Consider the following 231,563-nt stretch of genomic DNA (forward strand, 5'->3'; position numbering starts at 1 on the left):
TATTTTAAGTAATAAACTATTTATAAATAACTAAAAATTAATGCAATTTTATTAAAAAAAAATGAAAATCGATTTCTGTTGCATTTAAGATATCTTCTTCCTTTTTCTAAATTTTATATTCTTTAAATAGTTAAATTTTTTGATTTATATAATTAAGAAAAAAAAAGAACTTAACTTAATTGATATCTATAATGGTTTCAATTTTAACTGAAATCATTATAGATATTTCCAATGCTTTATATGATATATCATATATGTGTGCTAATTAAATATATGTTATATTTAATTTCTATAAAACATTAATATACAATTAAAGTTATTATACAAACATTGCAAAAGTATCTTAAGTTAATATCTACAATTTTTCTCGTTTACGATTTGTACTGTCACGTAAATTTATAATTGAATAATTGAATAATTGAATAATATTACAAATGTAATAGTATTGAACTTTGGATAATATTTGAATTGCTGAGCAAAGTGACATTTTTTTTTTTATTCCTATCTATATTTCATCAAAAAATTATTATATATTTGTGCTTAATGATAAAACTGCAATAAATATGTAAATATAAAGAAGGAATATGATTAAGTAATTGAATTTTTACATGAATTTTTAGGCACTGTATTGTCTATCTATAGTAATTTATATGTACAAAATATTAATGAGCTTTGAAGAATTAATTGTAAAGACTAAAACAAATTCAAAGTTATATACAAAAATGTCAGTTGAGACTTATTTATTAAGTTATAAGAAATTAAAGTTTATATAGTTAAATAAAGTAAAGTGAAAATATAATAAATCAATGATATAACAAAAAATTTTTGTATTTTATAGTAAAATTCTGTTCATATGAATGAAATTTTATATTCAAATTTTCAAAAATTTCAATTCCTATTATTTAAATTACTGTCAAGTATTATTTTATTTATATGAATGTCTTTATATTATAATATGATTAGAAATGTATATTGAATGTATGATACTAAATAAATAAAAAATTAATTCATTAAACACATTCATTAAAAAAGTTATTAAGTTTTCAAAATTGTTTCTAAATTTATAATATATTTTAAAGAAATTGTTTGAAAAATGTTTTCTTTTATATGAATATGGACTCTTATTAATTGAATGAAAAATTAATTGAAAAACTAAATAAAAAAAAAAAAAAATAACTAAATTGACTTCTAATATATGAATGAAAAATATGAACTTAATTTTATGAACATACTTATATCTTCACAGAATCATATAAATGAAATTTTATTTTTTATGATTTTTTAGTATTTTATTCTTGATTCGTCTATTGAAAATTTTGACTTATAATTTATAACTTGTAATTTTTAACATAATAAATAAGCCACAATCAATATTTCTATAAATCGTTTTAATTTCTAAAATCGATTTTAACCTCCAAAAATAATCTGTATATGGTAATATAATATATGCTAATATATAATGGTAACTTACATTCATCTTATTAAATGACATGCCATATATATAGAGATTTTATCGTAGATTTAATTTATCATATATCAAATTGAATTTAACTTTGTGTTAATAGTATATATTTATGACAAATTTATATACGATATAATGATATAGAAAATTTTTATTGTAAGTTTATTCTAACAGATCAAATTTTCGATAAAATCTTTATATGTATGGAAGTCTATTCTTTTTATATATAATTTTGAGTTATGTGAGTTACAAAATAAATTTTTTTCTATTATAATGGTTATTATTATATCAAAGAATAATTGAAGGCACGTATCAACATGCAATATAACTTTCTTTTTTTTCCTTTCTAATCTCTTCTTAATTAATCTCACATATTCTTGTACTACTCTTTGTACTTCTTATATAAAATTTCTAAAAGTTTTTATTTAAACTTTTAGTAAAAAACAACTTAGACAGATTTTCCATGAACACGAAATCTGTATAAACATGTGTATTCAAGTTGGCCATGATTACTATGTACCCTTAGTTCCACATATTCATATGGCGTTTTAATTGCTGTATTCTACATTTAAAAATATTACTTGTATTAAAATGTATCTTAAAAAAAATTGTTGAAATAAAAAAATTGTACTCGATCATCCTGAAATTCGCCATATAACTTTTCAATTATTTTGAAAATTATTTAAAATAACTATTTTGATATTCCATTTAAATTTCACTAATCATATTTTTCATTATTTATTAAATTTTTGATTTTTTCAAACGTAACTTAAATACAATAAGTAAAAATATGTTATATATTTATATGTTTAAATAATTATATACTATAATAAATTTATAACAATGTTTATAATATATAAAGATTTCTAAAGAAATTTAATTTAATTATTAATAAAAAATGTTAAATTAATCTTTTTTACTAATATTTTATGATTTCTAAATGATTTTAAATTTTTATTTCATATTATTCGTAACTTCTTATGATATGATCTTGTTTTATTCTAAAATATTAACTTTTATTCTTTTTTTAAATAATATGAAAACTATTTATAAATATACATAAATACATATAATTATAATTGTATAAAATTAAAATATTATTTTATGATTTAAAATGAAAGATTTAAAATGTAATTTTAATGCAATTTTCAGAATGATCTATATGACTATAAAATTCATATATTAAGAATGTAACTCACTTTAACTGGAAAATATTGTAAATTATTATCTGAACTTACAAATTCGTAATCACCGAATAATACAGGTTCAGAATCATTTTCATCAAGAAAACCCTGTAATAAAAATATTAATTTAAATTGTATATATTTATACATAAAAATATTAATATACTTACCCAGACATTAAATTTTCTAGGAGCACTTCTCATTTCACTATTGGGCAATATCGATTTTGGTGCATGTTCGATCGTAAATCCAGTAACGTAAATAGAACTACGTAATTTAATTAATAAATATCCTGGAAAGCCTTGAAATGCCCAGCAAGTACCTGGTTGTATTGGATTTCCTTGTATTACGGTACGAGGATTATTATTTTCATGATAAAGTGTAAAAAAAGCCAATACTTTGAATGCCCTAGTTTTTATATCATATTTTTGTGTACAACGTGTACTAATAATTTGACCGCCTATTAATAAAAATACATATTATAGTTCGAATAATTATTCAATAAATTGATATAAATTTACCAGCAGATTCTAAAGCATAGTCAACTCGACCAGTTTTATCCGCATCATATATCTTTATAGCTTCTTTAACTATTTCACGCACACGGTCATCCGTTATAAGATTATTAGCAATCCATGATTTGTCTTGATCTATAAAAATTAATTATTCCTTCTATCTTTTTTTGCTACATTTTATATATTAAGAAGAATAAATATTTTTACTTATTACTTTGATAACTAAAAAATCAAATACCTTTAACTTTTTCTATTTTCGATATTAAAATATCAGCATGATCAATTAAGACCATTTCAATATGTTTTTCCAATTCTTTATTAATAATATGATTCATGTATATATTACAATATTTTAATTCTGAATAAAATTTATTTAACTTTTCCAATTGCGATTTAATAATATCAATTTGAGCATATATATCAGCTAATTTATATTCTTTTAATTTCTTTTCCAAAAATAATATTTCATTCTGAAAAAAAAAAAATATAATATATAACATATACTATATAAATTATATATACTATATATACTATATAATATATATATTATATATTATATATACTATATACTATATAATATATTATATATACTATATATACTATATAATATATTATATATACTATATATAATATATACTAATTGATATTATATATATTACAATATTAATTCATATAAACTTACATCATATTGTGACCAAGCATATGTTTTTAACCATTGAAGCGTTTGTGCTATATCAGAAAGTTGATCCTATATAAAAATGATTAATCAATAACAACAATTAAAAAAAGTCTTTCTTATTGAAAATAAAAATGAAGAAATTCTTACAGATTTTTCCGTAGTTTGATCTTCTAAATTGTTAATTTTATTATATAATTTTTCAATGATTGATTGAAAATTATTTTTTTCAAACATTTCCTCCTTTAGAAACAATTGTTTATCACTTACAATTAATTCTGATCCAAAGTATTGTGTAATAACTTTGGTTACAGGAAATAATCTTAAGAGATGTACTAAATACCAGCTACCTGAAATATAAAAATATTATGTTCTTTAATTTTGTAATTTGGTATAACTATTGAGAGAAGGATAGACAAAGAGACTCACCATTTTGATGATATCAAGATATAAAGATTAAATCGATATTCCTTGAAAAATATGAATATTTCAATTTTTCAATTACCAATAAAATAATTTTACTCTCTCTATCCTTCTCCCATTAAATTTAAATATTGATTTCATTCATTAATTTGTTTTATATATAAAAAATTATAATATTACAAATATTTAATTATTATATTTAATTAGAATTATATAAGTATTTTATCATGTTGTATGTCGCGTTTTCTCTATCAATCTAGGATCTTGATTGGATGAACATTTTATATGCTGTTTAAATTTTTTTGTATCAAACATTTTTAATTGTTTTTATATATAAAAACAAATATATAATATTGTAAACATTATATCATATTGCTAGTATGTTTCGCTTATTATATGCGACATGTAATAAACGATTTTGCAAAAATATTATAATATTATAATATTATAATTATGTCAGAACATGTTACATCGATATATTAAAATTCTTATTTCAGTATAATTCTTATTTCAGTTAAGAAAACGCGACGTACAATAATGTGCATATAAATGTCCACGTAATTTCTGAACGCGTTATATATCAGTTGAACGTAATCTTATAGATACCACAGCACCGATCATAATGTAAAAATAATATTTCGATATCATTATTATTATTTATTTCATTTGTATTTACGTTAAAGAATATCTACTAACTATTATTGAAATTTATATAAAATATATTTGATATAACATGATAGTATTTTTCAACATTAATATAATATCTATCACTTATATTTTAAATATATATATGCATACATAATATATAAATTTTACATTAATAATTAAACAAATTTAAAAAAAAAATTAGTAATTGATTCCTACAAATACAATATAAAATAAATATTAAATAGTACAAACATAATACATTTTCGTAACTTCTGAAAACTCAATTTTAGAATTCAAAATAAACAAAAGTTGATAAATAAAAATATTTCTCAAGATTTATTTATTAAATTAATACATTATAAGAAATTTAAGTTTTTGTTAAATAAAATGAGATAAAGATAGAGTTATCTCACTTTTATAACTTAATAAATAAACCTCAGTCTTGTATATCAATTTTTGTATTTTGACTTCTAAAATTTATATATCCCCTCTCTTTATTAGAATATCTAAATATATTAATATTCTCTCTCTCTCTCTCTCTCTCTCTCTCTCTCTCTCTCTCTCTCTCTCTCTCTCTCTCTCTCTCTCTCTCTCTCTCTCTCTCTCTCTCTCTCTCTCTCTCTCTCTCTCTCTCTCTCTCTCTCTCTCTCTCTCTCTCTCTCTCTCTCTCTCTCTCCCCCTCCCTCCTCCGTCCGTCCGTCCGTCCGTCTCTCTCTCTCTCTCTCTCTCTCTCTCTCTCTCTCTCTCTCTCTCTCTCTCTCTCTCTCTCTCTCTCTCTCTCTCTGTGTGTGTGTGTGTGTGTGTGTGTGTGTGTGTGTGTGTGTGTGTGTGTGTGTGTGCGCGCGGTATGTGAGAAATTCAATTAAATTCCATGTTGCTATAAGCTACATATAAAATAAATAAGAGCCAGCAAATGAAAAAGTTTTTCAGAAATAAAAAGTATACCTAATTATTAGATTAAATTCTAACCAATGCTAAGGCATCTCGGGTAAAGACACGTTCATACCGCGCATAAAATATATTGATAAATTTTTAAACACTTTTATATATTCAATAAATAAATCGCTTCGAAAAGATGTTAAACTGATAATATTAAAGATGTGATAGCTCGTCTCAGTGACATCATAGGGAATATTGTGCAGAGAATCCAGACAGATAAAGGACTGATTTTGCATGATGTAAGTTCCTGAAACAAAAAGAAAAAGAAACGCCAGGATAGGTTTCACCGGTCTTCCCGAAGATGCCAAGGCAAAAATTCGATTTTGTGGATGAATATAATAGAAATCATTCCATACTAAATCGATTATATATTTTTTTATTCTCTATATCGATTTTTTTTAACTGAAATATGAAACAAATCAGAGAGACGGAAAAAGAAATTTTGCTTTGTTTCGAATTTATTTAAAAAATACAAAGCTTTAAATCTTACAATTTTTGTCAATTTGATTTGCATTTCTGAATTTTCTCTAATTATTTATCAGATCGAATTATTTTTTTATTTCGAAAAATTATATTTAAAAATATTTCTTTTAATATTGAAAATTATAAACAAATTTTTATTTTGCAAATTTTATTGAAAAGATTAAAGATTAAAAAAAAAATATATTATATTTCTTGAAATTTCAATTGCAGAATGAGTTTTAATTTATAATGAAATTTTTAAAATTAATCGTCGACTATTAAATTATTACAATATCGATAAATAAGTCGCACGTTATTACTTGCACTTAATTGTCATTTAGATACATCAAACAATTTTATTATTTATTTTTTAATAATGATACTTTATAATAATAACATAATTACATTAAATATTATATATAAAGTTACATATAATATTATAATAAAGTTTTCCATAACTTTTTCATGCGATAAAAATAGTTGTTTTAACGCAATATATAAATAATTTCAAATATTTTCTTTCATACAAAAACAGAGATTCTATTCATTCTTTTTATTTATCATTAATTTCTATTTTTTTCTGATGAAGGAAGATTATTATTTAATAGTTTATCTCATCTTTCATAAATAATAAACAAACAAGGAAGCTAATACATATCAATAATATATATCAATTATCACAGAAACTATCATAAGCAAAGAATGATTAATAAAATTTGTATATTTAAATGATTGAGTATATATTTGTATATATAGTATATATATTGAGTATATATTGTATATATTTAAATGATTGAGTATAATAATAAAATGCATTTTATTATAATAATAAATGCATTTTAAGATAACAACGTTTTAAAAATTCCATAAAAATTCATATTGTAATTAAAATTTCAAGAAGTATATATATATATATATATATATATGTTTTTTTTTAATTTTTTTTATCTTCAATTTTTTCCAATTTATAAAATTTGCAAAATAAAAATTTATTTATAATTTTTAATATTAAAAGATTAATTTCAAAATAAAAAAAAAATTATATTTAGATATTAAATCTTTAAAATTAAAAGAAAAAAGAAAACTTGATAAATAGTTACAGAGATAACAATTCAGAAATACAAATTCATTTAATAAGAATTGATAAAAATCATAGAATTCAAAGTTTCATGTTTTTTAAACAAATTTAAATTCAAAAAAATGATTTCTTTTTTTGGCTTCTGATTTATCATTTACATTATATTTCATTTAGAAAAAAATCGATATTAAAATCAAAAAGTAATCGATTTGATATGAAATAATTCATAAATAAAGTATTTAAAAAAAAGAAAAAAAAGATAAATAAATATCGATATGAAGACACGGATTTCTTAATTGGCGAATCTCTTACAATGATTTAACAATTATAAAAATTTACCAGTAAGCAGAAGCAATAGCAATAAGGTAATCCAAAAAACTTTTAGGCTTTTTTGATGAATCCAATTTCTGATACTGAATATGCGACTTAGTAACCATGAATCAAATAAAAGCATTTTGACCATAAAAAAATAAACATACTGCAAAGAACGATCAATATATTTCCAAACTTTAGATTCTGCAATTGAATAAAATTATTAATTATTTTAAAATAAATTATTAATAAATTATTTATTTTGTAATATAAATATAGCTATTAATTATATAGCTATAATAAAACTATTGTTTTGATATAATTTTTATATAATACATATGTTAGTGAACTATACCATATCTTTGATATTCATAAGTGGCATAATATTCTCTTCTTTTAACTGTTTTAAGTTTTAAAAACTCAAGAAATTTATTGAACCATAGAACCATAATTAATATAAAACTCATGAATTGTTGCGTTATTTTATTTCTGTGGCTATAATACTTTGGAACTGATTCTTCTAATTCAGCATCAGAATCAAGGGAAGATGTAATATCATATTTCCGAAAATTTATATGTTTTGATGGTAGATCAGAATATAATAATTGCCTATAAAAAAATATTTGTAATAAAAATGATAAAATATTTTTGATTTTATATCCCAACAAAAATAATTTATGTTATTAATCATATTTAATATATATGCAAAAAACAAATCACAAACCTTGATTCCCAATTTTTCAAATTATCAGATTTTGCATAAATTATTTGTCGATGACTACAATATTGTTTTACATGCATTTTTGTATATTGAATTTTAGATTTTGAATCTAAACTTGGCATATGTGCTCCATAAAATTCATTCATTTCATTAATGGGCTATAAAAAATAAGAATAAAATAATAGATTAATATTAATATTATGTTAATATTATTAATATTGTTAAAACATGTAAATATTGTTGGAATTATATCATATTATACTTACTGTATAATTTTCTACTTTTGTTCCTTCCTTTTCTTCGACATTTCTTGCTTCACATATACCAGAAGGATCATATAAAAATTGATTAGAATCTTTCATATTTGAATGAATAGAGCGTCGTGACATATTAGGCATTGCTAATATACCTGGCGCTATTTCATAACGACACTTAGAAGTTTCGGAATAGGTATAATCCGTTTTCGGAAATACACTGGTAAAAAAATTTTTAAAATTCAATATAATAAATCAATACAATAATAAAATATACAAAAATAATACACAATTAAATTAAATGCGTTTTTTACAAATAGAGATAATAATAAATAAAGAATTATTATAATGACATATTCGATATTACATACAATGAGAAATTAATCTAATTATAATAAATATCAAATAAGTTCCCAAAATGATTTACACATTATCAAAATTAAATTTTAATAAATTATAAGATCTTAATTTGAATTTTGATTTTTGAATCTAACATTAATATTAATAACGATATATAGAAAGTATTCATATTCATTATATAAGTTCCAATATATATATGTTATAGAAATTAAAAGCATAAATGAAAAACCATTGAACATAAAAATTCAATTTTTTGACTTAAGCAATAAAAAATACAAATATATAATAAATTCAAAAGATCTTTATAATCTTTCAAAGAATTCAAATCATGATTTATTTTTTTCTATAAACAATACAAAGTCATTAAATTAAAATAAACAATATACTAAAAAATATTAAATTAATTTAATAATAGATTCTATTTTAAAAGCAGATATAATTTTAGATATAATCTTAGAAAAATTAATATCTATCCTGCAAACAAACAAGAATTTTTACTTTTCCAAAAGCAGATAACATACTAAATATATTTTTATACAAACAATTTTCAGAATAAAATACCTTTTAAAATTCAAACAGTTTACATTATGATTCTAGATAAATAGAAAAAAGTTGTATCAATACTAAATTTGAATAAAAATAAACATAAAAACCTGAAAATTGATTATTTTAATCAATTGCATATACAAATTTTTAGAAAAAATTATTAAAAACCTACTAAAATGACTTTTAGAATTTAACAATATTTTAACATTCAATTAATACGAATTTCGATGATATCGCTTAATCACATTTTTATTAATATTCAAAAAATGCTTTCGTAAGAATCAAATAGCTTATTAAAATATAGAATAAATATATAATTTAATTAAAAGATCAAAGATTTTCGATTACTTATTATAATAATAAATGAACATATGCTTAATTTTATAAAAAAAATTTTTCACAAATAGATATATGCAAATCAAAATAAATGAAACTCTGGTTTTTATTGAAAATAAAGTTACTGGACTACAAAAATTAGTTAATTCTATTAAGAATTAAAAATATAATATAAAAAATATAATTTTTCTAATCCAAAGAAACTTGTTCATAGATAATTTGCTCATAGAAAAAAAATTTAATCACACAAAAATTTAATTTATAATCAAATCTAAATAAATTTTTGATATAATAAAAGAAATCAGGATTTAAATTTTATTTCTGTTGAAAAATCTATGTATTATAATGTTCTAATCTATGTATGTAAATTTATATACTATATTAAAAAATAAAAAATAAACAGTAGCCAAATCCATTAAAATTCTATGAAAATATTGAAATAAAAAAAGTTAACTTAATCTCTAAAAAACTTATATTTAAAATTTAAAAAAAAATGCCTTTAAAAAATAAACTATAAGACTTTAATATATTATCAAGGAGAACGAATCAAAAAATCCTAATCAAAAATGAATCAAAAATCTATCTAAACTAACTTAAATTGATAAGAAATAAATTAAATTATTATAATTTATAATTCAATAAACAAAATCTATATATTTAAAATAATTAAATCCATTCAAAATACGGCATTGAGATTATTTACAGAATATAAATCCCAATATGAATTAAAGAAACAATTTAAAAAAAAAAAAACTCTTCAATCATTTATCACAATCAAATCTTCATCACAGACAAATCTACATACAATAATATTCTCAAATAAATATATATACTTATATATACATATACATATATATATATAAGTATATTAAATAATCAAAGTCAGTACTATAACAAAATCTTTTTGAACAAAAATATCAATACCAAATATATCATTGAAAGAAATCACGGAAATATAATACCTTGAACTATAAAAACCCCAAAAAGACTCATTTGGCAAAATATCTGAAAAACGAAAAAAACCACCATAGAATGTAAAACCGAATTTATAAATTCGTGAACTATAAATGTATAAATTACAATAAAATTATATTGATGCATTAAAAACTAGCCAAGATTTTTTATTATCACCAACAGCAATAGAAAACAATAATTTTTGCCAACCTTATTTATTGCTAAAATATTATTGTTAAAGCCTTCTACTACATAAAATTAATCTCCAATGTTCTATTTATATAGGTTTTATGAGTTTTATAAACATCATATATAATAAAATATATAAAAAAAATAATATATAAAAAAAAACATACAAGTAATACAAACTTCATCTATACCGACTTTATCAATAATAATATATAATTCACAAATTGCAACAATATATAGATATAATTTATAATAGTAAAAAAAAAATTGAACAGATTATGAATTATAAAAAAACTAATAATATAAGAAAAAATTTACCAAAATCTAACTAATATTTATAATTAATATGAAAAAAAAAAATAATTATAAGATTTATAAAAAGGACACATAAAAATCAGCCATAAATGTTAGAAAGATCTAAACTGTTTCCACAATCACAAAAATATTGTAAAATTGTATAAGATACCAAACATGATTTGAATCCAATCATTATATTAAATATTTACATAAATATGATATAATATGATTCAATCATCGCTGTAACATCACAGAATCATATTAAAAACATTTTTCTTAATTAAGAAGCAACTCTACAATGAAATATAATCAAGAAAAATTAAATCTTTGCTAATGATTATAAGTATATATATAAAATTATAATATATATATATATATATAAAGCTTGAAATAAAAGAAAAAAAATTATTTTTCAAAATGTTCATTATTTACTAGTTTTATAGAATTAATGATTTTAATATAGAATGAAATAAATATTGTAAAATTGATGAAAAAAATATAATTATTTTTATATTTAAAAAATTAATAAGTTAATTAAATTTTAATCATTTTATAATACATACTTCCACCAATCACCAGCTTTTTTATAAATTTCATGTGCAGAATATGATTTATCTGATTCTTCTTGTTCTGTTTCCTCTGAAGAATAATCACTAGTGAAAGTTCTATGAAGAAAAATAGATTTATGAGCTTTTTTTTTTTTATATCCAAATGAAACTTCTTTATTGTCGGTTTGACCATTTACAAATCCTTGTTCTTTTGCTTTTTGTTGTTTAGATTGACATTCTCCTTTTTTTATATTAATAGAAGAATTTTCTAATTGCTTAGATTCATGTTCTAATGTTTCAATTGTAACTTCTTTTTTTTTTTCTATTGTAATTTCTTGATCATTTGTTTTACTGCAATTAGTGGATCTATTGCAAAATTAAAATGATAATTTGAACAACATATAAAATATATTTAAATTTATATATTCTTTCATTATAATAATTAATATTTTTAATATTATATATATATATAACATACGAAATTTTAAAACCAGATTTTTTATTATTTGCAATTTCTCCAGAAGTATAAGATTTCTCCCGACTTTGACTTCTTAATTCATAATGATGTTCTAAAGTCTCTGGTTCAATTAAAGTGCTGGTTTGTATCAAAGGAGTTCTAGAACGAGATCTACTTCCACTTCTTAATTCATAATGTCGTTGTTCATTCTCCATAGTTTTGCTAAGAATATAGATTATATTTTAAAAGAATTAACAAAATATTTCATAGAATCCTGGAAAGTACTATAATCTATTATAATAAATAAAATTAGTATCTTTCTTGCTTGAAAGTTATTTAAATAGGATTTTTTTAGTTTCTATTTTAAACATATTTCTAAATATATATTTTTCATATCTTTTATTTTTAGTAATTTCAATCTTTATTTCGAATTAACTCGCGAGATATAAAATATATCATTCAATACGATACATATACAATTAAATAGTGTACTATTCTTTCTCTTTTTTTATTTATTATCTAATAGAAAATAATAATGTAATATATATAAGATTATTTGATATTTCAAATTTCAATAATATTTTCATAACATAAATACAATACTATTTTAAAAAAATATTTGTAAAAAAAAATACATAAATGTAGAAGATATTTATATACGTGTCATGCGCGCGCGTGTATATGTGTACATATTTTGTGTTTCGATAAAATTGCAAGAATTTTATTTAGAAATAAAATTAAAAATGTATTTCTGATTAGTAATAATATCTCAATTAAAATAAAATTGGATTTAATAGAGATATTAAAAATAAATTTTATAGTAATAGAATCTAAGAAATCTAAAGAAATCCAATTTTATAATAATATGAAATCTTATTTAAGCATTTTGAAAATAAATCGTATATAATAGATGTTATATTATTCAATAAAAAATAAAATGTTATGACATATAAATAATGTAAGAAAATAATTAAACAAATTTCAATGACTAACAAAAATGTTAAAAAATAAAAAATAAAAATATTATTTTGCATAAAATATCTAGATGTTTCGTAAGTGTTGAGCTTGAATAAGATGAAATGCTATTTCGATTACGAGACAGTAAGACTAGTAAGGTTATAGTATAATATACTGTATTGTATTTATATAATAATTAAAATCTATATTTTTCGAATGCATAAATTATAAAAAAAATATTAATGTTGATGGAAATAGTGGAAATATTAATATTATATTTTCACTATTTCCATGACATTTATAAAATTCATTTAAATTCAATTAATTCCTAATATTTTTAAAAACAATAATCCAAAAATAAAAAAAAATGTTATATATGAATATTATATATGAAGTTTGTTATAAATGCTTTATTATAAAATTATAAGCAAATATTGAAATCCTCCAAACCCCAAATTAATTAATTATTTGGCCTCTCAGATCATTTTTTTAATTTTAATTTAATTTAATTTTTATTTAAAGAAGTTTTAAAATAAAAAGTATATAGTATAGAAATAAATATACATCAAAAATTAATTCAACATATTAATAACGCAATTGAGATGTAATAAAATTTTTAAGAATCTTGGAATATAATATATTCTATATTGTCGACATCAAATGATAATCATTAAATAATAATTTAAATATTTTACAGGTTTTTTACAAATTAAAAAGTATTATGTAAGTAAACATGATCAATCTTATTCTCTAATACCGAATTTGCTAAATATGTATATTCAGGTCACATTCAATATTTGTTTGTAATGAAATATTTAAAAACAAATTTTAATAACATTTTTTTCTTATTTTGTTTTTAATTAGATTTCTGCAATTTTGCCAAAAAATTGAAATGCTCATATATGTATGTATGTATGTATATATATATATATATATATATATATATATATATATATATATGTATAACAGTTATTATATACACATTAATATCAATTTAATTATATCACTACCTTTTCTGGAAAACTTTTCTATTTATAGAGAACTCACCAAAAATATATGAAAGAAATTTGCGATTCTTCTTAAATGATTCAATATGTCGTGCATTCAAAAAAATATAAAAATATTCACTTTGCAATATTGATTAAATGATACAAACTAGTTCTTTTTGTTGTTGTTTCGAAACGTCTGTCAACATTTATGTCTTTCAAAAGATCTAAAATCTAAGTTGAGTCTGCAACGCGTAGAAAACGACGAATCTATATGCGCGCGCATCTTATGATGATTCATTTTATAATACTCTCCCTAGTTTAATATACCAAAGTTACCAAAAAAATCAAATTATAATATTTACTTAGTTCAAAATAAATCAATTAAATTGATATTTTAAAATAAGGAAATTTAAAAAAATTGTATTAGAAAATAATTTATGACCATTTTTTATGATTAAAATTTGTAAGTAAATAAAAAAAAAAATTAAATTTAGTTAACTGAATTTTAGAAAAGATTTTAAAATTTTTGTATTTTTTTAAATGTTTTTTTATAAATTTTGATATCTAAAAATAATATAATAATTATCTCTTAATTATCAAAATTCAATGGATTAAAATGACCGATTTTATTTGCAAAGTCTCATATTTATATAGAAATGTTGTGAATTTTTATCCAAACCAATAGAAAAATAGAAGTATCAGTACGCGCCAGATTTAAATAAATTTTCAATTAAAAAATTTCATATAATTTTTCAATTAAAATTATAATATATAAATACTTATTTAATAAAAAATATATTTTTATTAATATTCGTTTATATTTATAATAAATACATTGATATAATAACATTTTTCTTATATTTAATTATCGTTATGATATTATTTTTTTTCTTAAATTTAAGCTTTATATATTATATATTATATAATATATTATATTATTAGATATTATATTGAATTAAATTTTGACTTCTGACCATTGTAAAGTGATCCCTCATGTAAATACATAATTCTATTTGAATTTGATTAAAAATATAATTCATTTGAATTTCTTTTTAATTTTAATTTAAATTTAATATATGATAATATTTTAGTATCCAAATAAATTCTATAAGAAAATCAATGTCAGAAAATTTTTTAATTAAAAATTTGAACTTGGCACACAATTTTTTATGCTTTTATCGCTCAATCAGATTGAGTTAAAATTTAACATGGCATCATAAAAAATCTCAAAAATAATTTTTGAATTCTATCAAAATTTATAAATTTTCAAAAATTAATGTTCCAAATTAAAATTCAATTTATTTTATTTTCATTTAATATTTAATTTTTTATTTTAATTTTTGATTGATTTAAATTTGTGTTTAACACTAAAAATGTAGTAATAAAACAATATTTTTATTTTTAAAGCTATTAATCTAAATTAATGTAAATCTTGTAATCTAAGTTATTTTTTTTTATTTTACTATTAATAAAAAATACGAAAATAAATAAGACATCCATTAAAACATCCAAATATTCCATTATATAATCATATTCCTGATAATAATCACTTATATGATTAGAAATATTGTAATCAAAATAATAAAGTTCTTTCTCATAATTAATATATATTTATGATTCTATGGTTAACTATCAAGATTAATAAATATTTCATTGATCGAAATATCTAAAAAATGATTTAAGATATAATTTGAATTTTTAGAAAACTATATATATATATATATATATATATATATATATATATATATATATATATATATATATATATGATATAAAATATATATTATAATAATAAATTAATATAAATTATAATATGATAAAAAATATAAAAGGAAACTTGATGAATTATCACAATAATACATATCAGAAGATATATCAGATATTTTATATATAGTTAGTGATTTTGAAGGAGCTGCATAATTGAAAATAAAACTAAACAAAGATAACGATTGGTAATAGTCTGGAGGAAGCGAGAGATCAGGAAATTGTGGACTGTAGGCTGTGGACTGCGGGAAGCAGCACAGGCCAGTCAGTCCACTAAACAAAACATGGACGCCGTAGAAATAAATACCTCCGATCCGTCACAAAACGAAGAGGGCACTGTGTCGACGGTGGAAATATGTCGCGTTTGTCTTCTTGGCAATGTGGTAATGCGAGACTTGTTTTTGGAAAGTGAGGTTGCATCCCTATCAGCAAAAGCAATGAGTTTCGCTAATGTTAAGGTTAGATATGTAATGTAGAGGTTATATGATATAGTATAAATCGTAAGATAAAGTATGTAATACGCTCGACTTTAAATGCATAATTCATCCTTTTACTTTAAAAAAAAAAAATAAATAAAAGAAATATGAAAATTAAAGGATCATTTACTATTTATAGTTGTCCATTTTGTTTTTTAATTTTCTGTCATATTTCTAATATATTTAACATTTATATATATATATATACACACACACATACATATACATATATACATATATATATATGCTATGTTATTATTCACATTTTTTTATCGTAATAAAGAATCTTGTGTATAATCAATTATTTTAATAAAAATTATTTTCGTGTAATTTAATTCGTATATTCGTAAATGTTTTAGATGTTACCCGGAGACGGTTTACCAACGCGTGTATGTTGGATGTGTGCGGATAGACTTGAATCTGCGTACGAGTTTAAATTACAGGTAGAGCAAGCGGATACGGTTCTCAGAGAAAAATTTGTTACTATGAATATGAAAGAAGAATTATTTTTTAATGAAGTTGAAGTACATTTAGAGGCAGGAGAACAAAATGAAAATATAGCAGAAATGCATGTGGAAAATGATTATCAAAACACCGATACACTTACATCAATATCTAGAGAAGAGAAATCATCGCTTTTGAAGAATCAATTAACTTTGTTACAGACAGAAAAATTAAGCGAACAAGAAGAACAATCTATAACAGGTAAACAAAGCTCTAATAAAAGATCAAAATTTTAATTTCTATTATTAACAAGTCTTTTATGTTTCTCAGAACAGAATTCTAGTACGGTTATAGAGGAAGTAATTGATCAAACAATTACTACCGAACAGACAACAGAAGATTGCATAAATCATGAAGAAGATATTAAAATTATCACAAATACTCCCAAGAATGAAGAAATATTAAAACATGAAAACAGAGATAGTGATTGTCTTGAAAATATTTCAACAGTGGAACATGATTATATATTACAACAAAAATGTGTATTATCTAATGCGAATCAACAAGAACAACTACAACAATGTCATCATCAACTTACTAATTCTGAAGAATCATTTCAACGTGAGGATTGTACAGAATATGTAAATTTGTTAGTAAAAGCAGCAGATGCAACAAAACAAGAAAGAGATGATGAAGGAGAAAAATCTGATATTGCAAATACGGACATTAAAGCAGAAATAGATTCTCAGAACCAAAATGAAACTAGAAGAAGCAAACGTAAATTAGTCCGACGAAACATCGAAACAAAACGAGATTCTGACGAAGAAAATTATTTTGAAAATTTGAATTTAACTTCAAGATTGAAAAAATCTTTAGATCAATCGGAAAAAATTTTTTTTCTGTGTTATTTGTGTGACAAAGAGTTCTTATCGAAGAACATATTGAAAGAACATATGCATTCTCATGAAGAAGTTCGAAAAGCATTGTCTTTGAAAAAACTACCAGATACACCACAAAAGAATATTTACAATCTTGCAAAATCGCCTCCATCAGGTAAAAGATCGAACAAGTGTCCCTATTGTGGCAAACAATATATATATATAATTTCGTTTAGTAAACATTTAAAGAAACATGAAAGAGAGAAAGAAGAAGGAAAAGATGAATCAATGCCTTTAGAAATATCATTCCATGAAGATGAACACAGTTTAGATTTTGATGATTATGAAGATACACGACGATATTCAGATATTGAATATCGAAAAAAGGCCAAACAAAAAAAAGAAAACATTGCTAGGGAAATAGGAAGAGAAGGAATAGAAGAAGAGCAGGATCAAAATGTCCATAGAAAGGAAGATGAAAGGAATAAAACTAAAAGTATTATTAATAGCGATTGTGGAAACAATAACAATAACAATAACAAAAATAATGATCACAATGACAATGATGATGATGATAATGATGACTATGATAATCAAATGATAGAGAATCGTAATATTCGTGTAAAAACATTTACATGTGATAAATGTACAGAGAAATTTTATACGAAACGTAGTTTACGAAAACATACAATGTCGCATACTGCTCTTAAGTGCAGTATATGTGAAGAAGAATTTGATTCGCTAGAAAAATTAAGGAATCATCGAACAAAACATGTTATTGAAGGTGTGTTAACTGAACAAGAACTTGAAATGGATACAAAAAATTCGATCAATAATGAAGCAAATAATTATGAGACAATGGATAAAGAAAGTGAAGAAAAGAATTGTGGAATAGAAAATGAATCACTTTTGCCAGAAATTGAAAATAATACTTCAAAAAAAAACGACAGGTAGGTAAGAAATAAGATTTTATTGCAAAAGAATCATTTATGAATTCATATTATTCTGATAAAGTATCATGTTATTTAGAAGCATGGAGATTCATCATTCTGGAACCAACTATAATTGCAAGATGTGTTATCAACAATTTGCAACAAAGGATCTATTGCAGAAGCATATGGAACAACATGAACGTATAAAAACCTACAAATGTACACAATGTAATAAAATATTTGGTAATGAACTTACATTACGTAATCATCTTATAGCTACAAATCATAAAACTTTCCTTCATGGACAAGAATATGATCCTAATAAACGTATTAAAAGAGTTGCTGCGAAAGCTGCGCAAAAAATTATAGATAAAATTAAAACTGAAGATGGCTTAGAAGATTATGATGAAGAAGAAAATAACGATAGGATAAATCGTGCTCATTCTATAGATAATAACCGAAATAAGCGAGAAATTTTTTCGCAAAAGAGACATAATTATAAAAAAGAATTAGAATGTGCAAGTTGTAATAAAAAATGTAATTCAAAGCAATCATTAACAAAACATATGGAACAACATGTGAAAGATGAGCAACAACGAGGTATAAAATTGGAAAAACAAAAACAATCAATAGAAAAAAAAGAACGACAAAAGGATTGTTTTAATGAAGAAATAGATCATAGTGAAAACAGAGATGATTATGATTCAGATTTTGAAAGTGGTTTAGATTGGCCAATGGATAATCATGAATGCGCAAAATGTAAAAAACGATATAGCACGAAAAAATCATTGTTACGTCACCAATTGTTGCATGAAGAACCAAATTTCGAATGCGATATTTGTAACGTCAAATTCTACCGTAAAGACAAATTAAAAGCTCATTATGATAAATGTTCTGAGAAGAATCCCGATCAAGTAAGAAAATGTAATATTTGTGGAGATACTTTCGAAAACAATGAGATTTTGCGAGAACATAGAGCGAAACATGTTACGGAGGGTATTCTTACAGAGGAAGATTTAAGAGATATTGAACCGCGACCTGAGGAGAAAAAACCAGGTGAAAAAATTGGAAGGAAGAGAAGAACCGATATTGTAGGTTTGGAATGTACAGAATGTAACAAACAATATACATCAAGAAAAGGGCTTTTACGACATATTCAAGTTCATGAAGGAAAAAAGTATTTATGTGATATATGTCCAAAAAAATTTTATAGAAGGGAACATTTAAAAATACATGTAGCAAAACATAATATGATTAAACCATATAAATGTACACGTTGTACAAAGCGTTTCATTAAAGAAGAACAATTAACAAATCATTTATCAAAGCATGATCGAACATTTAAAAAAAATAAAGAAACTGATAGCTCAAAAAGATTTCTTTGCGAGATTTGTTCCAAAAGTTTCACACAATCGACAACATTAATTGCACATCTTAGAGCCCATAATGGCATAAAACCATATGTTTGCGAGGTTTGTTCACGACCGTTTACAACGAACGCTTATTTAAAAATGCATATGAGGACACATACCCAGGAACGACCATATATTTGTCAATATTGTTCACGAGCATTTGCTAGAGCTGATACTCTTGCTAATCATTTAACTTCACATACAGGCGAAGCTAAATATCATTGTAAATACTGTCCAAAGAATTTTCGCCGTCTTAAATCGCTCAAAGAACACGTTTTTATTCATACTGGTCAAAGACCTTATGCTTGTCCTACCTGTGACCGACGATTCAATAACAATGGAAGTCGTTATGCTCATAGTAAAAGATGTAAACAAAATTTTGTTCAAAATCAAAATCGTACTCAAGCATTAATCACACAAGTGCAACCAGCTCAAAATCAACAAAGAGTGCTACAACAAACCACACTTGGACAAGGACAAATAGTAAAGACTCAAAATATTAAAACGATTACTATTACTAGGCAACCTGAACCAGTTACTGCTCAACAAACAGTTATGCAACATCAGGAGATATTAATGCCTTTAATTCTCCCTCTTACAGTCACTCTTACCGATGTTGGTGAAGAAGTAATTTTACCAGAAGGAACCAAAATATTTACTACATCATAAATTAATACATAATTCTTTTGTGTATTTACTGAATTCTTTTTTCCATTACAAAAACAAAAATATTTCATAATCGTAAAAAAAAATATAAAGAACAAATTGAAAATGCAGAAATTGAACATGCTATTTTTGACTTTGTATTATATGTTATATATCTCTGTTTATATTTATGAGCTGTAGCTATTGTAAACTATTGGGATTGGATAAAATTGTTTAGAACATAAAAAATGTAAAATGAAAGAAAAAGAAAGAAAACAAAAAAAAAAATAATCAAATGAATACTTTTTTGATGAAAATAATTTGAAGTTTTCTTTCTGATTCAAATATGTTTCTAAACAATCATTTATTTTATTCATTCCAAGCAATTATTTTAAAAAAATAATTATTCTATGTCATATATTTCAAATCAGTTCATTTAAATTGTTTCCTGTATGCTGTGTGTATCTTTTTTCGGTTATTTCTGTTTGGAAAGCAATTATTATTGTGATTCATAAACATAAAAATACATATATGCATAAATATACACGCATATGTATGCACGCAGATATATTGAGTAATATCGTGTGAAAATATTTTATGAAATTCATTTATAAATTTATATTTTATTTAAAATAATTATTGAACGTTCTATTCAATTTAATGACAATTAATACTTTCAAACAATACGAACATATATAATATAATCAATAGTAAACTTTTGATTTTATTATAAATATATAATTTTTATATTGTTATAATAATAAATATTAAAAAAAAGAAAAAAATTATCGTAATTTAATAATTATTAAAACAACATTTAGTCTTAAAAAATTATATCTACTTCAAAACTGAAAATTATAAACTAATGTACAAACAAATTTGTTGCTTTTTATCTGTATATTGAACACGTTATTATCATTTTATTATAACATATAATTATGGTGTATATACCGATTGATCTTTAATATAAAGAAACCGTTATCCAAAGAATGTATTATACATTGTACGAAAAATTCAACATAATTTTTTACAAAATATGGATTTTTAATTACAAGAAAAAAGAAATTACAATTGTATACAAATTATGTGAATGTTAAAACTAATTGCATTTCTTGTGTAGCACGATATCGATAGAATGACCATCAATTTTATAATTAGATCTACAATGCATTTATTTAACCAGATTTTTCAATTTTAAGAATTTTGCGAAAAATTCATTATGATACTTTATGATACTTGTTATATTACCTATTATGTGAGTATATATATATTCAGAATAATACATTATATTAAAATTTGTAAAATAAAACTAAAAACTTACAAAAAAGAAATTATGTGCTATTACAGTGTATTATGTTTTACTTTCAATGGATACGGATATGTGATTTATGATTCATTTGTACATATACTTAAACACTGTGAATAAAATATATTCGTAATATCAAAATGATTATAATAGATTTTTATTTTAATGATAAATTCTATGATAAATTTTTGTCAAGTAACAAAGGTAAGTGTGATATAATATCTGATTTTAATTTACAATACAAATTATGTAAAATATTCTGTATTATTATTGTATTAGTTCAAATAAAATTTAAATAGCTTCAAAGAGAATATAATATGATGTAACTAGTTTTTCAGATGAAATAATTTTGTTATGAGATTTAATGTATAAAATATAAAAAAAATGTAAATAAACAGTTTCATATATTCCTTATTTTTCATATAGTAATAAGTTTATTATTATATAATAAATTTTACAAAATTTAAATTATATAATTATATATTAAATTTTTGATTAATGCATTAAAATTATGATTACATTTGATGAAAATATAATAGAAAATATTATAGAAAAATTATATTTCACTAAAACTATTCAATTTCTGTTTGAATCTATTTTTTTATATAATGTTATACATAATTTATATTTATAAATTGAATATTTTATATATATATTTTATATATAGAATATGTGTGCATATATATATAATTATAATAAAACCTAGTTCTAATAATATCCAAATAAAACTATGACTATGACTATAGATATAACTCGAAATAAGTTATTTAGACAAATTCCATTGTTCATTTTATATTAAACAAAAAAATATATTATCGAGAAATATATAAAGTATTAATATATTCATGAAATATTTTAGAAAATTGATTTTAGATATTAAAAAAAATACAAAAGTTAAAAGTTAATATAAAAAAATATTAGTTAAAACTTTTATTTGTTAATGAACTTTTCGAAATTTTCTAATAAACAATTAAATGAGCAATAAAACAAAATGACAAAATGAAATAATTTTATTTCGTTCAATTTTCATCTCACTAACGCAAACTTAAATTGTTTATAATTTAAGAAATAAACTTCATTTTTGTACATCATTTTTTGTATTTATTTTTATCTTTTTTAATTTTTCAAAAATATATTAACATTCTGTATATTTATTTTAATTAATAAATTATGAAAATACAAAAAATATTTTATGAAAAATTGTTTATTTTTAAGAAATTTTAAACCTGATATAAACATAACCGGATAAGAATTATAATAATCAAAAAACAAAATTATATTGTATGCGTATTTATATCATCAAATAAAGGTTAGATATAAGAATAGAATTATTGAGGTAAATATTTTGACACAGTCTATTTTTTTGACATAATTTAAAATCTCAAAAATATTGATATATCTAAAATCAATAAATATTTAAGATTTTGATTGGATTAAATGCAAATCTTACTGATCCATAATAATACAAAAAATCTAAAATAATTCTAAAGAGATTCAAACAAAAATTGATATATAAGAAAATCCATTAAAGTTTATTTTTTAAATTATAAATTATTTCATTTTGTATTAAATAAAGTAAGATGAAGAGAATATAAGCTTTTTGCATATCAATTTTATATTTAGAAATTATTCTTTAAATTTTTCATTTAGTTTTATAACAAACAATCTATATACATGAAATTTTTTTTTAATTTACAAAATATTAATATATTCATGAAACTTCTTTAGAGACTTGATTCTAAAGATCAAACAAATAAAAAGTTATACAAAAATAACTTCTTTATTAACTTACACAATTATAAGCAATTTAAGTTTGCATTAATTGAATTAAGATGAAGATATAATTAACTTATTTCCATCTAATAAATTTCAATTATTTATAGTTTAATAATAAATAACATTTATATCAAATAATACTTTTGAAGCAGCTTTTCATTTTTTTTGTTTAATATTATATTTAATTTATATTTTAATATATAACTTTTGTGTTTGTTTTGATTTGCAAAATTGATATTTCAAATCTTAAAGATGTTTCACGAATATAATAATATCTTGTATATTTTAAATAAGATAAGTATTAAAAAAAAAGTTACAAAAAACGCTAAATATAATTTCACACATGAAGAATACATATCAAGAAACAAGTCATTAATAACAAAAATGCAAGTGAAAAAAAAATAAATGTCATCAAATATTTGTTGTATAATATTGTTATTTGTTAGAACATCAAATATTCAATTATCGATTACCCATAAAACATTTATACCTGAGGTACCTAAATTTACACGACCTAGCATACCATGATCTCTTGTTTTAACGATGTATAAAAATAATAAAAATGTATGAAATAAATTGTTCCTACCCTAAAAATGAAAGAAAAAAATTAATATCAATTTACAAGTATTAAAATGAAAATAGTATTAAAGTATTAAAAAGAAAATAATGATAATAAATTTAATAAAATTTATTTACACGTTGTATTTCTTCATAATCACTAGGTGATGAATCCCCGGAATGTGCCAAATTATAATGTGGTGGATTTATAGATTGACATACTATGATAGGTCCCTTACTACGTGGTAAAGCCATTCCTGACCTAGCCATATATCTTGATGTAAATGGTCGTGCATCAGGTTGATCTAAAGGAGCTTCCAATTGCGTATCCATGTATGTCGAAATTAAGTGCATAATTATCTAAAAAAAATAATGAAATATTTATAATAAAAATAATATTGTATTGATTTTAATTACTTGTCTGAGTGTTATTTTATAATCTTTAAAAGAATTTATTTTACCACAGAATCAGTTGGTAAACTAGAATCCCATTCTTTGCCATTATGAGATCCTCCACCATTCCATTTAAATTCACTCATTGATCCTCCTTTAGCAAGAATTTTAATTCTCTTAATTAAATATTCTTGATTATTAGACAATTCTAAAAAAGGTACCAAAGTTGGTAAAGTAGGAATAGCAGATACTAAGAATGGTGCTTGTGCAAGTTTTCTTAATCTATGTAATCCCACATAACCTGGTTGAGAATCACTTAAACCATGACGAACTAATGCTAAACAAACATTATCAATTTCAGTTGCTACTCGTTCAATGACTGTTTTGCTAATCCACTGAAACAGTCAAATTTATATTTTTTATATATTACAAATATTTTGTTATATATTTTTTGTTATAATATAAATATCATGTTGAAATGTATTCAGCATCTAATTTACCATGCGAAGATTAGCTGTCCATTCATTTACTTTAATTGAATCAATTCTGTATTTCCTCCAAACATTTGATGCACCGAATATACCTCTAGATGAATTTCCTTCTTCAGCACCAGGACTAACTGATTTTAATTTATCTATGAAAAAGAAAAATAATATAATTTTTATTTTAAAGAAAAAAATTATTCATAATCTTACCTATAATTGGTGCTACTTGATATGCACATCTTCTCAACAATGGAGAAACTTCTCCAGGATTTCTAATTGCTGGATGCGACCAAAATGAACTAAGTAAATTAGAAGGCTGATCAATGTCTGTAGATAGAACATTTTTTTTTTGACGTGCTTTTTCTAAATAATTTTTTAATTCCTTCTCATTTTGAATTAAATCCTCATTAGTTAAATTCCCATTTGTTGAAATATTGAAAGGCTTATTAAAAGATCCATTAGGACTAGAAGCTGATCTTTGAGATGTAGGACTATCATATTTAAAAAATTGATTTGATGGTGAAAAATCCTCTTGAACATAAAATATATATATATTTCATAGAAATTCTCTAAATAATATTAGAATGGGAAAAAAAAATATTTCATACTAGATTCACTTAATCCTGTAGAACTAAGTGGGACCATTCTTCTGTTAAGACTTATACATGATAAATTTAATGGAATTATTGGTTCAGATATTTTTTGAGATAATGGTAATTCATTTTTAAAAAAAGGATCATCTTCTGATACACCCAATAGTCGTCTTTGTTTAGGACTTAATAGAATTGGTCGTAGAGAAAAGTTTGACCATGCATATCTTGTGATATGATATAGAGCATTTAATGCAAATATTGAGGCCAAACACCATTCAGCCCAACAGAATGGTTTATATGCTGCACCTCCATATAATCTAAAAAAATAATATATTAGTTTTATATATTTTTATATTGATAGAATAAATGATTGAAATATAAAAAAAATATTAATTGTTTACATATCGAAAACGAGAATTCCAAGTAAAGAACTATTGACAAAAAACCACGTAATACTGTTTCTTGCTTTATTTTGTGCTTGTTTTATATTGAGCGTTTGTTCAACTTGAGGTTTGGCACTCAGAATTCTATAAATTAAATTATATAAAATGACATATGAAACATAAAATAATTAATTTTCTAACCTCAATTCTTTTTTTTATTTTATATATTATATTACCTCGCATTAGGAGAAATACATCGCATAGAAGATTGAAAATTACTCATTTTTCTTACTATTTTTTTTTCTTTTTTCTTTTTTTGCTTTATTAATTTATTTATTTAAAGAATTATCTCAAAATCGTTTTGCCATTTTTAATCATATATCTTTTCATAAGCAAATAGTATGTTTGGCGCACTTTTCATAATAATGAAATGGAATGAAATACATAGTTTCAACTAATATAATATTTTAGCAATTAAATTATTAATTATATGTACATGTACAGAATATTAATATATTCATGAGATATTTTTGAAAGATCGATTCTAAAAAAAAAACAAACAAACACAAAAGTTATACAAAAATTTTGATTAAAGCTCATTTATTAAATTATAAATAATTAAAGATTATATTAAATGAAGTAAAATAAAATGATACAGTTTTATTTTTATCATATTAGCCGCTTTATTCTATTTTCTTCATCTAATACAAACTTTCATTACTTATAATTTAATAAATAAATTCTAGCTGATATTTTTGAATTTTCCTCTAGAATATGTCTCATGAATATATTAAAATCATATATATGGTATATATTTAGCTTATTAAAAAATTTATATGAAAAATTGTATATTATAAATGCACTTAATATTATCATGAACAATTTTTTTTTTAAACAATATTTATTAAACGATTCTGATAAAATTTTGTATTCAAAACGAATTTATTTCATACGATATTTTTGTAACATGAGATTTTGTACAAATACATAATTTTATCTATAAATAAGAGGTTATGAAAATTAAAAATAATAAAACATCTAATTTAATTTAATTTTGAATAATGCGCAAATATTTGATTAGAAATAACTGTATAATATTTCATACTATTATTTAATTAAAAAAAAAAATCAATGCATAAATTTTTGATAATTTTTTTTATGAAAGATTTTTATTTTTATTTTTTACAAAAAGTTATTTATTTAATATAAATTTGCTATATATTATTAATTTCTGAAAATAAAACTATTTGATTGACTATGAATTTGAAAAAAAAATGAAATTATAATTAATTAAAATAGATACAAATATTAATATATACATTAGTTTAAGATATAGATTCAGTTAATTTAATAAGAAGTTTATCTTTCGGCACATTATCACCTATTGAACATAGTATACTTTCAACAGTTCCATTTGTGGATGCTCTGACAATATGCTATAAATAAAATTAACTTTTAAATAAAAATATCTAAAATTATAATGATATTGAAATTAGTATAAACATACTTCCATCTTCATGGCATTAATCACAAGTAAAGCATCTCCAATTTTTACAGTATCTCCTTTTTCAACACATAACTTTTCTATAAAACCTGGTATAGGACTTAAAGCTCTGTATGGATTTAACTTAATCTGATTATTTGTAATATTGTGAAGAAATTTTGTAGGAGATATGTTAAATTGCCATTCATGATCCTATAAAAATTGAAGTTGAAATAAATAACTTTTTGAGCGATTTTTTAATTAAATCGATTTAATTAAAAACATATTAGAAAGAAAAAATATTAGCTTTAGTGAATAAATGTAATTTGTCATGAATTTTGATTATTCTTGCTTTAGTAATTGTTTCATCAATTTCTGTACATAATTCCAATGAATTTTCTTTTTCCTTTAATAAACCAGTTATTTTTCTCCAAGGACCAATTTGATTGATTCTCATAGAATAAATCTCAGGTTCGATGTACTTTACTTCAACTTTGATATCATCATCGTAAACTTTAAAACAAAAAGTTCGCATTAAAGTATGATTTAATCTTAAACCAATTTCAGTTGCAAAAGGATTGAAAGGATCAACAGTTGTAAAAGATGATTGTAAAGAATATCTATTTTCGTAAAATATCAAGGCAAGAGCAGCCTGAGCTGCAATATGAGTTGGCATTTGTAATTTTCGAAATAATTTTTGATAATGTTCTTCTATGAAGCCTGTATGTACTTCCCCTTGCCGAAAATTTGAATGAGAACATAAGTCTTTAATAAATTCTATATTAGTGTCGATTCCTGCTATCTAAAAATATATGTAAAAATTATTGTAAATAAATTAAATATTGTAAATTTTTAAATTAATTGCATATATATGCCTAATGAATTATATGTATATATATATATATATATATATATATATATATATATACGTATATATATGTATATATATATACATATATATATGTATATATATATACATATATATATGTATATATATATACATATATATATGTATATATATATACATATATATATGTATATATATGTATATATATATATGTATATATATGTATATATATATATATATATGTATATTTATCTTTTAATAATGAAAATATATATATAAAATATAATCACATGTTATCTAATCGAAATTATACTTACATTAAAATTATTTAATTTTGATTTAAGTATATTTAAAGCTTCTTCTCTATCTCTTCCCCAAACAATCAATTTTGCAATTAATGGGTCATAATGCACAGATATTTGATCTTTCTCGCGAACTCCAGTTTCTACTCTAATTGATTTATTTTTAATATCCGGAATTCTCATGTAAGATAATTTTCCTGCTCCTGGTAGAAAATTTTTTCTTGGATTCTGTAATTTATAATATATATATATTATATGTATATTATATTTATATATAATTAATTATAAAAAATAATTAAAAATAATAAGATTTAATTTAATAAATTATTTACAGAATTAATTAATTACAAAAAAAGTTAAAACTATTTTATTTTAAAGAAATATAAGAAACATAAATTTTATATAAAAAATTTTATATAAAAAATGTTTTGTAAATATTTTGTGATTTTAAAAAAATAATGTGATTACCTCAGCATAAATTCTTGCTTCAAAAGCATGTCCCTTAAAATTAATTTGTGCTTGTTTTAATGGAAGTTCTTCTCCTGCTGCTATTCGCAACTGCCATTCAACTAAATCCAGTCCTGTGATTAATTCTGTAATAGGATGTTCTACTTGAAGACGTGTATTCATTTCCATAAAATAAAAATTATTTGTATTACAATCCATTATAAATTCGACAGTGCCGGCACCAATATATCCCACAGTTTTTGCCACTTTAATTGCTATTGTGCCTAAATCTGATCTTAAATTTGCTGAAATTCCAGGCTAGATCATAACATTTTTTATATAATTTTATAGTTATTTTTATAGTTCTTAAATTAAATCATTATAATATATATTTTTAAGTTAATATTGTTAAAATTAAAAATTTAAATACATACTGCAGGTGCTTCTTCAATAATTTTTTGATATCTTCTTTGAATAGAACAATCTCTTTCAAACAAATGAACAATATTTCCATGTTTATCTGCAAAAACTTGTATTTCAATATGTCTTGGATTATTGATGTATTGTTCAAGTAAAATGGCTGAATCATTAAATGCGTTTTCACATTCAATCTTTGCACATTCCAAAGCTTCAATAAACTCCGATTCTTTCAAAACTATTCTCATTCCTTTGCCTCCTCCACCACATATAGCCTTTATCATTAAAGGAAAACCTATCTTTTTTGCTTTCAATAGTAAGATTTCATTAGATTGGTCTTTTCCATGATATCCTAAATTTATTAATAATATAATATTTTATTTAATATAATATATAAAATTGTATATTATATAAGCTTATACTTAACATTAATTATACCTGCTATAACAGGAATTCCAGCTTTTGTCATTATATTCTTTGAAGTACTTTTAATTCCCATATTTTTAATTGCATTTGCTGGAGGACCAATAAATATAATATTTTCTTTTTGACAAAATTCTGCAAATTCTGCGTTTTCTGAAAGAAATCCATATCCAGGATGTATTGCTTGGCATTTTGATTTCTTTGCTATAGATATAATTTTGTCCTGTCTTAAATAACTTTGACTTGGAGGAGCAGGACCAATATAATATGCTTCATCTGCTTGTTCAACATGTAAAGAATCTTTATCCACATTACTATATACTGCTACAGTTTGTATTCCTAATCTTTTAGCAGTTTTTATTACACGACATGCAATCTCTCCTCTATTTGCAATTAAAATCTATAATATGACAGAGAACTTTACAAATTAAATTAGTTTTCAAAATTATGAATTAAAATATTAGTTTCTACTTTGTTGAATCTGCCAGTTGTAATCTTCGAAGTATGTAAATTATTTATATGTGAAATTATTCTACTGCACCTATTAATAACAATATATAATTAGTTAATTTTATGCAAACAAATATAAAATTTAATCTTATATGAAATTTTTTTATAATTTACTTACTGTAAAATTGACATTTTTTCCACTAGATACATGATTCATATATAGTGAAAACGATAGCAATATATAATAATAATATATAATAATATAGATTTTAGAAATTTAGATTTTATATTATATAATTTTAAGATTTTAAAATTTTCCAGCAGTTTCTATATGCAATATCAATAGTTTCTAAGAAGATTTCTTTATAAGAAGATTATACACAACACATACATACGCGCGTGTGAACACACAAAGTATATTATTATCATATAGATAGATAATAGTATAAATATAATAAATCTTAAAAATATTTAGATATTAGTTAAACTTTGACTTCTATATCATATTTAAGAAAATAATATATAAAAACAAAATAAAACAATAAGAAATATATATATTGTATATAATATATATTCTAATATATATATATATATCTACATAAAATATGTATATTTAACACATATATATTGTATATACAAATGTCAAATAAAAAGTTTTGATTTAATATAAATCGTTATTTATATATTAAAAAAAATATGAAAAAAGAGTAAATTTTTATAAAAACATTCAGATATTTAACAGATTTAATATAAAAGAATTAAATTAGCAATTTTTTTCATATTTTCGATATTTTTTTATGCATTTTATAATATATTTAATATAATAAAAATTATTTTTTGTTGAAAAATATTAACATTGTATTTTATTTCTCTGTGATAAATTTATCATTTTTTTTTTATTATTAGTATCTATTATTGTTTTTTATTGATTTAATGGTTTAATTTATTATATAAAAATGATTGTTTTTTTATAAAAAAAATGAAAATTTAATCTTACAGTATAAAATTACTTTAATTAATCATTTCCAAATTTTTTATCAATTATGGATACAAAAATTTTAGTTCATGAGGGATCGAATTCACGATTTTTGCATATTAACAGGACGCTCTTTTTTTTTAGTAATATATTTATTTAAAAAAATATGTATTATATTAATTGTATGTATATATGTATATATAAAAGAAACAATTACTAAAAAACTCTTATAATTATCTAAATAGTGAATTCAGTTTGTCAAGATTTCTTCTAATCTCAGTGGCGTTAGTATGTGAAATATATATATGTAAATAGTATACAATGAGTATATATGGCGACACTGCTAATGATATGTTTTGAGAGAAAAAAAGTAAAGCTAAAAAAAAACTCTCTGTTGATATGTTGATGAAATATGAATTGAAGATAATGAATTTATGAAATGCGTAATAAATTTGATTAGTGATAATGAATGAAATAGTAAAAAATAATATTTATTACTAGAATATATTAATGATTTATTCTGTTATTCTTTTTGTTTGTATAATGTTGTATAATGTTAGACTTTATAGAATTGAAGATTTATAGTTTATTTTCAAATGTTTGTTTATTTACACGAATTTTTTTTGTTTATTTATAATTATTATGTTTCTTTTTTTATTTCTTTTTTCTTCTCACTTTTTTTTATATTATATTTTTATATTTTATTCCAATAAGGATTGTTTTATTGAATCACAGAATGCTTTGTTAAATTTCTGTAATTGATGTAATTCTTGAATGGAAAAGTTTCGTTTATTTTTATTTATGATAATTGTTTGTTTAATATTGATATATATCTTTTTTCAGAGTCTTAATCTGTAAAAGAAGACAGAAGAAATTATCTTTTCATTATATTATATTAAGATTATTTAATAGTATAAATGTTTAAATTTATGAATACCTCTGTGCTAGAGTTTCTTGAGAATTGATCTATTATTGCTTACTTTTTTATTTCTTTGTTTGGACTGGAATTAATACTAATATTAATTAATATTAATTTGCTGAGTAATTCCTGTATTATGAAGTTATTTATATATAATTGAGGCTTCATTATATATTATTATATATTATATAAATCAACAAAAGAATTAACTATTATTAATAGTTAATTTTTCTCTTTGCTATGTTGAGATTGTATAGTTTGAGATCCTGAAGTCTTTCAAAAATTCATAATTTTTAATTTTTTCATTTGTTCTATATTTATGTTTCATTATGCAATTATTAGAATTATTGATAAATCATATGATAGTATATGATCTTGGATAGATATTTTGATAAAAGATAGTATTGTTTTATTTTTATGATAGTTTTTAATTGAATTTCCATGTAAAAGTCAGTCTGGTGTAATCAAGTAATCTAAATAATATCTAAATAATCAAAATAGATTCTTAAATATTATTTATTTTGTTTGTATGAGACTTCAGATTATTTGTTTCAGGATTATGAATTCTTATTTGGAATGATGCAGCTTCAGATTTTTTTATATATTTTTTTTATATAATTTTTTTGTTATAAAGAGGTGATTAGTGATTCTAAATAGAAATTCTAAATAGAATTGATTCATATTTTTCTTAATTTATTTTAAGATTCCATTTAGAATAATATTGTGAACTTCTATGCTATTGTGTGATGTGTGCTTAAATCTTCTTCAACTGCATAGATTATTAGGTCACTTGCAAAGATTATTAAATAATACTAATGAATTTATTCTATTCCTCTTCTCCTTCTTTTATTTCAAATTTAAGTATGGAGTTGAGATTTCTATTAGTGTTTATAAATTTCTTATTATAAATTATATCTCAAATTGTTAAGATTGTTAAGATAGATGTAATTGGAATGCTTTTTTTTTTAATTTGTAGATTAACTCATTTAGCTATATTGAATCAAAAATTTTTTCAATGTTAAGAAAAATTTCTTACTATTTTGTTAGAATATAATTGCTTATTGATATTGTTATTTTAAGTATTGTATTGTGAAATATTGATATCTTCTGAAACTAAATTAATTATCTGGAATGATTTTATGTTTCATGTAGTGATTTAGTGCATTATTGATAATTTGATATATTTTATTAATATTGTTAGTAAGATTTATTGGACAATAGTTGGCTATGTCAATTGTATTGAATTTTTTATTTTTTTTAAAATGATTTTTGTACATTTTCATGCTTTGAAAAAATAACAATAGTTAGTGCATTATTGAAAGTAATTTTTGTTTTCTGAAAAATGTTTGAATGTTATTATGTTATCGATTCCTAATTTTGTTTTGAAGAATTTGAATATCTGTTTTGTTGATGTTAATAAACTGAAATACTAATCTTTTGTAATTTGCTAGTTGTATTGTTCTTGGTATATTTGGTGTAATTAAAATATTTTTGCTAGTTTTAACTCTGTCAGTGTTATGTTGATTTCTTTTGTCATCTATTATTTTAGTCTTATTTTTGTATTGTTGTACTTAAGTGATTTAATTATTTTACATACTATATTCATACTATATTCAACTTGAATTGTATATCATTGATTTCAATTTTATTATTAGAAATATGGAAATATTCTAATAAAATTAAGTTAGTTCTGTAAAGTAAAAATAAGTTTTGATCTATTATCAATATAGATTTTTTTCTTTTTATCTTGTTGATAAAAAATGTTCTATATAATTTATTCAATTAAATTTTTCTATCATTTCGTTGAAGTTTTTTCATATTTATATTTTCCATTAATTTCTTTGATCAATATTTTAAAATTATTGACATGAGGAAATTTGTTTTTTGAGGATTCTTTTTATTCTATTTAGTTTTACAAGAATAATAGATTTATGTTTATATAATTTATATTTTATATTTTATGTTTATATTTTATAATTTTAGAATTTTTTTATTTAAATTTCATTATATTATATGTGGATTCTCTGATTAGAATTGTATTTGTTGGATTAGGGTGTTTATATAGGATTATATAATATATCGATTTCTTCAATTATGAGATTATTGTCATGTGGGATGGAAATTAATTATTTAATTTTTTTTAGTTGAATTTGTAAAGCCAAATTTGTTACTGAGATGTGTTTAGAATGTTTATATTAAAATTTCTATTATTGCATGTGATCATTATAATTCAATATTCTAAAAGTTTATTTATTTAAGAAGATTTATGAATTGTAACATGCTATTTGCTATGAAATTGCTAATTCCTAATCCATTTCCATTTGTTATTCAATTAAAGTCCAATTAAAGTCCTCTTTGATTATATGATCCTTCCCAATTTTTATATTTTTTTTATATAATAATATTGTCAATTAGTATATTATCTGTTTTATCTTAAATTTTTGAAGAGATTATCTTGTTCTTTAATGAATTTATAGTTATTGTGATTGTTTGCATAAGCATTAATAATGTAGATGTTGTTGTTGATATAGATTGATATAGATTGTTGACATAGAATTTTGACAATAATTGAAAATAGTTGACATAGTATATTCTAAAATGTCATTGTGTTGTGAGGTAGAATGTAAACAGACTTCAAATTTTAAATATCTTTGTAATAAATTTTCGATAAATATTGCTATGCGTCTTTTTTTGCTTCTTTTTTTTGCTCTCTATTTATCTTTATATAGTATAGTTAAAATCTTATTTGAATGAGTTTTTTGGATATGGTGATAATGATTATTTTAATTGATAAATTGTTCATGAATTGCAATAGTTCATATTTATATTGAATTGATATTATAGAGTTCACATTATTGATATTATATTTTATTATGATATTTTATTATGATATTATTATGATATTATGATATTATTTATTATGATATTATTTATAGTCCAATAGTTATTTATCCTTGTATTATACATAAGTATAATCCTTGTATAATACTTATGTATAATACAAGGTATATGCACTATTATATTTTATTATGATATTATTATGATATTATGATATTATTTATTATGATATTATTTATAGTCCAATAGTTATTTATCCTTGTATTATACATAAGTATAATCCTTGTATAATACTTATGTATAATACAAGGTATATGCACTATTGTATATCCAAGTTATCTGTAATGATTTCAATATTGATTGATTTATTGAGATTAATATAATTGTTTTATATGTGTAATCATTTCAATATTTCTATTCTGTGTTGATTTTCTCTAAGTTCCTTATGATTTCCTTTGATGTACTCTTTGTAAGATGCTAAGTAACTCATTTGATTACAATATTTTGTCATTCGATTATGTGATTTTGAATTCTTAGGACTAATTTCTTGTACATTTGATGCATTTGAAATAAAAAGCTGTTTGCATTGACTGCTTGATGCATGACTGATGCATTCACATATATTGTTTTTATTGAAAATTTCTTTTTTTTTTTTTTTTTGATTTCACTTATTATGAAGTCATATTAAGGTAATCTTTACTAAAATAGTATTTATTTTAGCTTATTTGTATATTTGATAGATTAAATTATTGTATATTTTCTGCAATATCATTTTCATCAGCTTCCTTTGATTCTCTTTGATTCAAAGAAAAAGTATTTTTGATTTGAATATTTTTGAAATGTATATGATTATTTCTATATCTAGAATATTTTTGATTTCTTGATAATTGTATAATTCTTTGATAGAATTAATGGCTGATTAATCAATTTTTTTTAATAGAAATGCAACTTATTTCTATGTTATCAGTATGTTCCAAATGATTTTAGATTTATGTAGTTTAGAATTGTTTATATTGGTTGTCTGTCTCTGTGGGGCTTGTTTCTTAATTCTTGATTCAATGTTTAAATCAATTTTAGAGAATATCTCGACTTTATTTTGTATTTTGAAATTGATAAATTGTTCCTGAGATCTTTGTTATTCTTTTTATTTTTTTAGTTATGAGTATTTTATTAGTGGTAAGATTTAGATATTGATTATAAAAATGGAATATTCTGATTTGCATTGGATGGAATTTTTTTTTTTCCTATTAAATGGAAGAAGAGTTTGAATATATTGGATAATCAAGTTGTTGCTTTATTTGCCTTTTTTTTTTAGAATTTTTCTAGTTTATTGTCTTATATTTGTCTTTTTGTTATTGTTCATTTTTGTGTCGCCATTTTTGTTATAGGTTTAATTTTTGTTCTATGATTGCCCGTTATGCCTAATATCTTAGGACATCTGGATTCAATTTTATTTTATTTTTATTATTATTTTATTAAATTTCACTCCCTTGAATGTTCTGATTATTGTTATGTAATGAGGATATTGATGATACATTTGACTTGTCCAGATTGGGACTTTGATTTTCAAAATTATTCCTTTTTAAATACTTTCATTTTCTTTTTATTAAAATAAAAAATTAAACAAGGAAGGAAAAATATATAATATATTTTTTGTTATTTTTAAAAAACAAGATTGCTATATAAAATTTCATCTATATATTTGTCCGTGATATTTGAATATACTTAATATACTTATATTGTATGTATTTTTTTTTTCTATTCCATTGCTCAATCCATATTTTGTTTTGATAATCAAAACTGAGCACAATATTTTAAATTTAGTTGCACAAGTTTATTAATTCTAAGCTAATAGATTCTTAACTAATAGACCTATGTAAAAAAAATATGGAAATAGAAAATAGATTTTATTTTATAGAACTTTGTTTTATATTTTAAAATTATTATATAAATTAAATTTGAATTTGATAATTAATTGTTTAACAACTTTTTTCAATTTCAAAATTATTTATTTTTAAATATTTTAATTTTCTTTTCATTAAAATAAAAAATTAAATGAAGAAGGAAAAATACATAATATATTTTTTAAAAAAGAGTTATTTTTAAAAAAGAGATTAGATAAGATTGCTATATAAAATTTCATCTATATATATATATATATATATATATATATATATATATATATATAGATATATCTGTGATACTGTGTAATCATAAGCATATAATCATTTTTTTATTATATAAATATATATAATAATACAGAAATTAATATTAATTATAACAAGTGCACATAAAAATGCTACTTTTTCATTGAAATATCTCAATTCTATATCACATTAAATATAAATTTCAAATTTAAATATATATTCCGTAGAAATCATCATACTATATAATACTTATCCATAGAAAACTTGGATATTCTACAAATATATTTTTTGGATGCAAAAATAAAATATAAAATAACAATAATTATTTAAAAAAGAAATTTTTTCACTGATTTTGATGATTTTTTAGATGATTTATAGAAGACAAGATTTTGAATAATTTTTTTCTATAAATATAACTAAATAAAACCGTTTAGTTTTTAAGAAATTTGTAAAAAAAATGGTTATTATATTTCATAGAATTTTTTTTATATGTATATGTCTACATCTACGTCGCTTATCTTCTGTTAATATAAACATATAATGGTAGTAAATAATTAAAATATAAATTAATCAAAATGTAAATAAAAAATTTATTTTCTTATGAATTATAATAAACTTAAATCAAATCTAATCAAACTTAGACATGTAATCCTTTTGATTCATAAATACAAAAAATATAAAATGATCTAATAACTGAAATAATAATGACTGTTAAATATTAATATTATATTTAGTATTTATTTATATATTAATCATATATTTAATATATTATCCATGTTTAAAAATAAATAAATGGCAATTACATATTTACATATTTATATATTTACACAGTGACAAATCTATAAAAGAAATTCTATGAAATAGTAGTAATCTTTTTTTGTAAATATCTCGAAAATTAAAAGATAGTTATATGTATAAAAAAAAATTCAAAATCTTATCCTATGATCCAACATAATCAAAAATTATGAGCTTTTATTTTAGATTAATCTATCTTAAGTCAATAATTTCAATGATATATTCAAAGATTTAAATTTAATTAATACTTTTATAATTTGTTGCAAGTAGATATACTTCTGAGAAACTTTTAATTTATAAGAAATTTAGAAAGAAAGAAAGAAAGGTGAAAATAAATTTTAAATCTGAAACTTTTGTTTTATATTTATTAGTTTTTTCTGATATATTAATAAAAAACTTAAAATACATGAATTTTGTCTATGTTCATAATTAATATAATTGTTTTCTCATAATTATATTTGTCATTTACAATTAGTGTCACTATGAAAAATATAAAATATAAAATAAAATACTTTAAATTTTAATAATCTAACAATATTATTGAGAATTAAAATGATAATATATTTACAAAAATTAAGTTTTATCAATATTGTCGAATATTTGAATTAAATATAATATAATCAATAAAATAAAAGATATATATGTTGTAATTAAATTAATTAATAGTTTAGTTTAGAAATTAATTAATAATGACTATATTATAGTTTAATTTACTTAAAAGTGCTTGTCATTACTATTGCAAATTTGATTTATATATCCCTCCGTCTATTCAATTGTTCCATCGAAAAATAAATAACTAAAATAACTGAATAAAAATAATATTTTTTTTAATAATTCCGAAAAAATTTTTTCATTTAACTGTTTTATCGTGTATAGCATACTCAGCAATGATAATATCATGATCAACTAACTAATATAGTAAACATTTTTTAAATATTTATGTGCATAAACTTTTTAATTAATTTTAAATATTTAAAATTAAATTATATATCTAAAATAATTATTATAAACTTAAGTCATTAACCAATAATTCACATTATGATGAATAAACATAATAATAATAAGTCCAAAATTTTATTTAAAAAAAATTTCTAAAACTTTTTTGTTAATTTTTTTGATATAACATTATATAATTAGTAAATTTTGTTTTATATATTTTATATTATTAATATATTAAAATTTTTCAATAAAATAAATTCTCTGCAATATTAGTAATTTGTTCCAATTTTTCATGTTAAACTATTTAAAAAAAAATAAATATAAAATAAAAAGTTTGATAAATAAATAAATAATTAATAAAAAATAATAGTTAATTTAAAAAAAATTATAAATTTAAATTATAATTAATTAAAAAATTTTTCAAAAAAATTTTAAATAAATATTAATGATATTCAATGAATCGTATACGTATGAAAATAAATATTAAAAATATATCAATTTATGAAAATAATAAAAAAATTATGTCATAACTCTTGGAAACACAGATTTATAATACTGAATTTACTATTGAAATATGTAAACGATAATAGTTGAATATTAAAAATTTTATTGTTTAATTAATAAATTATATCATATCCTAGATTATGTAAATGTAAAATATTAATAATAAATATTATTTTTTAAAAATGGCAATCAATCTTATTGTGTTGCAAATTTTTCGAATTTTTAGTCTATCTGTTATTAAATTTATTTTATTATATAGAATTAAAAAAAATCGTCGCTTTTAATTATCATAATAAAAAAATTGATAATTAAACAATGAAATAAAAATTAAAAAAGTATTAAAAATATAAATATAATTTAATACAATATATACTAGGTAAATTTAATTCTGTTACTCATCATTTAATTTCAAAAAATAAAGCAATTACAAATAATAATTTTTATTTTTTAATTTTTAATTTCAATTTAATTTTAAATTTTAATTTTAATTTTAAATTAATTTAATTTTATTCTATTTTTTTTTTATTAAAAATTTTTGCAAAGAAAAAAATTGCTTAAAATTATTTCAATAATTTCCAATTAAACCATATTCCTATATTTTTCAATAATATTTATAAGAATATTATATAGTATAATTGATTTTAGAAATTAATATAGTCAAATTATAAAAATAATTTTTATGAAAATTAGCGAAATAAATGATTTGATTCATCTCTCTCTAAATTGTAAAATAGAAATTCCCTACACATAGTTATAACAAAAATGATATTACCAACATTACAGTTTACATATATAAAATAAATTATATTATACTAAATATATTTACATATATTATACTATGTATGTAATTTATATTATATGTCCTTATTTTGATGATATATTTATTTTTTTTTCATTGGCAATCAACTAGTTGAAAAACTTCTGATTTATTCAAAGAATTTCTTTTAATAGAGATAATACGATAAGTTGACAATTAACTTAATATATTGGTAAAAATATATTGAATATCAATTTGTATTCTTTCATGCTATTATAATTCGTATCAATTACGATTAAGAATATTTTTCGAACTTCCAAATGTAATAAATTTTTATAATATAATTTGTGAAAAATTATTATTTGTTAGTTAGTATTTTTATAGAATTATGGAATAAATTAATTTCAAATTAATTTAAAATTATTATTATTATATTATTAATTCATTTTTTATATATTTTGCAAAAATTTTATTATTAAATGAACTTGCATATGATTATTATGAACATTATATTGATTCACTAACATTTTTTTTCTTGAATTGTAAAAGAGGTAATAAAGTTAATTTTAATTTGTCATAAATTATAAATATTTTATAATTTATATTACAGAAAAGATGAAATTCTTATAAGAGAGATTGTGAAATAAAAAATAAAGAGTAAAACAAGAAAAGTAAAAAAACAATTTAATTAAATCTATTATTCAACATGGTTAACCTAGATTTACCAGAAATACCATTATCTTTAAAAAGTTTACAACATTATCTAAAAATAGCATCAACGCATGATCAACGAGATCCTGTTATTAGTTATTGGTGTATGAATTTGCTTTATGTTATTATAGAAAAAAAAATTATTACAGTTAAATTTTTTTAAAATTATTAATTTTTAATATAGGTCGATTATATGCTCTTCAAACAGGATTAAAATTATCAACCAAATCACCAAAAGAAACAAACTTTTTAATGAAATTAATGGATTGGTTAGAAACAACTAAAAAAGAATTATATGATAATGAAGCTATTACAAATGATATAGCTGCTCAGGCACATTTAGAAAATTGGGCATTAAAACTTTTTCTCTATGCAGATAAAAATGATAGAGCAGCTAATTTTGGAAAGAATATAGTACATAGTTTTTTTACAGCTGGATTACTTTATGATGTATTAACTGTTTTTGGAGAATTGAGTGAAGAAGCTGTACAAAATAGAAAATATGCTAAATGGAAAGCAGCATATATTCATAATTGTTTAAAAAATAATGAAACGCCTCTACCAGGACCTATACAAGAGAATAATGAAAAAACAAATTTTAATAAAAACATAGAAGAAGGTAATGAAAATTAAATTTAATGAAATATTACTTAAAAATATTAATAAATTTAATTAAATATGTATGTATTTAATTATAATTATATTTATTTAATTATATATATATAATTTTATTTAATTATAAATTAAAAAAAAATATTGATAAAATTGATTAAAAATCAATTTTAATATTAATATATGTTATTAAAAATAACATATTTTAAATTTAAGAGGAATTTTATTTGCCTTATTATTCCTTAAAAAGTTATTTTTGATTGGACTTTTTGTTCTTCCATATGAAATTAATATTAAATTGGACTAAATTTTATTTATTTAATTTGGACTAAATACTAGCAATATGTAAAGCAATATTTTTTTATATCATATATAAATGAATACGAAACTATTATTTTATATTTATATTTGAATACTTTTTTCTAATGTTTATATTATTTCATATTCATCTCTTATATTCTATATTTGTGAATGTGTTGTATATATATATATAGTATTATGATGATAGTCTTGTTTTTTCTAAGTATAAGATTGTTTTTTTATATTTATCATAAATTAAAACAAATAATTTTTTAAGGAATAATGAATAACAATTAAAAATTTTTAAAATGGCAATTCTTGATTAATTAGAAGAAACAACATATTGGCAAATTCAAGGTAAAGCTAGTTTTTTTTTGGTTAATTAATATATATATATATATATATATATATATATATATGTATATACTTATATCATGCAACTGGAGTTATATTGTTATATCCTTATGCTGGTCCTTTTTTGCAAAAATATTCATGAAATATTTTTAAAAAATTGATTCTAGAGACCAAAATAAAATAATAAAAATTGCTGTACAAAAATGTAAAAAAGACAGTAATCTCTATTTCTGTCTCACTTCATTTATAAATTAATAAATAAATCTCAATTGATATTTTTATATTTTATTATTATTATATTATGTTTATTTTAGTTTTTGAACATTAATTCTCTAAAGATGTCTCATGAATATTTTAATATATTATATGATGCACAAAAATATGCTAAATCCATTTTATGTAATAGTAAATTATATATTATATAATGAATGAGACAGATAAAAATATTACAAGCTATTTTCTCATAAAATCAATCACTGCACATATTAACATTATAATATTGCTAATTATTTATAAAAGGCTTCTCCTTATTAAAAAGAATTTCATTTGCCTTTGAAATATGGGTATAATTTTGAACAACTTTTTTCTATATATTATATATATTATTTTTGAATTAATAAAATACTATAAATAAAAATAAAAATACTATATAATATAATACTTATATAAAATTATATAATATTTTTAATGTTTATGATATATTTATTTAAAATTAAGATTAATTTAAATTAATTTAAATTAGATTAGATTTGATTTGATTTGATTTGATTTGATTTGATTTGATTTGATTTGATTTGATTTGATTTGATTTGATTTGATTTGATTTGATTTGATTTGATTTGATTTGATTTGATTTGATTTGATTTGATTTGATTTGATTTGATTTGATGATACTAGCTCAAATTTGAATCTAATATAGATTTATTATATGCTATATACACTGAATTTTCATTCAAGGAACCTATCGATTCTCATTTATAAGTATTATAAATAAAAAATGAGATTTGAATTAGTTTATTATATTTAGTCACTGATTTATAATAATAGCAACCAATACTAAGACATATGTTGTTACAATTATAAGTAGATTTTATTATAGAACTACTGAAATTTTTTTTTTATGAATATTTTGAAAACTAAGCAACAAAATAACAAAACAACAAAATATCATATAAAAAAAAGTTGTTCAGAATGTTGAGCTTGATAATATATTTTAAAATTATTAAAATCAGAGAGGACAATGTTTTTAAATAATTATAATATTTTAAATCTGGACAATTGATGGTTCATAAGCTAAACTATGACCTTCTTCTTTTTCTTATTCAAAAGAATCATAAGAAAATCATATAAGCTGTATCATTAGCAGACATTATATAATACTTTAATACTATAATACTTTAATAATTAAACATATTTTATATGTTTTATTTCACCAATTATGCATGCAATGTTCATGATAGGAGAATCAATTAATTAAAAACGAAAATTGTGGAGTACGAAAAAAAGCAGTAAAGGAAGATTGATTAAATAGAATCGTATGACTCACAGAGGAGAAGAATTTGGTCAGATTTGTTTTAGATTATAAAATATTAGAAGGGTGAATTTTGTAAAGATAAAAAGTGTTATCTCTATTTTTTTTTAATTGAATATTAATTTTTTAATATGAAAAAAAAATATCAAATTTAATAATATTATATCTATATATAATAATATTTAAAACATTTTTTTTTTATTATGTATACTTAATATTTTATAAAGAGAAAGATTATTATTATAATCTTGAGTACAATAAATTTTTTATTTTTATAAAAATTTATTATTTTATATATTATTTGTTATATATTATAATTAATTTTTTATTTACAAAATTAATTTCTTTCAAGTAATTCAATATTCACATTCATAAAATAAAATTGATTCATATACAATTACCTACTACATGTGCAAAAATAGAATGATGCCTACTTAGAAAGTATTAAATTATTATTAAAATATATAATGCAAGAGATGCTTCGTATAAGTACTGAAAGATATTAAAAGTGTGTTTTGTTTTGTGTTTTTATTTTAAATATTCTATTTTAAAGATTGTTTTATAAAGTAATTTGAATTGTATTGTTAGAGTTTTTAAATATTAATATAAAGGAGTCAACTTTGTTTTTACAATAAGTATAAATTCATAATAGATTAGACAAATATTTTTAATTATCTTTAATTAGTAAAATGTTATTATAGTTCAATGATATCTTTTTGAAAATGTAAAAGAAAGAAATATGATATTATTTTTATCTTTATCAAACTAATTCTATAATATTTTATAATTTAAAATATTTTCTTTAAACTTATATAATAATTTTTTATACATAATATAATAATATTTATATAATATATATAATAATAAATATTTCTTTAAATTATTTGACATAAAAATTTTAAATTGATATTTGCAAGTTAATTTTAAAGTAAATATTTTATCTGTCTCACTACAATGATTAAGATAAAAAGAAATTATTAGAAATAAAAAAATATTTTTCATTTTTATATCATTTTTATATATCATTTTTATATATATTCTTACATTTAATGAATTTAAAAATTATAACTTTTTTAATTTGAAATTAAAAGTTTAAAAAAAATTTTTTTTTAAGTGGAATCATTTAATTTTTCTTGTATAAATCAATTCTTTGATTATTTTAAAAATGTTATAATAATATAATTAATAAATTAAATAATGGTATCTATTAACTGTTTAGTATTATGTAAACAATTTTTTATAGAATAATTTCATCATCTATTTTTTCTATCTTTAATAATTTTAAAGATATAGCTGTGTCTACTGTTATATGATAATAAAAATTATAATTATGTTTTATATATTATATAAAAACAAAATTTTATTTTATTTAAATTTGCTTAAAATAGATTCTGCAATAGAAGCAAAAGAAGAAGATACTTTAAATACAGAAGATTTAGTTGTTATTAGTAATACTAATCCATCTGATACAATATATAGTAAGACTAGCGAAGAAAATGTAGAAGAATGGTCTTCTGAAAATAAAGATTGTAATGTAGTTACGAAAATAGAAGGTATTAGAAAAAAAATAATTCGAATATATATCATTATTTGTTTGCATTAATTATACATACATCATAGGTGGAATCGAATTATCAGTGGAACAAATAAATAAGGCACAAAAGTTTATTAAATGGTCGGGAAGTGCTTTAAATTATGATGATGTGCCTACAGCTGTGTTAAATCTTCGAAAAGCTTTACATCTTTTAACTACTGGTCAAGAACTCACATAATCAAAATTAAAATTAAAAATATTGTTATTTCACTTAATAATAACAGTTAATTAGTAAATTAATTTTTATTGCTTGTGAATAATAATATGATTTAATTGATACAAAAGTAAAAATGATAAAAATGATAAATTATTTATTTTAACTGTTTACATTATTATAGTTATGCTGAATTAAAGATATTTTTGAAATGTATATTTAATTTGTAGATGTATAAAATCGGCATTAATATTTAAATCTATTATTATAATGATTAATGAAAGTTCACAAATATATATCAAAAATGTTAATAGTGCAAAATAAATTATATGTCATGTATTAATGAATCTTAAATAAGTTAATTAATAATTCTGTTATTTTCAAATAAAAAAAATAGTTAAAAATATAAATTTCAAAAAAATTGAAAATTATAATTTTTCTTTTTCTATTCGAACGTGTAAACTTAGTTTTGTATACACATGCGCGCACAATTATTAAATAGTTTTTAAAATGTTCTCTTATGTAGTCAATCTTAATATTTTATAATAAATATATCATTATACTTATATATGTTAACTTTACACTTATTTTTTCGCTATTATTTTATTTCGTTATTATATTATTTTTTATAGATATATTATTTAATTTATTCCATTGATTACAAATTTAACATTTGAAAAATAAATATACAATTAATTAACGTTATACAGTATAATAACGTTTTTTCTTCTATAATACAGTGGAATATACTATAACAAACATAGGAAAATACAATTTATATTTATATTTGTACTTATGTTTTTTATTTTGTATTAAATGTTTTGTATTTTGTATTTTATATTTTTATTTAAATCATTATATTGAATAGTAACTTTGAAATAGTTTTAAATAAATATGTATTTACAGTTCAAAATATGCTATAATAAGATTCTAGAATCAATTAGTTCACTACAGTATATTCCATTATATTAATAAAATATTTTGAACTTTAAACTAAAAACAAACTAGTCTTTTTTATAATTTTCGTTTCAACTATAATAATATATTTATGTATTTTGTACGAATTTTAAATTTGTACATTTTTATTCGAATTTTAAAGACGCGTGTTTTCTTCTTTAAAAATAAAAAAATAACTAAACAAGTAAAAATATAAATACGAAGAAAGCACGCGTGTGCGTTATAATGCAATGTTTACACATAAAAACATTTAATCTCAATATGATATCAAGAAGAACACATTAATTCAAATGGCAGTTAATACCTTGTGTTTGAGCTAATACTTTATATTTCATTGATTAAATTATATTGTAGTAATAATAAATATTTATATTTTTTGAAATTTTCAAGATTTCTATTTTCTTTAGATTTAAATTCATAATATTGTTGAAAAAGCAATTTAATATAAATCTTGAATAAAATTAACATATAAGTTTAAAAGAGCATATTTTACATGATTATCATAAATAAGGAATCAAAGATCAAATGAGTAACTTATTTGTTGTGCATAATAAGAATTCCTTTAACGAACTATTACCTACATGATACGTTGCAAGTGATAATTAATATGATAATCAAATGAAGTTTTAGTCTCATGAATATGTATAAGAATTCCAAATTCAATCTTGTTTCTTAGTTTTATCATCTACACCATTTGCTGTTACTGGTTGTGTATCTTCTCGTCTAAGTTGCCAATCTATTACTAATCGGCCTGTTAGCATAAAAAAAAACACCTAAAAAGAAGTAAATCTATTTAAAGAAATTTTTTTTATTTTTGTTTAATATATATTCTCTTTACAAATTTTAATTTAATCTTACCAATGCTGGTGCAATTCTTTCAAACTTATCATTTACCATATAATGTGAATATACAGCCATTAACATTAATAATAATAATACTGTATTTGATGCATTTTTTATTTTATCTAGAAAAAATAAATAAAATAATGTTTTTAAAAAAAAATTATTCTAACTTAACGAAAAACTTTCTTACGGCTTGGAACTATGGCCATTGCGAGTCCGCAAATAATTTCCAATGATCCAACAACTCTTCTATACCATTTACTTGGTACTTTAAAATCCAGTGTACCAGATAGTGGAAATACCTTTGCATATTTCACATATTCTTTCCTCTGTAAATATAATAGTATAATTCGTTAATAAATATTTGATGAAATATAGAAAGAAGCGGAGAGATAAACATATATATATACATATAAGATATTTATAAAGAAAATTGTGACAATTTCAATTTGATAAATATTATAAGTTGGCACTTGCAATATTTTTGGCGCTTCACCAATTGGTTAGTTGATAGTTTACTATAACTTTGAACATTAAGTAACAGCAAGAACCGAAAATAATCTTCTGACGAGATCTATCGAAATGAAGAAATTAAATTTTTTATAAATTTAGAAAAAATTTTAATCATGAAATCAATTTATCTTTTTTTTATGTTAAATAAAAACTTTATTTTTAGAAAAATCTCGAGCAAACAAAAATTAATAACAATAATTTGATTGTTTTAATAAAATCTAAAATTTTATTTTTCAATCTTAAAAATTAATAAATAAATTTTATTTATTTATATATTTTCAAATATTGTATTTAAAAATACTGATAATATATATAAATTATTTTTATTCATTTTTTTATTAAGTTTTTAATTCCTTTTTATACTTTTTATTATATATTTTAAAAATTTTTTAAAATTATTTTCAAGATAACAATATAAAAAAAAAAGAGATATTTATAACTCATACTTATACAAAAAAAATTATGCATACAAACACGTGTATAGTATATATATCGACACACATTTTTTTTATTTGGTAAACAAAGATTATAAAACCAAAAACATTTTTTTACATGTCTAAAGAGAAAATGAAATATTTTTTATTGAAAAAATCATTGTTCTTACAAAAAAAATAATGAACAAATATAGTTAAGAAAATCAAAAAGATCGATTATTAAAACTGACAGATTGACATAATAATATATAGTTAATACATGATATGTATTATATACAAAGCTAACGCACATTATACAGGAAAAGGTAAAAGTAAAAATGTTTTATGATCACTGAAGATAAATATAGCAAAGGAAAATAATTTAAAAACAAAATAAAAATTTTTATTAGATGAAAATAAAAATTTCAATTGAATATAAATTATAAAATTAAAAGGATGAATTACGTTACATAATTATAGAGCAAATGCTCACCAAATCCTTGTGTAGATCCTTACTAATATGAGAAGTCAATTTCATAGTACCAACGAAAACGAAGAATATCCCAAGAAGAACTGAGAGAGATTTCAAAACGACTGAGCCCATAATTCGACAGTTGAAGATTATTAACGACACGAACGTATTAAACGTAGAGAAATCGATTCGGAAACTAGACTAGATGAATGACTCGTAGTCGTGAATTCGTTATGTATGACTCGTACAATCTCAAATAAACTATTTTTTTTGTTTTCTTTTTTCTTTTTTTTTTTATTTCTTAATTATACATATTCATAATAGATATTTATATGATATTTATGTTAGAAATATATTTTTTTAAACGTTTCGAACAATTATTCAAATCGTACTTAGTACTAATTGGGTACTATCGTACACGATATAGTAATGTTCATACTTCTTTTCTTTCTCTTTCGGTTTTATTCGGCTTATTCCGACTGCGACAGCGCATAACGTGTACAATATTAGTATTCTATACGTCGTATTGTGTCGTGTCGTGTTCCACTGCGTTGCACTAGCTTTTCCTTTATAACGTTTAATTATAATGAGCTTTCTAAAGACACGTCGTATAATCGTACGATTCTACTATCATTTTAACTAACATTTTTCATGCAATTTTCAATATTGATTATTTATATATTGTTTCTAGTTACATACAAACAATATAATGATATAAATTAAAATAATTAAATGATTTGCATTTTTCCATTAAACGAAATATAAAGTATAAAACGTTCAATCAATTTTTCATATGATACAGTTTTTAAAAATAATTAATTTTATAAATTTAATAAATTTGTAATATGTAAATTAAGAAATTTAAAAAAATTGAAAACTGTAAAACCATTTGGCTATATTTTTAATAACGCTTTTCAAAAATATTGATTCATTGTAAGATATAGTGAAAATATAAAACATTCATTTAAAAATAACCTAAAAATTTATTGTATATATTATGTTGTTTATGTTATTTTATCTATATTATATTATTTTATTAGTACATATAAAAGTTTATATACAGTTTTTTGTAATAATGAAATATTAGAAATATTAGAAATATAATATCATTAAGTTCAGCATTGCATCATTATATAAATTTTATGTATTGATGCTTTGCAAATGCAATATTTATTATTATAATTATTATTATTATTATTATTGTTATTAGTAGTAGTAGTAGTAATAGTAGTAGTAGTAGTAGTAGTAGTAGTAGTAGTAGTAGTAGTAGTAGTAGTAGTAGTAGTAGTAGTAGTAGTAGTAGTAGTAGTAATAGTAATAGTAATAGTAATAGTAATAGTAATATTACCATTATTGTTATTTAGTATGTTATATTGATATAATTTTTTATTATTATTATCATTATCATTATTATTATTATAATTTCTGTTTCTTCTGTCCATTTTACTATTAATAAATTTATATTAGTCATGTCATGTTTATTTGTTTATGTTGTTTAATTTCTGTACTTGGCAAATCGACATTTATATTATATTTATTGTTTATAAGAACAGTCATGTTTGCATTACTGTTTGCCAAACATACAGGTTTTTTGCGTCGTGCAAACACAATTATTTTTCCATGAATATTCATTGATGTAACTCTTGTGTTTTTATTATTGTTTACAATTTTTTGTAATGGTTTTCTAAATTCTTTTAATTCTACTTCTTCTGTTTTTGCTATATATTTAACACATTCTTTTTCTTGTGTTACCTCTGTTATGACATCTATTGTATTTTCATATTCTGTTTTCATTGTCATTTTAACATTTTCAGAATTATTTTGATTAGTTTTGTATTCATCATAATCATTACAATAATTGTTGCGATTGTTTCTAATATCATTCTCAATGCCATTAATAGTAGTTATATTAATATGATTATTTTTTTCCTCATCTGCTTCTTTAGATGGTTTAAGAACAACAGTAGAATGAGAACAAAAATTTTGAAGAACATTGTTTTTTATAGTATTTTCCAATGAATAATCTATTATTTTCTGATTTGATGTCTGTTTCTTTGAATTATCAAAGAAATAATTATCTTTCGATTCTGTAGAATTTAATTCAATTGATTTATTATTTTGTAATAAATTTCTTACATCTTTTGAAGATATTTTTTCTGTTTGTATTTCAATTATTTCTTTGGGTAATTTAAAAAAAATGGTAGAATGAGTACAAGAATTTTGAAGAATATTATCTTTTACTGTATTTTTTAATGATGAATGATCTATCATTTCTACTTGATTCAATGCCTGTTGTTTTTTATTATTAGAAAGACAATTATTTTCCATTAATTTAATAAAATTTAACTCAATATCTTTATTATTTTGTAATATATTTTTTATATCTTTTGAAGGTATCATTTTTTTTATTTGTGTTTCAATATTTTTATTTTTGATAAAATTATTTTCAGAAATATGTAAGATAGATGTATTTGATAATTTTTCATTAGATATTAAAAGTTCCTTATTTGTTTGACTTTTATCAAACAAAAGAATCTCATTAATATTTGGGACTGGCAAATGATATGTTTCTAAATCTTCTTTACAATTACGAAAATCATTTAAAATATTAATACTTTCTTTTTTTTCTATTGAATTTGATTGTGAATCATTTAATGCATGAATAGCATTTGATGTAGATATTTTATTACAAGATAAAGAAGAATCAGAAATAAATTTTTCAATATTTTCTATGTTTTCAATGTTTTTACTTGGATATTTTATATTATTATATTGATTTTTATTAAATTTTTCTTCTCGATCTACTCGACTCGATTTTATATATGCTGTTGATTTTACATGCGATCGATGGTTGTCAATATGATGATATCCTCTTTGTCTATCTCTATGATGATGTTCACTATGACTAGATCGATAATTATTCTTTTCAAAAACTTCAATACAACGATAACCTATATTTTTCTCATCTAAAGTAAATGTTGAATTTTGAGTAGATTTTATATGCTGTTTTGTAGAATGTTCATTAGCATTTCTTTTTTCATTTCTTTTTTTATTTTTTCTTTCATCATCTTTATTTATATTATTAATCAAATTTTCATGTTTTTTCAATTCTACTCTTGAATTATGAGTATATCCTACAGTAATATTTTTTACATTATGTTGCTTTTCATTAAAATGAGTGGAAGATTCAAAATTATTATACAGAGGAAATATAGATTTTTCCTTGGATTTAGAAACTATATTATTTGTTTCTTTTTTTCCGTTTTTTCTCATTGTTTCAAAACAATATCTTTCTCTAGTAGATTTTATTCGTTTTATAGGAATATCTTTGTTTATTTCTTCATTTATTCTTTTTCGCGTTGACATGTGTATTGTTTTTTGCAAAAGTCTAGATCTATCATCTTTATCATTTAAATCAGTATTTTTTATTGTATTTCTTGATGTTACTGAAGATTTTGTTTTATGTTCAACATCTTTATCTTGAACAATTGAAGATTCAGAAGTTTCTTTTGTATAAGAATTAATATCATTTAAAAAACCATTTTCTTTATTATTTTTAACTATATAGCTTTTGTTACTTTTATGTTCATTATTACTATTATTTAATTTATTTGATTGCTTGTCTTTTTTTTCTAAATTTTGTTCATCTGTCATTCTTTTAACTAATCGCTCACCAAAAACAGTGATAGGAATTAAGGCAGATTTGCTATGTTGATTTTTGGTTTGATTACATGAATAACCTACCAATGTTTCAATATCTTTTTCATTTGGAGGAAAATAAATATCATTTGATTTATGATGTGTATTTACAATGGTTTCTCGAAAAGTGGATTTATGAATGATACAATCATTAGTTTTAGGATATTTATCTCTTTTGAATGTTGCATCATCTAATCTGTAATAAATATATCAGAATTTAATAAATATTTTTAAAATTATCAATATTTCTATTTACTTACTTTTTTCTTAACTGATCTATCATTTTATCTTTTCGTGCAATTTCTGCTTTTGCAGTTTTCAATAATGAAAATAAATTAATTTCTAAATTTTCATTAATTTTTTGAAAATTTTCCAATCTTATTTTTAGTTCTGTAATTTGTTTTTTTAATTTTAGACGTTCTTCCACAATATTTTCTTCATTATTTGTCACAATCTAAAATTTTTAAACAAATTATGTATAATGTGTACTTAACCTAATCATAAATAGTATTATATTTTATAACACTTACGTTTTCACTGAACTCTGTTCTAAAATTTGGTAAGTCTTCATAAATATCGATGTCATCCTCCATGCTTTTTATTAATTTCTATAATAAAATTACAATTATGAAAATACATATTTTACTATTGATATGATTTTTTCATTTTACCAATATGTTATATATTTATGTATTTAATATAATACTTACTCAAGGACACATATTATTATCTTTATATTTATTGACCATCATGAAGCATATTAACAAATAGTAAATAATATCAATTTAATAAACACTTATTTTTCATTAAAATTACAATAATTTTGAAACACAAATGAAGATGAACCAAACCAATGAAATATATAACCGAACCAATAAAATAACCGTTATTACGTTCAGCTATATTTTTTCTAATATAATTTGATTGTAAATTAAATTCGATAAATATTTCTATTAATTATTATAATACTATTAATATTAATATGATTTTATATTATTATTAGTTAAATAACAATAGTTTTAATAATAAGTAATAATCAGAATAAAGTTATAATTTTGTAAAATACATTTTAAATATTTTTAAAAGTTATTTCTTGCATAGAAATAGTTTTTTTTCTAATATTTTTATATTGAATTTTAATTTTATTTAAAAAAACATATATATATATATATATATATATATATATAATCTTAATGAATAAATAAGATATTAATATTATAGATTTATCATCGTTTCACAGAAGAACACGATAAAGCGACACCTGTTGGAATTTATGATTGCAATTAAACTTGTGTATGTGTGTTTAAAGTTTTACATATAGAACTATAAGTTTATTTTTAGAGCAGTTTTTTATTCTTTCTTATTTCTTTATCGATTTTTATCAGTGAATTATTAAGTGATGTATCGTTAAAATTATATAATTTTTAATATATTTCACTTTGTATATATTTATCTATAATCTTTCACACAGTGCTCTATTTTGTTTAATTGCAATTTTTTCTTTAGTGCCAATTGATGATTTGTTTAAGTTATAAATAAGAATCAGTAAAAAAATTTTTTTATAATTGATTATATAGAAGATTATGAAGAACAATAATAAGTTCAATTAAGAATTATAAAGGTCAGTAAAGAGGTTAAAATGAATAATGTGTACACACAATAATTTGAGAAACGTAAAGTTAGTAAACAAATTTTTACATAAAAATTAAATTTTTATATAAAAACATAATTATATATATACAATTTTAAATAGCAATTTTTATTATTTATTATAAAAAATTATTGCACATAACATTTTATAACTTAGCAGTTCTTTGAATGTATTCTATCTAACACGAGCAGTAGCAACACGATAGTAAATCGATACTATGCAATCATATACAAACATATATATATATATATTTATCCTAGCTATATTAAAGTTACTAAAAAAAATGATTTTAAAGAACATGAACAAATTTAAAAATATATATATTTATTAAATAATTGAATATTAATATATATATTTATTAAATAATTGAAAATTGAAAACACTAATAGAAAATAAATTTTGAAAATTTCATATATTGATTAAAATTAAAATTTAACTTTAAAATTGAATTTCTATTCTATAGTATTAATAGAATTATAATATTATAGTAGGATTATGTATAATCAATGTATACATATACAGAGTGGCCCAAATAAAATATTATAAATTATTTTTTTAGAAACAAATAAAGCTATCAAATTTACTTTTTTTTTATTAAATGATAAAGAATAATTGATTTCTCAATGTTGAACAAATTTTTTTGATATATCTATTAAAAATTAGATTTTTTTTTTAGACGAAATTAGAGAAATAATATTAATTTTATATTATTCATATAATTCTTATCAAATTGAATAACATTTAAAAATTAAATTAATTAACATTTATTTAAAATTATTTATTAAAATTTTATTTTATCTTTTTTTTTGTATATAATTATAATATTTATACATATTTATACATATTATACATTTATACAATATTTATACATTATTTATACAAATTTTTTTTGAAAATAATTTTACAAAAATGAATTTTTTTTTATTATTTTATTAAAATAATCAAATAATTAAAATGATATCCATCAATTAAATTGTTATTAAGTTTTATATTAATCTTAAATATTTGATTGGAATATAATATAAATATAATATAAAATAATATCTGTATTTTTATTCATTCGAGAGAATAGTTATGTATTAGTAAATAAAATTTAATAAATATTCGAAAATTTACGATATAATTTTGAATATTTAATAAAATGATTTATTATGATAATTATGATTTCTAATATTTCTTATTTTTTTCGTTTTTTGTCGTTTTCTTTAAAAAAATTGTCATAATCATTTAATTATAAATAATACAAAAATAAAATAATTAAAATGAATATTAATTATTAAAATATTAAAATATTTTTAAATAGTTCGATAAGAACTATTTGATAATAAAAAATTGATTATTTTTCATTTAAAACTTCCATTCAAGAGAATTTCTATTTTTTCTTTAATACTAAAAATTTGTTATATACTAAAAAATTAAAACATGTATAATATTTAATATGTTTAAAATGAGATATGTATAAAAGAAGATATGTTATTATAATAATTATCCATGATGAACCAAAACCAAGAATCAAAGAATGTTTTGTATTATAAAATGATTAATGATTAAATAATATTATCTTTCAATTAATAATGGAATTATCTTAATATTTTTGAAGTATAAAATATCTTAATAAATTATGATAGATAGATAAGAATATATTATATATATAAATGCTAAATTATAGCAGCAAACTTTTTGTGGATTATAATTTTAAAATTAATAATCATTTTTACCAGTTTTTGAAGCCAATTTTTTTTTTAATAGAAATTTTCTTAGAAAAAAAAAATTCAACCTATTTTTATGAGATTTGCATTAAAAAGATTAAATTTAATTCTTTGTATAATTAAAAAAGTGCAATAAAGTTAGAAAGCAGTGTAAAAAATTAAAATTATTATCGGTTTTATCATATCATAATAATCAAAAAATTAAATAAGTTTATATTGTTTAATTTTCTTTTATTTATTTTACGAATCGTTAAATAAATTTTTCATTTTATTTTATTTTTTTTAATTTTTTTAAATATTTTTTATGAATCTGATAAAAAATATTAAATATTTTTATTTAATAAATTTTTTTCCAAATAATAAAATTTTATTTTAGAAGAAAAATGTTAAGTTCTATTAAAAAAAATTGACTTTTTTATTTTTTAAAAAATAATTATAGAAGTGTTCAATAAATTAAAAATGAATACAGTTATATTTTTCCTTAAAACTATGAAGCTTCTGTATTTAATTTTTTTTTTGTAAATTAGTTGTTTTCAAGATATTTATATTAAAATTTTCAAATGAATATTCTAATGAATATACATATAAATATGATAGATTTACTACATATAATAAAAATAAGCAACGCAATCTCAGATTAAAAAAATAATGGAATATGATACATATATGATATATATATACGATATATATTGTATAATATACATGAGATAATAAGATTATAAGATTTGATACAATATAAATATTTAAAACAATATAAATAAAAATATAAATAAAGACTTTAAAAATATGAAAAAAAAGTAGAAAAAAAAAGAATAGAATTTTCATACATTATAATAATTATGGTAATGTTTTGCTAATTTTCTATGCCTTATATAGTTACTTCAAATATTTTCAATACTTTAAATAATAATAAAAATAATAATTTGAATAATAATAGAATCAAAACCATTTAGAATTATTTTTTTTGAATCTCTGCTTATAAAGTATGTGCTCTCTAATAATAAAATGTGTTTTGGTTTAATCTAATCATGAAATATACTTCAAAATAAATTTGATCAATATTATCAAAATAAGAAAAATGAAATTTTCATATTATTCTTATTTCATTTATAAGATTATTATAATTAAATTCCTGAGATTTCTTTAGTGAAAATACATACTAAATATATATCATATTTGAATGAATACAAATTATTTGTATAATATATAATAAATATGAGAATATTTTTTTTTTCTTTCACTTACACTTAATATTTCTTGTCTTCAAATACCTAACAAAAAAGATAATATAAAAAGATGTCTAAACAAAAAAGATAATATAATTGATAACCTTTAGAATTTCGTATTTCGATAATTGATATTATGAATTGTTTCTGTGTCAATTAATAAAATTATTATATCAAAACTATAATATCACGGTCTATATAGGTATCAAAATATTGCTGTAGGTTCTTTGAAAATTTATTTTCTTGATACAAACTTTAAAAATTTTTTTTAAATATTTTCTGAATATTATTTGAATATAAATTTTTTAAAAATTTAATAATTTAAATTAATCATTATGGAATTAATATATTAAGTATTAGTATATATTATATAGTATTACATAGTATTATATAGTATATATTATAATATATTATAACTATTATGCATTAATATATTATTTATTGAATATGAATTTTCTGAAAATAATTCAAACTAATCATTAGTATTAAATGTATGTATATGTATATATATATGTGTGTTTGTGTGTGTATATATATATATATATATATATATATATACCTATAGTATATGTATTATATATATGTAATATATATTACCAAAATTTATAATGCAAAAGATAAATATACACATGAAAAAAATGATTTTTAAATGTATTGTATGATATTTTAAATGTAATAATATATTTATATTAATATATATTTTGTGAATATACATATATTTAGCATATTCAAGTGAACAAAATAAACAAGAAATGGTTAATTGAGGATAATAAACAAATCATTTAAGCATCTATTTTTAATAAAATTGTAAGCATAAATTGATAGCATATATATGTAATTATGTGATTATTATCTTATATTATTCGGAGAAAATAAATAGAAAAGATGATTTTAGAGATTAAAACAAAGCCAGAAATTAAAATAAAAATGTCTGTTTTTATGTTTTTTTGTTTATGCTTTTAAGTAGTAAGTTTAGATCAATTTAAGTGAAATGATATCACAATTCTATATATCACATTCTATTTTCATATATTTCATCTAATAAAAATTTAAATTATTTATAATTTAAAAAATAAAGTTCAACAAATATTTTTGTATATTATCTTTTGTATTTGCTTTAGTTTTTAATTTTTTCTTATATAGTCTTTAATTTTTTTTTTTTAATTTTATCAAAATATTTTATACATATATTACATATTGTTAACTTATGAATGTCAATTTAATGAAACGAAACGGAACAAAACGCAATTAAACGAAACAAAACAAAACAAAACAAAATGTAATTAAATGGAACGAAACGCAATGAAACGTAACAAAATGGATCAGGATAAAATATATGAAACGAAACACAACGGAACACAACGGAACATAACGAAATAAATGAAACATAACAAAATACAACGGAATGAAACGGAACTAAACAAAACGGAACGAAACGAAACGGAATACATTGAAACGTAATGGAACAGAATGGAATAGAATGGAACGAAGCAGTATGAATCGGACCAGATCAGATCAAGTTGTATATATCATAGTATGACAGTGAATAGCATAAAGAAATAGTAGGGGTAAAAGTTGATTGAAAGAAGAAGAATAGATAGAGAATAATATAACGTTGGTGAAGGAAACATTATACAGAAGGTTCAATGTTCTCCCACTCTTGAGGCCCAAGCTTTCAGTCTGCTCGTGTGGTCAGTTTAGTAATTACGCGGCAAGGAATAAGTTTGGGTATACGCAGTACTTGTAATGTGTAAAATAAAAAAACTTTGGGTGTGGCGTTTATTTTTATAATGCTCACTGTGAAACTATTAGCAATTTCAATGTTGAACATTATTAATTAGTTATTAAAATAAAAAAAGTGTGATTTGCAAATTGAATAATATTTATAAAAATCTTAAAATTTTTTCCCGCTTATGAAGTGGATTATAAGTTCATTACTGTATATTTATGTTTAACTGAAAATATTTTTTGGAAGATAAAAAAAATGTTTAATAATCGACAGGTTTTTATAAACATATTTTTATAGTATTGATTGAATTTGTGAAACTTGTGCGTTAAACAAGAGAATGTTTCATATCATTATAAAAAATAACTATATATTTTCTAATAACAACAATTTATATTTATTATTTTTAGAAATTCATATTTAATAATTCGTTTGATGTACATTTCTGAACTTTAAATCAAGAAGATATCTTTTTCTTTTGAAGTATTCAGTTTTATTTGGATCATCTTTCTTTTTCTTTATATTTTTACTTGACCGTATTAGAAGAATGACAGTCTCGGAAGAGTAAGTACGATGTCATATTAGTCTTCTTAGTCTTTTTTCAATTTTTTTATAACTTTTTTTATTATTTCAATTGTATTTGTTATATAAAGAAAATATATTTTGAATCTTAACTTGATTCTCTCACAAGAAATTCTTTTGAGAAATTTTCTATTTATTGAATTATTTTGTATTATTTTGGTTATTGCATTATTATATTGGTTATTAGTTATTTAACTTACAAAAATATGAATAACGAAAAAACATTTGTTTTTAAATTTGTTTTTATGCAAAAAAAAGAAAAAAAATAAAAAAATAAAAAAAGAAAAGAGGAAATAAAATCTTTTATATAATTGAAAAGTATAGATCATTTTATATAATATTTATATTTTCATTCTTCACATTATGAACATATGAATTATATATTCAGAATGGATATATATATATATGCAAGTACATATGCGTGAGACAGATGGGAGAGAAGCACATAATGAAGGCACATAATATAGTGCTGAATATAGGTGTGTTCTTGTATAAAAAATTTGAAGACAACGAAATGTTTAAAAATGTAAGTGATATGAGAAAAAGAAGCATGCGAAAAATCGTGGAAATTACTAAGTATATCGTATACGAGAGGTACTCAAGCGTGTTCAAATTACTCAAGCGCACTTTTAAGGCTTTAAGACTGACTGTTGTCGAAGAAGATTGGAATGCATGGTATGCGACTTATTCGTTGGACGTGTTTCACTTCGACTTAAACCGATTTTATTCGAACATTACCGAGAATATACGAACTGAATCGATTACAACCGATTCAAAAACCGACTCTTTTTCTGACAATTGTAACATAACTTCTTTTACTTTATTAATCGATTATAATTTTTCTGATATATTGCAAAACTTAAATTATGTATGATTTTTAAAAATATTTTTTTGTAATATATATTAAACGTATAGTGTAAAAATAATATTTGATTTAAAAAACATTTTTCTTCGATAATTGAGAATTGCTTGTATGTATATAATCATTATAGAAAAATTGTTTTTGTTCAATCAAGAATTATTTATATAATATCATATAATATATTGTTTGTATATATGCATAATATCAAAAACAAATACTGATTTAAAAATTATATGATATATTATGAGAATATTTTAATTTATAATTTAATTTGATTTAATAGAAAAAATTATTTTGAATGTGCCATAATAAAATATTTGTGAAATCTTTTGATTATAAAAAAAAAATTTCACTTATTATCTTATAGATTTAATCAATTGAAATTTGATTAAAGAATAATTTTTAAAATATCTAAATAATTTTGAATACATATTGATAAGTTTTTCTTGAGGATTGATTAATCAGTAGGTAATTAAGCATAAAAAACAAATACAATTGGAATAAATATTTTTATCTGAATTTTTGAAATATTTTTAAATTTTTATTTATATTTGAAATATTTTTAAATTTTTATTTATATTTGAAATATAGTAAAATATTTACAATATAATGATAGATGTATTGGATTATTAATAAAAATTTAACAATAAAAAACATCATATTAATAAAAAAATATTAAGTATTTATTTTTAATTATATTGATATTTTTGATATATTGATTTTAGAATGGCTACAGAATTGGCAAATAAAAAAGCTGAGCGTGAAGCTCTGCGCGGCGTTATTCAACAATGGAACGCTAATAGATTGGATTTGTTTGAACTCTCAGAACCAAATGAGGTAAATTATTATATCAATCACGTCAAATTTTTTCCTGTTCTTAGATTCAATAAATGTTCAAAATGTATATACAATATTTATTTGTTTTTTTCAGGACTTGGAATTTCATGGGGTAATGAGATTTTATTTTCAAGATAGTGGTCAAAAAGTTGCAACGAAATGTATTAGAGTAGCATCGGATGCAACAAGTCAAGCGGTCATCGAAACTCTTATTGAAAAATTCCGTCCAGATATGCGAATGCTTTCAGTTCCAGAATACGCACTTTATGAAATTCATGAAAATGGTGGTAAGTATAATAAATATAAGTATAGTAAAAATAAATTTATATTAAATTTAAATATTATATACAATTAATTACAATTTCATCATTTATTTTCTTTCTTATTTCTTTTTATTATTTCATTTATTTTATATATATTTCTTATTATTATTTCATTTATTTTATTTATAGAAGAGCGTAAGCTTGGACTCGAGGAGAAACCATTGTTAGTGCAATTGAATTGGCACATCGATGATCGCGAGGGACGTTTTTTATTAAGAAGAATCGATGATAAGACTAACGCTCAAGGTGTTGGTTTCTCTTCTTCGGATGGATCTAGTTTTCGTAGAAAATTAAGTAAACGTGAAAAAAAACAAATGAAAAAACAAGAAAAACTCAGTCGTTTAAAGAGTTTAGAACAAGATGAAAATAGTATACCCGTTGATCAAAATGGAGTAGCTGAAAAACTTTATACAGGTATAAATTTTTTTGTTATGAATAAAATTGAATATTTGTGAAATGATATGTTGATAAATTGAAATATATTGTACAATATAATACGATAATATTGTTATTTTAGAGTTACCTGAAACGAGCTTTACCAGAAGTATTTCAAATCCAGAAGCTGTGATGAGAAGGCGACGTCAACAAAAATTGGAGAGAAAATTGCAACAATTTCGTAGTAAAGATGGTGGTCCTGATACTGGAGGAACATTAAAGATTTATGGTGAAGCACTTTGTAAAGATGTTCCATATAAAACTTTGCTTTTAAGCGTTCGAGATTCAGCAGTTCAGGTTGTACGAGAAATGCTTTCTAAATATGGTTTAGAGAAAGTTGATCCACAACAATATTGTCTTGTACAGGTCAGTTGAATATTTTTTTATGATTTATTTATTACAAAAATAATTTTAGCTTTTTTTTTATTTCTTATACATTAATATATATATATATATATATATATATATATATATATATATATATATATATATATATATATATTATGAACATATGTAAAAATATTTTATTAACGCTTCGAATACGAATATTTACGAATATATTTCATTATTTCAGAGAAATTAAAATTATCAAAAAAAAAAAAAATTATTTGGTTAATAAAGTTATTTGATGTTTGGTAAAGGGAATACAAGTCATTTTTTTATAAATTAAATAATGAAAGAGATTTCAAGAACAAATTTATTTTTTAAGTAAAGCATATAATTTTGAATGTATTAATCGATTTATTTGAGTATTTTCTATAAAAAATATTTACCTATTTATATAAATTGAAAAATCATTGATTTAGAAAATATTTTAATTCAAATATTGCACTTTCGTATTCGAAAAGGAAAACTGAAATTAAAACTAAAAAGATGATGACTTTTTCATTTTTTGTGATTAATTTAGTAAGATAAAATGTGAGAAAATACATAAAAATAAACATATATATTTTCTTTATTGATTAAATATTTTCATTTATTATTGCTTAATATAAGCATTATATTCTACTGTGTTTTGTTTAATAAAAAAAAAAATGATTAATAAAGTAAATATGTATATTTTATTTCTATATCTATTTTTATATCTATTAGTGAAACTTTTCCTATAGAATTAAAATGAATGGTTCTTTTCAAATCGATTATTATCTTTTCAACTTTCAAATTTTTTAATTGTAAAATCAATTTTTCGATATAAATAGATATATTTTTTCTATACATATTAAAACATTTGAAAAAAAAGACTCAAATAAATTAATTAATATATTCAAAATTATGTAGTTCTATATATATATTCCATATTTAAAAAAAATGAAGTTAATCTTGATATTTTTCTCATGATATTTTTTTCTATTGATTTACTTATAAAAAAATTGTTTACATGATATATTTCCTTTGAATTAAATAACTATTATTAAAACATTTTTTTAATAATTTTAATTTTTCGATATTTAAGCATATTTATTTAAACGAAACAAACATATATTATATGTTATATGATATAATTAAGATATGAGAAAAAAAAATCCGAAATGTGTACTGTACTAGTATTAGTAAATTAATTTATTAAACATATTTCAATATCTTTTTATTTTATTATAAATTAATTTAAATTTGATCTTTATATTTTTTGAAAAATAAAAAATATTCTTTTTACATTAATGTAGTAATTCTATTATATTTTGCTTCTACCATATTTTAAATATATTTTTAAAATTTTTCAACTGCATTTCTTACTCTCTGATTCAATTCGAATTTTTTTGAATATACAAAAATATTGTTACAAAAAAAAAAATTATTTTTATATAGAAATTAAACTTTAATCTAATTTTTGAACATAGAAAAAATTCGCAATAAACAAAATCTTGTTAAAAATTATATATGATTTACATATGATAAGAGAACTTATTAGAGAAGAAAGCTCTAATTATGTTATATGTCATGAAAAATTCATTATTTCATTTCAACTTTGTGAAGGAAATTAAAAAAAATTGAATTTTTAGTTATTTCTGATTAGAAAAAATTTTGATTGTTTATACAAATATAGTACACAGAAATCATAATATCAATATATAAAATATTTACAATTTTAAAAAGAATAAAGCTCAAATTTAGATTATAATTCAATAATAACAATTTTTTAAATTTGATAATTTTTCTATAAAAATAAATGTATTTAATATACATATACATAAGAAATTAAATGTTGTGTAGGTAAATAGTGAAAATAATCTTAATGGAGGAACCCAACAAGAATATATACTGGATGATGACGAATGTCCTTTAGCTATTCTTATGAATCATTCTTCTACTCGCGGTACGTATTGGTACTTTTAATGAAAATAATTTGGTAAGATTTTTGATTGATAGAGAAATAAAATGGAGTGTTTATATATTTATATATTCATTTTAAAGAATTGATTTTAAAGATAAAAATTGATATACAAATAAAAAAAATTAGAAATTGGTTAAGATTTATTTAATAAGTATTTTATAAGTAATTGAAGTTTGTGTTAGATAAAGACGCACATATAATCAGATCATAGAGACATTTCTATTATATTGCTATCGCAATTTATGTCTATCTTTATTTTTATTCTTGCTTATTTAATGCGAATTTAAATTATTTATAACTTGATAAATAAATCTTAATATTTTTGATTTCCAAAGATATATCTCTTAGGAATATATTAACATACAATTAAATCAAAAAGTTTAAATAATAATAATTAAGAAATAATGTGAAATAAAAAAATTAAAAATTATTGAAAAATTAGAATTATATGTATATATATTAATATAATCGTGTTTCAAACTTAATTTGCACCATGTCATATTGTTCATGTATGTATATAAGTCAATAGTTATAATAAGCAAGCGCGCGCGCCTGCTTGTTGTTGGAGAACCGCCCACTGACTCTTGTTTCTAACTGAAATGCTTAAAGTCGCGCAACATTGTGACGTAATTTAACGTTACTTTTGTTGGCAGTTGTGATTTGAACTATTATGTCATACAGAAATTTTTGTATAGGAAAAAGATATTTTTATTTTTCTTTTTTTTATTGTTTGCGTGAAATGTTTAGATCTGTATATAATAATCAAGATGAATCAACATTTTGAATTGTTTGGTAAAGAATCTGTCATTGAATGTGAAAAAATATTGCATTTATAATGTAATATATCAAATGATATGCGCTAAAGAATTAAAAAGCATATTGAGACAATTTTGTATAATTCATGACAATATAAAATTGTCATGAATTTATAAATAGTAAACCTATAAATGAAGAAATTTAAATTTTTTTTTTCTTTGAAAATTGATATTTATATTTTTATAATAACATATTAATTTAGAAATCTTAATTAGAAATATATTTGTGCTTTTTTTCTTTCTCTTTTTTCTATATTATTTATCTTAATAAAGCACATTTGTTTCGAAAACTAAAGGAAAAGCTTTAATGCACAAATATTATCATGCCAATAATACAATTGTAAGTGTTATGTCAAATACATAACCTGGTTTTTAAAATATATTTGTAATAAAACATATAAATTGCAATAAAAACGTAAAAAATATTTAGAGAATGTAATAGTTTTCTATTTTTTATTGTAATTTTATAAAAGTGAAAAAGGTTAAAATTGAAGATTAATCGATCGAAAAAAAGGACTAGACGACGCGCATACGCATACATATTTTCAGGAGCCACGTAAAAGAAATTGACAATTTTTATACACAATGATGGATTGGGGAATTAGACGTAAGAATCTTGAAATTTATTTTTTACTTAATAATAATAATAATTGTTTGTTTGTAAAAATCTTTGATAATTGTATAGATTTTTAAAAATTCTAATTAATTTTTTTCATAATATAATTCCATTATGATTAGATAAATTTAATCAATAAGTATATATATATACATACATATATTATATACATATTTATTATTGAAAAATATAGATATTTAGAATTCGTTATGTTTTCTTTTTAAATTAATATCTTCAAGAAAATGAATTTTTATTTTTTGATGACAATATTTTTTCAATATAAATTTTCAATATGTTGATGATTGTTAAAATATAATAGAATTTTAAATGAATATTCTCTAAAGAATTTATTATATATTAGATATTTTGGATTCAATAAATTCTAAAACCGATTGTTTTAACGAGACAACGAATAGAATAACTAGTTTGAAACAGCGAGATAAGAAGCTGTAATAGTGTCAGTAAATATATGTTGATTAATGTAGGTCAACTAGCATGTGAAAGATAGAACATATGACTATTGTATTGTCATAAATGACATTTATGATTAATGAAATAGTGACATATAAAATGAAATAATAAATAACAAGTTATTATAAAACTATAATTATATATATAATATAATTATATATTAAAATTATTATAATTATTAATATATATTTTTCTTAAATTAAAATGATTTAAAAGCGCTAATTATGTATAACAATTTTTTGTGATATACTCTTTGAAATTTAAAAAAATTATCTTTCTATTTTTTTAAAAATATATTTATTTTGTTAATATTTCTAACGAAAAATTATTTATAATATATTATTTATAATGAAATTATTTTTTAAAATAAAATATAATATATTAATTTTGTTGATTATAATATTTCTAATAAAACAATATATTTACTTGAAAAATTTTATTTCGTATCTAGAAAATTAAATAAAGATTTTAAAGTAAAACAAAGAAGAATTATATAAGAAAATATGAAAATAAAAATATAATTATAGTAATATTTTTAAATTCACAATAAAAAATTATTATAAAAACGAACATATATTTGCAATTGAATGAGAACATTTAATAAAATATTTTTAAAGAGGTTATGAAAAATATTTCTTATTATGATTAAATAAAAAAATGGAAAGATAAATTTTTGAGATCTTAAGGAATATTTTATTAAAAGTTTTTTACATTAAATGATTCCAATTATAAATCGGTTAATTTTATTATAATTTAATATAATTAAGAAAAAACATCAATATTTGCAATAGTTTGAAAGAAAATAAACAAATTTTATTTATTTTACTTATATATATGCTTAATTATAAATTAATATTATTTATATGAAAAAAACAAAATATGTGAAAATATAAAACAAAATGTTTGAAGAATCGTTAAGTGAAATTTTTTATATAAATATTTAATAAAAAGCTCTAATATATGATCATATTTAAATTTTTAGTACATCTTAATATAAATTTGATTATAAAGTTAAAAATATAATTTTATTTGATAAAAATGAAGATTGAAAACTAAATAAAATTTAAAATTTATCATGTTAAGAAATATTCTTTTTCAAAAAATGTTAACAATTTTTCAATTATTTCAATACTCGTTTAAATTTAGAGACTGTATTTATTTTAATTGATTATAAAGATATATAGAAAAAAATAATTTAATTAATAATAAATTATTTTTAGTAATTAATAATAATATAATGATATAAAATAATATAACGAAATAATATAAAACCATTGCTATTATTTTTTTTTGCGATTCCATTATTATAATTTATTGGAATTCAATAATTGTGTTTTATACAATGAAAAATATTTGAAGATAAAAAGAAACGATTATTTCTTTTCGAAATTCCTATAATAAAAATATAAATGTATTAAAGCAAACTATAAAATGAGAGCGATGGGATATATAATTCAAATATATTATAAATTATAAATTAATTTTTAAATAAAAATACACATAATCATATATAGCTTGAAAAAATATTATTATTTAATAATTATTATTTAAAAATATTTATTGATCAAATATATTATTTACAGGTTCTATTATGTTTCACGTACGAAGAAGACCTTCGGATTATGTGCCTCGGAAACGCAAGAAAAAACCAAGTGGCAAATGGAATGAATTAGATTGCAGGTTTGTTGCAAAAATCATAATAGTAATCAATACTATGAAAATTCTTTGATATATAAAAAGAAAAAAATTTATTTAAATTTTTCATTAATCATAATTTGATCAAAATATCTATAAAGCAAAGCATATTAAATATATTATACAATTTTTGTAAAAAATTGATGTTGAAATTATTTCAGAAATTTCTAATTGAAAAATATTTCCATATTTTTGAAACTTTCTATTTAATAAAAAATACATATGTTTATTTTAAATATATACATGTGATTATTTCTGTAAATATCTAGAAATATGAAAAAATATTTTAGATAAAAGTATATATGGAATCGAAGGATATTTTGATGATAAATGATAATAAATTTGATTTTAGGATAATTTTGAATTGTTTTATGAACGTTACATTTAAATTTTTAAATGGAATTTAAAATTTTTTATTATATAATTTTATTTTTTTAATCACTTATATAATTGTACATATCATATATTTATATAATTTTGTAACAAAAAAAAATTTTTAAAATTAATAACTCAATAACAAGAAAAACAATTTAAGAAAAATATATTTATAAGTAAATATTTTGAAAATGTATAAGTTACAAGGATGTGTAATAAAAAATATAGGATTTCATTTCTCTTTATAGGAAAATTCATGATTACCTCAAAGTGAAATATTATGTATTTCTGAATAATATAATTTTAATAATATAATAATAATTCTGAATAATATATTTTTATCTAAAACATTTTTTTGATTTATAAAAATAATCGCATATATATTTAAAATGAATATTTAAATATGTAAATGAATTTATTAAATATGCCAATAAAAGTCATAAATTTTTTATTGGAAATATTAACGAAAAATAATAAAAAATGATAAATAATAAAAAATAATAAATAATAAAATATTATAATAATTTTAATATATGTTTTTGTTTGCTTTACAGATACGAAGATGAAAGATTACCTTTTTTATTAGAATTGAATCCTGATGGTAGTGAAATTCCAAACGGTGCCGGTGTACGACATCGGTTACAACCAAACGTGACGGAGGTGGGCTCGGAAAGACCAATAGGTCCACAGGCAGTTCAAGCTCAAACTCTCACTTTGACAGGACCAACGGTTATGCCGAGACACTGTGTAATTGCTTTTACTGAAAATATTGTCACTCTTACACCTTGCTCCAGAGATGCTTATACTTACGTAAACAATCAGAGGATACATCAAACAACAATACTTCAGGTATATATCATGTATCAATATATTAAATATTTTTTTCTATTAGAAATAGAATTTCAATATTAGTATTTATATTATATATATGTCATAAAATCTAGTACATTATTTTATTCATGTCTTATTCTTTGGTAATTTTTTTTTTTCTCTTCTTTTCTTTCTATTTTTTTTTTTTTGTATAGAATGGAGCAATTGTGAAATTTGGCAGATTACATACTTTTAAGTTCATCGATCCAACACCTGATGAACGAATTAGACAACGACATGATTCTGGAAAACAAATCGAATATAATTATGACCGGTAAGTACATTGTTTTATATTTGTTAATATGTACATATATATAAATATATAATATATATATAAATGGGATAAAATTTAAGAGTAGATAATGATAAGTAGATAAAACGATTAGTTTATTAGCAAATTATTATATGTTATTATATGTATTATATGTTATATATGATAATTATCTTTTAAAGTGCGGAAAAAAAAAGAAATGAAGATAGAAATCAAATAACAATAGAACAATATAAAATCGATGTTGAACCATAACAATATCACCAAAATAATTTTTTGTGTGAAACAATATTGCATATATTTTTCGAGCACGCTTTTCACAATGTTTTCACGACAATTTCTCTCTCTTTCCTTCTTTCTTTTCTTCTTCTTTTCTCTTTTCTTTTCCGTTTCTTTCTACTCTTGTTCATCAAGGAAAGAGGTTAGCTCTTTTTTGTGCAGTCCATTTGTAGTTTCCTAGTTTGCTTCTTTTTTCCTGCACGCAGCCTGCTTTTGTACCGTAGACGCTCCCCAGACTTGGCCAATCAAGAAACGAACATGGAAAAATATGGAACAGTATCCGGAACTTCAAATAATGGACAGAATCAAGTTCAAATTCAGAGCCAATCAATTCAAGACCAAATTATTCATTCATCTAGTCCAAACAAGTCTACACCCATTCCTGCTGCTGCTGTTACTGTATGTCATACTCGAAGTCCAACGCATGCATTGGAATCAACTCATAATTATGAAACTACGTTTGATCTCGATGGAAACGTTGAGACTGCCAGTCTTACCAGCAGCAGAGACGGTAACAGGTAACAATAGCTTTTATTTTTCATCGAAAGTATTTAGTTTGAGAAATGTCTATTATTAAGAATGGATTTTTCGGTCAAAGATGGGATTCTTTAGGGTAAGTTAAAATAAATATAATTGAAACGAGACATAATGAGATAAAACTCAAAATATGTAAATATAAAAAATATAAGATATGAATGTATTTTTTAAAAATAATTTCTGTTATAAATATATAAATTTAATGAGGAAACGAAATTAAAAAAAATATTATATGAATTATGAGTAACGTGGAATATTATTATTTCGATAGAACATTACAGAATGATCGACAACCACGAGGAACGGACCCAATCTTACCAGCTGTATTAGAATTTCTTGAAGAAACAGAAGAAACATTTTTTCATGCAGTAATTACGGACGTTGAACCATCAGCACCTCAATTTAAATTGGCTCCAACATATACCCTTTACCTGGCAGCAAGATATCGTGCAAGCACACATTTTAGACCAGAATTACAACCAACGGAGAGAGCTCACAGATTGACTGTAATGTTGGCAAACGTCGCTAGTATGATTCAACGAGTAATACAGGTAATTTAAAATAATACAAAAAAAAATAAATAGTCGATTATATTTTATTAAAAATTAACATTATTTATGTAATAATTATTCAATAATTATATAATTATATAATAAATATTCAAATTAGACAAGTAAATAGATTCAAAATTTTTTATTATTCATTATATTATAATTTTTATTAAATTAATTAATTTTGTTATTTTTTGTTATTTTCGTTCAAAGCAAAATTTTATATTATTTATCTATTATTATATTTCACATAGGAACGGTATATGGATGCGTCTTCATTGGCATTATGGTTAGCAAATGGTTCAGAATTATTACATATGTTGAAAAACGATCGTCATGTAGGAGCATTTTCGACGAGAGCACAGGATATTTTGACAGAAGCAGTTCATACAGCTTTTGCGTCGCTAGTTCGATGCATTTCCTTAGAACTAGCGCCGGCAATGTCACAATTTATGGCTGATGCAGATGAACCTGCCAAAGAAGCTGGTGTTCTTCAAATATTTTCGAGTACGATGGCATTACTCAGACGATGTAGAGTAAATGCTGCGCTCACGATTCAACTATTTAGTCACTTATTTCATACAATAAATGCAACTACATTTAATGCATTAGTTTCAAACACAAACTTATGTGTTAGATGGTTTGGTCGTAGATTAAAGGCAAGACTAAACGCTCTTGAAACTTGGGCTGAAAGGCAAGGATTAGAACTCGCAAGTCAATGTCACTTAGCAACAATTATGCAAGCGACTCATCTTTTACAAGCGCCAAAATATAATGCAGAGGAACTTGCTACTTTAAGTTCTACTTGTTTTAAGTTGAATTCTCTTCAAGTCCGAGCATTGTTGCAAAAATATCAACCAGCTGCTGATGAGCCAAGACTTCCGGCAGAATTGATCGAGAATGTAGTCAGAGTAAGTTGATACTTGTGATTAAATAAAATAAATAGGTATTGTATAAAAGAAAATATGATATAAAAAAAAAAAATAAAAAGAGATTAGAATTTTTACCATTAAATTCTAGGTAGCAGAAAGTGTGGCTGATACTTTGGCACGTGCTGATGGCAGGGAGATTCGACTTGAGGAAGAACCTACACTTGCATTAGCACTTTTACTTCCCGAAGATGGATATAGTTGCGAAGTTATTCGTGGTGTACCTCCAGGATTAGCAGAATTTTTAGCACCATTACAACGAGATGGTCTTTGTCGTATGGCATCACAACCTACTAGTAGTGGATACTGGACTATATATATGATAGATCATCATAATAATGTAAAAAAATTTTTTTTTCTTTCATAATTAAAAATATCTTAAATAATATTAACTTTTAAATTTAATTTAAAATTTTAATAGTTTCGCAGCCCAAGTGCAATGAGTAATAGATCTGGAGGGTATTCTTGTCATGCGGGTTCAAATATTGTTCAGCCTGAGATACATATAATAAAATTACATAAATCTACTAATGGAATGGGTTTAAGTATCGTTGCGGCAAAGGTATGTACGCATATATATGTATGTTTTATATTTGTATACATATGTTTAAATATATATTTCAATATTACAAAAGTTATTAGTATATGTTTGCAATAAATTTTGATTCTTGTAATAGAATATAGATTCTCTAATAAAAAATATTCTATAAATTTTAAATATTTTCTTTATATAATATTTCGAATTTTTCAGGGTGCTGGTCAAGATAGACTTGGAATATATATAAAGAGCGTAGTTACTGGTGGTGCTGCTGATGCTGTGAGTAAATATTATTTGCTTTCTGATATATGTATCATTTATTAAAATATCTTTTTCTATAGAATATAGAATATAGATAGTTTAGATGTTACCACTTTTATTTTTATCATTATTATTATTCATCGTGAAAAAAATTTTACAAGAAAAAAAATAAATGATTAATGGAATTGAATGGTTTCAGGAAAGATACATTTTGATGTTATTAGTTTTTTTAAATAATTTTCATATATCTTTTATGCATTTATGCATAAAAAAATTAATAATATAATACCTTTTTGAAATTCTATTCAATTCTATCTAAAAAATTTTTGAAATCAATAATAACAAAAATTAAAATAAGAATTTCATGAATCATCTTATAGATATATTTTATTTCTTCATTTTTATTATTAATTTTCATATATTTTATATGAAAATATATGTCTATTTTAATTAATATTGAATTTTTTATATTTTTTTTTTATCAAAATATATATGTATGAACTGCAGGATGGTAGATTGACTGCTGGTGATCAACTGCTAAAAGTGGATGGACAAAGTTTAGTAGGAATTACTCAAGAAAAGTAAGTGATACAAAAAAAATTAAAAATTATATAATAATTGCAAAACTGTTGCGGAAATATTCTTTATGTTAATTTTTTTCATATTTAAGTTTATTAACATTGATTTTGTTTTTTTATAGGGCTGCTGAATATTTAGTACGCACTGGTCCAATAGTCACACTTGAAGTTGCTAAGCAGGGTGCCATATATCATGGTTTAGCTACTTTATTGTCACAACCATCACCAGTAATGAACAGAGGTATGTATCTTTTGTTTATTATAGAATATTTAAACTTTTTTTATTTTATATTACAAATTGATTCAATTATGTTATTTCACTGTTTGATAATTCATTTCGCTTTAATGACGAAATGAGAGATCTGTGGTGAAAGAACTGTATATATCGTGAGAGTGAGACAACGAATTTAAAAAAACGGCGTAATTAAGAAAAAAAAACTGAAATAATCAATCTGAATTTAAAGAATCAATTCTAATTCACTTTCGCGATGCTTTCAATTTGCTAACTGCGGAATGTTCGCTTGATAACGCTTTTACATATTATTCTCGCTCGCATTATTCATTATTGCACGCCATTTTATTCTTCGTATTCTGGCTCTCGCGAAACAACGAGATATGAATGCTTAATTAACGCTTTACTAACTAATTGTTCCTGATCAGCATACAAGATTCGACCCAAATCCGAAAGCTTGGAAGCTTCAACGGCGCAAGAAATGAACGAGCAATCATCTACATCACATTCAATGGGTAATTTGTTGAATGTTCCAAGGCACGCGATTGATTTGGAACGTTCAATCGATTCAGTACCAGGTGCGATTCTTTTTTCGATTTGTTTTAAAGGTGTGGAATTTTAATTCTTTAAATTTCTCTAATCTTGTTTCGAATTGATATTGCAATCTTTGCAAAATATTCAGAGATACAAATTAGAAAATTAAGAAACTATCATTCATTATTAAAAAATACGTACTTTTATAAATATAATATTAATAAACATTATATAGCATATGGGGATAAAGCATTTGGGGAAAAAGCTACAAAAAGTTATAATTTATAATTTTAGAATAAGTGGTATATGGTGGCTGATAATAATGGTGATGGCAATAACACAAATTTACTTTTGTCTTTCGATTATGATTTCGGATATTTACAATTTTGATATTTTTATATCAAAATTATATTATTATTTTACACACAATTTTGATATTTTGAGAGATAATGCATGCACTTTAAGCAAACAAAAAAATTAATACGAAAAAAGAAATTTGCTACCTGTTTTGGAAGTTTGTCAATTCGTTTCATTCCTTCAATCGATAAATATAAATATTTAAACATCGATTATTTTAGACTCAAACTCGGATTCTTCGGCTACAGTAAACAACAAATGTAATAGTTTTTCTCTCGATTCAATACCCTATATCGATCAAGTCGATGAAATATCATCAGTTCCATTTTCAAGCAATCAATTCCAATTGGAATTGGATAAATACCAATTGGAAAATAATAACGTAAGTATTTATAATGGCATGGTTAACATCATAGTTGATATTTCATAAGATTATCTCGTAATATTAAACTCATTACGAGGTATGCAGCGCGTTGTGATCAAACGCTATGATTCACAATTAATCAACGAAGAAGGACAAATTGCAAATAGATACGAACGAGGAGAAGCATCTTCATATAAACAAGAAAAATATACAAAGACAAACAAACAAGCAAACAAATATAATATGGCGAAACAACAGGAAAAAAATGATGAAATAAAAGAAAGAAAAGTAAAAGATATCTTGTTATCGCCGTATGTTATATTAAATAATAATGATGATTTCGAAATATTTATTTCAAAAGCAAAGGCTGACATGTTTAATATTCCAGTATTGAATCTTGATTTGTCTGGTCTAGATAGTAATACAACTTATGATGTCTCCAGTTTCAACAAGTGTTGGAAATCACCAGAAGAGGTACGCCTTAGTTGCAGTGGTCGCGTAATCTTGGCTAAATATTTTTCGAAACTTAGTGATATTGAATTAATCGATCATCGACTTAATTCGATGAGGTTAGATAATTTAAAGAAATTTTCTTCGGAACCTAATTTTGCTTCGATTAAGAAGTATCAAACTCAATCAAATTATTTTTCTGTCTTTGATGATAATAGTAAATTTCGATCCGAATTAGATTTAAGAAATAATAAAATCAATCAGCAATACGGTTTACGAGATGAATCAGATAAAATATTCGAAAATTTAACAGTAAATTTGTTAAATAAGAATGATAGTAATAATTATTACGATAATTCATATATGTATAAGAAAATATCTATAAATGATAAATGGAAGTTATCATTATCGGAACAAAAACATATGATAAATCAATTGAAAAAAATATATAATCTTGATTATCTAAAAGCATCATCTCTTTCTCAATGTTCTTTTTTACATTTTTCATATACATCAAATAAGAATATGAATATTATATCTTCAAACAATATAATTCTTGATAAGGACATGAATAAGGATATGAATAAAATGTTATCTTCGTATAATATAAATGAAAAATTAATATCAGAAAATATTCAAAAATATGATTCACCATATATAATAAATATTGCAAAAAATTATATTCAAAGAAAGAATACAAAACAAAAATTATCTAATGCTAAATTTATGAAACAATTGTCAAGTTCCTATCCAAATATTGAGAGAATAAAGGAATTATGGCATAACGAAAATAATCAATTAAAAGAGGGAAATAGAAAAAAATACCTGTGGTTTAATTTAAAAAAATGTGATTCGGTTTATGAATTAAAACAAATCAATGATATATTATCACTTCCTACTAAACAATTTCAATTTTGGAATGATAATAATATAACAAATTATGAAGAAAAACTTTGCAAGCAAAATTTCATTGTTCAAGACAAATGTCAACAAAAATCAATGTCATTTATTAAAGAAAATAATTATTCTAATATTTTACCAATTCAAATTAAAAAAAATCGAAAAAATAACATGATCAACAATCAGCAAATTCCAATTTTGATTGAAAAAATTTATACTAATAATACGATCAACTTAATGCTCGACCAGGATTGGAAAATTTATCCAAGATCAAATCGAACTCATCTAAATCTTGATTTCTTTTTACGTAAGCAATCGACATTATATTTTTTGAATGCGTGCCTGTTGATGTTAAAAATATTGAATGTTATGCAAATTAGAAATTATATATATATTGTATATATATATATATATAAATAATTTAATATATTAATATATATATTAAATTATATATATATATTGTATATATATATATATATATATATATATATATATATATATATATATTTATTAATGATCGATTAACATCGCGCATGAAAGTAATCTTTTCGAACAATTTTTTTTTTTAACTTAACTTATCGATTAATTGAGACATTAATTTTAATGACGAAATATATTTTTAAGCATATCATTTTGAGTAACTTTTTCTTATATATAACCATTATATATAATTGGTTTAAAATAAAATCGTAAGGCTAAAAATTAAGGATAAATTCATTTTTTATTTTTCATAGTTTTGTTTTATTTAAATAATATGCAAGAAGATATATCAGACATATATATAGATACATAGTACAATATCAAAACATGCATTGCATTATATGACACATATTGACACCTATTGACACTATTTTGAATACAAATATATAAGTATTCAATATAATAATATATAGAATGTTTAGGCTTCATAGTTAAATAGTAAGCATTAGAAGAAAATTAAAAATGTTTTTCTGGTTTTTATAATTCATTGATACATATTATTCAAAATATTTTTTTCACTTTTAATCTTTTATAATGGTTATTTTCTATATGACATAGAGAAATTTTTTTTGATATTTGTTTTCACATGACATAAAAAATAAACATTATTCCATCTAGAAAATTAAAAATTAAATTAAAAATCACTTTTATTTGTCAAAAAATATTGTAAAATTTATAATATATGGTAAATTTATAATAATATAGGCCATTATATTGATTATAAAAAAATAGCAAAAACAAATTTTTCCTCTTTCTTTTTTTAATATTTATGATTAGAAAAAAAACTTGGCTAATGAATAAATATCTTATATAATATTGAAAGATTTTTGTTAATATTTCAGGAAATAAAGTCAATTGTTATTTATATTAAATATTATATATTAAAAAAATATCAAAAAAAATATGTATATTAAATATTAAATATTAAAAAAATAAATATATATATTAGAATATATAAGAAGTTATTTTTATATATATAAGAAAAAGTTGCTCAAAATAATTTTCTTAATAATATATTTTAAATCATTGAAATCAATAAAGAACCAATTTATCGATAAATTTTACTTTTTTCTTTAAAACTTTAATTTTTATTATAATTTTTAAGTATATTTTACATTTTTTTAATTCACAATTTATTTATGCTTAAATACAAGAATGTAATTCTATGAACCAATTTGATAATTACTTCATTATTTTTTTATCTATTCCAAGTCTGCTTTTATTTATATTCTATGTTTACTGTTTTGCTTTTGCTATATATATGTAAATAATATAAACACATGATGCATGTTTAAGCAATATTTAATACAATATTAAAATATTATTTATTTATTATTATACTCATTTACATACGTACACATTTATTATTTACTCATTTACACATTTTTATTATTAGCAAATGTATGTTAATATATGTGCATCGTAGAAATATACATATGTGTTAATAGTAAAACTATTGGATTTTATAAGTAAAATATTTAATGTTTAATTAGCAATGGGATTTAATATATCTCGTATATTAAATCCTGATCTCATATACAGAATAGAAATTCAAAATAATTCCAATTGATTTTAATTGTTAATCAAGATAAATTATAGTTACAATGAATGCGTTTTCATATAAATTACGTTCTCATAAATATGATCATCTCAAAATTGATCATCAGAATATAATAAAAAATGATTTTATTTTTTTATATAGAGATAGTAATAATAGTAATAAATAGTTAATTATAAAAAATAGTTAATTATAAAAAAATATATCTTAAATATTCAAAAATTTTATAATATTTTTTCGGCTATTAAACAAATAAAAAATAAACCGTATAAAAAATAAAAAATTTAAAAATGATTACTTATATATTCTAAAACATTTCAATATAAAAATAGTTTTAATTATATTATTAACTAAAACTTTACATTAAAAATATGTACAGGTATAAAAATTAAATATCATAGCTATCATATCTCTGGATTTTAATTTTATATTTCTAGATCAATGAAGATATATAAAAAATTTTTGCCACAAAAATGACAGATTTGACATAGATTTTAAAAATCAAAAATTTTTTTTTTATTGCATTATATCGTTATGAAAAACAAAAGATTTAAAGAAAAAATAAGTCTCAAATAAATAAGTTCTTTTTTTTAAAAATGAATCTAAAATTTTATAAATTATTTTATTCAATATTTTTATATTTTTATTGAAATATTGGAATGTAAATGATGTGCAATTCATAAATCAATTAGATATTACATATTAACTTACGAAATATCGAAATTTAATGAAAATTATGTCCAGAAGAAATATCAATATCGATGTGACTTCTATTATATGCTAAAATCAATATTGATTAGAAATTAATATTATGTTATCTTAACGCTCATTAGAGATCAGATTAACTTTATAATGAAAGAAATATTGTTCTTGTCACAAATAGCTCAATGATAGGAATAAATCAAAGAAAAAAAATTGTACACATAATATTCAATTAAATAATTTCACAACTTGATTTCTGCTAATGAATTACATAATTTGGAATGGAAATTATACTTTTTGAAATATGTATTATTCTTAGAATAAAAAGAATGATAGAATTTGGAATAGAATTTTATTTTTAATACTTGAGCAAGAATCATTAAGGTTATAATATTGAACTGATTTATTTAATTCCGATAATTTATACGATGATATAGACAACACTATAATATTTTAGTTAATTTGTTTACCAATCTTTGAAAAATACATTAAATTATGAATCAAAAGATCTGCTGAAACTCAAATTTTATCATTTTTTTTCTGGGAATAATACATAAAATTTTTTCAAAAAGCATGATTTGCATTTTATCTGAATCATTCCATTTTATCTGAATAATCTGAAATAATAGCAGGAATTTTGTCAAGTTGTGAGATCGTTTAATTGAAGTTTATGTGTATGATTTTTTCTTTTAATTTATTTCTATTTATTGAACTATTATCAATAAGAATAATATTTCATTTCAATCTCTGATGAGTGTTAAATTAACAAAATATTAATTTTTGATCAATAAATTATTGATTTAACTAATGGGAGTTATATTGATAATTGATATTTCTTCTGAACATAATTATTTTCCCCATTGAATTTTCATATATTTTGTAAGCTAAATTATAAAAATATATTATAATATTTAATTAGCTCATCAATTGCATATTATATTATTGGGTTGGAAACTAAATAATTGCGGATTTTTTTTAGAAAATCAAAGACAATTTTTTCATGGAACTAAATAACTTTATTCTGTAATGTGTTGCTCATTTTGATTAATGACCTTTTGCCATCTTTCAGGCAGCATTATAATCCCACGTTCATAAAACTTCTGGTTTTTATTAGCAAAAAACTGAATCAGGTATGATTTGATATCATCATCATTATTGAAATTTTTAGCATTCAAGGAGTTTTGTAAAGATCGAAACAAAAAATAATCAGATGGTGCAAGGTCAGGACTATATGGTGGATGTGACAAAACATCCCAACCAAGCTTCAATAATTTTTGTCGAGTGACCAAAGATGTGTGTGGCCTTGCATTGTCATGATGGAATACAACACTTTTTCGATTTGTCAATTCGGGCCGCTTTTCTTCAACTACATTGTTTAATTTCGTTAGTTGTTCAATGTAGACAACAGAATTGATCGTTCGGTTGGGTGGTAAGAGTTCAAAATAGACAATTCCTTTTCCAATCCCACCAAACTGATAACAAAACCTTCTTTTGATGAATACCAGCTTTTGATGTTGTTTAAGTTGGTTCACGTGGCCTGCTCCACGATCTTTTCCGCTTGATAAACAACACATTTTTCATTGCCAGTTATCAGTCGTTTTAAAAATGGATCATTTTCATTACGTTTCTTTAACAAATTGCAGCTGTTAATGCGTTGCGTTAAATGCTTTTCTTTCAATTCGTGAGGAACCCATGTATCGAGTTTTTGAACATAGCCAAATTGTTTTAAGTGGTTTTCAATGCATGTATGTGATACATGAAGCTTCTCTGCAATCTCACGAGTTACTGTGACGATCCGAATCGATTATTGCTTTGATTAGGTCGTCATCAACTTCAACTGAAATCCGCAATTACTTAGTTGCCAACCCAATATATTTATATTACAATAAAAACATAGAAATATTGAATAAAATAATTTATAAAATTTTAGATTTCTTTTTCAAAAGAACAATTCATTTGCGATTTATGATTTCTTGAGACTTTTGTTCTTCGCTAAACGAATATTATATGATACAATAAAAAAAACTTTGATCTTGAAAATTTATGTCAATGTCATTTTTGCGACAAAAATTTTTTATATGATCCGATTATTTTTTTTATCTTGTATATTTCAAATATATTTTAAATAATATAATAGTAATATATATTTTTTATTAAATATATTTTATTATATTTTTAATAATATATTATAACAATTAAAGTTTTTATAAATTAAAAAAAAATATGTGTCAATATTTGATTATATTGTATAGCAATGGCAAATTCAACAAAAAAAAAAAATTCAAAGAAATATAAATCTAAGATTCGCTTCACCATTCATAAATTAAAAACAAATAATGAGCAAACAAGAATCATTTTGACAAATTTGTGTTCTTTCCGAAGAAAGAAACACATGCAATGTAATATATCTCATATAAAAATCTATGCAAATAATTGTGCGGACATATATTCATCAATGTATAAAAACGCAATCATTGTAAAAATCAATATTATTTATTCTAACACGAAATGTTTTGATTTGATTTGTACATATATATAGTGTAGAGTCTTGATTTAAAATTATTTATACAATAAAATTTATTTTGAAATACATCTTTTGATTAGTTCGAAATTATATCTTTGTTTATGACTTAAAATTTTATGAACAATCTACATATTATTTATTATTAATATTACATAAGATTTCGAAGTAAATAAAATAATCAATATTTTTCAAAAAAAAAAGAATTACAATTAATATAGCAATTACTTTATATATGTTTAAAAAATGTTGGAATATCCGTAAAGTGGAAATTTTTAAGATAATAACATTTTCTTTTACAAAAATTTTTGTTGGAAGTATGTTAAATATTATTTATATTTATTTAATTATTTTTTCATTTTTCATGATATTTCATGATTCATATAATTTTTTATAAATAAAAATATTTGTTATATTTAATATATTTTTTTCGAAATATATTTCTTGGATTTAGTTGTGATTGATTGATAGTAATGTAACTAATTATCGCGATTTAACTAGGCTATGCGCAGGAATCCATTCTCAATATTTTCTCAATATTTTTTGTTAATAACTTATTAACAAATCCGTAATAAAAATTTATATAAAGGAAAATATTGAAAAATTATCTCAAGAATCTACAATTTACGGATGTTCTATATTTTTAAGATATAATATTTATATATAGAAGTGAAAAAAATAGCACACAATATCATAAAATAAAAAATTAATTCATTAAGAAAATTTTCTTATATATCATTATTTAAAAAATTAATAACCAAAATAAATCAAAAGATTAATTGAATGTATAAACATAAAAAGAACAATTGATTTTATTTTAAATTTGATTTGGTCATATATTTAAAAAAAATATACTGTAATATTGTATTTGTTGAAGAAATTTGATTGCTATATGATTGATGTTTGATAACAAGAATTTATGTCGATCTAAAATTTACTATTAAAATATTGTTTCATTATAGTTCATTATAGTATGTAAAATAATTCCAGAAATTTGCAGAGCAATAAGCAGATTTTAAAGTAAATAAATATATTTTAACTTTTTATTTTAATATGTATAATATGTGTAATAATTATTATACTTTTTATTTATTATATATTTACTTAATTTATATTAATTTATCACTAATTTATAAAATTATATTTTATTAATATATAATAATAATTATTTGATATATTTTTAATATTATTTTTTATATTGTATTAAAATTATCTCTAAATATATGTCATCCTATAGGCATAAAAATTCAATATAAGTATATATAATAATGTACTTTTTTGTAATTATATAATACAATGTAATTAAAAAATAGTTACAATCTCTGAGGCAGATCGCAACGAAATTCATTACAATCAGGAGACCAAAAGTTTATGTTTTATATATATATATATATATCTAGAAATTTTATATTTAGAATAATCGAAGAAAGTTAGGATATTCTTCTAAAAAGTAGATGCTTCTAATTGATAAATGATAATGATGAATTAAAAAAAAAAAAAAAAAAAAACAAAGGAAAAGGACTTTAAATTTAAAATTTAAGATTTAAAGTTAAAATTTAAGTTTTGTGTTTTTATTAGTTTCCAAGATATTAATTTAAAAATTTTCGATACAGTACATTGAATTTTTCTTATACCTAAGACGAAATAAAAGTTTATAATAAGCAATAAAAATCATAGTCATCAAATTAAATAGTCAATAACTATGTGATCATCAAATTAAATAATAACAATAATCCTAGCATTTATGATATATGTAAAATATCGGCGATGATTGCACTAACATAACTAGTCGCTTATCAATGGCAGGAAAAATATAACTAATATTTTTCTATTTTTATATGACTATTTTTATTTTATATTTGAATAAGAATGTTCATATTTTGAATAGTTATTGCAATAAGTAACTATGTTATGTGATATATTTACTGAAATCCAACATATTTCAATCACTGAAATTAAAATGAGTGACAAAAATAATAATAATAAAAATAATCGTTTTATTATGTATTATATATATTATATATTATATATTATTATATATCGATATTGCGAGCTTATACCCTATCCATTTTTGTAACTTTATCGATAGATTGATTTCAAAATATAATATAGTTTAAAACAAAATAATCATATTGCAGATAAAAAATATTCTTTGGACGAAATTACAATAATAGTACATAGTAAAGTCGATATTTATTGTATTATGTCATCGATTATCCATCTTACATTCAATGCGATGATGATCTGTAATATGAAGATAGTTATATTAATAACATCTAGATAAAATTGTATGCAATATATTGTACTGAGAATTTTTTTTATTATCTATTTCAGAAATTAATTCAAAATAAAATTTTAGATTTAGGATCTATTTAGGATCTCTTTTTTTTCTTTTCTTTAATCCTTTAAATTTTATTTTAATTAGAACTACAGTCATTATACATTTTGGAAGAATTTTATTGCATCATATATATAGACATAAAAGTTTTAATAATATCGAATATATATATATATAATATATCAAATAATTATTAATATATATTAATAATAATAAAAATATTAAAAATAATAATAAAATATATTAAGTAATTATTATTATACATTAATATAATATATAAGTTTAAATAAAATAATATATATATATTTAAATAAAAAATATTTTAATTAAAACATTTATTTATATTTATATTTATTTTATATATTTTATATATTTTATATATAAAATATAATTATATATATTTTATATATAAAATATAATTATATATATTTTATATATATTTTATATATTATTTTATATAATTATTTATGTTTAATTATTTATTTTTATATTATATATTTGTTTATATCTCATATATTGCTCTGTAAATTTTTGGACTTCTTTTACATAATAATTATGATAAATAAAAATTTTAGATAATAATAACTTTTTTTATCAAATATCAATTAACCTCATATTATTTTCAATCATATGGCAAAGAAATTTGAAAGGATTCTAATTGATCTCAAACCCAGTAGTGTTTACAAATAAATCTTAATTGAAAATTATTTATGAAATTTCATGAAATTTGATATCGGGAGCGATGAGATGAATTTTTAGAAAAGAATTCAAGAATCCGATTGTTTTTGGTGATTTACTATTAATATTGCCAATAATGATACATCGAAAATAATTTATGTAAAAATAAATATTATATGTGCGCTTTATAATTATATTTTTTCAATGTACATATAATTATATAATGTATTTATATAATTATTTCGAAATAAGTAAAATGATAATTTTCAAACTTTATAAATATTTATTTATATTATAATAATTATTTACGTATATATTATATATTATTGTATATTATAATATACAATAATTATTTATATCTATGAAATCGATTCATTTTTTTATTCAATATAAAATAGAAATGTTTAAATGAAATTAAATCATGTAAAAAATGAAAATAGATAAATAGACGTTTTGAATAAAGACAAAAAATCTCGGATTGCTGATAATAAAATCTCAGTTAAATCAAATCCTAAATTCTTCTCATATTTCTTTTCTCTTAAATATTTTTATTATTATTCAATATAAATATTTATATTATATTGTTATTAAACATAAATTTTATATATCATTTAATTTTCTTCATTGTTGGGAATATTAACTCATTGAAAATAATTGAAAAGAGATTGAATCCTTAATTGAGATTTCATTCATCGTTCTGATATCATATCATATATTATGTAATATTATGTGATATCTAATTATATTTATTTGGATATTTAAATATTTCACAACTAATAGCTTAAAATAATGAATGTAATTTGATCATTTTTGATATTTTTATAATATTTCTATATTTATTTTTATATTTATCTATATTATTTTTCTATATTTTTTAAAATATGGACAAAATCTTATAGGAATTAGGTGGCATAGGAAGGATTATAGTATGATAGTAATAATTCTTTTATAGATGAAAAATTATTGTAATTTTCAAAAATTTCAATTTTATTTCAATTTTTTGTAATTGACTTACTATGTTTTTTTTTGTTAATAAAATAAACAATGTTATTATTATTATTTCTATTTTTGTACAGTAAATAATTTATAATATTATAATTTGTATGGTTTTTGACTACAACAAAATAATACTTGTTCACTTGCTGAAAAACGAAAATTTTAATAAATTAGAAATTATAATTTAAAAAAAATAAATTAATCTTCAGTTATTTTATAAGTTTTCAATTTTTTATTAATTTTTATTAATAAAATACATCTTCTTCATTATTAATTCAACTAAATTTTGCAATTTTTTTTTCGTTTCGGATGACGCAATTCCAGGTTGTCAATTTTGTAATTTTCAATTCGATTATTATTAAATTACCGACAATTATCATATACGTACATGTTAATTTTAAAAATTCTTGAGTTAAGATCAAGAGATTTCATTAGATCTTTCATTTATAGATGAAAGTTTATTTTTAATGGTGATTTTAAAAATCATTGCCTAATACTTATAAAAAAGTAAACTATCGAATTATTGATGTGTATAATTTATATATTATTATGTATATTATTGTGTATAATTTTTAATAGTTAATAAGTGCATAAATTTTAATTTAGTTGATAAGAAATATCACAAGTATAATGGAAAATATTCCGCAAGTATTTTTTGACATTGTGAATCTATATGAATAAATATCGATAAATGTCAAAATTATTGATGATGAACCAAAAATTATCATTGAATCAAAATTCCATATTAGTAGTGTATAAAATCATCCAGATTGAATTTTTTATTCAAGAAGATAATATAATTAAGAGAAATTAAAAGAAATAATGTCCCCTGTTGAGCAGATTTTTCCATATTTATTTCTATTGGTAAATCCGTATTTGATGTTTTTTTTAAATAGAATAGTATTTTTTAATTACTATTGGAGTTTATTTTTCTTTTTTTTTTTTTACATTAAAAATAATTTTTTCGAATAGATTTTTTTTTAAATACTCCAAAATATTAGTTATATTATTATATATTATATATATATTATTTAAATAATTTTAATAATATTAAATAAAATAAAATGTTATTAAATATTAAATAAAATATGATATATTTTTTAATATTAAATGAAATAATTAAATAAAATAAAAGCTATTTTGCTTTATTCGTATCTTATTTCGTTTAATGTAAACTTTATTTACTTATAATTTAATAAATAAGCCTCAATTGACATATTTTTATATTATATATATTTATATTTGTTTTGTCTTTTAGATTCTCGTTAGAATATCTCATAAATATATTAATATTCTGTATGTCCATAGAAATTAATTGTTTTTCGTCAATCTTATGATTACATATACATATACATATAAATGATTATATAATAATTCACAAATTAAAAAATTGAATTTTTTTTAAGTTAATTACAATTGAAACATTATTAATCTTTATAAAATATTTTTTGTACAATTTTTGTTAAATTTTTTTTATTTAAAATAAAAATAAAAATTTTAATAAGTCGAAATTTCTATAAATTTATAAAAATTTGAGATTCATTTTCTTTAAAATTTGAATGAGGATTTAAATTACATAAAATGATATATTATATATAAAATGAAATACTATATACTCTTTAATATTTAAAGCAAATGCTAAAATAATAATCAAATTTAATTAAATTGGCTAATTAATTCTAGAGTTGCAATTAAATTCAAGTGGATCTATTTTTTGTTATGTATCTTAATATTTAATAAATTATTTTTGTACAATGAAATATTTTATATAGAATTAAAATAGTTTTGATATTGTGATATGTACAATTTGAGAGATATTATCTGTTAATTCAGATATTTATGCTTGTTTTAAATATTTTCTCTGCTGTATATATATATAAAATATACCCGAAATCATATGATATAATTGATGATTCTGTATCCAAAAATAAATAGTAGAAAAAGAAAAATATTTTTTTGTTTAAGATTTTGTTTTTTTTTATTTGTAGAATTTTCTACAAATAATACATATTTCATTCTAATCAAGAAATCACTTATATGTGAAAACTTTTTAAACTTAATTTACTTAATTTATTTAAAGTATTAAACAAAAAATTTTTTTTTTTGCAGAATATAGAATCACTTTAGAATATATTACTATTTGTTTATATTATATGATTTCAAGTACATTTCCTATATATTTTATATATATATATATTAAGATATTACAAAAATATATTTTTATGTATTGTAACTATTACAGGATCTCGTCGCATGAGCGAACGAGATTTACCATCTAGACTTGGACGCGATATAACTGCACCCCAACAACAAATGCATATTAGCAAATCAGTGCCAGCGTTACACAGTAAGTAGATACTTATTATATTATAGAAGAAAGAATATAAATATTTGTATTATTACATATATATATATATAAAATATATATGTATATAATTTTTTTTATATTTTTATATTTTTCATTTTATTTTAATTTTATGTTTTTTCTATTTTATATAATAAGTATATCATATTTGTCATATCTTTTTGATGTTGTTTGAATTTGTTATTATTGAAATTTTCCATAGCAATGTATGCAGTAAAGACACGTGTAATTAACACATTTTTTAAAACAAAATTTTTTAAAATTTGATTAAATGATTTGAATTCATTTTGAGAAAACTAAACTTTACAAAACTTTTTTATTTGAACATTTAATAAAATTTTAAAAAATATGTATTTTATAAGACCTATATCAATTATATGACTGAAATTAATACTTTTTAAGTATATTAATACTTTTAAAGAATAATTTTAAATTAATGTTATATGTTTATATAAAATAGATGTAGGAACAGATGGAAAACAACAGCACGAAGTATTCAATCCTGGTTACAGTAGAGCATCTTCAAGCAATAGTGTCACACCTCCAGTTACGCAGCCACCTCCACCAATGGCCACAATCAGCGGTTCAACATCATTACGTTCTCGGTAAATCTTTTCTTTTAAAATTTACATCATTATAATTTTTATATTCTTTAATTTATTCATTTATTTTTTTATTTTTAAATAATTTAATTTTATATTGATTTTTTTATATTTCTCTTTCTTTTTATATTATATTGTTATATTTCCTAATATAGTTCGAGTCATAATTTACATGATTCGACAAGAATCGGAACTTTATCATCGAATGGTCTCGTAACTAGACAACAATCGTCACCAAATTTAAATCCTGATCATACATCGAATCACAATGATACAAATGTGAATGGTGGAACAAATTCGAACATTCTTCAAGGTAACGAAGTTGAAAGATTTTATCAAAATTTGAGTATCTATCGTAATCAAGATGCAACAACTAAACAGCATAATCCATCTCAACATTTAGATGATAGGTAAGAAATTTCCGTTTTCTTTAATAACTTTTCTCATTTATTTTTTTGTCTCTTTTTTTCTTTTTCTTTCTATCTATTCTTTTTTTCTATTTTTTTTCTTTATTTTATAAATTGTTTACAATAAAGATGATCTTACTAATTTAATGATTTTTAATATATGTAAGATTTACTTTACGATCATTATTGATTGAATGAATTTGAAATAGATTTTAAATATATCATTTTGAATAAGTTTTTCTTATACATGTAAATAATAATCTAAATATTATAATATAGATTCCAAGATATTCATAAAAAACTTTTTAATAGTATAAATATATCCAATTTTTTATATATTTTTTATATATTTGTATTTGTATCAGCGTATGTAGAAACATTTGCAACATTTTGGTGAATGCCAAAATTTACTATAAATGAATAATAAATATTAATGATATTAATTCATTTGTTTACATTGTTGTGTTGTGTTTTTACATTGTGTTTATATAAATAATAGAAAAGTAATAATCGCATATTGCTACATGCATTTTTACAAATATATATGAATAGAAAAAATTTAATATATAATACCGAAAGATTTTTGCAAATAAATCAAAAACTAAAGTCGACTGCCAATTATATTTATATATATATTTAAAAAATACATATATTTTTTCAAAATATTTTTTCAATATTATTTTTCAAAATTATTTATCGATATGAGAAAGAAGTAATCAATAGATTCATTAAATCTTCTGTAAGTTAATTCGAAGAGCAACATATTATTTATATCAAAATTAAGCTTATTGAGAAAAAATCCATGACATTTATTTATGATATTAAACATATTTTATCTTAAAGTAAATTATACAAAAAAATTATTCAATATGTTGTCTTTGATAATATATCTATTTCAAAATTATTAAAATTGAAGAAATCATCCTTATTATAAATAGTTTAAATTTTGTTTTTTTCATATATATTATTTTTTTTTTGTTTTAGTATTCATTTCATATATTTTTATTTACATTTTTTTATTTTAATTTTATTTAATTATTGATGTTAAAAATTAATTTGTGACGATCATGTTATTTATGATTATTGTGATTTCTTCTTTTTTTTTTTCTTTCTTCAAATTATAGAACTCCTCTTCAATTACAAAAGAATTTGAGAGGTTCGCAAAATTCTTTAAATCGTCCAGGAGTGTTTGAAATGAATCAAACTAGAGACCGTCCAATATCCTCGTATGTACCTCAACCTCAACAACAATCTTATATTGATAATACTGGTCAATCGCAACAACAAGCTTGCACAGCACCTCCAAGATCTCAATCATCTCGAGATATAATACGTCAAGAAGCGAAACTTCAAGAAATGCAAGAAGAAGTCAGAAGACGCGAGTTACGAGGTGGAATTTCAGTTCCATTGAATCAATACCGACCATCTACTTACAATTTAAAAACAAATACATCTGTTCAATCATCGATTAGTTCTGTTGTTCGACCAACAAAATCTATTGGTTCGCAACCAAATTTGGGATCAAGTCCACCGATAACAATATCCACATCAGTTTCAACATCCAGACAAACCGGTCCTTCGAGTTATAATTATTTGGATGCACAATATGGTTCATATATGGTTCAATATGGAAAATCTTCACATACTCATCAACATCAATCTCAATCTCAATCTCAACACCAACATTCACATCAACATCAGCTACAACTCCAGCATCAATATCAACACCAACATCAACATCAGCATCAACATCACAATATACAACAACAAAATTTTGGACATATCCAATATGGACATGTTGGTATGTTATCGTCAAGAGGAAAAAATGACTTAACTCGTATGCAATTAAATGGGACATTACACGATTATGGAAGAGATCAAAATATTCGAGATATTGGAAAATTATATACAGATCAAAATCAACATGTTGCTGGATCGCAGTATTGTTTGAATAGTAATCCAGAGATACAAAATGAATTCTATAATGATGAAAATGGAATAAATAGAATGCAAACTGCACCAGAAGGAACTTCAATTTCAAATGAAATTCCTATACGACCTATTCTACCAGAAGAAGGATTTACCGAAAGTTCTCCACCGCCACCTCCAAGCACTTCAACTCATCCTCTCTATAATAAACAATCGGATTCAAGGTAATGAAATAATAATAGTATTTAAAAGTAAATTAAAAAATAAAAATATTATTATTCATCTAGATACACTGCAAGTATGCAAGATCCTCCGCGTGGAGGATATTATCCAACAAATACAACAGGTACTACATTACAGCCACGTCAATATCAATATAGTGCTTCAAATCCATGGCAACGAGAAGAAAAAGAGAGAGTAAGTGCAAAATAAAATTATTTTTCATATACAATAATTATAATAAATACAATAAAATACATTTTTCATATTTTTTAACTGAATTATTATTATTTATTGTAGTTATTCGTATTGTTTTCATTATTTTTTTCTTCTTTTTCATTTTTATCTTTTTATTATTATTATCATCATTTAGGAACAGGCACGCAGAAGAGAAGCTGCAAGACAATGGAGAGATCAACAAATAGCGGAATTGAGTGCACTATCTCATAGAACATCGCAACAAGAGGAACAATTGCGAGCTCTTCAATTGGAAAGAGATTTTCAAAAAAGAGCCGAAGAAATAGCTAATCAACAAGATGATGATGAAGAAAGTAATGATTTAGATACTGAAAATATAAGAGTTCAGCAATCTTTATTTCAAACAACAGTGATGCAAGATCGAAATAATTCATTAGAGCAACATTCCAATTTATCTAAGACTAATGTAACAAACCAATCCTCTAAAGGAAATCATTTTTCTCGATCTCTCGGTGGATCTCCGATGCATTCTATGAATGTTGTAACTACACACGGAAATAATACTCTTCAACAATGTACACAAAATATTACAACTACTTGTTTGCAGCAACAACAGCAACAACAAGACAATTCCAGTTCACTTTTATCTTCAGATTTTCAACATCAACATACTAATCAAATGCAAAATAATATAGGACAAATTTCAATGCCATCCTTGATTCATTTGACTTCTTCTCAAAAATCTCTTGGTTTGTCTCAATCCAATGAAGAAAAAGAAATGCACCGTAGACATGAGGAAATTAAACGAAAACAAATAGATTTCGATGATACTCAATTGAAAAAAGAGGAAGAAACTAATAAACAACAGCAAATGTATCAACAGCAACATCATTCGCAACAATCGCAATCCCATCTTAAAACTCAACAATTATTGCATTCTAATATGTTGCGATTGGATAGCTTAATTATTAACGGATCAAATGCATCTCGTAAGTATTTTTTATATAAGAAATCAATTTATCTAATAAATCCATTTAAAAAAAAATAATGATATTTTATGTATATCTTTTAATAGCTACACAAAATGGTATCAATGATGCGCCTTTGCCTCCAGAACGAGGTTCTAGTTTTGCGGTTATGTCACAGCAAAATACGCTCAGATCAAATAATGCAAATATATCAAATATAATATTAGCATCTCAACCGCAAACAACATCCGTTAAAAGAGTCTCATTTCACGATTCAAATGCAAATGTAGAATCTATACGAAATATCTCATCTGGAAATTTGAGCACGAATCAAACTATGACTATGGATGCCATTACAGAAGATCCAAATGTAAGATAGATAATAATTATATATGTATATATATATATATATTGTTTTTGAAATAATATATAGATTCATATATTTTTAATTACATAAAAAATATGTCACATAAATATATTAAAAAAAAACTTGCTTAACTTTTAAATTGAATTTATAATTTTATAATATATGATTGAAATATAAAAAGAGTCACATAAAGTGTTAAAATTAGTGCAGATATTACGATTTTTTTTATTATTTAATTATTATTTAATATTAAATTAAATATTTTAAGGAATCAATTATTTAGATGGATATAATATATAAAAAAATTTTTAGAGATGTTCATTGGAATTAAAGCTCTTTCTTTTTTTTTTAAACAAAATGGCATACTAATCACTTAATATTTACATAACTATTATCAAATTTAATAATATTTATTTAAAACATTTTTTCTATTATTTTTCTATTATGATTCAATATATTATGATTCAATATATAGAAAAATAATATAATATAATAATATATAGAAAAAAATTAAAAGTATTGAAAAAAACATATTATACTTTGAAAGTTATTTGATTAAATATTAAAAATATTTATTTGTAAACATGTATTAATATTATTATTAAGATCTGTGAATTTTGATAGAAGAATATGAAATGAAGAAAGAATGTAAAGATAAAAGTATTCACTATATGCAGGCTTGAATGATATTGATGTATATTTGATAATATTGCAATAATATATTTTTATAAGATATTATTTGTACAAATAATCATAAATATGAAACAAATATTTAATGAAAAAAAGTCTTGCAAATCTCATAATTATTATTTAAAATAGAAAAAAAATATTTTTAATAAGTTATTTGATTTGATAATAGAAATAAATATAGAAATACAGAAAGTTATTAAATTACTTCATTAAAAAAAAATGAAGAGAAAAATCTTTAAATTCTAAAAAGCATCTTTCAAAAAATATTTTATTATTAGTTAAAATAATGCCTTTGAATTGTTTAATTAAATAATATTAATATGTGATAAAATATACTTTTAATGAAAATAGTTTATTAACATTTTATGTAACTTACAACATATGATTAATAATGCATGAAATCAATTTAAAAAATTTTTAATGCTAATTTCATTATGCAGCTCTTAATTGAAAAATTTAATAACATTTTTATATAATTTTAAATCTTTTGTCTTGGAATATAGTTATTTTTTAATGAACTCTATATATATATTTTATTCTATGTATAATTAATACATGGTATAATAATATTGCCTGCATACAGATTATAAAGATCCAGTATATGATTTTCTGTTCTATATAGTTTTTATTGTTGTTGTTATATTGTTATATTTGATTAATCAATGGCATATATTTTACAATTATAATATGTAATTAATTATTATGTTTATTATAAAAATAATTTTATAGATTATTTTGCATCATAATTCATTGATGTTTATTAATTTTTTTTCCTTATTATCTATAAAGTTTATATATCTTAAAATATTGCATTTTCTATATATTATGTATGGTTTAGTTTATTTTATAAATTTATATTTTCAATATTTATTATAATTGTTCATTTAATAATTTTAAATGTATATTAGATATAAAATTATAGATATTGATGTGTTTGGAATTGAGTTTTGCTTGTAATATAAATGATATTTACATTTTATATTTTTGTTTTAATTATGTTCATTGTTGTGTTATATTTGTTATTTTATTGAAATTTTAATCTTAATCTATGAATTCGCTATTCATATTTTTTTTATTTTATTTTGAGTTTATTTTTCCTTTCGATTTTTAATATTTTAATTTTTTTATTTCAAAATCCAATAAGATATTTTACTAATATCATTATTTTTAATTAACTATTTTATTTGTGTAAGTATTAAGTTTCAAAATTTAGTATAAATTAATTTATGATATACCATATTTTTTTTCTATTTTGTATTATAAAAATTATATTGTATTATAAAAATTATCTTTTTTTTATTAAGAAATTTTGAAACTGGATTTTAACATATGCAAAATCAATGAATCACTTTGGAAGATGTCTTTTCATATTTAAATTTTATTTTTGTTGATACTTGGATCCATATTTTTCGTTTTAAATTATATCATTATTCTCCATCTCTTCATTATATAAGATATAATTATAATTGTATAATTTAATTGAGGAATTTTATAATCATATTTGAAACTTAGTATATTTATAATTATAATATTTTTGATATTTGTTTTAATTAATTATATGAAACAGAATCAAAAACTTTTTTGTAATTATATTTATATTTTTGGAGTTGTAATTAGAGTTATATGTATAATAATATAGATATTATTTCATTTATTATTTTATTTATTTTATATATTGTTCTTTACATTCTTAATTCTTTTTTTTTTATAGCTTTTTTGTTCCTCTATCATTATCTTGTATATATATATATGTGTATCATTAATAATTAATGAGATTATATTTTTATATATTATATTATATATTATATATTATATATTATATATATATTTTATAGACAAGTAATAGAACAATGATTTGAAGGTATTTTAGATATTTTGATTTTTCGATTTCATATGTCATAATTTTTTTTATTATATTACTATTTTTCTTATACTCAGATTATTTATTATATAAATAGTTTGTATTTGAATAGTTATATTTTATATATTATTAATGCTTAGTCTTTAATTATATATTTATGAAAATTTCTATTTTCTGAAATTTTGTTTTGATTATAATATTTGATTATAATGCTTTGCACATTTTTTTTTTATTTTCATTATTGCATGTAGCTAATTTATTCCATATGTTATTGGAAATCATAATTTTATTCTTATATGTTTATTTTCTTTGTTGCATGATATTTTTATAGAATTTTTTTTCATTGTTTCAGAATATATCATTTTCTTTTCTTCCTTCTTTTGCTTCTTTATATCTTTTTATTTTTATATTATAGATAATTGATTTTTGTTTCAAATTATATAGAATGTAGTAGAATTTTTTATGTATGCTTTTATATAGCAATATTATGTGTATTTTTATTTTCCTTTTCAATCAATTAAATTATTTTCATTATTTTCACTATGTTTTCTTATATTTTTATTTTAAAATTCTGAATTTATTGTTTTTCATTTATTGTTATTATGTTTTTTATTGTTTTACATAAGATTTTGTTTATTATATATTATTTCGTTTATTATATACATATAACTCTTTTATAATATGGATGTGATTGCTTGTCATAAAATTATTAATATATTTTATTGTTATGTGTGTATTATATTAAAGTTAAGAAATTTTAATCTTTATTTTAAATTTTTTTGTTTCATTAAATTGTTCCACATTTCAGTAATTTACTTCATTAATTTATTTTCTTGTTTCGGGATTTATGTTTTTATTTGTTTGTGATGTCGGTTAAAAGATTTAATTTTTTGGCATTGATCTAAATAGTACGATTAAAAGAATTAACAAGTGATATTGAAATTGTGCCATCAGACATATATGATATAACAATGCATATTGATGATGGATTTGAGTTGTATTTGTCTTTATATTTAATGCTGTACTTGTTTGTATGTATAATGTTTTTGTATATTTTTTTTTTGATGTTTTAAATTTTATATAAAGAAAGTTTGTTACTTATTATTATAATTTTTTTGTGATTTATTCTTTATTCTGTAATATATGTCACATGAATATTTTTTTAAGAAAAGTATTTGGAATCGATATTTTATTTTATTTATTTTTGATTTATTTATTGTGAAATAATAATCTATAATATATTGATTCATTTTTTATATCATGCATTTGCTTTAATAATTGCAAAAAAATTTTATATTTATAGTACGTATATTTTTATTGATATTATGTAGTTAATGTAATCATGTAATATATCATTTTTATTATATGGTCTATCTATATACATTTGTATACTAAATATAATTTATTTTGCCAATAGTATTTTTAATCTTATTAATTTTTAATTTTTTATTATATATTCTTTTATTATTGTTTTTTTTTTTGATGATATTTTCTTCACAAATTTTTCTTCCTTATTATATGATATATATACATATATGATAATATGAGATATGATCAAACAGTTTAAAAACTTTTATCATAAATTATTTATTTCAAGATATAATAAAATTTACAATAAATCTTTTTGAAAACGAACTTTTTTTAAAATATCATTAAAAATTTTTTTTAAAAACATTTATTAATTAATTTATTTGAATCCACATTTTATATTTGCAATTTTGCAAATCATTTCCAACTTTCGCTTTTTTCAATTTTTATTGATTATTTGAAATTTTAAAATATTTCACTTCAATATTTGAAAAAAATGGAAAAAGAAGTCGGCTAATAATAAATTTAAAGAATAGACAATTGCACAAATAACGAATTTTATATTAAGAATTTTTAAATTAACAACTATATACATTATCGTGATACAACAGCTACATGAAAAAACGAAAAAAAATAATCGAAAAATGTTTTGAAAATTATTTTGAAATTGATTTATAAAAATATATATTATAAGTTAGAAAAAACGCTTTTAATAATATTATATTTATAGAAATAGTTTTGAATTTCATCATAAATTCTATTATGTCTTGATATAAATTTTTGAAAAGTTTTTGAACTTTTTAATTCATATCTTATATATAATATTATTATGTTATATATTATATATGTTATATATTATATGTATATTTTTCTTAATTTTTTTTTGTTTAATTATTATATTTTGTTTTTTTCAACATGTATTGTTGCGAATTTTTTTTCTGAAGCAATTGTTTCATTTTTTATTTATAGAAAATTAAAAAATTTGTATCAAAATATAAATTTATCAATTTTCGTTTTTTTTTAGAAGAACAACAAAAAAATTTTTAAATCTTTAATTTTTCTTGTAAATTTTCTTAATAATTTAAAATTTTCCTTATCAAAGTATTAACTTATGTTATTATATAAATGCTATATAAGTGTAATAATTATTATTTATAATTATAGTATTATTATACTATATAGTATTATATAGTATATAAGTATTATACTTATATAGTATTATACAAAAAAGCTATATCTAATCAAATCAAAAATTGTGATGGATTTTATTATTTTATTTAAAAAATTTTGTTATGAATTGTTTAATTACGTATCGTTTGAATAATATTGCAATATTTATCATATAATGACTTTATTATTTATATCTCTTTCTTTTATTCTATCATTACTGTGTGTACATTTTTAAATATATTTTCTTGATTATTTTTTAAATTGAATGATATTTATTATTTATTTATTTTAATTATTTTATTTAGTATTCTAGTCTAAAAAGAGTTTCTGAAATTTTTTATTTTTTTGTCGTGAAATTCTTGTATATTTATTAGTTTTTTTTCTTTTTTCGACTTACTATTATTATTTTATGTATATATATCAAATATTCTTTAAATAGTAAATATTAATTTAAATTCAATCTAATTTAATATAATTTTTTATAGGAATTTGCGGATATTAAAATTATAAAAAAAACTATCTTCTCTTCGATTTAAATGATTTTTAAATATGTTATAGACATTCTGAACAGCTATTTCTTAAGCATAATTATAATTTTTGAGGTATTTAGAAAAAAAGATTATTACTATTACATAGAATTTCACGTATATATTTACATTTGTAAAAATTAGCATTTAAATTGTCATTTATTAACTATTTATAAATACATTATGATAAATATATATATAAATATATAGCAGCTGATATTCAAAATACACAATGAGTTAATATCAAATTTAAACATTATCTATCTAGAGATTTTGAGCATTCCACGAATCTTTCAAATCTGCAATAAAATAATAGATACTACTTATAAAATTAATATCGCTATTATTATAACTTCAATGATTTCGATTCGCTTCAAGATTATTATTTTATATTTGTATTCCGTGGATTCGAAGTTGTATATAAATAAATGTATAAGTTCTATACAAATATATATTGTAACGAATAACAATACTCATACATGAATTTTGAAGAATATTCAAGGTTGGTATGGCGTGAAAGTCAAGATATTTTAAGTTTATCATAATTTATTTGATATGATATATATTTGAGAAAATAACTTTTTGATCTATTTCATTATATATATTTATTATACATATTCATTATACATATTAGTTGTTTTGTTGTGGCAATATTATATTAACAATTATATATAATAATTTAATAACAATATAATAATTTAACAATAATTTAATAATATTTTATAAATTAATTTTTTTTTATAAATATCTTGAAAATTATATCTAAAATCAATCGTTTATATATATATATGATAAAATTCTACAATAGTATGATATATAAAATATAAGCAAAATATACCAGAACATATATATTATAGAAATAAATTGTTCAAAATCTCATCCTATAACATATTTAAAAATCGTTAAAATCAGAGAAAAAGTAGCTTTTTTGTTCCAACTTTATATTTGCGATATTACATGTTTTCAATATTATTGTTTTTTACGTGTTTATAGATATATTAATATTGAATTTTTATATGTTTTTTTTGAATTATTCTGTTAAATAATAATATTTTTGAATAATTTTTAATTTTATTACTAATGTGTATTTTTATATTTTTTTTTATTATAGTGGTATTTGAGTAATAGTAAATAATATTAAGCAAATAATATTTTTGCTTAATAACTTTAATGATTTTCGCTTAAATATCAAAGATCATTAAATATTATTAGACTTAAAAAAAAATATAACAAATATAAAATATACAAATTGTATTTTGTTGTTGTAGCATCAACATTATTGAAACAATGATGAAAACACAAGCAATGCATAAATGATATGTGGATTGCCACAATCGAAATATATTAAATCGAATATAAATTTAAATAATTTTCATACAGAATAAATAAATTTTATCCAAGACATTAATTTATATACATTGTATATAATACATTATACATGTATAATTTATTATACATTTTTTAATAATTTTCGAATCGTTATGTTCTGTCATAAAATTTGGTCTAGTTTGATCGTCAAGTTTGAACTTTTTTTTTTGGTCTCTCAGTAAGTAAATTATAAATATTAAAAATACGATTTTACGGTTTATCATTTATCTAACAATCATTCGAATCGGCAATAATAAAAAATAAAATATGAAACAACTCGTAAGTAATTGAAATTATGATGATAATAATAGCTTTATGTATATTTATTGATGTAACATCATTATAATTTTGGACTCAATATTATTTTATTTTATTTTTTTTGAAAAATCCAATGTTCAAATTCTTTATAAATAGGTACTAAATGCAATGATTTTCGCCAAATATTCAACCTTTAGTATGAATTGAGATTTCAAGACAATGTATGAGAAAGTAGATTTTGACCAAATCTATCTTTTATATTAATATTAGTTATTTACTGTCATATGGTTATATTAATGGAAGATAAATTTTATACTTATATACCACATGTTATCATAAATGTATATATAGATGAATGTATAATAATAATAATTTTTTTTTTGTAAATATTTTGAAAATTAAGATTGATTGTTATCATTATACGTATAAAAAAAAATTATTCAAAATATTGATTTCTTAGAATATATTGCAAAATCATCAAAATTGGAGGAAAAATAGTTTTTTTTAAAACTTTATTAATTTTTGTTATTATTGATTTCTAAAATTTAATTCAAAATTTGTAATATGTAATATCAAATGTATAATATATATAAATAATATGATAAATACATAATAAATGTATATAAACTATTGTTTTCGAAATTATAGATGTCGAAATTGAAATGAATTTTTAATAAAAAATAAATTATTAAAATAAAAAATAAATAAAATAGAAAAACGAATCATTTGAAAAACAAAATTTGAGAAATGACTTATAGTTTTTTTATTATTTTTAAATGAAATACATATTGTTACATTTATCATGCAGATTGAATTTATTTCGTAAATTGAAACGAAAATATTTATTTCTTAAATTTTTTTTATTGGACAAAATCCATTATAAACAAATCTTTACTTTATATTTTTTTATTCTTCTAAACATAGTTCATTATAAATAGTTCATTAATATTATCCATAATATAGACTATCACATAAGTTTAAAGACAGTATTTCTTTTCATTTTAGTTCTTTCATCTTCATTACTATACTTACAATTCCGTTTTTTCGCTTTATTTTCATTTGAATTCATTTGAAAATCATTTTATCTCATCATTGCTTTCTTCACTTATTATATAATTTGACTAACGTTAAATAATAAAAATAATAAAAAAGAAGAAATTAAAAACAAAACTTGAAACTTAAAACTTGATATTTGATATAATGTCTAGCTATTGAGCATTCGCTTAATATAAGAAACGAAGAAAAAAAAATGTTTTGAAAGATCAATTTTATATTATCCCTATCTTATCAAAATAAAGACTTGTCAATATGCTTCTCAACAATTAGTTCCTATTTATATAAAATATTAATATATTCATGAAAATTTTTGAAAAATTGATTCTAGAGATCAAGATAAACACAAAAATTAATATAAAAATTAATTAAATTTTATTTATTAAGTTATAAGCAATTTAAATATATGTTAAATTAAACGAGATAAAAACAAAGTGCAACAGCAGAGGATAATGGAGATAGAATGGTTTTACTCTTTTTCTATCTCGCATCTAATTTCAATTGTTTAAATTTAATATTTAAATTTAATAAAATTTGACATCCATATTTTTGATACATAAAATAAAATGATAAATTATGATCATTTATTATCAACTATTTTAATCATTCAATTTAAGAAATTTATTATATTTAGACATTTTGATAATACATATGTTCAAAATAATACTTATACGTTTATATAATATTTATATAATAATTAAATCAAATAATTTATATAAGCGATATTTGCAAAACAAAAGTATGTTGATTTTTTTTTCAATTTCTCTACTCTTTTTACTCAATAATATTATGTAAAGTATGTAGTAAAGTAATTTTAGCTTGATGAGTGTTCTTCATTATTTTACAATAGTAAGAATATTCATATTCTTTTTTATCATTTATATAGATGCTACATTGAATAAAGAAAAATATCTCTAATCTCAATTTCATTATATATAAAATTTTAAAATAATATTAAAAATATTAGTTGAAATATGATATCAATCAATCAAATCTATAATATAATTAGAATATAAAATAAATTCAAAGTAATATATTCATTAATTACGCCGCAAGATTTATTAATTATCAATATCAATCTATTTATTATGAGATTTAATAGGAGCTATCATTTTGAACACTGTATGTATATGGAACGTATAAATAAAATATATATAAATTTCTCGAATTGAAAGATAAAAATACTAATAGAAATAATAGAATAGAAAATGATAGAATGGTTTATTATAAGATTTATGGTTTTTATTTTTTCTGTTCTACGGAGATAAGAAGAGCATGGAGTTTCATTAAAAAAAATATCGATGAATTTGAAATCTCATAAAAAATAGCTTAAAAAAATTATTTTATTATTATATATATTTCTTTAAATAATATAATTTTATCCTAAGAATTCTTTTCATAAAATAATATCTTTTACAAGATAGGAGGACCATTCTTATTTTTTTTTGAACAGAATACCATAACTAATTTGTATTTATTTCATTTATTTATTTCATATATATAATTTTTAAAAAATAACTTTTATAAAGTTGAATAATGTTTGTTTAAAATATTTTTCATTATTTTGCATAATTAAAAAATTATAACAAAAGAAAAAAATTTTAAATCTAAAATGCAAGACACTAGAAAGTAATTAAAATAAAGTTATTCTAACATAAAATTTTAGCTGTTTAAAATGATAAACTTCTTAGTATATATATATATATATATATATATATATATATATATATATATATATATATATATATTTATATAGTACTAACAATAAAAAAAAACTTAAAAATAAATATCAAATATTACTAAATTCGTAACTCAATGCTATTCAAAATATAAAACAGAATAATATAAAAATTATAACTAAATATTTAGAAATGAAGAGTCATTTTGAACATAATATGAATTTTAGAATAAATTTATCTTAATTTAAATTTTTGATGTTTTAAACTAGCAAGATCCAGCTTAAAATCTATTTTTTTTTGTCACTATGATCTTAACCTAAAGAATAATAATTCGAAGATACAATTATTTTCTCTTATTTTGCAATAGTGAAATATTTCATAATTAAGATTTGAATTTATCAAAAAAAAAATATATATTTTTATGAAATTTAATTGGTATTGGAAATTTAATTGTATATTTTTTTCTGTAACACTATAAAGTTTTATAACAATAAAAGATCTCATTAAATTTATCATCATATTATAAAAAAAAAATACAATTTCATTTATAAACAAAAATTATTTAATTTTGATTTTGAAATTTTTTCCATCATTTGATATATAAAAAGAATATTTTACATATAATATATAACTTTTAAAAAATATTTTTGATAGATTCAATTCTTTCTTCAAAATATTTCAACATTAGAAGATTACAAGAAAGAAAAAAATCATTTTTTATGCATATTTTTACATATTATATATAAAATCATAACAAAAACATATTATTTTGTTAAAATATAGAAAGAATTTTAAGAATTCAATAATTATCTCTTGTCAAATATAGATAATTTAAAGAATTTATGTTTCATTTAGTATTTTTTAAATTTATATTGTATACTAATATTTAAATAATAATGAAATTTAATCAAAATAAAATATGATTTTACATCACGAAGAAAGACTCTTTATTTAACGAAAAGAAATGGATTGAAAATATTTAATAAATATCATCAACAATCTTGAAGAAACAAAACAGTTTTAATAAATAAAACATTTATTTTAAAATTGACTGTAAATATTTCTCTTCATTTAAATTTTTATTTTATTTATATTCTCAATTTTTAAATTAATGAATTTAAAAAATAAGTTGTTATATTTAAGGATTTATTATTTATTAAGACATTAAAGAATTAATTTATTACATTCAATAAAATAATATATCAATATAAGAAAAAAATTTGCTTTTTATTGCTTGCTTTTTATTGCTTAAAAATATCATTGAATTTTACAATCCGAGGTATTATATACTATTAGAATTCAACGATCTTACTTACTTACAATCTCAATTATTTCTATTACAATTTTTTTTTTACAAATTTATGTTATGTATATAATTAAAAGTAAAAATACATTTATATATAATTATATAAAATACATATAATTATATATATTATATAAAATACATTTTTTTTTTTTAGAATTTCATAAATGATGCAGAAATTTTATTGGCATCTCCAAAAACACCCGAAGGATCTGGTGGAACTTCGATTACTGGTAGCACACCTGGCGTTATAGGTGCTCAAGAAGTGTACAAGTAACATTATATTTTATTATTTGTTATTTTAATATTTTTTTTATATTCAGAAAGTTATTACAATTTTTTAAGAAATATAACTTTTCTACTTTCATAAATTCTTATAAGAAATCATTTCCAAATTGTCGATTTTAATGAAATTTATGTATGTAGTTCTCGAAAAAATATTTGGGATGCAGTTTTTTTTACATATTAATATTTATATCAAAGAATTGAAAAGCAATTTCTATTTGCTTTTTATGATTTAAAAATGATTTAAAAATATGATTTAAAAATGTGATTTAAAAATATTCATAATATATAAAAAAATTTTTAATGAGTTTCATAAAAATAACTTAAATATAAATAATAATTATATATTTGTTTTCAAATATTGAATTAGCTATATTAAAAAAACTTTTTAGAAATTTATTTGTTTAAAGAAATAAAAATTTAATTATTTTTATTGCAAAATATTGTTGCATTTTCATAAAAATTTATAAATATAAATAATAATTATAAATTTATTATGAAAATAAATAATTATATAAAATACGAGTAAATTAATCAATTAATTATTTTGATTTTTGATATTGTAACAAAATGTATTCTATTTATTATTTTTTTTTTATTTTTTATATGAGTAGAACTTATAATATGAACTATGAATATAAAAATTATATAATTTAAAAAATCAAAATTATATAATATTATAGTATGCTTACAATTTTTTATTTTATATTTCTACTTTGCATAATTATTATTCTAAATATAATAATATCAAATACATGTAATTGCTTGTGCAACTTTAAAAAAGATTTAATATTCTATATAATAATTTATATAGAAATAATTCCTTGCTGCAGAATAAGCTCTGAAGCTAAAACCTAAGACAGATTATGTTCATTTATAAAAGATTAAATTTTTATAATATAAGTTAAAATATAGATATTATTAATTTTTATACAAATTTTAGATTAAATCTTTGATATTTTATTTTATCTTTTCCATAATGCAACATTTTAATTTGTGAATCCAAATTCAAATGATAGAAAATAGAATATACTTATAATTTAAAAAATGCAACTCTTCAATTTTCTTTAAGTTGCATTTTCTAAGATATTAATATAATAAATAATATAATATAATCTTAAATGAACAATTTTTTATTCAATTATTTTTTTTTTTAGAGATCCCAGACAAAAAAGACTCGCGGAAAAACAGAAACAGCAACAAAGTTCTCAAGTTGGGCAAGTACCTGAAAAACTCAGTTTTAAAGAAAAAATGAAAATGTTTGCAATGGAAACCGGTGAAGATGGAACTCCACGGGATAAAGTGAAAATTTCACGTGCACAGCGTGAAATAGATAATATTGGAAATCCCGTACTGAATAGCAATTATTACAATAACAGTAATAATAGTATCATCAACACCAGTAATAGTAACATCCAAAATAATAACAACGGCAATAGTATCAATAACAACAATAGCAATCGACAACAATAGAAATTAAGACTGAAAATTGAGATTTATTTTTTTAAAATCATATTACATGGATCAGATAAAAATTGATGCATCTGATACCGAACTATTATTATACCATATAAAGAATGTGTGTATTATATTGGTAATGATACTTCATTATAAATATGAACGTATATGTATTCCAATTTGCCCAATTTTGACCAAAATATTATATATTATAAATTAAAAATATTAGAGTAGAGAATAAATGCATTCATATGATAGAATCAGTCTTCATATTTTTAGTATTTAATAACACAATGAATATTAAATGCATTTGAAATCTACTCATTCGATTGGACCAATTTACGATTTTTGATAGTAATAGTTATAAATAAGGCTTATAATAAAATATACTAAATAAGTCAATAAAAAATAACATTTAAAATAATTAATTATTTCTTTTTTATATCAAAAAATTAAATGAATTTAAATGATTTAAATGAAATATTTAATTGAAAGGAATAAATGCAACTAAATTTTTTATATTTCATTATTTCTGATTTTGTTTTTTTGATCAATAAATTTTTTTAATGCTATGACTTTTTTTAATGTAACGCATTGAAAAGATGAATTTGATATTTTATAATGAATTGACTTGTAATTGATATATTTAGATAAAATATTTAATATAAATCATCATATACTTTATGTGCTTTTATTCATTATATCTGTTAAATAAATCTATCATTTTATAATTTTTATTTGTTTAATCATTATTACAATGAATAATTACTAACGTGAATTAATTTCTTCGAACGCTCTTCGAATATGCTATTATTTTCATAAACGGAATATTAAATAACACAAAATATATGAAATTTTTGTAAAATGAATTATTACATAGAAATTTAATCCACTCAATCTAAAATCTAATATTATAAAAAATATATATATACGATAATGCTTTCTTCATTACTCTTTAATTTCGAGAAAAACTGTCCAATAATAATTTTAAAATCGAATTAGTCGAAATAGATCTGTTGATTAGTCCGCATATTTGTTATTGAATTTCTTCTTGTGAAAATAATAAAAGATATTGTGATGCAATACAATTACAGAAAATATTCAACAGTATATTTGGAGAATATGTAAAGTAAATTATATCGGATATTAATAGCAGTTCGAAATATAGTGAAAGTAAAGTGAATGCATAAAAATTAATGTATACTATATATAATAAAATACTATAAAATAATAAAATAAAATAAATAAAATAATAAATATTTTATCTCTTTGAGATTCAAAATCAACTAAAATTTTAAACTAAATTTATTATAGATTGTTGAATTTGCCTTTTTTCAGCATTAAAAAAAAGATCTATTGATCACGCAAAAAATTGAGGCTAAAAATCTTAAAAATATAAATTATAAAAAAAAGTATTCATCTCCTTTATACTTTGCAATATACTTATATATTATTTAATTATTTCATTTTTGATACGAGTAAGAGATAATAAATTATTTTATGTTAATTATTGACTTATCTTGTATATTGGATTTTAGAATTATTTCATCGATTTATGAAGATAAAGTATCATAAAGATTATATCATGAATTGTACATAGATAGAATTAGTTAAATTTTTAGAATTACTTGTTATTTACGATGTTATTTCGTATTTATATTTGATGTAACGAGTGTCGAATAGAATATTTTGATTTATGTATATGCATTTTTTCGTTTTAGCCAAAAATACGATAGCTTTAATGCAATCGTTGATAAAATATATGGATTAAAACGTAAACATAAACGAATTTAATCAAAATATGACAGATTTGAAATAAAACAGTAATTATGCAAATAAAAAATGAATTAATGGACATATTTGATTAAAAAAAATTTATGATAAAAAAACATGATTATAACTATTATAATTTTTCTGCCTTCTTATTTGTTACATAAATATTATAATCATGATATCGTATAATACATTTCATTTTAACATATATAAAAGTAATAAAAAAAAATTTAATTATTATATTTCTTAAAATTAATTTTTTAATTTAAATTCATTTTTTGTTTTTGCGATTGTTATATATTCTAAAAAGTATTAAAAAATTATTAAAATTAAATTGATAGAAGATAGATAAAATTACAAAGAAGAATTTGCAGTAAATAAAATATCTTTTTGATTATATATCGAATATAATATATATATATATATATATATATATATATATATATATATATATATATGTATATATATAATATATTATATATAATACATACATATATTTGCACTATATTTTTTCTAAGAAAATAATGATTTAAAATGAATATGCTATAACTATATGTGTTATTGCAAATCATTATCACAGTTTACAGTTTGTAAAGATTAACAATTATATCTATAAATCACCTATTTTTTAATTATTGTAAAAAATATGTAATGCAATTGAAAAAAAATTATTTGCAATCTATAATAATAAAAAAAATTATACTTTAGACAAAATTAAATTTTTTTTTAATAATATCTAATTTCATAAAAATAATAAAATAATTTTTAGATAAAAAAATAACATGTAATTAAAGAAAATAATTATGGAAATAAAACTCTATCTTTAAAAAAGCTGCAAATATTCTTTTATTACATCAAATGGATATTTCGAAAAATATCAAAAGTATATAAAAGTATTTTGAAAGTAACAATAAATAAATGAAAATAATAAATAGATAAAAAATAAATTTAATGGAAAATTAATTATATAATGATTCATTATATAATTATATAATTATATAATGAAAAATAATAAATAATAATTAAAGATTAGGAAAATTAATTTATAATTATAATTTGTAATAATTTATCTATTTTTGAGACATTCGTTTGTTCAGAAGATTTAATTATTATAACATATATTTAAAAAAAAGTTATAGATAAATGTATAATTTTAAAATTACTTTTCTTACAAATGTATTCAACTTAATATCATTAAATAAATAAACAGATATATCAAATACATATATAAATGAAGAATTGTAATCATATATCAATGTATGTTATATTAATAATTTTGTATTTTTAAAAAAAAAGTAACTAGAATTCAATATATCTTGTACCGTGTTCATAAATTGAAAGTAAATAATTTCTAATCATTTTCAATAAAATTTAATGATGAAACTCTAAATTAAGAGTAAAGAATTTTATGATGAAATTTTATTAAATCAAATTTATTTTATATTAAAATAAAGTATTTTTAGATTTTTAGACGTACAATGAGACAACCAATCAAAAATGTTTTAAGCGAATATCGACTTCTTATACTATAGAGAATCGTACGATAGAGAGCGCATGCACATACACATATAATTTAGCTGATATTGACTGAAAATTTGCCGAGAGAGGCGACATAGTCGCAGTCAGGTGGAAGGAAACGTTTTCTCCTCAATTCATAAAATATGGTCATGTCTACTTCTAATTGAATTCAGAATCGATTTGAATGGATTGTGAGTGATTTCTTGTTACCTGATTACGTGATACTCATAATAGTGAATTATTTAAAACAATAATAAAAATTTATTTAGTTTCAAGTGGTTTTTTACATTGATACAATTGTTGGATACTTAAAAACAGTAACTGGAGAATTGTTTCAATAATGAATAAACTTTGAATAAAATATTGGCTGATTTACTGGCAGTGTATTATTATTAATATACAGGAATTGGTTAGAAAATCAAAGAAAAGATTATTAAATATAACAAACAAATATTATATGATATATAACATTGATTGAATGTGGCAACATAATTTGCAGTTTTGCAAACTAACCATTACGGATTAAGCACATGTATATTAATTATTGATACGAATTGATAGGTAAAATTTTTCTCTTATTTTTCCATTTTAATTTTACATAAATATATGTTATAATTAGAACTAGATATATATATATATATATATATATATATATATATATATATATATAATATGTATATAAATAAAATGAAATTGATTTAATTAATCTAAAAAATATTGAATAAAACTTGCTTGAGATATATAGTTTAGAAGATTTAAAATATAAAGTGTTCATTTATAGATATTTCATTATTTTAGTAAAACAAGTAATAGAAATATTTTATAATTTTATAATATCTTAAATGGGATATATATAAATTATCGATCGTTAACGTCGTAGATATAGAATTGACGTCGTTTATACGTGTATTGTGTGCGTGCGCATATTATGTGTTATGTATAAGTGATTGATCGTATAAGGATCATGTAAAATTGATTGGAATCAATATTTATTTGTCATTCAAGTTAAATTCATTATAATTTTTATTATTCATAAAATATTCTGTGCTAATTCAAAGTATAATAATTGTGTAAAGTATGTAATTTTCGTTATAATAATTTATCAAAATTTTGAAGTGATATACTAATTCTTTTTATTCATATAAAATTATATATTTTTTATTCAATCTTTTCTCCATTAAAATAATAATCTATAAATCTATAAAATAATTAATATACAATTAGATTAGCAAAAATTAAATGGTGAAGCAAAATAATTATGAATGATTAATTAAAATATTTTCAAAAATTATAAATCATAAAATTTAATTTAATTGATATTCTTAAAAGAGAATAAATGAATATTTAGAAGAGATTGAAAAATAAGATTAAATAATACGCGCACTTGCATGTTATATATATATATATATATATATATATATATATATATATACTGAAAATATATATTCTTTAATGTATCTCTAGTGCATTCATAACGATAATAAATTTTTCTGTTCTTACATTATTATCTTTAAAATTAAAATTTCCTAAGAGAAAAGTTTCAGATAATGCTTTTTGATATAAGTATGATATTTAATATATCCAATATATATAATGGAGAAAAGAATGTTTTCTTTTTTTTCTCTTTTCTTCTCTTCTTTTCTCTTCTCTCTCTCTCTCTCTCTCTCTCTCTCTCTCTCTCTCTCTCTCAAATTATTTTAAATTAAAATTGTAAAAATAAATATAATATATATATATTTTAAATAAAAATTTAATATGTTATATATAAAAATAATGTAACTTTGATAAAAATAAAATACAAGAGAAAATAAGAGAAAATAAAATAAAGAGTATCAAAATAGGACAATTAATATTTATCTAAAAAAAGAATAAATGATGTTATAGAGATATTTTATTAAAAAAATTTACAAATTAAATTATTTACAAAAAATTTACAAACTTAATTTAAAATATATAGCGAATAAAATGTAAAAAATATAAAATATATAAATTAAAATGTAATATTATCAATGACTTTAGCGTTATTAAAATAGAAAATATATTTTAAGGGAAACTGAAAGTTTTCGAGATTCTATTGATGCATTGGCAAAATGCCAAATATCTAAATACATATTTACATCAGCTAAATTCGTCGTTGTATGCGTATTTATAAATATATTTCATAAAATTGCCGAATAAACAAAAAATACTATTGATTTGTCAAATATTGAAATTTGATGTGTCGCGCATGGATATATATAAGAATAAAATTTGGATTAATTATTAATATAATATATATTGATATTTAATTGTATAGAATAAAAATAAATTTTGTGTTTTTTCAATTTTTTTTACATTTTAAATATTAAATTTATATTTTTTTTGCAATTTCATATAATGAATTTATATTCATATATTTTTCAAAATCAAAATATTTGAAAATTTAAAAAATTTTTTTTAAATTTTAGAATGCATTAATAAATAAGTTATAAAAGTATATAATGTTATAAAATGAGATACATGTATTGTAAAATTGTATCAAACAAATTCTAATTTTATTATATTTAAAATTAAAAAAATATAAATATATTAATATTTATATTAATATATGTATTTAGATGAAATTCGATGAAATAAAAAAATTTATAATAGACAAATTGTGCGTGATAGATACATATAGAAAATGCGAAATATAAAAATTTTATATAAATTTTGAAAAACAGATAATAAAATATAAATATATTGAAATTTAGTTGAAACATAAATGTAGAATATCCCTATTTAGGCAGTGTACTAAAAAAACAGAAGAAGAAAAAGATAAAAAAAAAGAAAAAAATAGAAGAATGAAATGATAGTGATTATGGTATGATGCGGATTAAGAAAACGAGAGAAAAAGAGAAGAGAGTAAAAAAGAAAAGAGAAGTGACGAAGACAGAAAAAAAGAAGATAAACCCGACAAAAGTAAAATTTTTATGTAGCGAATAGAATGTATGGTAGTAACATGAATCGAAAAAGAAATAAATATTTATTAGTAAAGAATATTTATATGCAGTACAATATGATTATATACAAATGCAGACAAGTTTCGAAATTCAATAACAATACGTAAAAAATCTTTAAGGAGAAAATAATCATTATTTTATTCATATTTCGACATGACAATAAAGGCGATATGTGGCACCAATTTCGATGATATTGACAATAATGACAAAATAATGATGAGATGTCAGAAAAATGAAAAAAATAAAATATTTAAAAAAAAAAAGAAAAAAGAAAAAATGAAATATAATATAATTGAAGAAACGACAGTAAAATAAAAATTTTTCGATAACTATTATAACAGTAAGAATTTAGTCCATAGTCTTTAAAATTTCAAATATTATTGGACTTATAAACAATTATTTGCAAATAATAAAAAAAGAATATATTTATAAATTGTTTGAAAAAAGTATAAATGTTATAAAAAAATTTAAATCAAGGGTAAGCGTGTTCAACTATTTGCAAGTTGTAAATCTGCTATTAAATGTGAAATGTGAGAAATTATTAAAAATAATTTCAAGAAATATTTTAAGTTTGTGTCGCATGAACATTTAATAATTTAATGATTTTTATTTTAATTCATTTTTACACATATTTAAAATTATCAAAAATCTATCGAAAATATATTTTTTGCTTTCTTATTTTTTTTAATTTTAATGGAAAAAAAATTGAAATTTTTTTCTTTTGAAAGTTTTTCAATATATCTAATAGTTATTACTTGTACGTGTATATATATGTAATATATTTATTTTTTTTATCTTCTAAAATATAGATTTTTTTATTTCAATAAATCTTGTGTTACATATATTTAATCATGATTACTACAATTTATCAAGAATATTGATGAAAGAGTAGGTAAATTTTCGCCTATTATGTTACAAGGATTTCTATTTAAAAAAATATTTATTAATAAATGAACACGTTTTTTTCTCCTTAGGTAAAATTTATCATGGTAACTATAAGCATTGTAATACTGATAATTATTAGATTATAATACTGATATTATTAATAGTGATATTATAAAGAATGATATTTCTTATTCTCAACCGATCAATTCGGTATAATATGTACAATAACAAGGTCTAGTTTTATATTACCTTTGATAGAAGAATATGTATATAAGAATCTACGCCTTCGAACTCGACCACAGAGGTGACCTCTGATCAATGATATCAACAATTTACCATATCGGATTCGCGACACATCAAATTTCAACTTGAATATTGTATATGGTGTGCGCACGTGCGCATATGAGAGGGAGAGAGAGAAATGTAAGTAGTGCTTAAAGCATTCTATACTATGTACATATATCTATGTATGTATAGAAGAGGAGCAACGCAAAAGATCAAACATACGTATTCAGTTTTATTCTATACTTGAATCTGAAATATAAAGTTTGTTAGTATTTTTTAAATAAGTTATATAAAAAAAAGTATTAATCGAATTTCAAATAAATTCTCTTTTCTGTTTAATTTGGATGTTTCGAACAATCTACGCAGCACCTGGTTCTTTTACTTTTTGAACGCGGCAATTTCCCTCTTCACGGTCATAGTTTATCTTTTGCAATAGACGATTAAATAGACTTTACGCGCATACAATTTACGTAATGAATCAATGGGGCAGGAGTGTGCGCCCAAGTACATTCAGTTTTCGTATTTCTTAGACGACGTATGTAACTTTACGGGTCTCATTTTGGTAAAATTAGGATCATAACAATTCAATTACACTTTTATCATTTTTTTTCTAACAAAATTTATTTATTATTATTTCTTTTTTTATTTTTATATTTTTTTTTCTAATAAAGTTTATCATTTCTATTTTCTTTTTTTCCAGACAATATTATAAATTTTTTTATTCTATTTAGTGTTTTAGTGAAAGTGAAATTTCTACGAGTTAATTCGAAATTTTTAAAAATATGAATGAAGCCAAATTTTGGAGTTTTCCTCCAAAACAAGCTCTCTATGATCCACTTCTTGAAAAAGATGCTTGCGGTGTCGGATTTATTGTTGCCATAGATGGAAAAAAATCACATAAGGTAAGATAGTGATAGTCATAAATTTTTATTATATTTGATTAAATATAATTACAGTTTTATTTCTTGTTTATTTTAAATGAATAAAAAAGAAAATTGAAAGAGATGGCAAATTGAACAACGAATTGAATCCTTTTATTAAAAGGATTGTTTTATTTCTATTATTTAAATAAACATTTTTTTTTATATTCGATAACATTTATAATTGATTTAATTTAACTAAATAGACATGAATTTGTGATAAGTAAAAATAAATTTCTTTCATCCGTGTTCATACGAATTCATGTCTAGTTATTAATTATTGCATATAAGATCATGATTTCTATTTATCGTTTACTCGAAATATGCATGCTTCTCATTTTCTTATCGTAGATTGTTCGCGATGCGGAGGTTCTTTCAGCGCGCATGAACCATCGGGGTGCCTGTGCTTGTGATAACGACACTGGTGATGGAGCCGGTGTTCTATGTGCAATTCCACATGAGTATTACGCCGATGAATTGCGGTAAGAGATAACCACGATTCATGGACTTTCTATTGCTTTATCATTCTGTGATGTATTAATAGAATGTACTTGTTCAATAATGTTTGTTTGCAATTTTGTAATTTATGCATATCGATGATGAAATTGTAACTTATCTCATTTTATGTTTATATTTTTTTATATAAATATTGTATGTCTATCTTTTTATTAACTTTATTATTAATATTAATAATATTATATATATTATTTTTATTATTATTAGTAAATAATATTATAAATTACATAATATGTATCAATTACATCATATATGTATATATAATGAATTGTAAAATGTAATTATTTCAAATAATTTATAAATTAAATTACAAAAAATTTTTCATACAAAAATTTCATAGTATAAAAGAAGAATATAACTTGATATTTATCAATTTTATGAATATGTAGAAAATATATAAAAATCAACTTTATTTTTATGTAAAATCGTGAATTTTTAATCAATTAATTGATGCATATGATAAAAATTTCTTATTATTCATTAAACATAAAATTAAATTACAAAGAATATAATTATATTTATAATAAAAAGTTATTTATAATAAAAAGACGATATTTTAATTTGAATTTTATAAAACTTTTATTGTGAAGAAATATTTTTCTGTTCTTTTTTTTTTTTTTTATATATATCAAATAATTTATGAATTATTTGAAATGACTCATCTTGTATTTATCATTAATATATCTTCGTACTTAATGTATTTATAAAATCCGAAGATAACTTAATTCTACACGGAAACAGTAATATATATTACATATTATAATATATGTATTGTGTTACAAATATTAACGCATTTACTGATAAGATTTATGTTAGGATATAGCAATTTTGATTCTTTATTTTATTGAATATTGTACAAATTGTGTTGTTTATAAATGCAAAAATTTTTCAAATTATATATATAATTTTTAGGTCAAATTTAATTCTCAATCTGATTTATGAATTTCTAAAACTACTATTTTTTTTTTTTGAAATATGATTATTTCAGAGATCTTAATTTATATATATTTTATTATTATTCTCTCTGAAGATTAATTATTTCAGCAACGATTATTTTATGGTTCTATATGTCTTATTTTAAAAATTTCAAAACTATATGTATGTACATTATTGGTACATAGGTACATTATACATCTTCTATTTTTTTCTTCACATCTTTAGCTCACTTTCCCGAGAAAAAGAGAAATAATAAATGTGTTCTGAAATAAGGATAGAACAATTGGTGCCATAATGGAATTTTAAGATAAATCATTTTCTAAGAAAGATTTACAGTTATACTTCATATCATTTTTTTCAATTGATTTTGAAAAGTTATGGCAAAACATAATTCGGTATGTATACATACATATGTTTATTTCTTCTTTATAAAACAAAAAAAAATAATAAAATTGGTAAATGAAAAAAGCATCATTATCAAAGAAGAAGAATCAGATTTCCTCATTTTTTCATAGTGTATAATTTGAAAAATGAAAAATATTAAGATTACTTGATGAAAGTAAAAAGCCATAAATCTTTACATAAGCTCTAAATCGTAATGATAGATTACAATGACATTTTATTATTCTATTCTTTTTTCGAAAAATAATATTGTTGTTCATTTTACAACTTAACAATTTATTGTCATCTTGAATCTTTCATTCCGTTTTAGAATAAAAGCGAATAAGTATACCTGATAAATAACTGCCTTTTATGAGCGAATTGTTTATTTTCAAAACAAAACTATATTTGATTGATAATAATCAAAGCACTGATCGCTCAAAAGAAAAAAAATGATTATAAAATTTATGTAATTTTTCAATGTTCTATGTGATTTCGAATAATATTCATTATGAAATTAATTTTATATTGTAAAATTATATTAACTGATTTCATATTATCGAATTAAATTGTTCGTTTTCTAAACAAATATTTTCTTAAAATATTATTAAAATATTCATTTTATTCGATTGTTAGTTCATTAAGAAATGGCACAAATTAAAATATTTTTGTTTAATTTAAATGATAAAAGATTTTTTTTCTTCGAATATTTAATCTTGAATTTTGTTAATTATATTTATAAACAAATAAATTTTTTATTAATTTATTTAATAATTACCTCCATTTAATATTTCTCTGACTTTTTATTAAGAATTTTAATTGATTTTTTTGCAAGTGATGATTTAAAAATAACACACAAATATATTCAATTCAATATTAATACAATTTACAATAAATAAAAATTTAGATTTTCTTATACGTAACATTTCTTTTATTTCTAAGAACTTACGATTTACGATTAAATTATAAAAAAATAATTATTATGTTATCAATTTATTAAAATTTCTACATGTCAACTTTTCTTATTCTAATATATATAAAAAATGATCTTTGAGACCATCACAAAATTAATAATTTCTTTAAATTTATATTATGTGATATCTTTTCATTTTCATTTTTTGTTTTTAAAAGAAACATTAATGTTCTATTTATTTTATTTTAGCCAACTATTTTTTATATATTAAATATTATCTATCTATTTATTTTCTGATATTTTAAACAAATAGACTACTTTATTTTTATTTTAAATATTATTTTATTTCTCAAACTATATTTTCCATTTCTTATAAATCTTTTTAAGTCCGTTAATTTTCATGCGTTTAATTAATATTTTATATTTCATTTCTATATTCTTTTATATCTATCTATATATCTATATATCTATAATTATATGTATAATTATTTAAATTGTCTTTTTTTATAAAATATATTTTTATATTTTTATTATATTATAGGTATTAATTTTTTTCATTTTCTGTTTTTATTTTGAAAAAATTAAAATTTTTATATATTATTAATTTTATTAATAATAAAATTAATTAGTTAATAGTATTTATAGATTGTATTAATAATAATATTTTATTATGCTTTTTCATCATTATTAATACTGTGAATTTTAAGAAATCATTAAATTTATGTTATATAACTTTTATTAATTTATTATTCAGAATTTTATCTTTGATTAAAAAGCAAAATTTATTATATTGTATTATAAATTCGTAAAAAAAATCGTAAAATGTAAATTATATATTTAATTATATTTATTAAGCATTAATAATTTTATATGCAAAATTTTCCAACTTATATAATTGTATTTGTAATTGTTTTAATAATAATTTTGAATATCATAGTAAATAAATTTAAACATTAAATTAAATTTAAATTATTCAATTTCAATATATGATTTATGTTAATATTGTCAAAATCTTTCATATTTTTTTTGTTAGTATAAAAATTTTCTCTAAATCATTTATTATAAAAAAATATAATATAAATATTCTTTTGTATATTGTACGAGTTATACATTATACATGAAAGAATTAAAGCGCTCTATATATAGATATTATATAGAAAATAATCTTATAATGTAAACAAGTAATGATTCATATAAGACCGAAAATAATTCTATCATTTCCAGCATATTTCCATCATTGTCTTAAATCTATTATTTATTGGTGTCTATCATAACATCATAGATCGCTTTAGAAACAATCATAATGGTAAATGAAGATATTCATATTTGACACATTATAAATGTTAAAACATATCAAAAGAAATCAAAGTTTTCTAAAAAATTTTTTTATGAATGGAGAATACTATATAATACAATGCATTTTTGATTATTTAAATGATTTCGTGATTTCATATGATTTTAAGTGTCTAAAATTGTATTAATGTGATTTCATATCAATTTCATTGATAAATTGAAATAATAAAATAATAATTTAATAATAATAACAAATTTAATTTAATTTAATTTAATTTAATAATAATTTCATGACTGACCAATTTCTCAGTAATAATAAATATGAACAGACATAAAAATATTATTCTTATATATTATATTCTTCTATATATATTATATTATTATCTTATATTATTACTTTATATTATTTTTACCTAATATTGTACAGCAATGAATGTATCGTATAAAATTATTGATATTGATGATTAAGACTAAAATTTATATGTTGCATATTTCATATCATATAAAAATTTATTATTGTAAGTATTTCTCAAATCTTTTTATTTTTCAGCAAACAACAAAATATCGAATTACCAGAATTTGGCCATTATGCTACTGGTATTCTGTTTCTTGATAAAAATTCACATCAACAAGCTGAAGCTGCATTTGAAAAATTAGCTGAAGAATGCTCTTTGAGGGTATGATATATTATTGTTTTTCAATAATTTTTCTGATTCATTACATTATAAACAATTTTTGATAAAAAATAAATATTGTATAATTGTAAAAAATGATGATAACATTAATATTCTTATAAATTGTATATTTTTATTAATAGAAAAAATCTTTTATCAAATCCATTTGCTGTATCACTTTACAATTATTAGCGAGCTGCTCACAAACAATTCACTTACAGAAAACATTAATGTTCGATAAATTCGTGTAATAATTCCCTTGCAAACAGCATATATTGCAAATATTATTTACTAAATTGATTAACAAATAATAAATAATATTTGTTTGATATATATATATATATATCAAACAAGTATAAACAAAAATAAAAAGCAAAAGTATAAATATTCAATGTTTGTTTTATAAAAAATGCTCCAATTTCAAATATTTTATAAAATTAGATTATTATAATTAAATAAATGAAATATAATTTTAGTTTATATTAATAATATTTTATATATTAATAATATACAAAATATTTTCAAAAAAAAAATATAACGCAATATTAATTTTACTTTTTTACTTATTTTATATATAAATCAACTTTTGATTGTATTTTATTGTTATTAATTAATGTTATTCATTTTTTTCGATGTTCATAATCTACGGAACATATTAAATTATTTATAATTTCTATATTTTTTTCATCTCTTATTATCTTATTATCTATAATTTATTGATAGATTATCGAATTTACTTTTTTTTAATAATAATTAATCCAAAAAAATTTTTAAATTTTTAATTGGATTAATATTAAGAATTTTATGTTGTTTCATTCGAAAAATTTTGATTATGAAGCTAATTTTTTACTATTTTTACTGTATTACTTTTGTGTATTTTTGAATTTCCAATTTACAAGAAAACGATTTTTATTATAATTTTTGTTATATGATGAAATTGACAATTGTTAGTAAATTATTTTGTAAAATATTATATTATGCTTTTCTAATTTTTATTAAAAGACTAATATTTTTGTGTGAAAAAACTTAACTTCATAATAAATTTATTTTTAAATTTCATAATTCGTTTTATTTTCGATATTTGATCTATTTCTATTGATGAAATTCAATACCAGTACTTTTCATTCGATTTAGATCGATTTACTTTTGTTTTAACGAATTATATCATTTCTTTCTAATCATTTACAATCCATTCTTTAAAACTATTAATAAATTCTCTTTATAGATCGTGTTATATTTTTATTAGAAAGATATATATATTTTTGTCAGGTTTTTGTTTTTTAATTTTTAAATCAATATTTTTTTGACAAATGATAAATGATCTATTCATTAGTTTATTCCTTATTAATAATTTTTTGGGCTCGTATTCAATGTTCTTGCATTTTTATCAAATGTATCGCAAAATTTTATGTAACATATTATTTCGAAATTAAAGCACAATTATATATTTATTTGTAATTTCAAGTAGAAATAATTCTTTTATCATATAAAAAAAATAATTTTTTTTTTCTTTCTCGAATGATTTCATGATTCAAATTTGAAAAATTGAAGAAATGATTTTAAAATAAAATTATATTCTACAATTGTCAACAAATAATAATTATTTTTCTATTTTTTATTTAATTATTATTTATTTTTTTAATATTATTTGTTCTTTAAACTTTCAATGAGACATATAAAATTATAAATATTACATAAAGTTATTATTTTTTTTATATTTTTATAATTATTAATATATAGTATATTATTAATAGAGAAAAAAAAATGTTATATTTTATTTATTAAATTCGCTTTATAATTATCTTAATCTTATTTTTAGAATAATTATTATCGCATTTTTCATAAAACAAGCATTGAATTAAGTTTTTATTCGTTATTATATATATATCAAAAAGTTTATTCTAGCAAATATAATAAAATTAGAATTCAACTCTTTGATCATTTAAAAAACAACAAAAGATATACATGTTTTTTAATTATTTTATATTCATACTGTAATCTATAATTTCTATAATGAAAAAATTCTATATTTAAATTTTCATAGAGATCGCTATTCTTTTTTTCTTTTGTTTGTGTTAGTTCTAAATAATAATATCTAAAATAAAAAATAAAAATACATTTTAATTTTTTTAAGATTAATTTGAAATAACATTTATATCAAATAAAATTACTATTTCAAATACTTATTTAATTTTACAAATGTATAATAAATATTTTAATTAGATACCTATTTTAATATGTATTTGAAATACTGATTTGAAATAGAAATCAAAGAGAAAATAATTGATTAATCTTAATCGACAAACAATTTTTATAATGTTAATTTCTTAAAATATGTTATTAAGATAATCGAATTAGATAACAAATTTTTATAAGTTTATTAAAAGTTTCTATTTTAGTGTTTTTAATTTTAATTTATATGATTGTGATAAATATTTTTATAAAATGAAAATTTTATTTTAATATTTAAATAAACTTTAATATTTTTATTTTGCATCTACAAATTGTTAATATATCAATACTTTCAGAGTCGGCCTTACAAACAAATACAAAAATTATATAAAAATATGGAATAAAACTTACTTATTAAATTATGAAACAATTAAAATTTTCATTAGATAAAATAAAATGAAAAAGACCAGTTTGAATGGTAACATGACAGATAATTGTTCAAGTATTGTTCGCTGGCGTGATAAAAAAGGAGAAGAATACTCTAAGAATACATTCGCGGGATGTTGATCTACTTAAAATTTTTCTATTTCTGATTTTTTTTATTTCCAAAAAAAAAAAATATTTTTCATTTATTAGAATCAAAATGTATATAAAATATGTATATATAGATAAATTAACAAATATTTTTATTATTATTAAATTTTATTATTATTTTTAATCAAATTTTTTAAAAGATTAATATTTAAATCATATATTTTTAATTTTTTTAATATTTTAATATTCTTTGTATTATTTCATATTTCTTTGTTTTTAAAAAATAATATTTTAAAATATTAAAAATTTGTAAAGTTAAAATGTTAAAATATTAAAAAAAAACTACAAATATTTAATGAAAAAACATATGTTTAAAAGTTATGTTTTAATATCGTTACGAAATATGTAAAAAAATTAGAAAAACATTTAAAAAATAATTTTTTAAAATCGAAACATTCATAGATATTTATGAAATCATAATGACCGCATGATACACAGAAGTGATATAAAATTTTTATTTCATAAAAAAATTAAGATTTGAATCATCTTCATATTAAAGAAATGCAAATTATATAAAGTAAGGTTCTTTTAAGTTCTTTTTAAATAAAATATATTTTAAGAGATTTGTATATTTTCTAAAAAAAATTTACTTATATGAATGGAAAAATCATGGATTTAAAAAATATTTTAACTTAATATTTTAAAGTTTGTAAAATTTATATATAAAAGATAAGAAAAACATAATATAGTAAAATATTATCACAAATTCCTTATTTTTTATGTAGTAAATTTTATGAAATTCAAATTATAATATTTTTTAAGTTAATAATTTTTCGACATAAATAGTTATTTTTTTATACTGATACTGATTGTATATTAAAAAAGAAATGGTTAATTTAAAAAAATAATTTTTAATTGATCTTAAAATCATCTCTATTACTGAAATTTACTATTTTATGTCTTTTTTTAAATCAAATTCTTGTTAAAACATTTTTTTTTTAATTTCAATTCAATTTGATCTTCATATTATATGATTTATTTTAATGAGATATATTACTGTTTTAAAAAAAAAATTATGTATACATAAAATTTATATATAATAATATAATAAAATTATATATATATAAAAATAAAATTTTAAGATCGATTATTAAGAAAAATATTTTCGTAATTTAACAAACATAATTTAACATTTGCTAAACAATTTATAAGTAAAACCGATTTTACGAAAATTTATTTAATAATGAATCAAATTTTAATATTCAAATAATGAATTTACTTTGTGTAAAAAAAAAATGGAAAAAATTTTTAAAATAAAAATTAATTGATAAAAATTTTATCTCAACTGTTAAATATAGAATTTTATTATTAGTAATCTATTTATCAATGAATTAGTATATGCAATTTAGGAAAAATATTGACAAAATTAGGGATTTATGAATATTTTATAACAGAATTTTACAGAATTAATTAATAATAATAAAAAATAAATATTCGAAACCAATTATTTTAATTATAATTAAACATTAATTTTAAATACATAGATAAAATTAGCACTAAATTTTTCAAAGAAAATAATATTACTTTTAATATTATGATGATTAGTATAAAATAGATTAGTATAAAATTTTTATTTTATCTAACATTCATAACATCATTTTTATAAGAATATAATAGAATATTGAAAAATAATAAATTGCTATTTCAAAAATATTATCAAAAACATGAATTGGAATTTATCAAAATATAATTAATAAATTAATAGAAAATATATCAAAAAAATTCATATTCAAAAAGTTTTTTAAAATAATTGTAAATATCAAATTTCGTATTAAGTTCTGTATCATATATTTTCTTTTATTTAAAATTTTATTTCTTACATGATTTATTTTATGTCAACATATTTTCCGAACACGATTATATAAATTATTTATTATAATTCTTATTATATAAATAATAAGAATTTCATGTAATATAAACTTAAATATATGAAATACTTAAATATTTATTATCGATTAATTATTTAATCCATTCAATTTTTAATTTCATTTTCAATTTAGTTTAACAAAATATTATAATTTTTAAATTTAAATTTGTCAACTTACTTTCTGCAGCGAGTCTATATTATCGATAATATGGATATTTTTACAAATAGCGAATAATATGCAACAAATGATTGAACTCTTAAATACTGTTTGCGAATAATTTATTGATATATATATATATATATATATATATCTTAATTAAAGTTGATAATGATCAAATAAGCTAATCTGATCTAAACTCGAATATTTATGCCTCGAATAGTAATATAATAATAGAACTTTTCTATTTCTTATTTTTTTAATGAGATTTTTATCAATATATTTTTAAGATTATCATTAAAATATAATTTATATAAACAGAATATAATAGTATAATTTGAATTATATTTATTTATTTATTACAAAAGTTGAGATGAAAAAAATTATCATTTATTAAGTACATAGATAAATACGATTTAAATTATATTAAATTTGATTTAACTTAATAAATCTTTATAACTAATATTGATAATTTTATTTGATAAAAAAATTTCAATATTGTATTAATATTGTTTTTTTATATTCGATTTTCAAACATTTGGCTTTTATTCACTGTTCATTTTTATTTCAAAAAAATATTTACAAAAACTTTCTTTAAGTCATATCAAAAGTAAAAATTAAATAAACAAAAATAATATTTAAATTCTGAATTTTTTGTATTTATTTAATATTTATAGTATAGTATAACATAATTATAAAATAATAATTTTTGTATCTTTTTTTTTTACAATATTATTTTTATAGGTAATTTGTTGGCGAGATGTTCCAACAGACAATATACGAATTGGTCAAGTAGCACGAAAATGTGAACCTTACATGCGTCAAGTCTTTGTTGCTGGTAATGAAGATATTAATATTAATCTTGAACGACAAGTATGTATTCTTTTGAATAATATTTTATCTATGTCTGATATTATTTGAATTATATTGTTCAATATTCATATTAGATACTAGATAATTTACGTTAAATTTTTTATCTTAAATAAAATTAAATTTTTTGTATTTAAAATATAAACTATCTCACTAATTTTCATGCCATTGAAATATATATGTTATCAACATTATTATTTTGAATGATATATAATATTTATATTTATATAAATAATATATAATAATAATATTTTTTTGTATTTTTTTTTGTATTATTTTATATATTTTATATATTTATGTATTATATATATTTTATATATATATATATATATATATATATATATATATATATATAAATATTTGAATAACATTTGATATCGCTATTTTATATCGCTGAAACAAAATTTTTAATTCAAATTTATTATAGATGTTTTTTAAATAAATTTGGTTTGATTGTAAATTTTATAGTTATAAATTTAATTATTGTGTTGTTTAAAGATTATTTTATTTTTTAAATTGCTGCTAGTTTACATCTTCCAGCAACTAATATACTAATAACGTTCGAAATATTTCAAAATCATTTATTTCTGTGATAAATGAAAGATTTAAAAAATCTTTAATATAAAATAACAAGTTTTTTTATATTTTTATTTATAATATTTTTTTTTAATATTTAAATTAAATTGAATATTTATTTAAAAGAATTATAAAATCTTTTTTTACTGAAAATTGATGCTGATTTTTAAAAACATATTTTAAATTTTTCAATCAATGTATCGATTAATTTCTTCTTCGTCGATCTTAATTGATTTAAAATATATTGTGAAGAAGTTTTGAACTTTTTCCTTTAGACATAACTATCGGATTTAATCTTCGAGTTATTCGCAAGAAACTGTTATTTCGAAAAACTTCAGTTGCTAATTATTAAGAAATTTTGAAGTTTAATAGGACAAAAGAAATGAATTTTACAATATTTGTAACCTTACTTGTCAGATTTAAAACTTTAATTTGAATATTTATTAATTTCTGAGATACTAATAAAAATTTTTAGTATATTATATAAATTGAAAGTTATATGTAGATATTACTAATATATTGTATGCTATTATTAGTATAATAATTTGTATTATAGTAATCGAATATTGAATAACTGATAATATTTAACTATATCCATCTATTATTTAGTATTTTAAAATGTACATACATTTACTTCAATTTGTCCACTATTATTACATTATGAGAGTCGCTCATGCAAAAAATAAATTGTTTTTATTGTAATTGCTAAGATACGATATACGATAAATAAAAAGCTTTTACAAATATCTATTACTAACATTTATTAAGTTTGTATACTTACTAACATTTAGTAAGTATATATTTTTGAATTTTTTCATATATTCTTTATTTTCCAAATGTTGCAAAAAAAAAAATGCTATTTTCATATAGAATTTCGTTACATACGACTGCTACATATTTTCTATTTATATAATATGATACATATAATATAAAAATAAATAATATATTAATAATAATACATTATAATAGTCGATATTTAAAAAATAAAACAAATAAATCAATCAAAAAGTTATTTTTTTATGGATTTTGATAGGTTTGAAATATTTCAATTTATATATATAATAGAATTCGCAGAGTTCGAAAGAAAAATATAAAATAATCCTTTAATTGACTACAATTATAATATTCAATAATAAATCCTAAATATGCTGATATTAATATTAAAATTTATATTTTTTTATAATTATCATTGTAATCATTCGATTATTATAATTTCAGTTGTATAAGAATTTTATTTTCGTTTTTTACAGATTCAAAAAATTTAATTTTCGCAAAATCTAAATTTTTTATAGATTGAAATATTCAAGTCCATGAAGAAATAATTTTTTAATCGATTCATCTGGATGCCAATCGCTGTGATGTATTTGTAAAAACAATTATATATCACAAACATATATATTCATCTGAATGATAATTTTTAAACATATAATTTTTTCTATAAAATCTATAAAAATTTTTTGTAAATATCTTTAAAAATTAAAATCGAAGTGCTTATTTGTATAGAAAAATATTACTCAATCTTTTCATGTAAAAATTTGTAAAAAGAATAACAATAGTAATCGTACATGCAAATATGATAGAAAAACTTTATAAAATTGAATTTATTGATAATGTTCACAACCAATATCTTTTTATTTTAATTAATTTTCTCGATTTTTCTTTTTCTTTATTTTGACCTATTTTCATTCGGTTTTATTATTTTTAAGGGAAGAAAGGGGAATAATCATTGCCATATTTGCAAGTATATATTATCATATAAAATACTTGAATTTTTTCATTTGCTGCATCATTCAGTATCTTACATACAATATATTTGAATTCATCAAAATTGAAAAGTTAATTTTCAATTATTGGGATTTTTTAATTTTTTGAAAATTCCAACATTATCAAAAATAGTAATATTCTTGAATTCTGAAATATTTTTGATCCTTGCATACTTTTAGTAAAATATTGAATTTATATGAACTATAGCGATAATATGCATATGTTTCTTTAAAATATTTTTTGGAAAATACTAATTTAAAATTCATTCTTATATTTTCTCTAAATACATTTTTCTAATTCATTTCTATATTTTTTCTAAATAGATAGATTTTAGATAGATTTTTTCAGAAATATTTATGAAATTCTATAAGATATAAATAATTTATATTAAATAAAAAACTTTTCATAAAAATGCAAAAATAATATTGCAATAAAAGTATGCATATTAATTGTTCTTTGAATTTTTTATTTTTTAGATTTTTATTTGAGTTTTTTTTTTTTATAAAACTTATAATAATTATTTGTGCTCATATATCCAATAAATTGTCTTCTATTTTTATTTTAAGATTAAGTCGAACTCTTTAGTATTCTTACTTTTTATATATAGTTCAATTTTAATCTGATAATAACCAGAATATTAATAAAATTATATTGTATTAATATATATAAATGCAAAATGACTATTGAACAATAGTCAAGTTATCAAAATTGATAACTTTAAAGAAATACAAAAAAAATAAGTTTTAATATATAATACCTCGATAAATAAAAAAATAAAATAAAAATAATTATGTCATATTTTAATATTTTAATTTTTCATTTAAATTTATAATATTAATTTGTCGAATTCTAATCCTAACTTAGATTTCCACTACAGGTTTTTATTTTGAGGAAAAGATCGTCCCATTCTATACCACAATTAGGAATTAGATATTATATATGCTCACTTTCTATACGAACAATAGTTTACAAAGGACAATTGACGGCGGATCAATTATGGCTTTATTTTCTAGATTTGAAGGTATATAATAATATAATAATATAGTTTGCTTACAATTATTATTAGATCGTAAAATAAATCTAATTAAAAAAAAATTATAAATATTATTTTAACACTGAATACAGTTGATTAATATATGTAACAATTATTTATGATCTCTATATTTATAGTTAGACTATACATATATATATATATATATATATATAAAATCTATACAAATAATATTTTATTTATATTTATTATAGTCTCCAAATTTTGAAACCTATTTGGCATTAGTTCATACAAGATTCTCCACAAATACATTTCCTAGCTGGGAAAGAGCGCATCCTCTTCGGTAAGCAATGTTTAATAATCACAAATTGCAATATACATATGCATACACATGATATTCATACAATTCGATGTTTATAGATTATTAGCGCATAATGGTGAAATTAATACTTTAAGAGGTAACGTGAATCTAATGAAAGCCCGTGAAGGAGTGATGAGTAGTAAAGTTTTTGGGGAACAATTGAAACAGCTTTATCCTGTAGTAGAGCCGAATCTCTCGGATTCGGGAGCCGTTGATTGTGTTTTAGAATTTTTGGTAATGGTGGGTCAACGATCTTTGCCAGAGGTACGTGAAACATATATATAATACAAAATTGTGAAATTGTATGATATTATATATGTAGTTTTGATTCGCTTTTTCATTTATTTACGACGATTGAAGGAAATCTGAAGAAAATATATATTTAGGCAGTAATGACAATGGTACCAGAAGCATGGCAAAACGACTTAACAATGGCAACAGAGAAACGAGATTTTTATCATTGGGCTGCATGTGCGATGGAACCTTGGGATGGTCCTGCTCTTTTAACTTTTACGGATGGACGCTATGTTGGTGCTATTTTAGATAGGTAGAATTTAATATGTATTTAATTTTCATTTTATTTAATTACAATTTTTATTTTCCATTTCTTTCTCGTGTAGTTTTTCTTAATTTTATTTATGTAATATCTCGATAAAATTTGTACATGTATGTATGTGTGTGTGTCATAAACTTTACAGAAAACTTTATGTATTAAATAAGAAAAAGCGAATGATATATTGCTATAATATTTCATAGATAAAATATACATAAAGTGTTATTAATAAGAATTATTTTTTTCTTTTTCTTTGTAATAAATTTGAAATATTTATGAGAAACTCTTGTCTATGAAAATGTATGGAATATAAAAAAAAATTTTATATTCTTTATCTTTTTATAGATTTTGATAAGTAAAACGTACAATTATCTCTCCAATTTTGATAATTTTTAAATATACAGGGGACAAGATTCTAAATAATCTTTTTTCATAAATCAGTGATCGACTTTAATTTTCGAAATATTTAAATAAAAATAAAAAATAGTATTATTACTATATTAAATTTCATTTGTGTGTGTGTGTGTGTGTGTGTGTGTGTGTGTGTGTGTCTCTATAGTAGCACGTGCATGAAATGCAACAACTATTTACAATACAACAAAATTATTTGATTGATATAATAGATCTTTTCGATCATTATAATTTTAATCACTTAAGGATTATTTTATATTTTATTTTTTCATTTTGCATTTCTCTATGAATGAATATGTATTCATTAAATGTAGTCATTAATTCACTTATTATATATTCTGAAAATTATAATTTTATAGTAAAAGATGAAATATAAAATTATCATTGGAATAACAAACAAGTAACTATCTATCTTTTTCTAGTATATATATACCAAAGATTAAATTTATTATAATTTCGTATTAATTTCTGAAAATTTATATTATATTATATTATATTTTTATATATATTATATATATATTATATTATTATATATATATAATATATATTATTATATATATTATATTATTATATATATTATATTTATATTATAACAACTACTGTTCGTTTATTTTAAGAACAAATCTAAAAAATATCTTTCCAGAAAATATTAAAAATGTAATATATTTTTTTTGTTGCACAATATAAAAATAAAAAATATAAAATTTATAAATTTAATTCATATATTTAATTCATACATTTCTAAATTAGATTTTTTTGTATATGATAAAATCATATGATGAGAAGATATCATAAAAAGACTAATGCGTATTGCAAAGCCATTAAATAATCAAATTCTTATATTGAGAATTATTTGAAGGTAAAAATATATCTTATAAAAATACTATTTTTCATTATATAAATAAAAAAAAAATATATTACGGTTAAATACTTATAAACTCATTTGTTATAGCATTATTAGCACTAGTTACAAGTTTCTATATCTTATAAAAAAAAATTTTATGCAAAATTTTTTCATTTAATGAAAATAACACAGCTTTGATACAGTGTTAGTTTTGTTTTTTTTTAATATAAATTTTTTGTATAATTAATATTAATGCCATTATTCAAAATTGTCCTATCTGTGTCTTATCCTATTTGAATTAAATGTTGCTTTTTAACCGAACGAATTAAAATTTTAAAATGAGAGAGAAAGAAGAATAAAATTTTGAATATAAAATTTTAATTCTGAATTCGAATAATTCGAAATTAATTTTCGAAATATTAATAAAAAACTTTTAGTTATAATTGAAATATATTGAATATGTTAGCATAATATCATCATGGCGCAATTTTTTATCTATTATTTTTTAAAATATATTGCAGCAAATAATCTAAAATATATAACAAATAGACAGTCAAAAATTTATTTCTTTATCGATTATAATGTTTCGAAATATATGTAAAATATTTCGATTCTAATATCGAGTTTGAGTATTTCTTTGGATTTGCGGAATGCAAAAATAATATAAAACAATGTTTAGATAATTAATAATTAGATAATTAAAATTATAATAAATATTATCATTTTTGGTATTTATCGTTATAATTATAATCCATAAAGAATTTTTATCATTTAATTTTTTATTCATTTATTTGTTATATATATGCATATATATTTTAAACATTACGATGTATTTATAAAAACAATAGATAAACTATCATATCGTATTAATGCATACATTGTCAAAGACATGCATGTATAGATAGAATTCAATTGAAAGTACCAAAAGTTTTTTATTCTTGGAATTAAAAAGTGCATATCGCATACATCCTTCTATTCTTTTTGATATTTTTTTATCTCTTTCATGATAGAAATAATCCATCGACTTCTTGTGATCCATTATTTGATAATATTTTTTGTATAAATATAAATAACATTTAATATAAAATAAAAATGCATATTGTAAAAAAATATATTATTTACTAAAAAAAAGTTAGTTAAATTTTTTTATAAATAATATTTCTTCGTAGATTTCATTAAAATAACAATACAATAGTACTATATCTGATATAGAAGAATAACGATATCAGAGCAATACACAATTTATTTTTTTATTTTTTAAGGCAAAGTGGCTTTCTAATTTATTATTTTGTAAATTAAAGTAACAAAATAAGATTTAATTATTTATTAAAATTTCATTTAATTAAATTTTTAGAAAATTAATTTCATAGAAAAATATAATAATCCATTTGTTTTTTATTTTTTAAAAACATTATGTGAAAAATTAAGAAATAAAAATTTATTTACAATTTTCAAAAATATTAAAAAAATAATTTAAATATTTTTTCGAAAAGCATACAATAATATTAAATAAAATTTAGAGAAAAAAAAAAAGAGAATATAGATTTTAAATCTAAAATTTTAATTTTGAATTTTTATTAATTTTCAAAATATTAATAAAAAATTCTATCTATCTAGATATAATTAATACAATTGCCTTTGCAGAATAGTCATATTTTGCCTTAGTAGTTATATTAGTCGAATAGTCAATGATATGATAATGATAATGATATTTGCAGAATATCTCATATAAAATATCAGGAATGATTATTCTAGCAATAATTACTCTAATACATATTTTTTTTATAATACATATTTTTTATATAATAGTATATTCATAATTCTGAATATAAAGCAAATACGTTATATTGAAATCTAATAGTTTTCAATTACTGAAATAATATTTTGAAATAGAATTATTTTTTTAAAATAAAAATTTTCTTATAATATTTACAAGAAAAAAAATTGTTTATGCTGGCTTATATTATCTATTACATTGCTGTCCCAAAGCATCCCCCCGATCGAAAGTTAATTATATAAAAAAGTCAAAAAAAAAATAGAAAAAAAAATATGTAGAATATATTAAAAAGACAGTTTTAATTGATGCTAATATGCAAAAATGAAATAGTAATATAAAATTTTTATTTGACAGAAATGGCCTGCGTCCATCGCGCTTCTACGTCACTAAGGATAATATGATGGTAATGGCTTCTGAAGTGGGTGTTTATGATACTCCATCCAGCAACATAGTTCTGAAGGTAAATGAAAAAATATACATGATATCAATCATTCATTGTTCTTGAAGAAACAACAGTTCATATATAATTAGCCATTCATATGCTTTTTCTCTATATTATTTTCGATATACAGAATTTCAGTTCTAGAAGGAATACTGCATGCACACAAGGAGCAAAGCTTTTTCTGAACAATTAGCAAGTTAAATACAGTGATCGGAACGAATTCGTGTCTTAAAGCATATTATAAACGGTAATTTTTTCTTATGAAGCAAGTAATATCTTTTTCTAATTCTTTATTTTGGGTGAGTTCTTATTTGTACGCTTTGCTCTCTATTCTTTTTAATTTATACATTTCCTTTTACATTTCTTTTTAAATTTTATCTTATAGATTTAAAACTGATCACAAGAAATTGTAAAATATATGCGCATCTGTCTGTATTTTGTAATATATAATATTCTATATAGTTTTTTTTATTTATATAACATAAATTAATTTTATTTAATTATTTTGTTCTCACATTAAAATATTATTAATTTAAAATATTGAAATGGTTAATCAAGTATTTATGTTTTAAAATTTATTATATTTTTATTATATAGTATAATTCTTTAGGATTTTATAAATGAATGACTTGTATTAAATCTAATATAATGCTATTTTTTTATTATGTATATTATATATATATACATATATATATATATGTATGTATGTATGTATATATATATGTATATATATATATATTATTCTTGAATTTATGAAAAAAAATTAAGTTATATTTTATTAATTTTCTTTAATATTTTTTTAATATATTAGAATATATTATTTTTAATAGAAATTATTTTTATATATTATTTTAGTATATTATTATTTTAATATATTATTTTTATTAGAATATAAAATTAACTCAAAAAATAAATTTATACAAATTTATTTAAATTCATTATTATATAATTTATAATAATAAATTTAAATCTATTTTAATTTTAGAAATATGTAATAAATCACGTATACGATTTAACAATAATTATTTATATTTCATTTTATAGAGTCGCTTGAAACCTGGTAGAATGCTATTGGTTGATACATACGAAAAGAAGATCATAGAGGATGTAGAATTGAAATTGCAAATTTCGAGAAGTAGACCACATTCTAAATGGCTAAAAGATCAGGTATTTTCTTTATTTCTTTTTTTCTGATTATTAAGTGATATATTGATTAATATATGAAATTTAATCTAATGTTTCGAAAAATTTCGATGATTGATTGATATAAAATTTAATCCCAAATATAAAATTTCATTTAATTATTATTTTTCGAAATATTAATAAAAAACTTCCAGCATCGTGTATTGAATACTTCATATGTAAATGTGATTAATATCATAATTTTTAAGATTTTATTATTAATATAACTATTTTTACTATAAGAATTATCAGATAACTGATATAGCTTCTACATCTACATGTAGGATTCTGTATAAGATATAAAATTTCAGCAATCAACATTGCAAACTGTAGCAATTAAAAAAATATAAATAATATCTATACTATAATTCTTCGCTATTGTTTTCAACTATTTCATATATCTTATAATTCAAAAACATATTGGATAATGATCAAAGTTATACTGACTTTCTATTTTCATTTCATAATAATTTTTATTTTATCGCTATATCATGCTATATTTTTATTTTGATAGTCCAAAAAATCTAGAATTAAATATACTTAAGTTACCAAATCTCATTCGAATAATTTTGATTTAGATTAAACCGGAAAATCAACAATATCAGGTTTCAAAATTTTGTATAGGACATCTTGTAGAAATATTAAGGTCAATACATCAAATATATATCAAAACGTCATCAGTTATGACATTTTGATTATGACAGTTATTAATCTCTATCAATAATTAATGATAATATTCAAAAATGATTGTATTAATAACATTTGAATAAGCAGCATTCATTGTATTAGTTACATCTATATACAGTATTCAATATATAAAAGTTTTGTATTAATATTTCAGAAAATATTTGAATGAATAATTTTTCGAAGTTAAAATTTTATTAACTAATTTAAATTCCTCCCTTTCTTATCTCTCTTCTAAATTTCGTATCAATTGACTTGAATTTTTTGAGATTTATTTTTTAATCTTTTCTTAAAATTAACTTAAACTCAGCCAAATTGATATTTAAATATTTATTTATATTTACATCTTTTCATTTATAAAATATTTAATAAAAAAAATTTTTTTTGCAAACAATTTTATATACTGTGATCATACTTCATATTATATATAGATGGTGAGTATATTCTTCATATTCTTCTAATAATCGTATTGTATGTTCTATTAGTTATTTTATATTTCTATAGTTATTTTATATTTATTTTATGAATAATTTTTATAAAAATATTTTAATTTCTAAGTAATTCTAATTTTATATATCAAGGTAGTTTATTTAATAATAAATAAAATTATCTAAATATCTTTTTTAATTGTGTAAAAATACATTTTGTTTGAAATTGTAATTGTAATTTGAATGGTATCAAAGAAATTTGTTATTTTTTTTTAAGTTTTTTTTTTCAAATCTATCGAAAAAAATTTTTTAAAGATTGTAATAACATAGCTGATATTAAATTTTTTTGATAATTTTGATTTATAAATATGTTATAGAAAACAAGATTTTTATACATTCATAATTTTTTCCTATATATATAACTATCATCGCTCAGTTTTAGATTTTGAGATAATTATAAGAAATTATTATTATTATTACTATATTGAATTTCGTTTATATATATATATATATATATATATATATATATACATATATATATATAAATTTGTAAGTAATATGCATTAATCTCATTCTTAACCTTTTGCGCTCTCGGTTACTACTTGAATTAATGCCGTTAACTCCAACGGTGATTTTCCGGCACTACTTGGATTAATGTGACAATTTGAACGGTGACAATATTTATTTATGTTTGATTTTTTTAGAATATATATAAAGTCCCTCTTTACATATAATCTTATGAGATGTAGAATAATATATTATTAAATAGTTAGATTTTTTAATTTTCTCAAATTAGATCATGATCGCGGATCGGGCGACATCTTCGGCGTTAGTCTAAGTTTGACAATCATAATAATAGAAATATTATTTTCAAAATTTTTGAGATTTGTAAGCATGGAATACAATAATGAAATTAGTTCAAGTGAAGATGAATTTGATTTTTTATTATTGAATGACGAAATTATTTCTATCCATAAAGAAATTAACAATAGAGAAAGCAATGGTGAACATGGAAATGAAATAAGAGATATAAGAAGGCGAAAAATAAGAATAATAGATAGTATATAGTTTAAGTGAAGATATCGCAGAAGTTAGAGAAGAAAATTCTAAATGGATAATATATATAGAATCGAAAAATATATTACGAAGAATATTGTACCCGAAAAATCTACAGAATCTCAAGCATCTTCGAATATAAATGAATCATTAGATTTTTCTTAAACTATTTTTTATTTTTTATTTTTGATGAACCTATTAATGAAATAGTGTGCGAAACAAATAATTATGCAATAAAAAAGTTATAAAGAAAAATATTATTACTCTATTTATCCTGATAAACCGAGGATGCATCTTGGTAATTACTTCATAAAATATCGAACAAAAGAATAATATAGACTTTAATATTCAATAATTGTTTTTTATATATAAAAATATATAAAATATTAAAATATAAAAATTTTATGCATTAATTTGTGTATGAAATCATTATAAATTAGCTATAAAAAATTCCATCGAATGCGCGGATACGAATCGTTTGGAGTTGCTGGAGCGAAACAGGCCTAGACTGCAAAGAATTAATATTTATTATATCTATCTATATCTATTAATTAATTATATTTATTAATATCTATTATATTAGAATGTCTCATAAGTTTCTTTCACGCTACGCTAGGAATGATTTTAATTAATTATTTTTATATGAACATGTAGACTTATCTATTAGCCGTTTATGGTATCAATTTCAGTCATCCTAGAACTCTTTTAAAATACATTAGTAACACAGTCTCTTTTAAAACTTTTTTCTATAACGTTTAATATGAATAGCAAAAGATGCATTTGCGACATATTATGCTTTATTGCTTTAAAAAAGATAATAGTGCAAATGATACTGCAGACAAGATTTATATTGTTTATGGAAGTGATGCTATAATACATACGATCATCCGCAATTGGTCTAAGAGATTTAGAAGTAGCAATTTTGACTTGAAAGATAAAGATCGCAGCGGCTGCTCAGCAACGACAAATACAGATTTTTATCAAAGTCATGCTCGCTGAAAATCCGCGAATGTGCAAGAGATAATGCATATCACTAATATTTCAAGGAAAATGATAGATAGTCACCTGACCAAAATGGAATATGTGAATCGATGTGTTTCCACAGCTATTGACGGAAACCGATCTTATGAATCGTGTCTCTGTCTCTGAAAATCATGTGCGATTTTCTTCTCCAGTAACATGAAAGAGATCCTTTTTTAAAGAGGCTTGTCATTCAGACAAGACTTGGATTTTATTTTTTTGGATTATCAAAATGTGTATCGAAATTGATTTTTTTTTTTTTTTTCACTTGATTTAAAGACAATAGATTGTCGTGAAATCTCGACTTCACTCAATTGTATTTGGAAAGGTGTAATCTACTAATGAGCTCTTTTTTCAAGGTTGAAGCCATCAATTTTGAAAAATAATTTGCAATCAACTTGATAAATTGAAAAACGCCATAGCAGAAAAACGGCCAAAATTGGCAAATCGATGAGACCATCACGACAATGCAAAATCACATGTTACATTGATTGTAAGAGAAAAACTGTTATAGTTTGATTGGGACATTCTATCGCATCACTCTCCAGATCTTGCTCTATCTAATTATTACTAGTTGCTGTTATTAAAACAATTTTCTCCATGATAAACGATTCTAATCCGTAAGCGAAATAAAAAGGTACCTCGAGCAATATTTTGCAAATAAACCCCAACAATTTTGGAAAAAAGAAGTAATGCTTCTTGAGAGATGGAAGAAAGTAATAGAGTAAAACAATTCACGTAATAAATTAACCTTAAATAACAAATATCATATATTCATTTTGTAACCAAAAAAAGAAAGAAACTTATGAGACACTCTAATAATTTCGGTCATTCAAAAATCTTATATTTTATTTTCATATTCCATTAATCCGAAAACTTGTTATTGATTGGACTTGAAATATTTTAAGTCTTTAAAATCTATGAGAAAGCTTTTTGATTAATTCATTTATTATATATATTAATTATAATATTTATTGCTATGATGTATTTACATAAACTATTAGTAAAATCATCAATTCATTGAAATCAAAGAAAAAAATATTAAATTGAATTGAAATTAAATTAATTTGTACAAAAGAAAAAAAAATATATAAATATATAATAATATCAAATATTATAGATGGAAATCTTAAATCACTGAAAAAAATTAAAATAAAAATAAAACTCTTAAAGCTCTCTCTTTCTTCCTCTCTCCCTCTCTCCTTTCTCTTTTTCTTTTTTTAGTACTATTTTGAAACAATAATCTATTATTATTCATTTTTTAAATATAACATTGCAAAAAGAAAAAGAATTTAAAATATTTATTAAAACGATAAATTAAAAGAAAATAGATAATAAATGCTATAAAATGAGAAAAGAATAACCAAATAAATAATAATTGAAATCAAATAAAATTAAAATGATACAACTTAATATTAATCAATAGAAATAAAAATTCTTCTCTTAAAAATTCCTTAAGTTTCAATTTAGAATTTTATTATTAGAGTAGTTACTTAGAATAAAACATTTTTAAAACATATTTAATTTGTAATTTATACTTTATTTCCTATATTCCATTGAATATAAAATTATGAAAAAAATTGAAAATTTTTAGCATATGGAATACATGTTTTGATTTTTTTCAAATTTTTTATTAAAAAAATTTTTTAAAATTAAAAAAAAAAATTAAAAATAGTGATTTCATCCAAACAAGTGACATTTACATTTTTACAGAGGTATATTATAGATATATTTATTATGGAATTAACATATATTATTTTTAAGATTTTTGTAATTAAAAAAATTAAAAATCTGTATAAATATTTCGAAATGCTATTTTCTTCGATATGAAAGATACTTTTTTAAATAGCGTGTCATGATATATATATATTTTTTATATGTATATATATATATATATATATATATATATAAATTTTTTTATTATATATATAATAAAAAAAATTTTTTAAAGTTAACGATCGAACAACGATCATTAATTAAATTAAAATAAGAATATTATTTCAGATAATTATATGATAAAAGAAGAATTTTTTATCTATATGCATATTGATAGCCATTAAAAACTACTATTTAAAATCTTATTCTAACTATATTTATGTGAAAACACAATATTGGTACTTATTATTATTATTGGTACTTATATTCATTCTACATATCAATTACTGATCAGTTTAATGTGATATAAATAATTAATAGATAAAAAATGCATACTGATGCATATATTATATTCATATATCACGAATGAAAATAAAATTCAATGATTTAACAAACTAAATTTTTTGCAAATAATCTGAAAGCTGATCGCTAATTATGTATAAAAAATGAAGTTATTCAATGCATATTTCAATGAGAAAGGAGCTAATTGTTATTTTAATTAAATATTAATATAATTAGAAAACACAGAATATAAACATCATCATTATAATTGAAAAATATATATATTTTTAAATATATATTTAAAGATTTATAGCTATCAATATAAGAAATAAATAGAATAAATAGAGTAAATGAAATCTGAAGATTCTTCTATTATATAATTATCTTCGAAATAATATTCTTCGATTTTTTTATATTTAATAATTTTATTTTATATTTAATAAACTACCTTTTATAATAATATCAATTTGATTGACATAATAAATAATGATATAAAAAAATATATATTCATAGATTACAATGGAAGAACTTCGTGCTGCAGACATTGATTATAAAAAGATATCGAGTACAATTGAAAACGGTTCAGCCGTAGATGAAGAAATAGTTAAAAAAAATGTATTAAATGACGCAAATCCAATATCTGTCGTTAATCGAGTTTGGGGAGGAGATAAAAGATTATCGCTCTATGGATATACTCTTGAAACTATTAATTTACTTCTTTTACCAATGATGCAATCTAAGTATGTAACTTTCATATTTTAAATATTTTTAATTATAATCAATATTATAAACAAAAATACATATATTCATGTACTATGAATTTGCTAGAAAAAGATAAAATAATATTTATATCTCTTGGACTAGTAATAGATGTAATGAAAAGAAACAATAGATGACAACAAAGTAAGGATGTAAATACATCATCTTTTTCTGCTTAACATATAGTACATTGATCTTTGTTTTTATTTATTGTATCCATATGAATTGAAATTATATAATTTTTATATAGGAAAGAATCATTGGGTTCCATGGGTAATGATGCCCCATTAGCTTGTCTTTCTCAATTTCAACCACTCATTTATGATTATTTTAAGCAATTGTTTGCTCAGGTATTTATAAATAAACATTATTAGCAACATAAATGTAACATTCTTTTCTTTTTTTTTTTTCAAAATTCATTTTCAGGTGACAAATCCACCGATAGATCCGTTTAGAGAAAAAATCGTAATGTCAATGCTTTGTCCTATTGGACCAGAAAGCAATATCCTTGAACCAAATGAACTGCAAGTGCATAGATTATTTTTATCACAACCTATACTTTCTTTAGATGATCTTGAAGTAATCAAACGAACAAAATATCGCGGTTGGAAAACTAAAATAATTGATGCGACATATCCCGTACAATATGGTCCATCTGGATTAGTTGATACATTAAATCGTGTCAGTCAAGAGGCTAATCATGCTGCAAAAGAAGGTTATCAATTTCTTGTTTTATCTGATCGACAAGGTAGTTCTGAAAGGTAAGATTATTATTTAATATGTATATTCTTGTACGTTTAATTATTATTTTTATATTAATATTATTATAAAAAAACAAGAATATATTATACTAAGTATAATATTTTATTATTATTAGAGTGCCTGTAAGTAGCTTATTAATATTGGGTGCAGTACATCATTATTTAATCGAAGAACGACAACGTATGAAAGTTGGTCTTATTTTGGAAACTGCTGAGGCTAGAGAAGTGCATCATATATGTTTGCTACTTGGCTATGGAGCAGATGCTATTTGTCCATATCTTGTATTTGAAATGGCAAGAAACCTTCGTATGGATGGTGTATTAGATTCATCATTAACTGATAACGCTTTATGTTCGGTATATCTATTAATAACACTATAATATATATTAATAATGTATAATATTACATATTCTAATAATAAAATATAAAAAAAACAGTGATAATAATAATTATGGATAAAAATAAACGAAAAATATTACAGAATTATGCAGAAGCAATGGAGAGAGGAATAGCAAAAGTAATGGCAAAAATGGGAATCTCTACATTACAATCTTATAAAGGAGCTCAAATTTTTGAAGCAGTTGGTTTATCCGATGAAGTTATTGATAAATGTTTCAAAGTATGTATTATATTATGAAATTAGAATTTTTAATTATAACAATTAAAAAATTTTTATAGAAATACGAATGATTAAGAATTGGATCCAATTAATGAAAATTGGTTATTATGATTCAATACTTTCAATGACGTACACTATTGTTTTTAAAATTCAATTTTAACATATTTAACTTTAAAAACAATATTTAATTTTTTGCAATTTTTTGTATTTTCTACACAGGGCACACAATCTCGTATTGGTGGAGTAACTTTTGATATTTTAGCAAAAGAAGCATTTGAAAGACATCAAATTACATATTGGGAAAAATCTATGGACATGCTTATTATTCGCAACCCAGGAATCTATCATTGGAGATCTGGAGGAGAAAAACACATAAATGATCCTGAAAGTATTGCTAATTTGCAGGTAAAATAAGTTAATAATAAATATCAAAATTCTTCAATTTAATATATATAGGAAATATAATTGTTGCTATGATTTTTTATGAATTTTTGTCAAAAAAATATTTCGAACAAAAATTAATCTATTTTTAAAATGTAAATTGCATACAATTTATAAAAAATTGAAGATTTAAATAAAAATCAAGATTAAATTTATGTAATATTAAATTTAATAATATTAAATTTATATAATATTGTGTATTTCTTATTTTATAATATTGTTCAAAACAATTTAATAACTTCTATAATTAAAATAATCTTTAATTTAAAAATATGAGGTCAAATGATTTAATTGTAACAAAATTGAGATCAATAATTAAATATTTAGATCCTATTCTCTTAATCTTATATTTTTAGAATCACATTAATTCTATTAATCTTATTAATCTTATTCTTTGGTTTCCTGATTTGTCTTTATTAGATTTTTTTTTCATAGGATCATATAATTCATACTGAGCAGATTCAAAATACAGTAAATTTATATTATTAAGAAGTTTATCATGATAATATTATAATAACAAATTATATAATAACAATATTAACTTATTTTATCAATATGTTTATAATTACAATTTGAACAAATTTATTATTATAATTGGATATATAAATACATAAAAATTAATTTGATACAATTAAAATAATTTATCATAATAAAATTTCTTTTTATTAATTCCATAATACATTTTATATAATATAAAATTAAAAATTAGAAAATATAGTATTATGTAAGAAATTCAATGTGATTTTAATTTTTTATTGAAAAAAATTTTATTTAGAAATTTTTTATATTGCAATTTATAATGCAATTTTATTTTGTTTGAAACATTTTCTTCTTATGAATTTTTTTATCAGAAATTTATGAAAAATCATGAGATATACACACATTATTCATACATTCTATATATAAAAATATCGAAGCATTTATTTCAACAAATAAAAAGATGATAATTACTATTATTTCTTTTCAACATTTTTTTTCAGGATTATGTGAATTCAAAAAATTGGAATGCTTATGATAAATATCGAAAAACTACAATGGAAATGATAAAAGCTTGTACTTTGCGTGGTCAATTGGAATTAGTAAAAAAGGCGGAAAAGTCAATACCCATTGAAGAAGTTGAACCAGCATCTGAAATTGTGAAACGATTTGCAACAGGAGCTATGAGTTTTGGAAGCATTTCTATGGAAGCACATACTACTTTAGCAATTGCTATGAATAATATCGGCGGTAAATCAAATACTGGTGAAGGAGGTGAAAATGCTGATAGGTATTTAATTAAACTTATAAAAATTATATTTTTCATAAATTACATATAAAATACATACATACATATAAAAAAATAAATAATCTCTTTCCATCTCTTTTTTTGTATATGTTTTCTAAAATGCTTATAAAGAATCATATAATAAATAACAATATACGTAAAATTTGCCATTTTCAGATATTTAAATCAAAATCCAGAATTTAATAAACGATCAGCCATTAAACAAGTTGCAAGTGGTCGCTTTGGTGTAACATCGAGTTATTTGGCAAATGCTGATGATCTTCAAATCAAAATGTCACAAGGAGCAAAACCGGGAGAAGGAGGTGAATTGCCTGGTTATAAAGTAAGCATATTATTTTTTAAAGTAGATTTTTATTCTCAAAAAGATGATTTAATTGATCACATGGAAATCACTGTTATTTAAAGTAAATAATCTTACAATCTAGATATTTATTATATTATTTATTATATTTATTTTCTTAAAATAATTTATTATATCTTATTATTTATTATATTACATAATATATTATATAATATATCTTGTTTGAGTTCTTATTACACAGAAGTGTTATTTATCATTAAATAAGTATCATGTTATTGATCAATATAGACATGGTTCAAATATCGATGGTATATTTGAAATGGAAATTTTATATATTATAATAAAATATATCAAACAAAAATTAATTGTATTGCATATATAATACAAAATCGAATTATAAATATCGAATTATATGAGTACAATTTATACAGGTTACTGCTGAAATTGCTGCAACTAGACACTCAGTACCTGGTGTAGGTTTAATTTCACCACCACCACATCATGATATTTATTCAATTGAAGATCTTGCAGAACTAATTTATGATTTAAAATGCGCAAATCCAAATGCTCGTATTTCTGTTAAATTGGTATCAGAAGTAGGGGTAGGTGTAGTTGCATCAGGTGTAGCTAAGGTAATTATGTAAATAAATAAGTATATAAGTTAATTATACTTAGAAATATGTATTTCTTTTATTATGTCGTTTTTCAATTCTTATTATATTTTCTTTTATTTAAATTTTATTTTTATTAATTTTTGCAGGGTAAAGCAGAGCATATCGTAATATCTGGTCATGATGGTGGAACTGGTGCTAGTACCTGGACAGGAATAAAATCCGCTGGATTACCGTGGGAATTAGGAGTTGCAGAAACTCATCAAATTTTAACTCTAAATAATCTTCGTTCACGTGTCATCGTACAAGCAGATGGTCAAATGCGTACTGGATTTGATGTAATAGTTGCAGCTCTTTTAGGTGCTGATGAATTTGGTTTTAGTACTGCACCTTTAATTTCCATGGGTTGTACTATGATGAGGAAATGTCATTTAAATACTTGCCCTGTGGGTATTGCAACTCAAGATCCAGAACTTCGAAAAAAATTTAATGGGAAACCAGAACATGTGATTAACTTTTTCTTTGCACTGGCAGAAGAGGTATGTTATATTAGAATAAAATAAAGAATTTTCAAATTTGATTAAAAATATATTTATTAATATATATATTATAATAAAAAATGTTAAAACATATAAGATAATTTTTTTTTATTATTATTTAGGTACGTTCTTATATGGCCGATCTTGGATTACGTAAATTTCAAGATTTAATCGGTCGTACAGATTTGTTAAAAGTTCGCAATGATATCATAATAGAAAAGGCTAAAACATTAAACCTCGATAATATTTTACGTAATGCACTTGAACTCAGGCCAGGAGTAAATATTCAGGGAGGATCAGTAAAACAAGATTTTCAATTAGAAAATAGACTGGATAATTGTGTGATTGAATTAATCACAGATGTATTGAATGGAAAACAAAATTGTGTTGATATTGAATTAAATATTAACAATGAATGTAGAGCATTTGCAGCAACATTAAGCTATCATATTTCAAAGTAAATAGTTTTTTGTTACATTTTTAAATTTTTTCTTAATTTTTTTTTAAATATGTTTGTAAACATATATTTTCAATAATTATTTTTCTTTTTATTTTTGCATCAATAGATTATATGGTGAAAATGGTTTACCTGAAGGTAGTATTAATATAAAAATGAAAGGTTCTGCAGGTCAGAGTTTTTGTGCTTTCATGACCAAAGGCATTCATGTTACTCTTGAAGGAGATGCTAATGATTATGTTGCTAAAGTAAATTTTCTTAATTTAATCATTCAAAAAAAAAAAAAAAAGATTATCAACAGTTTATACATTGTATACATTTTTATAATTTTTAGGGTTTATGTGGAGGAGAAGTTGTTATATATCCACCAAAGGACTGTACTTTTAATTCCAATACAAATGTAATCGTTGGTAATGTTTGTCTTTATGGTGCAACATCTGGTAAAGCGTATTTTCGAGGAATTGCTGCTGAAAGATTTTGTGTTCGTAATAGTGGCGCAATAGTAGTAGTTGAAGGTGTTGGTGATCATGGATGTGAATATATGACTGGTGGTTGTGCGATAATTTTGGGACTTACTGGTCGGAATTTCGCTGCTGGAATGTCTGGTGGGATAGCCTATGTTTTAGATGTAGATGGATCGTTCAAAAGGTATGAGTCCTTCATAATTTGTGCTTTTTATATTTCTTATTATATTATTATGTATACAGAATGTATATACAGAATATATTTGGAATATGAATATAAAGTTCATTCTTTTTATGTTTTGCTTTATTCAAACTTAAATTGCTTATAAACTTGATGAATAAGTTGAATCGAAAAATATGAAAATATTTTTATATATCAATTTATATTTAAAATCAATTTTAAATATAAATTAATCTGAAGATATCCAGAAATATATATTAAAATATATTAACTCATTAAGAATATAATGTTTACATTATAGTACCGCTTCATTTATATCGATGACTTATTTTACTTAATTATGATTTATTTCACACACATTAATTATTTTTGTGTTCTTTGTTCAGAGATTTTATTGTAGTATTAATATATTTAATTTGCAAATTTAACTTCATATTAAATATATATTAAATGTATTTTTATTTAAAAGTTTTGGTGTAAAATACATAATAAAAAAAAAATCGATATAAATAATAAATATATTTTTTTTTCGCGGATAAACTATACTTTTGTTTATTTATTTTTGTATATTTTTTTAATCTATATATCTCATAATCTTTTAATTTTTCATATTTAGTAAATGTAATCCTGATATGGTAGAACTGCTTCCTTTAAACAAACAAGAGGATATTGCATATGTGAAAGAACTTTTAAAAGAATTTGTTGAGAAAACTGGTTCTTTCATAGCACAAGATCTTTTAATGTTATGGCCTGAACCAACAACACGATTTGTTAAGGTAATATAGAACATTAATTGGTTAAATTAAAAAACATAGGAAAGAATATAATATTATATATAAAATGCGTGCTAATTAATATTTTTAATTATTTTGAAGGTATTTCCATATGAATATCAACGAGCATTAAAACAAGTTAAAGAAACTAAACAAATACAACCAATATCCAATGGAAGTTCTCAAACATTAAATGTTCAAGTTAAAGATATTGAAGATGCTATTGCAAATATTGATATGGCACAACATAAGTTGGATAAGATAAGGTGCTAGTATTTTTTAATTCCAATGTTTTAATTAAAATCTAATATTAAAACTTAAAATTAGGTTGAAATAATACTTAAAAAATAAACTTAAAATTTATTTTATATTTAAAAATTGGTATATAATTTTTTCTTAATTTTTTGTTTTAGAGGATTTATGAAATACAAAAGACAAATGGAAATTTACCGACCAATTGAAAATCGAATTGCCGATTGGAATGAAATTTATAACTTTCAAAGTGTCCGTAAAGGATTGCGCATACAAGCCGCAAGATGTATGGAATGTGGCGTACCATTTTGTCAAAGTAGTCATGGTTGTCCATTAGGAAATATCATTCCTAAATGGAATGATCTTGTTTTTCAATCAAATTGGAAAGAAGCTTTAAATCAATTATTACAAACTAATAATTTTCCAGGTAATTATAAGAGAATATTAATTGCTAAAAATAAAAACTATTTGTAAATTAATAAAATTAATAAAAACTAATTCGTATCTTTTAAAATGTGTATCTTTTAAAATAACTAATAATATTTAATATATATAATATATATAATATATATAATATATATAATATATATAATAAAATTTATATATTTAGAATTCACGGGAAGAGTTTGTCCTGCCCCATGTGAAGGTGCCTGCGTTTTGAGTATATCGGAACCAGCAGTTACAATAAAGAACATTGAATGCGCGATAATTGACCATGCGTTTGAACAGGGTTGGATAGTTCCTTATCCACCAAAAATGAGAACTGGTCGACGAATAGTCATAATTGGTTCTGGTCCAGCTGGTTTAGCAGCAGCTCATCAGTTAAATAAAGCAGGCCATTTAGTAACTGTTTATGAAAGAAATGATCGAATTGGAGGTCTATTGCAGTATGGTATTCCAACTATGAAATTATCTAAACAAGTTGTTCAAAGAAGAGTTTCTCTGCTTGCAGCAGAGGGTATTATATTTAAGACTGGTGTCGATGTTGGAAAACATATTTCTGTTAAGGTATGAAATTTTAATTTTCTATTTATGCATTTTATAATTATATATCTTTAATTTATCATTGGACATTTATTACTTATTTGTACATAAAATTTTTTATATTTATATATTTTGTAGGAATTACGCGAACAATATGATGCAATGTTAATATGTACGGGTGCTACTTGGCCAAGAGATTTACAAATACCTGGTAGACATCTTGAAGGAATTCATTTTGCTGTAAACTTTTTAGAACATTGGCAAAAGAAACAAATGGGAAACGATGTCTCATTAGATATACGTTTAATAGCTAAAGATAAAGATGTTATTATAATAGGTGGTGGTGATACTGGTTGTGATTGCATAGCTACATCTTTGCGACAGGTAAAATTATTTTTACTTTTAATATAATTTTTTATATTTTCGACAAAATATAATAAACAAATATTCATATTTATTAATTATGTTATTATTTATATTTTTGATCGTCATTATAAATTGTATAATTATAGGGTGCTAAATCAATTACCACTTTTGAAATTTTACCGGAACCACCGAGTAAAAGAGCACATGATAATCCTTGGCCTCAATTTCCACGTGTATTTAAAGTAGATTATGGCCATGAAGAAGTTTCCCTAAAATTTGGTCGAGATCCTCGTCAATTTAGTACATTGAGTAAAGTAAGTATGTAAAAAATTAAATATATAATATAAGTATTTTTGATAAATATTATTTTTTTTGATAAATATTATATACTTTCAATAGGAATTTCTAGATAATGGAAGTGGTCACGTAAGTGGTATCAAAACAATTTCAGTATCATGGATGATGGAAAATGGACGTTGGAAAATGGAAGAAATTTCTGGAACAGAAAAGGTACAAAAAAATTATGATTTATGACAATTCTTTATTATTAGATAATTTTTACTTTATTTTGATTCCATTATGTTTATTTAGATCTATAAATGTGATCTAGTTCTACTCGCAATGGGTTTCTTAGGCCCTGAAAAATATATTGCAACAGAATTAAATACAACAATGGATGAAAGAGGTAACTTCAAAACTTCACTTGGTAAATACGAAACAAGTTTAACTGGAATATATGCAGCAGGAGGTAGGTTCTCTTTTGTTTTAATGCTTAGCTATTTTTTTATGCTCATTTTTGCAATATTTTATTAAAAATTAATATAATAAAACTAAAAAATCATATTGATAAAAATTATTCTGAAATTTAAATCGCAAAAAATAATAAAATAATACATATATATATAATATATATAATAAAATATGCTAGAATAATAGAATAAACTAGAATAATAATATTCATATCGAAAAAATTAAAGGATTAAATAAAATATATTTTATATTTCATAGAATATCTCTAATTATTAGATTAGAAAAATAATTTAAATAATTAATTAATTTAAATAATTGTTTGTTCTTGAATAAAGAATTCAATTATTTAAATTATAAAATTATTATATAATTATTCGTTCAATTTATTTAAATATTAAAAAATTCATTTGATTAAAAAAATTGGTTTACTTTACTAATTTTTAATTTTTATATATTTTAAAAACTTTAAATAATTGGAAAAAATAAATACATTGTTATAAATTAATTTTTTAATGTAAAATTTTATTTAAATAAATTAAACTTTTTGAAGTAAAATTTTAAAAAAAGCAATTTCCATTTAATAAATTATTTATAGAATAAAATATATTTTTATGGAAATTGGTAAAAATTTAAACTTTCGTATTTTTTTTAAAGAGATTCAAAATCAAAGTATATAAATAATTGAATTTATTTTTAAACTTCATATAATCTTTATATTTAAGTATAAAAAAAATTTTGATAATATCAAAAGTAATCGATTTATCGAGAAATAATTTTATGTATTTTATATAATTGTCAATATAGAAATATAGAAGATTTACAATATCTATTTATATTTCATGTGTATTTTTTATTTCAAAATCAAATTTTGTTAATATTTTATTAAAAATTGTATATAATTCGCGATTAAATAAATTGTTCATAATTAAAATTATAATTATTAAATATTTTACATACTATTAAAAATATATTTATATTGCGTTATTCGCACTCATACATAAAAGACCGTTTTAATATTATTATAAACTAGAAAATAATAATTATTTAATTATATAATTATTTTTTTAAGCATATTAATCATAACAGCATTAAATATTTCATATTTTGTAATTAAATTTTATATAATACAATAAATTGTTGAAATTTTTACAATTTTAAAAACTAGAGAATTTACTTCATTATGAAATAAAAATGTAATAATTTTTATGATAATAATGAAAATTATTTAAAATAAGAATTATCTCACCAATTTTAGACTTAAAATATATATGTTGTTGAAATCAATATTTTAAATTATTTTTCTTATATGTATGATATAATTATTCCTTAATTTTAGTTTGCAAATTTTATTAATAAAATAATTTTTTAATAAATAATTTTATATGATATTTCTGAAATTTCAAATATATTTTTCATTTCATATTCGAAATAAATATATAATAAATAATCAAAGATATCTGATTCTTAACTCTAGTTTAAGTTTATAAAATTTATGTATGCGAAAAAAAAAAATGATATAATAATGTAATGTCAATTACATGATAACGAATTAGACAAGATTTTTTGAAGAAAATCGCTTTATAGAAGATATAAAAAAAAATTATTTAAAATATTGACTTTAATAATATAATTCATATTTCATGATTGAAATTAGTAAATTGATTATATATAAACAATTATCGTTTTAATTTATCTTTTTATTTTGTTGCAATTTTAGATATAATTTTGAATAATTTTATTAATCGATTGAAATGAAATTTAAAAGGCATTATGAAAATTTATAAGTTTAATTGTCAATTATAAGTGTCAATTTCGGTAATTCTTGCATTCAAAAAATACAAATCCTCATGGGAACAAGATAATATATATTAATAAAGTTTATTTATCAAGTTGTAAACAATTTAAATTTGCATTAAATGGAACAAAGTGGAAATAAAACAAGATGATAATTTAACAAAGATAAAATTTCACTTTATCTCTATTTCATGTAAGGCAAATTTTAATTATTATTATAACTTATAACTTATATATAATTTAATAAATTTCAACTAATATTTTTGTATATCAATTTTTTTTTTCTTTTTTTTTTTTTTTAGTTTTTAGAATTTCTTAAAAAATGATTTACAAATCTATTAACACTCTTTATAGTAGATATTTGGCAATATTAAATATTATATTCAATTATAATTATATTAATAATTAGAGTCAACAAATAATCCTCTTATTATTAATACTAATAAATTCACAAATAGCATCGTCTAAATATGATAATAACAATAATAATATTATATTGTGATTTATCAAGAAAGAATCAAGATTGCTATTTCAATGGTAATATTGTTGAAATATTCAGAAATCATGTACGAATAATCTACGCGATCGAATATTAATAAAAGTTACTGAGATAACTTCAGAAGAAAGAAATTTAAGAAAATAATTTGGATTATCATATTTGCAAAAAAAAAATTAAAAATAAAAAAAATTTGATTTGTTTACAAAAATAATTCGATCAATCTGAATCGTTTATTCGAGAACTGGATATTAAGTAAATTATTATTATTTATCAATTATTATTATTTTAATCTAATTGCCAATCGATATATAAACTTGGGGGAAAAAGAGATCTTAAATTTTAATTTCAAATATTTGTTAGTTTCTGAGATATTAATTAAATTTTTTTATCTCTATTTACACTTATTTATATTGAATTTACACTATTTTTTATATTGAATTTTTTTATTGAATTTTATATTGAAAATTATAAAAATACAAATGTTATTAATTATATTTATATTATTATAAATTAATAATTATCATTCCCTCTAGATATTATTAATTAAAATAAAATATTCTTCATTATAATAGTTATCTTTGTCAAGTATCAAATATCATAATATCTAACTATATTGACCTCATTATCTATAAAATATTTTATTTAGAATACATCAAAAATCTAATCATTTATCTCATAAATACATTGAACTTACTATATTAAGTACGAGTAGGAATAAAAAAAAATTTAATTTGCAGATAAAAGCATTTGGCAAATGTAAATATTTATATACAATTACTATTATTTTATTATTATTATATTATTATTAGACATTCTTTGAATAGATAAATATTAAATTACAATTTTAAAAAACAGTTTTTGTGAAGAGCAGAATATGCAATTGAATTTATATCGAAATTTTTTTATTAATATTTCAGAAACTAATAAATTCAAAATTTAAATTTTAGATTAAAAATCTATCTTTTCTTTTTTAGCAAATATTGTATCGACTGATAACTAAGATCTTTCGAAATATAGTCATTCCTTTGATTAATAATAATATTTTTATAAAATAATAATGATTGGTTATTTACAATTAATTTTCCAAATTTTGTGTTGATCGGACTACGAAAATTATTCAATTGTTGATTATATTAAATTTCCAATCATTGTCTCAGCAAGATAATATTACATTAGAAGATATGACCTAAATATGAGCTAGCAATTTTATTTCAGGATTTATTGTCAAAAGATTTATTATTAAAAACTTTTAAAATATAACATTTTAATAGATATTGAAAATATGTTTACTTTACAACATGGAATCAAAATAAATTAAATAAAAACAATATATATTGTAAATTATATAGTTAAAATTAAAATCGTCACTTTTAGAAATGTAAGAAGTCTAAATATGGTATGAGTTATTGATAAAATAATTGAAAAAATACTACATATATTAAATTAAAATATTTAAAAATATGTTTAAAATGTAAATAAATTAATTTAATTGTTATTTAGAACATTTATATATTTCAACACATATAAGTGTCATTGTATGAAATTGAAAATATTTTAACCAAAATTTTTCTTGAATCATCTGAAATCGAATTTATCACAAAATATATGACTCGCAAGGATCGTGTCCTCTAATGAATTTCGCTATTATCATCATTTTGATTAACATCATCTTCTAAATTTCTTAATAACTGTTTCCATTTTATTTTTTATTTATTTCCATTTTTTTATTTTGATTTTATTTATAATTTTTAAAATCATCAAATTCTAATTTTTTTTATTTTTTTTTTTAATGAATTCAAAGTAGAAACAATATTTCTTTATGGAATATTTATATAATATTTTAGAAATAATAAATAATTAAAGAATAAAAGATAATTATTCAGTAATAATATAGAATTTATAATTTGATAGCTTCAATTTACAATTTTTTTATAAAAAGAATTAAAGAAAAGATCAAAAGAATTTATTTGAAGTAGGAAAAAATAATTGAAAAAGTTTCAAGTAATATATCAAAACATTCTGATGGAGTAAAATTAAGAATTACATCTGCGATGGTATATTATATGTTTTCTTTATTTCAATCTAAAAAATTAAAAAATTATTATTAAAATATATATATTTATTAAGTAAAAATATTCTTGCCTTAAATTTATTTATTATAATTTCTCCAATCTGAATTAATCTTTTTCAAACAGCTTCATAATGTCGTATAGTGAAACAGAACAATTTCAATATTTGAAGTCATTATTTCATAAGTCATATTTCTTCGCTCTAAAAAAATTTTAATGATCCTATAAATGTCTTATCAAAACGAATTTATCCATAGAATAAAAAGAAAAAGAAATTATTATTATTCTAATCAATTATGAAGAAATATAAAGATTTGACTATAATGTTTAAAATCAGTAAAATTAATAACTTATCTTTTGGATCAAACTTTTCAATCAAATAACAAAATTCAATAGAAATGATTTTGAATCCGAAAGGATTGGATCTGCCAATCTAAACATGAAGGATATTCTTTTACTAGTATCTTTTATTAGATCATATTCTTTTCTAAAAATAAAGAAATTAAAAGAAGAATAAAATTGTCATCATATGGCAATTATAGTTACTATAGAATCTCTTTCTATAGAAGCATTTTTTTAATCTTATTTATCTTTTATCTTTTCTTATAACACGAAAAATTTTATTTTATAGGATACTTTAATCTATTTATTTAGAATAGATCAAAAATCTAATCAAAAACAGAAATTTCTATTTTTTATATTTTCATTATATCTTTTCTAAAATATTAAAAAAAATTTAAACTTTTTTTTATTAAATGTTCTTACAAAAAATGTTTTGTATAGTTTGCGAAAAAATAGACAATTTTTATGTTCATTCAAAAAAAATTTATCCAAATCCTATTAACTTTAATGATTTGAAAAATAATTTGTAAACTATTTTGAATTAAAAACTGACATGCCATCCATCAAACTTCTATAATCTGAATTTCTATCTGAAGAATTTTTACTTTCTAACAAGCAAATAATCAGCTCTTCTTAGATTTTTTATCCAAATAAGATTTTGTAGATTTAATATTTTCCTATAAAATTTAATATTAGCTGCTTAAGTTATAAAATCAAATTTTTTACTTAAAATTTAAAATATTGTAAAATTTAAAATTTAAAATATTGTACGAGATATGCTAAAATACTTCATCGCTTAAAATCTTCATCTTTTTCTTCCTAATTATAATAACTATAATAATTTTTTTTTTTATATTCTTTTTATTTCAATTTTCCCTTTTATTTGGTCAAATTCAATAAAATATATTAGAATAGTTCTGATATATATATTGAAATATATATCAAAAAATAATCTAAATATCGATCAGCTGTTTGAAATTTATGTTTGAATTAATATGTAACTCATATTTACATTTAATTATGGACATTTAAGACAATGTATTATATTATTACGCGATGATATTCACAAAACTTAAAATGAAACTTACATCAATGTAATGCTTCTATAATGCATTGTAGTCAATTAGTTTTTAATTCAATAAATTATTGTTGAAAAAAATAAAACGAACTTATTTGAAAAAATGTTTTGAAATAAAGAAATGACATGTATAACATGCAAAATAACAAAATATCGATCTCTTCCACATATCTTCTTTTGTTCATAAAATATAATTTCATTCTATTTCATCTCAATAAAGTGAAGTATTTAAAATATTATAAAATACATATTCTGAATATTTCAGACATATTAGTAATCTATATTTGAAATATCTTTTCTATATTTTAAACACATAAATTAAAATTTATTTTGAATTTGTCGAATATAAAATTTAACATTTAAAGTCCATTTTTTCATACTATGAGCCTTCTTTTTTAATCCAATTAATTTGAGATCATTCAATATTATTAAAATCAACATATTATAACAAAAATTAATACATTCTAATTTTTATTAAATTTTCTAAACAAATGAATTTTTTAAAAATTTGTTTATATTTCAATTTTTTACTTTAAAAAAATTATATTACATTTAAATTATTTTTCTACATTTGATTTTAAAATATACATTTCGACAAAATGACAATATATTTATATTTTTTGATTTTCAATACTTCTCAAGATTAGTTCAATGTGAAATTTTATTTTATATAAAATATTTTTTGCTACAAATTTGATTCATTTCTGAAAAAAATAGATGTATCAAAATGATAACATAAGTTCGATAAAACATATCAACAACATTGCTTTGACAATAGAAAGATTTTCGTGTTCTGAATCTGAATCTATCCAAATTTTTATAAAATTAGTTAACATGTTATTCTAGCTAATTCTATTCGAATTTTCGTCAATGTATATTATCAACTTTTTATATTATCAACTTATTATCAATTTATATACTATATATTAATTATTTAATTAATGCTCACTTTAGTTTTTATTTCCTAAGATATCGGATAATACATCAATATCCTATTTATATTTTTGAATACGTATTTAGATAATATAATAAATAATAATTATAAATACCAAATAAATATAACATAAAGAGTATTATCGTTTTAACATTCACTATGATCCATAATTCATAGGCAGCAAATAGATATATGTTAATCTATTGGATCATTAGAAAGATAGCTTAATTATTGTAATATATAAAAATAATATGAAATTTAAAAAATAAATAGATAAAATATATTGATTTTTGCTATATTACAAAAATATTCCAAAGAAAGTAATTTTTTTCAATATTTTTGTCAATTGCATCATATAATATATATAATAATTTTTCTATAAAATTAAGATTGGAATTATTTTATTTTTAACTTATTATTTTATTTACTAACAAGACTAAGATTTAATTTTATTTTCTTCGAGTCAAATCTAATAGAGTAAAAATATATACTTATGATATTTAGAATATCAAGATAAAAGATTAATATTATAAACTTTTCATATTTCATATTGATATTCATATTGATTATTTCAAAAATTGAATAACTCCAAAACAGCATAAATATCTCTATAAAATAAATCTCTTATGACAATAAATCAAATTTAATTTTATAAAATATTGAAAAAAATTATTGAAATAAAATATTGAAAAATATTTTCTTTGAAATATTTTTGTAAATATAATAATTCTCAGATGATAAAAAATTTATTGATTATATTTATTATCAAAGTTTTTTTCATATAAACAAATCAAAAAAAAGATGTAAAAAAATGTAAATAGTTAATCTTTTATATTATTAAGAAAGAGATTTATATAATTATATTATATTTATGTAAAATACATTGCATTAGTTTTCTTGAAAAATATTAAAAATGATTTTTTTTCTTTATATATTTCATTAAGTGATTAATATATTAAATATTTTTTTTTTGCATAGATTGCCGACGTGGACAATCTTTGGTAGTTTGGGCAATCACAGAAGGTAGACAAGCCGCAAGAGAAATAGATCTGGCCTTAATGGGAAAAACTGGTCTTCCTGTTTCCGGTGGTATCATAAATAGTATCGTGAATTAAAACAGAAATATTTTTCATTGTTAATTAATTAGAATTCGATTATTTTTTTCTAACCTTTTTCTTCTACCGTTTTCTCCTATTTTTCTTTTTCTATCTTCTCACATAGTTGAATTATATAAAGTATGCGATATAGAGGTAGAAGAATAAGTACATTTAATAACTAAGAAAAAAGCACGATCAATACAAGGAAATCAGTATTATTTTATCGTGAATTTTCACGATATCGAAAGATCTTATCGTCATTTGTGTTCATTCACGAAAAGAATGTTAGTTGGATATAGAATAGTTGAAGTACAGAAGTTTTGCTCTTTTGTTTTGAATTGTCATTTTATGTAATATTCATTAATATCTATAAAAAAGAAAGAAACTATAACTATTAAATAATAATATTATAAACCAGAAATCAAAAAAAAATAATTATAAATATTATTATTATCCCTTCAAATTTATTTACTTCATGAGGTAATATAAATTATTTTATATAATTAAAATCATTTTTTACGATCAATATGAGAAAAAAATTAAATTAAATCATAAACAAAATAAAATTATTAAATATTTTTATCAAAATCGAAATCAAATCAAAATTATAAATTATATTTTGAAGATAATATTATATACTTTATAAATTTTTTAATCTATAATTCATTTCACACAATATAACATGCGTATGTATCATTTTTTGAATTTATTATCAGATATTTATAAAAAAACATTAATGATGATATAATTTTCTTGTTTATGAAAAAATTTTTCTTGAATAATGTTTATTTATTTATAATGCAAATTATTGTACGTTCAATATCAATATCCAATATAACAATATTATTGTACATTCTATATGAAGAGAAAGAAAATATTTCGAGACAATAAATAAATAAAATATTTAACTTCTAAATAAATATAATTTAATTATATATGTGCAGAATTGTAACATTTACAAAATAATGTACATACAATTACATACACAATATACATTAACCCTTATAAAATTGATGTATTAAAAAATCTAAGCTACTTAATATTACTAATTTCAATATTATTCAATATTTTCTTATAAAATTGAAATCAATGAATGAAAAAAAAAATGAATTTATTACATATAAAAAGCAATTATTTTTAGTTGACTGGATTATCAATTAAGTTAATAAGCATGTATCATTTGATTCCGTCTAATATTCGAGAACAGAAGTGGCAAGAATTCTTACAGGATCAATTACAGGACCATCGAATTGCTCATATTCGCGAAGAAATTATTAATATAGCAATTGCAAATGGATCTGAGAAAAATCATTTTGAAAAAAAACTGTTCGAATTTAATAGTCAATGTGCCCGTATAGTTTGGCTTCGCTTATTCAATGCGAGTATTGATTTTCTAAATTTTTCTAATATTTCTTTATTTTGTTTGCTTTCTGCTTATTTATTTTCTAGTGGGTGTTCTCAACATTAGATTCTTATCAGACACATTATATAACTGGAAAAGCAATACATTTGATTGTTGATATTGAACCCCAATCTTTGCCAATGGATTCTTGGATATTTAAAAATGTCCCGCAAATTTTAACCCAAAAACCATCTCCACAGATACTTATTTCTCCGTTCCCATCAATAACTTCTATAAAACTTTCAAATCATCATGTTGACAAAAAGAAACAGCATCAAATAAAATCAAAACATATTAACAGAGAAAAATTGAAATTAAACAATAAAGAAAAAATAACATCTTCTAAAGCAAAAAAATTGCATGGTATAATTCATGAAATGAAAAAAACAAATCGTTATTTAAAAAAAAATATTTATTCTTTATCGTTGCACGAACAACATATCGTAAATAATCCAACAGAAAATAAAAGTGATAAGTCAAAGAATATTGAAAAGAATAAAATCAATATTTTTGAAAAAAATACGAAACGCAATAGAAACAATAACGATAATAAGAGCAATTTTAACAGCATTCCTAAAAGTAAACAGGAAGATATAACAGATATTTCTCGATTATCAAAAAATATACAAAAAAATGAAACAATTGCATTATATAATAAAGAAACAGTGCAATTTCAACCATTATCAAATAGGTAATATACAAATTTTCAAAAAAAAAAAAAATTAAGATGAAAATTTAATTACTATTTTCATATAAAAAATTTTCATAATAATTTTTTTCCTAAAAAAAAAAAATTATAAAATTATCATATCTTTCAGGGTAGAAGTTCTGTATACAATTTTACCGGATCATACTGAACAACTTGATTCAAACAATTCTATAAAATGAATTAAATAAGTTTGTATACAAGTAAAAAGATATTTCTTATTTTTTTATTTATTGTTAAAATTACAAATTAGAATTCATATCATATATAGTCAATAATAAGTTGAAAAAAAAATTAAATATTTTGTAGATATATAAGATTATGATAAAAGAATATAAACATAATATCCAATATAATAAGAATATTTTATATATTATTACAAGTTTTTAAAAAATTTATAATTCAATTTTTAAATTTATAATTCAAAAAATCGAATATATATGATAATTTAAATAAATTTAAATTGAAAAATGAGGAAAATGAATAAAAACAATGTTAAATATCATTTTTAAAATTTCTATTTTTGTTATTTCACTTTCTGCCATTTTTTTTAAGCAAATAATATTCAACGATATATTAAGTATAAAAAAAATTAAATATATGCACACACACACGTGCAAATATGCGCACTCTTTTTCTGTTATACTTCTGTCCTTAACGAAGTACAAAAAATATATAATTGCGTTTTATATTCTGAATACTCCTATATAACAAAATGAATTACGAACATCGTGCGTTCTTTTTTCTTTTCTTGATTTTTGTTGTTATCTTAGCAAGTGCAAAAAATCATATTTTTTATAACTATTTTTTAATCTACGAAACTCGTATAAACATAATTTATTTTTTTCAAATTGTAATACATTCGATGTGTAATCCAATATTTCAATTTTTATCATTTCAATTGCTTTTGGACGCGTATAAATTTTGTTTGGAAAATTCTAAGGTTGATCAGTCTTATAAAGTTATACGCGTGATTATTCTACACATTTTTTTTTGTTTTTAAATGCGATTATTTTAAATTTCAAAATTAAAATATAACTAGTCAATAACATGATTATACAAAATAATGACAATGAATTATATGATAATTAGACAAATTATTCTTCTTAATATTATAGATATATATTATATATAATTTTATAGATATTGCAATCTTTGAAATTGTAGATTTGTATTTTGTAAATTACGATTTTTCTTCTTTTTATTAATATCACAAGATTAATACCAATCAATATCTAAAATTATTGCAATTTAAAAAAAAAACAAAAACAAAACATATAGAAAATAAAAAAATTTCGATAGGATTGAATATATATGTATATGTGTAGATAAATAAAGAAATGAATATATCCACTTATTATAAGTGGGTAAAATTATATAGATATATATCGATTAATAATCGATATGTAAAAAAAGAATGTCACAGAAGAAAAATATATAAAATTTGTATCAAATTACTTTAGATATCCATTGGTATTTTTGAAGCTTATAAGTATATAATACATGTATACATTATTTTTACTACTACTACTAGTTTTATTATTTAGCAAGAATAATAATTCTTGCTAGCAAAACTTGATTTAAATTTTACCGCATTATTACGTACAAATGCAGAAAAATTATTATTACAAGTCTTATAATGAGTCATTTCTTCTTTGAATGAAGATATAGATTATATCTCTTATGAAAAAATGTCTCTTTACGAGAATCTAGAAATTTTTATCACCAATTTTTAAAATTAATTCACAAAATATATTAACATATATTTAAAGAAATATATTTTAATCTACAATATCATTTGATCAGATATGTTTATATTTTTAAAAGAACATTATTCAAACTAAGTTATGAATGTTATATAAGATCTAGATATCACGTAAAGAAACTTTTCAGACTTAATAATATTACAAATTTTTTTTAATATCACAATTGTTAAAATCCATAAATTTCGCCCCTTCCCATTTTATCTTGCATCTCATATGTTTATCTTCTTTTTATTATTTTTATTTTTCTGATCCTTATATTGATTACCTTTAAATCAAATATATTGTAAAATATATTGTAAATTACAAAAATCCATCTTCGGAAAATAAAAATAGCCATGTTGGAGCCCACCTATAGTTAGAAGAGCTTAGAATAATCATGTTTATCAAAAAAATTAATCAATGATTCTCAGATCTCATCAGATTATTCATTATACTTGTTGATATGATCTATATAATTTTTTTTTCTCTAAAGTAAAATCTCTACTGATCATAATAGTACCTCCTCGTGTAAGATTTCTAAAAAAAGAAAAGTAAAAGAAAAATAAATAAATCAATAATATATATTCATAAATTATTATTCATTATAATGATTTAACTTACTTTAGAAACTGAGGTAACAAAATATGCCAAGATGTATGATCTTGTTTCAAAGTTAAATAAAGTTCAAAGGTAGATACTGTATTAGGGTCACATTGTATTTTTGATAATTTTCTACATACACTGTCCATTTCAAAACTAATAAACAATGTACATCCTCTGTAATAAAAATAGCATATGAAAAATATTTATATATATATATATATATATACATATGAAAATATATGTATGTACTTGGAGAAAAAAAAATATTATTACTAAACATAATATCAAAACTTACCTAAGACCACAAGGTTCATTTTCAGCCATGCTAAGTACATTTTTAGCTATTCTTGGCAAAAGATCAGCAGGTAACAAAACTTCACCACATGCTAATTGTACATGCTTCGCTCTTCTTAATTCAACTTCTAATCGTTTTGCTAGAGCCTGGCAGGCTCCATCAAATTCTTCAGCTGTTCCAACTATAATGATAAATATTTAATTAATTACAATTATATTGTTATTTCCATTTTCTTCTTTTTACATACGATTTTCGTACAATTATACGATAAATTCTAATATTATATTACTATATAATTAATATTAATAATAACAATAATAATAAATAATATATTTATCTTATATATAGATCTTTATATATAGATCTTTATATATGTATCTTTATATATAGATCTAACAATAAGCAAGTGCATTTATTAGCTGCGCACGCATGATGAATACAAATCCTACATAAATATTACATGACAACCGGCCGGCTGTACCAGTAACCGAGTAACTTAGAAAGTTAAAGTTTTTTTGATATTTGTAAAGTAAAACGTTCCTTATAAAAAAAAATATATATAAAATTATTATAATATTGTTTATTGATTATTTTTTTTAAGAAATTTCTTCTTTTTCAAAAAAAAAAAACTTATGAATTATACATATTTTGTTCAATTTTATATAGATTTGTATATATATTTCAAGCATGATGCAACAAACGAAAAAATAAATAATTGAATAAATGATAAAAATATATCGATTTAAATATAATATCGATTTTAAAATAATCTTGGAATGTTTTAAAAATAAAAAATAAATACCACACATTAAAATAAAATATCATATTCGTTTATTTTATAAAAAATCAGTCAATTTAAAAAACTTAAATAATTTCATAATAATAATAATATCGATTATTGTCTCTTAATAGAATAGAATGAGTATAATAAATATATATATATATATATATATATATATATATATATATATATATGTGTGTACAAATATGAAAAAAAAGTCAAATTTGAAAAAAAGAAAATCAGTTATGTTAAATTAAATGAAAATGTGAATATGAAAATCTATTGAAAGAATAAATAGTAGAAAAATATACCTCTTGTGTTACTAAAGTTCACATTTACAGGACATGGTAAAACTTCCATGTCGAAAGATGTTACACATACACAAATAGCACAGGATACAGTAATGTCAGAATGACCTTCTTGAAATACACAATATATATATTATTTCTTCAATGCTGTGAATGTATTCAAAGCTTCAATATTATATTTTCACTAATAATAATTTAACAATTTTTATAAAACTGACAAAATCACTCTTTTTGATTATTTAAATATAAATATCAATACAATCATAACTATCCTTTCTCTTTAACTTTCACTGGAGACTGCAACACTATATTGTCAAATGTAATACATCTCTACTTACATCATGATTTAGACCGACACAACTGATTTGTCGACCAATGATGACGCGTCTTTTATATAAACACTCCCCTCCTTCTTAATTTTTCCCTTCCATCGTTCTTTAACAGACCGCCTAGCAACACCAGCTACGTGATGTTTCGCACTGCATCCACTTCGGGTATTTCCGTTTCTTGTCGTTCGGATATCTTCGGTTCTTAATACATATGCTTTCTTCCATTTCTTCTGATTGTCCGAAACATCTCATTTCAACTTAATCATGTAGCTTACTAGTATTTTCAACGTTACTATATTCTTTTCTTTTATTTTAATCCATTTATTATTTTTTATTATTTTTCTAAAAACTAACTGCAAAAAAATTTGTTATAATTACTAATTTATTATTAGAATATAATTTTAATTAATTATGTTCGCACTATGTGTAATAAATTCATTCTTTATAATTAACTTTTCGTTTTTAAAATCAATTATAAAGTAATAATGATCATTTTTTTGTTAAACATTTCTATATTTTAATTATTTTTAGATTAGTTTTGATTATTTATTCTATTATTATTGTTCGATGATTAATCTTTTTAGATTTTTCTTTTTCTATTTTTAAAATAAATCATTGATATCGTTTTTTTTCTTTCTTTGTAATAAAGTCTTCTTATAACGTAAATATATTATCTTTCATTATTAAATCATATTATCATTTATATCCTTATTTAAAATATAAACAATTGATATTTGTAAAAATAAAATTAAATAATTAAAATAAAAATTATTTTTCAAAATATTCATTTTTAAAAAAATAAATTTAAAAATATATTTTTATATTCTCTATTTTTTTACATATAATATCTCTTAAAATTATGTATATATTTTATTTATAATCTTATTTTAAAAGATTATGTTAAATATAATTTTATAAAATATATTATATTTTCAATATCATAATAAATCTATTTCAGTAAAGAAAATCAAATATTATTTTTTTTTATTGTTTTTGATTATCCAATATATGATTATAAAAATTATATTTTTATAGCAATTAATAAAAATTTGTATTCATATCCTACATATGTATGAACAACATATAATAAATAAGTAGTTATCGATACAAAAAAATGGCTGGCTAATAATTGATGATGACTATACAATAATAGTTGATATAATCAGTAATAATAATAATATCAAAATAGAAGTATGAACTGAAGCTGTAAAAAAATTAAAACATGATTTTATGTTTTATATTATTATTAATCGGTGTTTTTTACTTATAAATTATAACTAATAAAAAACAAATTTAACTATTCATTAAATATGAATATCATAAAATTATAACAAGATTTGATTGTTAGTTTGATCCTGAATTTATTTTGTAATACATTTTATTTCAATAATAAAATTTTTTATTATAATAAAAATAAAAATATATAAATATTTAAAATTTTTCAAATAAAAGTAGAAGGAAAGATAATATTTATATATTATAATAAATATAGTAATAAATATAGTAATTATAGTTTCTCATATTTTGAATACTTACCTTTTTATGTTTTTATCTACTTTTTATAAAAATAGAACTAACATGAACGATACAACTTTTCTATCATATATTATATATTCAGTATATATACAATATATGTTTGATTGCTACCTTACATGAATTCATGTTTCATGTAAAAATATTTACTTTTTCATTAAATAATTTTATAAGATAATTTATTTTTATTCATTTGTTTATATTCACCTAAAACTATTAATAATAGAATTAATCAAAAGAAAATATATATAGATAAATAAATTGATCTATTACTATATTGAATTTATTTTATTACAATTGTCCTATTACATTATTATTTTATTACAATTATTCTATTATTTTCAAAAATAAATAATTTTTTGAATCAATTTTATTTATATTATTTATATTATATATAGAGAAACGAATAACATTTTGCTCTAAAGGAATAATAAATTTTATAATTGTTGATTTTTTTCTTTCTGAGGTAATATTAATAAAAATTACTTTGTAACAATTTAAATTAAAATAAAATTATTTCAATAATTTTTGTAATTCTACATAAAATAATCTTATAATTAATAATTAAATCAATTGATTTTATCTTAATATCAAGTAATTTAGTATACATATATCAATAAAAAAATATTTCCATACTATATCTATATAGTATATGTCTTTATATATGCGCATGCGCTCATATATATCTTGCATATATAGATTCATAGCATATACTAAAAAATATATATAGATAAATGTTAGCAAAAAATATAAATACTTTTATTAAATTTTTTTAATTTCATATTTTATATTAAAGTGATTATAATTAAAATTATAGTGTTATTATGATATTTTAAAATCATCAATTCGTTTTTTCTAATTTTTTCTTTAAATTTGATTTATTTTTAATTTAATTAAACTTTATTTTAAAATATTAAAAATTTTTATCTTCTTTTTATATTTTTTAGTAAAATCTTTAGTAAAATCTCTAGAAATATCAATCTTAATTTTTGGAAAATTATTATTTTCATTAATTCAAAATTATATGTACATAAAATTGTTTTTTAAATATTTTATTTACATTATATTATTACATTTACATTATATTAACATTTTATATAGTAATTAGATAAGAAAAACATTGACATATCAAATTTAAATTATTTTTTTTATTAGAGAATTTAAATTCTAAAGATTGTCCATAATTACATTAACATCCTTTATAATATGACATCAATTTGATGATTAATGATCAATAATCCACAAATTGTAATAAAAATATAAAATTTATAAAGATATATTTTTTAATTCAATATACCTATTTGTTTTTTAATTTATATAATAATTTGTTTTTAACCTATCTGTCAAGATATTTTTAAATTTTTTTCATTAAAATATATATAAAAATGTAAACAAAATTTTTATTAAAATAAAATTTCATTTTTAATTACATAAAATATTGTAAACTTATAATAGATATATTAATTTTTATATGAAATATTATATATATTGATTATTTGAAAAATAAAAAAATAATTTAAATTGATAATAATATTTAATAAATAAATTACAAAATTTGTTATTTTTGGCAATTATTTTTAATAATAATAAGTTATTAAATCAATAATTTGATTATAAATGTAATCATTTGTATATATAATCAAATGTATATTTTACCAATACAATTTATATAAGTTTATATATTATATGCTTTTTATAAATTTTTTTATAATAAATATTTAGTATATATAGTAAATTTTGTAAAGTAAATATCAAATATTTTTATAATATTATATAAAATAATTGTGAAAATGAAATATTAATTTTAAATATAATGAATATTATATAAAATCATATTTAAAACAAAATAATATTATATATATAATTTTTTATATAATAATTTTAATTTATTTTATATATAAATTATATATAATAATTTTAAGATTTCATTAATAAAAAATTTTATAAGTTTATTATAATCATCTATCAAAAATTATATTTTAAAATGTGTTGATTTTTTATATTTGAGATTACTATGAAAAATTCTTGTACTAACGCCCTCTATTAAATCATCATTTGTTTCGGTAAGTTTAATGAAAAATGTCATCGACATCTTATGACGTATATTACAATTTTTAAGTTGACGACAACAAAATGGAATATTTCAAAAGTAGCTTAAAGTCTGTCTTGGGTTCTGCATCTGTAGAAAATGAATTATCAGGCGGTGATACGGTATTTCGAATTTTTTAACAAATTAATTTTATACTTTTAATTTTTTTGTATTCTAACACATGGTCACAATATTTTCATGTAAAAAAATAATTATTAATTATATTATTATATATTATTATATTTATTTAATTAAACAATTATATTTCATTATGTTATGAAATAATTAAAATAATTATATAGGTAGAGCGATTAGTAGATAGGTTACAATCATCGACATTATTAAATGATAGACGAGATGCTTGTCGAGAACTTAAAACTCTTTCACGAACTTACCGTGTTGAGGTAGGAGCTCAAGGAATGGATGCATTGAGACAAATTTTAGAAATGGATAGAACTGATTGTGAAATTATTGGTTTAGCATTAGATACTCTTTGTAATATAACAAATCCCAAGACATTTGATGAAGAAGGTAATATCTGCATATAATTATATACTTATATAAATTTTTATTATTTTTTATATATTTTCAGTTGATAAGCATGGACCCAATAATAAAATAGGAGAACAATTTACTGAAATATTTATTAAAAATACAGATAGTGTAGGATTAGTATTAACACTCTTGGAAGAATTTGAATTTAAAGTTAGATGGCCAGCATTAAAATTATTGATGTATTTGTCTACTAATAGACTAAAAGATATACAAGAAATAATTTTAGTTAGTCCTATGGGTGTTTCTAAATTAATGGATCTTCTTGGTGATAGTAGAGAAGTTATACGTAACGATGTACATTTTTATAATTTTCTAATATGAACAATTTTGTTTATTATTTATTTGTTTATTGAGTTAAAGATTAAAATATTAAAAATTATATTTTGTAATATTTTAGGTTTTATTGCTTCTTATTCAATTGACAAAAGGTAATGCAAATATTCAAAAAATTGTTGCATTTGAAAATGCATTTGATCGTATTTTTGATGTCATTGCGCAAGAAGGTAATGTAGAAGGTGGTATTGTTGTTGAAGATTGTCTATTATTAATGTTAAATCTTCTAAGGGGTAATATAAGCAATCAAAATTTTTTTAAAGAAGGTACATATAATTAAGCTAATTAATTATAATATCATATCAATGTGAAAATTAATATTATTATATCTTAGGCAGTTATATTCAAAAATTAACACCAATGTTTCAAATATCATCTGAAATTGATGATAATCCTCTAAGTGCATGGAGTTCACAGAAAGTATCAAATGTTCATTGCATGGTCCAAGTGATTCGTGCATTAGTGGCACCAAGTGGACCTGCACAGGTAATTGCTATAAATATTGTTAATAAATATGTTAATAAATATTGTTAATAAATATTTCTTGTTTTTCTTACATATTTGAATTAAAAAAATCTTATATTTAAAACCAATGATTATTTATGATTTATGTATTGATTTATGATATGTACATATAAAGGCAGTATCAAATTGTCAACGGATTATGAAAGCATGTGGACTTTTACAAGCTTTGTGTAATATATTGATGGCTAGTGGTGTACCTGCAGATGTCTTGACTGAAACTATTAATACAGTAGCTGAAGTTATTAGAGGAAATTCCAATAACCAAGAATTTTTAGCTGGAGTAATGGCACCTAGTAATCCTCCTAGGTACTTTCATAGTAAATAATAAAATATTCAAATATTCTAAATTTATTGCATTAATATATTATTACAAAATTTGCATATATTTTTTTTTAGACCTGCAATTGTTGTTTTACTTATGTCTATGGTAAATGAAAAACAGCCATTTGCTTTACGATGTTCTGTTCTTTATTGTTTTCAATGTTTTTTATATAAAAATGAAATAGGGCAAAGTCAACTTATTCAAACTTTATTGCCTCAAGGAAATGAAGTACCATCATTAACGACAGGTTTGTTTTTTTTAAAAAAACTATTTTCGTTTATTTTATAAATTTTCTTTTAATAATATATTAAATGATATAATATAATAGGAATATAAAAGGAATAAAAAATATTTTATAAATGTAATATTGCTAGGACAGCTGCTATGTGGAGGTCTATTTTCTTTGGATTCTTTATCAAATTGGTTTTCTGCTGTAGCATTGTCTTATGCATTGATTGATGACAACACACAAAAAGAACAATTATTACGTGTATTGCTTGCAACAAATATTGGAAAACCACCAGTAACTTTGATGCAACAATGTGTCATGTTACTGCAACAAGGAAATAAAACACAATGCAAATTAGGTCTTCTAATATTACTTTGCAGATGGATTGCACATTGTCTAAAAGCTGTAAAATCATTTTTGCTTATCGATTCATCTATAGCTTATTTAACAGCTTTATTGTCATCACAAGAAAATAATGATGATTTGCAAGAAACATTATTACAAAGTATGTGCGCCATGCTTATTGGATTGTGTATACATTTCAATGACAACAGTATTTCTAATTATACAAAGGTAACAAAATTGTAAAATATAAATGAAACAAGATATGTTAAAAAACTATATATATATTATATTTTTCTTATTTTATTTTAGGAAAAATTATGTAATTTAATAGAAAATAGAATAGGATTAGAAAGATTTCAAGATGCTATCGGTGGTCTTGCTAGACATGAAGTATATTCTAGAACTTTAAAACATCCTCAACCTTCAGCAAAGAATCCTTCAGAACTTTTATTAGATCATGAATTTTGTAGATTATCAAAAACATTAGAGGGTAATTATTAATCATATTTCTATATTATTCTGTTAATGCAAACTTTAGAATTTGTAATTTTTAGGTGTTATTATAAAGTCTGTTCTAGACGGAAGTAGCTTACATAATAAAAATCAGATAACAACTCCTATATTACCAGATTCTGTTTTAGAAACACAATATAAAGAAGTTATTCGAGAACAAGATTCTCAAATACAAAAACTTAATCAACTTACAGAATCACTTGTTAAAGAAAAACACGAACTCGAAGTATAGTATATATATTTATAAATAAGATTTTATAAGGAAATAAAATTTATAAATCTTTAATTTATAATTAAAAATTCATAATAATATTATTCAATATTATTCAATATTTAATATTATTTAATATAGGCACAGATACATGATCTTCAATCAACTGTCAGTCATTTAAAAGATCAAAATTTAGTTTTACGAGCAGCACAAACTAATTCATTATTAGAAGAAAGTGAATCCAATAATGTTGTATCCAATAAACTTTGCACAGAAGAAATAGAAAAGAATAAGACCTTGATTACAGAATTAGAAAATCGTTTAAAAGAATATGCATCAATGATAAAAAAATACGAAAATGATTTTGAATATAAATTAAAAGAAAAATCTGAGGAACTAGAGAAATTAAAAAAAGATCAAGAAGATCTTCTAGAACTTTTAACGGAACAAGATAGTAAAATTATACTTTACAAAGAAAGATTGGTTGCATTGGGTGAAAAAGTATGTAATTCTATATAAAATCTTTTATGTATATTTAGATGTATATTACGTATATATTTAGATAAACAATAATAGCTTATAATTTTAATATTTATTTTTCATCTTTAGATTGAAACAGATGAAAGTTCTATTGAAATAGATACTGATGACCAACCAGAATATATCAACTCTGTTGATCGTGTTGATTGATATAAAGATCTATCTGATTAATTTTAGAAAAAGAATTATTATAAAAATAATAATAATGAAAAAATTTTTATTTCGATGATTTTTTACTTTTTTGTTTTTATCTTCCATTTGTTTAAAATAATAAATTATTGATAATAAATCAATAGATTTATTATATTATTATAACATGATAAATTATAAATATAAAAATTAAATATTTTTATTACATGTTATTTTATATAAGATAATTATTATTTATATAATATAATATAGAAATTATTAAAATATTAAAATATTTAAAATATAAAATTTAGAAAAAATAAATACAAAAAATGATATATAAAAAAATCGGTTATATGAAGCTTTAAAATATTTAAGTTTACATTATATGAAATGAAGCAGAAATAAAACAAGATGGCAATGTGACAAGAGCTGCTTCAATCTATTTTTATCTTATTATGTCTAATATAAATTTAAATTATTTTTAATTTAATAAGTCTCAATCAATATTTGTATATCAATTTTGTGTTTTAAAATCGATTTTTTAAAAATATCTCAATATATTAACATTATCTATATATATATTTTATTTTATATATTATAAAAAACAAAATTTATTTAATGAATAAAGGGATAAATATTTAAATAGTGTTGATTGAAAACACAGATATCAATCATAATGATTTAAATTAAATTTAATTAAATTATTTAAATTTATATCTTAAAACATTAAATAATAATATTAGAATATTTTCCGAAATGATATAAAAATAAATATTGGAAATGGCTGATAAAAGGCAATCAAGAAAATAGAATTGATTTTGAAAATATCCACAAATAAAATTATTAAACACCATGTATCAGTGAGCAATAAGAAAAGTACATTCCTTGCCATGTTATTCCCGATTCCCAAATATCAACTTACACGTAAATATTTTAAATTAAAAAATAAGAATTTTAACAAAAGTATATATATATATATATATATATATATAGTATATTTTATTAAATTAAATACTACTTATATATATTTAATAAAACTATATATTATTACATATTTACCATAATACAATATGTGCTAATTTATATATATATATATATATATATTTATAAGATGTTTTCCCGTTGCTTAATAACTGCTTGTACACATTTTGCCATTGTTTGTGAAGCACGAGATATCGCATCTGTCATAAAAAAATTATCTAATGTTTTCTGTTTAACTTCTATTGGATTAGAAGACAATGAACCTGACACTTCCTGTAAAAAACAAATATAAATCAGTATTATTTATTATATAGCAAATCTCATTGATACATTATTATTTTATTATTTAATATTTTTAAAAATTTTTTTAAATTAATTTAAAAAAATATTTACCTTTGATAATTCCAGTACTTGAGTGAAATAATTGGCTGATTCTATATTACCATACCTAATTAAATGTGGTGCTATTTCTTCCAATCTAGATCTTATTTCAGCCAAATTGTCATAAGGCAAACAAATTCCACAAATCTATAAAAATATTAATTATTAATATAATTATTATAAATAATAATAAAAATATTAAATATTAATTAATTTTTTTTCCAATTTGCACTTTACATTAATTTAATATCTTAATAATTTAAGATATTAAATTAATAATATGTTATATAAATAATAATTATAATAATAATAATATATTAACTAAAGAAAGTAATTAATTATATATTAACTTACTTCAGAAAGAGCTCGTATGATTTTCCAATCTGGTCGAGCCATACCCGGTGGTGTAATTGCAGCTTGAGTTTGTTGTGCACGACCTTCTGTATTTACATATGTTGCAACTTTTTCAGTATATGCAGCTCCAGGAAATATGACATCTGCAATCGAAGCTCCTTCGTCACCGTGACTACCTAAACCATTAATAAAAATCATTATTATGTTCTATTAATAAATAATATTATTACATATCTATAATATATACAATAAATAATATTTTTTACATACCTATATATACAATAAAAGTATTCGGAAAATCTTCTCTTTTAATATTTGAATCATCAGCTGATAATAAAAAAAGAATTTTCGGTTGTTGCTCTTTAACTTCTTCAACAGATGATGAATAACCTACATCTAAAGCTGCTACTTGTGATGCATTTGTATGAAGAATATTTAACACTTTCCATTCTTTGGGAGCCTAATAAAGAATATATAACCAACATTCTTATGATATTTTTATGCATCACAAAAGATATTTTTATCATTTTTTTCTTACTTCTATGTTTTCTCCTATAGTTTGTGCCAATAATTGTGTTTCAGATAAAATTTTTGCTCCATCTTTTCTGGTTAATTGCTCAACACCCAAGATAATTAAAGGTTTCTTAGCAGATTTCAAAGTACTTGAAAATGAATGAGTACCGTTTTTTAACTGTGTTATAATTTCTGGAGATTGACCTAAATGCTAATATTTAAATATTGATCTTAAATAAATATTAGCTGACAGAAAATAATGACATATCAATATATATATATATATATTACGAGTTTTTTTACTTACTTCATAATCATAAGTTAAATCTATTTTCGGACCAATTTGCGCAATGATTTGTTCACCATGAATATATCCTTTTCTTATTCGAGTATTAACTAAAGGTGCTTCGTATCTTGGATTAGTACCAATCAATAATATAACATCAGCCTCTTCTATTGCAGCAATTGTGTTATTTAGTAAATAATTATTTCTTATATCAATACCTGTACCATGCTTTGGAAAATTTTGTTCTGTTGCAAGAATTTCACTACCAAGTCTATTTACTAAATCTTTCAAAGCTACAAGAGCTTCAGCATCAGCTAATTTTCCAGCAATTACAGCACATTTATTTGGGGCTAAATTACGAATAGCTTGAGCAGCTAAAAAAAAGTATATTATCTCAATATAGTAAACAATATAATATCTCAATATATTATTGTATATAAATAATGTATTATATATATATATATATATATATATATATATATTATATATATATTAATATATTTATATAATTAAAATTATGTAAATAAAAACATAAGATTTAAGAATTTAGAATATTTTAAAATATTAAAATTATATACAACATACTTGTTACAAGAGCATCTTCCCATTCAACAGCTTCTAATTTTCCATTAATTTTTATCATAGGAGTTATAAGCCTTTGACGTTTCAATCCATCATAAGAAAAACGAGCTTTATCAGATAACCATTCTTCATTTATATCCTGTATAACATATCATGAAGAACATTTATAAATATATTTCATCAACAATTATTATATTAATAGTACCTCATTTACTCTTGGTAAAATTCTCAAAACTTCACCCGTCCTATGAGATATAACTATATTACTACCAACAGCATCAAGAACATCAATACTATCTGTACGACGTGTTTCCCATGGACGAGCAACAAAAGCATATGGTTTACTTGTTAATGCTCCAACAGGACATAAATCGATAATATTACCAGATAGTTCAGATAAGAACATTTTCTCTACATATGTTCCTACCTATTAATAATAAAATTAATACAATATAATAAAACAAATATAAACAAATATAATAAAATAATAACAATATAATAAATGATATAATTCCAATAATAGAATAAAAAATTGTTAGACATACTTGCATATCATTTCCACGACCTGTAGTTCCTAAATCATCAATACCAGCAACTTCAGATGCAAAACGAATGCATCTTGTGCAATGAATACAACGTGTCATAACTGTCTTTATTAGAGGACCAATATCTTTATCTTCAACTGCTCGTTTACCACTATAATTAATATCAACAAACCTACTCCGATCACTACCAAATGCCATACTTTGATCTTGTAAATCACATTCACCACCTTGATCACAAATAGGACAATCTAAAGGATGATTTACTAATAAAAATTCCATGACACCTTCCCGAGCTTTACGAGTTAAATCAGAATTGGTTTTTACTCTCCACCCTTTCATTACAGGCATGGCACAAGCTGCAACAGGCTAAATATTTATACAATAAAATACATATATAATTCTAGTTGAAATTTATTATGTTTGTTAATATATATATATATATATATATATGACTTATATTAAAAAGAAAAAGAATAAATACCTTAACTTGTTTTTCAATTTCCACAAGACACATTCTACAATTTCCTGCTACAGCTAAACGTTCATGATAACAAAATCTAGGAATTTCTACTCCTATTTTTGCAGCAGCCTAAATATGACATTAAATAATAATAAAATTTTTTTATTAAATATTTTTACTTAAATTATTTAGATTATATGGTAAATATAAATAATATTTGATCAATGAAAAGACTATGTTACTTGCAAAACAGTTGTTCCTGGTGGAACTTGAACTGGTTTGTCATCTATGAATACTTCTACTAATTCTTGCTGAAATTTAAACGATGTTGTATGTAATCCTACGGTAGGAAATCTGCCATTCTGTAATCCCGTAGATAATCTTATCACGGGAAATCTTAACATTTTGGTCCAATTACTGTTAGATGTCAATGTTATGCTGTTATGTAAGAAAATTTTACCATTTCAAAATTTACAATAATAAATTAATAATCTAATTTATAAATAATAATAAATAATAATCTAAATATATAATTAATAAAATCATATTTTTTTTAATTGTTATAAAACGAATAAGTCAATACATATTAAGTATTAATAAGTATATTCTAATATTATAATTAAAATATTCATTTGTTTAATCAAAATTACCAAATCTTTATCCGTTATGCAAATTTTTCTTAAACTTCGCGAACCTAAAATGGACGATCTATAAAATCAATCCAAAATAGGATTCACCACAAATAATATATATATTGTTTAATTATATATTTTCGAGCATTGACAAAGTAGTATCTGTATGATATGAGTTAATTTTAAAATGCATTCTTCGCGACATCTATCAAAAAAGATTATTACAATATAAATATAAATTCAATTATAAATAATAATTATTCAATTTTATTTTGATAATAATTATAATGATTTAAAAATAATCCTGAATTTATATGCATAAATATATATGTACTTAAATATACATGTATATAAATTTTAAAATATCATATTACAATTATATATTACAATTATAATTTAATTAATTTCATTAAAAAAAGTACAACAGATAAAAGATTTTTATGAATATCTTTATCAAATCTCTATGAAATATAACAAATTAAAAAAAAAAAAAAGATGAATAGAAATTAAAATGAAAAAAATATTGTCTAAATAAAAATTAAAATATTATAATATACAAATTAATTATATTTTAGAAAAAAATAATTAAAATAATTTTGCAATTAAAAAATTATAATTTATAGTTATTCTCTAGTTATTTTATTATTTCCCAAGAATTGCCGGAATGACGTCATGTTACAAAATAATAAACCGTCAATTTTTCATTGAACATAGCCCGTTTTCCGGTAAGCAGATAAGGGGGACAACATTACAAGTAACTTCAGTTAAGTGTCTACAATTTACTTAATCTTCCATTATGGCTATTGGTGATCTTAAAACTGATAAAGGTATCAAAGATTTAAATTCTTATTTGGCAGATCACAGTTATATCGAAGGGTAAGTGTATTTTTATTTTTATAAAATTTATATTAAAATACACGTGGTTCTATACTTACTAATATCTTAAGATCATTGAACCATTAATTCATTTTTTTTTTTTTCATTTAATTTTTATATGTAATATTTCAAATTGTATTTTTTTTTTATATTTGTGTTTTAGTATATGTTTTTATCTTAAAAAATACTTTTAAATATTTTTTAACATAATTTATTCCATTTATATAAATATTGAAATATAAATTAAAATTAAAAAAAATGTAAATATATAAAAGATAAGGAATAATTATTATTGACAATTAATAATATTAATTTTCGTCTTTTGCTTAATTTTCATAGAAAATTAAAGCAAAATTGGAAACGAAAAGAAAGAATTATGAAATTGATAAAAGTGAAGATAGAAAAAAAAAAATCATTGAAAAACTGAATAATATTTTGAATAATATCATCAATGAATATAAAAAAATTGTCTTTGAATTTGTTTTCAAAAATTCATATATTATTTATTCATTTAATATATCTTATATTCAATAAGAATATAAATGAATTTTTATAAGAATGTCAAACATATATTATTATATTTTTAAGGTGGCAACCTACTCAAGCAGATGTAGTAATTCTAGAAGCTTTAGGAAAAACTCCAACATCTTCAAATCCTCATGTTTTACGATGGTATAATCACATCAAATCATATGATTTAAAGACACTTCCAGGAGAAAAGAAAACACCTGTCATATTAGGTAATAATATAGCAGCAGGAAAGAATGAAGAAGATGACGATAAAGATGTAGACCTTTTTGAATCCGATGAAGAAGAAGATCCTGAAGCTGTAAGACTTAGGGAAGAAAGATTAAAAGAATATGCAGAAAAGAAATCTAAAAAACCAATACTCATTGCTAAGTCCAGTGTTGTATTAGATGTTAAACCATGGGATGATGAAACTGACATGAAGGCTATAGAAGAAATTGTGAGATCTATTCAAATGGATGGTCTAACTTGGGCAGCATGTAAATCATTTTGCTGTTTTTCAAAATCAAATCAAAAATTCAATTTTACAAAATTATCAATTTTATACATATTATTTCCAGCTAAATTAGTTGCAGTGGGCTATGGCATTCATAAGTTCAGGATAATGTGCATTATAGAAGATGACAAGGTATCAGTAGATTCACTGATAGAACAAATAGAAAGTTTTGAAGAATATGTTCAATCTGTTGATATTGAATCATTCAATAAATTATAAATAATTGTTTATATCTATTATCTCCAATGTAAACTTAATAAATAATAATCATTGTTTATATATATTATATATATATATATATATATATATATAATTTATTATTGAACAAAAAAATTAGTAATTTCAATGATAATATTAATAAAATTGTAATTGAAGTATTACTTAATGATATTGCTTCAATATTTATAATAGACAATTTAAAAATTGATATTTTGTATATTTTTGTTATTACAAAGAAAAACTTAAAACTAAAATATATAAAAAAGAATTGTTATTTTAATTAAATGAAAAACATTAAAAAACAATGATAAACAAATTGTTTAAAATTAAATTTCAACTTCATATAAGATAAAAAATATAAATTTTGAAACTTTGATAATATATCTCAAAGTTCTGATTATGATTTTGCGAAGTAAAAATAGTAATTCCAATGTTTTATCTATATAGTTTTATCAAAAATCACTAATCACAAGATGTTATTTATCACATATACTTTACATATATGTAAGTATAATGTTTGGAACATTATCTATTAAATTAAAAATTTTTGTTAATCAACATGTATGGATTTCATATGTAAATATTCTATTATTCATGACAGAAAGATTCAGATATCCACTCTATGTTTAATATAGATAGGACATAAATATTGGCATGTTTTTTCACAGATACATAATTTTATTATATATCATTAAATCTTATATAACATATTGAAACTCATAAGAAAATTGAAATTATAATATTGCTTAAGTCTTCTGAGAATATAATATTATCAAAATATTGGAATATTTTTGCAATAAAATTTATTATGAAAGTTTCAAATGCTAATATAAAAAAATTATTAAAAATATTATTTAATTCCTATTAAACATTTTAATAAAAAATTTAATAAACTTATAATAAAATTTTTAATATTTAAGTTGTCATAGTATTTAAATATCATAAAATATTTGATCAAACTTAAAATTTTATTTTAAAAAGCTTTAAATGCTAATATATTAAAAAAATTATTAAAAATATTATTTAATTCCTATTAAACATTTCAATAAAAAATTCAGTAAATTTATAATAAAATCTTTAATATTTAGATTGTCATAATATTTAAATATCATAAAATGTTTGATCAAATTTAAAATTTTATTTTATATTTTCTGTTAACAATTTATTTTATTGATTAAAACTTTTATTTTTATTATTATAGTCTGAATTTATTTTATTATTATTATATATTATTATATATTTAATAATTTTGTTTTTTTAAAAATGACATTTTCTAGTCCTATTTGATACTAATTAGATACTAATAGATTGAATTAGATTGAATTCATATTGCTCATAATAAATAATTCACAATAAATCATGAATTATATTTGTTGTTAATATAGAACAATAAATTATTTTATGAACAGTGAAGTAGTTATTTGCAAGCAAATTGTAAAACAGTTTGTAAACTATATACAAATTATAAAAATGATGATTAATAAAAAAAATGTAGAAAAATATTGATAATTAATGAAAAAAATTAAAAATTGATTTTCGAGAAAATTGCATTTGAAAATTTACTAACATGACTTCTTGATTGTATATGTTTAATCTCAATTTTCGAGAAAATAAAGACTTGAACAATGAAATTTTTTTTTCAATTTTTAAATTTTATTCTACATTTTTATTTATTTATATAGAATAACATTTTATTTAATTTATATTTGAAAAATTTGATTAATTTCAAAAAATAAATTTATTATAGATATAGATTTATTTCGAAAATCAAATAAAGAAAATCTTTATTTTTTCATGAGTAATCATTTCTTCGATTATATATATCATGGACAATGACGGATTTATTAACATATTATAAGCAATTGAAATTTATGTTAAAGATAAAGAAAATTACGTTAAAGGCAGCTTTATCTCACTTTATTTTTAATTTACTTCATCTATTAGAAAATTAAATTATTTATAATTTAATAAATAAGTTTTAATCGACATTTATATTTTTATGTTTATATCTCTTAAATTTGGTTCTTCAAAGATGATCCTTCACGAATATATTAACACTTTATGTTATCTGACATTGAAATCCGGTTTTAGTATAGTTTTTGTTTCATAAATAAATTTCATATGCAAGTTATTCACTAAAGAAAGATATGATATAAAACAAAAAACATTTTTGAACGAAATGAATTATAAAACTGAATAGTTCTTGATTATAATAATATTAATAAATAAAAAAATTAATTATTTTTTTAAAATTATATTCATATTAAAATATAATTTGAAATAGTATATGATAATAAAATAGTTTCTTTTTTTAAAAACAAATAAATATAAATACAACAAATATATATATGTAATATACAATCGAAATATAATATAATTAAATATAATACTAATGAAAATATATAATTAATATCAATCTATAATTTCTATTTTTAAAGAAATTAAAATCACGATAAATTGAATTCTAAATCGTTTTCATCATGTTTTCCAAGAAACAGTCCTTGCCACTGACCTCTGTTAAGATCCCCACTTCAGCAAGCGACAACTCTCTTATATATAAAAGAGAACGTTAAAAATTCTGTGCATATTCTTCCGCGCATTGTGCAGGTATTTTCAAATAGCATTAACAAAATTGAAGATTCGAAAAGAAATTGTTTTGTTTTTCAAGAATTCGTCAGTTGAAATAAGGATGACTTTTTTATTGAATTCTTCAGGAATTACGTGTTTATTATTATCTTTGATTTATGGTAAGCATGATTTTATTTTTAATAATAAAGGAGAAATAAATTTCAATTATTATTATTTATAAACTAAATTGGAACAAATTTATACATAGTTTTTACAGCGAATTTATATAAAATAATCAATTTTTTTTTATAGAATAACAATTTAGAAATAAAATATATCAATTTATAAGAATATAGAATAGAATTTTGCTGTTTTTTTTTAACATCTTAAAAATTATAGATTTTTTTTATGTTTTCCAATGTTTAAATTTATTTTTAAATTTAGTTTTTCAAATACCATTTTAAATTCTAGAAATTGATCGAACAGTTATATATATATAAAACTTAATATTAATGTAACTGATGAGATAAGTCGATACTTATAGACAAGATTTGCTACTTGTAGACAAAAAATGCCTCCTACATTCGTTGATGAAACTGTAGGTAATACAGTTTTTTTTAGTTTTCTGTATGTATTTCAAATAAAATTATTATTAAATTTTTATTTATTGAAAATTTGGCTTACATTTAAATTTATATGTTATATTGAATTATTAAAGATTCTAAGTTTTATTAATTTTTGAATTTAAAGGATAGATCTAGATCAATATTGAATCATGTTTGATATTTGTAACATTTGATAAAATAATTTCCTAGTATTAAAAATAATATTTTATTTTAGAATTTATTTATCAAATATCAAATTGAGAATTATAAAAAAGGCAATAATTTTTAATATCTTGAACTAACTTTAAAATAAAAAATAAAAAAAACTCAGAATTCGGCAATTTTCTTTGTAACTATACAACTATACAACTGTTAAGTAATTCTTTTGTAATATATAATTATATATTACTTATACATATATATAATATAAATTACACTTACATATTAAAAAAATTCAAAATAATTAACATTTATTTATTGATTCATAATTATATTCTTTTAAATATATTTTATTCTTTTTTTTTAATTTATTTACTGAATTTGCATGTATTAATTATTATTTATAATAAATTATAATTATATAATTTATAATTTATAATAAATATTTCAAAAAAATCTTTTTTTAATAAATATAACAGAGCAACAAACATTGGTAATGGCAACAGAAATGGTACCAAGAGTATGTCTGGGATGCATATGTGAAGCTGCTTCTGGATGTAATATTACAATTGGTTGTGATGAATCTGTTTGCGGACCATTTCGTATAACATGGAATTATTGGGCTGATGCCGGTAAACCAACACTTGATGATAATTTAAACGAAAATGGTTAGTATATATATTTAATTTAATTTATAAAGAAAATTTAATGAATAATTTGAAATAATTAAAAAAAAATTTGTTTTTCATTTAGCATATGCACGATGTGTAAACGATCCTTATTGTGCAGCTCGTACAGTACAAAGTTATATGATGAAATTTGCTCAGGTATACAAGATACATTAATATAAATTTCATTTAAGCATTCGCATGTAATTATTATCGAACTCGTTATTTTAAAGTTTATTTCAACAAACTATATTTATTTATATAAGTAATATTTTATTTTGTTTAAAAAAAAATATGTGAATTCAAATAATTTTTCTGTAAATGAAAGTATTTAAAAGAACAAGATTTTGAAAATCAATTTCATTTTCTAAGTATATTTCTAACATATATTATAGATTATATATTAATTGATACAATTGAGCTATTTTTTTTATATAAAATTATTAAACTTTAAAATATATAAAAATTATTAATTTAATAAACATTTTAATTTTGTAAAATTTATTATAATATAAAGAAATGAATATAAAAAGTTATGTATCATATTTTTTATATAGCAAAGTTCTTCAAAATAAAAATTAAAATATCTTTAAAAATGATTTATTATAAATAACAACACTTCTTTATGAGAAATGAAACAATATATCAAAAAAATATGATTTTATTAAAAAAAGTAAAATGTTCTTTGTTTCCAATAATGAAGAAATCATTTATATTAAATTATTTTCATCAAAGCATAACATTTCAAAATATAAATTTTATTTAAAACACTTTATTATAATAAATAATTCGATTAATAATTATATGTAGAAATTTAAATGATTCACAAAACATTCTATATATTAAAACATAATTATTTACTTTTCTTTTTTATATATTTATTTTTAGGATTGTAACAATGATGGTAATATTAATTGTGATGATTTTCTTCGCATTCATCGATTAGGTGGATATGGATGCAATGGTTCTTTAAATTCAAAATATGAGAATATTTATAAACTGTGCATGCAGACTTTTGAAAAACAATAATTAACAATGCAGGAACTTATAAAGAATATAAGATTATATTTTACACACACACACACATACACATATACATGTTAATAAATATAAAATATAAATATATGATAATAATTTTATTTAATCCTGAAAAATTAGAAATTGATTTAAGAATTTTAGATTATTTGTTTAAATTTTCATAAATGAAAATTTAACAATTATTAAATAATTAGTGATAAGAAAAATTAAATAGTTCAATGCTTTTATAAAATGATTTTTTTTTTTATTATATTTTCAATAAAATTATAACTTTTTCTTATATATAAAATTTAAAACATAAGTTTAGATCCATGTAAAATTAATATTTTATCTACAATTTCAACTCTCTTTTTTAATATTATTTTTTGCTTATCTAATATAGTACACATATCTATATTTTTTACCAAGAAACAATTTATAAATAAACGAAGGCTTTCTCTAAAAGTCTGTAATTGAGAAGAAACAGATATTCTTTCGAACACTTGAATAGAAGCCTGTTCATTTTCGTGCAATAGAATTCCCAATATAATTTGTTTGAGAAATGTTATAGTATGTTTTTTAAGTTCTGTAAATTCAATAACCTGTAATAAATAATTTAAAAATATAAAATAAATTTATAATATATATTGATAACAAATTAAGAATATAGTACTTACTTTCAAAATTGATAAAGCAAGACATTTTTCAATGAGTAAATGAATTAAAAATTGTGTTAAATTAATTAGTTGTTTATTATTGTATGCTTCTAATGTTTTCAATTTGTCCCAAAAATTGCATTGTATTGTAAGCTAAACCATTATTATTATTTTGAAACATTAAAATATATTATTAATCATTTATATATATATATATATATATATATATATATATATATGAATACTCAGGATATATAAAAAAATTTATTAAAATTTTTAAGAAATAATTGAAATTAATAAATATTAATTATTATTAAATAACAATATTATTGTTGCATCTTATAGCAATAGAAATATTAAATATTTATTGTTAATTTTTTGTATATCTAATATTAATTTAAAGTAAATTTTTATATTTAATATATATATGTACAATCAAATTTGTTTTAAAGTGAAACATTTTCTTTTTTTATGTGCTATTTTTTTTTCTATTTGATACATAAATAAATATAATTGTAATTTTTTCATATAAAAAAATATTTATGCTATTTCACTTCTAAACTATAAATTTATTAATTTTAGTATTTATTTTTTTTTTTTTATATAATAAATCTTATATATAAATCTCATATATAATCTTATACATAAGTAAATATGAAAGTAAATATGAAATGTGTTTTTTAGACATTAATTTATTTAATAAATTTTTTAGTAAAAAAATTTGCTAATGCTGAAGTATAATTATAATTAATTTTTTCATATATCTTGTGCAATTTAATAAAATACATATAGTTATTACACACCTGATATTTTCTATTATATTCACATAATTTTTGAGCTAATATTGCATAGTAAGGATTAAATTTATTTTCTTGTAAACAACAATGTATTAATACATGTATGATTTCTGTTTCTTGTTGATTTTTCAAATCAAGATGATGAAGTTTTTCAAAAGCATCTAAATAGTCTTCAGCTGTCATAAGAATACAAAAAATATTTTTTCTTATATCAGTATTCATTCTTTGTTTTTGTGCCAATTTCAAAATTTGTATATTAAAATTAAGATTATTATGTTCTTTTAAATTTGTTTTGTCACTTATATTATTTGAACCAGACCAAGCTGATCCTATAATCCACCATTTTCCTTTTTCATCAACTATAATGAAAGCATATATAAATAAGTTATGTTTTAGTATTAGAATTATAAATATCATATACCATGTAATAAATCCTCCAGTGATACATTGAATTGTGTTATTGTATTGCCTTTTCGTATTATATTTTTAATAACTTTCCTTAAGTGTTGCACATGAGAAGGATCATATTGAGGTATTTTATTAATATTATTATTTTTTATTGCTAATAAAATATCCAACATAAATTTAACTCTTGAACTGCATAATATTAATATTAACATTTGATTAGCATCTAATAATTTTTATTCTATATTTAAAAAATATAAGAAAACTTACTTTTTTTCACTTTCATGAACAGCTTTTTGTTGTAAACTTTGTATAAATTCTTTTAAAGCATTCGGATCATCTCTTCTCAATGAAAATCCTACTGTCTTTAAAATAAGTAATATTAATTCAATTTCTTTTTCTGTAAATTTTATCATCAATTTGTTAAGTATTTCATAAAGAAGCTTATATCCAAATATCTGTATAAAATAAAATTAAAATAACTATTAATTTTTCTTATATTATATAAATAATAATATAAATAATATAATATAAATTATTATTTAAGAAAATTTTCATACTTTAAAATTATATAGATGTGAGATAATAAGAACTATATTATCCAATTCTTTATTTTCTATACTTTGAAATTTCTCCATGTTTTTAATAAATTTTTTAATAAGCTTTTCTAAAAAATTTGCACCTACTTCAATACCAATATTAGCATGTAAAATCGCAATTAACATCATATGTTCACAAATAAGACGATCTGGTGTAATTACATGTGATATTAAACTTTCAAGCACTAACTCTGATAATATATTGTTCATATTATTACGACTATTTGTCATATACAATGCTTCTATCTGTAATATGTAATGTAAATATAAATCATATATTTATTACATTATAAACAAATTCATCTTAAATATGTACAATTATTTATATAACTATATTTTGTTTTTTAATTATATGATTACCTGATTTACTATATTATACATATTATGTTCTGCCACTTTATTCAAACAACCCTTTAATTGTTTTCTTAAAAAATGCAATTTTTCATCTTCATTTGAATTTATATTAGTTGCTCGTATAGCAGGTGGAACATATTTATTTGCATTGTTTGCATATATAACATCACCTTCTTTATTTCTTTTTCTTCCATAAATATCTTCCCAAAAATTTTCATCATTAATACTATAATCAATACTATCAATTTTTTTAGTTTGTGTATTTAAAACTTTATCTGAACTATTATTATTACTCTGTTTTAAATTTAATGTATAATTTTTTGACATTTCTGATTTAATATTTTCATTTTTATTTTCTTTAATATTATCTAATGCACTACTTGTATATATATTTTTTTCTATTTCTAAGGAATTTATATTAAATTGATTGCTAAATTCATCTTCTAAGATTTCTTCTTTTGTTTCTGTAATATATTTTTTGTTTTTTTGTAAACAAAAATCCAAAAGATCTACTCATATATTAAGGAAATATAATTTTCATTTCAAAGAATTTATATAACATTAATATTTTCATTGCTAATAGGCAAACTTCTTCTGCTAATAAATTCTCTATAATAAATGAACTCATGATTTAACTAATCAGCGAAAATGATAAGTTATCCAACAAATATTTTATAATCAAAAAGGATACAATCTAAACCATCAGTTACAAAAGATTTAGGAATTGTCTTCTTTTTTCTTTTAGTTAGTTTTAATTTCTTTTCCAATTTTCTAATTTCTTTGTCTTCTTTTAAATTAGCTTCTTTGAGTAATTTACATTTTTGTTTTTTTTTTTTATATTCAAATTCTTCACTTTTTTTGATTTTAACCTGTTCAGAACAGTTCGTCATAGATATTACCGAATGATATATTTTTTCAAAATTATTTTTTGTACATTTTTTAGAATTTTCTAATCGATTTATTTCTTTGTTAATAATTTTGTTATGATTCGTTTTATTATCATTAACATTAGATATATCCACATATAACTCACGTTTATTTTTAAAATAAATTGATTTATTAATTTTTTTTTGCTTTCTAAGTTCTTTCCGCATTTGTTTTCGAGATTTTTCTGTTAATTTTAATTCCATTTTTTTAGTATTTAATTTTGATTGTTTCGATAATTTCATTTTATATTCTATTAAGTTGTATAGGTTATAAAATGTCTCAACCGACAAGAATTAACTCAATCAAGAATTGGAAATCATCAATAGGATTCCCAAAAGCGAGCTTTGGCTAGATTTACAAAATTAAAAGATTTTAGACTTTAGATGTTCACTAATTTAGATATGCCAAATAGCGAATGACTACTTACTATTAAATAATTTAATATATAGAAATTATTCGAATTAGTATTTGAGTTTTGGAAATTGAAAAAAATGAACAATAGAACTTGAAAATATATATAAAGAGAATTAAAAAAAAATATATATATTAAGAAAAGAATAAATGATATATAAAAATAATATAATATAAATATAAATATAATATTTATAATATTTAATCACATTAATTTGTGAAAAAAGAGCGTTTTTATTTAAATATAATTCATTTATTCAAATAAAATAGAATATTTATGAATAAAAAACAATAAAAAATTATAACTTATACATATAAATAATTATAAAATTATTTTTTTGTAATTATGTATTATTATGTACTATTATGTATGATTTTACTTTTAAGATACTTACTACTACTTACTATTGAGATACTTTTTATGATTTTTTTTGTTCTAATTCTTTATTCCAAATTGAAAATAATTTTTCTATATTTTTTGCTATTAAAAAAATTTAAATATTTCAAAATAAAATTCTAAATTATTTGATTGTTTGAAATATATTATCCATTTTAAATTTGATGATTTTTTTAAATTGAAATAAAATAGAAAAATAGAAAAAGAAAAATAGATAAAAAGTAAATAAAAAAATAAATCAGAATAAAAAATCAAAATAAAAAAAAAATGAAGAATCAAAATAAAGTCAAACAAAAACAATTTTTTTTAAAAAACAGATTCTATTAATATTCGAATAAAGAAATGGATTCAGATAAGTATATTTATTAATTATTAATGAATGAAAAATTTAGTCGATCAAATCATTTAGTAACCTATTCGATTAAATTCTAATATTTACATGTATATAATAAGTTACTAAATTATTTGCTATTTGATTAAATTATTAGACAAAATTTAATATTCTGACTGAAAATAATACAGAAAAAGTAAATTAGGAAAAAGGAGTAACATCTACCGGGATGCATATCTTACGAGGCGACAATATTTCTTTATTTTTTTATAACTTATTTTAGTTATTATTATAACTTTTATTATTTGATAGTTATGATAAATATCATGACTTTTATTCATCTTTGAATTATCATGGCATTGAATTTGGTATTATAATATATAATTTCATTCTTCAAAAGAAGTTACAATATTTAATGTTGAATGAAAACATAATTTAATTTAATTGTTCCGATAGAATCGGAAGCATAGCAATCACATCATGCAACTTCCAATTAGTTTTTTTTCAGTTAGTCTTTATTTTCAAATCAATTTATGTTATATAATGTATAAATTCATTAAAAATTACTAACTCGATTTTTATCATTATTATTCATAATGAAAAACATAGAGTTAAATGATTTTAAAAAAAGCATATTATGATGTTCTTAATTTTTTTATAAGATACATAAAAGACATGTGAAAGTCATACAAAAAGATTTTTTTTAATAGAATCATATATTTTTTATTGCATCAATTGATACGGCTTGACACAAAAAAAAATATTAACTTATTAAGTTTAAAAATTATTAATTTATTAGATATTTTAATTTAAAATTTATAATATGAAAATTTATCATATGAAAAATAAAAAAAACATGAACATATTGCAATAAAATATTGCTTTGTGAATTTTTTATTTTTTATATAATAAATTTTACAAACTTTAAATTAAAATAATTCTTAAACTAATTTTTGAATATAAATAATTTAATACTTTTTTTGTAGAGAATATCAAATTTTATTAATTTCTAGTGCAAAAAATATATAATTCCATTAAAAAAAAACTTTTGTAATCTTTACATATCCATGATGCGTCCATCTAAAAATAAAAAAATTATAAATTAAAAATTCCATAAAAAAATTAATAACAAACATGCCTTTTTAATTCATTAAAATTTATATGAAAAATTTTTTGCGATCAATAATAATAAAAATTAAAGATATAAATAAGTAATATCTGATGAACCATCATATATTTTATAGCATATAAAATATTTTATATTTTTTAATGTTTTTTGAGATTAATACAATATTTAAATTTTTATATATACTTATGTAAACTATCTCTTTTAATAATATAGATAAGATAAGATTATCCGTTTACATCTTAATCTAATTTTATTTTAATTTTAAATTTGATTTGTTTATATAAAAAATTATATAATGAAACTTATAAGACAAATTCGATAAAATACATCAACGAAGTTTTGTTTCTTGAAAATGGAATGAAAAATTTGTTATATTTATATATTGTCATATTTTTCTGTTATGTGAATATGAATCCGACTGTAAAAATTGTCTATCAGATTTAGAAAATAAATAGATAAAAAATATCGATTTTTACGAATTTTAGCTATATTACAATAAATATAATTTAAAAAAATATTTCTATCAATTGTATTGTATAATACTATTCTTTCTATTACGTTTACAAAACGTAATATAGTTATTTTTAAATTTGAAATATATATTTTATTTTATTATATGTCAATCTTTATTTTATTCTTAATTTTAAATAATGCTTATTATTATAATATATATCTTGGAAATTTATTTCGAAAAAATTAAATTTTAATTAAGATATTGATAATATTTAATCTATAATTATTCCTTTTAACTTATTTTAAAAACAGAAGTAAGTTCAAAAATAGAATATTAGAAAATAATAACTTTTTGTATTATATTATATTTTTATTATTTTTTACAATTATTCAATATAATATGTATATACCATTATTAAAAATTATTCATTATATAAATATTACTTGTACGTTTACTTATTTAATTGTTTATAATATATATTTGATTTACATTCATCATTTTGAATTATCTTTTTTTCACAAGTAATGTTATATTTCCTGTCTTTTATCTGTGTCTATAAATATAGATATCCCAAGATATCCCAAAAATATGAAAACATCTATTAACAAGAGATTCCTGAAATAATTTTAATATTTTCTTTTATAAAATCTTTTGTTACGATTTTGTTAACGAATTATTAACAAAAAATACTGACTAATCATGCAGTCTAGATGAGTTGCCATGTTGGTTATGTATTAGCAATCGAATATAAATAAATTTAAATAACATATGTCGAAATGTATTGAATATTATAATTTATTTATTCATAACATAATTCGATATAATTTTTTAGCGAATAAAAAAATATTAGTTATATTATATATCCAGTTAATAGATGTTTTCGTATTTTTGGAATATTCTATATATGATCTAATATATATATCACAAAATGATAAATCAGAATATAATGTTAGACATAAAAAAAATCTAAAGCTTTTGACAATTACTGAAATCAGAAATATTTTTTCATACAAGCAACTTTTTGTAAAATATTTCATTTTGTTTTGTTAATAATTTATTAACGAAAGATATTGATTAAGTTAGTGCGTAGTATGACGCGTTAATGTATCAAAATTTATTAGTTTATTCATTATTCATATATAAAATACAATTCAATATAATTTTTGTTAAATAATTATTTTAGTTTAATTTAGTTTATTATTTATATTATTATTTCTTCTTCTAATAGAATATTGTTTTTTTTCTATATATTTGTGGCATAGAAATGTCATAGCGAAAGCATATTTGTCTTTATTTCGTTATCTTGATTCTTATTCCATATGGATATTTAGAATATTTTATATATTAGTATTGCATTTTTTTGTTATTACAATTTTATTCAATTATATTTATGCATTTCTACATCGCATATTTTTTTAATATTTATTTCAATTTTTTTATCCATATAATACTTATATACTATAATATTACTACTAATTGCTTATACATATTTATATTTTAAATATCAAAGAATATAGACAATATAACTTAAATAAAATGTTTGATCAAATTTATCATTTCGAAAATTCTTTGAATTGAATTTGAAAATTATTTGAAATTATTGAAATAAATGACTTTTAAAATATTTAAAACATGACTTAATATAGACTGCTAGAGAAGCACAAACCGATAGAAACTTAAAATTAAATAATCTTTAAATGAATTTTTGTCATTGAAAAAATAGAATTTGCTCTTAAGTTTTTTTAATTCTTTATCTTTCTTTTCTCTTCTCCTTTCCTACAATTTTTTTAAATTTCTTTTTTCTTTCTTCAGTAGAAATGATGCCAGAATTTTTGTTATTCTTGTCTTTTCTTATTAAGTTTTATACATATATTCGCTGTTGGTTGTTTCAGTTTTTCAGTTTTTTTTTTTATTTTTTCATGTTTCAGTTTTTCAGTTTTTTTTTTATTTTTTTTCATATTTTTCACATATACTTTCATGTAATTAATATCTTGTCTTTCTATTTTATATTTATATACTTATATACTTAACTTATTATTTTTTTTCTGAATTTCATATATAGTGGTTTTTTTTATTAACATTGTGAATATATTTTTTTTTATTCTACTGAATTTATTGAGCCAGATTATGTATATGTGTTCTTATTTTCATTATTTTGTTTTATATCATAATATTGTTTCTTTTTTTTTATTACTTTTTTTAATTTTGTTTATTATACTTTTTCATGCCTTTTTCAATAATATTTATGAATAATACTTTAAGTTTTATATTTAATACAGTTTGAATTTCTTCTTTAGCTTTTTTGTTCGCTTTTTCATTTTTTATATTTCGATATAGACTGAATTCAATTAAATCTTATTTCTTCTATTTTATCTTTTTTCTCATTGATTTCTGTACTTATTACTTTTTTTTTTCTCAGATTTTTTTCTTCTAATTCTCTTTATCCAAATATTTTCTTTCTCTTTTTTTTCATTTTATGTTTTTTTCATTTTAATTTTCTTGATATATCATTTAAAATATTTTCAAATGATATATTAAGAATCAAATAATATTATTATATGTTTTTGTTTCCTCTTTCTGCGTTTTGATAACTTTTTATATCGCTACTTTCTATTATAAATATCGAAGTTTTATTTAATATTTTCATTTTTGTTTTCTTTTGTTTTCGTTTTTAATTCTCATATAATATTCTTATATAATTTTAATTATTCCTATTTTATTGGCTTGTTCTCTCTTTTTTGAATTCATTTATATATATACACATATATATATATATATATATGTATGTATTTTTGATTTTTTTTAATACTAAATTTAATTCTAAAATGTATGTACTTTCTTTCCTTGAAATTTTATTTCTTTTTCCATTAATATTAGGATATATTCGAACTTCTTATTTCTTATTTTATTTCCTTTTCTTTTAATCAAAAATTCATAAATTTTTGTCTTTTCATTAATAATTTCTTCTAATTCTTTTGTAGATTTTATCATTAAGTTATTTTTTTTATATAATCCTTCTTTTTATTAATCTTTCTAATTCATTGTTTTGTTTTATTCTTTGTTTTATTACATATTTTTTCATATTTAATTATAAAGTATAATAAGTTAATTATAAAGTTTAATTATAAAATAATAAGTTTTAATTTTCAATTTTGTATTCATTATGTTAAATAATTCTATATTTCAATATGATTATTATTTAATACGATTAGGATTTTGAATATTTCATTTTTAAAACTGTTTCAAATCGCAAAATACAAATAATAAAGAAATATTTTTTAAAAAGATTAAAATAATGCATCAAATTAATGGCATAATGTACTATTTTACATTTTTATTATTTTATTTAGATATAAAATATTATTTTAAATTGTCATATAAAAATACAATTTTTTAGATTTTCTGATAATAAATTTGTTTTATTTTTTATGATATTCTAACAATAAAAATTATTCATTTTTTCTGTTGAATAACAGAAATAGTAGTATACTTATATTTTTTTTGCTGTTTCTGCTAATATAGAAATTTATTATAATGTAATTTTCATCAAAATGAAATATTAACATTTTTAGATAAAGAATTTTTTTCGAAATATATTTATATTTTTCTTTTTTTATAATATATAATAAATTTATATACTATATGTATATTACATTATAATTATTTTTTATGCTAAACTTATTATAAAAAAATTTTAAAAGTTTAGCTTTAAATTCATATGATTTATTGATAATCATTTAAATTTCAGAATTCTAAATATTTTATTTATTAATAACTAATATTAAAAACATAATAAAACAATAATATATATTTTTTCGATTTTAAATTAATATATTTTTCTACGATAAAAATTCTATTTAATGAAATTATATATATTTATTTTTGACGATTATTATACTACTTCGACGATTATATTTATTATTTATTTACTTTTCATATAACAATTTGACAAAGCTTTCTTTTTTATTATCTTCTAATTTTATTGCAAATAATTTTTTTTAAACAAGTTCAACAAATTTTGTTTTATATTCATCAGATATTATTATTGTAGATTTTTTATTTATAAATTTTCTTATTATATCGACGATATTTATTTAATATAAAAATATTCGTGTTTTATAAAAAAAGATTATATATATCAATTAAATATTAAATAAAATAAAATAAAATAAAATAAAAAAAAACAATATTTAAAAAAAATACTATAGTAATAGTTTCTATGTTCACTATTTTTATTTTTAATTTAAAAAATTTAGCATTAATATATATAATATGTTTAAATAAAATCAATATGAAAAGATGATATTTTATTCTACTCAGTCTTTATTTATTATTTTCATCAGAAAATTGATGATTATTTATATAAATTTGTTTTGAAAAATATTTTTAAATATTTCCAATGATATTTAAATTTAATAATAATAAAACGACTAATTTATACATTTTATTTCTTATTTTTCATGCTAATATTTAATTAATTTAGCTATATTATCATATTAAAGTATCCAATTGTTATGTTTACATTAAAAATTTTTATTTTTGCTAATTTTAATATTTTCAAATATATTTTTTTATCTTATCATGTTTTTATAATATATATACTTACAAATCAACAGCTCCATTAGAATTTATAAAATTCTTCAAATTCACTTGCAAATAATTATTATTTCTCTTTTACGTTATTTATGCAAAAAAATTTTAATTATTAATTGTTAATATAATATAATAAAATAAATCAGAGCCATTTAAATTAAATGTTGCGAAACATAGTAATAGCATGTCAATTTTAACATCTTGATTTTATTTCAAATTAATAATACAATATCTAATTTTTACATCTGAAATGAATGAATGAAATGTTTGCAATTTTTTAATGTAAATTCATTGTTGATTAAATGTATATATAATTATATAAATATATTTTTTATAAATATATTACATATATTACATATATTAAAAATAAAGTTTGAAACTATATGATTCTATAAATTTTTAATAATATAATATACAAAATATAGTATAAAAAATAAAATTATATAAATGTTCATATTATTTCATCCAAAACATTTTAAATTTTAGATTAGATTTTAATTGGAACAAAATAGATATAATTTAATAAAAAAATAAATTGTAATAATTGTAAATAATTTTGTTTTTTTAATTCAATTAAATTAAATAATAAGATAAATTAATTCAATTAGATAAAAATGATAGAATAATATTTTAGTCTTGTTTAGTCTTGTATAAACCATTAATTTTACTCAAATTGATATATACATCACAATGTTTATATTTCAATGATTTTTAGACATATGAATTGCTTGTCTAATGTTGTTTAAATAGTGAAAAAGAAAAAGAGAAAAAAGAAAAAAGAAAAAGAAATTGTAGGATACATGATAGTATTTAAATAGTTATATTAAATACAATTGCAATTGATCAAAAAGATATAAATAAAATGAATTTGAAAAATAATATAACTTCAATATTTTTTATTAAAAAAATTGCAATTCATGATTTCTTTGAGATTTTTTTTTATCCTAATGAATAGAATAGAATGCAATAAAAAGAAATTGATTAAATTTCTTGAATGAAAATCAAGATAATTTTTGTTTAAACATTTATTTAGTATATTTAACTAATTAATAAATTAACTAAACTATGTAATTATATCTAGATCTTCACTAATTCAGAAATAAATAATAATATTTATAATTATTATTTATTTATTAATTTATTTAATAATTATTAATTTTTAATTTATTTATACATAATAAAAATATTATTATTACATAATAAATCATGCTATACTATATATAGTATAATCTATATACTATATATAATATAATAGAATAAATCATGCTATAGTATTATATTTACTACTTATTTACTTTTCATATAACCTATACAATTTGACAAAGCTTCCTTTTTTTTTATCTTCTAATTTTATTGCAAATAATTTTTTTTTTAAACAAGTTCAACAAATTTTGTTTTATATTCATCAGATATTATTGTAGATTTTTTATTTATAAATTTTCTTATTATATTCTTCTTTTTAATCTCAAAAGTTTGATCTCAATTAATTATATTTTTATTATTTAACACTGTTATAAATATTTCTAAAAAATATTCATAATTTTAATAATATTTTTGAAAAAAATTCTACTAATAATGAAATATTTAAACTGTTTTAATAAATCATAACATTATTTCAGATATTTTTATTTCAGATATTTCAATTATTAATGTATATTTATATAATAGATTCTGAATTTAAAGGCAAAATGAATTTTTCTGAAAATTTCAAAAAAATAAAATTTTCATTTGCAAAAGTGGATTAATAATTTCATTTAAACTTTGAATAATAAAAAATTTCACTATATTGAAACATGTAAAAGTTTAAAAACTAAATTTTCAAAAACCTATTGAGTTCTTATAATTTTTATAATTAATGGTTTTATGAAAGCTTAATCAAAAATTAAAAACAAATGTCTTTAAAATGAACAATTGAAACAATATCTCTCTATATTATATAATAACTCTTTATTTATTAACTTTTTCCAGAATAATTAATAAAAAGTTTTATAAAATGGTGATTGCAGGATAATATAATATAGAAAAAAATAAATCATAATAACTTCATTTTCTTAGATAAATTCGATAGTTTCAAAATTTTTAGACTTTTTTATATATTGAATGTTTAATACCTAATAATTACATAACATAAACTTTGATGCTTATGAAAAAAAGATAAAATAATAGTTTTGATATAATCTTGAAATGTGTATTTATTTTAATTGAATGCAGACTATGAATTTAGAGATATTTTATTTTCAAAAAACTTTGTTTTTTATTTTACATGAGAAAATTAATAATGAAAGATATATACCTTTTGCTAAGATGCATAATATTGCTATCTTGCTTATTTATATCTATTTATATTATAATATTGCTAATATTGCTTATTGTATCTCGTTCATGATCCAATTTATTATTTTTCTTTTTGAATAAGAAATATTTTAAAATGAAATTACATAAAATGCTTGTTTCGTTAACATTGTAAATGTTGCTTAAAAAAAGTCACAATGATTTTATTAAAATCATTAGTTTTTGCAATAAATGTTGGTTCTGATTTATAGTTTAATTATGAATGTCTTTTTAAAAATTCTTTGAATCAATATAAAGTAATTAATTCAATTTTTAAATATTTACTTTCAATTTTCTTTCTTTTGTATATCATGTCTCTATATCTTTAATGAAATCATATACAAATCAAATACAATCATGAACTTTTCCTTCATTTGATGATTTAATCAAATAAACATTTTCTTTTTTTTAGAAATAAAAACAAGTTTAATCCTAAATTTAAAATTAAATAATAGCTTTTTTCTACATATATGTACATAAATAAATTTTTTACAAGTTCAAAATGTTTTAAAATATGTGCAAGTTATTAAAATTATAAAATTTTATATAAGAAAATATATTATAAAATTATTTTATAAAAAAAAAAATAAATTGTATTTATTTTTCTTACAAATAAATATATTTCATTTTTTAATATTTTTTAACATATTTTTTTAAAGTTTCACGAGATATTTTATAATTTTTAGAAAGTTTTTTATATTTTTTTTCTTTTAAAACATTTTTTTTCTTTTATTCAATTGCATTTTTCAATTCTGTCTATTTTCAGACCAATTCTGTTTAGTTTTCTATATACTATATATTATATATTATATTATATATAATATATATTATATTTATCATAATTTTATATATACATTAATTTATATATATATATAAAAAAACATACATGTGAAATAAAATAAAAAATTAATTTCATAAAGCATTGAAAAATAATTAAATTACTTCTTCGTAATTAAAAAAATAATCAAAACTGCTCTTATAATATATAATATTAATTATATAAAATTTTTTTTTAAATAATTTTTTTTATCTATCATAATTGATTCTCTTTTTTTAAATTTTGCTTATTATTCAAAACTAAATATTTAAAAAATTATATTCAGAAAATATAACATTTTCAAAATTTTTTAAAAATCTTTTGTTTAAATATGATCTAATGTCATATTTTAACTGTATATTTTCCTATCTTTAGACCATAATAAAATTAAAATAAAATTTTATTAATGAAATATATGATGCGAATGTTCAATAAGATTTAACTTTATCTAGTAAATTCTAGTGCCATAGTAATTATTTTTTATTAGATAATGATGTGAAATATATCAGAATTATTGTAGTATTGAATTGAAATTCGAAATTTAAAATGAAATAATTATTTATTTTAAAAATAAAATTATTAAAATATGAATGTTTATGAAAATAAATACTTATTATTTAAAATAATTTTATAATACTAATTAAATATCAAAATTGTAAATATCGATACTAAAAGTATCCAATATCGAAATATCGAATATACTCGTTATACTCGATTACTTAAATCGATTTATCCCTAGATGCATCGAGCATAAGCGATAACTTCCTTTTTGTCTGTGAAGTAGTAGAAGATTGTTCGATATAAAGATTTTCTTATAGTTACAAACAAAATGGTAAGTAAAATTGTTTTAAGATTAGTATAATTATATAAATAAAATTTTTAATTATTTGTACAAATTATTTAATATAAATAGATATGTTAGATGTATGTTATTTAATAGGATTTGAAAAATGATATTCATTGCAGCATATAAACGAATATTATAAATCATTTTATTTTATTATAAAATAAAAAATATAATAATATTTTATTTATTATTTTGAATTGATTAACTTTATGTCTTGCAATATATTAAAAATAATTTTTCTATTTAATTGAAATGTGCTTATTTATGTTTATGTACTCATAATAAAGTTAAAAATAATAAAGTCAAATATAGTTTTATAAATAATATTATTATATATAAAATATTACCTATAAAATAAATATAATTTTTAATAAATAATATCTTTTGAATGATGAAAATTTAGCTCACGTTGATAAAAAAATGAGAAAATTGTCCCAATGTCACTGAATATTATATATAAGTGAAGCGTAACATATAATTGTTCTTAATATATGAAAAATAATATATCTATATCATTTATTTTTTAGGGTTTTGTAAAAGTTGTTAAGAATAAACAATATTTTAAACGTTATCAAGTTAAATTCAGAAGGCGACGTGAGGGAAAAACTGATTATTATGCACGTAAACGATTAACTATTCAAGATAAAAATAAATATAATACTCCTAAATATAGATTAATTGTACGTCTATCAAAAAAATACATTACTTGTCAGGTAAATATAATGAATAAAATATTTAAAAATTTTTATTTATGAATTATTAAAGATTTTTTTATATATAGGTTGCATATTCAAGAATTGAAGGAGATAGAATTGTATGTGCAGCTTATAGTCATGAACTTCCAAAATATGGTATTAAAGTTGGTCTTACAAATTATGCTTCTGCATATTGTACAGGTCTTCTTTTAGCACGAAGAGTAAGGTTTTTATAGTTATATTTTATCATTATATATTGCATTATATATAAATATATACATAGTTGAAAAGTTGAAATTAAAAATTTAGAATAAAATAAAAACAAAAGTTTTTTATTTGATCATTGATTGCCATATTGTGTTGTGTTATAAATATGATTTTTAATGTATTTTTATGATTATATAAAATTGATTAAAATTGATCAATTAGATTTATGCTTTTTCCAAATATCAACTTCTCAGCTTAATATATTCTATTATATATTATAGATATTTGTTTGATGATGAAGTACTCAGCTCGCTTTGATGCATCACTGAAGAAACTTTAATTGTTCCCTGTTATATATAATTCTGAATAATAATTACATAATGTTAAATATAATTTAAATTAAATATAATATCTTTTAAATAGTGATTTTTTATTATTTTGATATAGTTATTGAAAAAGTTAGGCCTAGATACCTTGTATACTGGAACAACTGAAGTAACTGGTGATGAATATAATGTTGAAGAATTAGATGATGAAGGGCCTGGAGCATTCAGATGTTATTTAGATACTGGTCTAATGCGTACAACTACTGGTGCTAGAGTTTTTGGCGCTATGAAAGGTGCTGTTGATGGTGGTCTGAACATTCCACATAGGTATTTGTTAACTTAATTATATCAAAAAATATTAAATAGGAAAATAATATTCACTAATATTATGATGATTATATAATACATGCGCGTCATCTGAGTCATAGCAAGATATGATTTTGTATTTGTGTTCTACAATACAATTTATTTTTTTGCATAGACATAAAAAGATTAAAAATTATATTTCTGATGATATCTTCTAAATATAAAAATAATATAAAATAATTTCAAATATAATTTATAATTATTCTTATTCTTATAATATAGTACCAAAAGGTTTCCTGGTTATGATAGCGAGTCTAAATCTTTTAATGCTGATGTTCATCGACAACATATTTTTGGACAACATGTTGCAAATTATATGAAAACATTAGAAGAAGATGATGATGAAGCTTTCAAACGACAATTTTCACAATACATAAAAAATGGTATTACGGCTGATAGTGTAAGTATTTGTCCATTTTAAGATTATAATTCGTCCAGTTTATAATTACTGCAGACATTCATAATTTCTGTAGTGTCGCAACTGGACAATAATAAATGCATTGGTTGTAAGAAATAAATGCATGATATAGCATTTATTATATCAACTTACATGTTACATTTACTTTCTGCTATTTATATTTTTATTTTATATATTAATATTTTATTATATAAAATTTGTTTTTACTAGTCATTTATTAGTCAATATTCTCATAAACAATAAATTATAAAAAAAAAATAAAAGAAAATTAGTATAATTGTATTATATTCTGCATTTTACTTAATTTTAAAACAATAACTAATATAAATTGAAAAAGATATAAAGAAAAAAAAGATATAAGTTGAGTGGATTAAAAAATATATATATAGATATGATTTATACATCTATCATACATTTACATATCTACCATATGTATTTATACATATCTATATGATAGAAATAAATATTAATTAATAAACATAGTTTTATAAATAAAATTTTTGATATAATCATAAAATATAATTAAATTAAAAATATTCATAATTAATGAATGCTTTTATACATGATTTGATACATTAAATATGAGTTAAATTTAAAATATGATGCTACTAATAAAAATAATCGTAATTATATGGAAGATTATTTCATTAATTTCCATAATTTTTAAATATATATAAAACACAATTTTGTACAATTATTTCCTGTGCATATGATACATGCATATCACTTAATCTTAATTTTTGAGATATTTGTTAAAAAAAATTGTTATTATTCATTAAATTTCATTTATATATTATATATATATATATATATATATATATATATATATATATATATATATTTTGCAATGCATATATATACACGCATTCATTATTTATACATTTATACATATATGTGTGCCTTAGTATTAATTATTTATATACACATCACAATAGCCAAAATTTAAAATATATAAATGAAGTGATCAAAAAACTTCACAAATTTTTAAGCTTAAATTTCTTAACCTTATTTGAGTTTAAGTATTTCATGAAATCACATTTAATATCTATTCATAGAAATTTTGGGCATTCTCCGAATTCTTCTAAATCGAACGAAAATATAAAACAATTTTTTAAAAAACAAAAAATATAATGATAAGTTAAAATAATAGAAATATTAATCTCATAGTTATTATTTATTATTATATTGATTAATTTCAATCAAAAATTTTTTATTTTATTACATTCTATTGTTTTATATTTTTATATTTTATTTTTTTGTATTTCATGGATTTTAAAGATCTATAAAATCCCCAGTCTCTAATAAGATACTAAAAATGGTGATAGTTCATACATATGTTAAGATGCCAATTACTGTCATATATTTATATAAATACTTGAATTATGAAAAATGGCAGTATGCTACACATAAATATGTTATAGATATAAACAAAACTCTATAACAATAATCTTTGCAAATATTTCAAAAATTAAAACTAAATAAATATATATACAAAAAAAAATTATTTAAAATTTTGTTCTTTATATATATTTTTATTGAAATTAATTCTTTATTTTAATTTTTTAGATAATTACCAAAATTATATATATATATATATATATATATATATATTTTTCCATGTTTATGAGAAAAATATCTCGTATAAAATATTGCTTATAAGAATACTCATTTTATTATTACATGAATAGATAATTTGAAAACATAAATGAAGGAAAAATAAATAATGTGAACAAGAAATAATTTGTAAAATTAGCTATGAATATTACCATATGACCATATTCAATAATGTATACAATAAATGTAAAAAATATTTATGTATAATTATAATTATTAAAATAATTATGTATAGTAATTAATTTCATCAAAAACTTCGTTTATTGATCTTTTCAGTATGATATTTATCTATCATGGTATTATCATGATATTAATTTTTTGCACTCCAATGATGATTTTCGGGCATCACCTGGATTGATATGATAATTCAAAATAATATATTAATAATTATAAAATATTTATTTATGTTTGATTTTTTAAAAATATTGCTTGAATAAAAACTTGATGATAAGAAAAGGAAAATAGTGATAAAAATAGAAATAGAAATAGTAAGAGAAGCTAAAAAATAAAAATAATAGATAGTGAATATGAGAGCATGTTATTGAGATTGTAAGGTTTATTCTCAATGAAATAAGAAAGACGTTAAACGACATTTTATTATTAAAATTTTACATAATGAATAATTATACAAAATAACAATATAGATTTTAATATTCAATAAATTTTCTTTCTTTATAAAGATAAAATGTTAAAATATAAAAATTTTATATAATTTGTGTGTGAAATCATTTTAAATTTTAAGTTAGCTGTAAGAAATTCACCAAAACGGATGCGGAAAATCATCTGAGTCTTGTTGATTCGACTGAGAGAAAAAGGTCTGAAGCACAAAGGTTAAAATTGACAATCGTTTATATTCATCATCATCATTATATTCATTTATCAATTAAAGTCGATAATCATATCGAAAAGATTAACAAAATCTCAACAAATAAATTATATATTTAAAATAATTTGAATAATTTAAAAAAAAAATGTTATCCAGATTTATTATTAAAATATATTAAATATTATATTTATTATAATATTAATTATAAATATTATAATAAATATTTAGAAAATAATAGTTACATATAAGTAGTAAGTATTTATATTAGTTATATTTTATTACATATATAATGTAAATATTGTAATTAGAGAATAAAAAAAACTAAAAATTTATTGAAAATATCATGAATTATAAAAACACAAGGATACAAAATATATCATTCATACTTAATATGAAAGAAAAAGATATTACATATATAACTATAGAACTAAAAAAGAACTATAAAAACTAAAAAAAATTAATATTTTAAGAAAATGATTTATAATTAAACTTTATAATTCATAAATATATAGACAAGAGTAAATTTGGAAATTTGAAAATCCATTAATTACCACATTATTATAATATTTCAAAACTTAATTTTTTAATTGTTTCTTCAGTTTTTTTTTTTTTATAATATTTTTACAAACTATTTTATTATATTATATTATATATAGATTATAGTATATTTGATCTAATTAAAAATTGATATAAAGTGTAATATTAGATTTATTAATGTTTTTAAACTTCTTAACAATTTTTACAATAAATAAGTGAATATTCATAATTATAAATGATTTTATAACTTTGTTTTATTACAACTCATAATATTTTATTTTTTTTTTTGTTCAAGTTACAATATTTATATCATATATTTAATGAAATATGACCATATGAATACTTATTATATATTATATATTTATTATTATATTTATATTTATTTATTGTATATATTTTCTAGATATTTATTAATATTTTAGTAATAAATATAAATAGCATAATTTTTTTTATAAATTATTCTAAAAACTTTTAAAATATGTATATATAAAATGTATTATTTATTTATTGAAATTAATTATTATATAAATATTTTTTACATCCACTGTATGTATATTATTTTATATAAAATACTTATATAAAAAAAAATTTTTCTTATTTTTGTCTACAGATTGAAAGCATTTATAAGAATGCCCATGAAGCTATACGTGCAAATCCAGAACACACAAAAGTTATTAAAGAAAAAGTACCTATGAAAAAGCGTTGGAATCGCGCCAAACTTTCTTTATCAGAAAGAAAGAATCGTGTTGCTCAAAAGAAAGCTTCTTTTCTTAAGACATTAGAAGAAGTGGAAGCTTAGTTGTATTTCATAGAAGAAATTGTTCAGAAATAAAAATATACAATGAAAATTTTGTATTTTTCCTATCATGTTAATCAATAATATAATAACATAATATAATAATAAATTTTTATGTAATAACTTATGTAAAAGTAACATAATCGCAACGTTTAATATAGATTTTATGTAAAACCATATGTTGTATGTATATTAATCATACGTATTATCACAAATATATTATCATTTATAATCAATTTAAATATTAAAAATATATTATAAATTATAAGTTAATTGATAATTTACCTAATTTCGAAATTATTTAAAAAATATAATTTTTAAAGTTAAAATTTTATAAAACAATTTTTATCTCTGACATATGAATTTCACTTCTTTTTATTTTATCCATAAAAAAGAATGAATTTATAAATTTTTATAATATTATATTTGTAATATAAAACTTTATTAAAAATTTATTATTATTAAAAATATATATTTATATATTTTTATTTTGCAAATTTTATTTTAGATTCAAATATTAAAAAGTTTAAAAAAGTATATTTGTATTTTAATTTGAATATTCTATTTTTAAATTATTTTATTGATTAAAATCATTTCATGATATTAATCATATAACAAATTCATTTTTTTAATTAAATTTAATAAAAATCATCAAACAAAAAATATCAAAATATTAATTTTGTTATAATTTTAGAAGATTTATAAATCAATATAATAACAATACAGTTATGTGAAAAATATTTAATTATATAGGATATTAATATATTCATGAAATATTTTCGGAAGTTTGATTCTTAAAATTAAACATTAAAATTGGTACATAAAAAGGATTGAAGCTTATTCATTAAACAATTTAAATTAGATGAAATGAAATAAAAGTAAAACTTATTTTTTATATCACAATCTTACTTCGTATAAATAAATTCTTATATAAATTTTTATGTTTAGAATACTCTAAAGATATGTGTATTAACAAATATAATGTTTATATTTCAATAATATATTAAAATATCTTCAGATGATATTATTTTTCAATATAAAAATAACAAAAAAACTTGATTAATCAAATTTTTTAATCATAATAGCGACTTTGATGTGAATGTAGTACGATATTTTTATATTTTTAATTATTTTATTTTTATATTATAAACATTATTTTGAAAATAAATTCAAACTTACAATAAAAAAATAAAACTTATAGAAGTTTAATTAACGAAAAGATAATTTTTATGAAAATCAGAAAAAATTATCAACTTTGAATTTATATTTTTGAAACAATTTCAAAATATAAATAATGAATTAAAGTTTTTTCTCTTCTATTTTTGCATGAATTATATATAGCATTTAAATTTCAATAAAATTTAGCATAAAATATTTTTATTAGATTATCTAATAAATATTTAATTTAATATGTAATGATTAAGAATATTCGTTGCTTATATTTGTTATATTTGTTATTCATACGTTATGTATATATACATATTTATTATTACATGTATTTTTACATAACGTATTTATATCAATATATACATAATAAATTTAATGCGAAAAAAAAATATTTAAAAATTGTCTATTAAACACATACGAAAGAAGGTTAAAATAAATATATTGAAATATAGATTGTAAATAAATTAAAGAACACTTTTATAATCACATGTGATATTCAGAATATAAAATCTTAATTTCGAGATAAATCAACAATTTATATATGGCAAATAATTTTGCCAAAAAAATATTCTCTACATTAATAACTTTTTTTAATCAACGAAAGAGTGATAATCTACTACGGGAACCAGGTAATCTGCCTTGCTCATCAATTAATCCAGCTTGAATATCTCTGATTGAAGGAATAGTTCTCACTTCTCCTCGAGCAGCTACGCTAGGTGGTGATTTAAGTAATCGACGTGCTACATTTTTTATATCATCTTTTGATATCTCATCTACAAATGAATATTAAACGAATAAAATAATTTTTTCATCATTAATGATGACGTGACGTCAAATTATTATATATTGAAAATAATTTTAATATTTTTTAAAATTAATTCAAAATTTTTAAATTATAATAAAATAGGGTAAAAGATTCAGCTAAAATTGAAAAATCAATACGATTGTATTTTGATGTCAAGTCATTAAAAAATAATATATAAATAACATTTATAAAATAATTATACAGAGTGATTCTTTTGCTATGCCAAGAGCAATAACATCATATTAATATATATATGAAATTGATACCTGTTATCTAGTAATTTTTTATTTACAAAAAGCCAAAATTAAAATATGTTTATATAAAAATGAAAATATTTATGATTGGTAATACTAAACTTTTAAAAAGAGAATCACTCTGTATTAAAATTCACGAATATTGATTGAATAGATTTTTTGAAAGAAAGTGTTCCATGAAGAAGAAATTGTTTTTTAATTTTTCCATATGATATATTTGGTTTAATATTATATATATAAAATTTAATTGTTAGAAAAATGTATAAAATTATTAGCATTCAATTTTGAAATAATGAATTAAGACAATTAAAAAAAAAAAGATAATAGATTAATTAAACAACTTTAAGATTAAAAATTATTATAATACAATGCATGAATAGTAACAGACTAACATATTCATAATCTCAAAATATTATTGCATATTAATTAAACATTATAATTAACACAGTAAATTTCAATTATTTATACATATGCAATATATTAATTATATAAGTAATTATATTTACATATGTATATTAATACATTTATAAGTTATTGCTAATAAGTAAATGAATTTTATTAAAATATATAAATATATAAATAATAATATAAATATGTCTAGAATGATTCGATATAGTTCATACTTCATGTATTATATACTATAGTATATAGTAGTTCATATTTCATATACTATAGTTCATACTTTTTGTTATGAATATGCATAAAGATTATTTTTTAATTGTTTAAAATGATTAATATTCGTGAATTTTAATGTAATATAAAACGTACCAATTGCTTGTATAAAATATTCTGGCCGTTTTCTAGAACCAGTGGCTAAAACCTGTCTTCCAATATCTTCAAATACAATAGGTCTTTGTTCTAAATTCATGAGTAACATAGATTGTAGTTGCTTCTTTGCTCTCTATTATTAAAATATTATATAAAATTAAAAAAAAATATAAAAATATAAAATATAAAAATATAGTTATTACATTTATATAAATAAAACTTAATAAATATAACTATACCGCTAATTCGCTGTCTACAATATTATTTGTCATAGTAACCATCTCGTGTACAATTACTTCTACCATATCTCTGACATGAGATGGTATACAAGATGCATGAATATAAAAAAGACCTGAATCAGCATATGCATGATTGTATGCAGTTGCACTATATAACCAATGATATCTGTAAAATAATAACTTTCAATAATATTTATTTCTTATCCAATTTTTAAATAGCATTTTAAGCTTTACCGGTTAAGTACATTTGTGTATAACCGAGTATACATTCCCTTTCCTGGACCTCCAGCACTGAAGCTATTACCACCACCCATCATCATATTTAAAACACACATTGCTACAAAATCTGAATCTTGATGAGAACAACCTTCTAAACCTATTACTACATGTGATAATTCTGGTAAACCACTAGGCCCTGCATATACAGGTACATTACATTCTTCCTATACAAATATAGAATTTAAAGTTGTTATATAATAATAATACTATTATATAAATGTTATTATTTATATTGTATTTGTTTAATTTAAAGAAATAATTACTAGTATGTAACCTCCTGTATATTGAGCAATTGAAGCGTCAACTCTATTTAAAGATTTTCTTACAGATATTAAATTTTCTTCTATTCTTTCTTCTTCCCAAACTGATTTTTCATTAACGAAATATCTATAATAATTATTATAAAATTAAAAAAATATTTAAAAATGAAATATTGCAATTAAAATTATATAAAATATAGAAATTATAATTTATAAGCTTAAAATTAAATCAATTTAATAATATTTTGTTAATTATATATAATAATATACTTAACAGTTTTATTTATATAATTACTTTTGAACTGCTGAAACAAGATCCTCATGTTCTATACCTACTCCAGCTACTACCATTCTATGTGGTAAATAATGGCGTTTTAAATAATCAAATAATATTTTTCTATCTATGAGATCAATATTTTCTTTTGGACAAATTTTTGGAAATCCAAGAGTATTGCTTCTATATGCAGCCTATGTATAGTAAAAGATGTATATTTTTAAAATTTTGCTGAAATATTTATGTGTATATATGTATATATAAGTATATATTTATTATATATATTTATTTACATACTGCATGAATCATATCCATAAGTATTGGCTCTTGTTCTGGTCTGGTAAGTAGAGATTCTAATTCAAAATGGATCATCTGTCTTGCTGCATTTATCTAAAAATTTATATAAGTTGCCTAAATTTTTATTATATATTTGCATATACAATAAATAATAATTTTTATATTAATAAAAATATACAATATAAAATTATAAAATTATATAAATTATATTTTATTATATAGAGTTTCTATTGAAATATTTTTTGAATTATTATAAATAACAATAAATTATTTTTTGAAATTCAATAGTTTAATAAAATCTTTAAATAAAATAAAAAATATGAATAAAAATGATAAAATATTATTTTCCATTTTTCTATTTTATTAAAAAGATGATTAATTCTAATTAAAAGTTTTTTTTAATAGTATAATAAATATAGCAAATATTAATAGCATAGCATAACAAAAATTATTATAAATTTGAATAATTTTATTAAAAATAAATATTTTTTTTTATATAAAATAAAAATATATAAAATTTTTTAAATAGTATGATATAAAAATTATTAAATTTGAATAATTCTATAAAATTAAATATTTAAAATATTTAAAATATTTTCTCTTATTTTATAAAAAATGAAAAAGTATGATAAAAAAAGATATATATTTTTCATAAATAATTTTTTAAATAATTAATATAAAATAAATATAAACATAAATTTTTTTTTATAATATAATGATAATTAATTAATATCATATTTACAATAAGCTTAATATGTAATTCTTTCAATTTATAAGTAATAATAATTCATAATATTATTACAAGTAACATAATATTAAAAAAAGTAATATGATATATTAAAAAAAATATATATTTAAAATTAAAACTAAATTAATAAAATTGTAATTAAATAATTTAAAATTAAAATTAAATTAATAAAATTAAAATTAATTAAAATAAAAAATTATTATAATATAATAATTATAATAATATAATAAATTGTAAATCCTTTGAATACTATAAATTTATGTAATTTTTTTTACATTTTCCATATTCTTTATAAAAAATGTTTTATGAAATATATTTTTCTTTATATCTTTTTAATTATATAATTGTGGAAAAATTATTGAGCTATAAAATATTTATTTTCAATAAAGCCTTCTAAATTTAATAATTTCTATGTTATGTTATTTAAAAAATTATAATTATAAAAGTTTTTAAATAAGATTTGGAAAATTTCTATAAATTCTCAAAAATTTTTTATTATGAAAAAAATATTTAATTTTAATTCCAGAAAAGATCATTCAAAAATCATCTGACAGTTTTTCAGTAAATTAAAAATCTTTAAGAAAATCTAAGAAAATTTATTTAAAATTAAGATAAAATAAAAAAAATTAAAAATTAAAATAATTTGTTTGAATACAATATTATTACAAATATATAAACTAAAAAACTTGATCTTTTCAAAAATGTCTGAATATGAATAATCTCTATTTATGCAGTAAAAATTAATAAATATCTAATTCTATCAAAACTGAAAATCAAATATTTTTAGATTTTATTCTAATATAAATTCTATTATAAAATCTAAAAATTTATTATTATATATAATAATAAATTTATGAAAATAACTCATTATTTCTAATAAAGCATCTTGTTTATAAAATAAATTAAAATGTACATATATATTTATTTTATATTATATATTATAAAATAAATTATATTTACTTATATTATAATACACAATAAATTTTTTACCTCCTCCTCTGTAATTTGAGGTCTTAAAACAATATCTCCTAAAATTTGTACGACAGTATCCAATCCATGACGTTCTGCTGATGCTGCATAAACAAATGTATCCCTGGATGCTTGACAATCACATATACCTCCATGTTTTTCTAATGCAAGCATTATCTGATCTTTATTTTTATATGTTTTGGTAGACTATAAAAATAAATTACTGATTTTTTTATGCTTTAAATACTAATTCTTCAATATATTATAAAAATCTTACACTAAATGCTAATTTTTCCAGAAAATGTGAAATACCACTAGGATATGCAATTTCATATCGAGGACCAGAATCAAGCAATACTGCAAAATATTATTTTAATAAATATAAAACATATATGAATAAATATATGAGTAAATAAATATATAAATAAATATAACAAAATAAATAAAAGTATTTATAAGAATAGTTTTTAGAACTTACCACCTATTGTACAAAATTGACCAAATCGATTTTCAGAAGCAACTTTTAATCCATTCGACAAAACTGTTACTTTAGTACCCTGATGTTCTTCTTTAGCAGTAGCATAAATAGCTTTAGGTAAATTAGGAATCGGTTCGGTTAACGGAGGGAATGGTGTAACAATTGATTTTCTTGTTATTTTATTATTAGATACCTTTTGAGAGGAAAAATCACATTTTTTGAGAAAAGGAAACGTCTTTTTTTGTATTGCACTGTAAAAAATATCATTATTATTTACGTTTAATGCAAAAATTAATTTATGGAAAAATAATCATTGAACAAACGTATTATTGTCGTTTTACAAGGTTAAGTAAAAAACATTTATATCATTGCAGAGCTTTTTTTTACTATAGAGATAGTTACCTTTTCGTGAAAGCAACTGTCAAGGAACTTTGCGACACTTTCATAAGCATTTTCATTTTATTTTTCGTATCAAATCATTTAATATATAAATTAACTTGTTACCTTCACAGTTCAGAAACAAAAAATGATTATTTGAACAATCTTAAAAACTTCGATAAAAATAACTTTAAACAAATAGTTCCTATTAAATAAACGAACTTATACATTCAACAAGAATTTCATACGAATCACAGCGCCACAGTTATAAGTCTTTTGAAAACATAATGATGAATAATTTGTTCAAAATGTTAGAATACAATCTACTTTAGATATAATCCATGATGTAAAACTTGATAAATAATATTATTTTTTTATGTCAGAAATTTGATTGTGAGTCCTATTATTATATTTTCTGCAATAAATTGAAAAACAAAATATTTTTCTAAAAAAATTAATTTAAATATATATAATTTTTCTAATAACCATATATAAATAATTATAATAAATAGAATACAATAGATATATTAAAAGTGATAAAATAAATGTATAAATTTTGAATAGATTTGAGATTGTACTATTTATATTTAAAATATTTACTTTGAATAAATATTAAAATAAAAAAATTTTAATTTTTATATCATTGATTTATCATTAGCTTTTTATTAATTGAATTATAGCATATAAGTTAATAGAAATGAAAAAAACAAAAAAATTATATAAAACTAAGTGAAAGAAATTAAATAAACATGTTAAAATTAAGAATGATATTAATAATAATGATAATTTAGGAAAAGTTATTAAATTAATTACAAACATTAAACTATATTGAATAAAATATATAAAATAGTATTTTAATTGTATATTAACTATTTAGATTTATTTATAAAATATTTAGTAAAATAGTATTATAATTATTATTATATGAAATTTATTTTTGAAAATTATAAATAATCTAAAAGATTAAATGCTACTTTGTATACTATATATACTATATATATATATATATATATATATATATATATATATATATATATTACAGAATACTTCATATTTTCAATCTAAAAAAATTTAAAAGGTAAATTATTATTATTATTATTAATTATAGCTTTTATTATTATATGCACAAAAATGAAAAAAATTATTACTTTTTTAGTAAAAATAGAAAGCCCATTTTTTTATAAATAATCAAAATATATATTATTTATAGTTTTATTTTTTATATTTAACAATTTATAATTATGATTATAATTATAATTATGCAATATAACCGTAAACAAGAAACTTTATGAAAAATTTAAATTGTAATTATATATTTCACTAAAAAAAAATTAATCAAAGATTAGAAAATATGACAATGTAATATCCTAGTAATAAGGCATGGAAATATAATCAAAATAATCAAGATCAATATAAAATATATTCTAATTCTATAATATTAAATGTATTCTCAATTTATAAGCATGATTACAATTAATAAATACAATATTTCTATTGACATTTTAATATCATTCTTGTATAGATATATAATTTCTAAACAAGATTTTGATGCTTTCTTTATAAATATAATCAATAGATTTAATAAATGATGCATTCAATGCAAAAAATGATTATTGAAGATTGAAAATTACAAATCCAAAAGATAGAATATTCCTAAAAAATGTGAATAAATAAATTAAAACACATAAACATTGGTGAATCAATTTACTTGACCAATTGATCAATCTAAATAAAGTATCTTGTCCTGTTATTTAAGCTTACCTTATTGATTTTTTGTTTGATCATTTACCATTACATCACCATCAATTATAATGGTAATACAATAGATCCACAATAAATATATAAATTGGATAGTTTTTTGTGAATATTTAAATGATATTTAATAAATTATAACTCACTTTTCATTAATTAAACACAGAATATAATATGGACAAAATAGTAAAATCTAACACAGCATATTGTTGAAGCAATTAACTTTTATAATAATTTATTTTATTCAAAACAGATACTCAGATTTTATTATGAAATAGATTACAAAAAAGAGAAAATTAAAAACATAGCAAAACTTTAAATCTCTTAATAATAAGAAATCACTGAATAAAATAATTAAGACAATCAACAGATTATTCAGCATGTAAAAATGAATTCCTTAATAAATATTTAAACAATATAACACTAATGAAAGCCATTTTCTTTAAAATACAACCAGATTAATTGTAAAGCCACAAGAGAAGATTATCTATTTAGAATTTACAAGGCTATTGGATTAGAAGTTTAAGAAAAATGCACTTGCCACTTATTTTGCTGGAATATTTAAATATTAAATTTAAATTTTTTCTTTATTATTAGTATTTAAAGGTTCAAATAATGATATTTGAAATTCAAAATTATTTAATATACTTAATATACTTAATATATTTAATAAAATCTTTATCAGTTATTTTTATTAATATAGATTATTATTAATATCAAAATTAAACACAATTAAAAAAATCAAATTGATGAAGAATACAAAAATAAATTCTAAAAAGACCCTAAAACAATTTCATGAATTAAAATAGTAAAATAATTAAAGAATTATATAAGAAAAATTTTCTTTTTCATATTAAAATTATTTAAATTATTTATTATACATATAAAATTTTCTTTATATCATGGAGCAGATCACCAAGTATTGTTTGTTTGAATATTTCTGAAAAACATGTTTTTATTGAAATTTGTAGGAATGAATTTTTTAAACTTAAAATTTGAATATTCTTTCAAAAAGTTTCAATTAAGGAAACAGTAGAATCACAATTAAAGAAACTGAAGAAAGAGTTAAATAGATTTCAAAATATTAATAAAAAAATTTTGAAACAATACATTAAATTTTATCTATATGTATAGATGTAACACATTGAATATTGCCTTCACAAACTTTATTAATACAATTAGTTCACTACAATCATCGTTGCATTGTCAATTAGTCAAATGATACAATAGTGATATTTAAAATGTTTCAAATAAAATTGATAATTCGCCTAAAAAATATTATCTATTTGGTTATAAATATTAATATTAATACTTAATCTTTATCAATTATTAATTAACTTTTTTGTATTGGTCTTAATAAGTTTAAAATATATTTAAAAAGAGTTTCATTTTTAATAACTTTTTCTTTTCACACAATACAATAGATGATTGACTTTATTTTTCAAATTCACAAAATTTCGCAGTGATGCATCGTGATGTGATGTTTTTCACGTTTCTTTATATGGATAATGATATGCATATGTGGTATGTACTAATGGTATGTAATGATATATGTACTATTATTGTGTCATGAGAATAACGATAATAGCAAATATTGGTTATATTGAAGTCTATATATGAAAAAAAGTATCTATATTATGTGTCTATACAATTTAAACTATGTTTATATATTGTCGGTGATATATGAAGAAACTATGCTTATACGATATAAAGGTCATTGAGAAATGAAATAATATCTTCAGAATTACTAATTACTTGTTCAAGTACATAATTTTCTTTGACTGGCTGTGATGGTTAATAGTGCCAGAAATGATTTGATCATAATGATTATTTTTTTCACGTTTTAATCAAAAAATGTTAGATTTCAATAGATTTTATTTATGGAATAGGCATTGAATAATATAAGTATATTATTATATAGAGAAAGAAAAATATTATTGTTATTATAATTTTTATATTTATGAATATTATTATTATTTTAGTTTGGATTGTATATTTTCATATTGGCTATATTAGAACAATTATCACATTTCCAATATTTTACATTTTATAAATGCTAAGATTATAATTATTTTTTTTCTATTTCTTTAAATTTCAATTGGAAATATATGTTTTTCAGAAAAATACAAATTATCTATAAAATTATCTAAAAAATTATCTATATTATTTTTATTAATTATCATTAACTAGATTAAGTGCAAATAAATTATGCGGATTTGATTAAACATCAATTGAATAGATGTTTAATCTAAAATAATGATTCTGAAAATATATATGAGATAATGTATGGAGTTATAATAATAAAATATATTTGCATAATTGCTGATAAATAAAATTTCAGAAATTATATGTCTCTAAAATATTTAAAATATAACTAATTTAAATAGAAAACAAATATAAAATTTATTAAAATAACAGACACTACTATTTGCAAGAGAAATTGTTAGCTTTATTAGAAACATTAGTTTTGTAGAAATTATACTTAAATCAAAGTTTGAAATAGTAGCAATTATCTTCATACCTAAAAAGAAAATATATGTTTATAACATTTATTTGCCAAATAATCAAAACTTTAACAAAAATTACTAAAATCTAAAATATTATTCAATAATTATCCAGATTGTTTAGAAAATTAAAAAATTTTAATTAATTATTCTAATAGTTATATTCTGTAACATCATTTAACTAGAATAGATTTAAAAAAAAACTACTAAAAGATCACAATCTAATTAATATAGCATTGAATGTAATAGAAAAAACTAAACTGAAAGTGTGTAGAAGATTGATTCTATAATGGAACAATGAATATCAAGAAATCCACAAAAAAAATTTTTTAAGAATTATAAAAAGCATTTAAAAATTCAATTTAAAAAATTAAAAAAAATATTGAAATTCAGCAAAAGGCAATCATGGATTGACTTCACTTTATTCATAATATAAACATAATAATAATAGTATAAAATAAACTAAAACAAATCTCAAGGAAAATTTTAATCTTAATTTTGCTAGTGTTTTAAACAACACTAACTTTGATTTGCATTTTTTAAAATATAAATAAAGTTAAATAAATAAAAATAAAGTTAATAAATAAATTAAATAAATATAAATAAAGTTGAAAATTATGACACTTTGGAATTTGATTAAATTAATTTTAGTAATATTTCTTCTATATTTAAACAAATTCCTAATTTATATTGAATTAAATTAAAAAATAATTTTCCAGAAAATATTCCAAACAAATTTTTTAACAAATTTCGGCGTAATTAAAACTTTAATTAAAATTAATTGTATGACAATACAAAATATTTTCTTATATATAAAGATTTACTGTATTTGATTAAAAAAAGGAATTGAATTTGAAAGCTATATAAGCTAATAGAATTAATTTATATATAAAAAAAAAAACATAATTATACAAAATAATAAATTATGACTTCGATCGTTCTTAGAAAAGGAAAAAATTTTTGTAAAACTCTAAAGTGGATTCAAAATACATTATTTCATTATAAATTACTTGATTAATTTAGAAGCAATGCATTCGTAATTAACTATAAACTCTAATATGAAAAAGTTCACGACATAATATGATATACGATATTTAAAATTCTCATCAATGAGAATACATTTTATTTCACAAAAAATTTCTAAAATTATATAAAAAAAAAATATATTTATATATATATAAAAGAAAAACTTAGATTAGAGCAAAAAGAATTAAATTCAATGATTCAGTTATAAATTTAAATAAAATGTTTATATCATAAAATGATTAATAATGAAATAAAGTACCATAAAATGATAAATAAAGTGATGTATTTGTTAATATTCTGTACATGTTAATAATTTATTCAAGATAAAGTTTTGTTGTTATGTAAATAAGGAGTTATGTAATATTTTATTGAAATTCATTTGAAATATTTATTTGTATATAAAAGAATATTAATGTACTTTATTTTCATTAAAGAGCTCCATTATGCAAACGATATTGCAATATTGTTACACATCCAATTGAGTATTCTCTCTCTTTTATCATCTTATTTTATCTAATTCAAATTTAAAATACTTATAACTAGTTAATTAAACCTTATCAGTATATAACTTTTTTCATCATTTTGATGTCTAGAATCAAAAATGTTCTACATTTTTATATACGAAACTATAACTAACTTTCTAATGATTTCATCATAGTATATAAAGATAAGAAATATGATGAAACAATTTTTTTAAGATACTACAGATAACCTATTTATCTGAAGTAAAAAATGATATTTAAATTTTTTCTTATAAAAACTGAGAGAATTATATTTAGAAGGAAAAGAAACTCACTAGAAAAAGAAAAATTTTGACTAGTTGCAAAATAAACATTATGTTTTTAAAAAAAAATGCAGATAATTGTTAATTTATTATAAGAAATATTGCACAATATAATTTTTAAATAAATAATAAATAATAAATAATAAATTAATAATTTTTTTAATAATAGTAATAAAATAATTATATATTTTCATTTTAACATAAACAGGAAATAATAGAGACATAATTTATTTCATTTAAAAATAAGTTAAAAATATTTTGTTAATATATTTTTTGCAAATGATATTGCAAGAGTTTTTTCTTTATATATTTTCCGTAAACATATTTCTTACAAATCATATAAGATTTAGTCGTTTTATTATCTTTGCAAAATCTTTTTTGATATTTTTTGTGAATATGAAATATTATATGGATCATTTGATGTTCTTTGTATGTTTTTTTTTTTTGGAATTCTTGATAGTTTGGCAAACTTTTCTGCTTGAAATAAAAAATCTTGATATATTTTGTTTAATTATTTCCTTATAAAGAATCCATTGATACCAATCGTATTGATACTGGTCAAAGTAAAAATATTAAAGGAAATTTGGATAAGCTATTTATAAGATTTTGATTTTCTATTTCATTATTTATATCGATGACGAATTTGTATTATTGTATTACGTTATTGTTTCAAGTATTTGCTTTATATTATTTTTAATTTTTATATATTTGTTTCAAATTTATTATAACTGTTTTCCTTGAATATTCTTGTATCAAAATACAATCATTTGATTTATAATTACTAACGTAAATTACCAAAAAACATGCCATATTATTCTTTTATTTTTGCTTTTTTAAATTCTCCTTTATTATTCCGAATAATAATGTCATTTTTTTTTTTTTAGAAGTTTTATTATTAATGATGTACTCGAAAAAATTATTTGTCGTAATATTTCTCATACAATAAATGATTCGATAGTTTCAAAATAACAAATTCACTGAGCAATATCAACTATGGTTTTGTTTGTTTTTTTTTCAAATATGAAAATTTATTTATGATCTATTTATTTTCATATCCGCTAATCAAAGTTCGATGCTAAATTTTTCAGGTTTTTTTTTATTTGGTATGTATTATCATTTTAGTATGTTGCTTATTTTCATTCTCACTTTTGAAATCTAATAAAAATATTTAACGCTTTTGTATTTTATAAACATTAAAATGTTTTTTCATTTTATTCATTTTCAAATTCAGAATTTTGCTCTTCATTAATATCTTTACTATTTTTTATTTTTTCCGATAATTTCTTCATTAAACATGTTAACATATTTAGGGACAAAATTAATAAAAAGAAATAGAATAAAACAATTATATAATATTTATAATATATATGATATATGATATATGATATGACAAATATATATCTTTTTATAAAGTTTATTGCTTATAATCTTAGCTCTATTCAACTAAATTCAACTAAGATTGAAGAACAGATTCTGAATACAATGTGTTTCGTCGCAAATAATTGAAACATAATTTAAAATTCATAATTGCTAAGACATAAACACATATAAACGATGTTTTATCGAAGATTTTTAAAAAATATCTTCATAATCAATCCTTTATAATAAACTATTTGTAGCGAAATTAAATATATACTGTAGAAATATGTTGTAGGTATTTAGATTTTAGTGAATTTAGAGCTAAGATTCTAAACAGTAAAATTTATAAAAAGATATATATTTGTCATAGTAAACAAATTAAAGGATTTTTTTAATAAAAAAAAGTAAAAAGTAAAATAAAAACTGAAAAATCAAATAATATAAGAATTTATATATAGTTAAATGTTATATATAATTAAATAAAGACAAAAAACAACAATGAATGTATAATTTTAAATTAAATTTTAAATCCAATCATTTGATAGCAATATGATTAGTATTAAGTACATAAAAACATTAATAAGACTATTACTAAACTATGATTGAATGGTACATTCAATAAAACTTATTAAACAGTTAGAATCCATTCAAAATTCTCCTTAAGAATTATCACAATGCTTTTTAAATTTTTAATTCAATTATATACAACCGATAAAATATTTCTAGAAAAATATTATTTAGCTTAAGATATGCAATTTCCATAATTTCAACGCCTAAAAATCCTGTGTACAAAATCAGTTTTTTTAACAGATTAATAAATCAATATAAACAAAAAATAAATTCTCAAAATTACTTCACTAAAAAATATATATTATTACAGATATTATCTTAACAATAATAGTATTTTATAATTTCAACGATATTCTTATATATTTTCCTTGTATATTTACGGATATATCAAAACAAAATAGATATAGCAATAGTTATCATTAAAAACATCCAAATTAATATACATTATGTCAAATATATTTAGTATAGAATTAATAGTAATTTTCAAAGCATTTAAACTAATCAATAATCAGTAAATCAGAAAATATACTATCCTCAATGACTTTCTAAACGTAATAACAGCAATTTACAATCTACAAAATTAAAACGAAATAATCTCAAACATATGAGAAATACGGAAATACGGATATATAATTATTAATAAAAGTAATTATACAATTACTATTACTATTCACTTTCACCAAAGTATAATAAGTAACGAGGAAATCGGTAAAAAAACTATTTTATTATCATTTAATAATAAAATCAATATTTCGTTCAAAGATGTAAAAAAATTTATTAGATTTAAAATCTTCAAAAAATAACAAAACATTATTAAATTATGTGAAATAATAGAACAATATTTTAATTTTCCCAAATAGCTTAATTTTTTACTCTATTGTTGTAAGATAATGATTGTATATTTATAATATTTATTGATATTTTTGTATCATATTTGATTAAGATTGATATATAAAAAATCAGATAAGTATGATTTTTTTTGTTTTGTTGGTTTTATTGAACAGTAATATATACGATGTAATTGTGATTATCACTAAGTGCGTTATGTTATATTTTGCTAATTGTGTCGTGTTCTGACTTGATGATTGAAAAATTTATTAAGGACAAACCCAAGAACTCTTGTGAAGCGAATAAACAGCCTGGATTTTATTTTCAATAGTTTAACAATAATTTATGAGCGAGTATATTATTTCTCTCATGCTTTCCAGATTCTCAATTTAAACACAGATATACCAGCGATGACTATTTCATAAATCACACTTGCACGTCTTGCGATCGTGAAAGCGAGGGCAAAGATTTTGACCTTCACGAGAGGATGCATCCTTTGAAATCGCCTTTCAATGTAATTATTGGTCTCTCTTAGTGCGCATTTTCACGAAAAAAGGAAAAACCAAAGCCCATGACAAAATTAAATCAATTAAAATAGAAATACAAATAGATCAGATGGATTCAATAACGATACAGTTCACAAATAGACTTAGAATCATTACAATTAGCAAACAAATATTGAAGTAAATTTGTTCATTCAAAATCACAATGTAAATTATTATGTAGTCATATGGTAGATAAGTAATTCTTTGGATAATAACAATAATAATAACAAATAATAAATAATAAAATTAGTTCAGACATCACATTTGTGCAATATTCAAAGTCGTTCAATTTAGATTTTAACAGAGAAAGTAATTATTTTTATTTTATATATTATTTGAATTCTAATTGTGTTTTAATTGAATTCTGTATTGTGTTTTTTTATTATTATTATTAAATTTATGTATTTTTGTGTAAAAGTTAAATTTTGTGTATTACTGAACTCTTATAACTTTGTCCAAAAGAAAATTGTTCGCACTTTATGTACTTGTATTCTATTTTTGCATTCTTTTGCATTATATATTGAGGAAAAGAATAAAATCAATAAACACGAAAGATGAAAAAATATTAAAAGATATTAATAAACAGTATTTTTTCATTCCTATAATAATAAAATATATACATATTTCTTTTTCTCTACATACTTTTTTACATATTTTTTTTTTATTTTATTTTATGAAACACGTTTATAATATAATAATGTTCATAGATTATTCCTTAAAGAAATAAACGATGTATATTTTTTCGAGTGACAATTCAAATGATTTATTTGTGCAACGATTATGCAAACGAATTATTTTATCTGACGAATATCTTTTAGCGAAATATTCCATATATCACTTACGATAAGACATATAAAATCATCAAATAAAATCTAATACCGAGGATGAAACCGATATAGATAAAAATGAAAATAGTAATAATATAGACAATAACGCATATCATATAAATTGCACTAAGTATAATTCCATTTGAAATCTAAAATCGTTGTATAGGTTGAGAATAATTAAGTGCAAGATTTTTACCTTTTTTTTATTCATTACGGAAGAGATTTTTCAAATGATCGTTGATGAAACAAACGCATATACTGCAGAAAATTATAAAATTATAAATTAAATAGAAACTCTTTTGATTAAATAAATATAATAATAACCAATAAAAATAAAATGAAACGATTTTTTGGTTTTCTAATATGGATGTGAAGTTATCTAAAATTGGTTCATATTAATATAAAGATAACACGAACTGTCAATCATTTCCAAAAACAGTTATATTTAGAAACTATTAAATTGCTCTTATGATTTCTATTTTAATAATAATTAAACAGCAAATAAAAATGATAGAGATGTGTAAGATAAATAAAAGGATGCACTAAAATAAAATTTTTATAAATATTATGAACTAGATAAAGATGTATGTATTAATGATTTCTTAGTACCATTTTCCGAAAACACATAATTTTTCAATTTTTAAAAAGAAATATAGAAAAATTACAATATTTAATTATATTTTGATCTAAAATATACATACAAATTTTAGATATTTTTTGGAAAAAATTAAATATAACATGTGTAACGCATGTATAATGATATACTCCATAAAGATCATACAATTTACGTAGATAACTAGTATATCTCAATTTAATAAAATAATTAATTGCTTTTAATACTTATCTGGAATATGGAATATGGAAAAATCAAAATTATTAATGGTGAAGAAATACCTGAAGAAATTAAATAAGAAAATAAAAAAAAAAATTAGAACGAGACGAACTGATTGCTATGTAAAATAAGAAAAATATTATGATTCTTAAATGAAAAAAAAAATATTTTAATGATTCCTATAAAATATTCGGCGAAAATGATGATTATATGCAAAAAAAATTACATATATATAATCAATAGCAATTATTGATTAAAATCTAGAAAAATATTCTGTAGATTTTTTACATGATTATATATTTCATATTGTTTAGAAAAATGAATAAATGATATGTAAAATTAACTTTCAAATTCTTATTGCAAATGCTTTAATTACAAATGCACTATTGTTATATAAATAGATAATAAAAAAGAATAAAAATATGATTTTAAAATATCATTTGTAATGTATCTCAATATATGATAAAAATGCAAATAAAAATAACAGCACATATAACTATCTGAAGAAAATTATGTCATAAAATATAAAAAAATAGAAAAACCAGGATATCTAGTGCAAAAATTTTGCAAAGTATATTAAAAAGATATAGCAAATTATAGTTCGAAAAAGATTAAAAATTGAACAAAAAGAACTCTCTATGTATTGAAAATTGTGATGATTAATTATTTATACTTTTATTTATTTATACTTAAAATGTTTTAACATAATATATTGTATTTAACTTTTGTAATGAAATATATAATATTTCAATTAAATTCTTTTATTGAAACATTAAAGAATGCACTTTTTATTTTATAATATTGTTTAATCAGTTATAATATTTAAAATTTGAAGTTAATTATGATTATTTTATTTTGATTTTAAATATTTCACACATTTCGGTTATTATAATTTCATCGAGGAAACAATCTTCGATCAAAATGACGTGACAAACAACGTATTAAAGAATAGATTTTTCTCAAAAATAGTAAAATAGTAAATTGGTTATATACAATTCTTAATTTCTATCAAACAATATTCTATAGAAAGGATCAAGTTAAGATATATAGATTGCTAATTAGACAAGACTAACACAAATTTTTATTACAAAGAGAATTTATGTGAAACTTATAAAGTCTGAAATGATTTTGATATTGCATAAAAACTTGAACTGAATGTTTTTCGAAGGACTAATTGTTCTCAAACTGTTACATAATTATTTATATTATAAGTTTTTGGCAAGTTTAGTAGTGATTGATTTCTAATTGTTTTTTATGATGGTTAACTAAATTCTCCAATACTTGTGTTTCAATCCTTTATATTCTGAATAATTTTTATGATCTATCAGCAATTTCGAATCATTTTTACTATAGAGTATTAACTATTCCAAATTATTTATAATGGTGCGAGCGCGCCTCCGTGGAATATGATTCTTAAATGAATATTGAAAATCTTTCTTTGTCATTAAAAAACGTGAATACATTTAAAAATATGTTTTATTAATACAATATAATTAAAAAAAATATAAAAATATAATAAATAAAAATTACTTTTTGAATTTCTTCATTTTATGGTATCTTGAAAAAGAATCTCCAAGATGCATTCTTGGCTTATTAGAATAAGTATCATTACTCATTTCACGTTTTTCACCTTTTTTCTGTCTATTGGAACAAATACAATCTCTTTTTTTTTACTTTTGCGCATTTCATGAAGTTTCTTGTTTAATCTGATTTCTAGAAATTATAGATTTTTCTTATCGAAAATTATTAATCAATTGATTGACTAGTAATTTAACATATTTCAAATGTGTCATTGATTTTCCGTTTTGTTTTGTTTTTTCAATTTTATATATGATATATAAATTAATTATAGACATCTCCAAAGAAATATTTTTTTCATCACTTAAGAAATTTTCTCAAAAAACATTAAGTAAATGCTATTGATCACAGCTTGATTCGGTCGGAACTGGCAACTATATTTTTAATATTTACTTCTATACTCCCTCGAAGAATTCTTTTTGAACCTATCATTCTAATATAATTCCAAATACTTAAAAATAACACAATCTTCTTATTTTTCCAGGTAAAAAACATGATTTTTCCTTTTTTATAAACAAAAATTTTCTTATTTGAAAACTTAAGTCATAAAGATCGAAATACCTTTCCTGTTGGCTTTTATTTATTATCAATCAAGTAGCATTTCAATTTCATTAGTTTTTCTGCCAAAAGTATACTGATAAATCTGGACGAATATTATTTTCTGATATAATATTTCCATAATAAGATAGAATAAATATATTTCTGTTTCAGAATTCGCCATCGCATAAATTCTTATTCTTATCTTATATTCCACTTCCTTGACTTAATAAGATTATAAGTAATGAAAGAAATTTTCTCTTTAAATTTTATTATGAATTCATCTACATAAATATTTTTATCAAAAATAAAGTATTCAGAAAATTTTGAATCTAAATAATCTAAAAAAATGCTGGCGTTATATATATTGTGTTATATGTATTTTTCCTTCTCGTTTTGTTTTTAAATAGAGCATCCAAAATATGATTTAATTGATATAAATATCTTGTACTATAAATATAATAGAAAAAAAAAGGATTCTACTATTGTGTTTAATCGTCCAATATTCTTGCATGTTAGAAACAAGTATTGTACCCATATTTAGGATAAATCCAATGAAAAGAAAATTCTAGAATTCATCTTTATTTATATCATGCCATATTTGGCATATAGAGTCTTTAGCTATATCTAACATAGATTTTGCATGATTATTTGTTTCCTTTATTATTCCATTTATAAGTTGGAGATAATTGGAAATAATTTGAAAAATTGAATATTCAAAAATATTTGAGAAAACTTGAAGATCTGTTATTTTTGATCCTATTGAAAAATTTACTCTTAGAGGCATTCCATTCTCTATAATACTGTGTACTGATCCAATTATTTTCTTTCAACGAGATACTTGCGTCGTTATCGGTGTCAGATTCAATAGGCTGTGCTTTTCATCTTCGATGAACTATTATATCGTTGTCATCACTATCACTCTCATTATATCCATTTTCATTTATATTAATTTCAGCAAAATTATCGCTGTATAAATTAAATTTGAATTCATCTTCACTTTCCGAAAATTCATTTCTTTATGTAATTATTTTCTTCCATTTTGAGACTAAATATAAAAAAATGATAATAATTTTAACACAATTATTTATATAAAAAAAACTAACATAGGTCTCCATGAAGAATTAAAGAATATTTAGATTAAAAAAACAATTTCGTTTAGATGTTGCTACTGTGGCAACAACGGACTTAGCTTATCTTACAATTAGCGGAGTTATATGTTTACCTTACAATGTCACAGCAATGACAATATCATAGCAATGACAACGGATTAATGATCATTAAATGATTTCTGATTTCTATGGACTGATTGAATTCTAACTTTTGTGAGTTTTGAAAAATTCTAACTTTTTTAAAACTATCATTTGGTTTTTCTTTTGGCAATTATTTTTAAAAATGTAATTAATAGAAAATGAAAGAAAATCAATGATCGCATTAATTCACAATGAGCTTAACGGAATCGTATTGCAATATCCTTGCAAGCGTTTTTTCGATCGGTCAGTACTTAGTGCACAAATTATGATTTATGAAATAGTCATTGTTATTATTATTGTTTTAATTTCATGTTATTTTTTGAAACAATATAAAAAAAACAATTGTGTATTCGTTCGTAAATTATTTTTAAAAATTCTAAACTATTAAAGGAGCTAAAGTTATTGAAAAAGTGAAATTTGAGTTATCAGTTTTGAGCTGGCTGTTTTATAAATTTTGTTTTTGTTTCTTTTAGTTTTTATCCTTAACATATTTTAAATTTCTGGCAAATTCAATATTGATTTATGTATTAATGAAGCTAAAATATATTTAATTTATAATTATTAAATATATAGTTATAACTGATACAATAAAACTATCATTATTCTACTAATTCATAATCATTATTTTTCATTAATCATTATTAATTCTAATTCTATAAATTTTTTATACCTTGTACAATACCTTGCTATTATAATACAATATAATTTGCAATTCTAATTGTCATCATCTCGAGATTATTCTATCTATTATTCATTTAAATTAATCTATCTCCTATTAATCGCTGTTTGGATCTATTATATGGACTGGATATAGTTTCCGTCAACTATTTAATAATATCGTTGACAGTTTTTATGATAATGACACGTGGAATACTGTGTTTATGCATGTTCTATTAAAAAGGATACGTTTTTCTCTTGTATTATCATCCGCTCATTTTTTTTCAACAAATGTTGAAACTGTCACTTATTTTTTTATTGTAATTAATATTCTTTGCTTCAGCGCTGTTAAAAATAGTGAAACATTTGTTGGATTAATTAATATCAATCTAAACAATTCATCTTAATGATTTGTAAATCGATATTATCGGTCAGTATATTGTCAATGAAGAAATGACTTGAAATCGATGAATTTAAATCATCGGATGATAAAAAACTGAGAATTTAGAGACAAGATTCTATTTTTAACACAGTGTATAGTTCTTTATGCAAATAATATTTTGTAGACTGTAAATATCTTTTCATAACGAAGTATAAAAGATTTAAACGTTATTCTGTGTTATATTTTCTTAATGCATTTGATACTTTCATGTTATGCTCCTTGCTTTTCACGCCTTGTTTGTATAATTTATTTTGCGCATCTATGAAATTTATCCATCGTTTGAGAATAATATTATCTTTTATAATAATCTTTTATAATTACTTTACAAACTATCTGTGTAAATAAAAATACCTTAAATGAAATCTGTGGTTAATTCCAAATATATGATCTTTATTTTTTGACAAAACATGTAAAAATACACAAATACAATTTTATTACAGTTTTATGCGTTTTACGAGTTTTATTATGCGTTAAGAATAAGCGTGCTTGATATTGCAGATAAAGAACCTGTTTTTAAATATATTATAGATAGTTGATTCATTATGTAATAAGGATCAAAGTTTTTATCCATCATTTTATGCATTTGCTTTATCGATTTGCAAGCTATGGACAAATTGCTCGTTCAATATCATTACTTATTGATATCTTGTGTGATAATCTAATATGTTCATTTTGTTGTTATTGCTGTCGTTATTATCATTATTATTGTTATTGTTATTATTATTATTGTTATTGTTATTATTATTGTTGTTGTTATTATTAATTCTGTAATTAAGTGATTGAAATATAATATTATAGGATGCTTTTTTTGATATTATATAAATGAATCTATTAATAATTCAGTTCTTATCTAAAAATACAGCCAATAAAATAATTTCAGATTTGTAGTCTATCTTTAGATACGACAATTGCATTGGATAACATTCTTTTTAAATGAAGCATTTTAATATTTTTGAAGATATTTTTTTTATTTCTTAAAATTTGAGTATTTTATTTTTATTTATCAAATATATTTTATTTTTATTTATCAAATTATTTGTAGTTAAATAATGTGTATGTAATGCGTATAATATTTTTATCAAGTAATGTCTAATACATGTCAAGTAAAAATACTGTCAAGCATTTAATCGAGTTAATCTTTTTTCATAATAAACGAAATCTTGTACGATATCATCCTATGCATAATAATGTCGAAAATATATCCGCTTCAAAAAGATCTATTTTCCATATTGAGCGAAGTATTTTAATATTAAATTGAATTCTATATAATTCTATGTAATTTTATGATATTTCTAATTTTTTTCTTTTAACTAAATTTTTTTGAGATTTATTGTTATTTTTATGAAATGTTAGCGCAATAATTTTTGCATCTATTTTTTAACAAAAAAAAATTTTCCTTACAGAATTATCTTTCAATATCTAAAATATTGAATTTTGTTGATCTAATCTGTTAGATAATTCTTGCATAATAAAATTGAGAATTCGAATTTAATAAAATTCGATATTCCTATCTATTTCCTTAGTTATTCCTGACATAAATCATGACATTATGGCATATTCTTCCGACAATTCCGACGCAATGTTTGATTCTCAAATTGATGACAATAGCATATCTGTTTTGAGCTATTTTTTTCTGGTCTAAAATTTTCTATTTTCTTGAATTTTTTTGTCTTAGAATGTCTCGATGTAATAACATATGCTTGTATCCACATATCCTCTAAAATCATGTATATCTTCACTTGCAAACAATAATTAAATTTTATCTGCAATATTCTTGTTTTTGTTAACTTCAATTCTTTGAAATTTTTGAAATTATCTTGACATTTAACACATAGAAGAGATATTAACTAATGCTGCTTTGTTCCGATCAGCGCACAGATAGATTCTTAGACACTATGATTAATTATTCGAATGCTATTCTTGGCTATTCGAAATTTTTTAATTGCAATTTATTAATCATTTAAAAAATTGTAGAAATCTTTGAATGTAAGCTTGTGCATCATAGTTTACGATTGCTTTTTCCATTCACTAATATCATTATGTCTAGTTTTTTTTCGAGAGGATTTCTAATACGGTGTTTCATAATTTTATCGATTCATTTAATTTTTCTAGCACGAGGAAATGATTGTTCGCCTCATTGATAAACTCTCTCAATAATCGATTCTAACGCAAGATCAATTTCTAATAAAGTGGCAGATCTAACGCAATCTAACATAATAACGGCAAAAATTTACATTCTTTTTTATGGCATTTGCAGATTCTTCCAGCTTTTTGTTTCGAATATTGCCATGATTCTTGTAAATAATAAAATTTTGCTAAATTGTTCTTAATTTATGAGATAAAGGTATCTCTGAAATTAATCTAATCTTCAGAAATACTATTGATAATTGTATCTATTAGTAATTTTATTTGCAATAAAAATAGATAAAGATATTGCAATAAAGATATTGCTACTGAGAAGAATACGATCAGTTCTAACAATAAAAAAAAAATCCCTTTTTCTCTTTGTTGGTGGGCACGTGAGACCCCAATTTTCTATGACAATTATATTAAAATATATTTTAAAATTATTAAAAACAAATTGTATACAATAATTCTAAATAATTCTATACCCATGATGATTTTCTCTATTTTCTCTTATATATATTTATCGTACGTATTATATATTATTTATATTTATATACAACAATGTCTCATATCGTTTCTTAAATGCCATGAATGTGCTTTATTTGAAAAAATTTTTTAAATTTTGTTAATAATATTTTGATGAAAAACTAGTTGACTTAAGCTTGTTAATTAGTGCTTTTAAATTTCATCGTAGATTCTATTAAGGAATTCACTTATTTAAATTAGATGGAAAAATAGATCGACAATGTTGAATATTAATTGCCGTCACGATACTATTGGGACTACTTTTTTTAGAAATTGTCACGACAAGAGATTGAAACATAACTTTCTGAGTTGATAGATGCATTACTTTTCGTTGTTTTATTGTAACACCAGCGACATTTCATTCCGACACTTAATCCTATTGAAAGTGTCGATACTGCAAGTAAAGACGAACCGTGTTTTACCTAAAAATATTTTCTTCTTTATTTTTTTTTATTCGTGAATATATATTTGTGAGTACGTGAGTATGTGCGCAAATAATAATTTCACATAACTAGTTTATACCAAAATAATATATGAAACAAAAAATTTCATAGTTGCATTCAATTTTGAACAACAATACATAATTTTTTCATAATTGATGACATTATTCTTTTTCAATTTTCATTTTTTGTTTTTTTTTTTTTATATGATCAGAAAAAAAAGAAAGAAAAAAAAAGAAAAAATGTAATATCACTAATGCTAAATTTTTTGTAACAATTTGTAATTATATAACTATTTACAACTTATAAGTATAAGCAAAAAAATACGATTAACGACAAATTTATAAAATAAAAATTGCAATAAAATTAATAAAATTCGAGAGAGAGAGAGAGAGAGAGAGAGAGAGAGAGAGAGAGAGAGAGAGAGAGAATCGATATCAGAAAAAAAAAGAAAAAGAAAATAGAAATTAAAAGAAATAAAATTTAAAAAAATAATACATTCAAAAATAACAATGGATGAACTAATTTAAAAAATTAAAAAGAAAAAATATATATATATATTTTAAATCAAATCAAAATGTATTGCCGAATTTTTGATAATGAAGTTAATATTTTGTTAATGATAAATAGTAAGTTCTGATTGCTATTCAATACTACATACTGAATTCATTGCTCACTATTGCTGACAAACATTCGCTTTATTATATCTGGCTATATATCTGACTCGATCAAATATTAATGTGATTTTGAGTATTGTAAAAAAGTTGAATACTGTTCTTCAAAGGACTATGTTATATTGTTATACTGTTATAGAATTATATAATTGTTTATAATGTGAATCTTTAATAATGATTGATTTTTAATTGTTTTCTATAATGGTTGATTGACAATTAATTGAAATTTTTAATAGTGATTGTGTTTTAATCAAGTGACATTTGAAAAATTTAAATTCTCTAAGGATTGACTAAGATTCTAACTTTTGCGGCTTCTAATTAAAATCTGATTCAATTTTTAAAAATTGTCGCGAGCGTTGATTTTTCTTCTAGTAATTATTTTCAGTAAAAATATAATTAAGAAGAAAAAAAATCAATGGTCGCATAGAAAGATAGTTTCTAAAAATGTATCTGGCGAGATTGCATTGCAATGTATAGAGAGCTGGATTCTCGTGATTGTTTCTGGTGATCGATCGCAAAGTACTCGGCGCAAATGTGATTATTGATATTATGTCTTATCAAATAACTATTATTGAAAGATTAAAATAATGTGAACAATCTATATTCGCTTATAAGAAATTAGAAACTTAAACTATTAAGATTAAAGTTATTAAAAAGCTATTAAAATTCAAATTATCATGGCTATTTCAAAAGTCAGCTCTGACTTTTATTCTTAACACTATTCATAATGTAATATTTAATTCCAAAATGCACAAAATTAGATGAATTATATAAGAATTTGAAAATGTTTAAGAAATTCAAGAAAATATTCAAATCGAAACAAAATATTAAATGAAAATTCATCAAATTATAAATATATAAGATGAGATTTAGATAATCATTATTGTTAATGATCAAATTGTCGATGCAATGTTAAAAAAGAAAAAGAAATAGGATGTTTTGAATAGAATAATATAACTTATCATTAAGTTAATAATAATAGTTCATTAGTTTTAAAATATAGAAAATTAAAATATAAAAAATTATAATATCTCTAAAAAAACTATTATGAATTATGATGACTTTGAATTATCTTCAATGCATATTTATACCACTTATATAAAATATATATATAAAAATATATAATATATAAAATATATAAAATATATAAAATATATATAATATTTATGATATACTATTCTTCTTCATATCAAACAAAATCGAATCATATATTATATATTAGATATTTAATTTAAAAAAATTATTTTCATTTCGATAAAAAATAATTAATTATAGCACTATATATATATATATATATATATATATATATATATATATAATAAAACTATATATAATATTATATTATAAATAATATAATATATAATAAAATTGTATGGTTTTTGAATTTATATATAAATTTATATTTAAACAATTTTTAAAATATTTTTTGAAATGAATAATTTACTAATGAATTATTCTAAGTCGTCATATTAAACTGAATCTATATATTTATAAATATTATGATATGAGAATGAGATAATTTTTTCTTATACGATGATATATTTCGACTTTCTATTGCTTCATATATTAATTGATTGTAGATTGATTTTTTAATACGATGTTTTTTTAACTCTTCGCTATGTTTCGCATGGATATTGGAATCAAAAAATTACGAACTTTTTTTTTTTCATTAATGAATCGATTTTGTACATCATATTGAATATTGAAATAGCAAAGAAATGAGTTTAGAAAAGTATCTAGCATTCAAAACATGATAGCAATTTGAAAATTAATATCGCAACTATTATGCTACATGTATATCAGTGCATGTGAATTATAATGAAGAACATTCATTTGATTATTAAGTTATTAAATCATTGAACTCATTCATTTTTTAGTTTATATAGTTTATATTTATAAGTTAGTATCTGTTAATTTAATTGTATGGTTATAGTGATGGTTTTTAGCTTTTGGTTTTTCAAATTTAAATAATAATCATTTTTTATAATTGAGTTAATTAGAGATATATAATATGTGATATTTTCATTCATGTGACTTGATGATACTAGAACATAAAATATAGGCTTTGCAATTCCTAATTGATGAAATACTACATCCGCCATGATGTTTCTCTTTGCAACCAATTATCACGGATTGTTACAAGATTTATTGGTTGTTTCCTATTATTATTCTGTTATTATCTTATTATATATTTCGATTTCAACTTTAATAATTTTTATTTTATAATCATCCGGTAGTTGATTCGGAGTATTGAATATGGATTATTTTATCAGCAATACAACAAAGCTATATTTATTAAAAAAAAAATTATTATTTAGTTTTTTTATATTATCTAAATATATTGTTTATTTTGAATTTAATGCTTTTTTTTCGAAAACATTTAATTAAAATAGAAACATCAAATATGGCTAAAAAATTATATATGTAATATAATATAACAATTAATCAATTGATTTTCAATTCAATTCATTTTCGATAAATATATATTCAGTATAAAAAAATTTAATAATGGTAAAATTAATATATATAAAATTATAAAATTAATAATATATATAAAATTAATATAATGAATAAAGAAAATTATATTCAAAACAAAAATAAGTACCATTATTCAAAATTTATTATTTGCACAATAGTAACTATCTTTATAATAAAAGTATTAGCATGAAATTTTGTAGAAAAAGTTTTCTTTAAGAAATCTAAAATGAGATTATTTTATTTGAGATTAATTTAATTTTAATGAGATTAAAATAAATCGTTTCAAATCAAATTGGACATTTTGGACTTAATTTGAACGAAAAAAATAAATAGTTTATCTAAATAAAAAATTTAGAGTTGAATCGATTATGTCGATTATAAAAATTTTATATAAGAGAAATAGAGTTTTTTATAAATTATTAAATTTTTTAATTACACATCAATATCAAATCAATATTAATAGCAATAACATCTCAATATTCTATAAGAAAATCAATATAATCTAATGATTATGAAAAGAAATGGTATTTAAGCAAGACAAAGATCAAAAATATACTATCAAATGAGTAAAAAATTGATTTATATAATAAAAATTATATATTATTAATCGTAAAAAAATCAATTATAAAAATGAGATTAAGAAAATTCGAATATATCAAAAAGATTACGATAGATAATAAAAAAAAATGCACAAAATATTAATTATATTAATTATATGTATATTAGATAAAATTTATTACTTAGATAAAAAAATTATTATCATGCAAAATTGTGTACATAGTAAAATCTATCTATTTCTATCACATATAAATATACATATAATGTTCATATAATATATGTAATAAAATTTGAAATAAAGTATTTGATTTTATATGAAATAGTCAATTAATAATTTTAGTCTTTTGTATCCTATTATTTAGTATAGAATATAATAATATTTATCTAGCCTTGTGTATTTATATTTTTACTTATGAGTTTGATATGTCTTTTTCTAATTAGTTTATATGTCTTTTTTTTTAAATTGCTATA

At 20.0% G+C, this 231,563-nt stretch overlaps 17 protein-coding genes and 2 non-coding genes across 49 annotated transcripts; 9 read left to right on the forward strand and 10 right to left on the reverse strand.

Moving 5' to 3' along the window:
* Positions 1-1,812: 1,812 nt before the first annotated feature.
* LOC551485 lies at positions 1,813-14,588 on the reverse strand. Of its 2 annotated transcripts, XM_026439532.1 has the most exons (15): positions 14,366-14,588; positions 12,383-12,583; positions 11,920-12,270; positions 10,879-10,921; positions 8,687-8,894; positions 8,424-8,578; positions 8,055-8,308; positions 7,727-7,903; positions 3,988-4,187; positions 3,844-3,909; positions 3,400-3,631; positions 3,168-3,296; positions 2,817-3,106; positions 2,662-2,754; positions 1,813-2,024 (listed from the first exon to the last, which is right to left on the reverse strand). In XM_026439532.1, exons 3-15 carry the CDS (start codon positions 12,095-12,097, stop codon positions 1,911-1,913), a joined length of 2,139 nt encoding a protein of 712 aa, XP_026295317.1. In that variant the 5' UTR covers positions 12,098-12,270; positions 12,383-12,583; positions 14,366-14,588; the 3' UTR covers positions 1,813-1,910. The 2 variants fall into 2 exon arrangements, with proteins under 2 accessions (XP_026295317.1, XP_026295316.1); XM_026439531.1 differs by lacking the exon at positions 10,879-10,921 and having other exon boundaries at positions 14,366-14,587.
* Positions 14,589-16,281: 1,693 nt separating this feature from the next.
* Positions 16,282-16,356, reverse strand: Mir6047a (microRNA 6047a). Its single transcript, NR_127323.1, has one exon. It is a non-coding gene; the product is annotated as a microRNA 6047a (primary transcript).
* On the forward strand, positions 16,284-16,356 carry Mir6047b (microRNA 6047b). The gene has a single exon (NR_127338.1). It is a non-coding gene; the product is annotated as a microRNA 6047b (primary transcript).
* A 7,743-nt stretch (positions 16,357-24,099) lies between these two features.
* LOC726869 (transmembrane protein 209) lies at positions 24,100-26,803 on the reverse strand. The gene is made up of 8 exons (XM_001122585.5): positions 26,589-26,803; positions 26,371-26,496; positions 25,985-26,286; positions 25,587-25,907; positions 25,392-25,525; positions 24,960-25,286; positions 24,637-24,858; positions 24,100-24,527 (listed from the first exon to the last, which is right to left on the reverse strand). Exons 1-8 carry the CDS (start codon positions 26,633-26,635, stop codon positions 24,399-24,401), a joined length of 1,608 nt encoding a protein of 535 aa, XP_001122585.3. The 5' UTR covers positions 26,636-26,803; the 3' UTR covers positions 24,100-24,398.
* A 699-nt stretch (positions 26,804-27,502) lies between these two features.
* Positions 27,503-31,099, reverse strand: LOC413233 (methylcrotonoyl-CoA carboxylase subunit alpha, mitochondrial). Its single transcript, XM_026439529.1, has 9 exons — positions 30,900-31,099; positions 30,743-30,812; positions 30,287-30,671; positions 29,866-30,200; positions 29,453-29,749; positions 29,000-29,212; positions 28,143-28,637; positions 27,860-28,048; positions 27,503-27,788 (listed from the first exon to the last, which is right to left on the reverse strand). Exons 1-9 carry the CDS (start codon positions 30,929-30,931, stop codon positions 27,678-27,680), a joined length of 2,127 nt encoding a protein of 708 aa, XP_026295314.1. The 5' UTR covers positions 30,932-31,099; the 3' UTR covers positions 27,503-27,677.
* Positions 31,100-40,744: 9,645 nt separating this feature from the next.
* Positions 40,745-47,187, forward strand: LOC727354 (vacuolar protein sorting-associated protein VTA1 homolog). 2 transcript variants are annotated; one of them, XM_026439760.1, is made up of 5 exons: positions 40,745-40,918; positions 41,207-41,411; positions 41,492-41,926; positions 45,493-45,657; positions 45,725-47,187. In XM_026439760.1, exons 2-5 carry the CDS (start codon positions 41,303-41,305, stop codon positions 45,874-45,876), a joined length of 861 nt encoding a protein of 286 aa, XP_026295545.1. In that variant the 5' UTR covers positions 40,745-40,918; positions 41,207-41,302; the 3' UTR covers positions 45,877-47,187. The 2 variants fall into 2 exon arrangements, with proteins under 2 accessions (XP_026295545.1, XP_026295546.1); XM_026439761.1 differs by lacking the exon at positions 40,745-40,918 and adding an exon at positions 41,097-41,147.
* LOC551755 (transmembrane protein 35A) lies at positions 45,686-49,930 on the reverse strand. Of its 3 annotated transcripts, none has more exons than XM_624142.6 (4): positions 49,072-49,531; positions 47,843-47,981; positions 47,668-47,774; positions 45,686-47,582 (listed from the first exon to the last, which is right to left on the reverse strand). In XM_624142.6, the coding sequence occupies exons 1-4, from the start codon at positions 49,180-49,182 to the stop codon at positions 47,469-47,471; spliced, it is 471 nt and encodes a 156-aa protein (XP_624145.3). In that variant the 5' UTR covers positions 49,183-49,531; the 3' UTR covers positions 45,686-47,468. The 3 variants fall into 3 exon arrangements, with proteins under 3 accessions (XP_624145.3, XP_006571868.1, XP_016772706.1); XM_006571805.3 differs by having other exon boundaries at positions 45,686-47,598; XM_016917217.2 differs by having other exon boundaries at positions 47,464-47,582; positions 49,490-49,930.
* A 497-nt stretch (positions 49,931-50,427) lies between these two features.
* LOC113218664 (putative uncharacterized protein DDB_G0282499) lies at positions 50,428-60,289 on the reverse strand. Of its 2 annotated transcripts, none has more exons than XM_026439776.1 (4): positions 60,271-60,289; positions 53,280-53,357; positions 53,010-53,203; positions 50,428-52,945 (listed from the first exon to the last, which is right to left on the reverse strand). In XM_026439776.1, the coding sequence occupies exons 2-4, from the start codon at positions 53,340-53,342 to the stop codon at positions 50,518-50,520; spliced, it is 2,685 nt and encodes an 894-aa protein (XP_026295561.1). In that variant the 5' UTR covers positions 53,343-53,357; positions 60,271-60,289; the 3' UTR covers positions 50,428-50,517. The 2 variants fall into 2 exon arrangements, with proteins under 2 accessions (XP_026295561.1, XP_026295560.1); XM_026439775.1 differs by lacking the exon at positions 60,271-60,289 and adding an exon at positions 53,460-53,677.
* On the forward strand, positions 54,008-105,739 carry LOC410161 (afadin). 16 transcript variants are annotated; one of them, XM_026439766.1, is made up of 32 exons: positions 58,521-59,337; positions 59,472-59,625; positions 60,032-60,169; positions 61,231-61,342; positions 61,437-61,629; positions 61,795-62,079; positions 62,183-62,466; positions 64,312-64,414; positions 67,918-68,014; positions 68,959-69,253; positions 69,430-69,548; positions 70,031-70,342; positions 70,633-70,912; positions 71,167-71,823; positions 71,933-72,181; positions 72,263-72,403; positions 72,593-72,658; positions 73,148-73,221; positions 73,341-73,459; positions 73,879-74,028; positions 74,563-74,723; positions 74,811-75,179; positions 75,678-76,362; positions 87,571-87,675; positions 88,154-88,298; positions 88,451-88,705; positions 89,827-90,855; positions 90,919-91,048; positions 91,224-92,037; positions 92,124-92,386; positions 103,758-103,873; positions 105,043-105,738. In XM_026439766.1, exons 4-32 carry the CDS (start codon positions 61,232-61,234, stop codon positions 105,356-105,358), a joined length of 7,923 nt encoding a protein of 2,640 aa, XP_026295551.1. In that variant the 5' UTR covers positions 58,521-59,337; positions 59,472-59,625; positions 60,032-60,169; position 61,231; the 3' UTR covers positions 105,359-105,738. The 16 variants fall into 16 exon arrangements, with proteins under 16 accessions (XP_026295547.1, XP_026295554.1, XP_026295550.1 ...); XM_026439763.1 differs by lacking the exon at positions 60,032-60,169; XM_026439762.1 differs by lacking the exons at positions 58,521-59,337; positions 59,472-59,625; positions 60,032-60,169 and adding an exon at positions 54,008-54,042.
* A 2,933-nt stretch (positions 105,740-108,672) lies between these two features.
* On the forward strand, positions 108,673-155,859 carry LOC413372 (putative glutamate synthase [NADPH]). 9 transcript variants are annotated; one of them, XM_026439682.1, is made up of 36 exons: positions 108,673-108,825; positions 108,904-109,195; positions 112,759-112,923; positions 113,517-113,687; positions 114,057-114,187; positions 118,295-118,421; positions 123,953-124,081; positions 127,296-127,439; positions 127,664-127,752; positions 127,830-128,034; positions 128,157-128,317; positions 131,710-131,815; positions 132,842-132,964; positions 134,095-134,097; positions 138,838-139,064; positions 139,334-139,433; positions 139,510-139,844; positions 139,961-140,201; positions 140,327-140,464; positions 140,684-140,869; positions 141,886-142,172; positions 142,347-142,512; positions 142,923-143,123; positions 143,252-143,641; positions 143,764-144,098; positions 144,208-144,346; positions 144,433-144,746; positions 145,360-145,519; positions 145,619-145,782; positions 145,930-146,195; positions 146,379-146,776; positions 146,891-147,136; positions 147,265-147,432; positions 147,518-147,628; positions 147,710-147,866; positions 155,563-155,859. In XM_026439682.1, exons 4-36 carry the CDS (start codon positions 113,568-113,570, stop codon positions 155,697-155,699), a joined length of 6,204 nt encoding a protein of 2,067 aa, XP_026295467.1. In that variant the 5' UTR covers positions 108,673-108,825; positions 108,904-109,195; positions 112,759-112,923; positions 113,517-113,567; the 3' UTR covers positions 155,700-155,859. The 9 variants fall into 9 exon arrangements, with proteins under 9 accessions (XP_026295467.1, XP_026295468.1, XP_026295471.1 ...); XM_026439683.1 differs by lacking the exon at positions 112,759-112,923; XM_026439685.1 differs by lacking the exons at positions 108,673-108,825; positions 108,904-109,195; positions 112,759-112,923 and adding an exon at positions 113,136-113,347.
* Positions 155,860-156,852: 993 nt separating this feature from the next.
* Positions 156,853-158,808, forward strand: LOC102655050 (rRNA methyltransferase 1, mitochondrial). Its single transcript, XM_026439376.1, has 3 exons — positions 156,853-157,059; positions 157,131-157,774; positions 157,902-158,808. Exons 1-3 carry the CDS (start codon positions 156,853-156,855, stop codon positions 157,969-157,971), a joined length of 921 nt encoding a protein of 306 aa, XP_026295161.1. The 3' UTR covers positions 157,972-158,808.
* Positions 158,809-159,699: 891 nt separating this feature from the next.
* On the reverse strand, positions 159,700-162,084 carry LOC552667 (protein charybde). Of its 2 annotated transcripts, none has more exons than XR_001706117.2 (5): positions 161,525-162,084; positions 160,433-160,613; positions 160,156-160,311; positions 159,905-160,071; positions 159,700-159,820 (listed from the first exon to the last, which is right to left on the reverse strand). XR_001706117.2 is itself a non-coding variant. In XM_026439691.1 (5 exons), the coding sequence occupies exons 2-5, from the start codon at positions 161,571-161,573 to the stop codon at positions 159,984-159,986; spliced, it is 474 nt and encodes a 157-aa protein (XP_026295476.1). In that variant the 5' UTR covers positions 161,574-161,668; positions 161,860-162,083; the 3' UTR covers positions 159,700-159,983. The 2 variants fall into 2 exon arrangements, 1 of the variants encoding a protein (XP_026295476.1); XM_026439691.1 differs by having other exon boundaries at positions 159,700-160,071; positions 161,525-161,668; positions 161,860-162,083.
* A 3,346-nt stretch (positions 162,085-165,430) lies between these two features.
* Positions 165,431-169,274, forward strand: LOC412506 (general vesicular transport factor p115). Its single transcript, XM_395962.6, has 12 exons — positions 165,431-165,594; positions 165,775-166,003; positions 166,065-166,321; positions 166,425-166,626; positions 166,695-166,846; positions 167,001-167,191; positions 167,282-167,454; positions 167,582-168,009; positions 168,091-168,271; positions 168,336-168,520; positions 168,647-169,006; positions 169,115-169,274. Exons 1-12 carry the CDS (start codon positions 165,517-165,519, stop codon positions 169,193-169,195), a joined length of 2,517 nt encoding a protein of 838 aa, XP_395962.2. The 5' UTR covers positions 165,431-165,516; the 3' UTR covers positions 169,196-169,274.
* A 715-nt stretch (positions 169,275-169,989) lies between these two features.
* Positions 169,990-174,060, reverse strand: Ndufs1 (NADH dehydrogenase (ubiquinone) Fe-S protein 1, 75kDa (NADH-coenzyme Q reductase)). Of its 2 annotated transcripts, NM_001172404.1 has the most exon segments (12): positions 170,202-170,431; positions 170,552-170,686; positions 170,894-171,069; positions 171,164-171,353; positions 171,432-171,617; positions 171,714-172,066; positions 172,278-172,413; positions 172,480-172,701; positions 172,820-173,185; positions 173,301-173,408; positions 173,522-173,717; positions 173,930-174,060. In NM_001172404.1, coding segments are annotated over 11 exon segments (2,184 nt in total). In that variant the 5' UTR covers positions 173,684-173,717; positions 173,930-174,060; the 3' UTR covers positions 170,202-170,281.
* A 513-nt stretch (positions 174,061-174,573) lies between these two features.
* On the forward strand, positions 174,574-176,050 carry LOC552649 (elongation factor 1-beta'). The gene is made up of 3 exons (XM_625024.5): positions 174,574-174,787; positions 175,376-175,794; positions 175,876-176,050. The coding sequence occupies exons 1-3, from the start codon at positions 174,708-174,710 to the stop codon at positions 176,028-176,030; spliced, it is 654 nt and encodes a 217-aa protein (XP_625027.1). The 5' UTR covers positions 174,574-174,707; the 3' UTR covers positions 176,031-176,050.
* Positions 176,051-178,540: 2,490 nt separating this feature from the next.
* On the forward strand, positions 178,541-181,153 carry LOC409663 (lysozyme). The gene is made up of 4 exons (XM_393161.7): positions 178,541-178,777; positions 179,842-180,030; positions 180,116-180,189; positions 180,919-181,153. The coding sequence occupies exons 1-4, from the start codon at positions 178,720-178,722 to the stop codon at positions 181,057-181,059; spliced, it is 462 nt and encodes a 153-aa protein (XP_393161.3). The 5' UTR covers positions 178,541-178,719; the 3' UTR covers positions 181,060-181,153.
* A 137-nt stretch (positions 181,154-181,290) lies between these two features.
* LOC100576775 (nucleolar MIF4G domain-containing protein 1 homolog) lies at positions 181,291-185,231 on the reverse strand. The gene is made up of 8 exons (XM_006571781.3): positions 184,550-185,231; positions 183,865-184,367; positions 183,466-183,750; positions 183,176-183,363; positions 182,922-183,097; positions 182,507-182,859; positions 181,725-181,856; positions 181,291-181,649 (listed from the first exon to the last, which is right to left on the reverse strand). The coding sequence occupies exons 1-8, from the start codon at positions 185,025-185,027 to the stop codon at positions 181,359-181,361; spliced, it is 2,406 nt and encodes an 801-aa protein (XP_006571844.1). The 5' UTR covers positions 185,028-185,231; the 3' UTR covers positions 181,291-181,358.
* Positions 185,232-195,953: 10,722 nt separating this feature from the next.
* LOC552241 (60S ribosomal protein L5) lies at positions 195,954-201,932 on the forward strand. Its single transcript, XM_624617.6, has 6 exons — positions 195,954-196,080; positions 196,623-196,808; positions 196,877-197,011; positions 197,445-197,650; positions 197,912-198,089; positions 201,695-201,932. Exons 1-6 carry the CDS (start codon positions 196,078-196,080, stop codon positions 201,881-201,883), a joined length of 897 nt encoding a protein of 298 aa, XP_624620.2. The 5' UTR covers positions 195,954-196,077; the 3' UTR covers positions 201,884-201,932.
* A 1,537-nt stretch (positions 201,933-203,469) lies between these two features.
* LOC552175 (mitochondrial-processing peptidase subunit alpha) lies at positions 203,470-209,088 on the reverse strand. The gene is made up of 11 exons (XM_026439628.1): positions 208,821-209,088; positions 208,419-208,669; positions 208,218-208,297; positions 207,962-208,147; positions 206,224-206,316; positions 205,948-206,120; positions 205,656-205,779; positions 205,348-205,556; positions 205,114-205,279; positions 204,875-205,007; positions 203,470-203,820 (listed from the first exon to the last, which is right to left on the reverse strand). The coding sequence occupies exons 1-11, from the start codon at positions 208,874-208,876 to the stop codon at positions 203,642-203,644; spliced, it is 1,650 nt and encodes a 549-aa protein (XP_026295413.1). The 5' UTR covers positions 208,877-209,088; the 3' UTR covers positions 203,470-203,641.
* Between the last annotated feature and the right edge of the window lie 22,475 nt (positions 209,089-231,563).

The sequence above is a fragment of the Apis mellifera genome, linkage group LG3 (genome assembly GCF_003254395.2).
Source record: "Apis mellifera strain DH4 linkage group LG3, Amel_HAv3.1, whole genome shotgun sequence".
NCBI lineage: Eukaryota > Metazoa > Arthropoda > Insecta > Hymenoptera > Apidae > Apis > Apis mellifera.

Coding starts and splice junctions, on each gene's coding strand:
- LOC113218664 (XM_026439776.1), bottom strand. CDS start 53,342: ATGGAGGATGACATCGATATTTATGAAGACTTACCAAATTTTAGAACA. Junction 53,204..53,279: donor GAACAGAGTTCAGTGAAAAC/GTAAGTGTTATA, acceptor TAAAAATTTTAG/ATTGTGACAAATAATGAAGA. Junction 52,946..53,009: donor ATAGATCAGTTAAGAAAAAA/GTAAGTAAATAG, acceptor TATTTATTACAG/ATTAGATGATGCAACATTCA.
- LOC727354 (XM_026439760.1), top strand. CDS start 41,303: ATGGTTAACCTAGATTTACCAGAAATACCATTATCTTTAAAAAGTTTA. Junction 41,927..45,492: donor TAATAAAAACATAGAAGAAG/GTAATGAAAATT, acceptor TGCTTAAAATAG/ATTCTGCAATAGAAGCAAAA. Junction 45,658..45,724: donor TGTAGTTACGAAAATAGAAG/GTATTAGAAAAA, acceptor CATACATCATAG/GTGGAATCGAATTATCAGTG.
- LOC552667 (XM_026439691.1), bottom strand. CDS start 161,573: ATGGAAGTTTTACCATGTCCTGTAAATGTGAACTTTAGTAACACAAGA. Junction 160,614..161,524: donor GAACTTTAGTAACACAAGAG/GTATATTTTTCT, acceptor TTATCATTATAG/TTGGAACAGCTGAAGAATTT. Junction 160,072..160,155: donor TTGTTACCTCAGTTTCTAAA/GTAAGTTAAATC, acceptor TTCTTTTTTTAG/AAATCTTACACGAGGAGGTA.
- LOC552241 (XM_624617.6), top strand. Junction 197,012..197,444: donor GTCTTCTTTTAGCACGAAGA/GTAAGGTTTTTA, acceptor ATTTTGATATAG/TTATTGAAAAAGTTAGGCCT. Junction 197,651..197,911: donor GGTCTGAACATTCCACATAG/GTATTTGTTAAC, acceptor CTTATAATATAG/TACCAAAAGGTTTCCTGGTT.
- LOC100576775 (XM_006571781.3), bottom strand. CDS start 185,027: ATGAAATTATCGAAACAATCAAAATTAAATACTAAAAAAATGGAATTA. Junction 183,364..183,465: donor CACATCTATATAATTTTAAA/GTATGAAAATTT, acceptor TATTTTATACAG/ATATTTGGATATAAGCTTCT. Junction 183,098..183,175: donor GTTCATGAAAGTGAAAAAAA/GTAAGTTTTCTT, acceptor AATATTATGCAG/TTCAAGAGTTAAATTTATGT.
- Ndufs1 (XM_026439356.1), bottom strand. CDS start 173,333: ATGTGTCTTGTGGAAATTGAAAAACAAGTTAAG. Junction 173,186..173,300: donor AAATTGAAAAACAAGTTAAG/GTATTTATTCTT, acceptor ATAAATATTTAG/CCTGTTGCAGCTTGTGCCAT. Junction 172,702..172,819: donor GTCGTGGAAATGATATGCAA/GTATGTCTAACA, acceptor TATTATTAATAG/GTAGGAACATATGTAGAGAA.
- LOC551485 (XM_026439531.1), bottom strand. CDS start 12,576: ATGGAGAATGAACAACGACATTATGAATTAAGAAGTGGAAGTAGATCT. Junction 8,579..8,686: donor CAAAAGTAGAAAATTATACA/GTAAGTATAATA, acceptor TATTTTTTATAG/CCCATTAATGAAATGAATGA. Junction 2,755..2,816: donor CTAGAAAATTTAATGTCTGG/GTAAGTATATTA, acceptor TTTTTATTACAG/GGTTTTCTTGATGAAAATGA.
- LOC552649 (XM_625024.5), top strand. CDS start 174,708: ATGGCTATTGGTGATCTTAAAACTGATAAAGGTATCAAAGATTTAAAT. Junction 174,788..175,375: donor GATCACAGTTATATCGAAGG/GTAAGTGTATTT, acceptor TATATTTTTAAG/GTGGCAACCTACTCAAGCAG. Junction 175,795..175,875: donor TGGTCTAACTTGGGCAGCAT/GTAAATCATTTT, acceptor TATTATTTCCAG/CTAAATTAGTTGCAGTGGGC.
- LOC726869 (XM_001122585.5), bottom strand. CDS start 26,635: ATGAGTAATTTTCAATCTTCTATGCGATGTATTTCTCCTAATGCGAG. Junction 26,287..26,370: donor GGAATTCTCGTTTTCGATAT/GTAAACAATTAA, acceptor TTATTTTTTTAG/ATTATATGGAGGTGCAGCAT. Junction 24,528..24,636: donor ATTATGAAGAAATACAACGT/GTAAATAAATTT, acceptor TTTCATTTTTAG/GGTAGGAACAATTTATTTCA.
- LOC410161 (XM_026439762.1), top strand. CDS start 54,023: ATGATTGCAATTAAACTTGT. Junction 70,343..70,632: donor AGCAGCAGAGACGGTAACAG/GTAACAATAGCT, acceptor TTATTTCGATAG/AACATTACAGAATGATCGAC. Junction 73,222..73,340: donor GTAGGAATTACTCAAGAAAA/GTAAGTGATACA, acceptor GTTTTTTTATAG/GGCTGCTGAATATTTAGTAC.
- LOC413233 (XM_026439529.1), bottom strand. CDS start 30,931: ATGTATCTAGTGGAAAAAATGTCAATTTTACA. Junction 30,672..30,742: donor CAACTGGCAGATTCAACAAA/GTAGAAACTAAT, acceptor GTCATATTATAG/ATTTTAATTGCAAATAGAGG. Junction 28,638..28,999: donor CAAAATTAAATAATTTTAAT/GTAAGTATAATT, acceptor ATATATTTTTAG/ATAGCAGGAATCGACACTAA.
- LOC412506 (XM_395962.6), top strand. CDS start 165,517: ATGGAATATTTCAAAAGTAGCTTAAAGTCTGTCTTGGGTTCTGCATCT. Junction 166,847..167,000: donor CACCAAGTGGACCTGCACAG/GTAATTGCTATA, acceptor GTACATATAAAG/GCAGTATCAAATTGTCAACG. Junction 168,272..168,335: donor ATTATCAAAAACATTAGAGG/GTAATTATTAAT, acceptor TGTAATTTTTAG/GTGTTATTATAAAGTCTGTT.
- LOC409663 (XM_393161.7), top strand. CDS start 178,720: ATGACTTTTTTATTGAATTCTTCAGGAATTACGTGTTTATTATTATCT. Junction 178,778..179,841: donor ATTATTATCTTTGATTTATG/GTAAGCATGATT, acceptor TAAATATAACAG/AGCAACAAACATTGGTAATG. Junction 180,190..180,918: donor ATATGATGAAATTTGCTCAG/GTATACAAGATA, acceptor ATTTATTTTTAG/GATTGTAACAATGATGGTAA.
- LOC551755 (XM_624142.6), bottom strand. CDS start 49,182: ATGGGCTCAGTCGTTTTGAAATCTCTCTCAGTTCTTCTTGGGATATTC. Junction 47,982..49,071: donor AGGATCTACACAAGGATTTG/GTGAGCATTTGC, acceptor TTATATTTACAG/AGGAAAGAATATGTGAAATA. Junction 47,775..47,842: donor AATGGCCATAGTTCCAAGCC/GTAAGAAAGTTT, acceptor TATTTTTTCTAG/ATAAAATAAAAAATGCATCA.
- LOC413372 (XM_026439682.1), top strand. CDS start 113,568: ATGAATGAAGCCAAATTTTGGAGTTTTCCTCCAAAACAAGCTCTCTAT. Junction 144,099..144,207: donor TTAAGCTATCATATTTCAAA/GTAAATAGTTTT, acceptor TTGCATCAATAG/ATTATATGGTGAAAATGGTT. Junction 146,777..146,890: donor GAAAACATATTTCTGTTAAG/GTATGAAATTTT, acceptor TATATTTTGTAG/GAATTACGCGAACAATATGA.
- LOC552175 (XM_026439628.1), bottom strand. CDS start 208,876: ATGAAAATGCTTATGAAAGTGTCGCAAAGTTCCTTGACAGTTGCTTTC. Junction 208,148..208,217: donor TGGAAAAATTAGCATTTAGT/GTAAGATTTTTA, acceptor TTATTTTTATAG/TCTACCAAAACATATAAAAA. Junction 206,317..207,961: donor CTCAAATTACAGAGGAGGAG/GTAAAAAATTTA, acceptor ATAAATTTTTAG/ATAAATGCAGCAAGACAGAT.
- LOC102655050 (XM_026439376.1), top strand. CDS start 156,853: ATGTATCATTTGATTCCGTCTAATATTCGAGAACAGAAGTGGCAAGAA. Junction 157,060..157,130: donor TTTGGCTTCGCTTATTCAAT/GCGAGTATTGAT, acceptor TTTATTTTCTAG/TGGGTGTTCTCAACATTAGA. Junction 157,775..157,901: donor TTTCAACCATTATCAAATAG/GTAATATACAAA, acceptor CATATCTTTCAG/GGTAGAAGTTCTGTATACAA.